This window comes from Microcaecilia unicolor, chromosome 2 (genome assembly GCF_901765095.1).
Source record: "Microcaecilia unicolor chromosome 2, aMicUni1.1, whole genome shotgun sequence".
NCBI classification, from domain to species: domain Eukaryota; kingdom Metazoa; phylum Chordata; class Amphibia; order Gymnophiona; family Siphonopidae; genus Microcaecilia; species Microcaecilia unicolor.
Genome location: NC_044032.1, coordinates 266,736,373 through 266,988,459, shown reverse-complemented (window position 1 = coordinate 266,988,459; position 252,087 = coordinate 266,736,373). Strand labels below are relative to the sequence as shown.

The 252,087-nt window shown below is 44.4% G+C and overlaps 1 protein-coding gene across 4 annotated transcripts; it reads right to left on the bottom strand.

Annotated features, from left to right (window-relative positions):
• Positions 1 to 69,859: 69,859 nt before the first annotated feature.
• Positions 69,860 to 235,807, bottom strand: FLNA (filamin A). 4 transcript variants are annotated; one of them, XM_030194125.1, is made up of 47 exons: positions 235,635 to 235,807; positions 190,543 to 190,992; positions 128,718 to 128,966; positions 128,364 to 128,461; positions 127,820 to 127,967; positions 127,345 to 127,463; positions 126,549 to 126,626; positions 125,947 to 126,109; positions 124,408 to 124,608; positions 121,945 to 122,082; positions 121,555 to 121,681; positions 119,094 to 119,230; positions 117,759 to 117,952; positions 110,846 to 110,959; positions 110,040 to 110,183; positions 109,778 to 109,901; positions 107,334 to 107,494; positions 104,556 to 104,646; positions 104,020 to 104,189; positions 102,647 to 102,764; positions 102,261 to 102,523; positions 101,445 to 102,042; positions 100,621 to 100,794; positions 91,553 to 91,715; positions 90,880 to 91,040; positions 90,255 to 90,549; positions 89,969 to 90,125; positions 88,698 to 88,887; positions 87,687 to 87,710; positions 85,311 to 85,558; positions 83,876 to 83,968; positions 82,044 to 82,146; positions 79,768 to 79,908; positions 79,124 to 79,252; positions 78,656 to 78,829; positions 78,087 to 78,248; positions 77,030 to 77,233; positions 76,535 to 76,687; positions 76,227 to 76,349; positions 75,237 to 75,503; positions 74,981 to 75,118; positions 74,430 to 74,545; positions 73,371 to 73,503; positions 72,619 to 72,795; positions 72,205 to 72,423; positions 71,356 to 71,559; positions 69,860 to 71,178 (listed from the first exon to the last, which is right to left on the bottom strand). In XM_030194125.1, the coding sequence occupies exons 2-47, from the start codon at positions 190,931 to 190,933 to the stop codon at positions 70,991 to 70,993; spliced, it is 7,962 nt and encodes a 2,653-aa protein (XP_030049985.1). In that variant the 5' UTR covers positions 190,934 to 190,992; positions 235,635 to 235,807; the 3' UTR covers positions 69,860 to 70,990. The 4 variants fall into 4 exon arrangements, with proteins under 4 accessions (XP_030049985.1, XP_030049987.1, XP_030049986.1 ...); XM_030194127.1 differs by lacking the exon at positions 83,876 to 83,968; XM_030194126.1 differs by lacking the exon at positions 87,687 to 87,710.
• Between the last annotated feature and the right edge of the window lie 16,280 nt (positions 235,808 to 252,087).

Here is a 252,087-nt window from a genome sequence, read left to right as displayed (position 1 = left end):
AAGCCCACCTCTTTAACATTGCTTTTGACTCGTAACCACTTGAAACCACTCGCCTCCACCTACCCTCCTCTCTTCCTTCCCGTTCACATTAATTGATTTGATTTGCTTACTTTATTTATTTTTTGTCTATTAGATTGTAAGCTCTTTGAGCAGGGACTGTCTTTCTTCTATGTTTGTGCAGCGCTGCGTATGCCTTGTAGCGCTATAGAAATGCTAAATAGTAGTAGTAGTAGTAGTGGACATGGGTGGCAGGAGGGGGGGCAGGGGAGAGAGGAGGGTCGCTGGACATGGGTGGCAGGAGGGAGAGCAGAGGAGAGAGGAGGGTCGCTGGACATGGGTGGCAGGAGGGGGGGCAGGGGAGAGAGGAGGGTCGCTGGACATGGGTGGCAGGAGGGGGGGCAGGGGAGAGAGGAGGGTCGCTGGACATGGGTGGCAGGAGGGAGGGCAGAGGAGAGAGGAGGGTCGCTGGACATGGGTGGCAGGAGGGGGGGCAGGGGAGAGAGGAGGGTCGCTGGACATGGGTGGCAGGAGGGAGGGCAGAGGAGAGAGGAGGGTCGCTGGACATGGGTGGCAGGAGGGGGGGCAGGGGAGAGAGGAGGGTCGCTGGACATGGGTGGCAGGAGGGGGGCAGGGGAGAGAGGAGGGTCGCTGGACATGGGTGGCAGGAGGGGGGCAGGGGAGAGAGGAGGGTCGCTGGACATGGGTGGCTGCAGTGGGCGCAGGGGGAGAGGAGGGTCGCTGGACATGGGTGGCTGCAGGTGAACCGAGGAAAACCTTGCTAGCGCCCGTTTCATTTGTGTCAGAAATGGGCCTTTTTTACTAGTTACTTTATATTCCGATCCTTGGGTGCAAATACCGGCAAACACGTCACAAGGCAGGGCTGTCCTTTATCCACGCTTTTATTTGTGCTAAGTATAGAGCCTATGATTTGCCAGATTGCTCTGGATACTGCTATTGTGGGAGTAAGCTTGAGAGGACAAGAGGTAAAGACATTAACGTTTGCAGATGATCTCTTTTTCCTGTTGTTAGATCCACCCGGCTCATTATCTAGATTATTAAATCTTGTACAGGCGTATGGGCAATTTTCTGGTTTGCGGTTAAGTCTCACTAAATCAAAGGCTATGTCACTTAGGCCCACAGTTAAAGATCAGTGGAGGGGAGATTTCCCGCTTATCTGGGAATTGAAAAGCTTGAAATATATGGGAATCAACCTTCTGCACTCCCAATGCTGGAGAGCTTGCATGCTCGAACAATTGCGTATGGTTCGTCAGAAAATCCAAGATCTTAATAGTAGTGCAGGACAAGCCTTCCTAGAGACCTGGGAACCATTTTGGCTTACTCTGCCCCACCGGGCTCGTAGCAGACTGTTGAATTTTTAAGGGGCTGATGTACCATTTCTTTAAATGTATATGTTTTTCTATGCTACTCTCCAAGGGTTCTCCTGGGAACTGCTTTTTGGGGGAGGGAGGGGAGATTGATTTTTAGGAAGGGAGAGGTATTGTATGTGTAATTTGACTCAAAGCTCTATGTTGTAGAGGAGTAGCCTAGTGGTTAGTGCAGCAGACTTTGATCCTGGGGAACTGAGTTCAACTCCTACTGCAGCTCCTTGTGACTCAGGGCAAGTCACTTAATCCTCCATTGCCCCCGGTACAAATAAGTACTTGTATATACCATGTAAACCACTTTGATGAATGTAGTTGCAAAAACCACAGAAAGGCAAAATATCAAGTCCCATTCCCCTTTCTAAATAATACAAATGTTTGAAACAAACTATTTCATAGGAAGCACGTATCCTGAGGGGTAACCCTATAATTATCCATAGTTTCGTAGTGAGCACCACCTCCTGAGAGTTACCCCGATAATTCATACCACTTTGTAGGGAGCAGGCACCCCTATAATTTCACACCGCTTTTCAGGGAGCTCAGCATTCTGGGAGCAGACACCTCAATAATAAAGTAGTGCTCGGGAGGGGGCACCCATATAGTTGCACATAGCCTTCTAAGGAGTACTGAACTCTGTAAAGGGAGGGGTGAAACAGTAGTTCTGTTAGTGAGAGCTGAGCATACTTCCTCAGTGCTATAGCAAGGAAGGTGGGGGGACAACTGAGGGCTGCAGGGAATCTTATTAAGGGGCTCTGCTGGCTTAATGTTTCTTAAAGCTCAGGTTACAGATGTCCCTGCTTGTATGCACACACTTGCAAATGCTGTCTTCTTGTGCTGGCAGTTGCTGAGTCTGTGCAAGAAGCAGCCAGGTCTGCATGTGAGAGATGCCCACAGGAACTATCAGTGGTCTGCTAGCACTAAACCGCATGACTTACCCACCCACGGGTGGCAGTCTGGCACTGTCATATTGACACAAAGCAGTTCTTCCAGGGAGAAGAGCCCTGCAAACTGACTCTTAAGGAAATGGTGCTGAAAGCCTGTTTCCTTCAGATTTGTTTGAAAGAAGATCAAAATAATTTCAGGAAACTTTATTGGCATGACAATTTCTGCATGTGTTATATATAAGTAACAAAACAGAAAAAGCACCAAGGCCCTTCAAGAATAGGTAGCCATTAAATCTTTAATTAAGGACCCAACATGATCCATGTTTCAGCGTATTGTCTGTGTCAGGGGTAAGCCTTTCCAATGCACTTTGGGCGAAATACTGCAGAATGCCTAAATCAGGCAATCGCAACTTGCAATTTGAAATTTGAGAACAAGCAGCTTACACACTTACGTTGTGACTGCCTAATTGAGGCTTTCTGCAGTATTTCCCCCAAAGTCAGGTCCGCCATTCAAAATTTGATGACTACCCTTTCTTGGAGACCCTTGGTGCTTTTTCTGGTTTGCTGTCTTTCTTGTACTGTGGGTTACTTCTTTCTTGTTGCTGCTTATATAAGTAATGCACACTAGGGGCCAGATGCACTAAACCTAACCAGACAATAACGAGCCATTAACGAGGAAGTAGTAAACCCTGGCATGCACTAAAAGCCATTTTACGACAGTAGTAGCAGCTACCAAAAACAGAATGCTGATGAGCAAATTGTAATGAGATGCATTAAGCTTTTCCGATTGCCTTAACGCTGGAAACTGTAACGAGAGGTCTGTACCTCTTGTTGGGGCTGTGCGGGATTGAAAACTGATTAAAAAACCGCTATAAAAGTCATTCCGCCTCCCCCCCCCCCCGCCGCCGCAATAATAAAAACAAAAGTGCAGTTGATGCCGACCATCGAAAAAAGCCGTCCGTTTTCGCCGACATTCACCTCCGCAATAATAAAAAAACATATTTTTTTGGCCCTGCTTCACTCAGCTGAGAGACCTGGAAGTCTGAGCTAAACGCGCTGTGATTGGCTCAGAGACTTCCAGGTCTCTCAGCTGAGTGAAGCACGGCCAAAAAAGACGTTTTTTATTATTGAGGAGGTGAGTGATGGCGAAAACGGACAGCTTTTTTCGATGGCCGGCCTCAACTGCACTTTTGTTTTTATTATTGCGGCGGGGGGGGGGGGGGGGTGAGCGGCACGGCGTCTTCGGGCGGCACAGGAAGGCGTATTTGGCATGCGCAGAGCAGCCAGCATAACGCTTTGCTGCTCTGCTCATCTTTGACCGGCCGATTCTCCGACTGTTTTAAGAAGGAATAGAGAATGCAAGTGAGCTACAACGAGTAGCTCATTTGCATTCCCTTTCCTTGATGCATAGCCGTTCCCTACTGATTCACTATGGAATTCGGTAGGGAACGGCTCTAACGACGACTTTAGTGCATCCCCCTGTAGATCAGGTCCTAAAGGAGCTTTCCTATTTTGGGTCCATGGTAGTTACGTTTATTTATATTATTTAGCTTTGGCTCACGCCTTTTCTCAGCTGTAGCTCAAGGTGGGTTACATACAGAAACACTAGTGAACCGATGCTCAGAACCTAATACCAGTCCTAGAGCTGATTAGCACTGGACTAACACCGGTGTTAATCTGCACAGGATGTTCAGAGGGCTCTGACGTGAGAAACAATGTGCGTGCTAAAGATTAGCGCAAATAGTATTCAAATGTAGTCAAATGGATGTTAATGAGGTAATTTCCTATTCTTTCTTAATACTCAGAGAACACCACATAAAACAAAGTCGCCCTTGCGGCTGGAAACCTAATGCCAGCTCAGAGCAGTTGTTAGGGTCTTTGAAGAGAGGATTTCCTATGATTTTCTCCTTAAATTTGCTGGTTTAGATTGAACTTGATTGAATTTGGAAGTGGAAGGAAGCCTCTGAGCAAACCTGAAACTGAAAGAACATTTTGACGCCTCTTTTCTACTCTTAAAAGAAGCCTTCAGTGAAAAAATGAAAGGCTTATATTTAAAGACGCAGGGGAATGGCACCAGTGTATCCTTCACTTCCGGGTTTGCCTACCACAAGTGCAAAAGAACTGTGCTTACTGTGAAACTCTTGTGCGCATGTACCAGGTATGTTCCTCCCCCTTACTTTCGGGCTCACAGCGCTCATTTTATTTGCATGCAATTAGTGTTGGACATCATGGAGCTATTTTTCTATGTTGTTGCTGCCAGGGGCGTAGCCAGACTTCGGTGGGAGGGGGGGTCCAGAGCCCGAGGTGAAGGGGCACATTGTCGACCCCACCGCCGCCGCCGCCACCACCACACCAACAACTTTGACCCCCCCCCTCCCACTGCCAACCCTCCCCCGCCGTCTGCTACCTTTTGCTGGCGGGCGACCCCCAACCCCCACCAGCCGAGGTCCTGTTCTTCCTTTGTTCTGTTTCTGAGTCTGACGTCCTGCACCTATGTTCCTGGGCGCAGTTCGTTATAGCACCGGAATTCTGAGCATCAGCCCTTAGGTATTTCCTTGTTCCTGGAGGGCTCAGTTCTAAGTTTGTACCTGAGACAATGGAAGGTTAAGTGACTTGTCCGAGGTCACAAGGAGCTGTAGTAAGATTTGAACCGAACGTCCCTGGTTCTCAACCCACTACTCTAGCCATGAGTTTATAATGCTAAAGAACAAATATAATAACTGCATAATTAGAATTACAGAGAAGAACAATGCTCAGCTTCTGTTGATGCTCGGTATTGGCACTAGTCAGATTACGTTTCTGTCCTGGTGGTAGTACACCACTCATTTGGCTGCTACAGCTGCTGTGACTCCTATTTCCCCCAGGGACTGTGTGCTTGTTCCCAGTGGCGTAGCTATGTGGGGCCTCAGGGGCCTAGGCCCCCATAGATTTGGCCCTGGACCCCTGTGCCGACAACCCTCCCCCGCCGCCAGCTACCTTTGCTGGCAGGGGACCCCAACCCCTGCCAGCCGAGGTCCTCTTCTTCCGGTGCAAGGCTTCGTTCTGTTTCTGTGCAGGATGTCAGACTCACAGAAACAGAACAAAGCCTTGCGCCGGAAGAAGAGGACCTCGGCTGGCGGGGGTTGGGGGGTCCCTCACCAGCAAAAGTAGCTGACGGCGGGGGAGGGTTGGCGTCGGGAGGGGGGTCGAGAGGGTCGTCGGCAGGGGGGGTCAAAATGGTGGGGGGGGGGGGTCGGTGGCGCCGGGGGGAGGGGGCTAAAGTGTGCTCCCTCACCTCAGGCTCTGGAACCCCCGGCGGGGGGGGGGGGTCAGTGGCACCGGAGGGGGGGGGCTAAAGTGTGCTCCCTCACCTCAGGCTCTGGAACCCCTCCCGCCGAAGTCTGGCTACACCCCTGCTTGTTCCTATTCATTCTTTTGTGAGAAATCATATTGTCTCCATCAGCTTTGAGAAATGTGCTTTTCTTATATCTTTGTGTGTTGCAAAGCAAAAGGAGAAGCTTTCTATTAATTAAACTACACCTTCCAATGGTATGGATGTTCTAGAGGTCACCGTAATGTCTTTATTTATTTATTGAAGAGCACTTTATATACTGCCAATTGCATGCAAGTGCCATTAGGCGATTTACAATAAATAATAATAGAGAGACTAACAGAGGAAAGGAAAAAATTAAGTTACAGGTCTTGGCAGTAGAAAAGCAGGGAGAAAGGGGAAAGGAATAGACAAGAGACAAAGAGGGGGAGGAGCAGGGGCGTAGCCAGACACCCAATTTTGGGTGGGCCTGGGCCCAAGATGGGTGGGCAGAAGAACCCCGCCTCATCCCACAGATGATGTGGTCTCTCCTCTCACCTGCATGCCATATGGTCTCTCAAATACCCTCCCTCTCCTGCATACCTTTTAAATAGCAGATTTTCACCGGCAACAGGCAGCAACTAATACACACAGCTGATGTTCAGTGTTGCCATATAAAAAAAAAAAATTCCCACCCAAACAAGCCCAAAACCCGCCCAAAAACCGCACACCCCATCCCCGCCGTCATCAACCCCGCCCCTTCCGTCATCACCCCGCCCCGCCGTCATCAGCCCCACCCCTTCCGTCATCACCCCCGCCGTCATCGCCCCGCCCAATATGTCACCAAACCCCGCCTCTGTCGCCGTTAGCCCCACCCCCCGCCGGCCGAAAAACCGCCCAAAACCCGCGCAAAAAAAAAAACAAGCCCAAAAAACCGCAACCCGCCGCGGGCAAAAGTTTCCCGCGGCGGGTTGCAGAAAACCGCCCAATTGGGCGGGAAAACCGCCCATCTGGCAACCCTGTATGGCTCCATACCCTTCCCTCTGATGCAACTTCCTGTTTCCGCCTAGGCAAGAATACATCAGAGCGAAGTCTATGGGGCGGGTGCGAGCAGTATGCATCAGTCACTGCTCACTGCAGGCGAAGATCTGCTATTTACAAGGTATGCAGGAGGGACAGTTGTTGGGAGTTTTTGGCTGGTGAGGCTTGGGGATCCCTGCCAGCCACATTATAGCTATGCTGGTACTAGGTGGGCCCAGGCCCAAAGTAGGTGGGCCTGGGCCCACCCAAGCCCACCCTTGGCTACGCCACTGGGGAGGAGTAGGGGAAGAATGGTGGATGGGATAGGAGGAGTTGCCACCAATCAGAAAACAAGTTTAACTATAAGCTAGTTGGAACAACCAGGTCTTTTTAGCATACTTTTGAATTTTTTGTAGGAGGGTTCATAACTGATGTCCATGGGGATGGAGTTTCATAGATAGGGCCCTGAATAGCCAGTCTCAAACAGGAGGGGGGAGGAAAGGCAAATTGTGAAGCCTGGGAAAACGGCAAAGTGCATGTAGGTGTATAATGGATAAACAAGCTAGATACACAGATGACTGCGGTCTCAGGCCTTTAAAAAAAAGTGTATGAATTTTACATTTCAATAACACCAGTGCTCAGAAGTGAGATGTGGTTTGACCTGACTGGCATACCAAGTATTGTGAAGTACTGTGGCAGTTTGTATAAGTATGTTTTTTGAGTAGAAGTCCATCGTAAAGAGAGTTACATTAATTAAGTTTAGAAATAACCAGAGACAGGAGAAATACTCTTATCAATTGGGTTGGTAAAAGGGGTTTAAATGAACAAATGCGATGCAATACAAAGAATGAAGAATGAATAAGAGAATTAATTTGAGCCAGATAAGTGAGCTGGGAGACAAAGATTATGCCTAATATACATGTAGAGTCTCAATGCAACATTCTGGATACATGGAGGGGCATAATCGAAAGGGGTGCCCAAGTTTTCCTGAGGATGTCCTCGCAGGATGTCCCGGCAAAGAGGCGGGGAAACCCATCTTATTGGAACAAGATGGGCGTCCATCTTTTGTTTCGATAATATGGTCGGGGACGCCCAAATCTTGAAATTTAGGTCATCCCTAGAGATGGTCGTCCTTAGACTTGGTCGTTTCTGATTTTTGGCGAAAATGGAAACTAAGGACGCCATCTCAGAAATGACCAAATGCAAGTCCTTTGGTCGTGGGAGGAGCCAGCATTCGTACTGCACTGGTCCCCTGACATGCCAGGACACCAACTGGGCACCCTAGGGGGCACTGCAGTGGACTTCAGAAAAAGCTCCCAGGTACGTAGCTCCCTTACCTTGTGTGCTGAGCCCACCAAAACCCACTCCCCACAACTGTACTCCACTACCATAGCCCTTATGGGTGAAGGGGGGCACCTACATGTGGGTACAGTGGGTTTCGGGTGGGTTTTGAAGGGCTCACATTTACCACCACAAGTGTAACAGGTGGGGGGGATGGGCCTGGGTCCGCCTGCCTGAAGTGCACTGCACCCACTAAAACTGCTCCAGGGACCTGCATACTGCTGTCATGGAGCTAGGTATGATATTTGAGGCTGGCATACAGGCTGTCAAAAAATATTTTTAAAAATTTTTTTGAGGGTGGGAGGGGGGTTAGTGACCACAGGGGGAGTAAGGAGAGGTCATCCCCGATTTCCTCCAGTGGTCATCTGGTCATTTAGGGCACCTTTTTGTGGGTTGGTCGTAAGAAAAAAAGGACCAGGTAAAGTCATCCAAGTGTTTGTCAGGGACATCCTTTTTTTTTTTTCCATTATGGGTCGAGGACGCCCATGTGTTAGGCATGCTCAAGTCCCGCCTTCACTATGCCTCTGACATGCCCATGGGAACTTTGGTCGTCCCCGCGACGGAAAGCAGTTGGGGATGCCCAAAATCAGCTTTCCATTATACCGATTTGGGCGACCCTGTGAGAAGGATGCTCATCTTGCGATTTGTGTCGAAAGATGGGCGTCCTTCTCTTTCGAAAATAGGCCTGAAAGTGGACTCAGGCAGGCTACACAAGGATTAGGGAAATGGATGGTCTTGCACTTAGAGGAATTTGAGACAGTGATCACCAGTCTTTCAGTGGCTACGATCCCAATTAGTGCAGCTATCAAAAACCGTAACTCCATATGGAGGTACACCCCACGGTTTGAGAAGGTCTGATTTAAGAACAGAGGGTAAGTACTAAGCCAAGTAGATAAAACAACAAGGCAGACCTTGTAAAAAACCCCTAGTTTTTATTACTAGATTAAAAGCTCCCAGAAATGTAACATAAAATGCCCTACATGGCCATATTTTGCCAGTATAGAATGGCTGCCTCAAGGGCAGTGGGTCACCGGCTGATATAAAATTCCAAAAATAGCCTGGCTGGTGTAACTGTTAAAACATAGCAAGCTAGATTCTGGGATTGTAGTGAAAATTTTGTAGTGTTAAATTTCTGAGAGCTTTTAATCTATTAATAAAAACTATGTTGTTGTTGTTGTTGTTGTTTTTTTACAAGGTCTGGCTTGTTGTTTTGTCTTCTATATTGGATTTGGCAGACCACCTGTCTTGCTGCTTTTTGACTCCAAAGCCAAGTAGAGACAGCATTGAGGAACTGGTTGAATCAGAAGAGAAGAACGGTAATCTAAATAAAATCTGTATATCATCACGTAATAATAAGAGCTTCCTTCCAAGGACTGAACCACTAGTAACAGAGGTGCAGAAAAACATTGAACAGAATTGGGGCCAAAACAGTCCCCTGAGGAACACCACAGGAGAGGGGTAAGTGGAGAAATAGGAGGAGGCATACATTTGAAAGGTCCTGCTAGAAAGGGAAGAGTCAAACCAGGAAAAGACAAAGAAGCTTTTTCACATGTAGGGTTGGTGCTGTTGGAGTGTGTAGCAGGGGCGTAGCCAGACAGCAGATTTTGGGTGGGCCTAGTCAAGAAGTGGGTGGGCACCAAGTGTTCTCCCCCCCCCCCCCCCCCCCACCCCAACGCGATGAGGTCAGTATCAGCAGCTTAGGAAGCTTAGACTGCTGAAGTGGAAAGCAGTGTCTTCAGCACCATGAGGGGGAGGTCTTCAGTTGGCAACGCTTGGGATCCCCACTAGCTAGCACTAAATATGTACTGCTGTTGGGTGGGCCTGAGCCCTAAGTGGATGGGCCCTGGCCCACCCAGGCCCACCTGTGGCTACGCCACTGGTGTGTAGTCACTGTATAGCAGATTTGACTCATTAGTGCCAGGACTGAGTAGTTGTTCTTCCAGCATTTCAAGTGGGTGATAATATGCATTATTACTGAAGTGTCACCAGAATTTAAACAGGCAGGCTGAGAGACAATGGCTCCCACAGGCAAGCCAGCTCATTTAACACGATACTCAGTATCGGATACTGTGCTTTAAAATGCGGTCTTTCCATGTCCCAATCGGCAAACCCTGTACCCTAACCCTGGGGAAGAAGGAAGAAGAGGTATGCAGGCCTCCTCTGTGACTCACCTCCTTGTACAGTTCTCAGGTTTCTGGGAACAGATTAGCACTGTGTAAGTTACCCCTTTAGTGAACCTGATTATATTATAAAGCGAATCCATCAGCATACCGTAAGAGAGACAGCTGTGCCTTGCGTCTGCTAGCCTAATCCTGCACAGGGGAGCATAGCAGGAGGTGATATGCCTGGCCTGGAATTCAGATATGGTGTGGCTTATCAGAGTGCCAAATAAAATCTGAGTGAACATTGGCAGCGCTGGGGCCCAGAAAGCTAGGGCAATGTGGATGGAGGTCTTTTTAAGGCAGCAGAAAGCAAGTTACTTAGGGATAAGAAAAAAAATGTGGCCACAAAATTAGTCAGCATGTGAAAGGGAAGGGAGTGGAGAAGAAGGCCAGCATGGGACCCTACACACCTTTTCCTTTCAGTCAGGATAAGAGTGCAGGATCTGAGGTATGAGCTGAGGACAGACTGTCCCCCCTCAGCTATTTGGCAGAGACTGAGAAACTTTACAAAGTGCAGGGAATGGAGTTAATGGTCTGCTATTATCAGGAACAAAAAACATTTCTTAGGATTCCAGCCAAAGCCACAGTTTTAGGGTTTATTTTTTTTTTAAGTTTGTGCATGGTTTTTGCCTTTCGTGAATATTAATATGCTCTTTCTGCCTTGCAGAAGTTCTCTCATATAGCCTTAATCCATGTGCAGGAGCACAGCAGGGGGACTGCATGGCCACATCCTACTCGCAAGTAGGCAAACCAGGGCTGCCAAACAGTAAAATTGGCTTAGGAACTTAAGTGAAATAAGTTCTGGCCTAAGAATAACCCACTCTCCACAAGCCAAAATAAAGACAAACAAATGGTATTTTCAGTAAGTGGTTTCCTGTACTCAGCCAGAATGGCGCTCAGCACCTGGAACAGAATTAGAAATGTAATAGCATTTAGAATGTTAACTTTATTCCCCTCCCCTTATACCATACTGCCAACTGTGCAAGCTCATATCATAGGACCTCAAAGACACTCACATGGGAAAGACATTCAGTGCAAGAGAATTCTACTCATGCTTCTCTGTTAATTAGTGTAGTATATAGCATCCATGGACAAACAGAAATCATTCAAATACTAATCATTTCTGTAGTACTACTAGATGTACACAGTATATGCAGGTGCTTTCTCTGTCCCTAGAGGACTAACAGTGTAAGATTTGTACCTGGGGAAATAGAGGGTTAAGTGATTGCCCAAGGTCACAAGGAGCTACAGTGGGAATTGAACCCAGGACAGCAGGATTGAGGCCTATTGTACTAACCATTAGGCTACTCTGCCCCTCTCTGGGGGGGGGGGGGGGTAATGGCACTGATTGAGTGTTATAGTTAGTTCTGGTCACCCCATCTCTGAAAGGATATAGAGGAGCTGGAAAATGTGAAGAGAAGGGTGCCAAAAATAATAAAGGTGGTGGAAATATTCCTTATGAAGAAAGCCTATACAGGTTAGGACTCTTTAGCTTGGAGAAGAGGCAAATGAAAGGGGACAAGAGGTTTATAAAATCATGAGTGGAGTGGAGCAGGTAACAAAAAAGGAATGGCTATTTATGCCTTCAGAATAGAAGAATCAGGAACTAATATCCAAAATGAAATTATAAAGCCAAGAGTTTGCTGTGGTGATGTGAAGAGGAGGCTGCCTCAGTGGCAACAACTTTAGATATATAAATTGCAGACATTTGAATCTGCTGGTTGGAATACGTACATTAAATGGAACACCTTTTTCTATATGAACCTTGGAATTTGGATGTCAGTGTGTTGCGGCAGATGCCAACGTGACATGGCAGCTGTTTGGTTTGTGAGGTGCATTTGGCATAAGAACATATCCTGTGGATGCCATTTTTGTCTGTTATTTGATAAGAAAACACCCGAGGTTTAGCTGATGTATGGAGTGGATATGGATTACAGTTGGTGAAGACTTCTTAAAACAAGTCTCCTGTGCTTTTCTGCAAAATTGTTTGATAAAGGTTCAGTCCAAGTTTTTCCCTAGGTATTGTTTCAATTGTTTTTGTGAACCTTTCTATTTCCACTTTGCACTGTGACTACATGCACTTTAAGTGGAGTTTTTTGCTTTAATGCTTTAGTGCTTTTTTTCACCATGATTTTTTAGTTTGGTTGGCCTATGATTAGAATTGCTGCAGCCCTAGTATAGGGAAATTGTTCCTTTTTGAGGTGTTTAGCACTGAGGCTTGACCTATCTATGATTGCTGTGAGTTTTAGAGTACTTGGCAGTTTTCCAGTGCACAGTGAAGTTAAGCAGGCTTTATAATTACTTTTTGCCTTCAGATTGTACCAGGATTAGGCAACACGCCATGAAACTAAGAGGTATCAAATTTAAAACAAATTGGGGAAAATATTTTCACTCAACAAACAAGTTGTGGAATTTCTTACTGAAGGATGTTGTGAAGGCATCTTGCATAGCAGGTTTAAAGTAGTTTGAGCAAGTTCCTGGAGGAAAAGCCCACAAACCATTATTAGCACTCATCCTGGGAAGGGAACTATAAGAAATAAGTCTATTCTTTGGGATCTGCCAGGTACTTCCTGGTGATCCAGATTTGCCTCTTTCAGAGACAGCAGGCAGGGCTTGATACTACTCTTATGTAACATTGTAACATAGTAGATGACAGCAGAAAAAGACCTGCATGGTCCATCCAGTCTGCCCAACTTTTTGTGTATACCTTACCTTGATTTGTATCTGCCATTTTAAGGCACAGACCGTAGAAGTCTGCCCAGCACTAGCCCCGCCTCCCAACCACCAGCCCCGCCTCCCACCACTGGCTCTGCCACCCAATCTCGGCTAAGCTTCTGAGGATCCATTCCTTCTGAACAGGCTTCCTTTATGTTTATCCCACGCATGTTTGAATTCCGTTACCGTTTTCATCTCCACCACCTCCCGCGGGAGGGCATTCCAAGTATCCACTACTCTCTCCGTGAAAAAATACTTCCTGACATTTTTCTTGAGTCTGCCCCTCTTCAATCTCATTTCATGTCCTCTAGTTCTACCGCCTTCCCATCTCCGGAAAAGGTTTGTTTGCGGATTAATACCTTTCAAATATTTGAACGTCTGTATCATATCATCCCTGTTTCTCCTTTCCTCCAGGGTATACATGTTCAGGTCAACAAGTCTCTCCTCGTACATCTTCTAATGCAAATTCCATTACATTCTTGTAGCTTTTCTTTGCACCGCTTCAATTCTTTTTACATCCTTAACAAGATACGGCCTCCAAAACTGAACACAATACTCTAGGTGGGGCCTCACCAACGACTTATACAGGGGCATTAAAACCTCTTTTCTTCTGCTGGTCACACCTCTCTCTATACAGCTTAACAACCTTCTAGCTACAGCCACTGCCTTGTCACACTGTTTCGTCGCTTTCAGATCCTCAGATACTATCACCCCAAGATCCCTCTCCCCATCCACATATCAGACTCTCACTGCCTAACACATACGTCTCCTGTGGATTTCTACTCCCTAAGTGCATCACTTTGCATTTCAGCCACTTGCTTGGAGAACCATATCGGTTTCCTTGTTCTCTTGCTTTTATTTACTCTCCTTACATAAAGGTTTGTGGCCATATTTATAGCTTCTTTCAGCCTGGACCACTGTCCTTCCACTTCTCATTCGCCCTCCCAGCCCATCAGCTCCTTCCTCAGGTATTCCCCCATTTTACTAAAGTCAGCACGCTTGAAATCCAGGACTTTGAGTTTTGAGTGGCCGCCCTCCACTTCAGCTGTCATATCAAACCAAACTGTTTGATGGTCACTGCTGCCCAGGTGGGCACCCACTCAGAAATTTGACACACCATCCCCATTTGTGAGCACCAGATCCAGCGTCACTCCCTCCCTCGTGGGTTCCATTCACCATTTGTCTGAGCAGGGCACTTTGAAAAGCATCCATGATCTCTCTACTTCTTTCAGTTCTTTCCGATTCTGCAGATGGAACCTTCCAATCTACATCCGGCAGATTGAAATCTCCCAGCAACAGCACCTCTCTCTTCTTTCTCAACTTTTGAATATCCACGATCAGATCTTTATCTAGTTCCTCCAATTGTGTCGGGGGTCTGTAGACAACACCCACGTGGACAGAGGTTCCACCACCATCTCTTTTTAAGGTGATCCATATCGCTTCTTCCTTTCCCCAGGTCCCTGTCATTTCAGTCGCTGCGATATCATTTCTCACATACAGAGCTACTCCTCCACCTTTACGACCATCTCTATCCTTCCTAAATAGATTATAGCCCTGTATGTTTGCATCCCATTCATGGGAATCATTGCGCCACGTCTCCGTGATTGCAACAACGTCTAAGTCTGCCTCCAACATCAGCGCTTGAAGGTCATGAACTTTATTGCTTAGACTGCGAGCATTTGTGGTCATCGCTTTCCATCTACATTTCCTGGTATGTGTTTCAACATTTGTGATTTGGGGGTGTCTTTTCTCTTTGGGTACCTTCATATCTTTTTCTTCCACCTTCATTGCTTTTTCTTCCGCCTCAGTTCTATTTTCAAGAACATCACAGTTCTGTAATGGAGCAAAAGAATTCTGTATTAAGTGACTAAGCAGTCATTAAGCGATTAATATTAGCTAGCTAAGCACTATAACCGGCCAGGAACAGTATGTAGATTGGAAGGTTCCATCTGCAAAATCGGAAAGAATTAGAGAGATCGTGGATGCTTTTCCAAGTGCTCTGCTCAGACAAATGGTGATGGAACCCATGAGGGAGGGAGCGACGCTGGATGTGGTGCTCACAAATGGGGATAGTGTGTCAAATATCTGAGTGGGTGCCCACCTATGCAGCAGTGACCATCAAACAGTTTGGTTTGATATGACAGCTGAAGTGGAGGGCGGCCATTACAGCACTGTGATGTTCCTGAAAATAGAACTGAGGCGGAAAAAAAAGCAATGAAGGTGGAACAAAAAGATATGTCATATTGAGATTCTCTCAATCAGTAGTGTGTGGTCAAGGCCTTCAAGGGATTCAGTGGGCCTGATATTCAGCGCTATTTAACTAGCCAGGAACTGTTCCTGGCCGGTTAAATAGTGCTTAGCTAGCTGCTAATATCGTTTAACACCTGCTTAGTCAGTTAAGCGTGACTATATAGCACTAACTGGCTAAGTTTAGCAGTTAAGATAGGCCTACTATTTCTTCAGCCTGTCTTTAACTGCTAAGCACTTAACTGGTTAGCGCTGTATATTGGCTTAAGCAGTTAATTTGCCACAGACAAACTGAAATCGGATATTCAATGCCAGTCACCAGATATGGCCCAGCATAGACTATCCGGGGTCAGCACCGCCAGTGGCAGCTAACTGCTCTACCTGCTGCCGGTTGAATATCGGGGGAAGTGAATCTGAAACCACAGCCTGGCTGTCACCTGGTTGGTTTTATTTATTTATGTATTTATTATGTATAGTTTGCAGTATCTTCTCTCTTCCCTTTGTTCTCTCCTCCTTTGCCATGAGTCCAACATCTGTCCTACCCTCCTGCCCCACCATGGGCCCAACACCTCTTCTTCCCTCCATCTCCCCCCCTCATGGGTCCAGAAAATCTCCCTCTCCACTAGCGCCCCATAAGGATAGGGTAGAGAGAGAATGTTAGGTAGGAGGGCAGAGGGAGGGGAGAAACTGGACACAGGAAGGGATAGGAACACAGAAGGGATAGGAACACAGAAGGGAAATTCAGGGCATGGAGGAGCATACGGATGGACACAGAGGGGTGATTCTGGATAGGGAGGGGGTAGAGACACAGAGGAACAATGTTTGCCATGGGAGATTTATGGGAGATGCTGGGCATGATGGGGGCATACGGACAGGGACACAGCAATGATGCTGGAACCTGGGGGGGGGGGGAGGATAGGGACACAAAGGAGTGATGCTGGAAATGGGAGGGAAGGGAAACAGAGGTGATGCTGAACATGGGATGGGGAACAGGGACACAGAGGGGCAATGTTGGATATGAGGGGATAGGGATATGGAGGGGCAATGCTAATCACAGGGGGAGGGATATGGACACAGAAGGGGAGATAGGGGAGGATAGAGACACAGGGAACAGAGATGCTGAACATGGGGGTAGGATAGGGACACAGAGAGAAGATGAATGATAGACATGGAGAAAGAAGACATGTCAAATGGACAGGAGACACTGGCAGGAGAGTTAAGAGAAGACAGAGGAAAACAGAAACCAGAGATTGGGACTAGTACAGTTGAAAAAAATAAAATGAACAGACGACAAAGGTAGAAAAATAATGTTATTTTCTATTTATTGATTAGAGTATGCCAGATTTTGAAATACACAATTGCAAGAGCTGGTGTTAGATATGGGTGGAGCTCAGGGCAGAAATTTGGGAAGGGACCCCAAAGCCCACTACCTAGTTGTGCTTTCTTCAAGTTCAAGCAGACTTTCAGATTTCTCTGGCAATTGCCCTGGTTGTACTCCCCCTAACACCATTCCTGACCTCTGCTAACTTTATATTTTGCACAGCACAACGGGGAAATGTATGTCTTTCTATTTCTTTGGTGTTGTGTTATATGCAAGGTTATATGCAAATGTTAGGTTGGGCCCACCAGGCCCCGCTGTGTGTTCTTGCTGAAGTGGGCCCCATGGTGTTGGGACTGCTGAGCTCTTCTTTTTTTTTGTGTGAAGGAAGGAAGTAGTATGTAGAGGTTACCAAGCCCATCTTGTTTTTTGAGGGTAAGAGGTACTGTGTTGGTGCTGTTCAGCCCTTCTTGTTTTTTGGTACAGTTACGGAATTCTTTGTTCTAAATGTCACTGCATATGACTGTTCTCAGCAAATGCAAATTTTCCCCTTTAAGCTGTCTTTTTTTTGTTTTTAAATATCTGAACTATCTTTGCAGTGTTACGCTGTGTGGTAGGTTACTACTCTGTTAGAAGATTTTTTTTTCCTTTGATTTGCTGATTCCATTTTCTCTACGATTGTGAAGAAGAAAAAAAACATGGAGTTTAAGTGGTGTACTGATTGCGACATGAACATTTCTAACATGGAGAGTGTGAAGGTGCAGACATCCCTAAAATTCCCTGGCTGGGAATTGCAGTTCAGCCCCCTGACAGCAGAGGGCGCTAACCCTGCTGGTCAGAGGCTGAACTGTAGAGATAGACAAAGGTAGTGCATTGTGGGTAGGGTAGGCTGCCTGATCAGGGGGTGTGGCCCCACAATGCACAGAAGATAGTTAAAAGCCCAGGGGAGGAAGAAGAGAGGTGCAGCGTATACCCTGACTGAAGACATCTCAAGGCTGTGATTGGGCTTAGGTAAGCCCTTGCTGCTAACTGTTTAAACTTTGTAAGTTTGCTGGAGGTCTGACTGGAAGTAGACCTGACAAGTACAATAGAACTGAATGATTGTGTTTGAGGCTGCTGCCATCCCAGAATCGCCTCCCCCCCCCCCCCCCCCCCCCACGCAACTGGAAATACCTTGGCTGGCGGGAATCCCAAGGCCCCACCAGCAGAAGAGGTCTTCCTCCAGTGCTGCTCTTGACTGCTGCATTGCCTGCCAAGCGGCTGCTTTTCCCCTCAGGCCGCGCATGCTCAGTTTTGAAACCGAGCATACGCGACGTGGGAGAAATAGCAGGGGCAGGCCAAGCGGCAGATTGAAGAGCAGCGCTGGAGGAAGACCTTTTCTGCTGGCGGAGCCTCGGGATTCCTGCCAGCCAAGGTATTTCCAGTTGCATTGGGGGGGCAGCAATTCTGGGAGAGCAGCAGTGGCGGCTGCGGACCTGAGGGGGTGGCAGCGGTGGCGGTCCTGGGGGGCGGGCCCAGCTCAGTCTCTCGGCAGCCCTGTATTAACACATCTGAGTGGGAGGTGGGTGATCTCATCACAAATTTAAAGAAGGATCTTAGTGATATTGGTAACCATTTGGAAGAAGCAGAGTAAAAGTTTGAGGCTCATACAGGAGATAAGAATGTAAAGTGTTCCATCACACCCAGTATCCTGTTTCCAACACTGGACAATCCTGGTCACAAGTACCTGATAGTATCCCAAAAATTACATGCAGTCTTTTTCCAGAGATAAGCAGTGGTTTTTCAATCCTGCATTATTAATAAAGGTTTATAGAGATCAGGGGCGTAGCCAGACAACAGATTTTGGGTGGGCCTAGGCAAGAAGTGGGTGGGTACCAAGTGTTCTCCCCCAGTGTTCTCCCCCACCACCACCACCAAACAAATATCTCAGCTAGTGGGGAAAACGCTTCTTTCCACCTTGGCAGTCTGCAGCAGGCATGCACTGAAAACTCGAGCATGTGCAGGTGCTAGTATCGTGGAGAGTAGCATTTTCGTTAACATCAGGGGAAACTCTTCAGCTGGTGGAGCTTGGGATCCCCACCAGCTACCACTAAATGTGTGCTACTGTTGGGCCCACCTGTGGCTACGCCACTGTCATCAACCCTGGTTTCATGAAGGTCTTCCCTTACTAAAGCAACAGACCTGTAGGGTTGAGCAAACAAGGACAGTTGCAACACTAAAGCTCTGTATAGTATGTCAGCGGTACTGTAACTTCCACCTAACGGAGGCCAAGAAAATATATTTTCCGAATCTAATTAGGAAATCCCCCTAATCCTGCTAAGGAACTCTTTTCCACCTTTTCTAACCTAACAGGTAACGCTAACTATGCATACATCTAATGCCATGCCATCAGCCAATCAGCTGGCCAATTATTTTGGTTCATAGATTGTGGTCTTTACAGGCTTCTCTTCTTCCAATTAACATAGAAGCCCCCATCAGTGATATTTCCCAGGCTGCTTCCCCTTTAGTAGGACTTCCCTCGTCAACAGCTTTTCTGTAAATATTACTACTTGTTCTTTCGATCTGACATCATCCTCCTGGCTCAGGCTGCCAGCCCATGACTTGCTTCCATTAGCACTTCTTTTAATCAACCATAGGTCGGAGCCCTGAAAATGACAAGGATAGATCAAGATCAAGTGTACATATTTTACCACATTCATATCACATGCTATATGAGTGCAGGTGCTGTATATCTCAGTGGGGGAGGGGAAGACACCTTAAAGTAGAACTTAGTGAGTAAAATGTTAATACTATTATTGAATTGTTGGTTTAATCCTGAATTAATAATGAATGGGACAGTTACCAGGTCTTTATCTGCTGTCATTTACTATTAGTCTCTGCACTAGAAGGAGGGAGCTTTGGAGAGATAAAGAGGGCTAAACTGAAAAATATTCAGACATTTTAGTCATCCTTCTGGCTTCGAAACCAGAGGCATAGCCAGACCTTGATTTGTAAGGGGGGGGGGGTACATTTTGCCTCATCTCCCTGCCGCTCTCTACCCTTGCCGCAACCCCACATACCTGGGCTGGTGGGAGTCCCCAAGCCCCGCCATCAGAAACCTTTCTGTGGCGATACTCAGTACCACTCTGCCTACCCTGCTTTCCCCTGATGCGCATGCTCAGTTTTATGGACACAGAAGGGGAGATAGGGGAGGATAGAGACACAGGGAACAGAGATGCTGAACATGGGGGTAGGATAGGGACACAGAGAGAAGATGAATGATAGACATGGAGAAAGAAGACATGTCAAATGGACAGGAGACACTGGCAGGAGAGTTAAGAGAAGACAGAGGAAAACAGAAACCAGAGATTGGGACTAGTACAGTTGAAAAAAATAAAATGAACAGACGACAAAGGTAGAAAAATAATGTTATTTTCTATTTATTGATTAGAGTATGCCAGATTTTGAAATACACAATTGCAAGAGCTGGTGTTAGATATGGATGGAGCTCAGGGCAGAAATTTGGGAAGGGACCCCAAAGCCCACTACCTAGTTGTGCTTTCTTCAAGTTCAAGCAGACTTTCAGATTTCTCTGGCAATTGCCCTGGTTGTACTCCCCCTAACACCATTCCTGACCTCTGCTAACTTTATATTTTGCACAGCACAACGGGGAAATGTATGTCTTTCTATTTCTTTGGTGTTGTGTTATATGCAAGGTTATATGCAAATGTTAGGTTGGGCCCACCAGGCCCCACTGTGTGTTCTTGCTGAAGTGGGCCCCATGGTGTTGGGACTGCTGAGCTCTTCTTTTTTTTTGTGTGAAGGAAGGAAGTAGTATGTAGAGGTTACCAAGCCCATCTTGTTTTTTGAGGGTAAGAGGTACTGTGTTGGTGCTGTTCAGCCCTTCTTGTTTTTTGGTACAGTTACGGAATTCTTTGTTCTAAATGTCACTGCATATGACTGTTCTCAGCAAATGCAAATTTTCCCCTTTAAGCTGTCTTTTTTTTGTTTTTAAATATCTGAACTATCTTTGCAGTGTTACGCTGTGTGGTAGGTTACTACTCTGTTAGAAGATTTTTTTTCCTTTGATTTGCTGATTCCATTTTCTCTACGATTGTGAAGAAGAAAAAAAACATGGAGTTTAAGTGGTGTACTGATTGCGACATGAACATTTCTAACATGGAGAGTGTGAAGGTGCAGACATCCCTAAAATTCCCTGGCTGGGAATTGCAGTTCAGCCCCCTGACAGCAGAGGGCGCTAACCCTGCTGGTCAGAGGCTGAACTGTAGAGATAGACAAAGGTAGTGCATTGTGGGTAGGGTAGGCTGCCTGATCAGGGGGTGTGGCCCCACAATGCACAGAAGATAGTTAAAAGCCCAGGGGAGGAAGAAGAGAGGTGCAGCGTATACCCTGACTGAAGACATCTCAAGGCTGTGATTGGGCTTAGGTAAGCCCTTGCTGCTAACTGTTTAAACTTTGTAAGTTTGCTGGAGGTCTGACTGGAAGTAGACCTGACAAGTACAATAGAACTGAATGATTGTGTTTGAGGCTGCTGCCATCCCAGAATCGCCTCCCCCCCCCCCCCCCCCCCCACGCAACTGGAAATACCTTGGCTGGCGGGAATCCCAAGGCCCCACCAGCAGAAGAGGTCTTCCTCCAGTGCTGCTCTTGACTGCTGCATTGCCTGCCAAGCGGCTGCTTTTCCCCTCAGGCCGCGCATGCTCAGTTTTGAAACCGAGCATACGCGACGTGGGAGAAATAGCAGGGGCATTCCAAGCGGCAGATTGAAGAGCAGCGCTGGAGGAAGACCTTTTCTGCTGGCGGAGCCTCGGGATTCCTGCCAGCCAAGGTATTTCCAGTTGCATTGGGGGGGCAGCAATTCTGGGAGAGCAGCAGTGGCGGCTGCGGACCTGAGGGGGTGGCAGCGGTGGCGGTCCTGGGGGGCGGGCCCAGCTCAGTCTCTCGGCAGCCCTGTATTAACACATCTGAGTGGGAGGTGGGTGATCTCATCACAAATTTAAAGAAGGATCTTAGTGATATTGGTAACCATTTGGAAGAAGCAGAGTAAAAGTTTGAGGCTCATACAGGAGATAAGAATGTAAAGTGTTCCATCACACCCAGTATCCTGTTTCCAACACTGGACAATCCTGGTCACAAGTACCTGATAGTATCCCAAAAATTACATGCAGTCTTTTTCCAGAGATAAGCAGTGGTTTTTCAATCCTGCATTATTAATAAAGGTTTATAGAGATCAGGGGCGTAGCCAGACAACAGATTTTGGGTGGGCCTAGGCAAGAAGTGGGTGGGTACCAAGTGTTCTCCCCCAGTGTTCTCCCCCACCACCACCACCAAACAAATATCTCAGCTAGTGGGAAAACGCTTCTTTCCACCTTGGCAGTCTGCAGCAGGCATGCACTGAAAACTCGAGCATGTGCAGGTGCTAGTATCGTGGAGAGTAGCATTTTCGTTAACATCAGGGGAAACTCTTCAGCTGGTGGAGCTTGGGATCCCCACCAGCTACCACTAAATGTGTGCTACTGTTGGGCCCACCTGTGGCTACGCCACTGTCATCAACCCTGGTTTCATGAAGGTCTTCCCTTACTAAAGCAACAGACCTGTAGGGTTGAGCAAACAAGGACAGTTGCAACACTAAAGCTCTGTATAGTATGTCAGCGGTACTGTAACTTCCACCTAACGGAGGCCAAGAAAATATATTTTCCGAATCTAATTAGGAAATCCCCCTAATCCTGCTAAGGAACTCTTTTCCACCTTTTCTAACCTAACAGGTAACGCTAACTATGCATACATCTAATGCCATGCCATCAGCCAATCAGCTGGCCAATTATTTTGGTTCATAGATTGTGGTCTTTACAGGCTTCTCTTCTTCCAATTAACATAGAAGCCCCCATCAGTGATATTTCCCAGGCTGCTTCCCCTTTAGTAGGACTTCCCTCGTCAACAGCTTTTCTGTAAATATTACTACTTGTTCTTTCGATCTGACATCATCCTCCTGGCTCAGGCTGCCAGCCCATGACTTGCTTCCATTAGCACTTCTTTTAATCAACCATAGGTCGGAGCCCTGAAAATGACAAGGATAGATCAAGATCAAGTGTACATATTTTACCACATTCATATCACATGCTATATGAGTGCAGGTGCTGTATATCTCAGTGGGGGAGGGGAAGACACCTTAAAGTAGAACTTAGTGAGTAAAATGTTAATACTATTATTGAATTGTTGGTTTAATCCTGAATTAATAATGAATGGGACAGTTACCAGGTCTTTATCTGCTGTCATTTACTATTAGTCTCTGCACTAGAAGGAGGGAGCTTTGGAGAGATAAAGAGGACTAAACTGAAAAATATTCAGACATTTTAGTCATCCTTCTGGCTTCGAAACCAGAGGCATAGCCAGACCTTGATTTGTAAGGGGGGGGGGGGGGGTACATTTTGCCTCATCTCCCTGCCGCTCTCTACCCTTGCCGCAACCCCACATACCTGGGCTGGTGGGAGTCCCCAAGCCCCGCCATCAGAAACCTTTCTGTGGCGATACTCAGTACCACTCTGCCTACCCTGCTTTCCCCTGATGCGCATGCTCAGTTTTAGTGAAATTGAGCATTCGCAAATTCGCACATGCTCAATTTCATTAAAACCAAGCATCCATGTAAGGGCGGGGCAAGCAAGGCAGGCAGGGCGATGGTGAATATAGCTGCAGGAAAACTGCTGCTGGTGGGGCCTAGCAGGCTTTGGGGGCCTGAACCCAAATTGGAGGGGGCAGGCCCCCAAGGCCCCCCTTGGCTACACCACTGTTTGAGACAGGTAATGTACAAAATGTTAGAATCCTGAAAAAATCCAAACAGTTGGCAATCCTCACCTTCTGAGTCCTCAGCCCATCTGCTCCCACCCCTAAAATTTTGGGCCCTAGGCCTTAATCTGTCTCTGTATGGCTATCTTCTTCACCTCCTCCTTAGAAAAGATCACAACAAAGAATTAATTTAGGGAAAGGGACTTGATATACTGCCTTTCTGAGGTTTTTGCAACTACATTCAAAGCGGTTTACATATATTCAGGTACTTACTTTGTACCAGGGGCAATGGAGGGTTAAGTGACTTGCCCAGAGTCACACGGAGCTGCAGTGGGAATTGAACTCGGTTCCCCAGGATCAAAGTCCACTGCACTAACCACTAGGCTACTCCTCCACTCTTCTTAGCTATAGCCTTGTTCTCCATGAGAGTGCCTTTTACTCTGTGATCATCTAATAGTCCAACAGACTCTCTCACTAGCTTCTTGTTTCAAATGTACCAGAAAAAAATTTTTTTATTATGAGGTTTTGCCTCTATGACAAGCCTTTTTTCAAAACTCTTTTTGCCTTCGAGGGGCATAATCGAACGTCGCCGGCCAAATAGATCGCCAGCGATCTATGTTGGCGGCGGCGCTACAGCTGGCTGGAACCGTATTATCGAAAAAGATGGCCGGTCATCTTTTTTTTCCGATAATAACGGTTTAGCCCAGCCAAATGCCTTGGAGTTCGCCGGGTTTGAGATGGCCGGGTTTGTTTTTCAGCGATAATGGAAAGTTATGTCGGCCATCTCAAACCCCGGCCAAATTCAAGGCATGGGAGGAGCCAGCATTTTTAGTGCACTGGCCCCCCCTAACATGCCAGGACACCAACCAGCCACCCTAGGGGTCACTCCCACGTGCATAGCTCCCTTACTTTGGGAGCTGAGCCCCCCAACCCCCCCCCCCAAACCCACTACCCACAAATGTACTGCACCCACTAAAATTGCTCCAGGGACCTGCATACAGCCTGTAGGACTTATTGCTGCTGTATAACTTTGGCACACCAGTTCACACCTGAAGACTAATCTCTCTGAAAAAGTCCTTTCTTGAAATAACCACGTTTACTCACAGTTAACTGCAGATCAGAGTCCCCTGGTACTAAGATTAGCAGTAGGTCAGAGCTGGCACAATGGTGTGTACAATGCCCTCTTTCAGCACCATTCAAGGTTAGAACTACGTTTTCTAACATGGGTAACACAGGAAAGGGAACTAAAACTGGCTTACAAAAATGGCCACTACTGCATGGACTACAACAGGAAACAAAACAGGGCACACTCTGACCCAGTTAGCAGGGGGGAAAAGCACCATGGGAGTAGAGCCCAGTACCCTACACCCACCACAATGCATTGCTGATGTGACTCTGCAGGGCACCTAACAGAAAAGGTGTCACACTCACCCGAGAGCCACATCGCAACCATGGAAAGGCTGTCGGAGGATACAACACATTCTGCTGTCATGGAGGTGGGTACGGCATTTGAGGCTGGCATACAGGCTGGCAAAAAAGGTTTTTAGTTTTATTTTTTTAGTATGGAAGGGGATTGGTGACCACTGGGGGAGTATTGGGAGGTCATATCCCATTCCCTCCAGTGGTCATCTGGTCAGTTGGGGCACCTTTTTGAGGCTTGGTCGTGAAAATAAAAGGACCGAGTAAACCCGGTGAAATACTGCTTAACGCCGCTTTTTTTTTTTCATTATCGGCGAAAGCCAGCCATCTGGTAGCCACGCCCATGCCCACCCATGTCCCGCCTTCGCTAATCTACAGACACACCGCCTTGAACTTTCGCCAGCGAAGCGACGGGAAAGCGGCGATGCTGTCTAAAATGCCGCTTTCGATTATACCGATTTTGCCGCTTTTAAGAAATCGCCAGCCATCTCCCGATTTGTGTTGGAAGATAGCCGGCGAGCACTTTCGATTATAAGCTGGTTCGTTATCAACTCTTTGATCTAACTTGCCAGTGGTTATGTTGAGAATCAGGGAAGCTGAATTCAAATCCCATTGCTGCTGCTTGTGATCTTGAGCAAGTCACTTAATAATCCATTGCCTCAGGTACAAACGTGGGGCTCCTTTTACAAAGCCACAGTAGTGATTACCATGCGACAAATGCAACAAAGCCTATAGGAATTGAATGGGCTTTGTTGCATTTGGTGCACCGCTGCTTGCTAGCGTGAATTTGTAACAGGAGCCCTTTGATAGTAAGCACCCCCCATCCCCATAGCGCAGGAAACTACTGTGCCTGAATGTAAGTTACCTTGAGCTACTACTGAGAAAGGTGTGAACTAAATATCTGAATATCTGCAACACAACGAAACCAAAGCTCGTAATGGACATAACTTAACTGCTCCTCTCTAAGATCCCCTAATGTGTCTGTCACACATGAACCTTATTCTACCACAGCATCACCTTGTATTTGTTCATACCTGAATTGGCGAACACCGATACGATACTATGTAAGCCACATTGAGCCTGCAAATAGGTGGGAAAATGTGGGATACAAATGTAACAAATCAATAAATCCAAAATCCCTTCCCCTCCCTCTTTTCTGTTTTCTTTCGGATCAGTTCTCCATTTTTTTGGCTATAATAGACTCTTTCACCTCACATTTTAAACATGCTGGCAGTTATTTGGCCTTCCTTCTGCCTTTTTTAGTACTTGGAATACATGTGATCTGGGCTTGCAAGATGGTACCTTTTAAATAATGTCCATGCCTGATGTAAACTCTTAACCTTTGCAGCTGCTCCTTTTAGTTTCTTTATTTACTTTACCGTTTTCCTTTAGTGTCCTCCCTCTAGTTAGGAAGTCAAATTTGATCATGTTATGATCTCTCAGTTCTACTAGAAGTAATTAACTCATTCTCACCCTTATCAGGGTATAAAATTAACTGGGATACGTCAGCTGTTATGCCTATGTCTCCTTTCAATCTCAGGACAGTCACAAACAGAAGGTAAGTTGCTCCACTGAAGTAAAAGCGCCAAGCAGAAACAAGTAGAGCAATAAAACCTCTCCCAGATGGTGTTCAAAAATCCGTTTATTAAAAGGTTCTTCTAAACAGTGAGGATGACCCAACACGATTCGTGTTTCGGCCTGACCAGCCCGCATCAGGGGTCTAAGAATCTGTCATTCGATACGTATTCCTAGATTTAGTCGTCAAGGGATTAACCTTCCACTCAACAGTCATTCAGAAATGGGTCATAAAAATACCTTGGACACAAATCCATTGTGGCGGTTTCACAGAGACTCCTGAGGAAGGCCCTATGGCCGAAACATGATTTCATGTAGAATCTTGATTCTGCCTATCAATTAAAGTCTTATTTTACACCTTGGTGTTGGACATAGTGTCAAGGGAGCAAGAGAGACATTAAAAAGAAACCCACAAGATTTAAAATTCTTTCACCCCTAAAAATGCACAGCCTGACCAAAAAAAACCCAAAAAAACACTATACTGGTACCTTCATCCATCTTACTCCAGAATAGATTATTTTTTAGTAAATAAGAAAGTGTACTATAAGATTCAGCAGTTGTATGTAAATGATATAGCAGTGGTTACCAAACTGTGGGTCAAAACCCCAAATTGGATCACATCATCAGTGAATGGGGTCACAGAGTGCTGCTCCCCCTTATTCTGGACCTCTACTATGACCTATGCCCAGTACTGGCAGTCAGTATGGGGCCTGTGAGTCAGTGAATGTTCTGAGAAAGACAGTATTTTGATAATCATGATTGTTGAGTTTAATTATCAAAATCTCATGAGGACAGGGGAAGAGGGAAGCTGAAAGTTTGCATAGGGCACCTAATAACCTTGCACAGGCCCTGTCTGGTGCCCCTACTTATGAACATAATATTTGGCTGTTTGATGATTTATATGGCCCAATATAATTTTTACTATTTTTGAAAATATATGGATAATCTATGTATTTGAATATCAGCTCAGCTATGCTTATCTGTATTGGGGGTATACTATATACTGCAAGGTGGTAAACATATTTTAAGGTTATCACCAGTGCCGGATGTAGACTTGGTGAGGCCCTAAGCTATTTAAAGCTTGGAGACCCCTTGTTAAAAAATAACACCAGAAGGTCTCACAAAGGTGTGTACCAAAACAGGATCTTGGGTCGCCACAAAAACATTGAAAACATATATGCCTTTTAATTATCCACTCTCAAATGTTCTCTTCATTGTAAACCTGAAAAACAGAAAATTTGGGCTTAAAATATTACTTGATTTATTTACATATACAGCCATTTAAAAACTACACACAAAAATTTGCTACACAAGATTTTTAAAACTACAGTACACATAAAAAGCCACATAAAATTCTAAAAGTCAAAAAACAAAAATACTGAAATTTTGTGAGGCCCTGTAGATTTGAGGCTTAAGCTGTAGCTTATTTACCTTTATGCCTAAATCCGGCACTGGTTATCATAGTTGAGGTCTTAGTTACCTGGGAGCAGCTTATAAATGGAACCGACATCAGAGCTCTTGAAGACCTTAGGAAATCGTATTATTTTAGAGCGTCTGAATCTAGGGATGTATACGTTTTAAACTTAGATGCTTATTTTCAAGAAATCTAGACTGCCCCAACTTGTCATTTCGTCCTTTAGATTGTAAGCTCCTGTGAGCAGGGACTGTCCTTTTTGTTAAACTGTACAGCGCTGCGTAAACCTAGTAGCGCTATAGAAATGTCAAGTAGTAGTAGTAGTAGTATTAAAATCTGTGTACATTTGAAAGTGTACACAGATTTGTTTTACACTAAACCTTATAAATTTGCATAGTCTAATGTCATCCTCAGCAATTATACTCTTTCTATCCTCCTTCTCCTTCAACACCCTCCTTCCCTGGACCAAGTTCTGTTTCTTAATGACTTCACTCCCCCATCCCTTACCTTTGCTCTCTTTCAATGCTATCCCTCCTCCCTTGAATCAAGCTCTCTCCCTTAAATCCCTTCCTCTTTCCCTGAAGCAAAAGTCCCTCTCTCTTCTTCTCCCTCTCCTTGTGTGTACCTCCTCTGATGCAGAGCAGCAGTCAGTCCCTTTTTGGCCGACAGAGGCACTAATGGTCTAAGTCCCTCCTCTCTTGACTGCTAACCCTGTACTCTCCTCTTTGTCCTGTGCAGGTGGATGAGATCAACACTACCTTCTTCAGTTGCCCTACATGTGTGCAGACTAGTTGCTGTCCCAGTCTGATGCCACCATCCAGCCAGAAGACATCAGAGCGCCCCAGGTGAGGATAATGTTTTTTTTTGTTATAACTGGAAAATCTAGATTTCCCATGGGGAGGGGGGGGGGGATTGGAGTTAATCAAGGTTTTCTGGTTATAACCGAAAATATAAATATAACATCAGGTCCCAATATGTATAACTCCAAATTCAACATGCTGTAACCAGAGAAAGGCGGTATATCAAATCCCATCCCCTTTCCCTTTTACATGAACGGGAAATAAAATTACGGTTGGAACATAAAAGGATTCCAGTGGAGGAATTGTGAGTGCAGGGGAACTGCTGAGCCAAAAGAGGCTAGTGGTCTATCTGCCCAGCTGTATAACATATTGAGGTACAGTACACCAATTAAGCTTGAATGCACAGCAGTGTAGGAGAGTGAGTTTGGCCATAATTTGAAAGAGAAGCAATGGAAAGATATCATTTGTAACATAGCAAAACTTCCATATGTATGGCAATATCAGAAAATGGCTGTAAGGTGTTGTTTATTTGGTACTTAACTCTTACTGGCTTCATCAAATGTGTTCCCCTGTTGGAGGGCATGCAATGATGTGGGTACGATGTTGCAAATCTGGTGGAAATGTCTGGTGGTAGAGTTAATTAGGCAAGTGCTACACATAGACATACTGTGGACAGTGGCGTAGGAAGGGGGGGGCGGTGGGGCGGTCCGCCCCGGGTGCACACGCTGGGGGGGTGTCGGCTCGCTGGTTCCCTGCTCTTTCTGCCGTTCCGGGGCAGAGAAAGCAGGGAAGCAGCAGAGCCGATGCAGCTCCCAGTGACGTACAATGGGGGGCGGATCGGCCCTCCTGCCTGCCCCCCGCTGAAAGGTAGGATGCGTTTCGGAGGGGGGGCGCTCCGGAGGGGGGGGCGCCGTGCCCTGCACCCGGGGGGGCGTGCGCAGCGGCGACCCGCCCCAGGTGTCAGGCACCCTCGCTACGGCACTGACTGTGGAAATCTATATCTTGCTGAATACCACAATACCTGGTTTTGAAAAGGGTATCAGTAAGGCAATAACACAGCTAGATGCTATATTGCAGTCTGTTGGGGGGGGGGGGGGGGAATAACACAAGCTCCCTAGCGTCAAGTGTTAGTTTGAAAGAATCTGGGAAGTGCACACAATGGTAAAGCTCACTGCTGAGTTGAGAGAGAGGGGAAATGGAAGGGTTTCAAGGGGAATTTATAACAGGAAGTATAGAGCTAAATGATAAAATGGCAGTCACCCAAATAACAACAAGTGAAGAGTCCAGTATATATGCTTAATCAGATAATCAACACGATGTATTTAAAATTCCAATCTTCCTTTATTTTCAAACATGCTCTTCTTTTTATGTAACAAACAATTGTTGAGCACTTAGCTATGGCTCAACGGTGGCCAAACCCGATTCACTTTACATGCTTCATCAGGAGCTGTGATCAACTTTCTTATAATATCTAACAAGATGTTATCACATATTCTTGTGATGACATTGCATCTTATCAGATCTCAATTCTTCCATACAGCGTTCTTAGCTGTTGAACAGATTCACCCAAATAAGGCACTTTTGTTGGAAGGATGGTATATTATTCAATGAATAGACACACAGTGTTTTTTTTTTTTGTAATTGTTTCTTGAGCTAGTGTTTACATGTTCACTTGTGCACGACTAATACAAATCTCTGTTAGCTGGCATTGGGTAGCTAATTGACTGTAACCATCTGCTTCTGGCAGTTTCTGGGCATGGAGGAGGGGAGAACAGGAATAAGTTACAGATGGAACTAATATCTCTGGTGGTCTCTGTTCTTTGTAAACATGAGTCAGTGTGTAGTATGTTTTCAACTGAAACTTTTAATTAAAGAAAAGAAAAGCCTATCACAGCCCAAATGGGCCTGCTTTGACTAGAAATAGATCACAAGAAGCAGTGGCGTAGCCAGACTGCCAATTTTGGGTGGGCCTGAACCCAAAGTGGGTGGGCACAAAATTTTCTCTCTACCCCCCTCCCCCAGCAAAATGTAGTCACACTCATACATTTGTCACACAGGGTAAAGTGCTGCTTTTCAGTGCATCAGATTTCAGACAATTTATTTAATAGCCTAATCCTTTTCAGTGAGCTTTCAGAGGCCAAAACCTCCTGCCTCAGGTCAGTATAATGCTGTTACGGTATCCTCTCCTGACCTAAGGAAGGAAGTATTGGTCTCTGAAACTTTATTAACACCATATTACTTTATCCTAAATTAAAATACAATTATTTTCTTTACCTTTGTTGTATGGCCATTTACTTTTTCTCATTGTGTTGCTCCCAGTCTCTAGATTCTGCTTTCCTTCGTTTTCGCTTAACTCTTCTGCCAGGGTTTCCTGGCCATGTGTCATTTTTCTCTCCTTTTTCTTTGCTTTCTTCAATATTTTTCTGCCTTTCTCTCTCTGTCCAGATTTAATTCATTCTTACTATCCATTCTTTAATTTCCTTCATCTACTTATGGCTTTTCATCTTTTTCTCACCCTTGTTCTCCCCATGCCCCTTCCTCTTATTCTCCAGTCTTTCACTACTCTCCTTTTCCATCCAGCAGCTCTCTTCTTTCTCTCCCCATCCTTCCAGTGTCTCCCCTCTCTCTCCCCATCCTTCCAGTAGTCTCCCCTCTTTCTTTCTGCATCCTTCCATCCAGTATCACCTCTTTCTCCCTACCCTTCCATCCAGCATCTTCCCTCTTTCTCTCCCCATCCTTCCACCCATCTACCCTCTCTCCTGATCCTTCCATCTAATGTCTCTCTCTCCCTCCTTCTAACCAGTGTCTATCTCTCTACCCTTTTCTGTTCAGTGTCCCTTCTCTCTCCACATCCTTCCAGTCTCGCCCCTTTCTCTCTGCATCCTTTCATCCATCTCCCCTCTTTCTCTCCCCATCCTTTCATCCAGTGTCTCTCTTCCTATCCATCCGTTTTCCCTCTTTCTCTGCCATCCTTCCATCCGTTTTCCCTCTTTCTCTGCCATCCTTCCGTCTGTTGTCCCTCTTTCTCTCCCCATCCTTCCGTTTTCCCTCTTTCTCTGCCATCCTCCTATCTGTTTTCTCTCTTTCTCTCCCCATCCTTCCGTTTTCCCTCTTTCTCTGCCATCCTTCAGTCTGTTTTCCCTCTTTCTCTCCCGATCCTTCTGTTTTCCCTCTTTCTCCCCAGTCCCCATCCTGCCATCCGTTTTCCCTCTTTCTCTCCCCATCCTTCTGTTTTCCCTCTTTCTCTGCCATCCTTCAGTCTGTTTTCCCTCTTTCTCTCCCGATCCTTCCGTTTTCCCTCTTTCTCTGCCATCCTTCAGTCTGTTTTCCCTCTTTCTCTCCCGATCCTTTTGTTTTTCCTCTTTCTCCCCGGTCCCCATCCTGCCATCCGTTTTCCCTCTTTCTCTCCCCATCCTTCTGTTTTCCCTCTTTCTCCCCAGTCCCCATCCTGCCATCCGTTTTCCCTCTTTCTCTCCCCATCCTTCCGTTTTCCCTCTTTCTCCCCAGTCCCCATCCTGCCATCAGTTTTCCCTCTTTCTCCCCAGTCTCCATCCTGCCATCCGATTCAGGCCCGCCAGCCCCAGCTACAAACAGAAGAAGCGCTCAGCTGATTGAGCTGAGCGCCGCCACCAACGCTAAAGACGAGAAAAAAATGTTTAAAAAAAAAGCGCGGCACCGCAAGCAGCCTCGAAGCATTGGCTGCTGGCTTTGCAGGCTCCTCCCGTCTCTTACGTCACTGCCCCTGCTTCGCTCCAGGGGCAGTGACGTAAGAGATGGGAGGAACCTGCAGAGCCAGCAGCCAATACTTCGAGGCTGCCTGTGGTGCCGCGCTTTTTTTTTTTTTTTTACATTTTTTTCTCGTTGTTAACGTTGGCGGCGGCGCTCAGCTCAATCAGCTGAGCGCTTCTTCTTTTTGTAGCGCCGGCCCTGCTGCTCAACAGGAAAAGCAGCAGTGGCCGGCAATGGGAGCAATGGGAGTGGGCGGGCCAGAGCTGAAATTGGGTGGGCCTGGGCCTGGGCCCACCCAGGCCCACCCGCAGCTACGCCCCTGACAAGAAGTGTTTAATCCTGATCTCAGATGTTTGTTAAGACCCCTGTGGCTGCTTCAGGAGTCTCTTTCTGTATCCAAACCAAAGAAAGTGCTGTCAAAGTCACCAGCCACCAAACTCTCACACTGTTAAGAAAGGATCCCTCCTCAGCAAGTCCAGACAGAGGCAGGACAAACTGGCATCCAAGCAATTCATGTCAAATTACTCTGCAAACTCAATTCCATTTGCAGTAGAGATATGCACAGGTAAAACAAATGAAGTTTATTTTGGAATGGTTTGAACTTTATAGGCTTTTTTTTCGGTTCATGTCACATGTGCGGTTTAATAAAAAATGTTTACTCTCTATGACAATATTTTAAAGGCTACAAGTCAGTTGTACATGCATTAATTCATAGGTTCAAGTTTACTACAAGACTTTCTATCCTGCCTATCAAACGTGTGTCTAGGCGGCTTACAATCTAATAAAGGAGGAAAGACGTAAAAAAACTCAAATAAACATAAACCAAAAGACCCGTTGACACAGAAGGGGAAGGGGAGGAACTATAGTATTCGATAGGAAAGAGAAAAAGGGGGCAGGAAAGCACAGTAGGATGGAGGAAGTGCAGGTAGCTCACTCCACTATTGTCCATAAACCTCCAGAAAATAGTGGGGTTTTAATTCTTTTTTTAAACTGAGAGAGAAAGTGCAAAGCCTTCAAGTCATTGGGTAAGTGATTCCATTGATGGGGGGCTTGCACAGAGAAGAGAGAATGGCGTGCCATGGCTGAAGAAATATCATGAGACGATGGAACAACCAGAAGATCTTTTTGAGAGGAACGCAAAAGAAGTAGTGGCCTATATGGAAGAAGTGAGAAAAGAAAGGCAGGTCTCCCAGCAATAAGAATCTTATAAACCAGTAAGAGAAGTTTATATATTTAATATGGTAGAAAACAGGTAACCCGTGAGCATTCTCCAAAAGTGGTGTAACATGATCATATTCTTATGACCCATGATAAGCTTAATGGTAGTATTTTGAATTAACTACAATCTACGTAGCTCACATTCAGAAAGACCCATGTAGATATAGAGTTGCAGTAATCAAGTTGTGATATAATACAAGAATGTACTAGAATGTTCGCATCAGGAAAGAGAAATGGCCTGATGGACCTGATATGCCTAAGTTCAGTAGCGTTCCTAGGGTGGCTGACACCCGGGGCGGATCGCCAATGTGCCCCCCCGGGTGCATTTTTACCTGCTGGGGGGGGTGCCACGTGCCTGACGGCTTCGCTCGTTCCCTGCTCCCTCTGCCCCGGAACAGGAAGTAACCTGTTCCGAGGCAGAGGGAGCAGAGAACGAGCGGAGCCGACAGGCGCGCAGCCTCCCCCCAGCGGCGTGCACCCAGGGTGGACCTCCCCGACAGGCGCGTGGCACCCCCCCAGCGGCGTGCACCTGGGATGGACCGCCCCCCCCCCCTTGGTACGCCACTGCCTAAGTTGGAGAAATGAGTGACGCATTACCGATGAAATCTGCGGAATAAAGGTGTCAAGGCCTCTTAAAGCATAATATTCTTAAGGCTCTAATATCCAAGAAGTGTAACATCGGCACACCAGCACACCCAGAAGTCTCTTTTCTTTTTCTGAAATGTACTTTATTGTATAAATGTAGTTTAATCACAGTCAGTAGATGTTCAGAAGTTTGTGCTCCAATGCAAGAGGCTTCATTGTTCTGAGAGCTGCAAGGGTGGATGGAGGTAGAAATCTGAAGAAAGGAAGTTTGTTGCAGAGATGGGAGGGTGATTAAATAAATGGAAGCAGTTCAGAGATAAGTTGCTGTCTTTGTGCAATTTCTTATGAGAAAGAATGAGCAAGATGAAAAGATGAGTTTTCTTCATAGGAAAAGAAAGACAAGTGCTGTGGTGGCAAAGATGGAGAATGTGCCTCTTGGAGTCAGGGAGGTCAGGAAGAGCCCCACAGAAACCTAAGGAGGGGGGAGGTAAAGGAACCAATAGGGAGAGAACCTGCTATCAGGTAGCAGAGGTGATCCCAGAGGGCAGTCCTTGATTGGAGAGGAAGGTCATATCCTGGCTGACCCATCACGACAGAGCTAGTAAGAATAATCAGGAAATGATAGCAGGTAGACAAAGGAACCAAGATTGGCTGAGAAAGAGAGGGGGTCTTTGTAGGAGAATAGACCACTAGTAACAGACCTTATACAAACAAGCAGTGGTGGCCACGGTACATGTGAGGCTACATTTCACAGGATGCATTGCTCATATATCTTTGCAGTGAGGACTGCAGCAATAAAAATCCTTAGATGTGAGAATATCAGTAAAAGCGTTAAACACATTTTAGGGCCACACTATAAACTAGTGTAAGGCTGTCAGGGGACAGAACAAAAGGATAAGGAATCATCCAATAGGATGCTCAGAATCTTGTTTGTCAGTGAAGGCGATCACAGTACCATTCAAAAGAATTGGGTTGATTAGACCTGTAGTTTTCTTAGGAGAAAAAAAAGTCATCGCACAAGATTTGTCTGGATTGGGAAATAAGCAATGTTATGTAAGCCAAGTAGAAACTATGTCCAGTTTATGATTAATAATAGCTATTTGAGAGCTGTCAAAAGGGTCGATAGGGCTGAGAACTTTAATGTCATCAGTGTAGACAATGGATATGAAGCCCACAGATTCCAGGAGAATAAGCAATGGGGACAAAAATATATTGAACTGCAGGGGGAGAAAATGGAGCCCTGGGGTACACTGGAGGGTAGAGAGTAAGGGACAGACTGAGATTCCTGAAGAGAAACTGTATAAGTATAATCTGTAAAGTAAGAGGTAAACCAGGCCAGAGTAGAGCCTTCAAACCCAATTTCAGAAAGGTGTCTGAGTAACAACTTCAAAACACTATCAGAGGATATCATCTCCCAAACGCTAAAAAGATTTGCCAAATCTCATTGCAAACTAGACATATGTCCAAACAATCTTATGACATCTGCTCCTCAACAATTTATAATAGACAAAACGAAACACTTGACTTATATGTTATAAAATGGACTTTTCCCGAGGGAGAAAGGAAACATTCTACTCACCCCCATACCCAAAGACGCAAAGAAAAGTGCCAGTGAATTAACCAACTACAGACCAGTAGCATCCATTCCCTTAATAACCAAATTAACAGAAGGATTGGTGTCCAAACAACTTACAGACTACTTAAATAAATTCTCAATATTCCACGACTCTCAGTCAGGATTTCGGTCTAACCACAGTACTGAAACAGTACTAGTTACTCTCATGACCAAATTCAAACAAATGATTGCATCTGGAAAGAACATACTTCTCCTACAATTTGACATGTCAAGCGCTATTGACATGGTTGATCATGGAATACTACTACATATCCTTGACTACTTTGGAATTGGAGGTAATGTTCTCAACTGGTTTAAGGGATTCCTAACCACACGATCATACCAAGTGACATCTAACTCGACTACCTCAGCCCCATGGATACCAGACTGCGGAGTCCCACAGGGTTCCCCCCTCTCGCCATCTCTATTCAACTTAATGATGATACCCTTGGCGAAGCTATTATCAAACCAAAACCTCAGCCCATACATATACGCAGATGACGTAACGATCTACATCCCATTCAAACAAGATCTTAAGGAAATTTCCAATGACATCAACCAAAGTCTCCAGATCATGCATTCGTGGGCGGATGCATTTTGGCTGAAACTTAATGCAGAAAAAACTCAATGCCTAATACTCACCTCTCAACATAACAAGAACAAATTCACCACCATCAATACACCAAAATTGAACCTTCCAATTTCGGATATCCTAAAAATTCTTGGAGTCACCATTGATCGACACCTAACTCTTGAGAGTCACGCAAAAAACACAATGTGGAAACTAAAAAGAGTAAGACCTTTCTTCCCAAGGACCATCTTCCGCAACCTGGTACAATCAATGGTACTCAGTCATCTAGACTACTGCAACGCATTATACGCCGGCGGCAAAGAGCAAATAATTAAGAAACTTCAGACATCTCAGAACACAGCAGCTAGACTCATATTTGGAAAAACAAAATATGAAAGTGCGAAACCCCTACAACAAAAGCTACACTGGCTTCCACTTAAAGAACGCATCACATTCAAAATATGTACCCTAGTTCACAAAATCATTCACGGAGATGCCCCAGCCTACATGTCAGACCTGATAGACCTACCACCCAGGAATGCTAAAAAATCATCCGCACATTCCTCAATCTCCACTTCCCCAACTGTAAAGGTCTAAAATACAAACAATCGCACGCATCAACCTTTTCCTACTTGAGCACACAATTCTGGAACGCGCTGCCGCACAGCCTGAAAACAATCTATGAATTAACTAACTTCCATAAACTATGGAAGACCCATCTCTTTAACAAGGCATACCACAAAGATCAACAAATGTGAACTCCTACACATATATCCAGAATTGTCTTGTTTGCTTGTTACACTACTGTCATGTTTCGTCAATGTCATGTTACCCAAGATCCTATGTAATACTAAATGTATATACTCTTATGTTTCCACCATTCATGATGTATTGTAAGCCACATTGAGCCTGCAAATAGGTGGGAAAATGTGGGATACAAATGCAATAAATAAATAAAACAAATAAATAATAGAGTGTGATCCACTGTGTCAAATGCAGCTTTTAGGGTCAATAGAGAGAAGCAAAACAGAGTGGGCCTGACTAAGATGAGTTCAAGTATAGGTAGTTAAGCCTAAAAGAGTGGTTTCAGTATTATGGTTTTGGTGAAAGCCTGACTGATACAGATGAAGGACTTGGGTACGGGTAATGTAATCTAACAGCTGAGTGTAAACTGTAGATTCTATTAGTTTGGCAGTGAAGGGGAGATTAGCTATCAGGCGATAGTTGTCACGGTGACAAGAAGATGTGGAGGGGTCTTTAAGTTTTGGCTGCACAAGTGCTGCTTTCCAACTCTGAGGTATATAACCATCCGATATGGAGGTGGTAACCATGGCGAAAAGAAATGGGATCAGAATACTTGCATAGGTCTTCAGAATGTGAGAAGGGAGAAGATCTAACAGGGTAGAGGTAGGTCTTAGAGTTTGAAGCGCCTTCATCATAGTAACATAGTAACATAGTAGATGACGGCAGAAAAAGACCTGCACGGTCCATCTAGTCTGCCCACGATAAACTCATATGTGTATACCTTACCTTGATTTGTACCTGTCTTTTTCAGGGCACAGACCGTATAAGTCTGTCCAGCAGTATTTCCCGCCTCCCAACCACCAGTCCCGCCTCCCATCACCGGCTCCGGCACAGACCCCGTATAAGTCTGCCCTCCCCCATCCTAGCCTCTCAACCACCAACCCCTCTTCCCCCCGCCACCTAATTTCAGCTAAGCTTCTGTGGATCCATTCCTTCTGCACAGGATTCCTTTATGCCTGTCCCACGCATGCTTGAATTCCGTTACCGTTTTCATGTCCACCACCTCCCGCGGGAGGGCATTCCAAGCGTTCACCACCCTCTCCGTGAAGAAATACTTCCTGACATCTTTCCTGAGTATGCCCCCCTTCAATCTCATTTCATGTCCTCTCGTTCTACCGCCTTCCCATCTCCGGAAAAGATTAGTTTGCGGATTAATACCTTTCAAATATTTGAACGTCTGTATCATATCACCCCTGTTCCTCCTTTCCTCCAGAGTATACATGTTCAGGTCAGCAAGTCTCTCTTCATACGTCTTGGAACGCAACTCCCATACCATCCTCGTAACTTTTCTTTGTACTGCTTCCATTTTTTTAACATCCTTCACAAGGTACGGCCTCCAAAACTGAACACAATACTCCAGATTGGACATGATGTGGGGCGGAGGGGGGGGGGGGTGCCACAAAAAGTCAGGTCAGATTGAGAGGGTAAATTGAAAACAGAAAAGGTGTCCGATGGGGCACTAGGTTGTTGAAATAGAGAAGAATTAGAAGATGCAGGACCAGCGATCTGTATCTGACATAAGGCCAAGACCTTGCCTTCAAAATAAGATGCAACTTTTCAGCTTGCGGTACCCTTAGTGTCTGAGCAACTTTTTGTGGCACCCCCCCCACCCCCACCCCACATCATGTCCAATATTTCTCCCTCTCTCCCCCATGTACCATCTTCCCCCAACCAACCCTTGCCCCCTTGTAATCCATTATAATCCATTTCTTACCTTGTTCCTGCGGAGAGGAGGATAAAGAAGAACCCAGACCTGAGCATAGGAGGGAGGCAACGTAATGTCCTGCAGCCCTGTCCTCCCTCCCTGACAGCTGAGTAGTGAGCAGCCAGGGTCCTGGGGTGGGAGCTGGCCTCCAAACTTCCAGGCTGCCGACATCGGCAGCAATGTGTAAGCTCTGCCTTCAGTCTGCCCCAAAAGCCTTCTTTGTACAGCCACTTCCTGTTTCTGCGTAGGCGGGATGCTGTACAAAGAAGGCTTCAGGGGCAGACCAAAGGCAGCTCTTACATCATTGCCAGCAGCCTTCAGCGAGCAAGCAGGTGGGCGGCGGAGAGAGGCACTTGGTGTGTGAACTCCCAAATGTCCCGCAGCACCCCTGTGAGTTCACCGTTGTGCTCTGAGGTGCTACGGCGCACAGTTTGGGAAACGCTGGGTTACTTTATTTGGGATTATTTTGTGTAATAAAGTTTATGTTTTTAAGCAAGTGGTATTTAAGATGATTATTGCATCTGAATATTGAATAACTGTTTATAAAATTTGTAAGGTAAATGGCATTAGTCATGTGAATAGTTATACTAAAGGGTTTGACTAATACAAATATTTACAGCCCTGTTTATTTATTAATGAGTTTGAGAGATATGCATAAAATGGAACTAGTGGGCATGCAAACTTTCATGCACATTCATTAGGAACATCCTGAAAACTTGTCCTGTTAGTGGCCTTCAAGGACTTGAGTGAACACGAAGGGCCTACATGCGGTCTCTTGGAAGGACAGCAGTTCCATTTTGAGAAATAGTTAAGTTGCAGAACAAATCAGGCAATGTGGGTATAGCAAAATTACTAATGAGCTGATTTGCATGACTTTCTAGCTTGCTATTTTGTATAGGATAGGAAACAGAGTGGGGTTAAATGGTAGTATTCACAATGGAGAAGGGTAGTTATTGGGTTCCTCAGGGGTCTGTGCTAGGACCGCTGCTTTTTAATATATTTATAAATGATTTAGAGATGGGAGTAACTAGCGAGGTAATTAAATTTGCTGATGACACAAAGTTATTCAAAGTTGTTAAATCGCGACAGGATTGTGAAAAATTACAGAAGGACCTTATGAGACTGGGAGACTGGGCGGCTAAATGGTAGATTACGTTTAATGTGAGCAAGTGCAAGGTGATGCATGTGGGAAAAAAGAACCCGAATTATAGCTACATCATGCAAGGTTCCACGTTAGGAGTTACAAACCAAGAAAGGGATCTGGGTGTCCTCGTCGATAATACACTGAAACTTTCTGCTCAGTGTGCTGCTGCGGCTAGGAAAGCGAATAGAATGTTGGGTATTATTAGGAAAGGTATGGAAAACAGGTGTGAGGATGTTAAAATGCTGTTGTATCACTCCATGGTGCGACCGCACCTTGAGTATTGTGTTCAATTCTGGTCGCCGCATCTCAAGAAAGATATAGTAGAATTGGAAAAGGTGCAGCAAAGGGCAACTAAAATGATAGCGGGGATGGGACGACTTCCCTATGAAGAAAGACTAAGGAGGCTAGGGCTTTTCAGCTTGGAGAAGAGATGGCTGAGGGGAGACATGATAGAGGTATATAAAATAATGAGTGGAGTGGAACAGGTGGATGTGAAGCGTCTGTTCACACTTTCCAAAAATACTAGGACTAGGGGGCATGCAATGAAACTACAGTGCAGTAAATTTTAAACAAATTTGAGAAATTTTTCTTCACCCAACGCATAATTAAACTCTGGAATTCGTTGCCGGAGGATGTGGTGAAGGCGGTTAGTTTGGCAGAGTTTAAAAAGGGGTTAGACGGTTTCCTAAAGGACAAGTCCATAAACCACTATTAAATGGACTTGGGAAAAATCCACAATTCCAGGAATAACATGTATAGAATGTTTGTACATTTGGGAAGCTTGCCAGGTGCCCTTGGCCTGGATTGGCCGCTGTCGTGGACAGGATGGTGGGCTCGATGGACCCTTGGTCTTTTCCCAGTGTGGCATTACTTATAATTTCCACAAACAGGCAAAGAAACAGTCTACACATAATCACCAAATGGCAAATGCAGACGCCTGCACTGTTTAGCACACACATTCCTGATAGCAATTTAATTCCATTGGCCTTAATCATGCTACTCCCCTGTCCATTTTCTCACCGCTCTGTTATCACACTTTTCCCTCTTGCAGTGTTAAGTCACTTGTACATTCAAGCAGTATGATTTGTGTTGCACATACCAGATGTGTGCAGTGCTGTGCAGAGATAAAGAACAAGTCCCTATTTCTTGGTGCTTACAATCTAGTCCAAACAGAGCACAAAACAAAAACAAAGAGGCGGCTTTGGGTTTGATTAAAGGTGGGCTTCAATAGAAGAGCTTATCATCAAATGTGACGGTGCGGCTGTAAATATTTGAAGAGAACTCTGCTTATGGAGGTTATTACTGATCAGGCTGTTGGTATTCTAGAGGCCTGTCCAGTACCATGAGCAACTGATTCTTAGGACAAATGTGTAACAATGGGTTTTTAACTAAATCAGCTGTAAAACAGATGGAAGGCAGTAAGCTTAGAGGGATGTAGGTGGGATTGAGGTAAGGGCCGCTTTAATTGGGTAAAACTGTAAGGAATTTATTTATCTGGTTGGTGAATTAGCCAAAAGATCAAGGGCCCAATATTTAGCCTGTGGTGATAAACAGCTGGCAAGCCGCTTCTGGATATTTTGTTTCTTACTTTATGCAATTATTTGGCCAGTTCGAAGACTGAAAATCGCCACTAACCAGCTAAGATTCCACTCCACCCTAATTACGCTCTTGGACCGCCCACAAACTAGCAAGCCGCTTCTGGATATTTTGTTTCTTACTTTATGCAATTATTTGGCCAGTTCGAAGACTGAAAATCGCCACTAACCAGCTAAGATTCCACTCCACCCTAATTACGCTCTTGGACCGCCCACAAACTAGCCGGTTTTGGCATAGGCGGTTTGTGCAGATATTAAGTGCTGCCCCTGGAGAATTAGGTTTTGGTCTCCGAAAGCTAGTCAAAAAGGACAAAATTCTATAAATGGCGCATAAAAAATCAAACCGCACACACACACAAAAAAAGAGCGCTGAGTGCTATTCTATAAACAGCGCTTAAATTTAGGCACTGTTTATAGAATAGCGCTTAGCACCGGGAGCCGCAACTACATTTAGGTGCACCCCTGACTCACCCCTGACCCTCCCATAGCTGTGCCCCATTTTTGGACTTTTACATGGCCTAGTGGTTAGAGTGGTGGACTTTGGTCCTGGGGAACTGGGTTCGATTCCCACTGTAGGCACAGGCAGCTCCTTGTGACTCTGGGCAAGTCACTTAACCCTCCATTGCCCCAGGTATAAATAAGTACCTGTATATAATATGTAAGCCGCATTGAGCCTGCTATGAGTGGGAAAGCGCGGGGTACAAATGTAAGAAAATAAATAAATAAATAAATTTGAATTAATGCCAATAATTAGGATTGAATCATCAGCACTGATTGGCTCGTTATTCAATTAAGTTGTGAATGCAAATTGATCTGTGGTGGTACAATAATACTGCAGAACAGGATAGGGCAGTGGTTCCCAAATCTGGTCCTGGAGGCACCCCAGCCATTCACGAGCGAGATATGCATGCAGTGGAGGCAGTGTATGCAAATCTCTCTCATGAATATTCATTGTGGGCATCTTGAAAACCTGACTGGCTGGGATGCCTCCAGGACCAGGTTTGCGAATCACTAGGATAGGGGCTTAAGTTTAATTCATAGCCTGAACTACTGCTGCTTGAACTGCCCTACTATGTGTGTATGGGGGGGGAGGGGTGAAGAGAAGGGAACAGAATGGTAAGATTGCCATTAGCACTGGAAAGGGGCAGGGGCAGCTTCTGGTATCAGCATTTTCACATCCTCTTACAGCACTGACACATTACTGACTATGCTACAGGGTGGGGCTGCAAACCTCGGAATAACTGTTAGTAATGAGGATCTGAAAGGGCAGTTTGCCAACATGGGGTGTGGTGGGCATGTTTATATTCTGAATCAGGTTTTGCCCCATTTATAACCTCATGCATCTGGAAATCAACAGAGCAACAGCCCTACTTATGATTCAGCTATCTGTATTTTGGGGGAGACAGGGGCATATCTCATGATCAAATCCCCCTCCACAACCATGAAAACAAACAATCTTACACAACACTATGTAGAATTGAATTTGTTTATAAAATGGCAAATGTTGGCTATGCTTTTGTTTTTACCTTGGAGAATTATTGGGTGTGCTGCATTTAACACAAATTATCCCATAGTGAAAAATTGTGCTCAGTAGCAGAGGTCATCAAGCCACCTATGCTTTGGGATACTACTTAGGACCAGGCTGGAATGGAGTAGTGTTATGGTTACAATAGTGGACTATGAACCAGAGAAGCCAGGGTTCAAGTCCTGCTTGCTTCTCCCATTGACACCCCTTGTGACTTTGGGTACATTCTATTGCCTGAGCTGCACAATTAAATTGTGAACTCTGTGGTGAAGACAAATTACTACTACTACTCATTTCTATAGCGCTACTAGATATATGCAGAGCCGTAACGAGGGGAGCTGACACCCGGGGCGGGTCGCCGCTGTGCACCCCCCCCAGGTGCAGCATGGCGCACCCTCCTCTCGCTGGAGCGCACCTCCCCCCGGAGCGCATACCTGCGGCGAGGGACGGGCGGGAGGGCCGATCCGCCCCGACTGCACGTTGCTGGGGTGTGTCGGCTCCGCGCTGGTTCACTGCTCTCTCTGTCCCGGAACAGGAAGTAACCTGTTCCGGGGCAGAGAGGGCAGTGCACCAGCGCGGAGCCGACACCCCCCAGCGGCGTGCACCCGGGGCGGACCGCCCCGCCCCCCCTTCCTACGCCACTGGATATACGCAGTGCTGTACACATTATATGTAGGTACTTTTGGTGTCCCTAGAGGGCTCACAATCTAAAGGCATCTTTTACTAAAGTGTGCTCACGTTTTTAGCACTTGCTAAAATTGTGGGCGCGCTAAATGTTAGACACGCCCATAGGAATCCATTGGCGTCGCTAACGTTTAGCGCACTCCAAAAACGTGAACGTGCCTTAGTAAAAGACCCTCTACATTTTTGTACCCGGGGCAATGGAGGAGCTGCAGTGGGAATCGAACCCAGATTGCCAGGATCAAAGCCTTCTGCACTAACCATTAGGCTACCTACTGTATCAGATACAATGGAATACCAATGACAAATTATCATCCATGCACATGATGAACAAAGCCGAAGCTAGCATCTAACAATCCAAATCATGAGGGGATGTGAAAAGGTGCATGAGAAGCAATGAGGCTAAAGGGAAATGGAAAAAAGGAACCATAAGGATTACACAAGTGAAAGTGAAGCAATTGCAACAGATAGTAATAGGAGAGGGGATTCCATACGGACTATGTAGCACTGATTCTATTATGCATATATTTTTAGGTCCTTTATGTGGCTTTGTACTCAAGGTATGTAAGCATAGTTCTGCATTAGAATGCATTGTCCCGTACTTATTCTTTCATCCTGCATTGTATCTATATATTTTTTTTCAAATATAGTAAATTATATTTACATGTTTTTATATTTTTTTATATGCACATTCATATTGATAAGTATTTTTGTATTTCTGTACTTATTTTTGAAAGACTCCTGAGTAAGGCTTTACAGCCAAAACACAGCCCATGTTGGTTCTACGCTCTTGTCTATCAACACTTTTTTTTTTTTTTAGTAAAGGACTTGTTGTAGTCATTCCCACCTTTCCTGCCACTGATAAGAACGTTGATATTCAGAGAAAATAAAAGCATGCCGTCACAAACCCCTTACCCCTAACCCAACTGCCCTGCCATACCGTAGCAGCTCCCCCTTCAAAGCCATGCCAGGCCCTCCTTCACCGAGTCACAAATTGACCTAGTAGTCCATCACCCCTCCCCAGCTAGGCCAGGCCAAGCCCAGCCCCCTCACCAGCCCCCCAAACAGTGCATCCTGGGATGCACTTGGCAGGGGCGTAATTACCATATAAGGGAGAAACAGTAGTTAGCCTATACTTCAGGGTACAGGGCTTCAGTTGTATATATTTACACAGTAGATAATGCTTAAGAGTTGGATAATAAATTTTCCTTAATTAATAAACATGTCCAGAAAATGGAAATTTTGCTTTCTTTCCTGTGGTGCTCTGATGTTTCTGCTATTAAGGATAATTATGTAATTCATCAAAAGTTGAAAATATTTGAGAATTTCCTGAGAAGTTGCGTTCTCCTAAAATTTTCATTAAAAGTATAGGCTAAAGCTTGGATGTTAAGCTTTAATGCAAAGAAATGTATTTGGGTACAGAAATCCAAAGGAGCTGTGTACAGTAGGAGAGAGGCTAATGTACATGGACCAAGAGAGGGACCTCAGGGCAATCGTGTCTGAGGATCTCAAGGTGGCAAAACAATGTGGCAAGGCAGTAGCCAAAGCCAGAAAGATATTAGGCTAAACAGAGAGTCATAACCAGCAAAAGAGATCAGTTAATAATGCCTCTCTACAAGTCGTTAGTTAGTCCCCCCCCCCCCCCTTAGAGTACTGCAATCAATTTTGGAGGCTGTATTTTGTGAAGAACATAAAAAGACTTGAAGCAGTTTAGTGGAAGGAGACCAAAATGGTGTGGGATCTGCACCAGAATGCATATGAGAGGAGACTTGAAGACCTGAATATGTATACCCAGGGCTTTTTTTGAGGGGGTACTGAGTACCGGCACCTTTTCTATTGTCTGCTAAAATTGACCCATGGACCCCAAGTTTTAATGAAAGAGCTCAGGCTCTACACACCAATTCTGCCTTATCATAGATTCTGTGATTGGTTGCAGGGGGCCTGGTTATTGTGGGGTGGGTCCCTCAGTGATCACCCCACCCCTGAAGGGTATCCTAGCATTTGAGCACCGGCACCTTTTTTGCAGAAAAAAATGCACTGTGTATACACTAGGGACGAGAAAAGACAGAGTAACAATCGACTGAAACCTCCAATTAGAGTCCCAAGCTAAAGTCATCATAAAGAAAATATTTCTCTCAATGTGGAAACTAAAACGTGTGAAACCATTCTTCCCGAGGGAAATATTTAGCAATCTGATACAGTCAATGGTACTAAGCCACGCAGACTATTGTAATGGAATCTATGCGGGATGCAAAGAACAAATCATAAAGAAACTTCAAACCACCCAAAACACAGCAGCAAGGCTTATATATGGAAAAACGCATTTTGACAGCACCAAACCACTCCGAGAAAAACTGCACTGGCTTCCAATTAAGGAACGTATCGCATTCAAAATCTGCACGACAGTTCACAAAATCATCTACGGCGAGACACCGGGATACATGACAGACCTCATCGACCTACCACTGAGAAGCACCATAAAATCAGCCCGATCATACCTAAACCTCCACTACCAAAGCAGCAAAGGACTCAACTACAAATTCACCTATGCATCCAGCTTTTCCTACCTGAGCGCACAATTGTGGAACGCACTACCAAAAGCAGTAAAAACCACACTCGACCACTTACCGATCTCCTCCTAACAGAAAGAATGAAAAACCTAGGAGGTTTAATAAAACAAAATAAACCTCACAAGTTTGCTATTGTTTTCAATAGTGATTGCTATTGTTTTGCTGTAACCAATATGATGGCAGGCTTCGTCCATTGCCTTCAGGCCAGATGGAGTCATGCCATCTCCTGTCATTAAACCTCCTTGTTTATTTTTATTCTTCTCCTTTTTCCTATCCTCCTTTTCTTTCCTATCCACGATCAGTCAAGGGCCCCAGTACCCCAGGAGTATTTGCCCAGCACATCGGTGCCACCGTGGTCGCCGATGGAGCAGTAGCTAGAGGTGGAGCCCAGCAGTACCATGTCTCTTGACACGCAGGGGGGGCCAGGCAATACAGCGGGAGCACAAGGGCAGGGAACCATGACTGCTCCCCAGATGGGTGAGTGTACTCCGCAAGCAGCAGCAGCTGGTATTAGTGTGCAAATGGCAGCAGTGCACAAGCATCTAAGGGGGGACTAAAAAGAAGGGGGGGGGGCAAACAGAAGCGAAGTTCACAAAAAGAGGCACAGGGGCTCATTTAGCTCTTCCTCCAAGGAGGAGCCTTGCACCACAGAAGGGGTGACAGGTGGCAGGGTCCCAGACAGGGGCCTGCCAGTGCTCACTTCCTTATTCAGCTTATGGAAAATGGTGGCCAAGTGCTAGAAGAAAAATATTGATGCTTTTTCGTCTTCTAATTTTTTGGGGCTCTGGACCCCCCCCCCCCCCCCCCCACTTCGAGGTCTGGCTATGCCACGGACACAGGGAAAAAAGGGGAAGAAATCCAGGTAGGTAGAATAGAGTAGACAGCCCTTTCACTGCCCCTCCATTTGATCCCATTATTCTATCACCATTAGCAAATATTCCCAAAAAAGAGCAGACAAGTATAGACTAATTCACAGTCTGCCTCACTTTAAAGGAAGATCCATTAATGATTTTCTCCCAGCTGAGGCCTGTACCATTCAGTATGCCTCTTTTGATCAGGCAGTAAGGGTTAGTCCAAAAGTGTGACCCCAGCACACCGATGACAAAGCTGATATACAGGGTGACAGCCAGCATGACATCAAACCAGAACAATATGCACTACCTAGATGACTTCTTGGAGGCCCAGTCAACACCAAGGGATGTGCATCTTTGTTGATGCATTTCAGAGCAGCGGCAGAATGGTTAGGTGTTTCTCTGGCCCACGGGAAGACGGTGAATCCAGCAACACGCATGGTATTCTTAGGCATTGAGCTCAATTCTTTCAAAATGGTATCCAGAGGGTCTTGATCTCACAAACCATGACAGGGGCATAGCTACAGGGGGGCCTAGGCCCCCCATTGGGTATTCAGGCTTCATGGTCTCTGTCCCTCCCACCCCACCCCACCTCTTCTCTTCTCCCTTCTGTCCACCACTTTGCAGTGCCAATTCTTCCGCACTCAAAGGGTCATCTCCCGCAAGATGTTGCCACTCTGCCACTGCCGCTACTGCTGCTTTACTAGATAAGCGGCAGCGGCAGAAAAACAACAAAAACAAGCGTGGAGCCGCAGCCTTCAAGGTATGCGCTGTTGGCTCTGCTGGTCCTCTGCCCTGGAATGGGAAGTTGACATCATCGGGGGCAGAGGACCAGCAGAGCCAACAATGCATGCCTGAAGGCTGCAGCCCCATTCTCATAGTTTTTGTTTTGCCATGGCTGCTACTGCTCATTGGGAGAAGCTGCTGTGGCCACAGGAAGCAGAGGGGGGAGGGGCGTGGATTGAGAGACAGAAGCTGCTGAATGGAAAAAGGGGAGGAAAAACATAAAAGAGTGGGAATGTTGGATGGAAGAGGGCAGGGAGAGAGAGATGATGATTAGAAAGATAGGGAGAGAAAGAGGGGATACACTGGATGGGCCGGAGAGAGAGAAGATACTGGGTAAAAGGATGAGAAGAAAGAGGGAGACCCTGGCTGGAAGGATGGAGAAAGAAAGAGGAGAAATGCTGGATAGAAGGAGGAAGACAAAGAGGAAAGATCCTGGAAGGATGGGGAGAGAAAGGGGAGATACTGGATGGAAGGGTAGGGAGAGAAAGAAAGTGGGGAGACACTGGAAGGGTAAAGAAAGAAATAGAGGAGATGCTGGATGGAAGGATGCAGAGAGAAAGAGGAGAAGATACTGGAAGGATAGAGAGAAAAGGGGAAGATGCTGGATGGAAGGATGCAGAGAGGGGAGAGACTGAAAGGATGGGGAGAGAAAGGGGAGATGCTGGATGGAAGGATAGGGAAGATTGAATAGTAAGAATGAATGAAGTCAGAGAAGCAGAAAAATAAAGGAAAGAAAGCTGAAAGGAAAAAATCAAAAAGTCAAAGATGGATATAGGAGAGGAAGTGAAGAAGAAAGGGAGGGAGAGAAGAAGTGACAGATGGACTAGAGATCTTGTAAAGAAAGTTAAGAAAAGATAAAGGAAAGCAGAAACTGGAGACTGGGACAAACATGATTGGAAAAACAAAACAACAAGACAACAAACGTAGAAAGAATTTTATTCTTAATTCAGGAAAGGGGAAATGTTAATTTCACAGCAAATTCCACAATTCACTACAGTCCTTCAAAATAAATAGCTTGCAGTACTTATAAAATGTCTCAAACTACCACTGGAGTATGTAAACGTCAAGAGGAAAAAGACCCTTTCTCCACTTCTGTAAAACAGAAAACTTTTTGTAGCAGAATTAATGAGGACAAATTCATTTCACAGGCATTAAAAAAAATCCCTTTGAAAAATATTTGTTAAAACTCCGGTGATTTCAGCATTTCATGGATCCCAAAAACGTGACTTTAATGTGAAAAAGCAAAATGAATGCATTCACGCTGTAGGATGTGAGTGCAATACAACACTGATATGTTGTTTACATCTTGACACAGCTATTTGGCGAAACTTTGGCCTCAGTCGTTGTAGGCTTTAAATGGAAGCGGAGTTGCCCATATTTAAAGCTAAGGGGCCCTTTTACTAAGCCGCGTAGGTGCCTGTGCGTGCCCAATGCATGTCAAATTGGAGTTACCGCCCGGTTACCACATGGCCATTGTGGTAATTTCAAATTTGGCACATATCCACTACGCGTTTCTTAAAAATATTTGTTATTTTCTGGTGCGCGGCAGCTACACACGTCGACCATTACCTCCTGGTTACCACGTGAGACCTTACCACTAGGTCAATGGCTTGCCACATTTTGCCGCACGTCCGTTTTCGGCAAAAAATAAAAAAGGCATTTTTCGTAGGTGTGCTAAAAAATAATTCTGCGCACGCCCAAAACACACATTTTGCTTTTTCATGTTTTTGGGGTCTGTGAAATGCTGAAACCACTGGAGTTTTAACAAATATTTTTCAAGGGTTTTTTTTTTTTAATGCCTGTGAAGTGAATTTATCCTCATCGATTCTGCCACAAAAAGTCTTCTGATTTACAGAAGTGGAGAGAGAGCTCTGAGGCTTTTTCCCCTTGAAGGTAGTTTGAGACATTTATAAGTACTGCAAGCTATTTATTGTGAAGGAGTGTGGTGAATTGTGATATTAGAGTCTCTTTCATCCTCTACAGATATTTGTACTTAATAATTTCACAGCAAATTTACACTGTTTTTTATATATATATATTTTTTTTCAGGATGCTGTTTCTCTTTCTCTTTCTCTAGTGTTGCACTGCCTGCAGAGTGTGGCTTCTTGAGGTTTAAATTTATTTTTGTCTATGTATTCATTTTTTGAACTTTGTGCTCACTTATTCTGTACCTGGCAAGGGTCTATTGGTGTTCAGTGTTTGTAACCAAGACCAGGTACTCCATTTGCATGGAGTTTCTATTTATGCATCTGTAATAATTCAGCTTCTTCAGTTTCCCAATAGGCATATTGATGTTCTAGGTCCCACTGTAATATTTACTATGTTGCGTTTTCCTAGGTGGGGTCCTTGTTGTGTTACTTCTGTAAGATAGTGGTGTTACGGTGAGCTAGATTAGCTTTATAGGTCCTGAATGATTTTTGTAGGCTTTGTATTACAGGTACTTCACAATATGCTTAGAACTGGAGAGGATCTATGCTTTTATTTTAGTGAAATTATACCAAAATCAACTTTTTTTTTGTATGGTGTATTCGTAGGGAAATACCCTTTTTTCTGCTTTGCATCCATTCTTAGAGAAGGAGCTATGGGGAGGGGGTGGGGGGAGGTTTCTGTGGATACAAAAAATATGTTTAAATTAACAGCTTGATAGTCCAGTGTGCAGTTTTAGGGGTCAGTATTTATATGTTAGATTTCTTAGACTACATATTTTAACTGGTACTTCAAAGGTATTTATCTGTTTTATTAATACAGCTTAGAAAGGTATTTATATTTGTTATAAGGCAAGTTGAAGGATATGTACCATTGTAGTAATTATTTTGCAGGATACTGTGATGTGTGTTGAGATGTTGACCAGATTCAAGTCTACTATATTGGCACTGTTTAAGTTATGGGATAATGTGACTATATTTATAATGTCAGTGTTTCCAAAGTTTCCATAAGTGTGCGTGGGGTTTATGTTGATGCAAGACAGCTGTAGGGCAGAGTGTTTACTTAGAAATCCATCATCAAGTGTACTCTAAGGCACTATTTAAGAGTATACCAAGCACTACTCACATCTATATAACTCATGTTAAGTTTAGACACCCCCCCCCCCCCCCCAAAAAAAAAAAAAAAAAGTCAGGTCTAGCTACGCTACTGCCACGGCAGCCCAAAAAGTTACTTTCACAGCAATGGAATAATTGATAGGCAATTTGATTTTTGTATGTAGAGTTATCGTAATGGGGTGCATCTTTCTGCATAGGCTATGAACGGCCACAACATTTGTTAAGAAACCATCCCACTTCATAAGAATTGCCCTGTTCATGCATGAAGATTTGTGCACTTGGGATTCCTTCCTTGATACCTACAATAAGTATGGCAGGGTGAGCCAGTGTCTAGCACAGAGTTGGAATTGTATTGTGACACCTCAGGGATTACGAGTTTTGGGGTATATTTTTAAAACTCTTGCACTGCCCAGTGGCTGGATGCCTGGCTCACGACTGGGGTCAGTTGGAGCATCATCTTCTTGGAGCTTTCCCCATCATGGTGGCCCTCCTTGTCTGGAGCGAGCATTTACAGCACAGGTGGAAGGTGCTGTGGTTGGACAACAGAGCAGTGGTCAAGGCAATCAATAGGCAGATGGTGCAAGGCAAGGTAGTGGTCAACTTGCTGAAGGTATTTGTGCTGCACCGCCTGATGCTCAATATGACAGCATGAACGAAACATGTCCTTGGCATGTATAACAAAATTGCTGATTCTCTCTCTCGCTCCAAGTGGGCTCTTTTCAGGAAACTTGCCCCAGAGGCAGACCCTGAAGGAGCAGTAGTCCCAGATCATCTTTGGCAGATTACAGTCCAGAAGCATGGGAGTTGCTCTGCCTGTCCATTGCTCCAAGTACCTGGAAGGCATATTCCCAAGGGTTTCAATGTATAAAAAATTTTGCACATGAGAGGGGGTGGATACAAGGGCCGATGCCTGAAAAATTGATAGTGGATTATGTCACACATATACTATACTACTACTACTACTTATAATTTCTGTGGTGTTACTAGATGTATGCAGCGCAGTACACTGGACATGAAGAGACAGTCCCTGCTCGACACAGCTTGCAATCTAATTAGGACAGACAAACAGGACAAATAAGGGAATTACTAAGGTGGGAATGATAAAACATGTGTACTGAAAAAGTGAGTAAGGGTTAGGAGTTAAAGGCAGCATGACAAAGGTGGGCTTTTAGCCTAGATTTGAAGACGGCCAGAGGGGATGGTTGCCTCTCACCTGCTGCATTGGCACTCTTTGCGCAGGCAGAGGGGCAGGTTAGTCCCACCAACATTTTTTTGGATAAAGAGGGTGAGGACTAGTTAGGCTGGAGAGATTGGATCCCCCCCCCCCCCCCACATACATAGACACAGTCCCAGAAAAGGCAGCTCATCATTCACTATGGCTTGCTATGTCTGACATAGGGAAGAATGATTTTGAACTATATCTGTTTTGTGCAGCCTTCTTGCTGGCTTTCATTGTAGCACTAATGATTAGTGAGCTGGTGATCCCTTCAAAGGTAGGAGGAACAGACTATGGTCTATTGTTCAGAAATGTGCAGCTGGGGGATGACATAGTGTGCTTGTGCATCATCAGATTGAAGAATAACCAGTTAGGTAGAGGGGTAGAGAGAGTTTTGCATCTTGTGAAAGACCTGCGCACCTGCCCAGTGGATAATGTCAGGAGATACGTGAACAGGAGACCTTCATTAGAGGAACACCTCTTCTTGGTGCATCAATGTGGCACTCCCATGTCCAAATTCCTGTTCACTGCACTGTTAAAGTGCTGCCTAGTAAAAACAGGATGGTACTCACGATCGTTTGGCACCCATTCTTCTAGGATTGCGGCAGCCACCTCGGCAGCAGATGACGTTCTACTTCCAACAATATTACAGCGCATAGATAGATGAAGTCAGATGCTTACAAGACATATGTACGACAGGGCTTATTGAGTGCAGAAGTTAATCCACATCACTAGTGACGTTCTTTTATTTTCTTCCCACAGGGCATGCATCACGAGGAGGGTCAGTGTGAATCATGGGATACTTATGTGTCTTGGGCCAGCAAGTGACTGGAGATGAGACCTTATGGCAGCTGCCTAGGCCTGTAAGGGCATCCAGGTCTGTTGTATTATTTTATTTATTTTATTCATGCTTGATATACTGCCACTCATAGTAAAATGGAAGCAGTATCCTGCTTCCAGCAGTGGCCAATTCAGGTCACAAGTACCTGACAGAAACCCAAATAGTACCAAAATTCTATGCTACTAATCCCAGAGCAAGCAGTGGCTTCCCCCATGTCTATCTATCTTTCTCCACCTCAGAGTCAATGACTTGGAGACTTAGTCCTTTGTACAGCTGGTACGCATTGCCAGGCGGGATCTCTCTGAAATGGTTTCCTTATTTTGAAGATGGTTAATATGGTCTGATATCATCCCTCATCAGCGGTGCATATACTTGAAGATGTGGGAGCAGGGGAAGGAAGAAGGTGAATAGACAGTTAGGACTATGGACCTGCCAGCTGGGAGGCTTTCACATCGTGCATGACTGGGTGGACCCCAAATACGCTGGCCTGTATCAAAAGGATGGAGTACATCTATCAGAAACAGGCAATAAGTTGTTTAACTGTAATCTGCAGGATTCATTGGAGGGTATTGTAAGGCATTTTTATTTTGCAAGGCCACAGCTAAGTTGTTGGGAAGGGAGTGCCTGAGGCAAGTCTGCAGTACTACTCCGGGCTGGTGGAAGGTGCACCTGAGCCAGAGGGTGAATTGGATAGACCACAGACAGAGATTGACTGTAACAGGGGTGCCTCTCAGTGGATCGGAGCCGCAGAGGAGGGCCAGTGTACCCTAATAAAGAATGCACAGCCCATGCTGGGACTGGTTTGGGTGTAGTTGGGTACACCATACTTCATGGCAGGCACCACCTCCTACCATATCGTTGGGTGGAGTAGGCAGCAGGCCTGTATAGTTCCATTGATGCATGAACACTAGCTGGCTCAGGTACTAGTTATGTTTTGATGAGTGCTGTTGTTATATGTTAATAAAGCTGCAGCCTAATGTTTTCCCAATGAGAAACTGTGTCCGACTCTGTCATTTAGGTAAAGTCACACTTTCTCCAGTGCTAGAGAAAGTGAGTGGGGTATGAGTGCACAGCCCACAGAGAAAGGGAATGTCATAGCTGCCTATGTTATAAATGACAAAGGGGTGTAACCTGCATAGAGCAGTAGGTACAATCCTAGACAAAGGCATACAGGAAGTAATGTACATGTAACATGTTCTCCATAGAGCAGCAGGTACAGCTCTAGTCATCTTGCTGGACAGACTTACATGGACCATCTGAGTCTTTATCTGCCATTTATTATATTACTCCTGTAGTTCCTGTAATGAGATTGCTTTCTGCAGAGCTCCTTTTAATGAAAGGTATTTTAAGGAGGGTTTGACCCTAAACATAAGATTTCTAAGCCCTGCTATATTCCTGTTAAAGCTCAGATAGTGAAAGAGTTAGCTGGTGTGTTTCTCTCATGCAGATCCTGTGGTTATCACCTTAGTGGAAGGGATTAGGATTTGATATACTGCCTTTGTGTGGTTACAATCAAAGCAGTTTACATATTATATACAGGTAATTATTTTGTACCTGAGGCAATGGAGGGTTAAGTGACTTGCCCAGAGTCGCAAGGAGCTGTAGTAGGAATTAAATCCAGGTGCCCTGGTTCTAGGACCACTACACGAACCCATAGGCTAATCCTCCACTCCAAGAGACTCAGTTAAGGAGTTGCCCTTGTTCAGCGATGGTTTGGAGGAATCCCCATGTGCTGTTTTGAAGGGGAAGAGCCTCGGTCATCAAAAGAAGGAGCATAGTGATGCAAAGCCTTTGTATGTATCTTAGCGCAGATGATCTGGGAAGTCCCAAAGAAGGCTGTGTTGAAATGGATTTCAATTTCAGCTCTGAAGGTAGAGTAGCTGAGGGGGAATTTGCAGCTTGCTTCAGCGAATATGCAGATCTTCAACACCATCAGACAGCAGGTAGAAATTCTGTCAGTGAAAGCAGAACACGCTGGAGGAAGCTTCAGTGGTACAAGACTGATGGTGAAGGAGATCTTGATGCCATGCTTTAGCGCCTACAGTGCATGACAATCAGGGCCGTGCCTAGGGTCTCTGGCGCCCCCCTGCAGACTATCAGTTGGCGGCGGCGCCCCCCCCCCCCCCCCCCCGTGAAAATGATCGCTCACCACTTGCCACACTGACAGGAATTGTCAGCAATATTCTTAGAAACAGATTGCTATACATTGCAAAATAAGATAGCAGATGTAAATTCTCAAAGTGGACATATTCCAAACATTAAAATGAAAATAAAATGATTTTTTTCTACCTTTGTTGTCTGGTGACTTTCTTTTTCTGATCATGCTGGCCCAGTATCTGATTCTGCTGCTATCTGTCCTCTTAACTCCGTTTCCAGGGCTTCCTTTCCATTTATTTCTTTCCTTTCCTCCTTTCTTCTTCATTTCTGGTCCTCAGCTTCTGCCTATTTTCTTCATCCATGTGCAGTTTTTCTCCTCTCTTCCTTTTCCCTCATTTCATCTCCTTCATCTTTCTTCCCTCCCCTCTATGTCCAGCAATTTCTCCTTTCTCCTCTCTCCCTGAGCCCTGCCCTCCCAATCCATGCTCCTCTGTCCCCTGCCCCCTCCATTCATCCTTTTCTAGCAATTCCCCTCGCTCCCTGAGCCCTGCCCTCCCAATCCATGCCCATCCATGCTCCTCTGTCCCCTGCCCCCTCCCATTCATCCTTTTCCAGCAATTCCCCTCTCTCCCTTCTATGACCCCCCCTCGCATCCATGCTCTCATCTCTCCCCTGCCCTCCCGCTCCCATTGTTCAACTGCCCGCCCTCTTCTCTCCCCTCAACATCCCTTTTCTTTTTTTTTTTCTTTTTAAATTTACCTCCGTAGCGGTTCCGGCAGCGTCAGTGAAGGAGGCGGCGCTCCCGACGTCGCTAGCCTTCCCTTCGCTGTGTTCCGCCTTCTTCTGACGTCATTTCCTTGACGTCAGAAGAAGGCGGAACACAGCGAAGGGAAGGCTAGCGACGTCAGGAGCACCGCCTCCTTCACTGACGCTGCGCTGCCGGAACCGCTACGGAGGTACATTTAAAAAGGAAAAAAAAAAGAAAAGGGATGTTGGGGGGAGGGCGAGCGAGGTGAGCATGGTGCGGCGGCGCCCCCCAGAGGGAAGCGCCCCCCTGCCATGCTTACCTCGCTTATCGTGTTGGCACGGCCCTGATGACAATTTTATGGCTTTCTCCAAGAGATCGAGTCTTTGTAGTGAGGGTAAGCACAGCTTAGATCTCTTTGAAAGAGGCAGCATAGGCTCAGGTTTTTTCTCATCTGTGGTAGAGCAGTGCTCACTGGCTACTGGTTTCCTTGAGGATTTTTGTTGTTCTCCAAAAGCACCCCGAGCTCTTGGCTTCTTGATTTTCTCAACCCTGGCATCCGATGAGCACACTAAAAACTACACTCTACATCATGCATTAGGCCCAGGACAGCAGGCCACAATCTGTAAGGGAGATTTTTACAGGCTGGATTTTACTTAGATCCCTATTTTTATTATCAACTGTGAATAGAGCATTAGCTAACCCAAACTCAATTTTGGAATGTGTTAATAAAATAGACAATAGGGCTGAAGATTTGTGGTGAGGTTATAAAGATATCCACAGAGTAAGAACTAAAGAACATACTCAAAACCCTTCTAGTGGTTTCTGTGCTCTGAGGATTGGAGCAGTTTGGCTCTAGCAGGTTGTGACATAACCCTACATGTGCAGCTGTGATCCTGCTCCTCCCTGGATAAATAGTAAAAGAGTAACACAAACAGAGCAGCTTAAGGCAAGCGCCAGTGAATGCAGCATCGTGCACAAGACAGGGGTGACTTTAGAGAATTCAGCAACACAACATAACCAAAGCTTGTACTGGACACTAAATAATCTTTCCTCTGCTTGATTCCCATTGTAACTGAAACATATGTTCTTTACTCAACCATAATACCACCTGTATTTGTTTCTTTACCGGACTGGCAAATGCCTCTACGGTACTATATAAGCCACATTGAGCCTGCAAATAGGTGGGAAAATGTGGGATACAAATGTAACAAATAAAAACTGGAAGCCTTTGCAAGGGATCAGCACATTTCAAGGCTGGTGCTTTATGTGCACAGGGCTCGTAAAAAAAAAAAATCTGTTCCTTACCCCATCACTGAATTTCAAAAGGAGTATTGTGAGTTTTTCTTCTGTCCCAACAGCAGATACTTATTTTTATTTTTGTTACATTTGTACCCCGCGCTTTCCCACTCATGGCAGGCTCAATGCAGCTTACATGGGGCAATGGAGGGCTAAGTGGCTTGCCCAGAGTCACAAGGAGCTGCCTGTGCCTGAAGTGGGAATTAAACTCAGAAATTCCTTTCAAAAGCAAAGAGGATGTGGGTCAAGACTGCCTGATATTAAAATCTTACATTGATGTAATGACAAATTATCTAGCTAATAGTATACACTTGTAGTACTGAGAATTTCAGTAGGTGGCTCAGAGCCTGGTATCAGCATGAAAGTTTTATATAGATAGGAAGATGAAGCAGTACATGGAAAAATAAGACTATACTGTACTGATGGACTCTCTCTTACTGTAGCAGAAAAGAAGCCTTAGTGAGAATTCAATGTTGCTAAGCATTTAAACTAAAAGGTGTGTGTGTGTGTGTGGGGGGGGGGGGGGGTAGCATATGGAAGCAGTTCACTTCAGGTAGCAACCCCCAGCCAAAGCAAAGATGTGACAACAGTGAGGAAAATAAATGTTAACAACCATCTTAGTAACACGGAGACTAACTAAAGAACTATCTAGAAGATGAGTGCTGTTGAAATGTTGCTAGAAAGCAATGACCACAAAATGCTTGCAGTTTAAAGTTACAAAGTTCATGATCTGCAAACCCTCATGTCCGAGAAAGAACTAGTGTTGCTAGCACAGAGACAGAGGTTAATGACTCCCATGAATGAGACACAAACATACACAATCTATTTCAGAAGGACGGAAATGGTCAAAAAGGTAGGAGGAATAGCTCTGTATATAAGCAAAACTATTAAGAGTGACTGCAATGGAGGGTAAATGGGGAAAGGAAGCAGCGATATGGATCACCTTGCAAAGAGAAGATGAAACCTCTATCCACATGGGTGTCAACTACAGACTTCTGAAAGAGAAACTTGACAAAGATTGGGTTGTAGATATCCAAAGTTGGGCATGAAAGCGGAGGTGCTATTGCTGGGAGATTTCAATCTGCCAGAGAGAGATTGCAAAGTCCCAGCTGCAAAAATCAGTAAAGAGATCATGGATATCTTGCAAAAGTGCTTTGCTCAAACGGTGAGATGGAACCCACAAGGGAAGGAGCAACACTGATCTGGTGAGATCATTTGTGAGCACTTCTGAGTAGGTGCTCACCTGGGCAGTAGTGAATGGTTTGTGTTTTGTATGGCTGCACTCCATTTTTAGCTGTTAGATCAAACCAAAGTCTTGGATTACAAATATGCTAACTTCAGTAAAATGGAGCAACTAAAGAAAGAGCTGATGGATTAGGAAGTGGAAAGACAGAGGTCCAAGCTGAAAGGAGCTATAAAAATGACAGATCTTAAAAGCAAGAGAAAGGAAACCAATTCTCTAAACAAGAGGCAGAGAAAAGAGGCAAAAAGAGGTGGCATTCATGAAATGCAGAAGAACCCAAGAGGATGAACACAAAGGAATAGAAGAAATTCAAGGAAGTGATGGGAGATATGGTTGGCAGAAGAACAAAAAAAAAATGGCTACCAATGTAAGGAAGTGTGACAACATTTTTTTCTTAGTGAAAGGAGGAAGGCTAAAATGGAATTGTGAGACTAAAAGATGCTGTGAACTGCTATATGACGTATTTGAAAATCCTAGAGAAGAATCATAGTCAGCTGACAAAGATATATTCATAGATATCACACCATTTACAGAAGTGTTTATGAACTTGAAAAATAGGGCAGACAAAGCCATGGGACTGGACAGGATCTATTCCAAGATATTGAAAGGTCCAGGGAGGTTCTGGTGGGTTCTCAAAGATCTGTTTAATAACTTTTTGGGAAAAAAAGACATGTTCCATGGGATTGGAGAAGAGCAGATGTGGTCCCTCTTCACAAAAGAGGTGACAGAGTGGGAAAACTATAGGCCAGTAAGCCTCATTTCAGTTACTGGACAAGAAAGGAAAGCGCTGCTGAAGAAAAGGATAGTGGATTTCCTAGAAACCAATGGGTTACAGAGATCCCAGACAACATGGCTTTACCAAAGATAAATCATGACAAATCTGATTTCTTTGACTGGGTGACCAGAGAATTGGATCAGGGAAACACTGGTTGTAGTCTACCTGGATTTCAGCAAAGCCTTTGACATAGTTCCTCATAGGAGGCTCTTGAATACATTTTGCAGCCTGAAGTTAGGACCCAAAGTGATGAACTGGATGTGGAAAATGGAACTCACGTGGAGAGAAAAAAAAAAGGTGAGTAGTGTAGTGCCTCAAGAATTAGTGGTGGGGCCAAGTCTATGCATTTATGTGAGGGATATTGCTAAAGGGTTAGAAATGTTTTCAACCCAGTCCACAGGGCACACCCAGCCAGTCAGGGTTTTCAGGATATCCCCATTGTGCATATTTTAAAGAAGCATTAGAACAATTTTCAAGTACATAGTAATTTAAAATCAAAACCTTTAAGAGTTGCATATACTGAAGCCCGCAATTTGAAAGAACCGCTATTTTCTAAATATCGTACTTCTTTAACTGTCTCTGGGCTCACATAAGAAACGTGGATACTGTGAAAAGTTTGTGATGCCTCCAGCCAGTCAGGTTTTCAGGATACCCCCAATTAATATTCATGAGAGAGATCTGCATGCAGTGCCTCCACTACATGCAAATCTCTCTCATGAATATTCATTGTGAGTACCCTGAAAACTTGACTGACTAGGGTTCCTTCAGGACCAGGTTTGGGAACTACTGATCTATGATATTCTTTGTCCCTGTTCTAAGTTTCATGTAGGGCAGACCTCTCATCAATTTAAAGTGAGGCTAGTAGGGGAACATAACAGTTGAATTTAGATTGAAGAGACAAGACCCACCCCTGGTTAGACACTTTGAGGATTTTGGATATATCAATTCACTGCACTGTTTGGGCGCTTTACTGATTAGAAAAAGAATGAAGCCTTAAATTGAAAATGGAAGAACTTTTGGGATTGAACAGGAAGATCGAGTGGCATCATTTTTAACATCATCTGTATTATCAAACATTGTTTCCACTAACATTTTAGGTCTCTGTAGCTTTAACACACCTTTTCAAACGGTGTGTGGAAAAATGACATCACCTGCTCATATTTAATTATGGGCTGGGCTGGTGACCATCTTTGTCTTTGGGCTTTGAGCAAGCAGAACACTGCCATTTTTGAAAGCTAGTATATGCAAATAGATCTCATGCATATTAATTGGGGACATCCTGAAAACCAACTGGGTTGTAGCCCTTGAGGACTGAGGTTGCCCACCCCTGCCGTAGGGGAAAGGAGGGATAAAGAAAATGATAGAGATGTTTAAATACTTGAAAAGTATTAATATACAAACAGATCTTTTCCAGATATGGGGAAACAGTAAACTAGGACATGAATTGAAGTTGCAGGATGGTAACAGTAGATGACTTCAGACAGACCTGAATAGTCCATCCAGTCTTCCCAACAGTCACAGTATCAACTCATAATTAAAACAAAGAATGTGGTATAAAGATACTAGATCCTGGTCTGCCATTTTTGGGACAGACTAGAAGTCTGTCTGGCCCTGTGCTTACGTTCCAGCTATTAGAGTTACAGCCAAAGCCCTCTCCAGCCTATCCTAGATTAGGAGTAATGTCAGGAAATACCTTTCTATGGAGAGGGTGATCAGCACCTGGAATGCCCTCCTGAGGGAGGTGGGAGACAAATGGGTGACTGAATTCAAAGCGGCATGGAATGAACACAGAAGATCCCCAATTAGAAAGAGGTTAGTATAAACAATATTTAAATGACTGCATGCATGTTTATGTGTCAATCCCTTCACAGCTTCAGAGTGGTACTTAGATGCCAACTCTGCCCAGCACTGGTCTTAGTTACTCATAGGCAGACTTCTACAGTCTGCCCCCCCCCCCCCCCCCATGTATGGAAAGGCATATCAAGGTAGGCTGGAGTGGACAGATAGAAACTCCAGTAGCTAGGACATAACAGTGCCTGGCAGCCTTCTACTACCTGTGTCTCAAAAGTAAGTACATAAGTAATGCCACACTGGGAAAAGACCAAGGGTCCATCAAGCCCAGCATCCTGTCCACGACAGCAGCCAATCCAGGCCAAGGGCACCTGGCAAGCTTCCCAAACGTACAAACATTCTATATATGTTATTCCTGGAATTATGGATTTTTCCCAAGTCCATTTAGTAGTAGTGGTTTATGGACTTGTCCTTTAGGAAACCGTCTAACCCCTTTTTAAACTCTGCCAAGCTAACCGCCTTCACCATGTGGCAAAGAAATATCAGAACCAGTTATTTATACCACATTCATTGTTGGTTTAATCATGAATTGATAATGAGTATGACTTGAGCAGACTGGATGAACTGTTCAGGTCTCGATCTGTCATCATTTACTATGTTACAAAAAAGCTACGTTAAAGATATTTGAATACTGTGCTGTGGTCTGGAGGCGCAGTTGGTAAAACCCAGGTGCCTGCCTTATCACATACAGAATGCAGCCTATCTAAAGCAACCTGCTAATAACGACTAAAAATGGACCTGAATTTGAGCTTCCCTGTTATGGCGCCCTATACCTTTCTTTGAGAAAAATTTTTCAAGGGGTTGGGAATAAATGTTGCAGGTGAGTAGAGTGTTGAAGGGTGCTTCTCATTCCAATAGTTGACTAAACCAATCCTGAAGGTATGCCAATGTATATCCTATCCTTATATACAAGCATAACAGTGTAGAATGTTAGCAAAAAAAAAAAGGGAAGTGAAGTGTTAAGTCATGACATTTTCAGACATCTGGGATATACTTTGAAATTCATAGGATTACTAGCATGTACATTTCAACCTTCTCTGTATTCTAACAAAGATGGTTACACACATTTTGATACAGAGGAAAGGGCACCAGAACCAAAGAGAAAAGTTAAATGCACAGTTAAGGCTAGAAAAAAATGTTCCTTTTCAACTAGGGGAGACTCAGGGTCCTTTTGCCAGTACCAATACATGCTTGTAACATAACAGTAGATAATGACCTGCATTGTATCCATCCAGTCTGACCAATAAGGCAGCCCAATGTTACACTCCTTCATGATGAAAATACTGGTGGTCTCACAATCATGGAAAAGTTTTATAATTTTGGTTGTTGATGAAAACAAAGTAAGTACTGTGGGCCACAATGTATGCAGAGATAAAGTTTATTCAGAACCAAAACTTTGACATAGCCAGCGTTTCAGCAAAATTTCTGTCTCAGGGGTCATCTGAAAAGGTCAGAGGGGTGTTTCTTCCAGATCTGCTCACTATAAGCCTGAAGACAGTAACACAAGTGTTCTTTGCAATATCAACTCGGCAATGTGTCAAGCTGAATGTGTCTCCCATCCTCCTCAGAGATACTCATAGCATGTAATATGAAATGTGACACAAAACACACCCACTTCTTATCTGTCTCTGCTATCCTTGGCTCAGGTTTATCAGCAGTAGAATCCACCAGGAGGCTATAGCTTAGAAACTAAACCCCTTCAACTCCCTCAGCAATAGAGTGCTTCAAAGGCAGTTGCTCAAGGTCAATTTTATATAGGCTTGGGTGGGGGAGAGAGAATTGAAATAGCTTCAATTGCGTCTGAAGTTTAATTCATATTGTTCACATGAATTCAAACAGCTAGCCATCATCTAAATCAGTGTTTCCCCAAGTCCAAACCTGGAGTTTACCTTGACAGTCAGGTTTTCAGGATATCCACAATGAATATACATCAACTTGATTTACATAGACTGCCTCCATTCTATGCAAATCTTTCATGCATATTCATTGTGGAGATCCTAAAATCTTGACTAGCAAGGGGTACTCCAGACTAGACTTGGGGAAACACTGATCTAAAACATTGTTCCTATCTAAAGGAACTATTTCCTTCCATTGCCTAAATACTAAAGACACTATTCCTTGAAACTGATTCTCACGTGAATGAGAACCTAAATATAGTTTTCCATCCCCCAACAAGTCTCAAGTGCATCACAAATGAGTCATTCAGACTCACCTAGGCCCACATTTTTGAATCTCAAACATATGAGGTCTCACATCCTTGGGTTTCTGCTCCACCTGTACCCATTGTTTGCCCAACTGACCATATCACTCCAACACATCAACTGACGCCAAACACTTCCTGAAGTCAAGGAGCCCCAGACTACTTTTCCCCAGCACACACACACAGGGTGATATTAACACCAAAATTATTTATGGCTCAAGATAAAAGCAGAAAGCCTAATCTAGGACCTCAACAAAACTCAAGTAATAATGATGGGAGTGCTGCTAACATGTCTTCTCAATGTTAGCTATTTGGCCCAGCCAGACAGATGAACTACCTTAGGCTTGAACTATGTTCAGGTTATTCACAAATAGTTGAAGTGTATCTGCTGATACATAGATACCAAAATATTATATACAGACCCACTTGAATAGAAAGGTACCCCTGAGCAACATTACTTCAGAGATTTATTCAAGATTTAAATCATTCATGTTCATTTTGAAGTCTTGCTACGTTACTACACTCTTATAGCTCCTTAATTAATAGGGAGTTGACTCACCAATCTTGCTATGCCCATTACCCACCTCATTTTTTATAGCCTCATTACATTAGCCCTCATTCATGCTGGCAGATATTCTATACTTTTGAAAAGCAGGTGTGACAATACATCCCTATTGTATGCCCCTCCAAAGAGAGATCTTTATAAAGCACCTGTACCCATACTAGAAAGTTAGCTCCAAAATCCATCCTTTGTAATGTGCTAAATAAGAGCCCCACTCCACTCTATTAAATGCTCTCAGCCATCTGTGGAATAGGTATGAAATGTTTTGGTATCTTATAAGGGTGATACCTTTCTAAATTTTACCTGCCATTGTCTCCATTAACTAGCTGCCCAATAAACCTCACAGCTAAGATTTGTGCCTGTTTCACATCCAGCTGTATTGACCCAGTGTCAAGAACCCTACCAAATCTTCTTCCCTCCCCCCCTACTACTGAATTAAAGCAAAGACCAAACAGTCAAATGTTAAATGAAATAAGACCCAGGCTTGGATGACTTTACAGACAAATTTCTTTTGATTTGCACTCATATTTCTGACCTAGCAATCAGTTCATCCAATTTACCCCTTTCCTCCTAGGAAGGTGTGTTTACAAGAATATAGGTAACCCTCAACTTCAACTCCAGCTCACCTTCAGCTAATGCAGACCACCAAAGGTAATTTCTCCAAATGGGTTAGTCTTATACATACCATGAACATACAGGATGAACCTCACTCCTAAGCCAGGGTATGTAGAGTATGATCTCAGGTCCCAACATGCACTGCTAATGCTCACTGTAGTACTTGCATTGTGCCAAAGAGCTGCTTTCTGGAGTTAAGATGCAACATGTGTAGGAAACTTATGCAGGTGTGCTTGGGACTTTTGATCAACCTTGTGCCACCCAAAATGATGGCAAATTCCTGTATCCTTCTGCCACATTTTCTTAGTCTCAGACTGCATTGCTTGGTACTTGAGGCTCTCTCTCTCCATATGATTCACCGAGTAATCACTCAGGACCACCAACTCTATACATTTTTTGAACAGCATTATAAAGATGTCACACCTGTGGGGCAGCACTTTACAAAACCAGAACAGTGTACCAGTGATTTCATGGTAAGAATCCTGAAAGGGAACTTTAAAACAATACAGGAACGTAAGACCTTTGAAGTCAGAATGATTAAATATTTTGACACCCACCAGACAGGACTTAAAGATCTGGGTTTTCTAGCCCATTATAAACCATAAAATTGTACTGCTTTGTCACCCTCCTGTCTCCATGCATATCTCCCTGTCCCTCATCTACCCTCTATTCCTGACTTTCATCTATCCAGCCCCATCCTGTTAGATGGTCACTGAAATGCTTTGATGTTTCACTTATATATACTATCATCTACCAACATTTGCTTATTTCCAATCTGACGAAGAACGGCAACCTTTGAAAGCTAATCAAGAAATGTATTATGTCCAATAAAAAAGGTATCTTATTTTCATTTCTATTGATTACCTTTAAAAGTGGACTAACACGGCTACCACACCTCTCCACTCTTGAACAGTATTAAAATCACTATATCCAGTTTTCTAGCATCCAACTTTTTTTTTTTTTTTATCAGTTGAATGGGGATGTCCCAAGTCATCATAACCTCTTTTTCCACAATTCGCTTAGGGTCATGATCCCAATACTTTTCTGGTAGACTGATGATGTAATCAGGGCTTTTTTTTTTTTGGAGGGAGTACCGAGTACCAGCACCTTTTCCATTGTCTGCTAAAATTGACCCATGCTCCCCAAGTTTTAATGAAAGAGCTCAGGCTCTACACACCAATTCTGCCTTGTCATAGATTCTGTGACGGGTTGCAGGGGGCTTGGCAATTGTGGGGTGGGTGGGTCCCTCAATGATCACCCCACCCCGAAGGGTGGCCTGGCATTTGAGTACCTGCACCTTTTTTGATAGAAAAAATACCCTGGTTGTAATACTTAGAGTTTCCCATGAATGAGATGTGCCACCTTGTTGTGCTTTTTTGTATGAAATTTTCTATCAGCACTTCACAGCCAGCCACAAGATAGTATGCTTCTAACCCTTACAGAACCTAGAAATGGCTGTTGCACTAGTTTAGGTGCTTCCTATAAACCATCTAATTTGATGATGTCATGGACTGCAGCTAGTAATTGCTAATCCTTAGGTTTCAAATTCACCTCTCCTTAACCAGTCATGTGTCTGATGTTGATTCACAAATGGTTCTTAGAGTAACATTTTATATTTCCCATTGTACTTATGCATTCATCCCTTGTTTCTCCTCTACTGATCCAATTCCTTGAAGAGTTTTTCTCCCTTTGCAAATCATTGCTTCCTTCCCTTTTGGTACCAATGGATTTTTAACCATTTCTTCTACTCAAAATGCTTATCCAAGTTTAATGATGAACTGAATTCTGGATGTTTCATATTTCAACAGCTTTTGTTCATTGGGATATGATGCCATTAGGTAAGCCTATGATCAAAATAGATTATACCTATCAAGCTACTATGAGATCCTTCCTTCAGATCTAGGAATGTACAGTCATATATATATATAATTTTTTTAAATAGACCAGTCTACAATACCAACACTGAGTGCATAGAAGTGCCAGTTAATTAATAGCCTGTATTGTATTTTATGATGTTCATGCACTCTTCACTATTAGTTTGGGTTTTTTTTTTGTTTTTTTTTTTACTGATTTTTCCCCCTGTCTGCTCAGTACAGGTTGTTTTTTCATTCAGTCCTAGATATTTTATGCACCTTCCTGTTCAAGTTTTATCCCAACACATTTGTCCAGGCTGAAAGTCATCTTGCTGTCATCTGAAAAGCTTTTCACCACTCAAAGTTGTTCTGCTAATTGCAGGTCACTGGAACTGTAAAATTTCAGGTCATCTACAAACAGTGTGATGCAAGCTCTAGCCTGCTGGCATCTTTTGGAGTAAGGCTAAACCCATAGGGCAAGGAGTTACCATAGATAGAGGGTTATAATCGAAAAGGACACCCAACTATATTATCAAAATGAAAGATGGACGCCCATCTTGTTTCGATAATACAGTCGGGGACGCCCAAATCTTGCCATTTAGGTCATCCCTAGACTTGGTCATTTCTGATTTTCGGCGATAATGGAAACTAAAGACGCCCATCTCAGAAATGACCAAATGAAAGCCGTTTGGTCGTGAGAGGAGCCAGCATTCATAATGCACTGGTCGCCCCTGACACGCCAGGACACCAACCAGGCACCCTAGGGTCACTGCAGTGGACTTCAGAAATTGCTCCCAGGTGCATAGCTCCCTTACCTTGTGTGCTGAGCCCCCCAAACCCCACAACTGTACACCACTACTATAGCCCTAAGGGGTAAAGGGGGGCACGGGCCTGGGTCCACCTGCCTGAAGTGCACTGCACCCACTAAAACTGCTCCAGGTACCTGCACACTGCTGTAATGGACCAGAGTATGACATTTGAGGCTGGCATGACATTTTTAAAGTTTTTTTTTTTAGGGTGGGAGGGGGTTAATGACCACTGGGGGAGTAAGGGGAAGTCATCCCTGATTCGCTCTGGGGGTCATCTGGTCAGTTCAGTCACCTTTTTGTGCCTTGGTTGTAAGAAAAACAGGACCAGGTAAAATGTAAAGTCGTCCAAATGCTCATCAGGGACGCCCCTTTTTTTCCCCCATTATACGGCGAGGACGCCCATGTGTTAGGCACACCCATCCCGCCTTCGCTACGCCTCCAACACGCTCCCATGAACTTTGGTCATCCCCACGACAAAGCAGTTGGGGATACCCAAAATCGGCTTTTAATTATGCAAATTTGGGCAACCCTGTAAGGACGCCCATCTTCCGATTTGTGTTGAAAGATGGTCATCCTTCTCTTTCGAAAATAAGCCTGTTAGTGGATTAAATGCCAAACAAAAAGCAGGGACAGGGAATCTCCATGAACTATGCCGTACCGGTTTACCACATTGTCATGGTTGACGATGTAAATCAATTCCAGGTTTATTTTGTAAATTAAAGCCATTTCTTTTTACCCATGAGTGTGGGGCACTTTCAAAGGCTTTTCTAGTTAATACATGCCATACTAAGACTATACTTTCCCTAGCGCTGGCATGGCTTTATTAAACATTAACTGTTTTAAGTTTTTTTTTTTGTTTGTTTTTTGTTCTACATGCTCCTATCATTGCCCTTCTGCTCTATTGCTATGTTAGAATGTACAATCAAACTATCAGCATCTATTACAAATGAACAGCTTATAGACTGTAGCTACACAAGTTATTGGTCGAATTTTAGGAATACTAGTTCTCTCTCCCTTTAGAAGTGTTCTGCCTGATCAATTGATATTTGCAATGGAGGAATGTTAGAGCCAAAAATTGGCCACTCCATCTGGACCCTGACTTCCAATTTGGGCCTCTTTTGAACCTGCTTTCCAACTTTTTGTTACTTCAGGCCATTCCATAGGGGTAATGTTTACCTATTCACAATGCTCCTGTACACAGGGTAGCTGTTCTGCATATCATTTACGCTCTACAGGGTCTTCATAAAAAATAGTCTTCAGAATGTTTCTACTTTAGTTGGTGGTTTCACTGTATGGCTGTTTTCACAGTTGCCTGTAGAATTGTTTTGGGTTCTCTAAATTTTGATCTCTTTTTCTTCGTATTTTTTTGCAATTTTTGTGCATTAGCTATTGCTTTGTTTTTGGAGTATATGAATTTAAGATCATCTTCTGTAAATGCAGTATGTTTGATATTTTGGATCTTCCTCCATATCTTTGTTCACACAAGATTAATTTTTCCCCTCAATGTGAGGGGTCTAAAGAGGCGGCAGCGTTGTCTTTCAGCCCAGGATCCTTGATGGTAAAACCCTCCAATAGTTTGGCTGCACAATAGTGTATTTGGTTAATTTCCACCAATATCCGAAGTTTTTTTTGGAATACAAAATTATGACCTTATTCTTTTTACTCTAGGTGTTAAATTCAACTTGGGTAACCTCTCTCCTGGAGCCCAGCATATTTATAAGCCAGCAGTTCAACTGCTAATTCCTCCACCTCTGGGTCCTTCACTTGCAATTCCTCTTCAGTGTCTTTCCGTTCCTGTCCCTCATTTAGCATACATTTCTGGAGCTCCTCTCCATCACAGAACCTTCCCCTTTGCTCGTCCAAATACTGTGGCACCTCACCTTTCTCCAGCACCACATAGCTATTTCAAGACATCCTCAGGTGCCCTTCTTTAAATCAAGGATTTTAAGATTGGCATCAGTTGCCTTTTGAAGCTTGCCCTTCGATATATTTCCTCAAATTTGACAAGCTCTGTACCCTCTAAGCAAATAATAGCAGTATTATATAACCCTATATCTTCAAGAGTCCACCCAGCAGTTTTCCATTTTTAATCAGTTTCTGTGGTAGCAGTCTGTGAACAAGTTTACCATGGGCTATGGTGATGGTGCATCAGGGATGTTTTCATCTCCTGAATGTTTGCATTACCACCACCATCATTAGCCCTAGTGCATAAGCCAGAGGTGGGCACCTTTTTGTCCTGGGTGACACAGCCAGTATATTTTTTCATTCCTTAGATGTCAAAACACACATTTCCAACAACCTGAAAATGATTAAACATAATACTGTTCTGTAGTTTAGAAGGAAAAAGGCCTCACAGTCAGCAAGCAAGGTGTCGACAGTTCTGATTTTACCTAGAAGAAACTGTATGTAGATAGGGAGCCAGCGAGTCAAGCATGTCACCTGCAACTGCTCATTCTGTGGCTCATCTCTCCGCCCCCCCCCAACACAGCTCACTGAGCAAGTCACTATCTGCCTCCTTCCCAGCTGTGTTTATTTCTTCATCTAAAACTCCATCCAAGGCTACTTTTAAATGCTATGCATGCTTGCAGGCCACAGCCTTGATTCTCAGCTTTTACCATTGCAAGCCTGATACATGTGTCCAATACCGGTGTTAGGGCAGGGGAAGGTCCAGAGCAATGTGGCATTGTGTGTGCACCTCCCTTAAGCCACAGGTGGCCTCCCAGTCTACCCAAAGCTAAGGCAGGCAGGCTACTGAAACATGCTGGGGCACAGGGCAAAATTTAAGGGGTTCTCTTCCCCAAGTTAGACACTGGATAGGGCTTTCTTATGTGCATCTGTATGTGGCCTGTATTCTGTAGAACTTGGGCGAGTTATTTTTACAGAGAACCTCCTCAGCTGAGCTACACAAAAAAGCCATAGCTGAACTCTCGATAATTGTTTTACATAATTTGGAGCCCCACTATGAACACTAGAAAGAAGCACCAGGGACCTTCAAGAATTGAACAGCTTTATTTATTTTAGAGCAAAAGATCCTGTCGTGCACAAAAAAAAAAATAGTCTTTAAATTTTATTTTAAAATATCTAAACGACAAGGTTTGGTTAAGTGTCAAGCAGCCAAAAGATGCAGCAGCTGTTGCCGACATCCTATTCCCCTATCCAAGTATGCATCATACATGTATAAATAGAGAAAAGTCAACTTAAGGTTTGGAAGGGGTTCATGAACAGTGTTTAGGGAGGGACTGGTGCTCCAAGGGGGACAGTAGTGGTAGAGGAGCTGAGTTTTACAGTTATTGCTAACCCCTGAGGGATCTGGGGTTTCAGAAGACCAGAAAGATCCAGGCCTATTTAGTTTTATGGTGACCATCTTTAAGACACCCTCCCACCCTTTTCCACAGAGTACAGCCTACAAAGGTTAGATGCAGTTATCCTACTCCATATGTACAGATGGCTGCATAAGGAAGTGGTTTGTGTCCAAGCTCATGTTACAAAGCTGAAGTTGGGGAGAGCCACCTGAAAATACAATGAGTAGGGAATATAGGAGAAAGATTCAAAGGACATTGTGGGTAGGAATGATAGGGGCCTAACCCTAGATGCAAGGACTGACAGACACCCCACCAACCCTCTTCTCCTGCAGCTGTGAACTAAGAGGGGAGCTCCCATTACCACTGTGTAACCTGGTTACAGTAGCTGGACCTGAGGGGAAGCAGGTGTACATACCAAGGGAAGAGAAGGTGACATGTACAAGAGACAAGTCTACAATGGGAAAAATATCCCCCCAAAAGTGCTGCTCGACTTTCTAACCAAAGACTTCATGCACTTACATGTATAAGGAGAAAATTATGTAGTTCCCCTCAATCTCTTCCCTCCCACACAAAAATCCCACACACTAAGTAACCTTGTAAGCGTTGGCTCTGGTCCTTTAAAAAAAAACAAAAACGCTCACTGTTACCTCTAACAAAAAGGAGCCTTTCAACTGGGAAAAGGCAGTGCAGAACTGTCACCTTCACTTACCCTAAATAGAACATGTACGTCTCACTGAGGGCGAGGGGATGGCGGGGGGACAGAATGTATTCCCTTTTGGGGCATTGGCACGTCACATGAAGGCAATGGGGATATTAAGGGACAGACACATAGAAAGGGCTGCCAGGGATATGGTCCTCTCCCCACTTTACAACCAATATATAGTCTCCCTTCTCCTTCAGTTGGTATGTGACACTGTAGAGGCGGTTTCCCAAATGCTTCACCACAATCTCCTCACATGGTGTCCTGGGGCCGTGGACACCCACCAGTAGCATGTTATTTCCTGAGAGAACAAACAAGATACCATTAATACTCTGCTGGCTATTGGGTCTGTGCTAACTCAGGTCTGAATACTAACTCCCTATGTCCATATGTTATTTTCTCTGAAATAAAGCTTGGCAAGACCAGTCACTTCCTGTTGGTGACACTAATCACATCATAGGTTTGTGGAGACACCCACCTGCTTTGCTGCAGTCCACCGTAAACGAGTTCTTCTGGCCCACAAAGGCCTTGTTAAGGCCAAGCCCCTTGGCCACGACTTTGCTAGCATCCGATACGAGCTTGGGTGCTGCTCCCTGTACAGTGACTGCATCTGCCTTGGGGATGGAATCTACAAACACAGAGGATGTTTCGTGTAGACTGTGGCTGCTCACCAGACGAGACCCTGTGAGGGGAGAGAAGTCAAATACCTGTTTAGGTTAATCCCAACCCTGTTGAGAAGCCTAGGAAATTCTCTCTTGTAACTGATGCAAGGAATTCACATGGGGATTCTCTTTGGGCTAAACTGCACCAAATTATGAACATTTCAAAACAAGTTGGCAGCCACTGTGTAGTTGAGCAGAGCACATGTAGAAGGAAGCCTGCAAAAGAATGTCTTTAGAACCATTTTTCGTGTATTGGGCTGAAGAACCTAGAATGGCATATTTCTCCACTCAAACCTCCAATCCAGGAAAGGGATTTCCAGGCTTGCATCTTGAGGCAGGTAGAGACTAATTTTCTGCTTCAGAGCTATTAACTGAACATTTTAGTACCCAGGACAGTTTGAGGATATTTGCAACCCCCACTCCCCATTTTTTTCCCTCCACCGATTCCTCATCTTTGAAGCCTGGGCTGGCAGTAGATGAAGCCACAGAGCATTCACTTCTTCCACCATCCAATTGCATTTCATTTTTCAAGGACTCTGCACTGGGCAACTATTCCTGATCAACAGGGTGTGTGCATTTGAGAGGAGTATCAACTTATGCTTGCCAACATTAACCACAGAAGGGTTATTAGAATGGTTTGTGCCTCCACCTTGGCACGGACTCACCAGTAACCTTTGCCTTGAAGGGACTGCCTACAATGTGGTAGGGTCCTCCATACTTGATAGAGATCAGGTAGTTGCCAGGGGCCATGGGTGTGTATACGACTTTGTAACCTTCTGCACACTCTTGACAGTCCATCTTGACTTTGGAGGGTCCATCAATTGTGACAGACAGTGCTCCAGGGCCAGCCTTTGTAGTGTTCACAATAAATTCTGCTGCCACACCTGTAATATAATGTATTCCCATTGATACCAGTGACTTGAGTGACCTGGACTATGAAATCTATTGGAAACTTAAATTTGCAGATACTATTTGAAAGGAGGCTTCTACTTCCCTCCCCCTCCTAAGAAATCAAATTTGGATGAAACTATCTACTCAGCTCCCTCCACCCCCTTCCATCCAAGGGCAGGACTTCTTACCTGTAGTGCCTCCTTCAAGGCCTGCACCATATGCAGACACCATGCCAGGATCACCAGCTTGGCTGGGATCTCCTACCCGGATCTTGAAAGGGCTGCCAGGGATGTGGGAACCATTGAATTTCACATCAATCACATAAAGTCCATTTTCATGAGGAATGAAACGCACTGCATACTTATCTGAAATGGAGTGAGAGATTTAAAAAAAAAAAAAAAAAAAAAAAGAGGGCTGAAGGCCTCTTATTGCCACTAAGAAGCCTTTTCATATTTAAACATGCCGTTTTCATAAAAGGGGATGGATTTGGCATACCGCCTGTTACAATTAAAGCAGTTTCCATATTAAATACAGGTACCTATTTTGTACCTGGGACAACAGAGGGTTATGTGACTTGCCCAGAACCACAAGGAGCCGCAGTTGGACTTGAACCCAGTTCTCCTGGTTCTCAGGCCACTGCACTAACCATTAGGCTACTCCTCCACTCCAAGGATGAGTGGTGGTCTGAAGAAGTTCTGTGGTAAATAAGCTTTTACTATACTGGCAAACATGTTACTGCATCACCCAAGACCACAAAGAGGAACTTACTAGCACTCTCTCTCTTCAGATAGTACATTAAGCTGAGGCTCTTCACCTTGACATTGCAGAAGGCATCCCTGACTTGTTGGGCTGCTTAGGTGTGTAAACGTCTTAAATCTTTCAGAGCCAAAATGGGTAGAGATGGGGGGGATAATACCAACACCGTGTCTCCCACCTTTACCTTCATCAATCTCCGTCACGTAGCATTCTTCCAAGGCTCCAGACGGGCTGTGCACCTTTGCATCTAGGACCCCCTTGGCACCATTGAGACTTACTGCAAAAGAGGCTGGCTGGTTGACCTTTAACCCTGACTCCTGGAATCACATGATATTAGTTAGAGAAGTATCTGCAACATAGCAGGCACAGGGCTCGCCCGCTGGGAGGACACATTGCCATGAATGTGACTTAGGGGCCAACACCCCCAGGTCACGGTATACCCACTGTCAAGCACACACTACAAATATTTCTAAATCTTACCTCTTCAAAGCTAAGCAGTTTAAAGAGGGAGAGTATTTAATGGAATGTGGATTCACTTTCCATTCAAGAAGCTACTGGACCACACATACATACACAAGGCATTTACATACAGCCAGTGCCAACCCCTGCATACACTACCTCTCCCTCTTTAAACACTAGCTCTGCTGGTGGAGGACACAGCCACCACATGCCAGGAAAATCCCTGTTTAGAGCCTTTAAAAAAGGCACGAGAAAAACACAGCATGAGCTGCCCTGGGATGGCTGGGGGTAGGGGCGATTTCTGCACCTTCCTGGAGCCACTGAGACCATAGTAGGAGATTGAGCTTGCTCGATATAGTGCCACAGCTTATGCAGAGTTAAGGCTTAACCTGAACTAAAAGCATTACAAAAATTTAAGTTGCACACATTCTAACTCACTTCCCTGCTACTGACCATACCCATCACTTCCCGTGACTTACTTTACCTAACTTGATTGAGGCTTTCAGTAGGAAAAAAAAAAAAAGTGCTGCTGAGCACCCCCTCCCCCACTTGAAAAGCTTATAAAGCACACAAGATCAACCACTGCTTTAAAAAAAAAAAAAAAAAAAAAAAAACAACGGACATTACAGAATATACCAAGGTTTACTTTTGCCTGTCAAACAAGAGCTACAACCATTTGGTGCTCAACTCTCCCTACAACCTGTGGCTCCAGGAAGTGAAGTCCCACGCAGCCCACCCCCCAGCTGAGAGGGAGCAGAGAGGATGGTTTTTCCCAGTGCCTCACCTGAAGACTAGAAACAGTGAGCCTGCGGGCATCCTCTGATGGGGTGGAGACTGGCACCACAAAGGGGCTATCAGGGATGTGGTCATCATTAAACTTGACTGAGACTTCATAGTCACCTGAAAAACACATACCATGGTTTTAAAGACTGGTCTACCTCCCTCATCCCAAAAACATGTTATCAAAACTGTTTAACCCAAGTGTTAAGAGGTAGTTTAAACTGGTGAATGTCATACTTAACCTTTACTTCCATCCTCCTCCCCTGAATGTTTGTTTACTTATCTACCCCAGCACATGCTAAGTTCTTCCAATCCCAAGTCTCAACTGACTAGTCTGAAAGGAAATGCTCCTGCCTCCCATGGCCCAAATCACATTATCCTATCATTGTGTCTTCTTGTGCTAAGCTTCAGTATCAAGAATTTAACTGGCTTGATCACTCAGTTCTTGCAGACTTGTGTTCCTTCTGACCAGTACTGTACACACAATTAAAAATGCTGACCTACCCAACCCCTCCCAATACACCGTGCTCTGCATTGTGCACAATTTCCACCCACCAGGTTCCTGCACGATATACGATACTCCACAGGAGCCATCCTTTCTGTCTTCAAAGGTGATGTCTGCCTTGCTAGGGCCTTCCACTGCAATGGAGAGACCACCAGCTCCAGCTTCCCGTGTCCAAATACTGAACTCCGCTGGTAAACAAACAGGAGATTCAATTTTCAGATTCATGCACAATTTTTGGAATTAAGGAACAGACCCTTCCCATCAGTAGTGGAAAGGCTAGGGAAACAGGTGGAGATGCAGCAGTACCTGGTATTCCAGTCTCTGCTCTTTCCAAGCCCGGGCCCCCAGCCCGGACTTTGTGGGCCCCTCCTTCACCTAGAGGGCCAACCGTGAACTGGAAGGGACTGCCTGGCACATGCTGACCCTTGTACTTGACATTCACTGTGTGGACACCCATCTCTGAAGGCACAAAGCGAATGCAATAGGTATTGTTGTCTCCCTCCATGATCTTGGCATCATGGATCTTTCCTGATGGGCTGGTCACCTGTGCTGTCATGTCATGGATATCAATTTCTACAAAAGAAATAGATGGAATGTGATGAGAATCAAGTCAGCCCACATCATGCATAGGGGGAATAAACCCAGCAACACCATTTTTGAATAAGGTCCCCCATGTCTTGCCCCTAGAAGAGAACAGTGCACCACATGTAAGATTTTTTTTCTCCATTGTTTCATGAAACTGTATATAAGAACTCTGTTCAATAACTGCTGGTTTGACCCGATAGGGGTAGATCCTATTCTATCTGGTCTCTACCTTGCTGACAGAACTCTTGACTATTTTGGCATCCACTTGTCCCACTTAAGGGATGAGAATTACGCCATTTTTCCAGGTGTCACTACCCTCTCAGAATAGAGCCTCCCTTCAGCTTCAAACCATGATCCTTAAGTCTGGGTTTCTCAAAAGATGACCACCAAGGACTAATGGGTAACTAAGGCACAAGTAGCCAGCACAGCAAGAGCCCTGGCAAATCCCTTAACTTCTCTTGGATACACTAGAGGCTATCGCATCTGGCAAGTCCCTTAACATTCGGAGAAAGCATGATCGAGAAGCCCATACTGCTTTACTAGGTTTGCAGATTCATACCTAGGCTTTTAGATCATGGTAAGCAACCACATGGCATCCCTGTTAGCCTAATCAATGCAGCTTTCATTCAAAGCCATGTTCCAATTTGTATCTAGAAAACTGTGCCTACCAACCCCACTGCCCTCATGTCCTGCTTGCCACCCCCAATTCACCTGGAATCTTCAAGCTGAGATCACAGTGGCTGCCAACATTGGCAACTGAAGGGGCATGGCGACGACGGGTGATGCTCTCCTTCATGCGTCCTTCACCAGTCACTTTCACGGAAAATGGGCTTCCTGGGAACAAAAATAAGAAGTTACAGCCCATCCCAGAACTTAACATGTGCTGGCACCGATTAGCTTGTTTGCTGTATGACATTGACAGACATGAATGTGTTCCTGATGAGCTAAGTGTGTATAGGGACTAGCCACTGTTCAAGAGAAGGATTTGACAGTACAAGACAGACAAATGATCTGCACACCTGGAACATGCTGGTCAGCAAATTTGATGTTTATGATGTAGTTCCCAGGCTCTGTAGGGCAGTAGGTAACCTTGCAGGTCCCATCTTCTAAATCCTCAGTATTTATATCCACCTTGCTGGGGCCCTCAATTGAGAGGCTAAGACCTCCATAACCTTTATAAGAACACAAAAACATTCACATACATATATTCAGAGCATTTTTCATTCTAGCAATTTTGATTTTTCAGTAAAGGGTGACATACCGGAAAGAAAAGCAGGTTTACCACCACCCACCCTCAAAAAAACAAAAAAAGTATTCCTTTACAAAGTCATAAGGTTAGAAATGAAAATTTGGGGAAGGGGACGCAAACAGCACATTGAGTTAATGCCAAACCACCAGAACACTAGTTTTAGTGAATGTAACAATGCTCCCCACCATATCTGATGCGTGAAGACCTATCAGAGGTCATATTCATATAGATGAACCAGCACTCCCCACCATGTATCCTTATGCACCTGCTTCAGTGGTGTCGATGATGAAATCTGCAGGTTCAAAAGTGCGTCCCTCTATCAGCCCCTGCCCAGACACCCGCACCCGGCTGGCATCACCAATCTCAGACTGGCTGATCATCACCATGATGGGGCTGCTGGAGATGTGCAGACCATTCTTCTTGATACTGACCATATGTTCACCAATCTCCTTGGGTACAAAGGAAATGCCTGGACCGGGGGACAGAGAACAAGTCAAAACAAAGGAAGACACCAAACCCCTACTGAGAGGGATACATTTGATACAGGGGCGTATCTGGAATCCGGCGGTAGGGGGGGCCACAGCCAGGTAGGGGGGGCACATTTTTGCCTCTCTCCACCCCCTCCCCGCCGTCAACCCTCCCCCGCTGCTTACTTTTGCTGGCGCCGAGGTCCGACCCGCAATCTCCGTTTTTCGTCTTCCTCCGTGGCCATGCTTCCAGGAAGTAACGCTGCAGTGCTGATTCGTTGAATCCAGTTCGGCGTCTGACGTCAGACGCCGAACTGGATTCAACGAATCAGCACTGCAGCGTTACTTCCTGGAAGCATGGCCACGGAGGAAGACGAAAAACGGAGATTGCGGGTCGGACCTCGGCGCCAGCAAAAGTAAGCAGCGGGGGAGGGTTGACGGCGGGGAGGGGGGCCAGGGCGAAATCTGCGGGGGCCCAGGCCCCTGTGGCCCCACGCAGATACGCCCCTGATTTGATAGTACTCTTGACCCTCTTTTTCAATTGGGGCTTAAAAAGGTCATTGACAACTTTCGTTTCTATTGTCTCAAGTACCCACTTAAAATTTAAGTTCCTTGGGGGCAAGAACTTAGTGATGTGCCCAAGGTCTCAAATGTCAGTGGGAAAAATTGAACCTTGCTTCTTAGCCCAGTTTCTCCCTCTGTACAAAACAGTAAACGTACATTCTAGTAATGAATCCTAAAGAGCTCATTAAAGCCAAACTCCTCGTGAGTAAGCATGTCTTAATTTGAAGCAGCTAAAAGTCATCAAAAAGTAGGCCACAGGTTATCCCAGCTTTATCGCCCCTCCCCCCCTACCAATGTGTCCATTACGAAGCCTCTTCAGCAGGCATGGCTCCTCACGACCAGAGGGTGAGGTCACAGTAGCAGTCAGCTGGCTGAGGTCTGTCTCGGTGATGTTCAGGGGAATATCAGCAGTGGAGCCCACCTTCAGTTTGGACATGCGCATGCTGTCATCACCTACAAGAGGGGAGGAGTCAAAAACCATGCACAAGGATTTTCAGGAGTGTCAAATGCCACTAGATATCCTGAAAACCTGGCCTAATGTAGGCTTCCGTGATTGCACTTTCGCAGGCTTTACTTAATGTCTTTACATCCGACAACTCTTAAGACCCTCGGCAATCCTGAAGGTCTAACATTTTCCTTAACAATGTTGTTTGACAAGAAATACTAATGCTTCACTACAAGTTTTCATAGCGCACTGAGGGGGGGGGGGGGGGGGGGAAATCACAAACCACAGAAGGATTCACACAAATGTCACAAGTGGATACAGAGTAGCTAGCAGGATCTTTATACCAGTGCTTCAACAAGAATTGTAGCACTAAAAGCTGAACACTACCTCCCCTCTTGCCCCACCCAAGACCTACCAGTGATCTTCGCCACATATGGACTTCCTGGAATATGCTTGTCATTGTACTTGACCAAGATCTTATAATCCCCAGGTAGCATAGGCAAGTAGGACACCGTGCAGGTCCCATCCTGGTTATCTGTGCAGCTGATGTCTGCTTTGGAAGGGCCCTCTATGGCCAGCGACAGGCCCCCTGCAAGATTAGGCATATGAAAAAAAAAAAAAAAAGTGTTAGAATGCTTCTCTTATACAATGGGAAAATGTCTTCTGACTTGAACAGCTTGTTACATTGGAAGAGTACTAAGCTCCTTACCACCCCTCCCCCCACCCCAACTTGTTAAAAAAAAAAAAATCTTTGTGTCTGCTCTCTCCAAATTTGACCTGGGTTTTATTGGCATGTCAATACTACTGATATCCATTACGTAAGAGATCCACCCTTGCCCATAGGTGCCCTTTAATATCCCTTCCAGCAGTTAGCAGTGCTCACCTTCTCCTGCATCCTTAGTGTTGACAGTGAAGACAGCAGGCTTGTTCACTGTGCCATGAATAAGCCCTGGTCCATATGCAGTGACATGGCCACTGTTGACATAGTCCACATAGAACTGGAGTGGGCTTCCTGTATTCAGATGGAAGAAAAGCAGTGTAGGTGAAAACCTGAGTATAGATCATCATCACCCTACTGACTACTTCAGACATCTGCAGCAAGCTATGCAGGAAATGGCTCAGGCAGATTATCCTCTTGTATTTGGCACCCTCTAATGTGATGCCAATAACTACACAATTGTCTTATAAAGGCAACCAAAAGTTGCATTTTGAATGTATGTTCTACAAGTTTATAGAAAACAGCAAGGCAAACGAAGATGGAAAACAGAGCAGATTAGTGGAAAATCAACATGAATTTATTAATGAAACATTAAAAAGCCCGACACAGGCTATTTCTCGCCCAATAGGGCTGCTCCAGATCCTTATTGCCAAGATTGGAAAACGTATAGGAGACTACTGTATCCTTAAGTGCTAGGCAAAAAACAGCTGATGGCTGTTTCCAAGGCCAATAGCTTTGATTTTATTCACTCTAGGATAGTGGGAAGAGATTTTGCCTCACTGTCAGTCAGTGTTCCTATAGTGTAGTACCTGGAATGTGCATGCCATCGTATTTGATGTCCATCTCGTGCAGCCCAACCTCACTAGGAGAGTACCTCACAGTCACTGTGCCATCCTTGTTGTCCGTGATATCTGGCTTGGCCACTTTTCCAGATGGCATGTGGACCTCCCCTGTAGGTAGAGCAGGGATTAGTACCCAGGAGCACATCTTTAGGACCACCATTTCCCAATACCCTTGTTTTGGGCATGTCTACCCTCTCCATATGGTTCTAACAATACCATGCACTCCTGATCAACCTGAAACTCGTATGAAGATGGCTCAGTAGCATTGTTCTGTGCTATCTTGATAAAGTTCCCAGTTTATTTCCTGGATCAGATTTCAGCACTCTGGGTTGGCTACAGGAGGAATAAACAGTAGGAAGTTGTGGTCATTAAGGGTAACTTTTGGTGGTTAGAGTTAGAAACTAAGACAAAGGCTGATCAGGTTTCCTGGTGTACGGCCCCCAGTCTCAGGACCTTTGATGCATTTGGAAACCCTAGGAATGTTCTATTCAAATGGGGCAAAATCCCTGCATAGTGATCCATGAGAGCTCATGGTAGCAGCATGGACTGAGCTGAAAATCCAGAAATATCTGCTGGGTCCTTTGAGAAATTTAGGCAAACACTAGTTCTGGCTGATCTTTTGGTCCAGTTCCTTCCTCTATGGCAAGATGGAACACCTTTTCAATATTGTATTATCATGATTTTCAAAACAATTTGACAAAGTACCTCACGAAAGACTTAAGTTAGAAAGTCAGAATAGGAAGTAATGTCCTATTGTGGATTAAGAACTGGTTAACAGCAGGGTTAAAAAAGTCAGTATTCTCATTGGAAGGGTAGATTATGGGGTTCTCCAAGGGTCTGTGTTAGGCCCGCTGCTTTTAACATTAATGATCTAGAGATGGGAATAACTAGTGAGGTAATTGTTTGCCCAACAAAGTTATTCAAAGCTGTTAAAATCACAAGAGGATTGTGAAAAATTGTAACAAGACTGGGCATCCAAATGACAGATGTTTAATGTGAGCAACTGTAGAGTGATGCATGTGGGAAAGAGGAATCTAAACCATAGCTACATGATGCAAGGCTCCACATTAGGCGTCACCGCCCAGGAAAAGGATCTAGGAGTCATTGTTGATATGTTGAAACCCTCTGCTCAATGTGCAGCAGTGGCTGTGAAAGCAAATAGAATGTTAAATATTAGGAATGGAAAACAAAATATAAGAATGTAATGCCTTTGTATCGTTCCATGGACTGCACGCTATTCTGGTCACTGTCTCAAAAAAAGAGGTATAGCAGAATTAGAAAAGGTAGAGAGAAGGACGACAAAAATGAGAGAGAGGATGGATGACTTCCCTATTAGGAAAGGCTAAAAGTAGCTAGGATTCAGCTTGGAGAAGAGACAGGTGAGGGGAAATATGATAGAGGTCTGTAAAATACTGAATGAAGTGGAACAGGTAGGCATGCATCACTTGTTTATGCTTTCCAAAAGTACTAGGACTAGGGTGCACATAATGAGGCTACTAAGAAATTAATTTAAAACAAAACCGGAGAAAATATTTCTTCACTTGGCATGTAATTAAACTCTGGAATTTGTTGCCAGTGAATGTGGTAAGCAGGATTAAAAAAAAAAAAAGGTTTAATTGGGAAAACCCACTGTTTATTTCTAGTATAAGCAGCATAAAATCAGTTTCTCTTGGGATCTTGCCAGGTACTTGGTACTTGGATTGGCCTCTGTTAGAAACAGGATACTAGGCTTGATGAACCTTTGGTATGTCTAAGTACGGCAATGCTTGTTATGAGTGTGAAAGGGGTAGACTCGTGATTAATACAGGGAATCTCTTCAGAGACCAACTACATTCATGTAGATCTAAAGGAGAAGGATTATACAGCTGAGCAGCTGGGGTGATGGACACTAAGTAGGCCACATGGATTTCCTGCCCTCGGCATTGCTACTGAGTCACCATACCAGCTCCACTTTGGTAGCAGAGATTAGCAAGTATGCTCAGGCATAAAGATTTCAAATGGCTCAATCCCACAGGACTGTTACTGCTTTTTATTTTACTCAGGATGGTAGAGAATCCAGGAGTAAATGAGCCCCCTTAACAAAATGCAATACCCAGCTATTCCTCCTCCACCTCCCCTATGGTAAAGCCTCGCTGGCATTTATTGTACAATGAGCCCTCCTCCCCCCCCCCCCCCCCCCCCAAGACTATGCATTAGTAGTTTTCAGAGCTGTCAGACCAATTGTAGTGCTCAATTCCAGTCACCTGTGATTTCTCCTTTCTTGATGGTAAAGGGGATGACCAGGTCAAAGGGCCTCAGCCCAGCCACATCGAGCCCATTCATACCCATGAGTGGACGGTCCGTCACCTAACAGAAAATAAATTTGATTATGAACAGAAGGATTTAATTATGGGGTGTGGGAGGAGGAGGAAATATATAACCCCCCCCCCCCAAATGACTATGGATATGAACCAGTATCAACATAACATGCTTTAACACAACATACAATCCCTCCAACCTCCCCCCTTGTGAAAACTAAGACATGAATACAGCCCACAAGAGGATGCCCAAACTACATGAAACATGAAGCTGACAAAGTCCAGACAATATACAGCCCACTGACATCATTGGAGACAAAACAGACACACTGTTGGACAAAAGGGTCTTTAATGACATGTAAGATGAAGGTGGAATCAAAATGGCAAAGATTAAGTAAATGCATGGAACCATAAGCAGGCAGCAGAAGATGAAGGCAGTTAACCCCCTTTAGATTCAGAAAGGGGTCACTTGATGGGGGGATGGAATAGAAAGGGAGTTGGTAGGGAAAAGGATATTTGATGAGACCCCCTGGAAAAGTGTCCTGATGCATTCCAAGTCATGGAAGGTGGAGAGGGAGAAGGCCAGCCCTGGAATTTTTTATTTTTGGAGTGGGGAGGGGGAGTTGCATATGACTACACAGGGTAATGGATTACAAGATGCAGAAGTTAGGTTTTGTGAACTGCAAGGCAAAAGTACTCCAACTATTGCAGCCTTGCTTGAGATCAACTGCACTCATTGCTCAATCAGCTCCTATGCTTATGGCAGTCATGACAGCATACATACCGGGAGAATTCATAAACATACCCGAGGTCCCAGAATGTAATATTAGTTTTTATCTACCCAGTCTTACAGCCCCCTCATGCACAAGAAGCCGCACACATGCAGAATCGAGCCCTCACTAGCCCTAAATACTTCCAGAAGCCAAAGCTCACTATTAAGTGATGTCGTGAATTGGCAGAGAAAGTTTCAAATGCTCAGCATAGCCATCTTGGCCCATTAGGTGGCTCATGAGATGACAAGCCCTTCCATAGAACAGGTTGGGTGTAGGCAAGACAGATATTTCACTTGGTGGTGCTAGAGGGCCCAAGTATTGTGAGCATGATCCCTCCGACTAGACTGCAGTGCTAAGACTATAGCCTTCATCCTTCATCCTCCCTACCTCTAGGTGGAGTGATCTGGAGGATTGCTCTGTTAGTTGTCTTGTCAAGCAAACAGCTTACAACATACAAATACATTAAATCTGTACAATTGTAATCTGCCAAGAGAAGACATTGTATTGGTAGAGTATACATTTTAGCAGAACAGAACATTCTACAGACCTCTGTCAAAGTTAATCTCCTTGAAAGGGGGGAAGGGGAAAATCTGCTCAATCACCCATTAACATCTACAATTTTATTGAACTTGGGACAGTTTCTACTGAAGTTGCAGAACTTTAGGCGCATGCAGTTAGTATCTATGCAAATCATCCTCTATTAGCTAGAAAAGGGCTTTCAATTTGCCATATTGGTAGTGAGGTTCTTTCCATATGTTCACAGTAAAGACCGTCTAGAGCTAAATATCCATGTTATGTATATCTTACCATTGGGTCAAGAGACAAACTCTTTCCTTCCCAGAAGATGGTTATAGAAGAGCAGAGAAGGCAAAAATTACATGCAGTTAGGTAAAGCTTGGTTGCACTAAAATTCCAAGGGTTCCCCATCCTATCCATCCCCAGAATGCTCCAGGACAGCTTTTCACTTAGACAAAGACACAGTTAACAGATTTGAACAGAGTGTACCCAGGGTTGCTGTATGCCAGGTGGGTATGCATAAGATGGGGCTAGTTGCTGAGGCACCATCTGCTGGGGGGTCATTTGGTCTCCATCCAGAGCCTGCGTGGTAGGGAAGGGGGAGGGGCAAACAAGTTTAGAACAAAAATCTAAATAACCTGGACAATTAAAATATCACATCTGCAAAGGGACAGGGTCAGAGGGAACCCAATGGACAGTATATGTTGAAGTTAATCCTGTCTAGAAACACGTGTTGTAAACAAGTCTCATTAAAATCTTGCCAAGAAAAGCTGGAGGTGAAACCAGACATTTAGAATCAAGGGTCAACGCCTGAAAAGTAGCATGTTGCCAGAAACATGTCTAAGGGCAGCAGACCCACTACACTCGCCTTAAGAGATTTCTGTTAAAGTCATGACCACCACAGCACTCAGTTGCATGTTCCTTCCTACCCAAATCGTAGATTCAAGTTTGCTCAAAAGCCCACCAAGTTCGTCTGGGTGGAAGTCTGAGCTATGCACAATGATTGCTAGCCTGAACTCCCATGCTATAGAAGTGGAAGGGAGGGTCAAAGTACAGCAGAATGTATACATCTCCCTCCCATCCCTTTCTATGGGGCGGGCAAGGCAGTCATACACTGTCACACCATCTTAACCCTCTCAGAAGCAGCAGAGGAACAGGGAGAGGCGAGACTTGGTAATAGCTTTCCTGTATTCTGAACACAAAACCTGCTCAGCATTGTTTAAAAAAAAAAAAAAAAAAAAACACCTCTCAGACTCTTTGCTTTCCAAGTACTGTCCCCATAAAAATCAGAATCAAGGGAATGGAATCCCCTTGACGAACCACAGCTGCATTACAAGGCAGCGGATATCAGACACTCGCCCTAGCAGCAGATCTCCCTGCTTACTAAAAGGCAATTCTGCTACAACAGATTTTTCAAGGGAGATCCCTGCATGTTACTACCAGTGAATTTCAGCTAGATTTGCTGTTCACTGGGTTTTATGAAAACTGATTAATTGTAACAAGAGGATAATTTAAAGCAACCTTGTATTTACCTACTGCATGGTGAACATGTTGGTTCCATCCTCACTGAATATGGTCCACAATTTTACAAGTTTGGCCATCCTGAAAACTACCTGCCCTATGCCCAAGGCCAACATCTAGGGAGAATCTTAAGACAATATAATCCTAGAGAAGTTATAAGATAAAAAGTGGACGACCCAAGTATGACCCTCTTAAAAGCCATACCTTCAGTCCTTGAAGTACCTGTTTCACCAGCTTTCGCTGAACTGGCTAGATGAATCTGTTCAAAGTAAAAGCATGAGTAGAGCATAGATCTAAATGTCTAGTTGCATTGGGGATACCAACTTCTCTTTGGGCAAGTTACCCTTCCCCTGGGGTGTTCTACAATGTAGTAAACCCTAACCCATCATTGGTGAGCACTTACCATGACTTGGAAGGGGCTGTTGGGGATGTGTTCCCCACCAAAGCGGACACAGATGACGTACTTGCCCGGCTGAGGGGCCGTATAAAAGATGTCGAAGGTGCCATCCTCATTCTCTACCACATCCACATCTACCTCTGTACCATCAGGTGTGCACACACTGCATGTCACCTTGCCTTTACCAGCGGCCTTGGCATCCACCGTGATCACCGTCTCCTCCCCAATCTGGATGGTGGGCCCAATGCCAGCGCCTGAGACCACCAAGATATAGAAATTAAACACAGGGTGCAGCATAGCAGGGGACGTTCATGAACCAAGACCGGTCCTATCACCATCACGTCCAACTCTGGTCTACTGTTATGATAGCAGGCTGCAGTTTCCCTGTTTGAGAAGTGAGTTCTCAGTATGTAGGAAGGTTATTGTAATCCCCTTCTCATTATCTAGCTAATTAGCACATGGAGTGCCAGAACTCAGGATGAGTGCCTAAACCCAGAAACAAATTTGTAGAGCACTCCTAATGGCTAAACCGCATTGAGTTTTTGAGACAAATGGAAAAAGGTTGCATATGCCATGTAGTTGGATAACCAGTCAGTGAGACACACATTCCTTATGTTCACCGCCACAGGTCAAGCACTAGAGTCAGCTATATATGGAAGTATCACAAATGCTGACCAGTATTACCATTTGCTTTTGTGCCAAGCTTGTACCCTCTTGCAATGAAGAGTGTCCAAAGCTCAAGCAAGCGATTGGTGACCCACTTACTAAGCTCAATTCATGATTGAAACCAGTTAGCAAGACAGTGTGGGGGAGCACTGAACATTCCTGGTAGACTGAGAACACACACAGGGTGGCATTACAATGCAACAGAGGGAGGGGAGGGAAGGGAAGTTAAATGTGTGCAGGCAGCTACAGTTACAAAGCAATTCAGTGCCTGGTGATAGCAAGAATCTAGCAAAGCAGTGCAGGCAGTCAAAAGGGCAATGAGGAAAGGCCAGATGTAGCAGCACTTCAGTTCAGAACTACAGGGTTATATAACTACAGATAGCTATAGATGAGTGCTAGGGTCACCGCAAACTATTTCTATTTTCTACAAATTGGAGTTAGGAAATGCTGGAATCAGCCACCCTTGTGGTACCATTCCTGATTAGAAGGGGTGCAAGCTGAAAACCATTAACCTGGTTCCAAATCTTTCAGCAATGCAATGTAAATAATGGACCTAGGCAACTGCCCAGGAATTCTGGACTCTGCAGTTACTTTAATAAGACATGGCCCAAGGAAGAAAACAAAAACAGACCTTGTCCATTCATTTTTAAGCCAACCCCCTTCCAAAATATCTGCAAGAAAAGCTTACAGCCCAGAGGATTTGGATACTAGGACAAGAGGGGCTAGATCCCAACAATTATTAATTCTAATGGTTAGATCTTGAGCACAGATTGTTGATGGAGGTAGCCTTCCTTAACTGGCCAAGGCTAAGTCATTAACAAGACGAAGACCTCCAGTTTTTAATGACTTCAAATCTTATACCACCTCCAAAAACCTTCATGTCCTCAGCACAACTGTAGTATGCCTCCTGCTTTGTGGCAGAGACACCTAAATCCCATGGGAGAGGGGAAGAGGGAAGATTTTACCCCAAAACTACCAGTCATGCAGTCATCTTTCACCCTCCCAGGAAAAAAAGGCCAGCCATCTGTAGAGCACTTGTTCACGGAACATGAGACTCAAATTCTAAGAACATCTGCTGTCAAGTCAAGCTAAAACCTTGGAGCAACTGCCTTTAGCTCTGAACAACTTGCTCCTCCCAACAGGAGACCAGCAAGCAGTTGAAAGGGGAGGACAAAGTATGGGAAGAGGAGTATTCTAAAACCATGCCCACAATGTTCTAAAAACTGGGTCTTAAGCCGTCAACATGTCTATTCAGCATGGCTGTGTCCTCCTGCTTCACTTATTGACTGTTTGGACTTGGGTAGCTTACAGCTGTTATAACTGTGCAATCAAGCCAATTTCAGCATGCGTCTCAGACTGCTATTCAAACAGTAATTAAGATCATGGCAACTCTGCAATTGTAAAGTAGCATTTAGGCAACTGCCAGAGCATGTGCCCAACAACTTCGAATCAGAAGGGAAAAGAATATCCTCAATTCAAAGTAACCCAATGGCTACCATGAACACCGAGGCCACAGTGTTTCTGTACCATTTTAAATGCATACCAAGAGCATCTTGGGTTTTGAAGTTTTCTTTAGGAATGCATAGTGCCAGAAAGTCTACTTGTGGGAAATGTTTCATTATATAAATAGAGAAAGCAACTGTGAGCATCCCAAGCTTAAAAACTTATCAAAATTTAATTTAAAAAAAATTCAACTAGCAAGAGCAAGCAGCTTACCTAGCCCGTGACCTCCAATTGACACTGAGGTGAAAGGGCAAAGAGCAAGGAAAGATCAAAGTGAGTGACGCAGTCACACAAAACTAGATAAAAAGTGCACAAAAAAAAGGGTTATTTCCTTGTAAATGTGTGCAAAGATGGAAATGTGTGTGTCAAATAAGCAAGTGTGTGGGAGCAGTGCACTTGTGTCCATGAGTGGCAAAAGAAAGGTCTCACAAATTTAAAATGGAAGCATAAATCCTTACTCTCCACTTTAGGCTCAAATATTTTTGTCAGAAATACTTAGGTTACAGAACTGAAATGTGGCTAGGAAGACGGCCATCTTAAGTCTACCAAGAGCACCACACTCCCATAATGCACTCTGGGCAATTACATTACTGCACAGTAAGGTTTAGCTAATACCTATTAGATCAATTATCCTAACTGCTGCAGTTACGCTGTACAGGCATATTGCTGCTGCCACCAAGAAAGCAGATTTTAACTTAAATTGCCTCACCTTACACAAAAGGTAGACCAAAGCAATAAGTATAAAAATAAAAAAATAAAAACAAATGAAATTTTAAGGCTCATTCCAGCCAAGCAACATAATGTTTAATGTTATGATTCATATTTTATTTGCCATCTTTAATGTTATGTTGGTGAACTAATGAGTTTCAAGCGCTTTCAGAATTCAAAGCATGGAACAAGCAGAGGATCTAAAGGGAAAGGTGATTATAGAGGGGAGACTGGATAAGTCATATGGCTTGCTATTATTTTGTTTGTATATTGCTTTGATACATTTGGAAGATAAGGCAATTAACTTAATCCAGCAGCTATGCTCCATTTGTGCACAATGACAATCATGACATTAGATTACCAGTGATGTTTTAAGAGGGCAGACCATTTTACCTCTAGATGGGCTGAGGAAAGTCTTTACACAACTATTGTTAACACAGTACTTAGAACATTGTGAGACCTCACCTTCAGCCATAACAAGTGGTTTAACTGCATGGTCATGAATTTGCTCCTCACCTGTTACTGTACACTTGCTGGCATCGCCAGTGGGCAGGGCACGGATGCGATAGGGTGAGTAGGGGATCTCATCACCACCATATTTGATGAGGATTGTGTAGCGGCCAGTCATATCTGGCACATAGGACACAGTGTAGGTGCCATCCTGGTTGTCACGGATTGTAGCTTTTTTGGGTTTGCCCTCTGGGTCCTGGGGATGGAAGGAACAGAGAATGGGGAAGTGTTATTGTTTGAAACGAGGCTGAGGCTCTTAAAAAGGTGGCAGCTTTTGTAGCTACTTTTGAACTCCACAAATTTTGACCAGCAAGCTGGATTATTCCATTCTAGTTGGCTATACTGCCAGGCATACCTGCCTTGGTACAAACTAGTGAAGCTTCCTTGCTCCAGAAGATTCTCCTCCCTTTAAAAAGGAAAGCTGGTGGAGCCTGTTTGCTAGCAATAATTTAAGTTCTGTGGTGAAATAAGGAATACCTTTATTTTCCAGGGAGACTTCTCAAGTGAAAAATCTCTCCCTTATACTCTTAACTGACCTAACTAACCTCTGCAATGTTCTGCAATCCCTGGCAGGCAGACTAAATATCTCCAGCCTGGCTGACAAACACTTGCCAGTCCCAGAATTTTCCAGATGTTACCGAGGTGCAAACAAGTAGACCAGTCAGAAGCATCTCACCTCTAAACATTATCCTGTTGAGACACATACTATAACTTCTAAGCACTAGTTTAAGTCTTAAATAACACTGCTTAACACCTTACTATTCACTAATTTCCTTAACAGTAAAAAAAAAAAAAAAACTCTGCCATTTAGTTAGTCCTGTGTTTGCTTTCAGACCCATGCTAGGATTTCCAGTAGTTTCTATAACCGTGCAATCCCTCGTTCTGTGAAGTCTCATTAGGGCCTTGGTATTTGCTTCCAATCCTTGAGGGCTTCCCAAAACGTCAGAACTTTAGGATTTCCTAATATGCATTGAGAGGGGTTGGGCTAATGAGCATGCATCTCATGCAGTTTGTTAGGAATATCCTGAAAATCTGACCCGTTGGCAGTCTTCAAGGGCTAGAGGTGAATGACTACTAGGGAATAGCTTGCAGGGTAGAATACTTGCCAAAAGGCAAGCAGGAACTTATCTGGCAGGTAGGGCTTGCAGGGCTTGGGTATTTCGTAGAGTTCTGCAACTAATCATGAGGTTAAACTTGGGTCAGCGATCTGAGGCTTTTTTTTTTTATTTTTATTGGGAGGGGTGGGGGAGGAAGATAAGAGGACCACCATTTTTTACCGTTATCTGGACAGCCAGCAGCCCTTCTCCTGCATCTTTGGCATCAATAGTGAACTCAACAGGCAGGCTGGCAGTCACTCCAGTTGTGTTCAGACCTGGACCACTAGCCTTCACCTTGCTGGCATCATGGGTTGGGAGAACTTTGACCTTAAAAGGACTAAAAAAAAAAAAAAAAAAAAAAAAAAAGAAAAGAAAAGATCGAAGGCAGTTTTAATTCCAACAGATGTCTGTGCCCAAAAACTTGTACTTGTGTCCCCCCCCCCCCAAGCTAAATATTCTAAGTTACCTTCTTGGTACCTCTTCATCACCATAAAGCACGGAGATGTTGTAGGGCCCTTCCCGGGTAGGTACATAGTTCACAGTCTGAACCCCATCTCCATTGTCTACCACTTCCACTGGCTCCACCACACCCTTGGGCCCCTGGACTTTGACCTGCAAAGGTGCCACACCAGCCTTGCTGGTGTCCACACTGAAGGATTGGGGGACATTGGCTCGCAAAACCCCTGGAGTCAGGCCAGGGCCAGAGCACTTGACCTTTGAGCTGTCAACAACATCATGAACAGGAACTTTGAAAGGACTTCCTGCAGGAAAAGGGAAAGTGACAATTCTGTGAACACCCTAGGGCATTTCCCCATGAGAAATGTCTATAAACATGCAAAAGAATATGAACAATACTTGAGCTACAAATCTTGTAGCTTCAATTCCTATTCCACTTTCACCATATCCTTTAAAAACTGGTAGAAGTGGCCTCTAATCATGTGACTGACCTGTAGCATGTGTGGAATGGTCTATAAAGTAGCTTTGGACTGGGTTCTGCATTTGCAGCTAAGCTGCCCCCCCAAAAAAAATAAATAAATAAAAATTGCAAGCACAAGAACAAAAGCCCAGCAGCACTGAAGATAGCTACTCACCTGGCACTTGGTGACCACCATAAGTGACATTCAGGTTGTATGTGCCAGGCTCATAAGGAATGTATTCCACGGAGCAGCTGCCATCTTTGTTATCCATACAGGACATCTTGGCTTCTGAAGGGCCTTCAACAGCTAGGCCTAGGCCTCCTGTACCAGCTCCCCTGGAAGAAGAGGACGTTAACACTCAGGCAAGATTGTTGGACTCTTAACTCTAAGTAGTCCCTGTTCTTGATACCACAGCTGGGGTCAGCAACATGGTAATGGGAGGATGAGGATGAATGAAGGCAGAACACCTCAACTACATTTCCTCCTGCATTACTCTAGAGCAGTGGTTCTCAACTTAGTCCTCGGGATGCACCTAGACACACTTAAGCCAGTCAGGTTTTCAGGATCATATGCAAATGACTATGTACTACCTCCACTTTATACAAACAACTGGCTAGATATGTCCTGAGGACTGGGTTCAGAACCACTAGAGCTATCCATGAACAGGCTACTTCCTGATGCAATAAACTGCACCCCCCAAAGCATACAGCTGGTCTTCCTTTTGACTGTGCAAGATGGGTAGGCCAAAGATGTCAGACCCCTAGCCTATTCCCAGGACACTGCTATTGTTTCCTTAGGAGTTGCCAATGGACAATTCTGCAAGAGCAAGTCATACAGACACCCTTACCTGGTCTCCACAGTAAACTTGTTTGGCTTGTTGGTAGTACCACTTTGTATTCCAGGTCCATGAACTCTGACCCGGGTGGGGTCACAACCTTCTGTCACAGGAACACGGAATGGGCTCTTAGGGACTGGGCTACCATCATAGGTCACATCAACAGAGTGGATGCCTATCAAAATATGAAGTGAGGACCCACTGACGTGACTTAAATCTTCATGCACCATTGCCAGCCAATAAACCACATACACATAAGTCTAAGAAAACCTATAATGCAAGCAATCTCCTGGTTTTCTTGTTTAAGATTTACTTCATCTGTTCCTATTTCGAGGACTTACAGGAAATTGAGAGCAACTCTGCAGGTATTGTGACACTATAAAAATAGTCTGGGGGTATGTTTTGCCCAGGGCTTTTGCATTAATTCTTATCATGCAAGAATAAGCAATTCGAAGAATGATGTGCAAGTACCTGCACACACTCACATTAGCTTTTTGTGCCGATACTTTGACTAAAACCATATGCACTTTATGTTTCCTATGAATTTGGGGTAAAGGTATATGCATTGTTGAACTATGTATTTTTACCTGCATAAACAGTAGACAGTTTTCAAGAGTAAGGAAAAACAACAGTGGTAGCTACCAGGGAAGGGACACCCAAGACCGCAAACACTCAGAAGGATGATAAAATGTACAAGTATCTTGACTGTATGAAGATGACCTGATGGCCACATTTTGCCAAAATATGCCTACCTCAGGGGTCCACAGCTATACAATATATAGCTAAGACAGAAGGAAGAGAATCTACATCACCTCAAATACAATCACAAATCCATACACAAGTGACAACATACAATGCTAATTAGATTCAAGAGACAAGTACAGAAGAAATAGAAAGCAGGTAAATATGGAAAGTTAAAACGAAATACAACCCCAAGTCTTTACAGCCAATGGAATGAAAATTTCAGCAACTGGATAACAAATTTATATTCTACTACTGCCCAACTCTGACTCAGTGCTTATTACAATGTAAAAACACTAAACATCCAGATATACAAAATTTTAACATTCTACACTAGTGCACATTTACTTTAAAAAGTTTGAAACAACTCTGATACAGGACTATATTTCTCATAGGGCCAAAGAGGAGTTGGCTCTAGAAGACACGGCTCTGGAATGTGCTCTTAGAGGGTGGGGGGGGGGGGAACTATAGGGGATGTCTCCCCCATATATATGCTGCACTTCTCTCTTATCACACCTCTATACTGTGATATATCCAGCGATGGGAGGGAGATCTAGGGGCTAGCTATGAATTCAAATGCTGGGAGAGGGCTTTGGGATACATGTTGAAAGTCTCTGTTTCCAGTTCTTTAATTGAAAATAGTTACAAAATGCTGTATCGATGGTATTTCACCCCAATAGATTAGCAAAAAATGTATAATCAGGGATCTGGTCAATGCTGGAGGGGCTGTGCGGAGGTGGGAGGTATATTTCGATATTTGGTGGACATGTCCTAACATACAGACCTGCCTCCTGCACTTTTACCCCATTGGGATTCCTCTGACTACACATCACCTAGCCTCAGTGTTTGTAGTAGGAAAAATTACTCTAGCATCTGCCTGGAGGAACCCCCTTCCGCCTCCGGTGTTGAAGGTTATCCATAAGATGGATCATTTATAATCAGATGTCAAAAATGACTGCTATAAGAGCTGGTCACAATGTATTTAAAACCTTTAATAAAAATATTTTTTTAAAAGTTTGAAACAAATGCCTTAAAAAAAAAAAAAAAAATTCTAAATCTCATAGCTTTCCAATATGTTGCTGCTTAATAGGTAAAACCAACCACATGTATTGATTTAAGCTTCACTTGTTTAAGCATCAGATATTGCAAAATATATATACATATATAGTTATCACTAGATCAACTAGAGCACAACAATTAACATGTACGAGTATAATTACTCTTATTGCAACTTTTATCTATAAAAGGAGATTGTTCCATATTCTCCTCACCACCTGGGCAACTTCAGCTTTTGTGTTGACCCCAGCACTTCCTCTCTGATCTGGATCTCACCCAGTATGTGTTTTGGATTTGTTCAGCTGATACTTTGGATCTAGCTCTTTCCTGGTCTGTCGTCACCTCTGCATCTTGGGAAGACCATTTTTCTGGTTCCTTTTCAAAATTATTCTGGAAACGATACCAGTTGAAGCAGAAGAGAGAAGGAATTATCCCTCCTCTTGGGACTCATTTTCACTTCAGTAATGGATAAGATTGCCGCACTGCACATGGTGCAGGCCCATCTTAAGTCAGCCAACCTTTGGTACAACCTTGGTGTGTTGTGCCAAGAGACTTTGGATGAGGTCTAAATCCCCACTATTTTTGCTGAAATGTAAGCAGACACCAGTTTTATCATATCCAGCTGCAATGAACTAAAAGCTGATTTACACTTCAAGAAGTTAACAGTGCAAACAGACCTAAAGTGCTCTTATCACCTCTAATTTAATTCATTAGTTGATCATTTTTGACTAATCAGCCAAAATATTTGGCACACTTTTGGACAAGATTTTAATTTCTTGAGTCAGTTCCTGTGTCACCCTTCACACGACCCTCTATTAGGTCACTATATTTCCCCTAAAAGCATATTAAAATTGTTCCCAAGTTGCAATGACTCGTTCCTGAGCAGTATCACCTGCCCATTCGACCCCATTCCTTCTGTGGCTTTCAATAACCCAGCATGGTTTACTTTAATTAGTTTGGTCTCCAATCAATAGTTTACCCTGTGATTAAGTTACAATTGAGGAATCCAAAGGTGGATTTCTTCAGGATTGCACATACAATGTTCCCAAGAATCAGTCTACCAACCTGTTTCCAATCTCTCCTTTATCTCAAAACCTGGCTGAAAAGATTTTCTACTCAGCATACTGTAAATTCCAAGGTCTTGCATCTGAGTCTGGTTATTGTTTAAGTCACAGTACGAAGACATTTGCTTCGCTGCTGAATAATTGGGTGGTGGCTTTGATGGGAAAATTAAACCCACCAGAATGGTGTGATCTACAAGATCAAATGCCACCGAAATCTAGACTGCCAGAGCAGATATTATACAGTTCAGTGGTTTGCCTTTGTTACACTGTTTAATATTTAGTCAAAGAACAAGTGATAGATCACTATTTTAATAGTCTACATTGGTATAAGCAGTCTCAGATTGAAGACTTACAGATTGTAAAAAACTACCATAAAAATTATTGCACTAAGAAATTTGATCACTGGCTACCAATTGGTTTCAGAACTGAAGGTTCTGATATGCTCCTTTTCTGACGTTACCTATCACACCCCCATTCATTCTTTACATAGTATTCATGATTTTAAGCTTGCTATTCTGTCAGCAGTGAGCCAGACTAATCCACATGCTCTGTTCACTACTCCTCCACACTGGAATACTCTCGTCTCTCCCTGTGATCTGACTTTGCTCCCTAGATTTAAGGCTTTGCTTAAGACTTAGTTGCACTTTTCATGGTCATATGGAGTCCATAAAGTCTGCTTGTCCAGTGAACACAGTCATATGAGCAGACTCTGGATGTTGTGAGTACCCCCAAAATTGAGAAAATTGCTTGTATGTGTTCAGGGAAGGATTATTTCCATTGGGCTTGGCATTCCCAATAATTTTGAAAAGTTGGCTCCTATTAACACAGTTCCTACCTGCTTTGATCTGTTTCCTTGATTGTGTAGTACACTTACTATGGTTCTCTTTCCTGTTTGAACAATGTCTTTCCCTTCCTTCCTTAAGCTTGCAAGCCACTTTGCTTGCAAAGGCAAGCAAGACAGTATCAAGTCAAATAACCCTAAACAACCTATTGTGCTCATCATATGGACCACACTAAAGTCTGAATATACCTGCATTTGCTACAATAAACGCCTTAACATTGTGTGTTCGAGTCCATGTTAAATGCAGAGTGCAGATATGTATTACTCCAATGGATAAATTTAGCTATGTGTCAGTCTAAAAAGCATATTTTATCTAATTGTGTGGACAATGTACTACTGCATACTGCAGCAGTGTGCCGATTCTCCTCATATTTTAGAATATGCTGTTCCCCTATCACCCCCTTTACATTCTAAGCTTTGACAATATGGGCTATTTTACATTCTGGAACCATTTTGAATTAAGTACCAATATTTATATAGCTAATTCAAAAAAACTGCAAAAAAAAAAAAAAAAAAAAATTATGGCTTAAGCATGTACAACTTAAATGTATAGGTCAAAAAATGTAGTGAATATACTCATTAGTAAAACATTGGTCTTGACTTATGCTATGAACTTGCATAACTAGAAAGTGACAAGTAAATATATTAAAATTGCATAAAAGATAAATGACTATGGTAATCTAAAGTCCTACCAAAATGAGGATTTTTGTAAACCTGGCACTTGAAATATAAATAAGCATTTTAAAGATTGGTTAACATTTTCAAATATTACGAAGGTTATCGATTATACAACTATAGTCCATATTGTCAAACCCATGGGATCCAAATGCCTATTTATGTTTGCTTTTTTTTTTTTTGCATGTACTTCTGGTTTACGTATGAAGTTTTGATTATCTGAAAGGCAATAAAGTGTACTCTAGTATAAATCAAAAATATAGTTAGCACAAGCCAAGCCCAATGTGCTACTTATCTGAATAGTTACTACATGACAGAAAAAAGTATTAAATCTCAATTGCTATGGTAACTCAAAAATAGATTCTTTGTGAACCTGGTGCACAATTTGAAGAGGACAGTGCACAGTCATTTTAAAATAAATTTGTGCGCATCACAGGGAAGGGAAGGGATAGGATAGTTCGGGACAGGAAGAGTATAGGTCCAATCTACAGAGCAGAATCTGTAACTATGTTTGTGCAGAGGGAGTGGCGGGGACACTACTAAATTGATCAACTAGTTGGAGGTAAATTAAGTAAGGTTTAGTTTATTGAAGGGAGTGGGGGGGCAGGGGAGAAAATTTGATGATGCAAAACAATTAGTGTATCTCCTGGGTAAAGCTCGACATCCTCATTTTGAACCTTCCTGATGTATGTTCTTTGGAATTGTGTAAGACCATTTTCTTATCGGTTCTTGCATAGTCGTCAAAAATTGTTTCAAGTTAAAAATAAATTTGTATGCACAGCTGGACTAACTTTTTAAAGTTCAACATATAGGCAAAAAGGTCAGTTTTTTGCTCAGGAATTTAATTTTAATGCAAAAGAACTGCCATGAGCTTACATGGCTTAACCATGTACAGCTGAGCTGCATAAAAAAAAATCAAAGCACCAACATTTATGTAGCTACTCTGCAGAAAATATGGGCTATTCTGACGTTCAAAATAGAGCTTGGAATGCAAAGCATGTAGTATAGGAACAAAAGAAAACGAGAATCATTCAGCACACCGATGTGGTGCTACATTTCCACACAGATTAGATACCAACATGCATTTTAGACTGAGGTCTTGTATTGATCCAACAGGCAGTTTAGCTAATTTGTCATACAGAACTCTACACATAACATGGACCTAACAGTCTTAAAGGTAGAAAGCTTATTGGCAAATTGCCACAACTAAACGCAGGCATATTCAAAAACTTGAGTGACCTATACAATGCTTATGTTGAGATTATATGGGACATTTATCCTTTAACAGAATGTTATATGTTCTGCTTTTTTAAACTTTAATCCATTTGCTGATTATACAGCTAACAGAATGGTTCTTTCAGGTTCCATTTTGCTTAGTTTACCATCTATTTATAATTGAGTATATAGTCTCCACTTCTCTCTTAAGGAGATACAGTGGGCTATTAAGGGATTAGCAGAGGGCAAAGTTATGGGTTTGGACAGCTTTACTGCCCAAAGTTATAAAAGGTGTTTTGTGGGCAAGGGGGCCCCCCTTCTTTGGGTAGGTAATTTTACAAAGGGGAAGTTGGCAGAGAGCATGCAGGAAGCAAGGATTTCTGTTCTGAAACTGGGGAAGAGATCAGGCAGTCTGTGCCTCCTACAGGCCGATTTCTCTTAAATGTGGATGTTAAAATCTTAAACACTATGGCTGAAAGGTTGGGTCAAGTGCTCCCTGGACTAATACATTTGGACCAGTCTGGGTTTGTAGCCTGTTGGCACGTAGCCAATAATATTCACAGGACGTTAAACTTGTGGATGGCTCTGGCTCCATCTCTATGCAAGCAGGTGGCCTCTGAAAGGTTCATTTGAATCTCTCTGGCATGTCTTGGAGTTTGGGCCACAATTTATAGGGTGGCTGCACCAATCGTATAAGAGGCTGTCAGCTTGCCTTCGGATAAATGGAGGGTACATGACTCCTTGATTGTGTGAGGAACTAGGCAGGGATGCCCACTGTTCCCCCTTTTTTGCACTTTTGAACCATCTGCAGAATGGGTTCACTCCTTGGATGATATCCAGTGGGTCCAGGTGGGAAGAGCATGGACACAAAATTGCGCTCTCACTTTTTTTTTGTTTTAATGTTGTACAAGATCACCTAGGTTAACGTTGCTCAACTTGCAGGTTTATAGTGAGCTGTCTGGATTTAAGGTAAACTATAAATTGGTATTAATGGAGGAGGATGAGGCACAGTTGTAGCAAAGCTTTCCCTTTCAGTGGGCTATGCGTAGTTTCAAATATTTAGGGATTCAGGTTCTGAGGGACTTGACAGGTGTTTTCATTGAATTATCCATCTATTTCAGCAGCTTAGGTGAGATTTGAAACACTGGTAAGGGTGGTTATCGTGGTGGAGTCATAAGCTGTTAAGATGAACACGCTCCTGTGATTACAAAAAACAAAAAAACTAATTTTGCCTGCGAGTGTTTGCAGGATGTTGAGGTGGGGCAGGGACCCCCAATCTCCTTTGGTAATATTGGGCTTATCAATTTAAGGTTTTTTTGGTGTGGGAGTGTGGGTTGCAGTTGGCGATGGTTAGGATAGAGCAGGACCTCACTGAAGGCATGTCTTTGGGCCTCTCTGAAAAAACACAACTTAACAGGTTATGAATAATAGCACTTGCTTTCCTTGGGTTTTCTTAAAGTGGAGGTCAGCACTGTTACTGGCTCACATAGGCTCTGAACCAGCTTTTTAAGCTGGACAGGGTACAGTGACTTTGAAGCTGCCCAGCTTGCACCCATAGCTGCAGTTTCATGATCTGTTAGATGTGGGGGAACTAACGCTCCTGGAACTGCAAGGTAAAATTAGTCCTTACCTGATAATTTTCTTTCCATTAGTTCCAACAGATCAATCCAGAGACTTGTGGGTTATGTCCATCAACCAGCAGGTGGAGCTCTAACTTCAGAGGTTTGCTATATGTGGTCATGTGCAGCAGCCTTAACCTCAGTTATTGTTTATACCAAATCAGTGGAAGAAATATGAATTCAACTGACATGACCTGTCTTGCCTCTATATTCCTCAACTATTCCTACAGAAGGCTCCTCAATGGATGCACTGCCAGTGCCTCAGAAATAGAGTACTAAGCTCCTCTTTATGAAAGCTCAGTACTTTTGGATCATCCTTCTCTATCGGCTTCAACAATGGCTCCTCTGAATAGACATGAGGCCACATCATAAGAAGGGAGAAGCAGGAACAGCCTCTTCTGCCCATTCCTGGATGTCTAAATGAGATCTCAAGAGCCAGAGGGGCGAGAAACTGAAGCACCTTGCAGAAACTCTGTCCCTGCTTCAGTAAATAGGCCTGGTGTAAGAGCAATATAAACTGCAGAAAAATAAAAAAAAAACAAAGATCCCGATGCAGCTGAATGCTCTGTTGGGCCCCAAAGCTGTAAAACTGGCTGTGCTCCACACTTGATCAGCCAGAGGTTGCTCCTCACTGCCAGTCGGCCCTGACAAAATGGCATCAAACTGCTAACTGGCCCTGCTCGAGAGCCTGAACATCCCGACATTCAGATGCTGCACGAAATACAAAGATTTGGTGCTGCTGTTGACCATTTCCTCAGTGTCCTGTGGTATTCCCGGCTTTCATGCACTGCAATGCCCCGATGCCAGCTGGTGGGTCCCATAGTGGGAACACTGCTTAACTGCCTCTTTGGGAGTCACCATTGACCCCGTCACCAGTGCAACACAACATGTCCCAAGCGAAGTCAAGATCTCTACCCTGCACCAAGTAGAACTTGCAGCCCTCTGTTCATTGTCAAACTTTAATCATATTTAGCACTGCCAGCTGCTCCCCCCCCCCCCAGCTCATTTCCACAAGTCTTGCCACAGATGAGAGTATCTTCTATCTCATGCTCTCCAGCAACCCCCCCCCCCCCCCCCCAGAAAGTTGTGCTAGAAAAAAAAAAAAGGAGAATTCCATGAAGGGAGAGAAGTAAATTTATGAGGCACCACAGACAGGGATCTGAAGACCTCCAGATATGGCTCTGCAGACTCAAGCCACCCAAAAAGCTCAACTGGGGACCAATTGATCAAGAGCAAATCACTCAGAACCCGGAGGCTGAAAAGTGTGTCCAGCCACCTGCTGGAGACAGAAAATACAGAAGAGCTCAACTGGATGCCAAGAGATGTGTCTTGGCTCAGGTTTTCAATTTTCTAGCCACCTGTTGGACAGGGCTATCCCACAGATTCTGGAATAGTGGAACCCTAGATAATAGAATATGGATTTTAATCTTTAATCAAGTCAGACCTCTATATGTTTAAAATATTTGACATTATATTTGAGACGTAGGTTTATCATCTAATTGTTTTATGTATGTCTTCTAGAGTTCTGGCCCCGAGGCATATTTTGCCTAACTGTGGCTGTGATCAGGTCATGAAATCTTTGTAAATTGTACAGTTGAATTTTAAATCATTCTTTGGAACTTGTGTCTTGTTGTCCCTTCCCTGCTAGTCACCACAGTTTTGCTTACTTATATTTTCCCTGCAGAGATTCATTCTCTGTGTCATTCAGAAATTTCAAAGAGCACATGTGTAAAGTATTGTTTTTACTTATAGTAATGATGGACTATTGCTTATATATCTCAAGAATCACTAGATGAAGGGGTTAATACCATCGGTGTATATCACTAACCCTATTGCTTCAGACACCAGCATAGGACGAGATCAACATACCTTCCTCATAAGGAGTGTATTCTACTTTGTAGGTGCCATCCCCATTATCTTGCACAAAGGCATCTGTGAGGTTGCCTGAGGGGTTGGAGACCCTGGTTTTGATGTGGGGTCCTCCAGTCTTGGTCAGGACCCGTGCATCCACATTGAAGTCTGTTGTGGCTTCCCGGAACACTCCTGGAGGGCACAGAAAACAGGGAAGAGCCATGCAAGACTGAAAAAGCAGTTAGCAAGTTACAGAATCTCATCTACTCCTAGTAACTATGGGTCTCACGTAGCCTGGGGCTGCTGAGCAAAACAGACAGGCCATTATCACCCTCTGGCAAAGAGGATCTTCTAGCCTTCCTGCAGGCTATTGCTCCTTATATTCTGCATTACATGAATGTAGCCAAGCTATCTGGCCAATTCAACTTTCAACCTTGCCCCACAGCTTCTGCATATCAATGCCCTACTGCCGTTCTGTTGTCAGCCTTAATCAGAATCCCGGGGTAAATAAGTCACTATTCTGTGCAGATTTTCTAATTTCCTTTATAGTTTGCTACCATTCCAAGGGGGATCTGCATTGTGTTTTTATACTCTGTTCCCACTGCTTTCCTCTACCTACCACTTAATATCCCGACCAGCTGTATTTGAATTGACAACTTAGATTACTACTGCCAAAAACAGAACCAGAATCCTTCTGACCCCCCCCCCCCCACCCAAAAAAAAAAAAAAAAAAAAAAAAACCTGCCTCTGGTCAGAGGCAGAATTCTAGAGAATTTCAAACCTAAGCTCTAATACCTTTAGCTGAAAGCCAATGCTTCCAATGTTACTGCAGTTAGTCTTACCTTTCCCTTCTACCCCAGGTCCGTAAACCTTCACGCCAGATGTGTTGACTGCAGGCTCCACTTGCAGCTTGCTTGGGAAGTTGGGCACCATCTGCCCACCATACTTGATGGTGATTGTGTAGATACCAGGATAGAGGGGGATGTATGTAATTGTGTAGGTGCCATCTCCATTGTCTTGGATATGGACTTCTGCTTGCATGCCAGTGTCCGAAATGATCTCTATAGTAAGCTCAGCACTGCCAGCATTTGAACAGTCAACAACAAACTTGCCTGCCTCACCCACCCTTGCGTGCTCCAGCCCAGGGCCCGAGCACTTCACCTTAGATGGATCAAAGCTTGAATCAACCTTTGATTTGAAGGGGGAGCCAGGGATGTGGGTTTCAGCAAAAAGGATGTTTATATTATAGTCGCCTGGCTCAGTGGGGAGGTAGGATACTGAGCAGGTACCATCGCCATTGTCCAGGCACTCTATTTTGGCTTCACAGGGCCCTTCCACAGTCAAGCCCAGGCCACCTAGCCCAGCTCCCTTTGTGTCAATAGTGAAGGGGGCATTGCTGCCTACTGTACCTCCTTTCAATCCAGGGCCATAGGCTTTCACCTGCAAGAGATAATGCAACAGGCAATGAGAACTTGTACAATATTGAGATAAGAGATATCAACATTACTATCTTTAAGTCACTGAAAGCAGTCTTGCACCCCAAGTTAATAGTAACTTGACAATATAGCTGATAAACCAGGAGAATGAAATACAATGAAAAAAAATGGAGATGTGTCCAATTAAAAAAAAAAAAAAAAACCCAAAACGAAACTTCTTACCTTGGAGGGATTGGTAGGTGGAACACCTTCCACAGGGAAGGGGCTGCCAGGAACGGGCACACCATCATAGGTGACCTCCACCTCATATGGCCCTTCCTCCCGTGGTATAAACTTTACACTGCTGTTGTCAGAGCTCAGGCCTGGCTCCACCTTGCAGGATACAGGCTTGCCTGAAGGGCCAGTGATCTTAGAGACCACCTTGCCCTGGCCACCTGCTCCCTTAGACTTCACTGTAAACTCCTGGTCCTTGCCAATTTCCACCTCTGAAAAGAGAAGGCCAGTAGTCATTAAACATGCAGAAAACCCAATCTAAAATCAATAGGTACACATCTTTCCTCACGCCACCCTCTATATTGAAAGAATTGCCTTTGTTGCTGGATACATACTGTCGCCCAGTCCAGATATCTTAATCTTGCTAAGGTCCAGTGTTGGGGCAATCCCCACAGGGAAGGGACTCTTGGGTATATGGTCTCCTCCATAGGTCACACCGACACCCAAATTACCCTACAGGAAAAAAGAAAAATTGAAAGGAGACCAGTCATCCTAAAACTCATAAAGAAAGAAATTTAGCAGCAATTTTTGGGTCCATGTAATATGGCTTTGGCTTACACAGGATGCTGTTCCAATTAGTGGAGAAGCTAAATTTCAAACCCTAGTATGACAAAGCTGCTGGACTGAGAGACTTCTACCCATGGAAGGGTTTTCCTTCGGTAATGAACACTCAACCTGAAGCAGGGCAAGGAGAAACACACACAATTGGACCGAGTACCTGTGAAAGGTCTGGTAATGTAATAGGGCAAGAGCCAGTGAAGCAGTGGCTTAAGGTTGCCAAAGTCTGCCTCATCTGCCCCTTCAGGGTAGCAGGAGCATGTTCCCTCTTGCAGCTCGAGCTGCCCTACACATTGGAGAAAGGGGGACAAGGCACTTCATCATGCTGGTGGAAAATGGTGCCTTGTCCTTTTTTAAATCTAGGGTAGGTAGGAGCTGAGGGTGGAATCAGCAAGGACATATGTAGGGAAGGAGACATCAGTATGGTGGAAAAGGCAGTGGAGGGGAAGCAGCAGGGAAGATATGAGGACTGACAGGTGGAGACGAAGTGGGTAGCAGACCAGAAGACAAGGTCAGGCTGAGTACTGGGAGCATTGTGTAGACTCAGGTAGAGTAGGACAGAAAAGCAGAAGACTTGGATTAGGTGGAATAGTTGGAACCAAGACTGAGCAATGACTATGGAGAACAGCCGGGACCATGTGATTTATAAGATTGTGGGATTGAGTGCAGAAAAAAAAAAATTGAGAGAAGGAACTGGAGGGCTGCAGAAAAAGGGGACTAATCTGAAAGGAGAGTTAAAAAATGGGAAAGGGGAGTTTGTATGGGAGCAGGGAGTTAAGACATTAATGACTGGATGTGAAAAGGGATTGAGTGATAGGAGCTGGGGCTGGTGAGATGAGAAACAGAAGAGTAAGGAATAGGAAAACTGGTTTGTAGGTGCATATGGAAAAAGGAGACTGGAGGGGGTGAAGGAGGAATGAAGTCAGGATATCAGATAGATGTAGAGGAAGACAGGGGAGTAGAAAACAGGAAAGAGTACTTAGGAGAAACAGCATCCATAGCATACCAGATATACAAGAGCTATAGAGGTGTATTTTCAAAGCACTTTCACTTACAAAATTTATGGAACTTTGTAAGTCTAAGTGCTCTGAAAATTAGCCCCATAGCCTTGTATGGAGCAGAAAGTGACAAGATGGCAGCATTTGCCTACCTGCTGAACAGGTGTATATTTCACCGTGTATGAGTTGTCATGGTTGTCAATTATATCAAAGTCCTTCACGGCGTCTCCCTTAGCCGGACCAGTGAACTGCACATCCAGCTTGGCCTTGCCAGCCCCTTTTGTGCCAACTGTGAAATGAGTGGGTTTCCCAATTTCTACTCCTAAGAGGCAAAGATAACGTCATTAACCATGCTTGTTCAGTGTCTAAGAGGATGTCAAATTTAATTATTCTGCTGCTTTCCAGAGCAGTAAGTTTCAAATTTAACTTATTACTCTGAATGGCTAGCATAGCAATTCTATTTTGCACCATGTCTCAATTATGACAGATTATGTGCCAACATCAACACGAGTAGAACGCCCCCCCCCCCCCCCCCAACACACAAACCATTCTGCCAACAAGCAAATTTGACAGGTACTGTAAAACAAGTTACAGGGTTTACATACATATGCCAATGGATGGGACTAGGAACACTTAATGATGGTGACTGGGTGCTCAGTTGACACACTGACCTCCGATTGCTACTTACCACTCCTATGGAGGCCAGGACCTTCTGCTTTCACCTTACTGGCATCATGAGAGGGGTCCACCTTGATTCGTATAGGACTCATTGGAGTAGCCTGGAAGGAACAGATGTATAGGAGCATTCAACAGAACTGTTCTGCTTCCAAAGCTTTTGCAACAGCAGCTATGATTTAGCCTCTGCCTTGCTGCCTACAATGCTCATGCTATACCCTTTAGGTAGGGCAGCTCATATTCTACCCACTACAAAAACCAAAGGCAAGCATATTAAGAGCCAGAGTAGACCAGAGACAAGACCAGGAAGCCCTGGAGGAGGAGACCTTGATAGTGAACATGTGCTTATCTCCCAGGTGTTCGGCACTCAATACTAAGGTCCTCATGATCAAAAGCCCCACGCTGTTCCAAACAGCACTCTAAAAATAGCGCTGGAACAGCACAGGGCTTTTCTGCATCGATGATCAGAGATAATGCATGCAAATTTAAGCAGCGCTATTATCTCTGATCAAGGGGTAGAGGTGCGGGAGAACTGTGCCTGAGCATGCGCTCTGCACAATTCTGCACTTGTTTGACAGGTCTGGGCTGTCAAAAGCCCAAACCTGTTAAACACAGGGGCTGGAGGTCCATGGGACCACCACGCACTGACTACCCCTGCCCCGAGCAAGGCAAAACAGGGGCTGGAGGTCAAGTGGACCTCCGGTCCCCCCGACAATCTCACCCCCCCCCCCCCAAGTTCAGGGAGGGCTGGAGATCCAGTGGGTCTCCAGCCCCCACAAGCCCCCAGAAAATATCAAGTGGCCGCCGCCAGCCAAACCCTCTTCCACCCAGCGAGCGACTGCCCAGGATGCAATGGGCGGGGCTGGGCGCCGCCATTTTGCCGCGTTGTCGACTGGAAGAGGAGGGAGGCAGGCTGTGTCCCTCCTCCAACTAAAGGTAGGGGGGCCGGGAGGGGGGTTCTCACTACTAGTACTACTTCTAATCCTCACGGACCACCAGGGATTGGTAGGATAACACTAGATGGGGGAGCTGGGTTGGGCTGGAGGCCCACCGGTCCCACCAGACCTCCAGCCCCCCCCCCCCCGGTCGGTCGCTGGGAGAGGGTTTGGCCGGCGGCGGTCACTTGATATTTTCTGGGGTTCGGGGGACTGGAGACCCATTCCTCCCCAATGATCGGCACAAACCCTAACGCCAGCTCAGAGCTGGCGTAGATTTTACTGCAGCCAGCAACCCAATCTTTGGCGCGCTGGACGCTGATCATTGGGGATGAATGCGTTAAGTGCTGATTAGCATGCATTTGCAAGCTACTTGCGCTAAGAGCCCTGTTTAGCATGCATTTGCATGCTACTTGTGCTAAGAGCCCTCGAGTGCGTTGTTTCACACGCTCGAGGGCTCTGATCATGGGTCGGCAGCAAACTCCGGCGCTAGTATGGCGTTAACAGCCTCTAGCGCCGGAGTTTGCTTTTGATCATGAGGGCCTAAGTGAGCTCAGCTCCTAACCAGTTACCTGTGGACATCCAGTTTAAATCTATCACTTGTACATGGTGATTTTTATACTTATAGTGCAAAGTCTTAAAGTGATGCTGTTCCTTTTAAATGTTTTGCAAAATGGCTTCTAATATGCCTCCCAAATAGATGTGGCTCTCTGGCAATGCTATATGCATTTTCTAAAGACCCTATGAACAGAGCCTTTAAAGTGGCTCGGTATTTTGGAAAATGCATTTTTATCTAGATGTCATGTACAAAAGCTATCCTCTGAAATGTGCTTCAGCAATCTGAAGTGAGGATAGAAACAACACCCTGTGGGTACACCAGAATTGGGTGCCAAACACCTCAGATCAGACCCAGCTTACACAAGCCTAGCTACCTGCTAGAGCCTGGAATACTGACTGGCTGTGGGATGAACAAGACCTTATATCAGAGGTGTAGCTAGGCAACAGATTTTGGGTGGGCCTAAGCAAGAAGTGGGTGGGACCAAGTGTTCTCCTCCACACCCCCCCCCAAAAAAAAAATATCATCTCAGCTGTCGAGAAAACGCTTCTTTCCACCTTGGCAGTCTAAAGTAGGCATGACTGAAAACTGAGAATGCACAGGTGCCGGTATCGTGGAGAGTAATGCTTTCATTACCATCAGGGGGAAGACTTCAGCTGGCGGAGCTTGGGATCCCCACCAGCTACCGCATGTGCTACTGTTGGGTGGGCCTGAGCCCTAAGTGGGTGGGCCCTGGCCCACCTGTGGCTACGCCACTGCCTTATATAGGGTTACATCTGCTGGTAAGAGTATAAACCCACATTAGACTAGTCTGGAAAGAGATTAAGAGGAAACCACTACACATGATTGTCAAAATGGGGATTCAATATGAAACCTCCTTATAAAAAAGATGAATGTATTTCAGTTCGTGTTGATACTTTACCACTATACTTTTTTTTTGGAGGAGGGGAGGGTGTTATTTCACTATTAAAATGTTTAATACAATTTCTAATGCATAAATAATACTTCTCAGCACAGACACCCCAATATTTCACAATGATTAGGTGCCACCACAAAAAATTGCCCCTTCCTGAGCACAATGGAGCTTTTAATACTATGGGTGCTCAGCATTCAGAGCTGGCTCTTATACGTACATGACACTGAAGTCTATCAGGCTTGCATGTATTTTAGGTCTTAAAAATCGACCCCATAACATGCATAGAGATTGGAAGCTAGCATGAGATCTCCATGCATGCACCCACCCTAGGGAAGAAAGTCTATCATCCCATCCCCTAATGTGATCAGAAGGCCAAGTCATTACCTGATCAGCAAATAGTACCATGATGGTGTAGCTTCCAGGCCCAGGTGGTGTGTACTTCACTGTAAAAGTATCATTGTCATTGCGAATGATGTCAAACTCGATGTCTGCCTCAGCTGGCCCTACTACACCTGGAGCACACTTTATACCAATGCTGACATCACCTGGGGGATTTTAAAAACATGTTGACATGCTGCCCAACAAGCATCCTGCGTGCTTTAGACTAATGGTTCTCAGGACAGCCACAATGAATATACAGGGAGACTCCTTCAAATCATGCATACTCCATTAGGCTATCCTGGAAACAACTGATTTGAGAGCCACTTTTGGACTTAGATGGAAACTTTTTCTATCTCCAAAAGGTAAACACCTTCCAAAACAAGGCTACCAGTCTAACAAACAGACTGGAGGGGGTGCCAAGTCTCCATTAAGCCATAAGTGTGGAATCAGTAGGGTATGATAGCAAAGCAGAGGTTCAAAAGGTGTAAGTTGCTGGATTCAGAGTGGAAATCAAGACCAGGGCTCGGTGGGACCTGCTCCTCTTACAAGCAGATAATTTGAGGGAGAGGAGGTATTAGAGAGCTTAGCAGTTGGTATGATGTGCAGACTACATCAAAACAGCAGCAGACTGGCCATGCAGCCTATTTCTATATTAGGCATATTTCTATTCCATCTTGAGCCAGGTTTCCTTACAAAAAAATTATACAGATACAAATAGATCCAGGTCCCAAAAGAAGCCTAGCATGAAAAGTGGGCATCTGATATAATGAAACTGCCTAGCAGCAGAATTTGATCCCCCAGATAAGTCCCATTAGTTTAACCACTAGGTCACCTGTTTGAGTAATGCAAATTGTTTTTAATTTATGGGTACTTAATATACTGCCTTTTATGGTCAACAAATAAGGCAAGTGGTTAATTTAAACTTGAGAAAAAGGGAACATAATACCAAAGGGAAAAAGGAGAGTAAGGAGCAAAAGAGAAGAGAAATTAAAAGCAGACAGTTCTATTCACATTCATTGGAAGTGCTAACAAACCCATGATTTAATGGCTTTAACTTTAGGAAGAGGGAATTTTGGATGCCTTCAGTACTGCTGTAATTCTATGTAAAGGTTAAAACTGCAGCCCTTCACCCCCCTCCCCCCCCCCCCACAAAAAAAAATCTGACTTTTCCATAATTACAAAAATAAAAATGTGTGTTGCTGGGGTTTTTCCATTAAGTAAAATGCCCTTTTAGTGAAAGTGAGCAGTTGCAGGCCCTAAGCTTTGAGCACTTGCTGCTCACCACTGTCAGATGTTTGTATCATAGGACCTTGTACCTGATCTAGGATAGCAGCTCGTGTTCAGCGCTATTAGGTTCCCCACCCTGACCACTGAGGTCCTCCAGAATGTTTAAAAAGTCAAACTGCAATCAAGCACATGAGCAATTTTCAAAAGCCAATTACTCAACAAACCCCTGCAAAGACAGATTTGTCCAAACCACTATTTCAGGGAGGGGAAAAAAACAATGTAGTGGGGAAATAAGCCAACTGGAACCAATAGTATCATAGATTGGGAGGGGGGGGGGGGAGATCCACTGAATTACAAAAAGCATTCAAAAAATATCCAGTTCAGTAAACCCCATAACAGTTTGAGCAATTGATTTTTTGGCTAGTTGAGAACAGCTCACCTTCCCTACATGTTAAGTGTGCACTGATCTAAACATTTATTACCAGAATAGTACCTGAGGAGTTCAGGAAATATAGCTGCTCATAGGTTATAAAATATAACTGCTCACAAGAGTCTCAGTAAAGAGATCTTTCTCTCTCCACTCCCTGGCTGAGACTGGGGAAAATCCAGTACTTCCTGGCTAGATTTGAACTCCAGGGCCAATCAAATCCCAGAGCACCAACTTTGAAAGTGTCTGGCCAAAAGGCACTGCAAATTTGCTTTCCACAAGCTTAAACTGGGAAAGGTTTTTTCTGCAACAGCTTTAAAACACAATTAGGAGAAATGCACTTCATGAAAAAATTCAGGGTTCACAGGCTTAGAAACTCACTGTTTCAACACACTTCTCTTGGAAGTGCCAATTCTGTAGTCCAACTATTTCCTATCTTAACTGGCTCCTGTCCCATGACCAACTTTCCGAGTGTGGTATCTGGATTTAAGGTGTATTAGTGCATCAGTTTAAGTATTAAAGCACGTAGAGGCATAAAGGCAAGATTCCCTCTTGCTAAACTCAAGTTTTCTCTGCTTCATCAAGCCATATAACCAGTTAGGTTTTTCCAGGATAGTTTATTTTGCCTCCACCCAAACTGTACCACTCCATAGAACAACTTCCCTAGGGTGAGGGAAGGTTAAACATGGCAAGCATTTCTAACCTTTCAAATTGTCTTGGCAGCAGATGTTTGAGCTCCACAGAAACTACATGAAAGGATGGCTTCTTTGGAGCAGATTTACACACAACTCACCCTGGCCAGCTTCTGTGCAATCCACAGTAAAATATGTGGGTTCGTGGGCTTTCAGACCAGTTTTGGCCACGCCAGGTCCATAAACCTTCACCTTATTGGGATGGCTGCCTGCACCGATGTTCATCTAGAAATGAAGAACAATTTCAGAGCTTGACACCTTTTAGAAACCACAGAGGATTGGGGAGGGGGTTGGGTTGGTACAGATCATGGTTGGCATGTGTCAAACTGCTAGGCCTGCCAAACTAGCAGATGCTCTACTCACCCTGAAAGGGCTGTTGGGGATGTTTACCCCTCCCCAGGACACCACAGCTGTATGCTTCAGAGGCTTCTTGGGCAGGTAGGAGCAGCTATAGGTGCCATTTCCATTGTCCTGTGTAGTGACTTCAACAGGGGTACCTTCCCCATCCTAAAGGGGAGAAAATTTCCCAACTGTGAGACCCAATTCCTTTAAAATTCACAATTGTGACCTTTTCCAAAGGAAATAAATACCTGCTATGGGCAATTCACCCCCACCCTTTGTCACCCTAAACTAGTGTTCTCTGAACATACCAGGACATACAGTGCAAGTCCCATGCCTATCCATTGTGGATATCCTGAAAACCAGGCTGACTAGGTATATCCTGAGGACTGGGTTCTTTCAGAATCGCTGGGTAACCATTGCAACAATTTGCTAGACAGGATATATTACACAGTATCCCATCAAAAAGTTCCTAGCTGCCACAAACCCAAACACCAAGGTCAATTATGGAAGGACAGTGACCAACTTTTTCCTCCAGTGCCATAGGTGGAGGATCATAACATGTCCTTTTTACCAACTCTTCCTAGGGAGCTACAAAAAGGGGAAGAGTAAACAGACTTCTGCTCATAGGCTCTATGGGAAGAGCTAATGAGGTGAATGATTATAATGACCCTATGCCACCAGTCCATGGGACACAGAACATTTCCTGCAGATGCTGAGCCAGTTAGGTAGGTCTTCATCAGGATAAGCAAGGAGACATTTGGGTCTATTATTCCAGTCCTCTTGTGGACAGTACTATGTAGTCTGGAGGGTTTTTTTTTTTTAAATACCTGAACCAATACGCTGAGGGGAGCTTTGCCTCCATTCTTGGCATCCACAGTGAATTCAGCCAATTTGTTGATGGCAAGGCCAGTCTTCTCCAAGCCAGGACCATAGGCTTTTACCTGCAGGAAAGCCATGTTAAAGGTTTAAAAAAAAAAAAAAAAGCTGCAATTTAGGACTCTTCAAGTTTAATATTTGATACACTGCCCAGTGTTCAGAGCAGTTTATAAAAAATATGTAACATTTAAGAAATTAAATACAGTATTACAGGAAAGAGTTAGAGAGGAATCGGTGTCTTACTACATAAATGGGACCCAAGTGGCTCTAGGTCAGTGTTTTCCAAGTCATCCTGAAGTATCCCCCTGCCAGTTAAATTTTCTAGATATTCACAATGAATATGCAAGAAAGATTTGAATTCAATGGAGGTAGTGTATGCAAAAATCAATCTCATGCATATTCCTTGTGAATATCCAGAAAACTTCTTGAAAAGGGGGAACCAAGACCAGGCTGTACCACCACCTCTAGTGTGCATTTTCCTAAAAACCTGGTCTGTAGAGATTAGGCACAACCAGGACTGGCCACGCTCTGATATGGAGCAACCTTAGAAAGGCTTTCCTGCTTAGTGGATGGGTGTGTGTATAGAACCTACTGGAAGAGGGAAGCAGGTAGAAACCTACTATTCAACTTAACCAAGGAGAGAGTGCATGCAAATCTCTCATGAATATTCATTGTGGGCATCCTGAAAACCTGACTGGCTGGGGTGCCTTTAGGGCCAGGTTTGGGAACCACTGGATTAGGTAATGAATAGAAAGCTAATAAAAATGTATCCATTATTTTCTATTTCTAAGGCAGGAAATGTATCCATTTTTTGTCTTTTTGTAATCTCCAAATAGAATTAGATGCAGAATAATCAGGATCATCAAAATGACCCTATTCTTTTTGGAAAGCTGCTAAATTAGTTTTGCTTGGTAAAATTATTGCATACTCCGGCTTCCAGAAGAAAAGCTGGACACCAAAGAGAAGCAGTAACTCACAATATGGGCATCATACTTTTACATATGAAAACGCCAGTGTAAGAAACCCAACAAGCTTTGAAGCAGCTTCTCCACCACAACCTTCAGAAAAATCAATTGTTTTTTATTTATTTGCTACTAAAGAGTAGCAGCTTACTAGCCTAAACTGGTCAGATGTAACAATAGACCAAGAACCACATTGGGAGACTCTTGGGGTGTTGGCACATGATTCAGACATTAATTCAATATTGAAGACTTATTACATTAAAAACTACTTCCACAGACTCCTCCATGGATAGTGATACGTCCTAGCATGGAGTTACCCCAGGTCTGTCCAATTCAGCTATGATGTGTATATTCAGTCAGAGGAAGCAGAGTGGGCAAATTCAACAGAGTCATCTGGGGAAAGGCCCAGGGCCTTTAATGCAATCAGTGGCCATGGTGCTCTGCCCAATACTGTACACAGATCAAGGTTTTCTTAAAACTAGGGAAGGATCTGGAATGCCCAGAATATTATTGTCCCATTTCTTTAATTATGAGGCTAAATTACTAGAAAAAGATTTTAGCCAATAGGTTGTCTTGGGTATTGCCGTTAATAGCAGAACCACAAGTGGGGGTTTTTCAGTGGTTTTGCTGTTTTTAGGCAGATTCTGGCTGCCCTGGAAACAGCATGCTGGTTAAACCCTCTCTCTTCATCCCCTTTTGCTGAAAAGGCTTTTGATAGGGTGGTGTGGAGGTTTCTCTATGGCATCTTGAGGGACTATGGGATAGGCGGCTTCTTTATTAGTTTTATATTCTGATCCTAAAGTGAAAGTTTATCAGATTTGTTTCCAATCCAGATGGGAACTTGTCAGGGTTGCCCTCAGTCTCCTTTACTTTTTGTAGATTAGACCCTCTGATTAGGGAAATCCAGGGTGACGGTGATAAAGCTAAAATGAGATGGAATTTCTGATAGGTAACTGGAACCAGGGTGGGTTTGGAGTACCAGATATCAAGTGGTATAACTAGGTTTGCTTTTTACATCTAAAACTGGATTTTGGATGCTATAAAATTAGAAAGGGAATATTTTCATCCTTGGAATAATATTATACATACATGCCCACCTACCTCAGCGCATTGATAACTCAGGATTTTGGTTCCCAATACTTTTCTTTGATCATTTTTCTCCATCGTACACCTTTTGGTAGTTTTATTAGGAATATGTTATGATCTTTATGTTTTTAATTTGTTTTGCTGTACTATATCCTGATTACAAAAACTTTAGCCAACTTACAAGGGTCTGCCTTTGGCAGATAGTACTTAGTTTATAATAATCTTTTGTTAATTTTTATAATCTTTTGCAATTTGATTTTTATCCTTAATTTCAGTTGTCTATATTTTAGCTTTTTGCACTACTACTTTGCATTTTTTTTTAATGTGCATATGATTCCTAGATGCTACTTTGGTACCAGGACTCACAGCAGTATATCCCTACCATTGGGGAATGCAAGATGTGATGTTTCAGTAGTGAAAGGTGCAAGGTATTCTTTTACTAGAACACCTGGTACAGGAAGGTAGGTCCTTTTTACTTTCCCTGAATTATAACAAAGACTAGTAAAAAAAGGCCCGTTTCCGAAACCAATGAAACGGGCGCTAGCATGTGGTTTTGTGTGTGTGTGTGTGTGTGTGTAGGTTGTTGATGTGTGTCTTTTTTGTTTTTTGCTTGGGGGTTGGGGGATGTGCTGTGCTGGCAAAGTGGGTTGGATTGGTGTGTGGCTTTGAGGGTGTGTTTGGTTTTGTCTGTCAAGGAGGTATGTGGAGGGGGGTCTTTCTGTTGGTGAAATGTAAATGTGGTTGTGGGGGGGGGGGGGGGGGGGTCAGCCTTTGTTGAGTGTTTTTTTTTTTTGTGTTGTGCTGAGGCAGCAGTGTTTTAGATAGGCGGAAGGTATAGGAGCACGTTCTTTGTCTGTCGGTATTTTTTGGCCATTTCAGGGCTGCTGTAGGGGAATGCTGGAAGAGAAATGTGCTGTTGGAAGCAGCGCCATCTTTTTCCATTGGGCTGGGGTCCTGGGCATCCTGGAGGTGGGTGACGGCTTGCCTGAGGACGGGGATGGTTGGGCACGTCCTTGGCCGCTTCGGCAAAAGGGGAAGAGGAAGGGGGTGGGGAGTTACCTGCAGCCGCCTGAGAAACCATGTATTGTTTGTTTTGTATTATTAGTTTGCATTTCTGTTGAAGAAAGAGTGGATGCCTTTCGAATGATGGAGGTGGTGCGTCGGTGTGCGGTTGTTTCGTTAGTTTGGCAGCCAGTCTCCAGCGATTCCTAGGCAGGGAAGGAGTACTCCTCCCCCTTCCTTGGTTGCTGTTTGCTGCTGGCTGGGTCGCGGGTAATCCTTCCAGCTGGGCCACAGCTTGTCCTGTTCGCCCATGTCCCAGATGGTGATGGGCACGTTGTTTTCTGGCTCCTCTGACTCCATGTCAAGCGATCCCAAATATAGTCTGTGCTATAGGCCCTCTGGCACTCTTCAGTACTGGCATTAGGCTTTTTAAAATTTTTCTCCCCCCCTCCCCCGGTCTATTTTTGCACATACCCACAGCAGGAATATTCTTCTCTCGTTCCAGCGGTGGTTCTGTGCTCTCCGTGCTGCACAGATAATGAGCCATTCTGTTGGGAAATGCTCCTCCCTTGTCACGTAGTTTCCTCTGATTGGTCCGTCTTACGTTGCCTAGTGTTGCCTGGGAACGGTGTTGTGATGGTCCTTTGTGTTTCAGAATGTTGAGGGTGTTTTTTCTGATTGGTCCGTCATGCGAGGGCGGGGCAGAGAGACATGGTCAGTGTTGTGGCTTCACCACCATGAATCCATGAACCCTTCAGTGAGTGACAGTGACTTCAGAACGTTGTCTTCAGAACGTTGAGGGTGAGTTTTATTATAGTAGATAATTTGAGCCACAGATCAATATTAATATACTAGCTGTTAAGCCCGTAAAAACGGGTGAGATTTCCAGCTACCCTCCTCGCTGCCGCTCTGGCAGGGATGGGGGGGGGGAAGGGGGAAGGTTGGTGCGCGCGATGTTCGTTTCCAGGCAACAGTGTCCGACAGTGACTCAGACTCCGTTTCCCTCTCTGTTCCGCCCTCTGACATTTTCACGTCTTGACATAAGGGCGGGACAGAGAGGGAAGTCTCTACTGGGCATTTGCAGGTGAGTCAGTCACTTGCCGTTTATATGTTTGATATAATTGTCGCATTTTTCTGACCCTTTTCTCCACAGAGCTCTCTGCAGGCCAGGTGCATGAGTTTTTGGAAGGGGATGCTTTGGGTCAGGTGTCCATCTCTTGGTTTCACAAAAAATTAAAATAGGAATCAAACCTCTAAAGCATTTTTAAAGAAGGGCACAGTGCTAACTATAGGAATGTCACTTTTGTACTATACATAAGGCCTACTTTTCTCAAAAGAAGGTCTTTGTTGGTCGTGCCAACACCTCATCTACTGAGAAAATTTACTCATGGTCTTTGGCAGTGTAGACAGATACAGGCTTTCTGGGTAGTATTGTTCAGTTATATGCAACTAGTATTGTGTCAGTCACCATTTTCCTTTGAGGGGATCATTTTTAATAAACTGGCTCTAAGTGAAAAGCTATTTCTGAGAAAAAAAAATGTATACTCAACCACTGTTACAACCTTTCCTGACTATCTTTTGATACTGGAGGAACAAACTTCATGCTTAAAAAAAAAATGTTGTGGGAGTCTTATGGAGGCCAGATTTTCTCCAAAAAGGCAAGATACTCTCTATTTGGGATCCATATTTACAGCTGATACAGCCCCCCCCCCCCCCCAAAGGCCTGTAGCCATGTATTCAACTGGTTACAGGTGACTAATGTGTCTGTTGGTACTTCTCAAGCTCTCAGGTATGAGGGGGATGGAGTTTAGATATTTTGGATTAGTGATATTAGGTTGAAGGTCATAAGAGTTAAAAGACCTCAGACTAATGTTTTGTTCTTTGCACTTGCTATATATCATTTACTAATGTATTCTTCAAGGGGAGGGGAAGGGATATGTTTGCTTTCAGTATTGTACATAGAAACCAGCTCTGTGGGTGCCTGAGCACTCCCAATATTGAGCAAACTCCTTGACTGTGTACAAAGAGTACAAAGAGGAGTCATTTGTTGAGTTTAGCACTGTATCTTATACGTATCGAAGTTGTACAACAAAGATTTTCTAATTTAAAAAAAAAAGTCCACTCTTTTCTATGTTTTATTTCTATTTACTACCTTTAAAAGTGGACTACACAGCTACCACAACACTAAAATATTGGAAAACCAAGGGGTGTTAGCAGTTAACATGCCCCAACAGAAGCAGTTAAAGTGAAGTGTTTTCCCAGAAAACAGAGCCCAATATTTAACTGTGATTAGCGTCAGGAGGGTGACCAAAACCAGATTTGACTGTTGACAGAAACTGCAGCCAAAATTTGGTGGTCAGGTTCAGCTAAAAAAAATAAAAGCCACACTGTGCCCCTACCACCACCACTCATAGGCCCTCCTGCCCTAAAGAGCCACTAGACCAGCAGTGTGTCTAAAGGTAGGCCCGAGGAGGGCCTACAGGATGGTGTGTGGTGTGGTAAGAATGGAGTTTGCCGGCAGAGTGGTCATTTCGGTGGGGGGGGGGGGGGGGGGGGGGGGGGCGGGAGAACAGGTTGTTCCATCCAAAACTGCATGGGCATTTCCATCTAAAACCAAAAATCACCAAACCCAGTTTTCAGGCTGGTTTTGGCACCAATGCTGAACCCAAAATTCAGGTGGCCTCTAGTTAGTGTTTCTTTAAAATGCTAGCTACCAACAACTAAATTATTCATATCTGGTGCTATTCTATTTTGGCACTGTTTGGCAGCAACCCAGTAATCTGGGTACAGTTGATATTCAGTGCCATACCTGAATAGTTAACCAGGCACAGTTAGAACTACATTGTGTGGTCCAACATGCCCAGTTACCTATAATAGCACCAACACTGGCTACCTGCAGTGCCTGGATAGCTAGGAGTCTGCCTCTATGCCACCCTAGCACTAATCAGATAGTGCCATGGTGGTCAGAGCAGATATTAACTACATAGTGCCACTGAATATCTGCCCGTGAACTGGACAGAAACCTCTCCTGCCTGGTTAAATCATTCTCAGTGTTTGCCCCTTGGAGTAAAGCCAAGAAGTGTCTCACCTCCAGGTGGCTGCTGTGATCTACTGCTGGGGTGGGGAGCTTTTTAAAAGTTTTACCTATTCTAGATCCATGAAGTGAAACCTTCCATGTCATGTCATCAATTACCTACCCAACAACAAATCAGAACAGCCAATGAGAATTCAGAGTCCCACTAATGAGGACTGAAGGTACAGCATGAAGCCAATGACAGACAGGTTTTTCACATACAAGTACTGCCAACAGTTAGCTTGTAGAGCTCAGTTCCACAGAAATGAAGGCAAATAGTATAACCACCAGGTCCAGAGGAAGTAAAGCTGAGAAAAAAAATTAGTCACAACACATGCCTACATAATTTCAAGTAGATTCTTATCCCATTAGCCTTCCATGCCCCAAACAGCATGCAGACTCACTCAGACCTGGTTTGGCCAAGGAAAAATACAAGCAAAAATGTGATGAATGTAAACTTCATGAGAGCATTAAGGGAATTCTCCAGTCTCCCCACCCACCAATCTTCCCTTAAGATTTCTTGATTCTCTAGTTCTAGCTTCCCTTTTTCTTGAGAAAGATGCTCATTTTAAACCTCTCCTCACAGAACATTGTTCCAGCATCCCTTGCTTTTAAGATTCAGGTTGAAGAATCAGCCCATTTGTAGAAAAGGGAACTTGTGATACCACCTAGGGAAACCCTAAAATAAAAGGAAACAGTTGTCCAAGGGAATTGGTTTGGAGGGCAGGTGCACCACAGTACCTTCTCAGGGTGAAAGTCCCTGGGTGCTGGTTTGATATCTGCCATGAAGGGGCTCAGTTTAATGTCCTCGTTGTTGCAAAGAACATGGACAGCATATTCACCGGCTTCCTGCGGCCAGTACCGGACATCACATGAGCCGTCTCCCTTGTCATCACATTCTATTTTGGCCTGTGAGGGCCCTTCCACAGAGAAACCTGCGAGGAGATTTGAATATGAATGTTACCAGCAGCCTTTTCCCCTAGTGGGGGTACATCAAGAGTCCAGTGTTGTGTCAAGCATTTGGGGGAAAACAGAAGACTCGTCACCCTACCTCACAGGCTGATGCTCAGAGATTAACGCCAGTGCTACAGCTGATTGGTGCCAACTAGTGCTGGCGTTAAGCTGCACAGAATGTTCAGAGGACACCTAGCACTGTAAACAACCCGCCCAAAGATTAGTGTTAATCATATTTAGATGTAGGCAAATGAATGTAAAACAGATTAGGTATTCCCTCCCAAAGATCATAGGAACAGCGCACAAAAAAAAAAAAACTTGCCCTAATGCTGGAAAACCATCATCACCAGCTCAGAGGTGGCATTGGGCCAATAAAGGCGACCTGTAACTGAAAAGCCACAGGCTGGACAGGAAGCGCAGGTGGGCTCACAGACCCGGGACAGCCTTTAACTTCTGTAACTAATCAGACTGTGGTCCGGATTTGCTGGTTTAACCACAAAATTCATCTTTAATCTGCCCTTTGTCCAAGGGAAGTAGTTGCCTCCTGCAAAAATTGCCTATATCGAGGTTCTGCTGGAGTTGGATTGAGGTGGGGGGCCCTGGCTCATGAGTGTTCCTTTGATAAGGGAATGATTTTACCTGTATGGACAGGAGGACACAGGGCCTACTGCAGCTGTACCACACTCCATTGCATTGTGGTTGCCTGCGCATGTGCACAAGAACTGCTTATCGTGAAACTCCCGTGTGCACGCACCAGGCACTTTCCTCCCCCTTACACAGTACGCATAGATATATTATGCTCTCAGCATTGGAGTGCTGTATTCCAGTGCCATTTCTGTGGTATTCTAGCAGTGTTCTGAGCATCAGCCGATCAATGTGGAGGACATTTTGACAATACAGCAGCAGTGCAGGCCTCATTCCATACTATAGAGAATTTGGTTCAGTGGTGGCTCAAATATTCACAAGGATAGTGAACAATTTCTCAAGCTCTGCTAGCAAGGACAGTGGTAGGATAGGCAGGTAACTCACCATGCCTTGATGCCAAGGCTGTTATGGATCTCCATTACCAGTTAAGAATAATTACCTGCCCATCCAATTCAGACAACCCTGCTTAATACATACCTAAAGTACCAACATCATCCCCAATGGCTTCCACAACAAAATCAGCTGACTTCCCAACCACACCTCCTTCCAGACCTGGGCCCCATGCCCGCACCTTCTGCAGCTTGCATTCTGTACCAACTTTCACCTCAAAGGGACTAGAGGAGAGAAGAATCCATGAATAAGAATTAAGGGTCACACATCCTACCATCATAGAAGGCTAGGATCAGAAGGGACCATGGGTGGTCATCTAATCCATTCCCTTTGCCTTCCTTCAAGACTTTTGAAAGTTATATTTCTACTGCAAGAGAAAAGTTTCCAAGTTTTCCATTTGATATACTACCATATTTGAATTACCTTTCTGTGGCTTATACTAGACCAGGTGTTCTCAACCCAGTCCTCAGGATCCACCCAGCCACTCAGGTTCAGGATACTCCGACTATGCCTGAAAAATTCTCACAGAATAAATGTTGTGCATGCAGATCTCATGCATGTTCATTGTGGGTATCCTGAAAACCTGACTGGCTGGGTGTGTCCCGAGGACTGGATTGAGAGCCCCTGTCAGACAATTCAGAACAGGATATTTTTCTTAATTTGCCACCCTTTTGAATATTTCAAAGGCAAGGTACAACAAGATCAATCTTGACATTGAATACTTTTGTTGATTGCTTAACAGTACATATTATGGCATAGTATGCTACTTGCAAAGTTTGCACTATATATTAAAAAAAATAAAAACCAACATCTTAGTAGACAACATAGATTTAAGTGAGGGTGGAGCATATAGCTAGAGAAAACTGTAATCTGCTTTGAACCAACTTCGTTGGGAGTTGGCAGACTATAAATAGAGACATATGATTAGCCATATTGGGTCAGACCAACAGTCCATCTAGCCCAGTAGCCCTTTTCCAGCTGTGGTCAATCTGGGTCACAAGTACCTGGCAGAAACCCAAATAGTAGCAACATTCCATGCTACAAATCCCAGGACAAGCAGTGGTTTCTCCATGTCTATCTCAATAGCAGGCTATGGACTTTTCCTCTTGTGAAGAAACAATGTTTTAAGCCTGTAAAAATGTTTTAGAGATGAATTATGTCCTTAAGTGTATTACTCCTATTTTGCCAGCTGGAGGTGTTTCTCTTAACACAAGCAGGAAGCAAGCAAGCAGCAATATACTTTTCAAATTCCAGGCCAATCAGAGCCCAGTCAACAAGATGTAAATTACCCAGCAGTTGCTGGCTGTTGCTTCAGTATTAGCACAGAGAAAAAAATCTTTGCTGAGGCTCGGTGAATTATATGCCCTTCCCAGCTACTTTTTAGGAAGTTAACAAATGTCTAGTTAGTGTTATAATTGATCCATATTTCGGTTACCTGTTATTGTTTGCTATTTGCACTATTTTGTTCCACTGGTCGATTTTTAAGAGAGAACAATATTTAGTTTATTGCCTCTGTCTGGACTGAAAGTATCTTGGTGGTTTGTGTGTTGGGTCTGCGAGTGCTTTCTGGGAACTGTGGGACCACTGGAAGTGTTGCTCCAGGAACCTAGAAATCAACTGGGGATAATTTGAGAGCGGGAGACTCACCCAGAGGCATTTGTGACCCAGTTGGTGGGAGGAGGGTGCTAGTGAAGAGAACAAGTGGCAGTGGAAGGTGCAGGCTGACCTGAGCTGTGCTGGGGATAGACCCTCTAAGTGGCTGCGGGGTAACCTCAGGCAGGTAGCTAGGCATTTTGTGACACTTCCCCATGTCTACCTCAATAGCAGGCTATTGACATTTCCTCTAGGAACTTGTCCAAACCTTTTTTAAACCCAGATATGCTAACCACTGTTACTACATCTTCCAGCAAAGAGTTCCAGAACTTAATATCTGTTGAGTGAAAAAAAAAAATATTTCCTCCCATTTTAAAACATGTAACTTCATTGAGTGTTCACTAGTCTGTACTTTTTGAAAGTTTAAAAAAAATTTTTTTTCTAATAAAGCCTCAAATGAGTCTCAGTTCTATCAACAGCACTTATGTACTTAAGACTAGCATAAGCCTGTTTAGAGTGCCAAAGTTAAATATGATCATGTACACCAGGTCGATGGCTGGTGTAAGTGGGTGTGCAAAATGTAGACTTATGTGCAAGTTGAATGTGTTGCTTGGCACCATGCCTATGGCCTGCTGATGCTCTGTACTTTTACACCCCACCCTGCCACAGTCCTATGATGCAGAACTTGTGGTGTCTCAGAAGGATGCACAGTGCATTATGGCACATATCTGCCAATTTATACAACTACCTCTAATGTGCAAAGAACTGAGCCTTTAAGTTAACAGATCACTCCATCAATGCTTAAACTATCCTGTCACCCCATCACCAGTGGAGACAACTGACCACTGGCCTCTTAACACCCTATTCCTTGCTAACTTTGTATTTTGAAGATGTTCAGCTGTCCTGACACCTGCTAGCAGAACAGATGTGCCCAAGTCACATTGCAAAGCCTTACCTCCTAGGGATATGCTGCCCACCCCATGTGATAGTGACTGTATAGTTGCCAGGGGTATTAGGGTAGTACTCAAAAGCATAGACACCATCTCCCAGGTCCTTCTGCTTCACACGTTCCTCTGTTCCCTCTATAAACAGACCAGAAAGATAAGATGTGCATCACATAAGACAGTTTATAGCAGTTTGTCTGTCAGACCAATTGTGTGGTCCTACCCTGCCACATGGCATTACATACATATATATTCAATATTAATTCCAAAAATCAAAATCACACTAGGCATGCAAGACTGCAGTCCATCTTGAATGTGACTTTAGATGCTTTGATCCAGATGTTCATTAGAGACTACGCTTATGCAAAAGGTATACAATTTGTAAACAGAAAGCAACTCACTTGGTCCTTTCACCACAACTTTCAGCTCGCCACTGCCTGCTCCTTTCGTGTAGACCTTGAAATCTGCTGTCTCCTTAACCCGTACACCTTTTGGCTGTAGGCCACGCCCAACTGCACGGCAGGCACTGGGGTTGCATGCTGGAGAGGATGGGGTGGACAGTGTTAGCAGAAAAACACCAATCATGAGCCTCCAAATCAGAGCCTAGAATGTGCTAGTTCTGATAAGTATGAGAATCACATAGTAAATCAGTAAATCATAAGCATAAGACTACTTCATTTGTTTCTTTATAAAACACTTCATGCACACAACATACACACACATTTGGTTAAATTGTTACAGCACATTTGTTTTAAGCCATGACCTCCAGTGAAGGTCATTGGGTACTGGACCACTGCATTAGTAACAAGAGCCAGATCACTCTGGCACTTGGCTTCTTTGATGGAGGGACTATCAGCATTCAGTAAAGATTTCTAGAGGGAAAAAACCACAAACATCTAAGTCATATTCCATAAGCAGTCCTTTGGGAACCTTAAAAACTTTCCCTCTAACATGGCAGCTGGTTGGACTGCCCCAGCAATTGGCAAAATCTAATGGTTTATCAGCTATGAGACAGCTTCCACTGGTTAGCACTTGAACAAAAACTTGATTGTGTGCTCTTTTGAGGCCTACAATGAATGAAAGTTTACCCCTGAACATGCGTGAAGCTGTAGCTACCAAATAGCTCATGAAAAAAAAAATGCTATTAAGGATTTCCTAGTTTATCAGGGGGTCAAGATCAGATAAAGACACCCCCCCCTTTCCAACTTGGTTTATGTATCTAGCCCTGTCTATGGCTCCTTTGCTCAGCAAGCTTACTAAAATTTACAGCTCAAATCTCAGAAAGCTGCTCTTCTGAAATTTAAAACCCATTACATATGCTCCTGCAGTTTGGACCCTGACTGAAGGGAAGCAAAAGTCCATGGAGGATTAAATGTTCTGCTCAAATTGAGTAATACGCAAATGGAGGATGTTTTACAAACTGATTCAAATACCACATACAATCTTTAAACGTATTTCAAATGAAGGGTAAAGGAGGATTCATCTAGTTTAGAGTGACCTAAGGTTAGGCTGCTCCATGTCAGGGATAGGCCCAAGTCTGTCCTTGTTGTGCCCCACTACACACTTGACTTCTAGTTCTTGCTTTTAAGCAAAACAGAACTAACCCCCCCCCCCCCACCCATGCAATTTTGGCAATACCTGCCCCTGATGGCCTGACATGTTCCAGAGACCCTAGCCCATTCTCCACTAGAGAGCATCAAGCAAGACTTCCATGCACAAGTCTTCCCTGATGGAAAAGCACACGCGTTTCACAGCCCAAGTACCATGCTCAGCTACCGAAGTTACCAGTACAGGACACAGGCAGGAAGCGACATCACCGAAAGTCCAGGAAGCTGAGCTCTTGCTCTTCTACATGACTTTACTGAAGCACAGCAGAGAAGGGATAAGGGAGAAAGTAAAAAGGAAGAAAGTAGCAAGAACAGTGAGAAGCATTAAGAATTTGCAGAGAGGAAGGAAGATTCTGGAAAACAGCAGTTAAAGCAAGGGTGACCAAACTTGATGTCTTTGGAGAGGCAAAGCCAGTTTTGATTTATCTGTTGCATCTACAGACTTCAGTCTGAAAATCAGATGCAAGAGGTGGAGGGGGGCAGCAAAACTAGGCCTGGCTCAGCCTGTCTTTGGCAAGGGTTACCCTATTAAAGCAGCAGAAATTAAGCCACACACCTCTGCCTCTAACCCAGAGGGAGTATACCAGACCTCATGGAATTGCATCAAATTGATTCAGTTAATCTTTGAACATTTTCCAACATCTAATATACTACCTGCATAAGCATCTTCCAGTGTGCTCATCTCCCCTTTATGTTATTAGTTTGCATAGTGCTCATTTGGAGTTTCACCCACTGTTTTAAGAGTTATTCTAAGCCTAGTGCTCTAGCTAAAACAGTAAAGGGCCCAAGTCTCATGAATAGCCTCAAAGGTGGATTTGAGGCTTTTCTTACGTGACATCTGCTGGGTTAAAAGTGAGCACAACTCATCCTACACAGGAGTTGGATCCCAGTTGTTTCTGTTCATCTATGGCTGAAGCTCAAGTCTTATTCTGGGGACATGTAGAACCAAAACCAGGCCAAGGAGGCCCCTGCTAAGCACATGGCAGACAAAGCAGAGTACAAAGAAGATATGAGCAAGTGATATCACCTTGTATTCACCTCTGTTCTTTGTACTTCTCTTGTTTGCTTGAAGTTGTCTCCCTCTAATACAATCATCAATAATTCCCAGGTGACTGTCTGAGGGGACAAGGTTTGCTATCAAAGCACTTACCACCAGAAGCTGTGTGGTAGATAAGTGGCTATTGGAGATAGGTGTAGGGCATATTTTTTTTTTTTTACATTGCTCGAGACTTGCAGAAAACATCATAAAGAACTTACCATGTCCAACAGTGATAGTGTAGGGGCTCTTGGGTATCTGAATTCCAGCAAAGGTGATATAGATTGTGTAGACCCCCTCTAGCGTGGGCTTGTATGTACAGCGGTAGGTGCTGTTACCCTTGTCTTCCAATTGCATTTCTACTGCATCCTTCCTCCCACTGGGGTCTTGAATTATCACCTCCACCTCACCCACTCCTGCACCTGAAGTTCAAGTAAAGATAAACAGATCAGAGAAGATTCCAGATAGTTGACCTTCCCAAGTCCCAGAAGTTGCCTTTGCATTATTAAAGTGGTCAGGCTGCTAAGTATGTGGAGTGTGCCAAATAAGCCAGCTCCATAAGAGCTGCATTGGACCAAAGGTTTATCTGTCCCAGCATCTACCTACCAACAAGAAAAACAGAATTAGAAGGGTGACAAAAATGATAAAGGGAATGGGACAGCTTCCCTATGAGAAAAGGCTAAAGCAGTTAGGGCTCTTCAGCTTGTAGAAGAGACAGCTGAGGGGAGATATGATAGAGGTCTAAAATACTGAGTGGAGTGGAACAGGTAGATGTGAATTGCTCATTTATCCTTTCCAAAAATACTAGGACTAGGGGGGGGGGGGGGGGGGGGGGGGGCACGCAATGAAGCTACCAAGTATACATTTTAAACAAAGCAGAGAATAAATTCTCAACGTGTATTTAAGCAGCATAAAATCTATTTCTCTTTTGGGATCTTGCCAAGTACTCATGACCAGGATTGGCTACTGTTGGAAACATGATACTAGTCTTGGACCTTTGGTCTGTCCCAGTATGGCAATACTTTTAAGCAGCAGTTACTTACAGAAGTGGAACCAGCATGACTGCCAGAAAGGAAGGATATGGACAGTAAACCTACAGTAGGGTGCTGAGGAATGTCCCTATGCCAGGCAGGGCATTTGTGCACAATGCTGCCACCATTAGCAACAGTCTAAACCCAAACAAATCCATTTGGTGTGTCGCATGGGGATCCTTCCTCCCTTCCCCCCCCCCCCCCCCCTATGGGCACTGCAACTCCACAGTTCCTGTAGCAAAAATGAATTGTCCATCCCATCCTCCTGTTCCTGTAGGACTAGTCTTTCCCACACATTTCCTCCATATTAAATATGTATGAAAAACTTCCAAAATCTCCACCCTCCCCCCTCTTAAAAACAAAAAAATACAGCCTTCCTGTAATGACAAATATGAGGAAGATTCTTTTGAAGCAGGTGCAGGGAGAACAAGCCTAGATGGAATACCCTTTAAGTTGAGGCCTTCTCTGTACATTAATATCTTTGTTTCAGCACCTCTAAGCATCACTGAGAAAAAAAGCGACAACTTTATACAAGTACTCCACTCACTGCCTCTAGGCATCTGCTGCTTGGTAATGTCAAGATGCTGGGGTCTTGTCTGACCCATCTGGCTGTTTTAATTTCTCTCATCTTCAGTCAGGTGTTGGGATTTATAACTAGTACAACTCGTAGGAAGCTTGTTGCTTCCTGCCTCCTCCCTCCCTCATCCCACCCCCAGCAATCCAACTAACCTGCTGTAAAGATCTCAAAGTAAGTACTCTTGTTGGCAATGTTGCCACTAGGCTCCAGGCCAGGCCCTTGAGCTGTGACCTTGCTGGCATCCCCATGGGACTTATCCACATTCACCTCAAAAGGGCTCTTGGCGATGTGCTGGCCAGCAAACAAGACCGTCACCTAACCCCATAAAACAGGGAATGAAAAACATCCTTATTCTTCATGTTAAAATACATTTGTTTTGATCCTGCTGCAGAACCATATGTGAACTGGCACCGAGAGTTAGCACACAAACCCAACAAAACCTCTCATATTAGGATGGCTACAGTACAAATGCTTGGGTCTCAGCCTATCAGTGCTGTTGACACACTATATGCAACATGTACATTGTAGCAACTGAATATAGGGTCGCTTCACACTACTAAGAACATCCTCATACAGTATGAGCAGCAAGAGGAGCTATGCAGAGTTGAATAACCTATGTTTAAGCTCTAACCCTATTCTTCCCCCTACCCTTGATGCAAGCATTTTGCCCAAGAGCACTTTTCTTGAATGCTGCATATGCTCATACTACTCTATACTTGAAGGGGGGGGGGGCAGTTTCCTGGACAGCTCTTACCTTGTGCATGCCAGTGACCTTTGGGATGTAGTAGACTGAGAAGGTGCGGTTCTTGTCATTGTTGGCAGTCACTTTGGCCTGCAAAAAGGCAACAAAATGTTGGTTCAGGGCAGAAGATAGTATTATAGGTGTCTTGGTCATGTTTCTGTCTATTTGGGCACCCTTCAGTTAAGTACTTGTACCTGAAGACACATTTTGGCTGAAGTATCAAACAATTTTCTCAGAGATCCCAGGCTAGATAGATATGTAGTTTAAAAGGTCCATCAAAGGGATAATTACTTAAGGAAAGAATATTATTTTAGAATTAGACCTGGGTTTTTGTTCATATCAGACCCTTTCCATTCTTTTAAAGGTTCATTTAGAGAGCTTGTCAACAGGCTTTTCATGAGTCATGTGCAGCCAGTTACCACTTGGTCACAAAAGTGAAGATTTTTATACAGTATTAATGTTGCTGAATTTTTATTTGTCCTTTATTTGGTGTACAAGCAAATTTAAATATAGAAATTGTCTTTTCAATCCAACCTCAAGACTATTCAATTTCTATGAAAGTAATCTCTTTATGAAAATATAGATAATGCTTAACCACTAGCTTGTCAGCAGATGTGGGTACAGAATAGTGTGGGACAGAGCAGTAACGAGACGTTTAGATTAAAAGCCAAGTAGATCAGAAGCCCTTGAGTCAACTGTATGTTGCTATGTACCACTGAAGGTCCAGATTTGTCAAGGAGTCCCAAAACACTAAGTCAAGGATTTATGATTTTAGCTAAGAGCTCTTCTCAACCCTACAGTGGCTTACCTCCTCTCTATGCCCAGCTGGATCCTCCACATACACAAGGACCTCTCCTTGCCCAGCACTGATGGTCTCTACTGTGAACTCTGCTCGTTTCTTCACCATATTTCCCGTTGGTTCAATGCCTGATAGGGAAATAAATTGAAATGTTCCTATACCAGACTGAGAACATTATCAGATAGTCATACTTTTTCCTTTTTTTTTTTTTTTTTGTTGGGGGGGGGGGGGGGGGGAAGAGAGAGGAAAAGCAGAAGCTAGACTCATTCAGTTTCACCTCCACTGGAAAGCTAGAACTGATGCATTTTTCATCCTGAATGAAGATCACCTACAGGCAAAGTCTACAAATGACCTTCCACTGCTTTACTGCTAGCTTCCACAGGAAACTAGGCGAACAACATGGCAGAAATGAGCCAGAAATGTTTGCATGCCCAGGCACATTTTTTTCATGTAGGACTGAAGCAGCGCACTGGGCAGGGCTTACCTGGTCCATATGCTCTAGCCTTCTTGGGGTTGAGTTTAGGCCTCAGAGGGGCTCCAGGCTTCAGCTTAGCCTTTGGAAACTGGGACAGGTAGGTCATGACAGAGTGCTCATCCACATTGGGATCCACGATTTCTTCAGGGGTGATCACCTATGACACGACAACAACAGGTCATGGACACGTCTTCTGCTATCCCCAATTCCAGGATAAAGGTTACTTGGAACACAAGCTCCAATGGCCTCATGTAGTCCATATCTAAAGGACAGGCTGAGAATCCTGATTTGTCCCCCAAAATTAGAAACTGCAAGATCAAGGCAAGCATGCGGAAGTAAACTGATTTACCCCAGCTTGAGGGAGGGGGTAATCATGTTGTGGAGAGAATTTCCAATGTGGAACCATAATGCTACGCCCTTCAAAATGTGGAAGGCATCTGGAAGGGTGCTAAGGCAGACTTATAGAATAATTGTTTTAGTGTGTAGATTTTATCTTATGCTTTATGGATTAATTTTGTAAACATTGATCAATAGACTAAAGAAAACTGCTCACCTGAGGGATACCCAACCAGTCATCAGCCTGCTGCATGGCCTCCCGAGCATTATCCACTGGTTTTTTGGAATCCCATGAGTCCCAGTCAGGGCACAGGCCTGTTTCAGAAGAAGAATGCACCATTAGCCCAAAAATAAATCCCATACAAGAGATATGCAATTGGATAAGGTTTATCAGAGCCACAAATTCTATGAAGAGTCATACAGTAAGTGAATATAGTACATGAAAACAGTTACCCTAAAAGACAAACACCAGGAGTGTGATATTGTCAAAGACTTGGTCACCTGATTAAGTATGCTCCCCCCTCCCTCCATACACTTATTGGAAGACATGGAAATTATCACACTTTCTTACCAGGTGCACAGCTATCCACAAGCGCACCAAGGGCCCTGCCGCTTTGCCAGTCCCGGCTGAAGTTGGTGACAGGCAGCTGGGGAAGTTTGTTCTGAATCCAACCCAGCAACCTCTGTTTGGGGGTCTGTTTCTTTACTTCCTCGTCCTCTTCCTCATCCCACATGGGCATGGAGATGGAGTAGTGCAGAATGAGGGTCCAGATGAGACCCAGGATGAGCTTGATGTTTCCATCGACGATGGCTTTGCTGTCTACAGCATACAAGAAAAAGAAAAAAAGGCAAGACAGTCAAGCACCATATGACTCAGGCATGTCATCTGACATGCAGTCCCATCAAAAATCAAATACTCTTCAAGCAATTAAAGTCTCATGTCATTAAACTATAGGGTAAGTATGTCAAAATGCATCCATATCAAACTGTACGGAATGAAGTCCTCACTATAGCACAAAAGCAGTTATCACCAGTGCTTAAGGGGCATAATGTAAAAGCCTGTTCCGCTTGCACAATTTAAATGCATTACAGTGCTGAAAGCGCATTTCACATCCCAGGACTTCTACCCCTATTTATAAACCTCTCAATATACATAAGTATACACTCTGTGAAGCCCAGCCCAAAATAAAAAAAAAAATAAAAAAAACACGAGATAAATCACCACTTACTATGTTAATACAAATAGCAGCAAAGAGCATTTATCCGAGATCATAGCAATTCAATGAGGCCTTTTATCATTCACAGCTCAACAAGGAGCCTTGTATTTCGCTACTTCATCAGGAGCTGATTTTATGTCTCCACCAAAACCTTTTAGCTTCAAATGCAGACTATGTAATTGGAGTCTCGCATTTGAAGCCCCCCCCTCCCCAAGCTGTCTCTTCCAAGCTGAAGAGCCCTAACCTCTTTAGCTTTTCCTCATATGGCACAGAAGAGCTGCCCTGGGCAGTACCTGTCAAAGACAGCCGAAGGCTACCCTAGGTAGTGCATCTGACAGGTACTGCCTAGGGCAGCTCTCCTTCTGTATTGAGGGCCCTGCTGTCTCTCAGAGAGCTGAGTGCAGGGCAGGAAGGCAAGTAGGAAGGAAAAAGAAACAACTTTAGGATGCTTTCTAGGTAGCAATTCAGAAGAGGTGCTGTGAGAACAGTTCTGAGAAGGAGAGATCTTCATTGGTAAGAATTTGCTGGGAAAGGTAGACTAGGTAACCTCAGGGCCCTTAAAAGGTTACTCTGCTCACTTAGTAAAGGGGTTTAAGGACTAGTTTCTCAGCATATGAAGGGGACATTTTCTCAGGCACAGGAAGCCTCAGTTTACACTGTCATACCAGGGTACAAATTATCTCTCAGTGATAAGAGTGCTTTAACATGGTGGGGGGGGGGGGGGGGGGGTGTAGCATTATATGCTAAGGAGGGCCTTGAATCTAATAGGCAAAATTCTGCAGGACTAGAAACATCTTGGAATCCCTATGGATAAAAAATTCCTTAAAGGGAGGAGGAAAAAAAATAAAATAAAAAGGATAGTGATAGGAGTACTACCGTCCACCTGGCCAGAATGAACAGAGATGTAGAAATGTTATCGGAAATAAGGGAGGCTAATAAACTGGGACCACAATAATAATGGGCAATTTCAATTACCGTAATATTGACTGGGTAAATGTTAACACCAGGGCATGCTAGGGAGGTAAAATTCCTTGATGAAATCAAGGACTGCTTTATGGAGCAGCTGGTACAGGAGCCAACAAGAGGAAAAATTCTAGACCTAGTCCAGGAGGTAATGTTGCTGGGGCCACTTGATAACAGTGATATGATCAGATTTGATATAAACTCTGAAGTACACACAGGAAATCCAATACGTTGGCATTTAATGTTCAAAAAGGAGACTAGGATTTTTTTTTTAACTAAAGGCCATGGGCGTAGTTTGGGGGGCATTACCCCCCAAACAGCTTGCCACATCCTGCCCTGAGTGGTGCATCTCCTTCCACCCCTTTCCCTGCAAGTTCCAGTATCGCACTCCCCTTCCCATCCTCTCCTACCCCTCCTCCAGTGCTGCAGTCTTCAAGGTGTCCAGTTCAGGGCCAAGGAGGTTGTTTAGGGCCGCCAACAGCACTATGTAAGCACGCTGCCTTCGGCCTATCCTGGAAGCCTTCTCTCTGCAGCATCCCACCTACAGGGGGGAACAGAAAGTTGCTGCAGCAAGAAGGCTTCTGGGCAGGCTGAAGGCAGCGTGCTTACATCACCAATGCTACTGCAGCCCAGACAGCCTGAAGACTGCAGTGCCAGAGGAGAGCAATCCCAGACCTCGTGGTGGGGAGGGGAAGGAGGGAGACTGATGCTGGACTGCACCGGAGGTGGGGGGGGGGAGAGAAAGGAAGGGTGACACTGGACCTCATAAGGAGGTGGAAGTAGAGAGGGACAGTGACACTGGACCTCACCAGAGAGAAAACAGTGACACTGGACCTCATGGGTGAAGGTGGAGGAGGAAAAAAAAAAAAAAAAAAAAAACAGTGCACAAATTCAGCTCCTAACTACAGGCGCCCAAAGTGCCAGGTAGCTTAAGGTGACAGTCTGACAGGACTTTAAAAGAGAAAAAGCAAAAAAACCTGATAGATCTACAGGAACGTTTATTGTAAAGAGGATACACAAAACCAGTTATTATATTTAGCTCTTCTATAAGCAGTTTTAACAACTGTCAATATTTGTTAATACCAACAAATAGGAAGAAAATGATATCTTCACTTGTGTTCTTAGTCTAAAGTGGCAGTAGTGCAGACAATGCTAGAGTTTTCAGAAGCCACTCTTTCGCTTACAGTAGGGGAAAGTCTCAAGGAGATTTTAATCCCTTCAGTGCTGAGAACTAATAAAGTACAAGATATTTCTACAGCAAAAGGAAGTGGACATAATGCCTGTGGTACATGTCAAATGTGCAATATTATGATGGTGACCTCAGTATTTATAGACTTGCAATCAGGTAGAAGTATTCTGCTTCGGTCCAACATGTCAGGACTATGTGGTTTACTGTATACAGTGTCTGTGTGAAAAGTTATACATTGGACAAACATCAAGAAAGGTAGTTATCGATATGCTTGACTGAACACAAGAGTACGATCAACACCAAGATATCCTAGCCATTGGCAATGCACTGTGATGTGGAACCTACATTTGAATCCCTACACTGTATTGTACTGCAGAGAGTGGAACTGAGATGGAGAGGAGGAGATGCAATAAAATGTCTTCTAATTAAACAAAAGTGGATTTTCTGCCGACATTAGAACCTGTTGGTTTAAACTAAAAAATGGAATGGTGCCATTTCTATTAAGAACTTCCTTATGCAGATTTAAGATTTGGTTTGAAAACCTCCTTTTCTTAAGATACCTGGCACTTTGGAGCTTGTAGTCAGGAGCTGAATTTGGGTGCTGTTTTTTTTTTTTTTTTTTTTTTTACACATAGCACAGTTTAAAGAGCTTGCTGCAATAGGCTGTTAAACACTCAGGGACATTCAGGGCATCTGACGTCAGTTGATATCTTGATATTGTGAGAAGCCGAGTTGAACAGCACAGAGTGGAGCGAGGTATGAGTATGTCTACATCAAAAATATTTTGAAGCAGAGTGATGATCCGATTCCCTTTGTCTTGTTCAACAATTGCGTTTCATAGGCCCTGACGAAGTTTGCAAAAAACTTTGGCCATTGTTGGCCGTGGAATAGAGATATATGGAAATATGAGGGGTCACTGCATCTCAAAGCTAAGTAAAAGCTTGTTTGGACATTATACACTTATAAATACATTTTGGGCAGGTTTTTCAGCCAATGATGACTGTATAAACTCCCAGAATTGATCAGCTCTGTAGCCAAGAAGGAGTCATTTGAGGTTTTTCCTCCCTTTTTCAGTAAAACTGATAGAAAAATTGATAAAACTTGATAAGTTGATGTATACTCATTTGAAGAGGTTTATTTCAAACTTGCATAAGATAGGTAGTACCTTAAATATATTTTTGTAGAGAATTCTAATATCAGATTTTAAAACATCTTCCTCAGAGCAAAAAAAAAAAAAAACTTTTTTTTTTTTTTACTTTTCTGGTGGTATAGATTGTAGGGAGATGATTTAAGCCTTTGTTTTGCAATGGATTATTGTTTACATAGTAACATAGTAGATGACGGCAGAAAAAGACCTGCACGGTCCATCCAGTCTGCCCAACAAGATAAACTCATATGTGCTATTTTTTGTGTATACCCTACTTTGATTTGTATCTGTCCTCTTCAGGGCACAGACCGTATAAGTCTGCCCAGCACTATCCCCGCCTCCCAACCACCAGTCCCGCCTCCCACCACCGGCTCTGGCACAGGATTATTGTTTAGATACAGGACCTAGAAATTTGGGCCACATACAATTTAATTGTGAGTGGTGATCTTGCCTAGATTTTGCAGTCTTGTTAGGGTACTCAAGTAGGAGTCTACAGACATCCAAATTTTCTAGAAGAGCCTAATCAGATCATTCAAGGATATCTGGTAGTCAGTGGCATAGCCATGGTGGGGGGGCCTGGGTCCACTCACCTTTGGCTCAAGGCCCCACTGCTTTCATGGCTGGCAAGGACACCAAGCCCAGCCAAAGACATCTGAAGCAGCACTTAATTCAGCAGATGCATTTCAGTTAATGTTGGCTCTCCTGCACATGCTTAGACCTAAACTGAGCATAGGCGCTGACTCTGTGGGTGCTCAAGCACCCCCAATATTTTGGGACCCAATCAGAACGCATTGGAAGTGGAACTATGGCTGCCACAGGGCCAGCACAACCCGGTTAGCGGCAGTGAAAGCAGCAGGCTCTCCTTCAGCCTTCCCTTCCTTCTGAGTGTCCTGCCCTCCTCTGATATTTCCCGTTTCCATGAGGGCAGAACAGAAGGAAGGGAAGGCTGAGGGTGAGCCTGCTGTTTTCACTGCCGCCACCGTGACTTGAGGTAAAACATTTTAACGCAGGGCGGCAGGAAGGAAAGGAGGGCTGTTGAGAGAGAAGAGGGCAGAGGAGCAGGGATAGGAGAAATGCTGGACAGGGGTGGAGGGAAGGAAAGAGGAAGGAGATGCACATAGATGGAGGGGAAGAGATAGAGGAGAAATGCTGGACATGGATGGAGGCGCGGGAAGAGAGAGGAAGGAGATGTATACTGATGGAGATGAGGGAAAGGGAAAAGAGGAGAAAAACTACACAAGGATGGAGAAAACAGGCAAAAGCTGGATCCACTCTGTACCTTCTCCAGTCAAGTCCGTGGAGGACCCAGCTTTTGCCTATGGATGTAGGGCAAGAAATGAAGGAGGAAAGTAAAGAAATACAAGGAAAGGAAGCCCTGGAAACAGAGTTAAGAGAACAGATAGAGAGCAGAACAGAGCAGCAGAATCAGATACTGGGACCAACACGATCAGAAAAACAAAGTCACCAGACAACAAAGGTAGAAAAATCATTTTATTTTAATTTTAGTGTTTGGAATACGTTCAATTTGAGAATTTCTCTGCTGTCTTATTTTGCAGTGTATATCAATGTGTTTCTTTCTGTTTTTCTGGTATTGTGCTGCATGCAGAGTCTAGCTTCTTAGGATTTTAGGTTAATTTTTTGAAGAATTTGAAGAGGGGATATCTCTATTCTGCATGTGTGACTGCAAGGCCAAGTGTCTGAATACAGATCTATTTGTTAGGTTCTGAGATTTTGATAACATTGTTTCAGTTTGGCAAGACTGTGTTGGCATGAGTTGTCCACTGCTTCCCTGAGTGGGACTATGGCTCTTTACTTTTGGGTATTCTGGAACACTTGGTAGAGCAGGGCATCTTGGCCTCGCAGTGCCATTTCCTTTATAATGCTCTTTTGCTCATAAAGAATTTGATTCTGTCCTATTGGGTGGCAGAAGATTCACCACCACTATCTGCAGCTATGGTTTGTCAATGAGGGAAATGGCCTGTTTTGAACTTAGGACCTATCAGCACAGCAGTCCCACTGTCTCCCATAGCTGATAAGAAATTACACTTGTACCCTGCAACTACTTACTCATTTTGCACACCATTCATTTTCGATTGCTCGGTTATTGTTTTATCTGACTGCTACAATAAAATATATTTTAAAAAACCAACACAAAAGAAAGGTGAATGTAGTCCAAGCATTTCTTTTTTGGGTGTGGCAGGTGAATATTGGGTTGCGTTCATTGAGCACCTCCAATCATTTTGAAAAGTTAGCTCCTATGAAACTGAGCATGCCCAGGAGAGCTGGTATTAGTAGCCAAAGCACACCTGCGGAATTAAGTGCTGCTGCAGGTGCAACTCAGGCAGGAGACCTAACATAAGAATAGCCATACTGTGTCAAACCAATGGTTCATCTACCCTAGTATCCTGTTTCCAACAGTGGCCAATCCAGGTCACAAGTACCTGGCAGAAACCCTGCTACCAATCCCAGGACAAGCAGTAACATCCCCATGTCTGTCCCACGCGACTATGTACTTTTCCTCCAGAACTTGTACAAACCTCTTTTAAAAAACACAGATACTCTTAACTGATGTTACCACATCCTCCAGCAACGTTCCAGAGATTAACTAGTTGAGTGAAAAAATTACCACCTATTTGAGTTTTAGTCTTTGAACTTGAAAAGTATAACAAAAAACAAAACAAAAAAAACCCACACTTCTACTCATTCTATACCACTCAAGATTTTGTAGACCTCAAATTATATTCCCCTCAGCTGTCTCTTCCAAGCTGAAGAGCCCTAACCGCTTTAGCCTTTCCTCATATTAGAGCTCCATCCCCTTTATCATTTTGGGGATTCTTTGGACCTTTTCTAAATTCCACTATATCTTTGAAATATGGTGACCAGAACTGAATGTAATACTCAAGGTGAGGTCACACCATGGAGCTATACAGAGGCACTATGGTATTCTTGGGTCTTTACCATCACTTTCCTAATAATTTCTAGTATTCCGTTTGCTTTTTTTGGCCACTGCCACACATTGGACATAAGATTTCAGCATATTGTCTACAACATCTAGACCTTTTTTCTTGGGTGGTGAACCGTAACATCATGTAACTACGATTTGGTGTTATTCTTTCCAAAGTGCATCACTTAGAATTTGTCTACATTAAATTTAATCTGCCATTTGCATGCCCATCTTCCAATTTAAGGTCTTCCTGCAACTTTTCACTGTCCACACATGTGTTAGCAACCTTGAATAGTTGTATCTGCAAATTTAATCACCTCACTAGTTCCAATTTTCAATTTATAGAAGTTAAATAGCAGTATTCAGCTGGTGGGGCTTGGCATACCTGCCAAAATTTTATTGCAGCAGGTAGCTGTGACTAGGAGGAATATTGGGACCCTTTAGTCCACTTTTAGGAACCAAAGGGGGGGCACTTCTGCTATGTCCCTGCTGGTGGTACTCTAGGCCTAAAGCCCTAGGTGAGACTGGTGTTCCAGGATTTCCAGAAACACCTGCTGTCCCAACTAGGAACAGTAAGTGCCAAAAGGAATGTGGACAGTCAGGTTCTGAAAGTACTTGGTTGGGTCTGGTCCTCTGTGGAACGGAGGCATGGAATAATGTGGCAAACCCTATTTTGGGTACCATTAAAGTCTACAGAAGTCAAATGTGTTCTAGGGAAAGAATACATATTTCAATTTAAATATGTCATAATGGCGTATCACAATGTTGGATAACAAGCTCAGAGCGAAGGGTCTCTACAAGCTAGGAGCATTTTGAACTCAAGATGGATCAATTTGACCTGGATGGCAGCTTCTATCTACCAGAGAAAAAAAAAAAAAAACAGACCACCACCATGTTTGAAAAGAGGCCATGAAGGGGTTTAATACAAATTCTATCTAATAGTCCCACATGGAATAAGCAAGGGACTTCCCTTTCTACTGTAGCCTCTTTGGCTGAAAATGGCACTATACCCCAGAAGATTGGAATCTGATGGAGACATCTTAAAAATGTACTGGAAGGGTTGTAGGCAAGTGGGAACTGTGCTATTCTGATGAAAAAGGGTTTATGCTCATAAATTTGCCTCTGAAAATTTGAGAGCTGGGTACCTAACATCAATGTCAAATTGCTATAAAATTTAGAAGCATAAAAAGTGGATGGCAACAGGGGCAGATTTAGGGCAGGAAAAAAAAAAAAAAAAGGAGCTTGGCATTGATTTTTGGCACTAGGCTCAGATTTAGGTAAATGAATAGAAGGCCCAAATTTACCTAACTTCTTAAGCTCCTAACTTAATATATTTCAGTTGAAAAACAGATTCCCAACTTTGCATAGAGCACAGATTGAAAGACAGCTTTATTTTTTGGAATATCAGGCCCTATGTTATGCATGTGGGAATGTAGTTTTTGAAAGAGTTGTATGAGAATTCAGGTGCTGAGGGTTCTGATTAGATCCCAAAGAGACAGGACTGAAGATGCACAGGAGAACCTAAAATGGCAGACAGATCGGTCTGGTGTCAGATAGTGGGATCTGAATGGGTGGCAGAGAATTGAGGTCATTGTGGCTGTACAGCACACATTTCAGTCACAATTACAAGTAAAATCAAAGCAGTGACCTCTAGGCTGGATGCCACAGTGCTGACTTTCAGGCAACTCAGGCGTGGGTGTGCTGGAGACCCAGTGCAGAATCATTGGCGGAACATACCTGGTTGGTGGGCTTGGGTTGAGCTGTCGGAAGAGAAAATTGATGACCCGGAGAAATGCTCCAGGTGGAACAGCCTGCACCAAGTGGGGCTTGCAGAACATAAGCATTGCCACACTGGGACAGACTGAAGGTCCAAGCCCAGTATCCTATTTGCAACAGTGGCCAATCCAGGTCACAAATACCTGGCAAGATCCCAAAACAGTAAAACTGATTTTATGCTGCTTATCCTAGAAATAAAGCAGTGGATTTTCCCCGAGTCCATCTTAAATGGACTATGTTGTCCAAACCATTAAACCCTGCTAAGCTTAACTGCTTTTACCACATCATCTGGCAACAAATTCTAGAGAGTTTAATTACATGTGGAGTGAAGAAATATTTTCTCTTTTAAAACATACTAGCTTCACTGTGTGCCCCCTAGTCCTAGTATTTTTGGAATGAGTAAACAAGCAATTCACATCTACCCATTCCACACCACTCAGCATTTTATAGACCTCCTCTGTCCCATCTCCCCTCAACTGTCTGTTCTCCAACTTGAAGAGCCATAGCCAGTGGCGTACCAAAGGGGGGGGGGGGGGCTGCGGCGCGCACCTGCTCTGAGATCGCTGATTTCGCGCGTTCACTGCAGCTCCCTCTGCTCTGGAACAGGTTACTTCCTGTTCCGGGTCAGAGGGAGCTGCAGCGAACGCGCGAAGTCAGGGAACTCTGAGCAGGTGCGTGCTGCGGCACCCCCCCCCCCCAGCGGCGTGCACCCGGGGGGGGGGGTTCCGCGGTGCATCGTGGGGGGTGCTGCACCCGGGGGGTCCGCCCCCTAGGAACGCCACTGGCCATAGCTACTTTAGCCTTTTCTCATGGGGAAGTCATCCCATTCCTTTTATCATTTGTTGTCCTCTGTACCTTTTCTAATTCTGCTATCTAAGATAATCAGGAATTGCACAATATTCAAGGTACAGTCACACTGTGGAGTGACACAAAGACTAACATTCTCAGTTTTGTTTTCCATTTATGTCCTAATTCCTAACATTCTATTGCTTTCTTAGCTGCCACTGCAACTGAGCAGAGGATTTCAACATAACGATGACACCTAGATCCTTTTCCTGGGTGGCAACTCCTAATGTGGAACCTTGCATCATGTAGCTATGGTTTGGGTTCCTCTTTCTCACATGCTCACATTAAATGTTATCTGCCCTTTAGCCTGTTTTAATCCACAATAGGACATTACCTCAGGAGTCTTTGAGGTACTTTGTCAAATGCCTTAATGCCTTTTGAAAATCCAGATACAAAATCGACCGGCTCACCTTTATCCACATGTTTATTCACTACTTCAGAGCAATGTGAAATGATAGATTTCCTTTGACTAAATTCATGTTGGCTGTCTCATGAATCCATGCTTATGGATATGCTCTGTTCTTTATAATAGTCTACTATTTTGTCAGGCTCACCTGTGATTTCCCAGATCTCCTCTGGAACCCTTTTTAAAAACTGGCTTTACCATGTTTGATTTCAAACAAGTTACATATTACTAACAATACCTCTAACTCTGGGATATATACACCATCCAGGCCAAGCAATTTGCTATTAAAATGTGTCAAAATTTCTCCATTACATATTCCAGGTGTACAGAGATTTCTTTCAGTTACTCTGACTCGCCAGCACTGAATACCCTTTCAGCTACTAATCTCTCTCCCGCATCTTCCTCAGTGAAGACTGAAGCAAAAAATTCATTTAGTCTCTGCTATGGCCTCATTTTCCTCGAGTGCCCCTTTTACCCCTCTGTCATCTAGTGGTTCAACAGATTCTTTTTACCTGGCTAACATACATAAAAAAAGGTTTTACTCTGCTTTTGCCTCCAACGCAATCTTCTTGTCAAAGTCCGTCTTCCTTATCAGCACTTTGCATTTGACTTGCAATTCCTTATGCTGCTTCCTATTTTCAGTCAGATCCTTCTTCCATTTTCTGAAGGATATTCTTAAAGCTCTAATAGCTTCCCTCACCTAACTTTTTAACCATGCTGGCTGTCATGTGGCCTTCCTTCAAGACATGGAATTTATCTGGCTGGGCTTCCTGTATGGTGTACATTTGAAAAGCATCCATGCCTGATGTAAGTTTTTGACCTTTGCAGCTGTTCCTCTAAATCTGAGCCACTCATTTTATCATAGTCTCCTTTTTGAAAATTAAAAGCCAATGTACTGGATCTCTTCATGTACTTAACTCCAGAGATATAAAATCTGATCATATTATGAGCACTCATCACAGCCCCAGCACCATATCATGCGCTCCATCAAGGACTAGATCTAGAATTGTTCCCCCTCTTGCTGGCTCCTGAACCAGCTGCTCCATAATGAAGTCCTTTGTTTCAAGGAATTTTGCCTCCCTAGCATGCCCTGATGATCCTAGCATGCCCTGATGATCCATTTACCCAGTCAATATCGGGGTAATCACCCCATTGTGTTCCCCAGTTTGTTAGCCTCCCTAATTTCAGATAACATTTCTACACTTGTCTATTCATCCTGGCCAGGTGGATGGTAGTACACTCCTTATCACTATTTTTCCCCTTCACACATGGAATTTCTATCCATAAGGATTCCAAGATGTGTTGTGTTCTGTAGAATTATTAATCTATTTGAGTCAAGGCCCTCTAACAGATGCTACCCCTCCACCTTATCACTGCAATATAGTTTGTAGCCTGGTATGACTGTCACCATTGGTTATCTTCCTTCCAACAAGGTCTCAGATGCCTACTATATATAAACATTTAGTGTAATATATTCTAACGCTCCACTTCTTAGGCTTCTGTTTGTTCCTATTTACAACTTGCTCAGTTGACAGTGAATTTGCATTAAAAGATAAAACAGGGAAAATAGGATATCCCAATAGCAAGGTTGCAATGGGGACCATAGTAGGCCAGGTGCCTAAATAAAGATTAAAAGATCTCCCAAGGAAAACATAGGAAAAAAAAGCGAAGAAAAAAATAGGCTAAAACAGCTCAAAAAGACATCAATGCAATTCAAATCTTCAATCCCACACAGACCCTACCCACCCCCCCCCCCCCCACCCCCAAACCTAGCACATACAAACTCAAGTCACTGGGTTTGAGCCTATGCATCAGAAAACAGTCTCCAAATCATTCAAAAGATCAGAACAAACCCATACTGTGTCCAAAACTTAAAGAATCTTTATACCCACTGAGTCTTATTCATGCATGTGGCATCTCCATTGTTCCAGATGAATCCATAGAACACAACTCTTAGCAATTAGAAAAGCCTTTTTGCAGAGATGTCTCAATATTCTTGTCCCCTTCCTTATCATGGTCAAATTGAAATAAGCTTGAGTGGCAATCATGATACATTCTGGCTAAGTACGCCCACACTGTGATCCAGAACTTTAGGAACCATTCCCAAACAATGTCAATTCACCACATTTCACACAGGTTCCATCTGTAGGAAAAGACCATCCTGTTTGTGTGAGAGGGGCGATGTACATGTACAGAAATGGTAGTTCTTGCAGCCGATTACCTTCTGTTAGAAGCAAGCCAATTGCAAGCTAGTTACAAATTTATGTCTTGGTACCTGAAATTAGTAATCCAGTAGACCACTACTCAATGCAAAAGAATGGAAACCCTGCGGTCTCATATAACAGCAGCCAACCAGGCCTTTGGTAACTGCCAGAAGGGACCAAGATTCATCACAAGCAGAGTCTGTAAAAGTAGGGCAGGAAGCATGGGCGTAGTTTGACTTTCATTTGGGGGGGGGGGGGGGCAAAGGATGAGGCAACGTACATTAGCATATTCATTTGCATATATCTGCAAATGAATATGCTAATATGGAGGGAGAGAGAGAGAGAGAGAGAAAAATGGCTTTTTTTGGGAATAACCATAATGAATATGTATGAGATATCAAGCCAGCTCTCCCTCCCTTCCCAGCACTCCCTCTTCCCCTCCAGTAGTATTTCCACACCCCCTTTCCCATACCATGCCAGTGTTGACCTTAGAAATGCAAATGCTCTTTATGTAGATCCTTCAAGAGGTAGTATGTCATGATTTAGGCTCTAAAACCCTTTCTGATGTTTTGGTGCCACCTCAGTAAGGCCAACACAATCTCTCCACTGCAAAACGCCATACATAAACTTATGCAAAAACACTCAACCTTACCAAATCATAACAGCATGAGCTACAACCTTAGGCGTGGAAAGGCAGAACTGTAGTTACACCAGGCTCTAAAACACCAATACACTACCTCGTGGAAAAAAAAAAAAACACAGAAACAAAAGGGGCTGCACATACTACACCTTGATTACACATGAAAAACATGACAAGGAACTAGAAATCAAAAAATATGAAGGCAAAATACTGAACTGGAAAGTTACCTCAAGTCAGACTCTGCATGCAGAAATACTAGAGAAATTGAAACTTAATGCAAAATATCACAGATGCACATTTCCAAAAGCTGACATATTCCAATTAATAAATTCTGAATAAAATACTTTCTACCTTTGTTGTCTGAGCATTTAGCTTTTCTATTCACTTTGGTCCCAGTGTCTTCTGTTTTATGGTGTCTTCTTTCCATTTGATATTTTTTCACTCACCATGTCCACCATCCTCCTGTGTCCTTAGGCATCCTCTCTAGTAGCTATAGCCCTGTCCCTATCCTTCCTCCAGTTTCAGCATCTGCCCTCAAAGTGTTCTGATCCAGCCCTTAAATTAAAACCCCCAGGCCTCACTGGTATTCCCCAAATAGCGTACTCCCAATAACCTCTAGAGGTTCAGGACAAAGTATAAAGTAGGTGACCAAGGCCACCCCTGTCTGGTGCCCCTCTACCGCAAAAGGGGAGGAAAGGACGCCATTAATCTAAACTTTTGCCCAACATTCACAATAGAGGCATATCAGATAAGATTGGCCCATGAAAGCCAAATCGTGTCAACACCTCCCAGATATACGGTCATGGCACATGGTCAATACTTTTTCCAAGATCAAAATTAGCTAAAATGATGACTAACTACCGAGTCTGAACATATTCAATAGCTGTTAATTTGTGCACATTTGTCACAGTGTTGTGACTTTTAACAAATCCTACCTGATGGAAGCTACCAGACAAGGAGCTATATTTAATATCAGTAGCCAAAATTTTAGTGTAAAGTTTTTAACATCTACATTTAGTTGTTAAATAGACCTATAAGAGCTAGCAAGCTGCAGATCACAGCCTGGTTTTAATGTAGGTAGCCTTCATCTTAGGCAGCTTCCCAGTCTGCAACACTTCATTATACACTACTAAAAGTGTGGGTGAGATAGGACTTAATTTTGAAAAGATCTAGGGGTAGCTCATCTGGTCCCAGAGTTTGAGATGTCTGGTATAGCCTATTGCACCACTCCAAGGTGCAACAGAGCATTAAAAAAAAGCAGACATTAAAAAAAAAATTTGTCCTGAACTATGCACTTTTGAGCAACTATCAGCCTTCCCCCAGTTTCTAAGTTGCTCTTCTGTTTAAAGATAGGTGCCAACAGCCTGGTTCCACCTTGGATAAGGTGAAGCCCACCTTTCTGGAATAGGTTCCCCTTCCCCAGAATGTTGCCCAGTTTCTAATGAATCCAAAACCCTCCTCCATACACCATCACTTCATCCACACATTGAGACTCCAGAGCACTGCCTGTCTCTTGGGTCCTGTGCATGAACAGGGAGCACGTCTGAAAAGTGCTACCTGCAGTTTCTGGATTTCAGCTTTCTACTTAAGAGCTGAAATTTGGCTTCTAGAACCCCCCCTTCCCACATTTTCCTATGTCATTGGTACCCACATGTACCAAGACAGCAGGCTCCTCCCCAGCACTGTAAAATCTTATCTGTGACACATGAGGTCTGCCACCTTCACACCAGGCAGGCAAGTGACCAAGCAATCTTCACATCCACCAGCAACCCAGCTATCTACATGCCTAATGTAGGAAACTCCAACTACAGCAGCCATACTAACCCCTTCCCTCCTGGGCAAAAGCCCCTGAAGACACCTCCGTGCAAAAGGATATTGCATCCCTTGGAGGAGCAGGTCCTGGCAACAGATCACTTCATGCCTCTCCAGTGATGCTCCCTTTTCTCCATGGCACACAGAGGTTGCCAGACTGGAGATGGACTTCTCTACCATGTCCCTGTAGGTCTATCAACATCACCTGCCTCAGCTCCTCCAAATCAGATTAACTCTGGAGATCAGACTTGTTCCCTGAGTGCCAAGAGCTCTTTGTACCAAGTACACACAACCTCTTACAGGGAGATAAACATGCAACACATTACAAAAGACTAGCTAGCCCCTCACTGCTGGACTGCTGCTTGCATCTTGTGATTTCTTAAGTTTGTCCTGGGAATCTCTAATCTCATTGCAAGGGTAATGTGTGGATCAACCACCGAGGTAGAGAAACAAGATCTGCTATAGACAGGAAGAATCAGGAAATAGGTTTTTTGTTATCCATTCACGTCACATGCATATTTCTTTTCATTCACAGTGCAGTGCATTTTCTGCATCATCCAGTGTGATGCACTTCCACTCCCCCCCCCCCCCATTTAAGTATTCACTTGCCTACATTTCTAAGCATGTGCACCATCACATAATACGAAGCACACTAACTCCTCCCTCCTTTCCTTGGCGCCTTGTTAAAACAGAGCATGCTCTTTACACTTTACTTCCCTCAGCGCTCTGCATTGCATTTCCTACTGTCTTCAAACAGGTCATCATGGAGATAGTTTTTCTCAATTGTTACTTTAAATCACTTTCAGCCCATTTTGCTGATAAATCTAAAATGCCTTAAATATACAAAATAAGTGTAACCCAATTTGCACTATGGCCCAAGCTGGGAAATCCACTGCACGCAGTCTTTAACAGTGTTTGCCTCTTATCACTTTCAGAAACCATTGTATTTACTATTTTAGCACTAGTCCATTATTTCCGAAAACAAGATTACAGTTTGCAACACGTCTCCCACACTGTTCAATTTTTTCTCCACATGTGATACACCTTTATCATCCTTTGGCGACACCATTTCTACTACATACCTTTACCTGAACTTGTGTGTTTCTTATCACATAATATAAAACACCATCCCCTTTTTCAGAAGTTCATTGATGCTGTTCTTGGTAATGCCAATCCCTTTCTGCAACCTCATACTACTATTTATTTTTCTCCTTTTCACTTTTCAAATATGCTAACATTGCCAACAGTAGTTCACAGGAATTCACTATTCAAGAGGCTTGCACTAAGGGGAAAGGGAATGGGACTTGATATACTGCCTCTCTGTGGTTTTCGCAACTACATTCAAAGTGGTTTACATAGTATTTACATGTACTTATTTGTACCTGGGGCAATGGAGGGTTAAGTGACTTGCCCAGAATCACAAGGACCTGCAGTGGGAATCGACCCCAGTTCACCAGGATCAGAGTCCACTGCACTAACCACTACGCTACTCCTCTAACTACTCCCATCCCTGTCATTGCATCTACTATAATAAAACTCACCCTCAACGTTCTGAGGACACTGACGTCAGTGAAGCCAAGCTCTGACTTCCTTCAAAAAGGTTCGAAGGTTTGTGATGGTGAAGCCACCAAAATCGCTCCGGGCCCCGCCCTCAAGGGCGGAGCAATGGCAGAACGAACGGGTTGGCAGGGAGTGAGGCGGGGGGGTGGCAAATCGCTCCGGGCCCTGCCCTCGCATCCAACATCATGATGATGTGGGCGGAGCAATGGCAGAACAACGAAGGGGTTGGTCAGGGAGGGAGGGAGGAGGGGGGTGTTGGCGACGAAAACCTTGCTAGCGCCCGTTTCATTTGCTCTGAAACGGGCTTCTTTTACTAGTACTATAATGTTTTCTTCCTCTTTTCTCCGTTTCTTTTTCAAGATTAAGCCCTTATTTTGCAATGGTTTACTTGGTATTTTACAGATACACGTCACCTTTGCTTAGCACACTAGTACTCACCTGTCTTCACTCCTTTATTGCCACTTTTTTTGATTATGGTTATTTCATTGCTGTCCTGCTAGTATCTGAATTGCTTTCAACACTTTTTTTTTTTTTAATTTCTCATACGACCACTTTGTTTGTGTCAAGTCCCCCCCCCCCCCCCCACACACACACACGGATTGATGTATATATGTTTCCCATGATGGATATTGCTCTCTCTTTATTGTACACAACCTTTTAACCTATGTTTTGCATTATTTGAAACAGCTATTCCTACATTTGGGTACCATAACAATACAGGTCAGTTCCCCTATTGCAGTTTTTATGTAAAGAGTTTTACTTCAGATTTTTTTTTTTTTTTTTTTTACATTTGTACCCCACACTTTCCCGCTCATGGCAGGCTCAATGCGGCTTACATGGGGCAATGGAGGGTTAAGTGACTTGCCCAGAGTCACATTTCTTTGTGGTTATCCCATATTATTTATGTATTTATGTTTTTAATATCCAATATTTTTTAACTTCTTGTAGTTTATTCACTTATTTTTAGAGACATCTTTTGTTATATTTATTGTTGATAAATATGTAAAACATTGTGTCGTGAATATGTATACGTGTTTTAATTGTAATGTCTAGACTCCCGAGGCAGGCACAATTGCTGAAACATGGTGCCATGTTGAGTCACTTTGTATTATGGAATAAAGTATATACTCTCTACTCCGTCTCCCTGGTCTTCTTGGAAGAGTCCTGTTGATCACGCTACCACCTCTTTCCTGAAATAATCTTGTTAAACTGTTTCTGGCTGAATAACTTTTATGATGTATTTGGAAATTTTACCCTAGAGTCATTTCAACTGCTAGTGCATTAATTCTTATAAAGCTTGACTACTGCAATATTATATATCTTGGTTGCACAAAAAACTCTGAGAAAAAACAAAACAAAAAAAACCAAACCAAAAACTAAGAAATACAGCTCTGTCTTATGTGGTTTGAGAAAATCCGATAATAGTTTCTTCATGTTATGAAAAGCTCTTTTGGTTGCCAGTTAGGCCAAATTTCTTTATAAGTTGGTTTTATTCATAAGATTTTGAAAGGAGTGGCACCTTGTTACATTTTTCAATGATAATATGACTTGTAAGCATGACAACAGTTTTTAAGCCTTTGTCCCTTCATATAGAGATTTAATATTCAAATTTTATAGCTTTATTTTCATAACAGGCATCTCAAATTTGGAATTCTTCCCACTTTTGGTGAAACCTCCATCGTGTTATTTGGGGGCTTTTTTTTTTGTCAATTAAAAAAAAAATTTAGAAAATCTGTGCTATTTCAAAATTGATATGCTGATATGTTAATTTTGTTCTATTTTATAATTTGAGCTCCTAGTCCCATTGACTGGTTAAAAGTAGAATTGCGATCCAGGTGTTGAGGGGGAATATAACTAACATTCTAACGGAGTGGGAATATGTAAACTAAAGTACCTAAGATTGCTAGTTATTGCTAGACTATGCTAATTTATTTTAATGTTGTTAGTAGGTTCCCCTCTATGGATCTAAGTAGATTTTTGAGCTAATTACTGACTGATAGAGATGCCCAAATTAAATTTGTAGCCTCCTAATTGGATCAAGGGCCTATAAAATCAGATCAGTTCAGGAGTGGGTGGAAGCGAATAAGTCTAAACCGAGGCTTCCTGTGCCTATTAACTGTGCTTTATACCAATACTATGGTAAACAAAAAAAAAAAACTTATATGCCACAGCTTTTGTATGCTTAAAAAAAAAAAAAAAAAAAAAAAGTTATTCCTTAAACTCCATTGCTAAGCGAGCAGAGCAATAAGTCCCTAAGGTTACCTATTTAATTCTAAGTCTACCTTTTCCCAAGTTTAAAAACCAGTGTGCTGGCAAATTCTTACCAGTGAAGATCTCTCCCTATCTTAAGTCCTCTCACAGCACCTCTTCTGAAATTCCTGGTGGAGGCTGAGCTATGGGGCTTCCTGGAACAATGGCTGCCCACATCCTTGCAGGTTCAGAGTACTACAGGTCCCTTAAGAAGGGAGTGACTTCATTGTGCCCGCCCCCCCCCCCCCCCCCCCCCCCGTGGGAAGGAAATGCTCGGCCTAGAGTTATGATTTGTTGGCCACTTAACACTGCTCAGAAAATGGAGATTCTGAAGGCACTATGTACTGGTAAGCTTCTAGAATATCAAGGCAAGGAAATCTGTAAGATCAAAAATACTATACTGCCTCTGTATTGCTCAATGGTGTGACCCCACCTCTAGTACTGCGTTCAGTTCTGGTCGCCGTATCTAAAAAAAAAAAAGCAAATTAGAGAAAGTTCAACGAATAGCAACCAAAATATGGGGATGGAACTCCGATGAGGAAAGGCCAAAAAGGTTAGGGCTCTTCAGCTTAGAAAAGAGACAGATAAGGGGAGATACGATTGAGGTCTATAAAATCCTAAGTAGATTTTTTTTTTTAACTCGTTCCAAAAGTATAAAGACTAGGGAACACTCAAGGAAGTTACACAGAAATATTTTTAACAAACAGGAGGAAATCTTTTTTTCACTCAACGAATTTGCCAGAGGATGTGGTAACAGCGGTTAGTGTATCTGGGTTTAAGGTTTGGACAAATTCCTGGAGGAAAAGTTCATAGTTTGCTACTGAGAGACATGGGGAGGCAGCTGCTTGCCCCGGAATGGGTAGCATGGAATGTTGCTACTAAATGGGCTTCTGCCAGGTACTTGTGACCTTGCTTGGCCACTGGGCTAGCTGGATCACTGGTCTGACCCAGTATGGCTACTCCAACCAGGTTTCCTAGCTATGAAAAGCATTTTATCTCCCTGCTTTACCAGGTTGGTCAAATCTTAAATTTTTTATACCTCACAAATCTAAGTTGTCCAAGCAACATTGTTGAGTCTAGAATCTACCTCAAAGTAGATTCTAAATCACAACTGGGTAGTTTATAGTCCTTGAGGACTGGAGGAATAATTCCTCTTGAATTTTCCTTTTAGTATACTCTTGCACTGACTATTTGGCTCCTGGTGGGGGTGGTTTTGTTTTAATTTTTTGCAGTATTGTTATGTTGGTTTTTATACCAAGCCATTGGCAGATGGGTTGTCAGGAACTTGGAGCCCATGGACTATATCCTGTTGGTGAGGGCTCGTTGGTTGCCCTCACAAGGGCCCTTTCTGTTTAGTGGCAGGCATGATTGACAACTGGCTCCTAGTTACAGAAGGAACAGAACTTGCACCACTCAGATGCAGAGCAATCTATGAGCACTGTAATTATAGGATGCTTCATTTCTTTTTTTTTTTTTTTAATTTTGTAAAGTTTATTGAACAAACCTTATAAGAGTTACATTACAATGTCTCATCCTAAATTCTGGTAACAACCATCATTCCCTCATCTGAACCTCAGAATACAAACATATATACAATAGAAAATGTCCCCTCCTATGTCTCCTCCATTTTCTCCCCCCCTATTTTAATCCTCCCTCCCCCCCACTCCTACTTCCTTGGTCCCTTTCATTCCCAGCTTCCCCTCCCCATACCCCCCCCCACCCTTACAATTCTTTCCCCAATATTCGATCCAAGTGTTTCCACTCTTCAGCCTTTGAGTTGAACCTCCCCCACCTTTTGTCCGTCAGCTCCTCCATCACTATTAGTCCCCTGACTTTCCCCATCCAGTTGTGCACTGTGGGTCCCTTATCTTGTTTCCAGAACGCTGCTGCTATGGAGGATGCTTCATTTCTGTTCCCTCTACCACAATTAAATCTTCCTCCTTCTTCTATCTAGTTATAATTGTAGAAGATACTACCCATAGGCAGGATACCAAACAATTGTTTGGAACTGTTTGACCATGCTGCATTGAATAGTTTACTGCCTGATTTGTGGACTGAGACTTCAAATGCTGGGGGAGGAGGCTGTGGGGGGCTGAATAAAGGATTGAACATAAGGCGAACAGAACTGAAGGACTGGAACGTATTCTGAAATTTCTGAATGCACCTAGTACTGTAGATGAAATGGATTGTTATTGAAGACTGCATTAGGTCAGGCCCTGAGACCAGATGAGTTGCAAGGTGAGTTTTATAAGATACTGGACACCACTGCGTGATGTTTAGTGGCCATGTTTAATGCTATAATTCTCTGGAGCTTGTCAGACTCCTTATATACTGCCCAAGTTAGTGTTTAAGCCTGGAAGAGATCCAGAAGTCGAGTCATTATCCAACATATATCTTTGTTGATCTATAAAGCTAACCTCATTGCAAAATTATATCAGTCTAGCCCAGTCCCCCATCTAACAGAACCACAAGTGGGTCTGTCAACACTGTGTAGTTAAATATCTAAGATCCTGGCATCTCTGGAGGCAGCGACAAGCAGTTTTTATGCAGAAAGGCATTTGACAAATCAACTGGGAATTTATGTATGGAAGACTGGAAAAATGATGTAATACCAAGGCCTTTTCTGCTTGGTGATTAAAGCTTTATATCACAACCCTACAGTGGTGAAATGGGTTAATGGGGTACTGTCTTCTAGCTTCACCACTGAGTGGATAACTTGTCAGGGTTGCCCCCCCCCCCCCCCAATCACTTGTTATTCTACTAACATTAGACCCATTTATCTCTGGGAGGATCCATTTAGAATGACCTTAATCTCCAAGTGGTTGTATGTTTTACAACCAATTCCCATTAGGCTAATAAGGGGGGAGGGGAGGGAAAAAAAACAAGCTACATTTTGGTGGGGCGGCCAAAATAGAGCTGGAATATCTTCAGGAGAGTTTTTGGAGGCTTAGGCCTCTCATACCTATGAAAATATAATTAACCATGTTTACTGCTGCATGTAGGTAACTGGCTGTTTTAGTTTAGGGGATTTTAGCTTTTGAAAGGGAGTATTTCCACCCTTGGCACTCAGATCACCTATTGCACATTCCTACTGAGTGCCAGCATATTTGAGACACTTTGTTCTACCAAAGCCTCCTATTTTTACTGCTGTACTACCTATTGCTCATGTTTGATCTATTCTTACTGTACACTGCCTTGAGTGAATTCCTTCAAAATGGCAGTAAATAAATCCTAATAAAATAAGGGTTCTTGGGAAAAATGCTAGCAGGCTTATAGCCCCCCCCCCCCCCACACACACACACACACACAAAAAAGGTTAGCTTTCAGTGATCTGTCTCTCCACAGTAATGGGGAATTAACTAAGACAGAGAAAAAAATCAATATTCACAAGGAGGGCCTGGGGGGGGGGGGGGTGACTTTAGTTGAACATTTTCTTCATGACAATGACTCCAGTTCTTTTTCTGAAATTTGGCAGAGTACAGGATAGTCAGGGGAATTATGCATATATGCACTTCTGACACTATGACAATATTTAACACTCTTGGATAACGCACATTGTCTATAATAGGCCCACCCACAGTTTCAGAATCACTATGGGCCTCATACTTGCTACTGACAAGTGTCCTCATTTGAATATCTGCTCTGGTATCACAATGCACCCTCTTTCCACGGAGAGTAACTCATGCATTTTTGTTCTTTTCTCACTTGTGCTTCCTGGTCGTTTTTCCAAATGAATGGATTTATCTCTAGGTTTGGTGTACTGATTTGGCAATGCCGATTGCTATTAAGCTAGCGTGCTTGTGCATGTAAATGTGGACTTAGGCCCCCCAAATCGTTGCCGATTCTATAACACCACACGTAACTTAGTGTTTACAAGCTAATTGGCATTGATGCCAGCACTTAAGCAATAATGAACACTAATTGGCAATTATCAGAGTGGTGGATACTTGGAATGTCCTCCCATGGGAGGTGGTGGAGATGAAACGGTAACGGAATTCAAAAATGCGTGGGATAAACAAAGGAATCCTGTTCAGAAGGAATGGATCCTCAGAAGCTTAGCAGAGATTGGGTGGCAGCACTGGTGGTTGGGAGGCGGGGCTAGTACTGGGCAGACTTCTACGGTCTATGCCCTGAAAATGGTAGATACAGATCAACGTCAGGTATGCATACGAGTTTATCTTGTTGGGCAGACTGGATGGACTGTACAGGTCTTTTTCTGCAGTCACCTACTATGTTACTATGTATGTTACTATGTAAAGGGGAATTTTCAGTTGGGTTATGGCCATGCACTTCATACATTTTTTTTTGGGGGGGGGGGGTGGAGGTAGAGAGAATGAGACCCCAATGGGTAGGTTAGTGTTTGTCAAACACATTGCAGGTTTATGGGGTACCAAAAATTGCCACAAATTATGGCAATTCCTACCTTGTTGCATAGTGCTAATGTATGTGTGTGTCAATGTCTACAGCATATTTTTCACAGAGCCATGCCTATTAAGCAAAGTGAATTCTCCAATATGCACCAAATATGGTTTGGCAGAGAATACCTAGATGAATGCTTTTTAGCCTGTCCAAGATTTGTGCTTTCTTGATTCAGGTAATTTGATATATGAACATTTGTTGGGATACTCCATATTGGTCTCAGTGGATTTCTATTAGGCAACATAGAAGCTGTGCATTGGTTTCTACATTCACCAATAATAAAAAAAATAATAAAAAAAGATTAATGTACTGGCAAATAGATTAGCCAGAGTCCTCCCAACAATAATGCATGAGACCCAAGTAGGTTCTCTCAGGGGTCAATATATAGCTAAAAATCTCTATATATAAAAGGCACCACCAACGTTCTATGAAGCCTCCAGCCGGAAGTGTGAAGGGGGAGAGATATCCGGTTTCCCCAGGAGTGTCTGCCCCACCCTTGCTCTCTCTGTAACACAAACAGTGAAGGAAAAAAACACAGCAAAGCATGAAATCAAATCGCTCTCTCTGTAACAGTGAAAGACTCAGAGGTGGGAGGGGAGAGAGGGCAGGGACACACACACCCCCACATGCACAAAGAAAACCTTGCTAGCCCCCGTTTCATTTGCATTAGAAACGGGGCTTTTTTTTTTTACTAGTATTAGGATAATACTGATCTCTTTGGAGCTCAGGGAGTACACCACGTTTCCATCGCTTTTGATCAGCTTTGATGAAAAAAAAAAAAAAAAAAAAAAAAAAAAAGGCATTTGACAGGATCAAATGGGACTTTATGTAACCCACATTATGCCATTATGGTTTAGGTAGGTTTCTAGATGCGGTCCATACTCTCTATTTGACCCCCTGCACTAAAGTATGGGTTAATGGAAGAAATTCAGGGAATTTGAAATACATAGAAGGGGATGTGTTGAAGCTGTCCCTCGTCTCCTGGTATTGTTCATTTTGACACCGGACCTGTTACAAGGGATGTTCAGCGGTGAAGGGGGTTGGGGGGAGGGGGAGAACAAGCATACTTTCAAAATATCAGCCTTTGTGGATGATCCGTTAGTATTTCTCAGACCCTCAGAAGTTATTTTAGGGTTTACTGAATGTTTCGTGAATATGGGGATTATTCCAGGTTTAAAATTAAATCTTTCTAAATCAGCAACTTTGGCCACCAAGGCCTCAATGAGCCAAGAAAGTGGGGGGGGGGGGGGGGGGGGGGGGGAGGGTCTTTTTCCACAGAAGTGGGCCACTGACTCCTTTAGGTACTTGGGGATTCAGCTGCCTCGTTTGTCCAGGTTGGTGAGCTCCTGGATGTGATAAGGTGACAGTTGGAGGGGTTGTCAGCATTGCCCTTGTCCTTATCTGGTTGGATTAGACTATTGGATGATTGTTTTCCCCAAATTATTCTATATGCTCCAAGTTCTGCCAATACACCTCCTCAAGAGAGCTTGTGCAGGTGACCAAACTCGACTAGATATTGCTGGTGTAGAAAGGTGACAAAACTCCGCCTATCATACTTATATGGTAATTGGCAGAATGAGGGCTTGGGTATGCCTAATTTGTATATAATAATGCCCATGACTCTTGGGCGATACGAGTGTAATCTGATCTGTCCAATAACCAGTTTTGTATGAATTGCTGTATGCCCTGTATAGCATTAGATCTCTCTTGCAGGTTTCCTAAAAGAGTATCTTGCCATATATGTTGGGGAATAAACTGACGCACTGGTTGGGGAATGCTTCCACAGATATGGATCTATTACCAATTAGGGGCAACCCACAATTTCCATCAGGTATGAAAAATAAGTGTATTCGCACATTGGGAAACATGGGGATACACTTGGTAGCAAATGTGCTCACGGGGGAAGGGGCAATGAGTTCTGAGATATTCCGACAGACATGCAGTAGGGAGATCAAGTCACTTTTTGCCAACTTAAGCACTATATTAACTCTTGAACCCAACAGCTTAAAATTGGGCTCCAAATTACAGGGATTTTTTTGAATTGGTAGGCGACAGAGAGGCTCGCCATCTCAGGAGTCTCTCAATGAATCCAGCCCCTGGTAGGTGGGAAGAACTATCAGGGGGTTCAAACCAGATGGGAATCAGACCTGGCGAAAATTACTAAGTGGAATGTAGTCAAACCATTCATGGTATACCCCAGTTGGTCAAGGGGGAGGGCAGATTTGAGAAAGCGTGTGTTCCAGGTGCTCCATCAGGCATATTTCTCTTAAGTACAGATGTATAAAGCAGGATGATTGGCTTCTCAGATATGTTATTAGGTGCAGTGCCAGAGACCATACCTTTTCTCATGCATCGTGGAGTGTCCCATTGTACAGCAATACTGGTTAGCCATTGCTTTATATACGAGAAAACTCTAATCCATACTCGTACCCACTTCACAGGGGTTGTGGTTATTTTTGATCTACAAGGTTGTGGGGGGGGGGGGGGGGTGGTAGAAACCTCATTTGAAAGTTTGTTATAGTAGGGGGGAAAATGCATCTTATATTTCTGGGTAGCCTCAGAGCTTCCATCTATTTGGTCCTGGTGAGCCTGTGTTCACTGCCTGGCGATGCAAGATCTGCTCTTTTTGCTGGAAGTGCTGCATAACTCCTTCAATATGGGATTCATACTTAAGTCACTCAGACAACATGATTCTGAATCACATTTATACACCTAGCAGCAGACAGGTTTGATCGAGCGTTGCTTCCACTTAATTGTAATTTTTGGGCCTGTGGTAGGGGAGTTTAGTTAGAAGAATGTTTAATGTGTTAGGCCGTGCCAGGGGGCTATGGGGGGGGGGGGGGAATCAAGCTATGTGCTGTTTCAGTTCTACCATTCTTTTAATAGATCTGACCAAAAAAAAAAAAAAAGTGACTAATGCTCATCTGGTTTCCATCACATTAGATTGTTAAGTTGTGAAGTACTGTGAACTTCTGGGGGCAAATCAGTTTTTGGAAAGGCTAGAATGTTTCAGCCAGCCTGGAAGATGGAGCTATTAAGTAGTAAATTTAAAACAAACCAGATAAATATATTTCTTCACTCAATCTAATTAAGCTCTGGAGCTCATAGCCAGAGAATGTTTTAAAGGCAGTTAGCTTAGCAGGGTTAAAAAAAAAAAAAGTGGATAACTTCCTATAAAATAAGTCCATAAGCCATTAAGATAGACTTTGGGGGGGGTGGGGGGGGGGGGGAAGAGGATATTTCTAGCATAAGCAGCATAAAATCTATTTTACTGTTTGGGATCTTGCCAGGTACTTACAACCTGGATTCACCACTATTGGAAAAAAAACAGTATACTGGGCTTGATTGGCAACATCTATGTTCTTATCAAAGGTGTTAATAAAAGGGAGCCAACTGGCATTATGTTCACATTGGCTGCTAAATCTAGACACTGTTGGTAAATTGGATTAGACTGGATTATGAGTTTTTAGAGGTGAAAACTGGGGGGGGAGGGGAGTTGGCTGGATTGTTGAGTGCTAAAATAGCTGTTAAAACAGTTTTAAAGGTGCATTGAGAATGGTAAAGTGCAATAACTATTCCTTTTAGTTTGAAGGGTTGGAGGAAAGATGATGGGGGGGGGGGGGGGGGGGGTTTACTAGGTAGTTCTCTTCTCCCCACTCCAGTCCTGGATCAAAGAGAGACTGCTTGCACTATGTGTGTGTAAGTGCGGGCTCCCTTCCACTCATGAAGGAAGGATTTAAGGGGTAACATGGCAATGAAGAACACAGGCCAGTTTTTAGTTTGACAACATAGAATCAGGTGATGAGATGCCTGCTGTGTTCTAATCCCTGGTTACATCCTTTGTTTGATCAGAAAAGATAAGGGCACTCCTATTTTGCAGAATACCAGTTACAAGTTCCACCCTACAAATAGTGCTAATTCCCTATGAGATTGTGTTCAGTGTTCAAATTGTAGTAAAGTCTTTGGACAGTATCCATTCAGCCTTTCACAGGTACCAAAAGAGCTGCAATTCAGTGTGTGCCTACCTCTAATTCAGACTTCTTTGAGAAACCCAACTGACGCTTGGAGGGAGAATACAGTTTACAGGGAAAGTCATTGCAGTGTAAAAGCGTAAGACAAGTGAACTCTAGGCTTCTCCACCCTAGCTTTAAGAGCAATAATATAAAAATAAATAAATAAAAGACCCAGAACTGGACATGGATGTATCCCTCAAAACTGATCACACACACAATGCAATTTCAGATCTAATTCATTAATCAAAGCATGTGTAAACCACAAAGCACAACAGTGAACCAAAATAATAACACAACTACTTGTAAAGTGAGGGGGAAAACCCCCCCCCCCCCAAAAAAAACAGACCTCATTTAAACTGGGGCATGCAACGGTGAAAGACTATCGCAAGAAATCAGCTATCAGCATGCACACACAGTGCTGCCTGTTGTCTCACGTAACAGCCTTCCTGCAATTCGGAGTACAGTCCGTCGGGGCCACACACTTACCTATTATACCAGCAGGCTGGAAAGATTGAATCTCAGCACAGTTACCACACACTACTGAAGATAAGTTTGTAGTGTACTATATTTGCTGAAGACTGCTATAAAATTGCTTAAGTGCTAAATATCGTCTTCAATTGAAAAGTTACAGGAGGTTTTATTTTGACCTGACGATTTTTTTGACTGTGTGCATTCTCAGCTGATTTCTTGTGATCTGGTCTTTCACTCATTGCATAGTTTAGATGAGGTCTTTTTCCTCCTTACTTTACAGGTAGGTGTATTATTTTGGTTCACTGTTGTCCCTCAAAACAGAGCCTAACCAAGCTGGAAATCATGGTTTTCACTATGCTACCTTCAGGCATGGTCAGGACACAATGCCATTTACATTTGGGAGTCACAAATCCACTTTGAAAATGGCATCCTGTAATTGAGCGCCAGTGGCTGGCTGGCCCGATCCCCTCCCTTTGCCTAGAAAACAGAAGAGGACAGACCATATGGCATATCCAGTTTGCCCTTCCATACCATCTACGATCCCTTCCACCCCCTTAGGATCCTGTGTGCTTCTTCCAGGCTTTCTTGAATTCAGATACAATCTGTCTCCACCCACTCACCAAGAAGTATTTCCTAAGTGTTCCCTTTCACCTTCATCCCATGCCCCCATATTCCAGAGCTTCATTTCAACGGGAAGACTTGCTTCCTGTGCTGATGGTTGTATAGTCTGAACTTCACAATCTTATACAAGATGAGAGTACTTAAGTTACTGTACTCAAGTGCTGCATATACCAGAAACCATCTGTTCCATGGCCAGCCTCCTCTTTGGCTGTGTGACCATTACGTCTCAACCCTCCCCTAGGGGTCTTATGCAGGCCAAGTTACAGCATGTATGCTTGACAATCCCATTGTTAAATATAGGAAGTGTAACCCAGAAATTAAGTTGTAGGTTGACACAGTCCCATCAAAAGCAGCTTAAAAAAAAAAATGATCTTTGGAGTCAGTCCATTTGTATTATGGGACCCTGTCTTAACCCCATGACCCTACAACAGATGGCATCAGTGCTATGTCACATCAACCTCTGATGAAAGGCTCAACAGATCTGGGGGGGGGGGGGGGGTTAGGAGGGAATTCAAGATGGCACTGATCTGCTAAATGTTTACTGCCCCCAAAAGTCACCTGCAGTACCTACTCTAATATGGGGAAAGGGAAAGTTATCATGTTGCCTTATCCACACTGGGTTTCAGGCAGTTCACAGCACCAGATGTCAGTGTTGAGGCCTCAAACGATTGACTGCTGAATGGAGAAGCATCATTCCCAAGCTGGAATCCACCATCCAGGAAGCCCTAAGGCTTGAATGCTGCAGCCAATTTCTACAACCTGACTGCAGAGACCAGTTGCTGCAGTGGCTCTATCACCCCAGCCAAAGCTATTACCATGGGGGAAGCTTTGATTAGTTCCCCCCACCCCCTCATTCTTTCAGAATTAGGAGATATAGCAGCAGGGCTGTCAAGATGTGACCAAGCAGCACAACCTCCTCAAGTGCCAAGTCCTTAGTTGGAGTGCTAACATATAAACAAGAAAAGAAAAGGAAAAAAAAAAAAAAAAGAAGTAGAGGTACTGAAAGCAGCCTTTGCCCTATGGTTTTCCAGCATCTGACCTCCCTGCTTTAGCCTGCTGAACGTCTAGGACCTCTTTGGATTCTAAAAGTCTGGTTCCTCCAATACCACATATGAATTGCTAGATACCCTCGAAACATTAATAACCAGTTCAATTCATGATTTGACAGGATGCAGCGCAGCAGCAGCTTAGTGGTTAGAGGAGTAGGCCGAGAACCAGGGAAGCTGGGGTTTCAAATACCACTTCCTATTGACACACCCTAAAACCAACCAAAAATCACTTTGCTCTGTTGCCTCAACCTCAGGGCTAATTTGCCTTTATGTGCTTGTCAGCAGGTCTTACATTATTGTACATATGTTATCTGTTTTCTAGAAAAAGTGCTGATGCTTGAATGCAGTGTGATAGCCACACCCCTTTCAAGCTGAATGACAACAAATCCCTACACATACTACAGGCTCACAAGATACCTCGTAGCGGTCAAATACTAACTACACAATAGGTGATCCACTAGAAACCAAGGCATGCAGACAAGTCAACTGGAACACAACAAGAAACTTAGCTGCTTACAGTGCAACAAGACAGGTTAAAAAGAAAAAAAAAACATTTCTTGGGGGGGGGGGGGGGGGACGTGACAATCACCCACCAGTATGGACGCTTGAGTCTGATCTCCTGCGATCCACAGTGCTTTAGTGGCATCTGCCATCATCGCTGCACCTTACTTTCTAGACCTTGCTGATTTTATTTCCCTGATGTCACAAAGGGCAAGGGATCCTCTGCAAAGGTGGTTCTTCACAAGTTCTGATGCACAACTGGCATGGTCCAGTCTCAGCAGGCATTCCTCCAAACACTGGGTTGATTCCAAGCTACCAGAAAGGTCCACCAGCAAGACTGAGGAGCAGAGACAGGAACCCCAGGGTGACTGTGTGAGAGAGAGAAGTGAGACTGGGTGCGAGTGTGTCTGAGATTGAGAGTATGTCAGGGTCCCCCCACCCTCCCTCCCAGTGCCATGGTCGTCGTCCCTCCCTTCCTCCCAGTTCCAGCCCCCCTCTCTACGAATTTTAGAAGTCCTCTTCACTTACCTAGTCAGGGTTACGGCGGCTGGCAGCAGCGGTAAAAGGCATGCAGGCTCGGCCCTTCGCTCTCTCAGCTCTGGTCCCGCCCTCATTTCCTGTTTCCGCAAGGGCCGAGCCTGAACGCCTTTTACCACTGCTGCTGGCCACCATAAACCAGACTTGGTAAGTGAAAAGGACTTTTAAAATTTGGAGGGAGGGGGCCTAGAACTGGGAGGGAGAAACGACGACACCCTCATGCGTGTGACGTCGCGTTCCTTTGCCTGGCAACTGCAGCGTTCCCTTCCCTCTCACTGTTCCGCCCTCGACATCATCATGTTTTGACGCAAGGGCGGGACAGTGAGACTGATGCAGCACGAACCCTACGAACCGCCTGGAGCCTATAAACCCTTCAGCGCCACGGGGAGTCAGCTTCAGAACGTTGGAGTAGGAAATTATTATATAGGATGTTTTAGTTTTGTGTAACATTGAGGCGACTTCATTGAGCAGCTTTTAGTCTCATGGCTCACTTAGTTCTATGAAGGAGTGTATGTTCCTTTTATCACATTGTGTACACTGATCTTGTCCGTGTTTTGAAACCTAGCATCTTGATGCCATTTTGGAGTATTTTGGTCAGCTAGTTTCAGAACTGGGCAATTCTATTTTCCATCCATTTTCCTTTAACTTTATATAGCCACAGACACACAGATATTCTCTTTAAAAAAAAAAAACAAAAAAAAAACATGCACAGCTTTGATTTTCTCATTTGATGGAGGCAGGTTTTACTGATGTCCATGGACATAGATATCTGTATAGCCTTCATTCCCCCTCCCCTTTTCACCTACATATTATATATTATTTGTGCAAGAGTTTTTTTTTAAATATTTAAATGCTTTTATACTCCTGTCAGGATGAGCCAAATATATTTATATAAAGGCATTGCTGATTTTACGACAGTTATACACATATGGATTTATACATGCTACCTCCATTTTACAAGTCCCCTTTCTAAATATTTGAACAGATGACAGTTACCATACACAGTTAGGTCCATAAGTCACTCATGTTATGGCAACTTCATCCTCAATTCCTGTTCTTCCTTTTACTGTATTGCTGCTGCACACTCAATAGCTTTAGTACTTGGCTATCGATTATAAGCATACCCCCCCCCCCTTCTAGGATCTTTCCACGGACAGGCAACTTAAGTCACCCACAGCTGGTTTACAGAATGAATTTTAATTCAGTAGCACAGATTAGAAATATTGCTGCACTTTTATAAGAACCTCATGGTGCACAATTCAAGGTGGTTTTCTTTTCTAAACAGTTTTTGCAAACACACGTTTACAAGTGTTCACATTTTATGTTCAGCCTTAAACATTTAATATTTGTGTTTATGGTTGAGACATATTAATGGACATCAGCAGAAAATATACAGTCTATTAACCCCTATTTTCCCCCTAAAGGAGTTCAAATGCGGTGTATAGGTTAACACAATATACAAAATGTGTGGTATTTAGGTTTTAAGTCAGCTCATTTATGTATTATATATTTAATATTCTGTGGGACCCAAGGCAGACATTTGCTAAATATAGCTTCATTTTCATTAAAATTATCCATACTGTACTTATGTAGCAATTCTTGCACTCCTTTGCCATCTATTCATGTTGCTGTACAAGAAAGCTACCACACCACACTGCTGCATACTGCCCTTACACCTGCCCCCTCCAGAAAGTAGCCCCATACAACATTCCCTATATATAGCCGATATCACACAACTACCCCCCCTCCTCCCTGCAAGGAACTACCCTAATGCAAATATCCCACTATCCCACCTACTGAAGCATAATAGCTATGGGGTAAGCTACGCCCCCAGCTACCTCCCCCACAAACACAGCCCTTAAACTCCACCAATATTCCCCTACCCCTCCCTGTAATTTTTTTTTATTAATTCTAGGATGAAACTATTTCATGAATCAGTTCTTATTGGTTGCTATGTGTATGTAATGCCATATGTGTATGTAATGCCACAGTAAATCTGTCGCTGTGGGTAGGACTAGATTATGAGCAAAGTTTTGGCAATGGCTTACCTTGCATCCGCATGTAGGCTAGGATTGCCAACTGTGGCTTGTTTCAGGAAAAAAAAGTTTTATTATTATAGAGGGGGTGGGGCAGTCTGTAGTTCTCTATTCTCATCTCCCAGCCCTACATGAGTGGCCTTAACTAGTAGTAGAGACTGCAGGTTGGATCCAGCCAATGAATAAGACGATAACTCCAGTTACAGAAGGGAGGTGGTGGTGATGATCTGCAGAAGTTTGTGCTGTGAAACTAAAGCTAGATTAACTCCTTCCAAAATATGCCACAATACATTTCTATGTAAGCAGTAATTACAATAGCTGCAGTATATATACAGTGATTGAGGAATTGCATCTTTCAAAGTGCTTTCCCCTCATCTCCTGATCAGACAAGTCATGCATACCACACACACACTTACTTATGGAGGCACTGAAAAGGAATCCATGGCCTTGCTATGCATGCTTTCCCCATTTCTATGCACATATCAAAAGAATTTAAACTCTGCCGAGTACGTTACTGCATCTATATATCCAAGATATCGTCTCTATGGACCAAACGTAAAAAATATGAATATGGATGTGTTCCCTGGGGTTCTATAACAACCTCAGGACCTTGTATCCATGGTCCAGTGGCATAGCCCACAGGGGGCCTTGGGGACCTGGGTCCCCCACACACACACACTTTAGGTTTGGGACACCCAAAGTCTGCTAGGTTATCTGACAGGGGACTCCAAGCCCCACCAGCAGCTTTCCTGCAGTAATATTCACCATTGTACTGCCTGCCCTGCTTCCCCCTCCTGTGTGCATGCTGGCTTTTCACACAAGCTCCATCTCACTAAGCCTGCACACCAGAGCAGGAAATCAGGGCAGGCAGTGCTGAATACCACCATAAGAAGTCTTCTGCTGGTGGGGCTTAGGGATCCCTGCCAGCCCAGGTATGTGGAGTTGCAGCAAGGGAAAATGCCCCCCCACCCCATCCCACAATTGATATCTACTACATCTCTGCCATGGTCTGATCCAACACCAATTCCCACCTGGACCTGTCAAAATACTGTATGAAAGGGGGTAAGGATTAAGGAGCAGAGAAAGGACAGCTGGCTTTTATGTCATTTTATGGGACAAGGATTTGCATCAGGGTAAGGAAATAACTGCTAGGCACTAGAACTAGGATTGCCAACTATCTGTTTCAGACACTCTGAACAGTATCCAGTTACAGCAGTAACCACATACAAGTGTCTAACCAATGCCAGGTTACCCTGATACAGGTGGGAGACTTACCACTTTTTGACTTTACATCTTGAAGCGGTGTGTTCCTTAGAGTTAGCAGCAGATGAATCCAGTGGGTTGTGTCCATTTACCAGCAGGTAGAGATAAAGAGCACTTGTCTTATAGCACAGAATGCTCTTTCAGTATTCTCTGTCTCCAGCAGGCAGATGGATAGTCTCACAAGCTCCTGGTCTCATCCGATGGTGGATCCTGTTCTGATCTCAGTTTAGTGGAACTTTGCGGTCCACAACTGAACAGTACCAGGGCTGAATCTAGGTGGCTGTGCCGGCTGTCCTCTAGCAGAGGGGGCTGTGTTTGGGGAGGCCTCAGTTTCCTACATGGGGGGAGAGAGATGTAGACTCATTCTCCTCATAGGGATGGAAGTGATCCAGTAGCCATTTTACAGCAGCACAATTTGGGCTGCTTCAGAGGTCCTTACACAGATGGCAGCCACTTGGGGGGGGGGGGGGGGGGGTCTTCACTTCCTTGCCACCCCTACCCCTTGGCCTCACATTTCCACCATTCCCAGCGTCTCCCTCCTCTACCCTTTTAGCCCAGCATTTGCTCCCTCTTTTGCCCCAGCCTAGCATCTTCCTGACCCTTCTCTCTTGCCCACTCCCCTGTACTCCAGCATCTCTCCTCCACCCTCCTATCAGCATCTTTTTCCTCTTCTCTCTCCCATTGCCCTCCCTCTCTCTCTTGCATCTCAAGCCTTAACATCTCTCCAGCTATCCCTCCCCTCCACCACCATGTACATTTTCCCCATCTTATCCCTCTTTCCTCCTCCCAGGTCCAACATTTCTTCCTCTCCTGTCCTTCACTTCTATGCAGCATCTATTCCTCCCTCTCCCCCAGGTACAACATTTCTTCTTGTCCTTCACCCCGCCTGTGCATCTCCCTCCTTCACATCTAACAGTTTTCCCTCTCTCCCCCTCCTCATGTCCAACAATTCTCTCTTCTACCCACTCACAGCATCTAACCTTACCATCCACCCCCATGAAGCACCTCTCCCTCACATTTAACAGTTTTCCCTCATGTCCAACAATTATCCCTCTCCTTCCAATCCACCCCTGTGCCCAAACAATTTTCCCTTCTGCTTGCCCCCCCCCCCCAATGCAGCATCTTTCGGAGGGTCACCAGCAGCATGTATGAATTGCTGCCAGCTGACCTGGAAGCCTCTCTGTGCTCCTCCCAGGCTGTAAACAGGAAATTGTGTCACGAGTTCAAAAGGACACAGGCTTCTGGGTCAGCCAGCAGCAGCAATTCTTACATGCTGCTGGTGACCCCTAGAAAACAGATCGCAGAGATGCAAAACAGTGCCGCTATGGGAGACTAGCTTGTGTTGTCAAGGGTGCACTGCTGCTGGGTGGGTCTGAGCCCAAACTGGGTGGGCCCAGGTCCACCCATGGCTACACCCCTGGCAAGAACATAGGTGATGTAGATTCTAAGTCACATTTAGCAAGCTACCGTTTCAATGTAAGCTTTTGTTTTGAGAAGATTGAGAAGTAGGTTAAAGACCTAAGGAATTCCAAGTCTCAGATTGCCAGAGGACAAGCCTAAAGATTCTTTTAAATCTTTAGGAAACTGAAAGACTGGGCATACAAATGGCAGACGAAATTTAATGTGGACAATGTAAAAAGTGATGCACATTGGGAAGAATACTCCAAATTATATAGTTACCCAATGCTTGGAGTCAGCACTCGAAAAAAAAAAAATCTAGGCGTCATTGTAGACAATATGCCAACTTTTACCCAGTGTGTAGCAGTAGCCACAAAAGCCATTAGGAAAGGGATGCAAAATAAGGCCAAGAATATTAGAATGCCTCTGTATTGCTCTATGGTACAACCTGACCTTGAGTATAGTGTTCAATTCTGGTCACCGTATATCAAAAGAGATATAGCAGAATTAGAAAAGGTTCTAAGCGTGACCAGAATGATAGAGGATTAACTCCTCCCATATGAGGAAAGGCTAAAGAGGTTAGGATTTGTTCAGTCTGGAAAAGATAGAGGGGGATATGATCAAAGGTCTATAATTGGAATAGGTAGAAGTGAATCGATTCCTTTCAAAAAATACAAAACCAGAGAACAATAAGATTGCATGGAAATACTTCTAGGAGGAAATATCACACAACTATTAAGCTCTGGAACTCGCTGCCGGAGGATATGGTAACAGCCATTCCCTTATCTGGGTTAAAAAAAAAAACAAGTTCCTGGAGGAAGAGTCCATTGTCTGCTATTGAGATACATGTGGAAGCCAAGGGTTGCCCGCATGGATTGTTGCTACTAATTGGGTTTCTGCCAGGTACTTGTGACCTGGATTGGCCACTGTTGGAAGCAGGAAACTGGGCTGGTCGGCTATTCTTATATTCTTTGGTGTCATTAAAATCAAGCGCTACAGACCAGGCAAGTCTAACTTTCAGGGTTCCCACTTCAACAAAGACAAGCCTTTCATGATGAAAAAGAATTCTGCTTCAAACTCTAGGTCTACCAATGCCTCCCAATTATGGGGTCCTGGTTCACTCATCATTGTGATAGCAGGACACCTCTCCAGGTTCCATCTGAAGTGGGCCAAAATTACTGCAGACCAATGTGACTAAGCAGGGTTAAACAAATTCCCATTCCAGATTTTTTTTCTTGGAATCTCCATGCAAGCTCCAGCCCACATATTAAGCAAAGCAATTCAAGCCACCTTGTGAATGCTTCATTTAGGCACTGTCCCAGTTGTGAATTGCAAACAGTTATTCAGTGTTAAAGGTTCAGCATTTTTACAATGGGAACATTACAGTCCAATAGTTTGTCCAGCAGGGATAGTAACCTCACTAGATCAAGGAAGCATACTTCCATATTCCCATGTCACCTCCCCACCATGGGAGCCAACTTTTCAAAGTTATTGGGGGTGTTAAGCCCAGTGGAAATAACCCCTCCCTGGACATATACAAGGAATTTTCTCAATACTGGGAGTGCTCAAGCACCCACAGAGCCGGCTCCTATGCTCCCCACAGAAGGTTTCTGTGATTTGCAATCCTTTAAGAGCATCAATTTATGACCATGCCATTCAGCCTTTCCACATCACCAATAACTTTTCAAGGTCACGGTAATAGTGGCAGCCTTCCTTCACAAAGCTGGATTGCAGGTTATTCCAAGATAGCTACTCTTCCTCAGACCTTATGATTAGTATTCAATTTCACCAAGAGTCAGTTGTTTCCAACACATCTTGGAAAATCTTTGAGTATCTGAGAGTGAGATTTGACAGGCTTAGGGAAGACCTTTCTTCTATTTGCTTATCAGCAAAAAAGATTCACCCCCCAAGTCAGGTTCTACTTTCCCTACCATGTCCTGGGGTCTGGAAACATGTTCAATCTCTGGGTGCAATGGCCTCTATCTTGGATGCTCTTCCATGGGATTGCACATCAGACCACTTAAGAGGTCCCCTCTCAGCTGTTCATCTCCATCTCTCAGACCCTCCAAGCCAAACTGCCTCAACTAGTGGATTCAGCAGCCTTCCTCTGACAATTCAGACATGCTGTCTGCAGCTATGCTGCTAGGGTGTGCCTTAGCTGGTGCACCAGATTGCCTTCCAGGACATCCAGTCAGCCTCCTACCTAACTGCTGGCATATTTGGCAGATTATCTGTATGACTCGATTTGGATTTTAGCCAAGCAGATGTCTTTGGCGGTCACAGTCTGTTCGCAGTGGTTGTGCTACTGGGTGGCAAGATGCAGCGTCAAACAGTGGCTGGTTAAACTCCCTTTTAAGGGCAAACTATTTGGTGAGGACTTAAGTGAAGTTGGTGAGATCTGGGTGACAGACTCAGCATCTTCCTGAGGACAAGTCTAAATTTTCTTTCTGGTCAGGCACATCCTTGTTTTAAAGATACCAGGTGCCATCATCCAGGGTGGCCTAGTTGTAATCCGAGATCCAGGTTAGGGTTTTGGAACTCCAGGCTTTGTCCTGTCAAGATCCTGTGGATTTCTCCTCAACTGGTGAAAATGTGCACAGTCCTTTTTCTTCTTAAAGGTGGTTTCTGCCTCATCTCAACCAACCTTTGCTTCTTCTCACTTGCATGACATTTGCCGTGCACTCCCGCACTATTAAGAAGGGACCAACAAGTTCCATCTGTCAGATCATTTGTTTGTGCTTTGCTCAGTACCTCAAAAAGGTAATGCAGCTTCCAAAGCCATGACTGCTCACTGGGTCAAGGGGGGTTATCGTGTCCAATATTTACTAGTGGGTAAACCACTTCCAGCCAGATTCCAGACATTCTACCAGAGCAGTCACAGCTTCCTGGGCAGAAGCCCATCTGTTCTCCCTGAAGGAAAAATGTAGGGTGGCAATATGGTCTTCCTTGCATACCTTCTCCAGACATTACTGTTTGGATGTCTCCGCTTGGTCAGATGCATCTTTTGAAGTATTGGTGCTATCTGCCGGAGCTTGAGGTTCCCACCCTGCTTTGCTATATCCCACAAATCTCTGGATTAATCTGATGCTAAGGAATGAAAAATTGTGTTTTACCAGACTTTCGTTGCAGCAGATGAATCCAGAGGTCCACCATATTTTTTTCTGGAAGTTCCTATCAATTAGTTCTGTTGTACTGTGTGGCTGCATTTTTACACTTTAGATGTCCCATGCACTTTGTTTTCCCCTGTTTAATTTGGATGTTTCAGTTTGTAAAAATGGAGTTTCATGCTGGATGTTTCCAGTACATAGCCATCCATCTCATGTATTTTGGAGCAGGCTGTACCCTGCACCAAAATACATGAGTGGCCTAGTGATTAGAGTACAGGTCTTGCAATCCAGAGGTGGCCAGTTCAAATCCCACTGCTGTTCCTTGTGATCTTGGACAAGTCACTTAACCCTCCATTGCCTCAGGTACAAACTTAGATTGTGAGCCCTCCTGGGACAGAGAAATATCAGTGTACCTGAATGTAACTCACCTTGAGCTACTACTGAAAAAGGTGTGAGCAAAATATAAATAAATAAATTAAATAAATATTCTAAAACTACATGCAAGAGGAGGATGTCCATTGACTTGACACCCTTTTTCAAAAAGCCACCCCACTTCTGCAGAACAGGTTACACTGCAAACAAAATGTTCAGGTAACCTTGAATTTCTACTGAGGACCACATTACACAAGATCAATGTACAACACATTGTCTATATTAGACATACAAAGGCTGCTTGTACCACTTGTCTAAACATTAGTATTTGATGCATCAAAACTCTCTAATGTAACTTTTCTCATTACAGGGATTTAGGTTGGCTTAAGTTACTCCTCCTCCAAGGTTAGCAATGCAAGCTCAGCTGGCAGCTAGCTAGAGGCATGCTAGAAGGGGAAATGGAAGAGGTGGGCAACTACTACTATTTATCATTTCTATAGCGCTACAAGGCATACGCAGTGCTGTACACCATACACAAAAAGAAAGTCCCTGCTCAAAGAGCTTACAATCTAGATAAGGCAGGTAAACAGACAGAACAAGGGTAAGGGAATAAATAGGTAAGGATAAGGACAGGGCAAGTGAGTAATGGTTAGGAGTCAAAAGCAGTGGTAAAGAGGTGGGCTTTAAGTCTGGACTTGAAAACGGCCAAAGACAGGGCTAGACGCACAGGTTTAGGAAGTCTATTCCAGGCAACAGCTTGCATTTTTAAGTTCTCACTTCCTGCAGCACCTCTAGGCAATATAAACTGAAAGCTTCCGTGGAATGAAAGCGCAAGCGACTTGAGGAAAATATGAAATTGTTACTGTAAAGTTATAACAATGTTACTCATTCAAGCTTTTCTTCAAATACAGCATAAATACAAATGCTCACCACCTAACAACTCATTTTGCCAGCGACCCAGTTGCACACTAGCCTGCTTATTTTTGAAGGAGAAGGGCGCCCATCTTCCGACAAAAATCAGGAGATGGGCGTCCTTCTAAGGCCGCCCAAATCGACAATCAAAAGCCGATTTTGGGCGTCTGCTTTCCGTCGCGGGGACGACCAAAGTTCAAGGGGGCGTGTTGGCAGTGTACCGAAGGCGGGACGGGAGCATGGTTAACAGATGAGCGTCCCTGACGAGCATTTGGCCATTTTTTTTTCACAACCAAGCATCAAAAAGGTGCTCGAACTGACCAAATGACCACCGGAGGGAATCGGGGATGACCTCCCCTGACTTCCCCAGTGGTCACTAACCACCTCCCACCCCGCAAAAAACTTCAAAAAAAGTCTTTTTTTTTTTAAAGAATATGTCCTTTGCTATGCCTCTGTCCCTGTGACGGCAGTTGAGGATGTCCGTCCCTGCCACGGCAGTTGAGGACGTCCAAAACGTGGATGTTTCTGTGAGAAGGACATCCATGCCTTTGCTATGCCTCAGACACCCTCTATTTATTTGGATCAGAAGTAGCAGCAGTGGGATTTGAACTGGCCACCTCTGGATTGCAAGACCAGTGCTCTAACCACTAGGCCACTCCCTTGAAGTTTGGCCATCCCTGGGGGGGGGGGGGGGGGGGGGGGGAGGATGCGTGTGTCAGTAGAAGCATAATGAAGGCGTGGACGTCCTTCTTTCAAAGATTTTGGACATCCTCAACTGCCCCCCACAGGGATGGCCAAATTTCAAGGGCGTGGAGTAGAGTGGAGGAGTGGCCTAGTGGTTAGAGCACTGGTCTTGCAATCCAGAGGTGGCCGGTTCAAATCCTATTGCTGCTACTTGTGATCCAAAATAATAAAGAGGGTGTCGGAGGCATAGCAAAGGCATGGACATCCTTCTCACAGAAGCACCCATGTTTTGGACGTCCTCAACTGCAGTCGCTTCCCCTCCTTAGGAAGGAAATCATGTGCAAATGAGCTAACAGCGAGCAGCTCATTTGCATGCAATTTCCTTCATGAATGCCCTTTCCTTTCCGGATCTGTAAGAGAAGAGCTTTTTCCATTCAGTTAGTGGGACCAGTGCACTATGAATGCTGGCTCCTCCCACGACCAAATGGCTTGGATTTGGTAGTTTCTGAGATGGGCGTCCTCACTTTCCATTATCGCCGAAAACCGTGGACGACCATCTCTAAGGTCGACCTAAGTTTCATGATTTGGGCGTCCCCGACTATTATCGAAACGAAAGACTGACGTCCATCTTGTTTCGATAAGGGTTGCCCCGCCCCTCGAGATGAGCGCCCCCGTTCGATTATCCCCCTCTAGGCTACTCAAGATTGAACAACTGAACATGTAGGGCCGAGGTTTCAGTATCTACAAACAGCCCCATTAAGTTTCAGACTCCTAGCCTGCACTCATGAAACTCTCAAGTGTGGTAACTGATTTTGTTGTGTGGCCTTTAGAATCTCTTGCTTCGACTACAGCCTATTTCTACTGCCCCAAGCAATCACCTAGTCTAGATGGACCAGCCTTACACCTAGTTTTGCCAGCCCTGGGATTAACAGGTCAAATGGGCCAGTGCAGTCCCTTCTCAGGCAGCTTTAAATGGAATAAAAATCAACCAAGACAAACCTCAAGTGGAAGGGGAAGTGGGCCTAGCAAGGGGAATGAAATTAGAGTGGAATTTGTAGACTCCAAGCAAAACAGTTTAGGACTGCACCAGAATGCGCATGCTTTCAACTTTTGTAAGTCTTCTGAGACCATGTTGAATCAGCTTTCCTGCCAAACATGAAAGCTATTTACTGAACCCTTCCCCCATCCTATTTGAAGACCGAGGGGGAAGGCTTAGATGGTGAGGGATGCCAAGAGGACTTGTATGGGAAACACTATTGCTGCAGAAGCAAGGGCTCAGCCCCAACCTATTCGTGCGGCACAGCCACATTCCTTGAGCCAGATTCTCATTACTAAAGGTCTGCTCTTACAAATGAAGCCACTGCAAGTGGTATAAATGCAGCTGCCTGTATTGTTGCAGCCCAAATATTCCCATGATACCTGCCTTGACACAATTGGTTACCAATTGAAGTTTGGGTTTATGTTTAACATACCTTACTATTATTATTTATGTTTAACATAATTGGTCTGGCCCTTCCTAGTCCATGTCGCAATTCTAGACTGAAGTGTGTTAACCCATTCGTGCCCAATGGGAACAAATCAATTTGTTCCGATATGGCTTATTATGGGAACATTGGGCACGAATGGGTTAACACACGTGCTCCATTCTGACTTCAGGCAGCAGTAATATGCCAGTGCTTTTTGCCCCTCCTGATGTGGGATGCCTTGCCTCCTACTCTTTGTGCCATTTATTGATCTATGTGTTTTGAAGTTTAATTTAAAAAAAAAAAACCCTGCTTAAATAGATCAATATTTTATTCTGTCTTTCCAAAATTTTACCTCACCATGACCTGGTGGTCATTTGGCAGGTTATAAGTTTTGTTAAATAAACTTCTCAGGTCTCAGCAACACAGCAAATCAGTGCTCAGTAGAAACCTTGCATAACTATTAACCACCATTCTACATGTGTTACCAACATTAGATTTAGATCCATATAGAAGACGTGACCAGCTTACTTAGCCAACTAGGTAGTAGCTTTTTTGGGGAAGAGAGGATAGCAAGAGCAGTTACCAAAGACAAGTTACTCCCAATTTAACAGGTCAGGTTTTCAGGATAGATTGTACTTAAGAACCACCAGCAAGTACAATTACTGAAAAGGGAGAAGGAATGATGGACCATTTTTACATCACCCATTTATCCAGGTAAACAGCTTTTGGCAAATATTTTAATATTTCATTGATCTTAGTGTATAGTTTGCAATAAATGCTGTTGTGCTAACTGTTCAGTTTAGTTATAAAAACAAGGGGTCATTAAGACTCCATAACCCTTCAGCTTATCTATAAACAGGGAAGATGTGGTGATCAGACTAACTTGGAGTGACCTCTCCTCTTCCTTTATCCTGTGCATGCTTAGCCGATATGGTGCTGGACTTTGCAGTCCAATGCAGTTTTGTCTAGCCTTAATCATGCCCTAAAATCTAGAACATGGGTTCATAATACAAAAGTTTGCTTCCAATATGCTGTAAGCAAATAGGGAGCTTGACCTATATTTGCACATGGTGAACACAGGTCTGTGCTACTGTCAAAGTGTCTTGTGCACAATATATTGATTTTGTCCTATGGTGGAATCCTGTGCAAAAAAAAAAAAAAAAAAAAAAAAAAAAAAAGATTTCCAGCATATGCACCTCATTTGTCAATCAGCACATTCCCACAGTTTTTTGTTTTACCAGCGCTATTCATGGAACCCAGAAAAAGTACGACAGCTTATGCTAACAGAAAAAGGGAAGAAAGCACGAATTCCCAACACTACTGCAGGAGCTAACTTTTTACTCCTCCTCAGACCTGGCATTAAAAGGTTCATTCAACCTTGCCTTCTGCACACTTCTGTGCATCAGCTCAGAATAGCTAACAGCACATTTAAATCTATGCAACTGAAGTTTATTTAAGCTTAGAATGTGCACAAAATGTTAGCTTAACCTTAACCTCGTACTTTAAACTGCATTGGCTCCCGAGTGTCAACGGGAACTAAAGTTTATTCTGCTTAGAATGCACAAAAAGCTAAGCTAACTTTACACAAAACCTCATACTTGACTGCATTGGCTCCCGAGTGTCAACGGGAACTAAAGTTTATTCTGCTTAGAATGCACAAAAAGCTAAGCTAACTTTACACAAAACCTCATACTTGACTGCATTGGCTCCCGAGTGTCAAAGGCGACTACAACCTAGAAGTTACCGACTTTCTCTCCAGTTATTTGGATACGTTCTCCTTCCCTAAGCTACTAATGAAAAGGGCTTTCAGACTTGTCCTGGGGACCACACAGCCTGTCATTTTCAGGGTATATACGAAGTAAATTTGCATATTTAGTGGATTAGCATATGCAGATTCATATTTATGCATAGAAGTTTGAAACAAACTGGGATGCACTTTCTAGTAACTCGCTTAAAATTACAACAGCTTTCCTTCCGATTCTCTCCTGTCCGGAGGAAAATCCAGTCTTGGCTTTAGTTGCTTGACAAAGGATAAAGCGAGACCCAGCCACCTCTGCTCAGGGGCCAAGCTGAAGATAAAACAGGCATTCTGTGACGTCAGAATGTCGGCGAGATCAAAGCAGAACAGCAACTGTGAAGTCACAGGCTGAGTATGACTCCGCCCAACCGGGTAAGAGGCGCATTTAAAGAGCGGGAAAGTGAATCCTCCCTTACTCAAGTCAAGGGATAGATATTTATGGCACCGAAGTCTAACGATAGCAAGCTGAATTTAAGGATGCATCGCTTCAAAATAAGTTTTGCCAATTACTGCTATAAATTGGATCTTGCCCAAGTGTGACGAGTCGAGAGGAAAGGATGAGTTAGCAGCCGCCTTTACCCCTCCCCCCAGCCTTCCCGAAACACCCAAACCGCATCCAGCGGCCGTCCAGAGCTCAGCCAACGCTTTCCAAAAATTCCTTCGCCTTATATGGGCTTAAGGCGCAGGCTCGCTCCGCAATTCCGAGCCCCTCCCTCCCACAGGAGCCAGACCGAACCCCTCTTGGCATGTCGTCTCTTAAAGGGCCAGGTACGAGCACGAGCTCTGCTGCTGACTCAGCCCCTCGGGTCTGGAGGAAAGCCAGCGGACGGCGTTTGTCAGGAGCCGATTAGACAAAGCGCTTGCACGCCATCCAGCGCTTTTCTCCGATTGCCTGCAGCAGCGCCAGGGGGGGAGTTTGTGCTGATCGTGATGTAGTCGGGTGAACCACCTCTAGTTCAGACTAGAGCACCGAAGGGGGGGGGACCCAAACCCCCCCCCCCCCAAAAAAAAAAAAAACCCTAGCCAACATTTTCTATCCTTTGGCTTTTCACTGTGGCTGGAGCGGTATGCACCAGAAGTCCAGACAAGTCTCCCCCCCCCCCCCCACACCTGTAGAATGAAGATTTCAAAAAGGTCATTTTAAATCTTTCGTTTCAAATCATTCATCAACAGGCTCAACCCTATGGGTGGAAGGAGTTTTCAGGATATTTCTGTATAAGGAATAGAATGCAACAATCCTCTCTGCCCCTAAGGCTCAAGGATACAGACCAGAGTCCATGTCCATCCGCCCTTGCAGCCAAGCAGCCAATTTTCACTGGTAATCCCCCTCCCCATCACCACCTCTGCAGTTTATTAGTTGAGCGTTGGATTCTCACGGCAGCTCCTGCGTATGCAAGTCACCTAACCCTCCATTAACCCAGGTACAAAAACGTGTAGGGTAAGCCCACTAGAGTTCCTCTTTGAGGGCAACTCTCTCCTAACCCAAGTTTATAGGTGTCCAGTTCTTAACCTCTTAAGGTTTATTGAATGCTGGACAGGGGTCAGGTTGTGTTGGCCATTTCTTCTGAATGAAATGTTCATTGACTACCTACCAGTGGTAGTAAATGGTTAAGTGGTATGTCAAGGATTTGTCCTGGGACCAATATGACTGCAGGGATAGGAGAAAAAAAAGGTTTGAGGCTCTATTTTGCCAAGGACATAAGTCTTGAACTACTTCAGAGGAAGGCAACCAAATGGGAGAGGTTCTGCACCAGAACACTTGTGAGAAGAGACCTAACCTGAACACATGTACCCTGAAGAGAAGGAACAGGGTTGATTATGATACATGTGTAAATACTTGAAACTTAATAAGCAAACAAATCTTTTCTGAATATAAGAACTAGAGGCTGCAAAAGGTAAAGCTGGAAAAAAATATATATCCTTTTTTATGGAAAGGATAACATATGCCTTACCCTCTCCTTGGTGGAGATGGTTGGGCCAAATTGACAATTCAGAAAAAAAAAAAGCATGGGATAAACACTGAAGATCCCTATCCAGCAAAATAATGGTATCAAATGAAAGCAAATGGAGGTGTAACCTGCATGAATCAACAGTACAATCCCAAAGGCATAGAGGTGGCAACTTGCCATGTTCTGCAGAAAGCAGCAAGTACCACTCTGGCCACCTTATTGGAAAGACTAAATGGACTCTGCTGGTCCCATCTGTTACTAGATCTGCCCCACTTCATCCCATCCTAAGTTTAGGCTTCCTTGCTTTCTGTTCACTTCTCCCTTTCTGGAAATATCTGCCCAGTTAAAGGGTCTTTCAGTTTTCTAGTCTTTGATATGCAAAGCAATCACCAAATTTACAGCTCACCTGAGAACCAGTTTCTGCTGTTTGGAAATGAGTAAAGAAATGTGGTAGCCATGTTGGTACACTTTTAAAGGTAATCAATAGAAATAAAAAGCTAATCAAAAATGTATTGTTTTATTTCTTTTCTATTGATTACCTGAAATAAGCAGAAACCAGTTGCCATACCACACAGAGCTAGAGGGCCTGCTGCCAGCATTAGTGTTAATGCCATGCAGCTCATCTTAGACAGGTGAGGTGAAGTCATACATACAGAACATCTAAGCTCTGTCCCCATTAGAACAAAGACTTATTGTTAAGAAATCTTGTGCACCTTTTAAACACACAGCCATTATCCCACAAGCTTAAGGAATCCCTGGGACTAACCAACCAGAAAGGCTAATACTGACGGTGTAGCAGTTATCTAGACAGCACCAAATTTTAGCCCAGTATTCCAACTCAGCACTCATACAATTGATCAGCTTTCAAATTCTCTGTGGAGAAATTCTCTCTGTGGAGGAGTGGCCTAGTGGTTAGGGTGGTGGACTTTGGTTTTGAGGAACTGAGTTCAATTCCCACTTCAGGCACAGGCAGCTCCTTGTGACTCTGGGCAAGTCACTTAACCCTCCATTGCCCCATGTAAGCCACATGAGCGGGAAAGCGCGGGGTACAAATATAACAAAAATAAAATAAATAAATAAAATCCCACCCTGAACAAAGCCAGAGGTTTCCTAAATTCAGCAAATGAAATTTTGCTCAGTTTTACACTGGCCTTGAGTTTGACATAAAAAAAAAAAAATAGAAGAAAACATGCAACTGTGATAGAAAGATTGAAAGTATCCTGTCAAACTGTATCCTTGATGTATCATTATTCAGCATAACATGAGGTTTACAGGCAGGCAGATCAAGCCCAAGTCAAAATGCAGGACAAGTTCAATGGCAAGAAGTTAGACAGCTTAGATCAGTGCAATGCTCTACCACTTTCAGTAACCCTCAGCAGCATGGTTCCAGAGGCTCTCCTGAGATACTCCCCTTGTGAAGTGGGGTGGGCATGGGCTTGCTTCCTACCTTCATGTTTTCTGATTTCCTGGTCAAATTCCATTAAGTTACATACAGGACATCTCCCCAGAATACAGCTACAAGTAAACAAGCCTCAAGGAGCTCCAATCCCTGAAAGAAAATAGGTAGCAACAGCATCCTGGTGCACACCTAGATTCAGAACATAGGTGGCTTCCTTCCAGCAGTTCCTTATTTGGAAAAAAAAATGGATGAACCGCTTCTGAAGCAAACAGTTGGAGAAAAAAAACTACAGGGATTCCAGAGGGAATAAAGGGCTCATTGCTTTCAGGCTTAGAAAAGCCTCTGCCAAAGCTACTGGAAATGGTTGATGAAAACTTGCAGGAAGCCATTTTGTGCTGCAATACCAGCTGCAGACTAATGGAGTCCCCTCTGGTAAAACATACTGAAAAAAACAGCCAGCTAGATGGTGGGGAACTGGCTTGGAGCTCAAGTTTTATATGTGAACAAGAGCTCTAGCTGTTGTGCCAAATTTGATGTACAGACTTATGTCTTGGGGTGGGCGGGAGAAGGAACATACTGCTGCCCAAATTAAAGGATATTTGATCATGAACTGCAAGGTTATGTGTATGTTCAGAAAGCAACTGGAGGCTACCAAAGTGAGGCAGTTATATTCTGTGCCTACCAGCACAGGCGACTAAAAATCAGTCTTGATGTGGCTCGATTACAACTACACTAACTACAGACAATTACTACCCGAGAGACTAAGAATTACTGTGGAGCTGTTATGTGATACTTAGTGAGTTTATTACTGGGGCCCAACTCAAGTTTACCCAAGATCAAAAATGTTACAGTACCTCTACAAATAAATTGTAGAATGTAATGGTACATCCTATGGAAAGTGTCTCCTAGTAATTCAAGTTTATATGGAAATAGCATTTAAGTACACACTAATTCATTCAAAACAACAAATCTATGTAGTAGTAGCGTGAACATGTACATGATAAACTGAATAGGAGTTGGTCGTAGAGGCTCAACGTTGACACGAGGTAAAAATTCTTAATTCTGATTAAAACAGTGCAATCCCTAGCACAGCTTTAACTACGAACCTAGTTATTTGTACTGTATAAAGACTTCCAAGATCTAGAAAATACAACAAATGCAAGGAAAAGTAATGTCAATGCATTAGTCAACATTAAACCCCCAACTCAATTAAAACAACTTTCAAAATGAGAGCATATTTAATCTAGAAGGTTCTTTGGTAGATTTGGACAAACACCCAGCATTAATAAGCCAATCTGGCCACATGAGACCAAGATGTGCTGAAGTGCATGAGTACTGCAATGTCATGTTTGTCTGGAGACCAGGACAGTACAGTTGTGACGAGGAAAATGGTGCTTACAGAGCATATCCTAGTAAATCAGTGGGATTAAATGAGAGGCTGGAGGTGAAGAATATAATATGTGCAGAACAAGATGCCACAAAGTGTTAATGGAAAAGAAATGGGACTTTAGTTCTCATAATGGGGGCCCTATGGATTAGGAGTAACCAATTTATCACAATCTTTCCCTCTGACAACATGAGAGCCTTGAAGAATCAGACTTAAGACTGCTGTCATCCTAACATGTTGCATTGCTCATGAAAGCCTTAATGCAGAAAAGGCCAGACCAGTATGCATACCCTAAGGCAGTGATGGTGAACCTTTCAGAGATCCAGTGCCCAAACAGCAACCCAAAATTGAACAGGGCAATTTAACCTGAATAACAGAACTTTAAAAGCATTTAGCATGCTTTTGAATAATTGTGATTTTTGCCGTTGCATGCATGCCGATAACTCCCTTCCCCTCCATCCATGTGTATCTCCTTCCTGTCTTCCCTTTGTCCAACAATTGCCCTCCTCTCTATCCATGTCCAGTAACCCTCCTCTCTCCTGCTCTCCCCTCCATCCACCCATGTCCAGTAACCCTCCTTTCGCCATCCATGCCTTGCATGTACATTTTTTTTTTTTTTTTTTAATTACCTCCATTGAAGCAGCCCTGTCTTTGAAAGCCCTGCCCATCTCTAGCCTTCCCTTCGTGAGTTCGTTCCCTCAGAGTCAGTCCCGCCCTCGTGGAAATGATGTCAGAAGGCAGGACTGACTGAGGGAACGAACTCACGAAGGGAAGGCTAGAGACGGGGATGGGGCTTTCAAAGACGTGGCCGCTTCGACGGCGGGGAGGACATGCGAGGGGATTTTGGGTTGGCGGGCCTGGAGGAAAGTGGCTGGGCCTGTCCAGGCCCGCCCGTGGCTACACCCCTGGCGACAGCTTGGATGCCAACAGAGGGCTCTGCGTGCCCTCTCTGGCACGTGTCCCATAGGTTCGCCATCACTGCCATAAGGGGTACACAACACCCGGTACCCAACTGCTGCCTTCTGCTCCCCTACTGCCACAAGTGGAAAATGTGTTCCCTTCCATGCTGCCTACCTGTTCACTCACCCTCTGCCTTTCAGACTCTGTGGCTGCAAGCAAACAAGCAGCAAGGAAGAACATTTTCCATGTTGCCACTGCAGATACAGAAGGCAGTGGTAAGTGAGTGACTGGGGGTGTGGAAAATATTGGGGAGAAGGGCACTGAGACAGAAGTATCAAATGGACAGGAGACCCTGGCAAAAGTTAAGAAGGCAGAGAAAGAACAAACAAACCAGATACTGGAACATGGATTAGAAAAATAAGATGACCAGACCAAGGTAGAAAAGTATTTTCTATTTCTGATTAAAGCGCTAGTTTTTGGACTGCACATCTACCAGAGCTGATCAAAGCTTGGGGATACTTGGCTTGAAGCTAGGAAAACACTGCTCCAAGGAATTTAGAACCAAGTTGTTTCTGCAAGGATTCAACTACGTAACAAGGTTTGGTTATGTCAAGAGGGCCGAGTCAACTGCCTGGGGCCCCTAATGTAGCCCCACTGGGCACCGCTCATCCCATGGCAGCCACTGGTGCTAGTTTAGTGTGGGCATGGAGAAGTAGGGCTCCACTCCACTGCCAGCATGGTTTCCTTACTCTTTGATCCTAGAGAATGACACGGGGACAAAGTTTGTCTCCGTCCCCACAGGCCCCGTCTCCGCGGGTTCTGTCCCTGTCCCCATCTGCAGAAGCCTTGAACACTTATTTTATAGTTAAATCTTATTAAAATATAAAAATATGCTGTGCAACTTGTGTATAAAATTTACAAATAGAGAACAACAACAATGAGCAGCTATAATAACCCTCCTTCCCACCACCAGCCTCTACCCTTCCAACCCCAACAATAGCTGATTTCTAGTACACCAAGGCGTCCTAATTCACACTGTTAGAATGTCCAGGGGTATAAAATACAACCCATTCTATATGCCCTAGAAGGGAAAAATATGCCCTATAAAGCACTGTTGTGTTTTTGTAATCTGTGGATAAATAAGAAATCAATCTGAGGATTCAATCTAGCTCTCCTGTCTTCCACAGTCCTTCCTGGAATAGAAGTTTTCTTAGAAGATGTGCTGGTAGCAGGATTTACAGGATCTCCCATGCAAATTTTGCTAGTTGTGGCCAGTATGTTTGCTTGTTTTTCCAAAAAGTCAAAATATCTTTGTAGGCATCACTTAAACAGTCCAGTTCATTAACAGGCTTCAAAGTAGAAAATGACACTGGGACAAAGTTTGTGCCCTGTCCCTGTGGGCTCTGCCCCCTGGTTACCCGTTCCCGTGTCACTATTTAATCCCAACCCCCTCCCTAAACTGAGCCACAACATGAGATGCAAGACTGAAAAGCAGCCCTTACCAGAGGGTCCACATTCAGATCTCCGCATCTGAGTGCTGGCTGTTAGAACTGAGCCCAGGACAGGAATGGTGCCCTGCACGTTGGCTACCAATAAAGTTTGAATTTCATATCTACCTTTGAACACACAAGGTCCCTCCTCATTGCTAAGGAGATGTCACAGGTAGTCTAAAAGCAATGACAAATTGAAATTAAGCCCCTGGAATGGGTGAGTTACAAGTTTGAGCACAACTGCCGATGCCCCCCTCCTTGACAAGGTAGTCACTAATTTAAATAGCACAATTATAACCCACTTAACAGACAGATGAAGGTGGGGAACAAATGGATGCGATACATAATAATGGCCCAAGAATAAGTCAAACATGAGCAATAGACAGCAGTAAAATTATTAATACAAATTATGGCATAGTATACTACTTACAATGTAGAGCATGAAGCCCTTCAGGAGTGCATTCCAGAGTGTGGGGGCTACTACGGAGAAGGATTGCTTGTGGGTATCACATCGTGTAATGTCTTTTGGAGAGGGTATGGTTAGGGATACCCCTTGGGAGGACCTTAGTGTCCTTGCAGGTGTGCAGAGGTTCTTCCTGTTCAAGTACTCTGGGCCATTTCCTTTAAGGGCCTTGAAGATCAAACAGTTATAAATTTAGCTCTGTATTGCGCCACTGATCTCTGGTTTTAGATTTTTAGTGTCAGGATGGATTCAGAAGTCTGTATACAACATGCTTTTATATAGGGGCCTAATGAAGGCTGCTGTATTTATATATGGGAGTTACACACCTTTTGGAATGCGTCTTAACAGTTATCCCTCTGCAGCAGCCAACACAGTGGACTAGCACTTGTTTTCTTCCTTAGAGCTGAGAAGTTGTGTTACCCCTTAACCCCTGGATTCTACATGTAGCCCTTTGAGTTGCACACAAATTTGGGCATATGCATAAATTTGTGCGCGCAACATAGCTGAACAAGCCAGTCAGCACTGATAAATTGGGCAACAAGCAATTATCAGTACTAGTGGACTTTGATCCTGGGGAACCGAGTTAGATTCTCACTGCAGCTCCTTGTGACTCTGTGCAAGTCACTTAACCCTCCATTGCCCCTGGTACAAAGTAAGTACCTGAATATATGTAAACTGCTTTGAATATAGTTGCAAAAACCTCAAAGGCAATATATCAAGTCCCGGTTCCCTTTCCCTATTTGAGATTCTACACAGAATGTTGAAGCTATTTGTAGATTCTACTTGGAGTGTTGCTACTATTGAGATTCTACATGGTATGTTATTATTCCACTAGCAACATTCCATGTAGAAGCCTGCCCTTGCAGATCAGCAACACGGCTGCGCAGGCTTCTGTTTCTGCGAGTCTGACATCCTGCAGGACGTCAGATTCACAGAAACAGACGCGGCCGCATTGGTGATCTGCAAGGGCAGGCTTCTACATGGAATGTTGCTAGAGGAGTAGCCGCCTAGTGGTTAGTGCAGCAGACTCTGATTCTGGGGAACTGGGTTCGATTCCCACTGCAGCTCCTTGTGACTCTGGGCAAGTCACTTAACCCTCCATTGCTCCTGGTACAAAATAAGTACCTGAATATACGTAAACCACTTTGAATGTATTTGCAAAAACCTCAGAAAGGCAGTATATCAAGTCCCATTTCCCTTACTGACAATAATTAGAATTTACACACATCTTTAGGCATATTCTATAAAGAGGTGTGTATAAATTCTAGTGTGGTCCCAAAAAAGGAGGTGTGATCAGGGTGTTCCTGCAAAAACCACCTTATTTAAAAGGGCATACCCCACCGACCCAATTTAAAATGACTGATCTCGGCTACACGAGAAAAGCACGTAATGAACTTACACAGCTCTTCCGCTCTTATGATCCCAAACGTGACTTCTGCCACATGGAAGTTATCTTGCCACTAACCACATTGTATTTGTTCACACCGGAGTCAGCAAACACCTCTCCGGTACTATGTAAGCCACATTGAGCCTGCAAATAGGTGGGAAAATGTGGGGTACAAATGTTAAATAAATAAAATAAATTTATGCATGCTATAGAATTAGGGGGATCTGCTGTGCTTAATTTACACTGAATGGTCACACCTAAAATGTGCTTGCGGTTCCCGGCACTAAGCGCTGATCTATAAACCACGCCTAACTTAAGCATGGTTTATAGAATAGTGCTTTTTCTTCAGTGCCAATTTAGGACATTCTATAAATGGAACCCAAGCATTTCAAGGGCTATGTTTTACTGTCCAGTTTCCTTAGTTACAAATTTAGAATTTTGTCCACCAGTGGTGGAAATTAGGTGATAAAAAAATGGTACTAAAAAAAAAAAACAGATATTGCCTTTATATTAAACCTTTAACAATATACTTACTAGCTTTCAGAAGCTAACCCCCCTTCCTCAAGGAAGACAAAAAAAGGAGCCACAGACAAATGAGAATATTCAAGTGAACCAAAAAGCACTGCTAGCCTGAAGGGGGGGGGGGGGGGGAGAGAAGGTAATGGCGTTAGAAACAGATGGGTGATCCTACTTTCAATGCAGGAAAAAAATGCCAGGGACCAAAACAAGCCACGTTTCTAGCCCTGTACCTATTTGTAACACTTGTACCCCGCACTTTCCCACTCATTAGCAGGTTCAATGCGGCTTACATAGTATATCAGGTTAACAAAGTAATATAGAATGGATACAGTTGTAATATAGTAAATAAAGGTGTGTTCCTAAGATGCGGATGGGTAAGGAAGGAGGATAGAAGAGGTAGGGAGTGGGAGGATGGTGTGTATTGGGATTAGCGTATTGATTAGTATGGGAGAGTGTATAGGGACGGGTAGGAAGAGGAATGTAGTGGAAGGATATTCCAGATTCTGTCTTCATAGGCTGATCATGGTAGCGTAGATGGACTTATGGTTCAAGTCAGATCATCAGTGTAGGCTTACTTAAAAGGTAGGTTTTTAGCAGTTTCCTGAAAGGTAGATGGTCTTTCACTATTTGAATGGATCTTGGTAAGGCATTCCAGAGTTGGCTGCCTATGACGGAGAAGTTGGATGTGTAATATATGTTTTATACTTAAGTCCTTTGCAATTGGGGAGATGTAAGTTGAGATAAGTTCAAGAAGATTTTGAACCATTTCTGGCTGGAAGGTCAATTGTGCATGTAACCTGGGGATTCTCCATAGACAATCTTGTGAATCAGGGTATGGACTGAAATATATTCATTCAGTAATAGGGAGCCAATGGAGTTACACAGAGAGGTGATGCGCTTTCAAATTGCGACTTACCAGAGATAAGTCTGGCTGCTGTGTTCTGGGCAGTTTGAAGTTTTTTCAGGATTTGGACCTTGGATCCAATGAAAATACTATTGCAGCAGTCAACGTGGGTAAGTACAGTTGATTGAACTAAGTTGCGGAAGGTTTTTAGGGGAAGATACAGTTTCACTCGTTTCAACATCCACATTATATTGAACATTTTTTGTCGTAGCTTTTGCATGATTTTCCATAGTTAGATGGTTGTCTACTATTACTCCTAAAATTTTTAGGTTGTCGGATATGGGAATATTAACGTCTGGCTGTTAAGTGTAGTTGGAATGAGTGTAGAGTAATGGGATGAGAGGATTAGACATGGAGTTTTCTCCTTATTCAATTTCATCTTAAAAGCATTGGCCTAGGTGGTTAAGATATTCATTCCATTGATTATTTTATCAGAGATTTCTGATAAGTTGGATTTGAAGGGGATGAATATAGTGACATCTGCATAAATGAAGGGATTGAGGCCAGATTTAAACAGAGATTTGGCCAGAGGGATCATCATAAGTTTAAAGAGGATTGGGGGATAAAGGCGATCCTTGGGGTACTCCACATTTTGATGACGCAAGACGAGGTTGATTTAACTCGACAGGATCTTGTGGTGATGAAACCTTTTATCCATTTAATGATGTTTCCACCAATCCCTAGTTTATCCAGTAATTTTGTAAGAATATCATGATCTACCATGTCAAATGCACTAGATAAGTCGAACTGCAGAAGGAGGATGTTGTTTCCAAATGATATTTCATGTTTGAATTTGGATATTAAGGTGAGTAGTACCGTTTCTGTGCTGTGGCCAGGTTGAAAGCCCGATTGTGACATGTAGGATGGAGAATTTTTGTATAAATTTGTTAAGTTGGGAGGTTACTCTGTTTTCCATCAGTTTAGTTAGTAGAGGGATGGAGGCCACAGGGCGGTAATTAGTGATGTCATCTGCTGGTTTCTTGATGTTTTTTGGTATTGGTGTTAAGTAGTATATCACCATGTTCGGTGGAGAAGAATCCTTGTTGAAAGAGGAAGTTTAGTGAGTGGTGAGGTCTGTAATGAAGCGTGCTGGTGCGTTTTCCATTAGGTAGTTAGGGCATGGATCAAGATGGCAGTGGGACTTAGATAATTTGGATAAATGTTGTGGAAATTTCTTCATTGGTAAGAGGGCTGAAGTTTGTCCAGGAGCAGTCAGCCGGAATTCCGTCCATGTCTGGGTCCAGTTCGTCAAGAAAGTTATCAATTCAGGCATCGTCTTGGGGGACTGTGGTGCATAGGTTGATGATTTTGTCATTAGAGTATTTAGCTAGTTGGTCGGCAGATGGACAATTTGTGGATGATGTTGTGATTGGATCGGTGTTGAGAAGATTTTTTATAAGCTGATATTGTTTTCTTATGTTTGTTCCAGTGGTTGTAATCTTCCTTGTGTAATAGGATCTTTTGGCTTGTTTGATGGCCTTTTGTAGCTTTTTTGTGACTGTTTCCATGTATTGAAGGCGAGGTTGTTTTAGATTTACTCCCAATTTTTTTCGAGTTTCCTGGTTTGTGACTTGAGGATTTTTAATATGTCATTAAACCATGGAGAAGGGTTGCTTCTACATAATGTTTTGGAGTGTAAAGGGGCTATTTCATCCAGAATGAGTTTGCACCCGTTATTCCATTCTGTGAGGAAATTATTTGAATTGGGATGTGTTGACCAGTCTATTATAGATTTGGTGCCAAAACGTTGTCTATCCGTCATCTGGTGTTAATTGCTGGTGTTAATTGTTAAGGGTTCACGTGTTATAATCTGGTCCTTTTTACGCCATTATAAAGATAGGGTTGCTTTGTGATGGTCAGACCAAGGTGAAGTAGACCAGTGGATGTCTGATATGAGTAAGTTTTGGTCTGATAGTATTTGTAGGAGATGTCAAGTGAGTGGCCTTTGATGCGAGTCGGTTGCATTAGGGGTAGATTAAAGTCACATAGTTGAAGGAAGTCAATACACTCGAGTTGGACTCTTCTAGGTGAAGGTTCAAGTCTCCAATTAGTAATATGTTGGAAGTGTGAATGCATGCGTTTGATATAAAATCCATGAATATATTTATAGTCTCTAGTTGCTGTGTTGGGCATGAAGAGAAAAACTGATTAGTTTCTATTGTCAAAGGTTTTCTAATTTCAAAGGTTTTAGGATTAGCAATCTATGAATCTAGGTAAGTTACCTATTACTTACTCATCTCTTCAGATTCTTTGAAAAGGCATAACCACATATTGTACCTTTTTTATTCTATCCTGACCAGAGCAGATATTTCGCTCTCAAGAGCTAGTCAAATGACAAAGTTAATCCAACTAAAAAGAAATCGTTGTATATTTCTGGTCCAATATACAAAGGGATTTGTGCACTTGTCACCAATAAGTTATATTATTTTGAGTTGCCAAAAATCCCTCTAAAATGCCCCAGCACCAGTCAGAAAACACTGGAGCTACAGAGCAAGTGTATTCTGTTCAGCTATACCCAGAGCAGCAATTCCAGCTCTGAAAAAAAAGCAGTGCTGAACTGCCAAGCTACATGTATATTGGCAGGAAATATGTACATCTAGCTACCAGCTAGGAGTGCTATCAGCCCCACTGCCCATCTGGCTATCAGCCCCACATGATTTAAACCAGCACAAAGTCTAAATATTGATGTTTCTAGCCTTTCGTGTGGTCTACCAGCAACCACACACTATCCATACACAGGGCCAATGCACAAACAGCTGACAGATACAGCTGTCTCAGTAAAATTTAGCATCTCAAACAGCAAGTGATGCGCAATGAGCTCCACAGATTCCCCTTTGTGCATTGCTCATTGTTTGCAAGTCTGAGCTATCAAATGCATGACAGTTCTAATGCACTGGACCTCTGTCCGACCCCACACTTAAAAATTTTCCCTAGTGTTCCAGTGGACCCTGGGTCCCTCCCCATTACCCCCCCCCCCCCCGTGGTCCAGTGAAGACCTCTCTTCCCTTTACATGATAAAGGCAGGAGCAACAGCTCCTCCCTCAGACCCACCCAAAACAAATGGCAGTTCCCAGGCCCTGCCCAGTTTATCTAGGATGCAGCAGGCGAGGCTAAACACCATATAAGGAGCTTTTCCTTATATGGTGCTTAGCGCTGCCCAGCACCTCCCAGAATGCACTGGGCAGGGCCTGGGTACTGCCATTTTGTTCCAGGCAGCTCCTGCCCTCACCTTCTAAAAGTACAGGGAGGTGCACAGGTGGAGTTCATATATGTGGGGAGGGGAAGGAAAGGAGTCTGGTTCACTGGACCACCAGGGAAAATATAGGATTCGGGGGTGCCTGGAGGTGAGATGTTGGAAGCACTAGCAGGCAGCCTTTGCAGCTGCCTGCTTGTGCTTCCAACATCTCCAGGGGTATAGCCAGACTTCTGTGGGAGGGGGGTCCAGAGCCCGAGGTGAGGGAGGCACATTTTAGGCCCCCCCCGTGCCGCTGATCCCCCCACCATTGCTGACACCACCACTACCTTTGACCCCCCCCCCGCCAACAACCCTCTCGACCCCCCTCCCACCGCCAACCCTCCCTGCCGTCGTCTACCTTTGCTGGCAGGGGACCCCAACCCCCGCCAGCCAAGGTCCTTCCTTCGTTCTGTTTCCGAGTGACGTCCAGAACGAAGAGGAGGACCTCGGCTGGCAGGGGTTGGGGGCAGGGGGTCCAGGGCCAAATCTACGGGTGCCCAGGCCGCCGTGGCACCACGTAGCTATGCCCCTGCTCCTCTCCGACAGCTCCAGAGCAGCCATATAATTTGCTTGTTAAATTCAGGCTGCTCTAGAGCTCTGCATCACTGAATACACATTAGAATACATTTGCATATGGTTCTCAATGACTAGTAATGCAGAGTGGTTTTCTGTGCTGTTAGCAGATACACATCTCTTGCTTTAGATTAGCTAGAAGCAAACATTAATAGCATGTTAAGCTTTGTGCATATGGCCCCCCCCCCCTCCTTTCCTCTTAACCCCAAATCGCCAGTTATTTGCACAGCACCTGCTCTCACTACTGCTGTCATCTATAATGCAGGTACTAGGCTGAGCCTGGTAGGGCAGCTACTCCTGCTGTGGAAGGACAGGCTGCAATCATGTACAAAGCCATGCAAGATTCCCGAGATCCTGATGCCAGCGCCAAGGCTTCCACCCAACATGTTGCACAAACTCCAAATCTCATAGGGGCAAGGGAATCTGGCAGCGTTATACTTCATGGTATTAATGGGCACCATGCATCCAAAAGCAGTGAAATGGACCTCTTGCAATTTAATAGCGAAAGCTTTGCTTTAACATTTCCAAATAAATAAATTTTAAAAAAAAAGGATTTTGCACTATCAAATTAATTCACTAACCTTCCACCCTTTGCGCCCCACCTTGACAGCTAGGGCAAGGAAATAGGGCATTCCCCCCCCCCCCCCAACAAGCTGCAACATTAGCTGCACCCCATAGGCCTCTGTTGAAAACCTTCAGGCTCCCAATGCCATTAGGGAGGGAGGTGGGTGGGCTATCAGCCATCTCTGAGGAGCAGGAAAGGCCCTGCTCCCCCCCCCCCCAGAGGTGATGCTTTAAACCACCTCAGTCCTGCCTCCCAAACTTTGTCCCATCCCCCAGACAGAATTTTAAATTTAATGTTCTCATCCTGCATCTCTCCCCAACCCTCTCTTCGCACCTGCTAGTGCTCCTTAGAGAGCCCTCCCCTGTCCTTCTGGGGTGGAGTAACCTAGTGGCTCGTACAGTGGACTTTGATCCTGGGGAACTGAGGTTGATTCCCACTGCAGCTCCCTGCGATTCTGGGCAAGTCACTTAACCCTCCATTGCCCCTGGTACAAAATAAGTACCTGAATATATGTAAACCACTTTGAATGTAGCTGCAAAAACCTCAGAAACGTGGTATATCAAGTCTCATTTCCCTTTCATGATTTGCCCAGCCCAATGTTAGTGTCGCCCTTTCAGACTGAGCTCTTGGGCATTTAGAAACGTGCTAGTCCTTACTACCATTCAGCTTGTCATTTCCAAGTTTACCTCATCGATTGTATTTATGCTTATTTTTATTCATCTTACTATTGTTTGTTTATACTGTTGAAACTTGCTCCCAAGGTGTATACAGCTTGCTACAAGTTACATCTCCTCAAAGGTGGTTTAAAAAAAAAAAAAATCTAATAGTGCCAGAAAAATAGTTCCAAACATGCATGAACTTAATATTTGAGACGTACGGCATTTGCTGTTCCCAGCGTAGGAGACGTAGGTGTGGGGAAAAAGCAAGCCTTGTGTGGCTGCCCTACCCCCCCCCCCCCCAAGAAAAAAAGGGAGGAAAAAATTCCTAAGGCCCTGGGCAGGATGTGATCTCATCCTTACTAAGATCAAGGCAGTGAACAGCTCATGATCCCAGACACTGCCTTAGTTCCAACCCCCACTACAAAAAAAACACATGCAGTCCTTTGACAAAGATACCCCTCTCCTTACACCACTTCTAGGCACAGACTACTCTATATTCCTACATGGAGAGCACAGACCAGCAAACCTCCCCCTCCTCTACAGCTACAACTCTCAACCTTTGTTACAGGGGAAATTAAACACCACACATAAATTTGTGTCCAAGCTGCTCTGCCATCAACTTTACTCCTGCTCAGGAGAGGGTGTGTTATGGAAGAAATCCATTTTAAACACATGGAGAAATTTAACTTCTAGGAATGTAACTTGGCTTTGGTGGTACAGGAAACTGCCTAGACCTTGTGCACAACTATTCTCAGCCTCATTCACTGTTGAGCTAAACTACAAAGAACATACAAAAAAAAAATGCAAGAGTGAGGGAGGCCATGAGAGGAAGCTCGAGGGAGGAAAGGCTGAAAGGAAACATGAGGCAACCCCTTGCCAAGGGGGTAGTAGTGGATTTTAAGAGTAGCCTACCAGCACAGGCAGCTAAAACGAAATCTGACCAAGTTCATCACACACATTTGTTAGAAAGTAAAAAAAATAAAAAAAAATAAAAAAGACATGAACCTGGGTATCTGCTTTTGTATCTGCTTATCTACCTAAATTAGTAGATTAAGAGGTCAGTTCAAAAGCTGTCTGCGGAGAGATCTTGGCTATAGCAGTTTAGACAGAATGAAAGAACCAGTTTCAGCAGTTACTATTAGGTTAATCAGAGGACCACACCTCCCATAATTCCTGCAGGCACTAAAGCATCACAGCTTTATCGGATGCAGTCTGTACTGATCTATGCTTTAGATTAAACAAGACGTGATGTTCTGGTTTACTGCCAAGGATGTTATCCGATGGTTACACAAGACAAAAAAAAAATGATATGTAATAACCTTTTAAGCTACTACAGAAAAAGCAGTGCTAAATCCAAATAGGTCAAGCTGTATCTCCAAATACAAATGCTCATGGTGCATGATCTCAGCAGCTCATGTCCTGCATCTTTGAATCCTTATTGGGTTGACAAATGCAGGTATCAACCCTGCAAAGACTTGAGTTTTCTTTATTTAAAAAAAAACACACACCCCTTATAGGGCTTCTATAACATTACAGACTGGTTGATTGAATACAGACTATTCAGCCCCGCTCGACTGAAGGGGGCATTTTAACCTAGTGGTTTGAGGGACAAGAGAAATCCAAGTTACTTTAGAAACTTGAGTTACTCAAATGATTTTAGAGAATAAGAGGCCCATTAATAGAACATGTGGTGGGAGCAATAGACCCACTTTCCAAAGGGTGAACAACACCATATGAAGTTTGAAAGAGTTTTGCCTTGCCTTTAAGGCACATTAAGGCAAGCAGGAAATGTGTCCATGTCCCAGAATCCCCATGTTGCAAATACAGAACACCAGAGCCAAGTAAAGTTGGCTGAAGTAACAGCGGCTCCACCCGTTCCTAATCATTTGGCTTCAGGCTCTGTTGTAGAACTTTTTAAGAGTTCAGTCTAACGGGTAAGATGTAGCACACGAGTTTTCCGTGCCTGGAGTGCTTTATGGTTTTGTTTCGGAGGGGGGGGGGGGTTGTTTTTTTGAGAGGGCGTGGCATCGTTTGTAAAAACTTTTACAGGCTACAAAGCAACAGATGGGGAGGGAGAGTCTTGAAATTGGGTTAGAATAAGATACCTGCCTCTTCCCCCCCCCCCCACCCCCAAGATGGCTAAGTACGTTTCACTTTCAGCCTCGCTTTTTCCTTCTGTCCCGAAAAGCTCTTGCCCCACCCCCACCCAATCCAGAAGGTAAAACCTGAAAACCAGCAAACTTCTTAAACGCAAAATATTTAAAAAAACACTATTTTTTTTTTTTCAAAGCATGCATGTTAGATTTTACACATCTACCTGCCAGGCATGTCTGAAGCAGCCCTGGCAAAAGCTGACAAGCCCGCACAAAATGAGTGTCACGAAGAAAAACACTGCAAAACTCACGAAAACCAAAACAATGCCAGGAATGTATTAAAAAAAATAAAAGTCTAGAATTTATGCACGTTTGTCGTTGCATGCCGAGCCTTCTAAGGAATTTCAACCATGCTAGAACAAGAACGCCCATTACCAACATCTGTAAGAAAAAAAAAAGAGTCCATGTTCGCTTTTGCAAATTTTTTTAAGAAAAAAAAAAAAACTAATTGGCATGAAATGTAGATGGTCAGGTCTGCCCGCATCGTGATGAAGCTTAGACATTACCAGCAACCCAACTTCTAAACGGAGGAGAAACACGATTACAGCCTCAGACATTTGTTACTGGTAAGTGTAACAGTCTTGGCGCTGTTCCTTCTTAGTACAAGGGTACGAGAATGTCTGCCAGAGTCAGATCGCCGGTATATTCATAAAGTTATACGCATCAAAATGTTTCATATACATATATGCACACACAAAAAGGTTACAAGGTTACTGTGCTCACTAAATCCCTGTACCCAGCAGCTGGCATTAATCAAACTTCCATTTAGTTTAGGATTGGGGGGGGGGGGGGGGGAGAACCTCTGGCAAAGAACTTAAGTGCAAAAGCCTCATAGAAAACAAAGGCTAGCTATGGAAAAAGTACAGAACACATACTTGAAAAGTCCTCTCCCCCACCCACCCTTTCTGCAAGTAAACCACCCGTAGCCATAGGAGCCAACTTTCCAAAATTATTGGGGGTGCTAAGCCCTGTGGAAATAACCCTTCCTTGGACACATACAAGGAATTGTCTCAATATTGGGGGGGGGGGGGTGCTCAAGCACCCACAGAGTCGGCTCCTATGCCCGTAGCTTTTGCCCAGCAACCCTTACCCCACCATTAGAAATCACCCCCAGACTTCCTATGTTAGTTCCCCTCCCCCCACTCCTCTTTCGCCGGTGCAGACGAACCCCCCCCCCCCGGTGGAAAGGATCGCAGAGCCCGGGAGACTCACCGATGGAGACGAGCTTGATGTTCTCCCGGTCCAGGAACTCGAGCGCCACCGACACGTTCTCCAGCTGCATCTGGCGGAAGGTGGGCCGCTGGTTGTACTTGCGGTACATCTTCTTCTGGCTCAGCACCTCGAGCAGCGCGATCAGCCGCAGCCCGTCGCCCAGGTCCGTCTGCAGGTTGGCGATGCGTTTGCTCACGCACTTCAGGTGCTCGTTGCACCAGCGGGTGAACGTGTTCTGCTGGATCTTCTTCCAGGGTGCATCCTCGGCCAGGTCCTTCTCGGTGGCCGGCATCTCGGCGTCCGCTGTTGCTGCTGCCACCCCCGCAGCCCCTCCGCCACTGCTGCTGCTACCGCCGCCGCTAGACTGGCTCAGCCGGCCGTGAGAGCTCATTTTGTAGCCGGGAGGAGGAGGAGGCGGAGGGACGAGGCTGTGCTTAAAGCCGCAGGCACCTGATAAGGGAGACACAAGCACACACAGTCACTTTCACTGTCGGGCTCTTTAAGGACTTTATAGTCTTGCCTACTCTCGGGTTTTTTTTAACTCCTCAATATATATATATATTTTTTTGCTTCTTCCCAAGTTCTTGCCCCCCCCCATCTTGTCTTTGTTCTTTTCTACTTTTCTAATGTACTTATCATTCCATCCCCTTTATCTCATTTTATGTCATTTATCTTTCTATTCTTTTTTTTTCTTCTCTTTATTATTCTTGTCTCTGTTAACTTTTTCTCTGCTCTCTTCTCTCAGTCTCTTTCATGTTTCTTCTGTTGCTTGCACTAACCTGAAACGACATTTTCTGAAGTCTTTCCTTAACTATGCTACGGTTTTCAACGGTCCCCAGGACACACCCAGCTAAGTTTTTCAGGACATCTGTAATTACATAAACTGAAAACAATACATGCAGTTTTCCTCATGCATATTCATGACTAGCCTAAAAAACAGAAACTACATGACTCTTGAATGTGTTCTGAGGATTGGTAGAGCTCCAGTGAATACACTATACACCCTCTTAAATATAGTTTTTGTGTGTGTTTGGTGGTAGGAGTAATTTCTTAATATTGTGTTCTCATCCCTCTATTTACCTCAGTTTGCTCATATAAATTTGTTAAAACAGATCTGTAGAGAGGAGAGGAGGTAATGATGTCTCTATAACTAACACAGGGATTCTCAGGACACACCCAGTTTGCTTTTCGGGATACCCACCATAAATATGCATGAGGTAAATTTGCTTACAATGGAATCACTCAGATCTACCCTGTGGATATTTACTTTGGGTATCCTGAAGAGCAAACTGCCTGGGTGTGTTCACAGGAATGTCTTGAGAACCCCTGAACTGATATGATAGGAATGTGAGAGTAAACTGGATTTCACATTCGTTTCTTTCCATTTGCAAAGGTCTCTGCAGTTAACCAGGAAACTGCACTTTGCCAATGAAACAAAACATGACATAACTTTTCTTTCATTGGCATATACGAAGTGGTATTTAGCCCCAGTCCTGAAGGTTGTCAGAATATCCTTAACGAATAGCTTTGCATGTAAATCTCTCTCATGCATATTCATTAGGGATAACCTGAAAACCTGGCCTGTTGGTGGCCCTCCAGGACAAGGAGTGAAGACCACTGCAATAATTCAGTGTTTCCCCAAGTCCAGGTTCCTGGAGCACCCCTTGCCAGTCAGGTTTCAAGGATATCCACAGTGAATATACACGATTTGCATACAATGCCTCCATTATATGCAAATCTCTTTCATGGATATTCATTGTGGATATCCTGAAAACCTGAGTGGCAAAGGGTACTCCAGGACCGGACTTGAGGAAACACTGCAATAGTTCTCTCTGGTTTGGGGTTCTCAAACCAGTCTTCGGGACACATCCAGTCAGTCGGGTTTGTGGGATATCCACAATTAATATGCATGGGATAGATTTGCATACAATAGAGGCAGTGCATGCAAATCTAGCTCATGCATATTCATTATGGATATCCTGAAATCCTGGCTGGCTAGATGTGTCCTGACCACTGGGTTGAGAACCCCTGGAAAGATCTGATGATAGGTGGGAGGACATCTTATTTTTCAATGATCAAATAAAGGAGTACTAAGTATAAAGACCCTTATTTCTGTGCCACAATACACACAAACTAAGAGGAGGAAACAATAGCAAAGTTTTAATTCATGTTTGTTTTTCTAATGTGAACATGCAGAAGAAGTGAGCTGAGACCTGCACATGCTCATGATGACACCCATGCTGTCCTTTAATAATATGCTCTGTGTTTCTTCTTTTCTGGGGAGAGAGATACGAGGAGAAGGTTTATACTCCCATATCTCCTAACTCAGTGGTTCCCAAACCTGATCCTGGAGGCACCCCAGCCAGTCAGGTTTTCAGGCTATCCACACGGAAACTTCATGATAGAGATTTGCATGCACTACTTCCACTACATGCAAATCTCTCTCATGAATATTCATTCTGGATATCCTGAAAACCTGACTGGCTGGGGTGCCTTCAGGACCATAAGGTTTGGGAACCACTGCCCTAGCTCCTGCCAAGTCCCATGCCACCCCTCTGGTGCCCTAGTCTCACTGACTTGCTTGTGAGCCTCAGCCTAGGAGCTAACAAGTAAAACCCATGAGAGAATTCAAGCATGTTTTGACCCAGATGCAGAGGAGATAATCAAATACTGAGTGCAGCGCTACCACTTCCAGGAGGGAGTTTTGAAGCCAGTCCTGGATTTCTGACAAGCTGGAGCACTGATTTACGTGGGTAGAATCAGAGACTACAAATACCAATTGGCTTAGGAGGTAAATTCAAATCCAGGGCTGGCCAGATCATCTCCCTCCTAGAACTAGGTAACTTGGCAACTCTGTGGCTGGGATGCAGAAGGCAGCTGGGTAGACTGATGATCCCATGAAAGCCCTGACTGATCCACTGGGAGAGGTCACAGACACACTCAGAAAACATGCACTGGATTCATCCTGTTTATGTAGGGCAGCAGTTCTCAACCCAGTCCTTGGAACAACTCCAGTCAGTCTGTTTTTTACGCTATCCACAATAAATATACATTCATATTTATTGTGCACAGTCTGAAAATGCAAACTGGGCGTGTCCTGGGGACTAGGTTGAGAACCACTAATGTAAGGTTCTCTTCCCACCTCAGGTCCGCTGAACAGACTGTTCTATTGCATGCATGAATTGCAAGCTCTGATCTTGCCCTTAAAAAATACAATCTTAACTATAAATCCAGGCATGCAATGAGGCAAAACCAGAGGCTTTTCAGTCAACTTGGGCTGAGGTAACAACTCTGTGTTCAGTCACCAACAGATTACCTGAGGATGTCATCAGAGATTTCTAGATTGCCAGGGAGATGCTGAGCTAATCCCAGTTTTAAAATTCTCCATCATGGGCTGACCTGGTAGTTCAGTGGCATGGGGAGGAAACTGGGTTCCAGTCCTGACTCAAGTCTTCTGCTGCCTAGATTCACTGTCACCAGGATGTCTTTTAAGATGACTGGTATGGTCCAGAGCCACAAAACAAATGTCTGTGGATGCTGCAGAGGCTGAATTCACAGCTGCCCCTAGAGAAAGGGAACCCTGGGCATTGCGCAATTGTGACACCTAGTGGTTGAATTTAGGGCACATGAGTGTGCAGGGTCGTGGAAGAAGTCCTTGTGCTTAGCATCGAGCCATGGCTCTGCTAGGGGTAGGGTTGCCAACTAGAACCAGATTTGCCTGACAGGGTTGATCTAGTCCTGGCCTTACCCCACTGCATTCAGGGACTTGCAGTTCTGATTTTCCCATTGGCTTCCCTAAGACAAGCCAGGTTACATGTCCCTGCATGCGTTAGGACTAGATCAACCCTGTTGGGCGAATCTGGAGCTAGTTGGCAATCCTGAGGGTGGGGGGGGGGGGGAGAATATAAAATAAGGGAAACATTCCCAAAAGGTTTGAAATGAAGTTTCAGGAGCAGCAGAAACTACCTAGGTAAATAAATAAATACAAACATCCTTCTCATCTTAAGGCAGTGGTTCCCAAACCTGATCCTGGAGGCACCCCAGCCAGTCAGGTTTTCAGGATATCCACAATGAATATTTATGAGAGACATTTGCATGCACTGACTCCATTGTATGCAAATCTATCTCATGAATAATCATTGTGGATATCCTGAAAACCTGACTGGCTGGGGTGCCTCTAAGACCAGGTTTTGGAACCACTGTCTTAAGGAAATAAGAACTATGTTCTAGCATGGAATTGCAGAGGGCAGTGATTACCAAATCTGTCCTAGGGGAACCCAGCCACTCAGGGTTTTAGGCTATCCACAATGAATAAGCATGAGATAGATTTGCATACCAAGGAGACCGTGTATGCAAATTGATCTCATTAATATTAATTATTTATATCCTGAAAACTTGACTGGCTAGGGTTCCTCTAGGATATGTTTGAGAATCACTGGAGAAGGGAGTGAAACTAGGCTTACTGAGCACCCTAATGTATGTAATACTTCTCAACCCAGTCCCATCAGGTTTTCCTTGTAGCGCTATAGAAATGCTAAATAGTAAATAGTAGTAGTTTTCAAGATATCCATAATAAATATGCATAATTCATATACAGTGGTGGAAATAAGTATTTGATCCCTTGCTGATTTTGTAAGTTTGCCCACTGACAAAGACATGAGCAGCCCATAATTGAAGGGTAGGTTATTGGTAACAGTGAGAGATAGCACATCACAAATTAAATCCGGAAAATCACATTGTGGAAAGTATATGAATTTATTTGCATTCTGCAGAGGGAAATAAGTATTTAATCCCTCTGGCAAACAAGACCTAATACTTGGTGGCAAAACCCTTGTTGGCAAGCACAGCGGTCAGACGTCTTCTGTAGTTGATGATGATGTTTGCACACATGTCAGGAGGAATTTTGGTCCACTCCTCTTTGCAGATCATCTCTAAATCATTAAGAGTTCTGGGCTGTCGCTTGGCAACTCGCAGCTTCAGCTCCCTCCATAAGTTTTCAATGGGATTAAGGTCTGGTGACTGGCTAGGCCACTCCATGACCCTAATGTGCTTCTTCCTGAGCCACTCCTTTGTTGCCTTGGCTGTATGTTTTGGGTCATTGTCGTGCTGGAAGACCCAGCCACGACCCATTTTTAAGGCCCTGGCGGAGGGAAGGAGGTTGTCACTCAGAATTGTACGGTACATGGCCCCATCCATTCTCCCATTGATGCGGTGAAGTAGTCCTGTGCCCTTAGCAGAGAAACACCCCCAAAACATAACATTTCCACCTCCATGCTTGACAGTGGGGACGGTGTTCTTTGGGTCATAGGCAGCATTTCTCTTCCTCCAAACACGGCGAGTTGAGTTCATGCCAAAGAGCTCAATTTTTGTCTCATCTGACCACAGCACCTTCTCCCAATCACTCTCGGCATCATCCAGGTGTTCACTGGCAAACTTCAGACGGGCCGTCACATGTGCCTTCCGGAGCAGGGGGACCTTGCGGGCACTGCAGGATTGCAATCCGTTATGTCGTAATGTGTTACCAATGGTTTTCGTGGTGACAGTGGTCCCAGCTGCCTTGAGATCATTGACAAGTTCCCCCCTTGTAGTTGTAGGCTGATTTCTAACCTTCCTCATGATCAAGGATACCCCACGAGGTGAGATTTTGCGTGGAGCCCCAGATCTTTGTCGATTGACAGTCATTTTGTACTTCTTCCATTTTCTTACTATGGCACCAACAGTTGTCTCCTTCTCGCCCAGCGTCTTACTGATGGTTTTGTAGCCCATTCCAGCCTTGTGCAGGTGTATGATCTTGTCCCTGACATCCTTAGACAGCTCCTTGCTCTTGGCCATTTTGTAGAGGTTAGAGTCTGACTGATTCACTGAGTCTGTGGACAGGTGTCTTTCATACAGGTGACCATTGCCGACAGCTGTCTGTCATGCAGGTAACGAGTTGATTTGGAGCATCTACCTGGTCTGTAGGGGCCAGATCTCTTACTGGTTGGTGGGGGATCAAATACTTATTTCCCTCTGCAGAATGCAAATAAATTCATATACTTTCCACAATGTGATTTTCCGGATTTAATTTGTGATGTGCTATCTCTCACTGTTACCAATAACCTACCCTTCAATTATGGGCTGCTCATGTCTTTGTCAGTGGGCAAACTTACAAAATCAGCAAGGGATCAAATACTTATTTCCACCACTGTAGTGAGATCAATTCCTTTCACTCCAGGCACTTAAATGTTTTAATATTAAATCTGTGACTGCATAATAAGTTTTACTGTCCTTTTATTTATCTTTTCAATATACACTTCAATGTGCTTATAGCTCTATTTGTACTTGTATCTCTATACTCATACCACATTCATTCCCACCCATACTACACAGCGCTCATTCCAACTACTACAATCTTATACATGTACTAATTGTTCAAGGTAAGTACATGAAACCAGGGGCGAAGCCAGACAGCCAATTTTGGGTGGGCCTGAGTCCAAGGTAGGTGGGCATGGAATTCATGCCCTCCCCCCGTCCCTAGCCCCCCTCTGCTCTGCATCCCTCCCTCCACCTGCAAGCCCACAATATGAAATACCTGAGCAGAAGGGGATATACAAACCCCGCAAGCTGAAGATTTCCTCCTGCTCAGTCAGCGCTCTTCCAAAACAAGCCAGCAGCACTTTCCTTGAGCTGATGCCACGGCCAGCAGTCTGTGCATGCATGAAAACTAAACATGTGAAGAGGGGCTGGTGTTGGTTTCAGCTCAAGGCAAGTGCTGCCAGCTGCCATTTGAAAGAGCACTGGCTGCCTTAGAAGGAGGAAATCTTCAGCTGACGGGGTTTGAGGACCTCTGCAAGCCATAGCAAGAGTGCACAATTTTGGGTGGGCCAAAGTCCAAATAGGGTGGGCCCTGGCCCACCCAGGCCCACCCATGGCTATGCCACTGCATGAAACTCAGATAGCACAGAATCCCCTAAGGATACTCCAGTATCCTCAGGATTAATGAGTTGTTAATTCTCTGTTAGAACTCTAGCAATTCAGTTCAAAATCAGAAGTCATTTCTCAGATGGCAAGACCAAACGTATCTGCTCCTATCTTCAAACCTCCAAGGTATACATTATGCTGAGTCCGTGATTCTTCCTCGAGTAACTATTTGTTCAATTGATCTCCACTTTATTTCTTAGTTGCTCAAGGAAGAAACAAATAGTTGCTCAAGGAAGAATCACGGACTCAGCATAATGTATACCTTGGAGGTTTGAAGATAGGAGCAGATACGTTTGGTCTTGCCATCTGAGAAATGACTTCTGATTTTGAACTGAATTGCTGGAGTTCTAACAGAGAATTAACAACTCATTAATCCTGAGGATACTGGAGTATCCTTAGGGGACTCTGTGCTATCTGAGTTTCATGGACTTACCTTGAACAGTTAGTACATGTATAAGATTGTAGTAGTTGGAATGAGTGCTGTGTAGTATGGATGGGAATGAATGTGGTATGAGTATAGAGATACAAGCACTAATAGAGCTATAAGCACATTGAAGTGTATATTGAAAAGATAAATAAAAGGACAGTAAAACTTATTATGCAGTCACGGATTTAATAATAAATATGCATGAGATAGACTCAGTGGCGTAGCAGGGGGGGGCTGCCACCCAGGGCGGGGCGGTTCGTCGTTGCAACCCCCCCCCCCCCGGGTGCAGCACGATGACACCGCCTCCCCCCCAACCAGCTCCCGCACCCTACCTTTAAAAAGAATATCGGGAGGTGAGGCGCAGCACCTCACGCCTGCCCTGCACGTAAAAGAAATGTGGACTGTCGGGTCTTCCCTCGCTCTATCTGTCCCGCCCTCCGCTGACGCAACTTCCTATTTCCGCAAGGGTGGCACAGACAGAGCGAGAGAAGGCCCGATGGTCCACATTTCTTTTATGTGCAGGGCAGGCGCGAGGCGCTGCGCCTCGCCTCCCAATATTCTTTTTAAAGGTAGGGTGCTTAAAGGTAGGGTGCGGGAGCTGGTCGGGGGGGGGGTGTAGATTTGCCGAGTGGGGGAGCTGGCAGGGAGCACCCCCCCCTGAGCTGACACCCGGGGCGGACCACCCCTCCCCCCCCTTGCTACGCCACTGGATAGACTTACATGTCAAGGAGGCAGTGCATGCAAATCTATCTCAAGCATGTTCATTGTGGATATTCTGAAAATCTGATGGGACTAAGTTTGCCTCAAGGCCTGGGTTGAGAAGCACTGCATTAATGGAAATGCTGCGGCACAGCTTCCAAGTTAGTTTCAGGAGGGAGATTTTAGGCCAGTCCTGGATTTCTGTCAGTCTCATCCTGATACATTGTGTGACCTGCAGCACAGATTTCAATGGGTAGAATCAGAGACTACAAATCCCACACTGCTTTTGGAAAGGCCTGAGACATAAGTTTCAAACCAAAACTGGCCAAAAGTCTGTTCCATGGAACTGAGTAATTTGGCAGCTCTGCTACTGAAACAGAGGCCAGTGTAGTTTTTGGAATCCAACGGATTGCAAGATCTCAGCCAGCAGGGGATTACTAGAGGTGGCTTTTGTCAGATTCATCTGATTCATTTCTTCAATCCGGTGACCTGAGAGCTGGTCAGGGACAGTGCTAGATGGGATGTATTAATTTATTTATATACCACCTGTGGAACAAAGCAACCATCAAGGCTGTCTACAAAAAAAAAGAAGAAATGTTACAAAAGACAGCGGAGGAAAGTGAGAGATAGGACAGATTCAGAAGCAGAAGCGCAACACCTCTCAGCCCTGAAGTCTTCTCTGAAAGTCATTTGAAAAAAATAAAATAAAATACATTTTTTTAAAAGCCTTTGTAAGAGAGTGAGGAAAGAAGCTTCTTGCTGAATGAAAACAGGTTAAAAAAATGATAAAGAAAAGGCCAAATTAACAGAGTCAGCAAAGCAGGAGGGCGATGAAAGAGTAAGCAGGGAGGAGCATAAAAAGGGCCTTCAGGAGGCAGGAGAGCTAGGATGAAGGGTTTGAATGGGTGTGAGAGTGCAAAATACCAGGACAGCGAAAACACAACTAAAGTAAGCAGCACCCATAGAAGTCTGACTGCAGTGGGCTAGATGAGCTCAAGGTGCTTGAGAGAGGAAGGTTCTTACAAACAGAATTACATTAATTAGATTTCAGCAAGGGCTTTGATACAGCTCCTCATAATTAACTCATAAACAAGATGAGCACAGGTGGCATGGACCCTAAAGTCATTGACTGGGTCAAACAAATGGTAGAGTGGAAAGCGAAAAAGGATAGCGATAAATGGAGATCATTCTAAAGATAAGGGTGTTAAAAGTGATGGGGTCAGAAAGGGTATCAAGGGGAGGGGGGGTCTGTGTGTGGGGAAAGTGAGTTTGTCGAACTGGGGAGGGCTGAGTGTTGAGGGAGTGTGCGACACTTGGGAAGGCTGAACATGATGACAGTGTGTGTGTGACACTTGGGAGGGCTGAATGTGGGGAGAGTGATTGTGTGACACTGGGGAGGGCTAAGCATGATGAGAGTGCATGTGTGATACTTGGGAGGGCTGAATGTGGGGAAAGTGAGTGTGTAACAGTGGGGAGGGCTGAGCATGATGAGAGTGAGTATGTGACACTGGGGAGGGCTAAGTGTGGGAAGAGTTAGTGTGTGACATTTGGGAGGGCTGAATGTGGGGAGAGTGATTGTGCAACACTGGGGAGGGCTGAGCATGATGAGAGTGCGTGTGTGACATTGGGGGAGGGCTGAGCGTGATAAGTGTGTGTGCATGGGAAGACTGATTGTGGGGAGAGAGAGTGTGTAACACTGGGGAGGGCAGAGCATGATGAGAGTGAGTGTGTGACATTGGGGGAGGGCTGAGCGTGATAAGTGTGTGTGCATGGGAAGACTGATTGTGGGGAGAGAGAGTGAGTGTGTAACACTGGGGAGGGCAGAGCATGATGAGAGTGAGTGTGTGACACTGGGGAGTGCTGATTTGAGGGGAAATTTAGTGTGTGATGACGACACTTGGGAGGGCTGAATGTGGGGAGAGTGATTGTGTGACACTGGGGAGGGCTGAGCATGGTAAGTGTGTGTGCGTGGGAAGACTGAATGTGGGGAGAGTGAATGTGTAACACTGGGGAGGGAAGAGCATGATGAGAGTGACACTGAGGAGCGCTCAGAGCAATGAGAGTGAGTGTGTGATATTGGGGAGGGCTGAGCATGGGGCGGGTGTGTGTGTGTGAATGCGTGACACTTGGGAGGGCTGAGCATGATAAGAGTGAGTGTGTAACACTGGGGAAGGCCAAGCATGATGAGAGTGCTCGTGTGCATTGGGGACAGTGAGTGCATTACACTTGAGGGCTGAGCATGGGGCGAGTGATTGTGTGATGTTGGGAAGGGCCGAGTGTGATAAGAGTGTGTGACACTGGGGAATGCTGAACATGATAAGAGTGAGTTTGTGATACTGGGGTGGGCTGAGTATGGAGATAGTGTGTGTATGACACTGGGGAGGGTTGACCATGGGGAGAGTGTGTTACACTTATGAAGGCTGACTGAGCATGGGGTGAGTGATTGTGTGACACTGGGGAGCCCTGAGCATGATGAGAGTGTGACACTGGCGAGGGCTGAGTGTGGGGAGAATGAGTGTGAGACACTTTGGAGGGCAGTGTGGGGAGAGTGAGCAGTGAGGGCCAATTCAGAACGACCCATTCTTTGTCACATTTCAGGATGAGGTTCTTCAACTTCCTTTATCAAGAAGAGAAATCACACCCATTAACTATTAATCTCAAATGGGGAAGTTTGACAGGAAAAAGCAGATACATTGTAGAGGAGTTTATTGTGTGCCTGCCCCTTATTCCTGGTTAGCGAGGTCTGCGTTTAGGAGGCTCTCTGCTTTTCTGCTTCTTCTGGGGTCTTGTGGCTTCTGCTGACAAGTTTCCATTTTGCTTTGTTACACCCTGATTTTGTGACATGCATATTCGTATTCTGCACACATGGTAACCCATAACAGAGAAATGATGATTCAATTTGCACTGGTTTCAAGCTGGTATCCCCTCCTGGGGATGGCTGTTATAACCATCAATGTGCTGTGAAAGTTTAATGTAATGTGCAATCTGAAACCCTAAACGGTTTAGACATGTATCCAGGAAGAGATAGGGGACTTCCCCACTGAGCAAGAAATGATTCTTCCTATAAGGTTGTGTTTAAGCCCCTCTCCCCCAGTCAGTTTTCCTTCATACCTGCACCCTCCCTATCCCTACTTCCCTGCTACACCCATTCTTAAATCCCTCCATGCAGATCAGACCCCAAGGCTAGCATGCAATCTCCAGTTTCCCTCAGAACCCCAAACCCTGGTGTAATCAGGAGGTGAGGGAACATATTTGACCTTCTTTTTCTGAAGGTAACTAACAGTTGGGTAAACTTCACCCAAGTGGCCCCTGAGGTGAGGGAACATATGTGACCTGAACAGTTGGGTAAATTTCACCCAAGCGGCCCCTAGAGTGGAAGTGGATCCAGGGAAGGCGGGAGCTCCTGCATCATTATAGGTGAATGTCCCACATCTGTTAGCCATTAGTTTGAAACCTGGGCTTAACAAAACCTTGTAAGGTTCCCCCCCTCATTCCATGTCCTATTGTTATACTAAGATGTGTTTAGTTACTTTTCCATTCATGCCCCCATGCAGCACCACCTGCTATTTCATTTACAAGCTGCCTATTCAGCAGTGCAGTATGGGATGAGCCATAAGACAACTGAGTATATCCACCTGTGCCAGTTATATACGTAAACTCTATGGTATTGGACTATGGTCGAACAAACCTCCCTGGGCACTGAGGGAGCTCTGCATTCTGGTTAGTAAGGTGGTGTCCTCAGTCATGAACACCACTGGAGAAATTAGACACTCTGAAAAGGAACATTATACCCCCCCCCCCTTTAGATAAATAATGTCAGGAGATACCTCATACATCTCGCTTCTTGTTTGTACTGTGGAAAGCAGTGGTGTAGCTAAGGGTGGGCCTAGGCCCACCCATTCTTGCCTCAGGCCCACCCAGTCAGTAGCCCATGAGGCTCTCAAAACTCTTCAGTGGCAGCACCTCACTACTCTTTTCTTCTCCACTCGTGGCCTGGCATATGCCCATCTCTCTCTACAACCCCCCCAGACTACCTCAGAGCTACTGCCAGCGGCATCCTGTGCCGGCCCTGCAGGCTTCTCTCTATCATGTCCTGCCCTCAATCATGTCACTTCTTTGTTTTTTTTTGTGGGAATGTGGTAGAGAGAAGCCTGCAGGGCCGGTACAGGTTGCCTATAGGAATTGCAACGGGCAATGGCTCTGAGGTAGGACTGGAGGATGGGGTTCAGAGAGAAACGGGCAGATGGGTCATTTAAAAAAAAAAAAACAACAACACTATATTGTATGTATATACAGAGGTAGGGGTGGGGTGGGAAGGACCCACCCAGGTTAACTCTGGGCCCACCCAAAATAGCAGGTCTGCCTACGCCCCTGGTGAAAAGATGATTCTACATCTGTGCTACCCTAGGTATAATGCATTGTTTTTAAGGATAAAGATTTTAAAGTTTATTTTCTATTAGTGAAACTTTGCAAATATGTACATATGTAAATATTTTTTACTGTTTATGGAACTAGAATTACATTGATATTACAGTACTGAGACCCAGACACAGCTCTGCCAATGCACCTCACTCCTGATAATAGAGGCACCAGCATGCCCAAATGACTGAGTGCCACAATACAATTCACCCATCCTGGGCACGGTGAAGGAGCTTCCTCAATATTGGAGGTATATAGCATTCACAGAGCTAGCTCCAGTGCTGCTATTCAGTTCCCCCTGGAACTCCAGCATTGAGACTGAGCCACAGCTCTTCCAATGCATCTCACTCCTGCCTACAGCATCCCATACTATTACAGTACTGAGAACCACACATAGTACCCCAGTCTTGCCCCAGCAGTAGCCCCCTAGTGGAAAATCAACCCTCTATGAACCAGGGAGGTTCAGGTCCCATTAATACTCATTGTAACCTTGGGGAAATCATTTCACTTTCCATTGCGTTAGATACAACATTTTAATTGTAAGCCCTCTTGGGCGTAGCCAGACCTCAGCAGGAGGAGGGTCCAGAGCCCGAGTTCCTAGGTGCAGGACGTGCATGCAGGAAGTCAGGACTCACAGAAACAGATCAGCGAACACGCCGGAGACCGGCACTGAAGAAGACTTCGTCTGGTGGCATTGGGGACTCCCGCCAGCAAAGGTACCTGGCGGGGGAGGGTCAGCGGCGGGAGAGGGGGCCAGGGCTAAATCTGTGAGGGCCCATGGCCCCACCTAGCTAGGCCCTGTCTTGGGCTATCAAACCTGTATATACCTTGTCCTAACACCAAACAATAAAATCCATAACTGAGGCAGCCCATAAATGACCAGCTCACTCCTGGCCCTACAACACTCCAGCCTGTTCCACACACACAGGACGAGGGAAGCCAGGGTTCAAATCTGTGCGATACTCCTTTGTAACCTGGGCCAAATCACTATCTCCCACTGTCTTAGGTATCATCTTAGACTAGACAGTAAAATCTCTGGGGTGAGGAAGTATGTTACCTAAATACTGACCACCACTGTACAGCTAAATATAAGGGTTATTTTATTAATGCTAAAGTATGTAACTTGCTTTGGTAACCCTTATTAATGACAACTATTCATAACTTTTTCTGCAGATTAATGTTATAAACAGTGCGTTTTTTTTCTAGTAAAAAAAGTGCTGGAGCTCAAATGCCTGGCCACCCTTCAGGGGTGGGGCATTCACTGTGGAACCCACCCCACAATAGCCAGGCCCCCTGCAACCAGTCACAGAATCTATGACAAGGTAGCATTGGTGTGTAGAGCCTGAGCTCTTTCATTAAAACGTAGGGGCCATGGGTCAATTTTAGCAGACAATGGAAAAGGTGCCGGTACTCAGTACCCCGTAAAAAAAAAAAAGCCCTGGTTATAAACAGCAATATAATTAAACTTGTTTTATTTTAGATAATAGTAAACTAATCAGGAGAAGGGATATATATACAGTGTCCGGGCGACAGATCATGTTTGGGGACCAAAGGAATAGTTCTGTTTTCGCTATATTCAGCTTTCCTTTTTTTTTTGCAACCAATTCGGTATAACAGAAAGTTAAAGAGGTTTGGTCTGAAGATGAAGTCGAGATTGCGCCGGGGTCTGCTGCAACTCAGTGGGTTTCGGTGGGGGTGAGGCGGAGAGATACCCTGGACCTGGCTTCCCTCATCTCTGTTTTTTCCTATTTCCCTTAAGAGCTGCCAGGGGCAGATAATGCTATAATAACGATCACGGGAGCCAACTTTTCGAAATTATTGGGTGCGCTAAACCCAACGAAAAATTCTTCTTTCCCTGGACAGCGTCGAAAAATGTGTTCAATATTGTGGGATCACAAGCACCCACGGAGCTGGTTGCAATCATAACGACCACGACAGAAGCCAAAGTAAGGATGCTGCTGCTAATTATTCGACCCATTGCTGGGTTTTCAGACACACTCTCGATTGAGCGCATTCTCTCCCACGGCCGCACCCTTAATGGGGGGGGGGGGGGGGGGGGGGGAAAGGCAGCCCTTAATCTAGTAACAGTAACAGGAGGCCTGTACTGCCCTCTGCAGACAAACTCTGGTAGCGCAGGACATGCACATTGCAGGCAGACTTGGGATCTGGTACAGTTTAATATGGTCAAAAGAAAATGTGCACTACAAACGGGCAACTGGGCTGGCTACCACGGATTTGAGCTAGCAGCATTGTTTGCGGAAATAACCCTCAAAAACGGGGGGGTCCAAAGGGCTCCATTTAGGGGCTAAGATAAATCAAGCCCTGTTTTCTGCACAAGTTTGGTACTGTATTTTTCTGTTTCCTTTCCCTGCTGCCGGACTTTAACATCTTGGGCAGACACTGTGGAAGCAAAGAAATTTATAGCCTTGTTTTGCATCTTTGTCCTGGCCGGGCCCGAATAGTACCTAGTGCATACCCTGCAGTGGCACAGGCTCATGGGATTAGCCTGGCATTACCAGGGATCCGAGAGAGAATCACCAACTTTAATGCAAGCATACCACGTTGCTTTCTTCTTAGCAGCCACGACCATGAGTGAATCCTGCCAACCCTATTTTGGCTTTACCAAAATTATAATGTCTGTAAGACAGAGCATCCTTTCATTCGTATTCTGCGTTCTTCAATATACAACTAATAATATAATGCCAACATTTAATTATGAAGTTTAAGTTTTGTCTTTGTTTCATGCCTGGAGCAGCAGAGGGTGCTGCAGGGCAGGAACGAGGTGCACTAAAGTGTGCATAGATGGGGGAGGGGCTCTCAGTACTGGAGTAGCTGGGGGTGTTGCAGGACGGGGGGGGGGGGGGGTGAGGTGCATTGATAGAGCTGTCTGTATGTGCGTGGGATGGGGCTCTCGGTACTGGAGAAATCTGGAATAGTAGGGGATGTTGCAGGGCAGAACTGATAACAAATGGAGCAGAGATCTCTTTGAGGGGGAGTATTAATCTTGTTTGAAAAATATGTTAAGCTCTTAAAACTAATGCATTGTCCAAAAAGTTGAAAGAATATGCATGTAAATCTTAATTTAAAAAAAAACAGGATACCCTACAAAATGTTACAAAAAGAATTGCAGTGAAAGTTACATAAAAATTATTCTTCCATGGAAAGCTTTGTGGTCCTGTAGATCTACAGAGGTAAAGAATAAGGCAGAGCCTGTCCCAAGCAGTCTTGGTAAAGAAGCAAAGAGGAAAGGCAAAACCCCTCCCATGGAGCCTCATAATGAGATTCAGGGCAAGATGGAATGCAGACTCTGTCCTAGGGAGTCCTGTAAAAAGTTTCTGAAAACTTCGGAGCATTTCTTACTGTTCTAACCCTTTATTAAAAAGGTCTGGAAAGCTTTAGATGGGAGCCTGCATGAGTCAGGTTTTAAAAGACCAAGTTCTGAAAAAAAAAAAAAAGAATTCATAGTCTGTGATCAGCTGTCCCTGAATTGTGTCAGTTAGTTAAGACAAAACCACAATTATGGCAGCACATTCCTGATTTAAATACTTTTGCTAGATAGTGAGGAGTCTTGATTCTATTAAACAATTAGAAGTTTCCACTCAGGACTGATGTTAGAGATAGAACCAGAGCAATTGTCCTGGGCCTCCAGAGCACAGCACAGAGGACCCCCCCCCCCCCCCCCAAGCCTGCCCAAAATGAAGGAAGCACAGCCTGCTGCTGAGCTTTGAGAACTCCTTCCAAATTTCTGCCCTGGGCCCCAGCATGTCTAAAACTGGCCCTGTGAATTATAAAAAAACATTTATTTTCACTTCAGTGCCGCCCCCTGAGCTGCCAAGTTATCCAGTTCCAGGAGGGAGGCTTTTTGGACAGTTAGGTTTTAAATTTACATCCCAAAGCAGTAAGGTTAGTTGTAGTTCAGGACTGGCCCAAAATCTCCCTTCTAGAATTGAACAACTTGACAGCTCTGCTCCCCCTCCCATCTAACCCCCTGACTCATGCCTACAGACTCCTTCCAGTCTTCCCACCACCACACTGACTGGCAGGCACTACTTGGGTATAAGTGTGTAGGGTGTGGTTCTCTGGAAATGAGCCCTCGGAGTCCCTGCAGCAGCCTCACCCCCACCTCCTGTGGGTTTCCTGTTTGTCAGAGAAGGGGGAGGAGGTGCATGAGAACCTCCCGCCTTGATACAAGCGTAACTCGCTTCCTCACTAGATACCAGGACTCCATGCCAATGAGTTTCTGCCAAACCTATTTACCAAAATTATAATGTCTGTAAAGCAGGGCACCACGTCTAATAAGAGCACAGCCCTATACTCCTTTGCCAGAAGCAGCATGGAGGTATATGGTGATGCAGGGCAGCCGTGATCACAACTTAAAAACAGCATATTCACATGTTCTTGTGGGTTGATTCAGATTCATCTGAAAGCAGGTGTCAGCAGTGCTGGGACTGAGGGCCAGATGCACAAAACGTTTTCCGTGCAAGCAACATGCAATTTTGACCAGTTCTAGCCAGTTTAGCAAGCACTGTATTCAGCAAGAAATGCACAAAGGGGGGCTCTGCGTGCTTTTCACTGTTCACAGTACCAGACAATGGGAATCATATGCAACTATATTACAATGAGCTAATTACTATTCAAATGTGCATTCCACGCAATGCACAGCCGTTTCTGAGCAACGCATAGAACGCAGCCCCTACCTTTTATGAGGAAACTAGTAAAACAGGCCCATTTCTGACACAAATGAAACGGGCGCTAGCAAGGTTTTCCTCGGAGTGTGTATGTTTGAGAGAGAGAGAGAGAGAATGTGTGAGAGAAAAAGTGTGTGTGAGAGATGGAGTTTGTGGGTGAGTGAGTGAGTGAGAGAGACAGACAGACAGTGTGTCTGTGTTTGTGTCAGAGAGAGAGAGAGAGAGAGTGTATGAGAGACAGTGTATGTGTGTGTGAGAGAGAGATAGAGTGTGTGAGAGTGTATGTGAGAGACAGAGAGTGAGTATGTGTGTGTGTGGGGCTCCGAGTTCCATGACCCCCTCCTTCCCTCCCTCCCTCCCTCCCTCTCCTCCCCTCCGAGTTCCAGGCCCCCCTTCCATCCAAGGTGCAGGCCCCCTCCCTCCCTCCCTCCCTCTTCTCCTTCCCTCTCTCTCCTCCCCTCCAAGTTCTTGGCCCCCTTCCCTCCGAGTTCCATGCCCCCTCCCTCTCCTCCTCAGCATGTTTGTATGTTTGAGAGAGTGTGTGTGGGTGAGAGAGAGAGAGATGGAGTGTGTATGTGAGAGAGAATGAGTGAGAGAGAGACAGAGTGTGTGTTTGTGTCAGAGAGAGAGAGAGTGTGTGTGAGAGACAGAGTGTGTGTGTGAGAGAGATTGAGTGAGAGAGAGACAGAGTGTGTGTGTTTGTGTCAGAGAGACAGAGTCTTGTGTGAGAGAGTGTGTGAGAAAGAGTGTATGTTAGAGACAGAGAGTGAGTGAGTGAGTGTGTGTGTGAGAAAGTGAAGCCTTCAAGCCTTGAAGCATTCGTGCGCTCTGTAAGGCTCCATCTCCTCAATTGACGACACGTAATTCCAGAACGTTGCAGGAATGCTTCAAGGCTTGAAGGCTTCACTTTCTCGGCTTCAGAATGTTGGAGGTGCGTTTTATTATATAGGATTCTTAACTGGAAGTCAGGGGCTATTGTAACATGACTGTGGCTTCTCGGCAGAGCAGTCTGCTGTATTTGCACATGTGTTGAAGAAGCTCTGCATGGTCAGAAGGAGCAGAGGAGGAGCATGCAGCCCAAAGAAGCCCTCAGATATGTTCCTCTATGCAATGCTAGAGATCAGGCAGATAGAAAACCTTGGGGAGGAGAAGGCAAAGTTGCCCTTTCCCAGGGTGCGCTCGATGTTGTAGAAGCCCATGCTACAAGGGCCTCTGACCCTCCGCCATGACCAAGGCTGAGAACCGGGATAGGGCAGCGGAGATGGAACAGCGGTGGCACAATGCAGGCAGAGAAAAACGCAAGGACAAATGAGCTGGGCTGCAGCATGCTCCATGCACCACTCTGAACCCCTCAGCCCCAGCCTCCACTGCTGACGTCCATTAACAATCCCTTTGACCTATTGCTGGACCAACAAATTTAAGTTCACTTTTTTAGGCAGCAGTTCTGGGCATCGACACCTACCGAGTTATTGTTCCACGCACGTGCTATGCACTTTCCCTACCTCACTGCGAGTCCATGCAGCTCATTTGCATGCTATTTCCAACTCGGTAACTTTTTATCGAGAATCTCTACACCTACGGTTGTTTCCGGGGACTTTTGTGCATCTGCCCCTCAGTGGAGAGAATCAGCTACACTCCCCCTCCATCATCACATTTAAGGGGAAGGTCAGCAGCAGGGCTGTTTCATTAACACAGCAGGGGACACACTGCACCAGCACACAGGGCTTGGCAGCAGTTGAAGAGCTGCGTTCCAAAAACCTGATAAGTACAAAAATCTGTTTTTGTTTTTTTTGATAAATACAAGTTTATATTTCAAGAATTATATCCAACACAGGAAATTTTTGTTTTCACTGAATAGCATATTCCTTAGGAATAAATGCTTTTTAGTGCTAATTTCACACATCCTATGTCTATCTGTAAAAGCAGTCTGTTTCCGGTATGAACTTTAATGTACTTAACAGTTTTTGGAACTCACCTCTTGAGTTCCTTACGGGCCAATCGCTCAGTCTCAGGCGGCAGAGAACAGCCCTGCGTTTCCTGCTTCAAACACTGTGGGGAACTGGAGGAAATGGGGAGACATCAGAGTGGACAGAATTCCACTTTTCTTTTCTTTTTTTTTTTTTACTGCATCTCTTTCTTTCTAACTGCTGGTTACTAAAGGGGCCCTTTTACTAAGCTGCACTAATCAGTAACGCATGATTATGGCAGCAAAAAATGGTGTACCGTGGGGTACACTGAGGCGTTCCGCAGTAATTGTGTCATGTATGTATACTAAAAAAATAAATAGGTAATTTTACTAAAGTGCGTTAAATTTAGAATGTGCTAAATGATAAGATGCCCACAGGAATATAATGGGTGTCTGATCATGACAGACCTCATAGACCTACCAACCAGAAACACACTTAGATCGACAAGAACATACCTAAATCTCCATCCCCAAGCTGCAAAGGACTCAAATACAAATCCACCTATGCGTCCAGCTTCTCCTACCTAAGTACACAGCTATGGAATGCACTACCAAACGCCTTGAAAACAACATATGACCACCTAAACTTCCGGAAACTACTAAAAACTAACTTATTCAAAAAGGCATGCCCTAACGATCCAACTTAAATGCCTGAACCCTGTGACATAACGAAACCAAAAGCTAGAACTGGACATAACTCTTCCTCCTTATGATTCCCAATGTCACACATGAACTTTACTCTATCAGAACCTCACTATGTATTTGTTCAAACCGGTACTGGCGATCGCCTCTACGGTACTATGTAAGCCACACTGAGCCTGCAAATAGGTGGGAAAATGTGGGATACAAATGTAACAAATAAATAAATAAAAATAATTAGGGCATGCGAAATCTATTAGCACACGTTAGTAAGAGGACCCCAAAATGTATTTTTTGGTGCAGAGGGCACATCTGGAGCTGGCGAGTGGGTTCGTCTATGCAAATTGGTTAGCACATTAGTATCATTGCCATGCACTACCCGATCAGCACAGCTTTAGCGCCCCAGTCCCTACCACCTACAAAATAGCATGTGGCCATTAATAGAAAAATTCTGAAAATCGGCCATTTTACCCCTGTGGGAAAATTAGCAAGTGAGAAAGATTCGTTTAAGGGCATGCTTCAGCAGGGCTCGACAGATACCACGTTCACCACCTAGAAATTTCATCCCGGCTCCCGGGATTTCATACCTTCAATATTTTTGTTCCTACCACAACGCTGCCTGTAACTGCTTCTCCCCACCCCACACTGCAATCAGGCTCTGCATATACCTGAGCCGCATGGTGCAGGGGGTTCGGGAAGTCTCATGAAACTTGAAACCGTGAGACTTCCCCAACTTCCTGCACTGTGTGGCTCAAGTATATGCAGAGCCTGATTGCCCTGCAGAGCAGAGGGCAGCACTGAGAGTAACAAGTGAAGGCTGGGGGGGGGAAGACCAGAGAGATTGGGTGGAGGCTGGAGGGGGCATGAGACAGACTGGGGAAAGGCTGGAGAGGGGAACAAGAGAGACTAGGGGAAGACGAGGGGGCACAAGGGAGACGGGGTAAAGGCTGGAAGGGGTACAAGAGAGACAGCGTGATGGCTGGCGAGAGGCATGAGAGGTACTGGGGGAAGGCTGGAGGGGGCATGAGAGAGATTGGGTGGAGGCTGGAGGGGGCACGAGAGAGACTGGGGAAAGGCTGGAGAAGGGCATGAGAGAGAATGGGGGGTGGGTGGATATGAGAAGAAGGCTGGGAGGATGAGAGAGAAACTGATGAGCACCCAGGCTATGATGATAAGTGAGACAAAGAGGCAATTGCCTCCATGCTTCACCTATCTAGATGGTGCTTTCACACAACTGACAGCATGCTTTGGGAAGAAAGACTGTTGACTTCTGCAACTGATTAGCAGAGCCCCCTTAAGGAACTAATTTATTAAAGTGGAGGAGTGGCCTAGTGGTTAGAGCACTGGTCTTGCAATCCAGAGATGGCTTTCAAATCTCACTACTGCTCCTTGTGATCCTGGGCAAGTCACTTAACCCTCCATTGCCTCAGGTACAAACTTAGATTGTGAGCCCTCCTGGGACAGAGAAATATCCAGAGTACCTAAATGTAACTCACCTTGCTTGAGCTACTACTGAAAAAGGTGTGAGCAAAAATCTAAATAAATAAATTTATCCACAGGCACAAAATAGGGGGAAAATGGTAGTTAATTGAGGACAACGTTGGAAGGATGGGAAGGGAAAGGAAAAGCAAGAAAGGCTTAGACGCTGGCTCCTAAGTTTAATGAAAATTTGTCAAGGCCTGCGCTAGGCTACTCTCTGCCACAGCTTATTAAAAGGGCCCCTTATTCTCTGCTTTTTGAGGGTCTGTATTCTGCTTGGGTGACCAAAGTCAGCTATTCTGCTAGCATGTATTTTTTGTGTAGGACTATGCCACAGTCCATGTTATTATTTTTTCCCAGGAGGAAGTAGATAGGCAGGTTTGCTTTTTCATTTAGGGATGGTGCTGCTTGAGTTCTTGGATTTAGTGCTCTTTTGATATGTCAGTTTGCTATGTATGTTGTGACTTCATTTTTTTTTTTAAGGGTTTATGTTATGTTACAAAAATATCCAAAATGGTTTGTCTCATTGTGACAACAGAATTTGTATTTTCTTCCTAGGATGGGTGTATGTGAGAGAGAGAGAGACAACCGGACAGGGGGGAAGAAGGAGAGAAAAAATGGTTGCTTCTGGATAGGGGGTGAGGAAGAGAGGGGGAAATTATTGGGCAAGACTTGAGTGGAAGAGAGAGAAGGGATACTGGTGGACAAGGAGCGGGGAGCAGGAGGTAGAGGAGGAGAAAGCAGAGCTAGCAGTGTGGGGGGGAGGGCAAGGAGTGGGGTTGGAGAGAAGAGGTTGCTTCCAAAACAGAGAGCACAGTGCTAGAGAGCAACTCAGGGCCTGAGCAAGGGAAACAGGGATTCCAAAATTGCACCCCATCCATTGCTTCCCCTTCTGTTCATTTCTCCCTTGGCTCACCAAGGTGGTCAGCATGGTTACCAGATGTCCTCAATGTTCAGGGATTGTCCCTGGATCATTCTGTTAGCCCTTCACCACAGTCTACCCCCATGCAGTCATATTTCCCCTCAAAGCACCCTCCCTTTGGTGCTCCTTTGCCCAGACAAGCCGCAGCAGTATGAAGCACAGTATTAAAGAGAAACATGGTGTCCCGCTGAGGTTTCCAGTGCATGCGTGTGGTGGGGCTCTGCTGGCATCCTGCCCTGTCACACTCTTCCTATTACCTTAGCGGCAGGAGGCTGGCAGAGCCTCATTGCATGCAGGTACTAGAAGCCTCTGTGGGACACCTTTATGTCTCTCTTTAACTTTGCTCTTCATTCTTCTTTGTCCAGTTAGGTAAAGGAGAACCACAAGGAAGGAGCTTTGAGGGGAGAGAGGTAGTAACACTAATTGGCAGAGGTGGCAGCCAGGAGAGAGAGAGGTGGAAATGCTGATCTGGAAGGGGCATTCTTCAGGATGGCCCCGGGAGGGTGGTGGTGGTGGGGGGGGGGGGGGGATGGATGCTCTGGGAGGGCAATGGAGGCAGGGGTGCAAGTATCGTTTGTAGCAACTGGTAAATTGGTGGGGGGGGGGGGGGGAGGGGAAACAGAGCTGTGTGGTGACAGAATTCTGAATGTGCTCCCCAGAGACAGAAAAACTAATCCTGCCTCTAACCATTATAGACTATTAAAAGGCTAAAGGAATTAGAAACAAATTAAACATGATTTGGGAGAGTATGTGGAGAAATCTAATAAGAAGGAAAAAAAAGATTCCGATATAAAAATTCAAGAAAATGTTTGAACTCACAAAAAGAGATTATGTCCATGGACATGCATCTTTTGTATTCTTATTATTACTTTGTGGCATCTGTTCTATATGGTTTATAAAGGGTAATATTACCAAATGCTACAATAAACACTTCAGGGTAGGACGGTGGTAGAGTAGCAGAGCTGTGTGGTGGCAGGAAGAGGATGTCAGTATTGGACCAGCAGGGGATGCTGCAGGGCATAATTTAAGTACATTGGAGCTGTGTAGTAGGAATGGGGGAATGTTGGTACTGGAACAGCAGGGGGTGCTGCAGGGCACATTACACCATGTCACCTTCATACCCTGCCTTTAAAAGCTTCTCAAATCCTGGCTTTTCAATTAGGCATTTCCCTGCAACTTTTTTGTTTCTTCTCTTTTCTTTTTATTTTAATCTTACTTTTACCTGCCTCCTTTTCGTTATGTTTTATTATTAACCACCTAGCTGCCATATGGTGATTGGTGGTATATCAAGTGTAATAAAATAAATGTGTAGATTTATCATAACTGACCTGGTTCAGGGATAACTGATGCTAGCAGAACTCTTCATAGCTTGGTACTTGAATTCTAGTCACAGCTGCAGTAATAAATGATATTTTGTGTGGATAGTGAAGGATTTGGGGTCTAAAAACACCTAAAAAGCTACTTATTAGCATCTTAAGACAGATATTGGAGGCAATTAAAAATCTGCAAGAAAAGGAAAAAAGATTAAACAGAGAAAAGATGGGATGTGAAAATACCATGACATAAAGGGAAAAACTGGTATAGGTACATTAACTTTAAATGTCTTTGTAGTCAGTATTCTGTTCATTTTCTCTGCAATTGTTTAGATAAGTAATTACAAAAAAAAAGGTTTTCAGAGCAACCTAGAGGTGCTTAAGAAATTTCCCCTTTTCTCCTCTATTTCCCACTACTGCGATTTTCAGGTTTCCAACTTATGCTCAAACATTCAGCCATCCCTCCTGTGAAAAAAAAAAAATACCTAAATCCTCAAAGGATTAGGAATGAATCCAAACCTTTGTCCTTGGGCAGTTCCCTTCCTGGGGTTCCAGGAGATCTTCATAACAGATAGGTCACATGGAAATGTTTACTCTTTCTGAATAAAGATAATTATCTAAGCCTTAATTGTACATCACCATCTGTATCTGTGCCCAGCACATGTTTTCTCTGCCTCACCCCACAAGCAATTTAAAGCAAAATCCCTAAGAAGTAAAGGGGGGGGGGGGTGGAAATGCAGTCCTTATCCTTCCCAGAAAGTAACACAGCCAGTTCCTCAAGGGCTGGGAAACAACAGGACAGACATCTACACCAGTCTTTTCTTCCCCCACAACTTGCCTCATTTTAAACCACTCACCTAAAATACCTGTGCCCTATCAGAAATCCAGAATTTCTCACTTACCAACACCAGGGGCGTAGCCACAGGTGGGCCTGGGTGGGCCAGGGCCCACCAACTTAGGGCTCAGGCCCACCCAACAGTAGCACACATTTGGTGGTAGCTGGTGGGGATCCCAAGCTCAGCCAGCTGAAGACTTCCCTTTGATGGTAACAAAAACAGTACTCTCCATGCTCTGTTTTCTGCACATGCCTGCTACAGAGTGAAAAGGTGGCAAGAAGCGTTTTCCCACCTGCTGAGATATTTTTTTTTGGGGGGGGGGGGGGGGAGCACTTGGTGTCCACCCACTTCTTGCCTAGGCCCACCTAAAATCTGTAGTCTGGCTACGCCCCTGAGTCCAAAATGCCCAGTCCTGGATTTCTAGTCACCACCTCATCATGATGTTCAGAGATCATCACATACATCACCAAATCCTGCTCCTCTTTCATGTACAAAAATTCTTCACCCCCTAACTGTACCATTATCTCAGGTTTTTTGCAACCCAAAGGCAAGACCCTGCATGTTTTAGCATTAAATCTAAGCTGCCAAATTCCAGACCATTCCTCTAGCTTCACTAAATCCTTTCTTATGTTATCCACACCATCATGGGTGTGTGCCCTGTTGCAGATTTTGATATCAACTGCAAAGAGGCAAACCTTACCTGTCAGCCCTTCAACAATATCACTTACAAAAATGTTAAAGAGAACAGGCCTAAGAACTGAACCTTGCACACCACTGGTAATAATCCTGTTCCTCAGAATCCATTTACCACTACCCTCTGTCACCTTCCACTCAACAGTTCCCAACCCAGTCAGAACCGGGCACTACAAGTCCCACACTGCTTTGAGGTGTAAATTTAAAACTAGGACTGGCCAAAACCCCTCTTTCCTGGCTTTGAGAATTTGGTAACTCTGTAAAGGGGCCATGCATCCAAAGTCCAATCCTTGTGGATGCAGGAATCCAGTTGTGGTTTAAGGTTGCCAACTGGATCCGGTTTTGCTTGACAGGGCTGGTCCAATCCTGGGTTTACCCTACTGCATGCAGGGATGTGTAGTCTTGCTTTTCTTAGGGAAGGCAATGGGGAAATCAGAGCTAAAAATTACTGTATGCAATGGGGTAAACCTAGAAACTGGAGCAACCCTGTCAGGCGAATGTGGATCCAGTTGGCAAGCCTATTGTGTGGATTCACCTCTCAAGTGCAAGGGAGGGAGGAGGGGCCTTGTTCCCTGTCTGTTCCCAAAATAAAACTTGAGTTGACATAGCAAGTTCTCTCATTCTGTCTCCCCTCCCACCATGACCCCTTTCTGGCTTCCTGTTAGCTACACAATCATCCAAATGCAAGTCTGCACCCCCACTGCTACAGACTGTATTACCTAGGTCCTGAGCCTCCACCCCTACTACTACTACTTATCATTTCTATAGCGTAGTCATATGATACACATTATAAATCTCTCTATATAAAACGCACCTCCAACGCTCTAATGAAGCCAGAAGCCGGAAGTCTCCAAGTTCTAAGTGTGTAGTTGTGTAGATCGCTGTTTGCCCATGAGTGTCTGCCCCGCCCTCGCATCACAACATGATGATGTCGAGAGCGGAGCAATGACACTCATCGAATCACATCGCTCACCCTACGCATGTCACACGCAACAGCTGACCAACCACAGGTGGGAGGGCGGGTGCACAGCGGCGAATCGATGGGGCAGGGGAGACAGGAGATTCGCCGGGTGCCTAGAAGGAGGGGGCACGGCCCAGGGAGAGAAGAGCATCGGTGGGGGCAAGGGAAAACGGAGAATCGCTGGCTGGCTGGAGGGGGCCCACAGGAAAAACTACAATCACTGGGTGTCTGGAGGGGGGGCAGGGGACAGAGGACAATCGCTGGGTGGCTGGAGGGGGGAGCCAGGGAGAGAGGAGAATCACTGGGTGGCTGGAGGGGGAGCAGGGGACAGAGGAGACTCGCTGGGTGGCGGGAGGGGGGGCAGCGGAGAGAAGAGCATCCCTGGGTGGATACGGGGGGGGGGGACAAGAAAAAAGGATAATTGCTGGGTGGCTGCAGGGGGAGCAGGGGAGAGAGGAGAATCGCTGGGTGGCTGAAGGGGGTGCAGGGGACAGAGCAGACACACTCGCACCCAGCAGTCTCACTCTGTCACAAATACATTCACTCTCTCTCTCTCTCACACACACTCTCAAACATACACACTCCGACAAAAACCTTGCTAGCGCCCGTTTCATTTGTGTCAGAAACGGGCCTCATTTACTAGTACATCAATAAATAAGCCCACCACAAAGCATGTAATTATGTGTGTGTGGGGACTAAGGAGACATGTTTGCACCCTTAGCACCAAAAGGTCATCTGGATAAATAAGTCCTCTAAAGAAAGCACGGAGAAATGCAGAGATACACCGAGGCTTAGCCGGTGCTGGACAACCTGGTGCTAACTATAATTCAGAGAGCTGCTGAAGATCCCAAGATGATTACTACAAATCTTACCCTTTCTCTTTCTACCAACTACTGACGCCTTCCTGTGCGACTATAACCATCACCGCTAAAGAGATGTCAAGTTACCCAGTTCCAGGCAGGAGATTTGGGGCCAGTCCTGGTTTTGAACTTCCATTCCAAGGCAGTGTGAGATTTGTGCTACCTGATCCTGCCCATTGAAATCAATGCTGCAGTTCCATAATGCACCAGGATGGGGTGGTTAGAAATCCAGGACTGGCCCAATATCTCCAGCCTGGAACTGGGTAACTTGGCATCTCTGCGCAGTGCTCTCTTGTCACTGCCCATCGGCCTGGCATCTCCTCCATAGCCCTTCCTCCCCTATCACACTTTGCCTGACATACATCCATAGCTCACTGCATTCCCTGAGCTGACTGACCTGCATTCACTTTCCACAGCTCTATGCACACCATGTGATGCCCTGACTGTGCCCAGCACATCTAGACTTTCTGATCTTCTGTGTTCCCAACTCTAGCCCTGCTGCAGCCCCTGTGCAGCCAGGAAATCTCCAACAATACAACTCAGTTTTGTATCTCTGTGAATACTGTAAGACAAGACAGAGCATGTATTAATGCTCTAAGAAAGCATATGTTATGATCCCTGCTGATCCAGTATACACACACACACACCCCTGCCAATGCACCTCATTCCTACCCTGCAGCACCCCCTGCTATTCCAGTAAAGAGACCTTTCCCTCACATACAAACACACCTACCCTGCAGGATCCCCTGCTATTCCAGTAGTGAGCCCACCAAATCACACTCATTTAACTTTATGCAGGCTGAGATTAGCCTAATCCAATGTAATCAACTGTGTTTCTCCTGGGCCTGTTTGCAAGAAAGGTTTGGCCTGAAGTCGCCAATTCAAAAGGCTGAAAGTTGCATCTCAGCACTGGTATCAGGTCCTGGAGAAAAGTGGATTCTCTGAACCTGTGGCCACTTTCACTGGATCAACTCACAATTCTCAGGCTAGGCTGGCAATGCAATATGAGAACTTTCCGGACCAGACCTTCGCTCCAGCATGTCACAATGGGATGGGATAAATGTGACAATGAAACATAACCAAAATGGGAGAGGCAGTACCTGAGTGTGAAAAACAAATGGAAGGCATACATAGTGTGTGCTCCAGAGATGCTGAGCCACTGCTAGAATGGCTACATTTCCAGCCAAGTGCATCCTGGGACTTGTAGTGTTTTCCACATTAAAACAAGCCAGGGTTAGCCCATTGTCTCTATTTTATATTTGATTATTGGCTCAGGATCTTCCACACCTTGGATTGACCTGGAAAGAGGCTGTTACAGAGGCAGCATTCACAGCCTCTATGTGCTGAAGGAACAGCAATACCTAGTTCCTGGGTTCAGGGTTCAGGGCCCAGGATCACAGGCTCTTAAGAGTTCTGGGTGCATGGCCCCAACAGAAATGAATTGGCACTGGAATACAAAATGGAAACGAATCTTTAATCTCTAATTTCTTCTATTCTGCCCTTCCAATTTACATAAAATACCCATATTTGCATCTCTCTCTATATATAAAATGCACTTGGTGGTCAGAAATGATACCTGTCTGTTGATTTTTGTTGGAGTGCACATGCGCACCCTGCTAACCAGGGACAAATATGTTTCCAAAATGCTTTTGAAGCGATGCAGCAGGATGCAGATGTGCAACAAGAACTGAAGAGCTGCGGTGCTGATGGGGAGAGAAGCAGAGCTGCAGAGCAGGGGAGGGACGAGAGAGAAATAGGGCCAGCGGGGCCAGGAAAGGGGAGAAAATGGAGAGAGAAAACTCCTTCAGAGCAGGGAAGGTAAGGAAGAAAGAGAGCAAGAGAGAGAGTGTGTGCCTTGCGAACCATGGGAAGAGAGGGAGAGAGAGTGCCCAGGGCTGGATAACTTATGCGTATAATTTGTGATGATCTAGTGTAGTGATGCTGAAGGTCTGGCACCGCATCAGGATATTGGCATTGCCAAGATGGGATGTCATGAATTATGTACATCTGCCAGTTCTGGGAGTAAGAGAAACCAAGCACCACAGCCACCCTGCCCATCCTTATACCAGTCAAGCACTGGAGGACACCTGACTCCCACAAGTACTAGCTCCAGTCTGGGGGAAGGTAAAAACCATCACACGAGGCCCCTTAAACTGCTTGGGTCCTTGACACATGCCCAGTTTGTCTATGCTCTAATCTTAGAGATGCCAAAGAGTGACAGTGTCTCCAGGGTATAAAGCTAGAATTAAAGTGTCATATTACTTTATTCTAGAGATGAAAAAAAGCAGCATAAAATATTAAATGTAACTTTTCTTCAGTTCCTCTAAAGGATAAAGACAGAGAAGAGGCAATAAGAGACAATTTTCAAAGGAATCTACCCAAGTATCTAAGCAGTTTTTTCTCCTATGAGTTAAGAGGTTTATAAGTCTTGCTAGTTTATTTATAGAAAGAGTTGAGTGAAGTTATACATATTTGGTCTCTTTCTTCCTCTTTTGAGAGAATTAAACTGGTGGGAAGTGTAACAGACAGACACATAGAACCGGGAAACTAAATGGGACAACCCTCCAAAAAATGCAGTGAGAATGGAGCAGTTCAGAAAATCAGCACTGGATTATTGTATCAAAGTGGTCTGGGCCAGATCTGGTTTCCCATTGGCCTTGCTGAATTCATGCTCTTGCATGTGCCGCCTTTGAGACTGAGTGGGTAAAATATGGACTCCATAGAAAGGATTCCTGACCTCTGACGGTCACTGTGAGGAGTCAGTATTCTTCCAGTCAGAATGAATCAGGCAGTCCCATGTCTGGAAACTTTCTATGAAAATGCAAAAAGGAGAAGTTCAATGATGTTCTTATATCCTCTGCTGCTGACAGCAAAAGCACTGATCCCCAAATACTGCACAAAATCTATTCTACCGGTTTGCCATACTTCCTGTCACATTTCCCAAACCCTTATTCCTCTCCTTTCAGCAGAATATTTATGTTTATTTAAAAAGCTTAATACACTGCTTCCTTTTTTTGAAATCAAAGCAGTTCACAATATAAAAATCCATATAATGATAAAAGACAGGAACTACAAAAATAACAGGATAGACCTAGTCACAATCACATCAGACCTCCCATACCAAATATTACAAGCACTCAGACATATTCACAGTTTCATATCAGAAAGTCCTTGAAAGGTTACGGTACTCCATCTATACTGCATGGTAGTATGTTATATCGAAGGCTTCTTAAAAAAAAATAATATTCTAGTAGCCCCCACCTTTTGGTATATTACTTTGAATGTAATTCATCCTTCCCTTTTTAGTACTATCAATCAGGGCCGCCGAGAGCCGGAGCCGGAGCCGGGCCCGGGACAAGGCCGCGCCCGGGCCCCCCCACCCGAGGTCGCCGCCCACCCGAGATCGCCGGGCCCCCACGCCGCCCACCCACCTGAGGTCGCCGGGCCCCCCTCCACCCGCTATCGGGCCGGGCCCTCGGAACTAACCTTAAGCCTTCTTTCACTTCGCAGCAAGCAGCAGCAGGGCAGACCTCTCGTCCTTCCTTCCGTGCCCCGTCCTCGCGGACGTTACGTCAGGCGAGAGCGGGACATGGAAGGAAGGAGTGGCCTGACCTGCTGCTGCTTGCTGCAAAGTGAAAGGAGGCTTAAGGTTAGTTCTGGGAGTGACGGAGGGCGGGCCAGGCGGCGACAGAGGGCGGGCCAGGCACGGCGGCGCCGGGCCCTGGGACTTTTGTCCCCCCTGTCCCCCCCCTCTCGGCGGCCCTGCTACCAATCACCCTCTCTGGAACAATCTTCTATTACAGCTGAGACTAGAAACTTCTTTCCAGAATGGTCTCAAAAGACTTCTTTTGTGAACTTTTGGGTTCTCAGGCTACTGTTTGAGACGGGAGGCACTGTAGCCCCTGGGATCTGGTACAGTTCTTTTGTTGACTTTTCTTTCTTAAAGAACTTGTCTGCAATCATGGAGTCATAGTCTTATCTTGTTGGGCAGACTGGATAAACCATACAGGTCTTTATCTGCCGAAATCTAGTATGTTACTTCTTTTTCTCCTTCCTAATTATAATTTCCTATACTGTATCTGTAATTTTACAACATGGTAAACTGCCTAGCTGGCTTACAAATAGGTGGTATATCAAAGATGAAACTTAAAGCTTGATTTGAGATGCAATAGTTCAGACATGTTATGTTGGTTTGAGTGGATGAAACAATACAAGATACTAAGATGTCTTTTTTTTCCCCCTGCTCTTTTTGAACCAGCTCTCATTTGCAACAACTACCTAGGGATTCCTCCTCCTTCATTTTATTTATTTATTAGGATTTATTAACCACCTTTATGAAGAGATTCACCCAAGGCGGTATACAACATGTACAGTTTAACATAAATGTAATACTCCCTGCCCCCTGCTGAAGCCAATCACTGCGGTGAAAGTACTTGGAGGGGAAGCACAAACATTGGCTTACTTTGGCTAAATTGGCCCTGAATCTGACCACATTTGGCATTAGGTGTCACTGTTGCATAATGACCAAGGCTCCCACCTTCCTCCTCCGAGGAGTCCTAGCTCAGGAACTGAATAGAGGACTTCTCAATGGTACTGTATTATTCAGCAGTGTTTCCCAAGCCAATCTGGGTTTTAAGATAACCAGCAGGAATATGCATGAGATATGTTTGCCTGCAAGTCTCTCTCATACATATTTACAGTGATTATCCTGAAAACCAGGAGGGAAAGTGGGGTCCTCCAGTACCAGCTTGAAGCACAGGGTGTGTAGCACTGCCACAGAGCTACCGGGCCAACTCTTTCATGTCTTATTCTTATTTCATTACGTATAGAGCGCTTTATAAAAAAAATCATATACATTATGCACAAGAATGAATCTGATATAAAGTTATATCATTTGTATATTGTGAGTTTAAATCGCAGCAGTGGAGATTTACATTTAGACATTAAAAACTTTCTGGAATTACCCAGTCACTAGAGGCTGTGCATATGTGCAGCGCTGCGTATGCCTTGTAGTGCTATAGAAATGCTAAATAGTAGTAGTAATAATATCTAAATCTGAAGCTTTTTCCTCCCCTAAGGTTAATATTGCCTTTCTGCACTCTTGTATTCAAAATTTAGATGAGTGAGTATTTTTGTTAAGAAATTTGTATAGTCGCTCACTGCTCATTATTGTTAGCCAGTAGAAGCTTAGAAGAACAGGTTGAAGGCATCTGTATATCCTGCCTGGGGAAAGAGATGGTCCCTCACTTTCCTCGTCTCTCTCGATGATCCCCTGCCTAGAGTCCTTTCTAGTTTCATCTTTCTCTAATTCCCGATATCCCCCTGCAGTTCCTTCCAGCACTGCCTAGATCAAGAACAAGTAAAAGCAACCCATGAGCCAAGCATCATTCTACCTGCCCACAGTGGCAAAGTCACTTCTGCCAGTTCCTGGACCTGTGGAAATGATGTCACTACTGCAGGGTGTTTGGAGGTAGGTCTCCCTTCCTACATATGCTACTCTGAGGAGGTTTCCCCTCCCCTGGCTCCTCAACTGGAGGGAAGCCCCTAATAGAATGACCTATTATTTAAAAAAAAAAAAAAAAAAAAGTCACCAATGTATCCTTTGGGCCAAAAAAATTGCTTACCCCTGTTCTAGATAAGCCCTCATAATCTCTTCCACTCTGTCTCTGGTTCTAGATCAGAGCTTCCCAAACTGTGAGTCGAGACCCTAAATGGGCTGCCCAGAGGTGGGCTGCCCAGAGGTGCCTCATTATTCTGCATCTCTGCATTTAGTAGTGGTTTATGGACTTGTTCTTTAGGAAACCGTCTAACCCCTTTTTAAACTCTGCCAAGCTAACCGCCTTCATCACGTTGTAAGGAGGTTGGAGGGTCTAAGCAGGTCAGGAGGAGGTATGGGGCCAGACTACATTCCCTACAAGGCCCTGAGAGAAGGGATCGGGGGGGGGGGGGGGGAGGTCCCAAAACCCGGTAGGGACACCACGTGGAAGGGAGGGGGAAAAGAACTGGAAAGAGCAGCTGCTATGGCAGACGAGGGCCAGAAGGGGGAGCCATGATGACAAAGCTCAATTCCCTTGGGTTAGAAATCAGTACAAGATTCCTTCCACCTGGGAGGGGGAGGAGGTCTCCAACCAACAGCCTAGCAGAGAAGCAGAGTTAATGGAGTGCTTGGAGGAAGGAGAGTCTGGAGGGCCCAGCACACCAGGTTTGGAGCAACTGGTTGACATGGACTGTAATTGTACTTTGGGGCAGAGTTACAGGGACTGAAGGCAGTGGGTGGTCACAGGAGTCAATTAGCTGTGTTGTGGGCGGTGTACTGCCATTCTGCAACCACCCAAGCGGAAAGACTTTTAAAACTGAAACCCAGGCTGTTGAACTGGGGAGAACGTGGATTTAAAGGGAAGTTTTTTTTATCTTGTTGCTTTGTTTTGAAACTGAATGGGACTTTAACCCCCTTGAACTGATATTTGTGGAGGAGGAGAAATAAACTGCTTGGAACTAAAAGCTGTGTTGTCTGGAAGGAATTTGTTTGTGGACTCCTGAAGGGAGCCTACCACCCCCTGAAGGTTTGCTACTTAGATTACAGTTATTAAAACGTTCTCCGGCAACGAATTCCAGAGTTTAATTATGCATTGGGTGAAGAAAAAGTTTCTCCGATTTGTTTTAAATTTACTACACTGTAGTTTCATCGCATGCCCCCTAGTCCTAGTATTTTTGGAAAACGTGAACAGACGCTTCACATCCACCTGTTCCACTCCACTCATTATTTTATATGCCTCTATCATGTCTCCCCTCAGCCGTCTCTTCTCCAAGCTGAAAAGCTCTAGCCTCCTTAGTCTTTCTTCATAGGGAAGTCGTCCCATCCCCGCTATCATTTTAGTCGCCCTCCACTGCACCTTTTCCAATTCTACTATATCTTTCTTGAGATGCGGCGACCAGAATTGAACACAATACTCAAGGTGCGGTTGCACCATGGAGCGATACAACGGCATTATAACATCCTCACACCTGTTTTCCAGGTGTGAAAAGGTGACAGCAAAAGTCAGAAGGATACTTGAGTGAAACAGGAATGGCCAGTGGGAAAAAGGAGGTGATAATATCTTTGTATAAGTCTCTGGTTAGACTATTTTGTACAATTCTGGAGATCACAACTTCAGAAGATCAACAGGATGGAGTCGGTGCAGAGGGCAGCTGCTAAAATGGTCAGTGGCCATAAAGCTTATGGGGACAGACTTAAAGATCTCAATATGTACACTTTGGAAGAAAGGCAAGAAAGGGAAGATATGATAATTTAAATACCTATGCAGCATAAATGCACAGGAGGTGAGTTTCTTTCAATTGTAAGGAAGCTCTGGAATGAGGGGGCATAAGAGGACATTCACCGTGAAAAGGGATAGACTCAAGAGTAACCTGAGGAAATACTTCTTCACGGAAAAGGTGGTGAATTTATGGAACAGCCTCCTGGTGGACGCAGTGGATTAGAGTTGCATGGGGAGTGGTTGCAGAAATGTCACCTAGCCCTACCCATCCCCAATGGAATCTAAACCATACCCACTCGTACCCACTAAGATCCATTCCATCCCCACCCACTGCCTCCACTGCATGCAAATCTATCTCATTAATATTCATTGTGGCTATCCTGAAAACCTGACTGGCTGGGGTGCCTCCAGGATCAAGTTTGGGAACCAGTGCTCTAAGCCATATTAAAGAAACAAAGTATATTATATTATAATGTTACCTCAACCCCCCATTAAGCATTAGCCTCATACAACTGCTCAAAAAGCAAACCCTCAATCTTTTGTAACAACTAAGGTAACTTCTGTTATGTTTCAGCTCTCATTATGTATTATTTTCATACCCATATGGCTTAAGATCCAGAGCAAGCTACGAAGCTGGCTGCAAAATATCAAGTTCTGTAAAATAAATTACTAAATACAAATGCTCAGTCTAGAGCAGCTGCTTTGAGAAGGGAGGAATGAGACTGGTGTACCCACTGATAAGCAGAACGCCTCTCAGGTGGCACACTAGTAAAAAAGGCCCGTTTCTGGAACGAATGAAACGGGCGCTAGCAAGGTTTTTCTTGGGAGTGTGTATGTTTGAGAGAGAGAGAGCCAGAGTGAATGTGCGGGTATGTGACAGAGTGAGACTGTCTGTGTGACAGTGTGTGTGTGAGAATTGACTAGGGCTAGGGATTCTGGGAGTCATGGTCGTTGTGTAAGGGTGACACCTAGTGGCAGGATTTGTGGGTTCTGGAAGGTGCCCTGGCACATAGACCCTAGCTCAGAAGCATCACTGCAATGAGTAGACTCAGTGTGCTTGAAGGGAAGATATATAAAATAAGAGAAAAATCCTCCCTCCTGGAACTGGGGGTGTTCTGAAAACCAGGCTGCTGGGGAGTGTGTTGAGGACTGGGTTCAGAACCCTTGAGCTAGAACAGCAAAATAACGAATCATGTAATCTCAAGATAGGTGCCATCTCTCACTCAACTGTATGATTCAATTGACTGTTGTAAAATAGAAAAATGGTACAGGTGACAGTAAAACCTACATTGGGTTACTTGGGCAGAATATACACTGCTCTCTCTGGTTCTACTCACTGAAGTCAGGGCTCCAGGTCCCATCATGCATCATGACAAAGTTGTCAGGAATCCAGGAATGGCCTTAATCTCCCTCCTGGAACTGGATCACATGGCAGCTCTGCTGAAGCTAGACTGTCCCATCACCCCTATTGCTGGTATAGCTTTGGGAGGATCAGACATGTTACCTTCTGAATTATAGCAGAGAAGCAAGAGATCCCAGTCCTCTGCCAATTTTTAACACGCTGTTGGGCCAATTTTTAACATGCTGTCAGGTGCCATGGGTTTTGCCTACTTATTCCTGTCCCTCTTGCTCTCCCTGGGAGTGACCCACTGCAGTGTTTGGAGGACCAGTGGGGCAGGTGAGGTGCTGGAGTAATGCTGGACCTGGGCATGGGAAGAGGGGGAGGGGATCTGGAAAGATGCTAGACCCCAGTTCAGGGGGAAGGGGAGCTGGAGAGATGGGGGTAGCAGAGGTAAGAGAGAGAAACCAAGACCAAAGGGGGGGGGGGCAGATAGGGAGAGAGAGAGAGCGAACCATAGGCGCCTGGTATAAGAGGCTTGGAGAGGCTAAGCCTCCCCCCTGCTGCAGCAGAATGGATCAGCTGTGGAGTCCAGCTGCTCTGAGGGGATTAAATTGTTGATTTACCTCCATCATCACAGCAGGAGCTGCAGTGAAAGCCCTCTAGCAGTTGTAGAAATTGTTTTATGGTTTGTTTACCTTACTGCTGGGAAAGCAGGGGGGGGTTGGCTGGAGGTGTTCTGGGTTGCCAGGGAGATATTTAAAGAGGATGACTTCCTGACCTGCACTGAGGACAGATAGCAGCAGAACGGATTCTGGGCCAGCATGATCAGAAAAAGTCACCAGACAACAAAGGTAGAAAAGATCATTTTATTTTCATTATAGTGTTTGGAATATGTCCACTTTGAGAATCAGGTGCTCAACATTAAAAGTTTATATTTATTTACTTATGTATGGCATTTTATCCCACATTCAACATGAATTAGGGTGTTTTCTGGCTCTACATGAGAATTGTGATGATATGATCCCTTGTTTCATATTGTTGACGGTCTGCATTTTCCGTATTAGTGGTATATTGGTGTATTAGGTCTGCCCAGTGTAATATTTATGGTACAGTAAGGTTCTGACTGTGTTTTTGGACAAAGTTGTGCATAGTGTTTTGCAGTTGAGCGATTGTGGTTAGAATATGCTTTGAGCAACCACTTTATTCTTTTTTTTTTTTGTTATATTTATACCCCGCGCTTTCCCACTCATGGCAGGCTCAATGCGGCTTACATACTTTAACATATGATACATATCTAATATCTAAATTTAATAAAAGGTATTAATTGTGACTTTTATTTTTATTTATTTATTTTTTCTGCGTGTTATCAGACAATTATGGATTTAAGCTCCACCCCCTGACCCCACCCCTAACCCTGCCCCCTTTAGCCTCCCCAAACAGTTGGGCCACCGACCGCCTATGGAGAGAACCTGGACAAAGGAGGGAGGGAGGGAGAGAAAGAAGTGATGCCAGACCACAGAGGGGGAGATCAAGGATGGAGGTTGCAGCAGGATGGGAAAAGAAAGTGGACATTGAGAGGGACAGGGAGACAGAGAAGAGATGCTGGGCATGGAGGGAGCATAGAGACAGGGACACAGGGGGTCGACATTGGAAACAAGAGGAGAGATAGTGGCACAGAGGGGGATGCTGGACAGAGTATGATAGGGACACAGAGAAGAGATTCTGAACATGAGGACAGGATAGGGAAAAGGACATAAGAACATAAGAGTAGCCATACTGGGTCAGACCAGTGGTCCATCTAGCCCAGTATCCTGTTTCCAAATAGTGGCCAAGCCAGGTCACAAGTACCTGGCATAAACCCAAATAGTAACATCATTCCATGCCACCAAACCCAGGGCAAGCAGTTGCTTCCCCATGTCTGTCTTAATAGTGGACTTTTCCTCCAGGAACTTGTCCAACCCTTCTTTTAAACCTAGATACACTAACTGCTGTTACCACATCCTTTGGCAAAGAGTTCCAGAGCTTAACTATTCACTGAGTGAAAAAATATTTCCTCATATTTGTTTTAAAAGTATTTCCATGCAATTTCCTTGAGTGTCCCCTTGTCTTTGTACATTTGGAACGAGCAAAAAATCGATTTACTTCTACTTGTTCTACACCACTCAGGATTTTGTATACCTCAATCGTATCTCCCCTCATCTGTCTCTTTTCCAAGCTGAAGAGCCCTAACCTCATTAGCCTTTCCTCATATGAGAGGAGTTCCATCTCCTTTATCATTTTGGTCAATCTTCTTTGAACCTTTTGTAATTCCACTATATATTTTTTGAGATACGGTGACTAGAACTGAACACAATACACAAGGTGCAGTCGCACCATCGAGCGATACAGAGGCATTATAGTATTTTTGGTCTTATTCATCACCCCGTTCCTAATAATTCCTAGCATCCTGTTTGCTTTTTTTGGCTTCCACTGCACAATGAGCAGAAGACTTCAGCATATTATCTACAATGACACCTAGATCTTCTTCTTGAGTGCTGACCCCCAAGGTGGACCCTAACATCAGGTAACTATGATTTGAATTATTCTTTCCAATGTGCATCACCTTGCATTTATCCACATTAAATTTCATCTGTCATTTGGATGCCCAGTCTTCCAATTTCGTAAGGTCTTCCTGCAGTATTTCACAGTCCGCATGTGTTTTTCATCTGCAAATTTAATCACCTCACTCGTCGTTCCAATTTCCATATCATTTATAAACATGTTAAATAGCACCGGTCCCATTACTGATCCCTGCGGCACTCCGCTGTTCATCTCCTCCATTGAGAGAAATGACCATTTAACCGTACCCTCTGTTTTCTGTCCAATAACCAATTCCTAATCCACATCAGAACCTTGCCTCCTATCCCATGACTCTTTCATTTTCTCAGGAGTCTCTCATGAGGAACTTTATCAAAAGCTTTCTGAAAATCTAGATACACTACATCAATCGGCTCACCTTTACCATATGTTTATTCATGCCTTCAAAGAAATTAAGCAAATTGGTGAGGCAAGACACAGAGGGAAGATGCTGGATAGGACAGATAGGGATACAGATGAAAGATGGATAATGGACATAGAGTGAGAAATGTCAAAAGGATAGGAGATCCTGGAAGGAAATGAAAAAAAAAACAGAGAAAAGCAGGAGACGCTGGGCCCAAGCAATGCTCGGACAACAAAAGTAGAAAAATTATATTTTTTTATTTCTAAATGTATTCATTTAATATGTCAGCTTTGGGAAATGTTCATCTCTGATATCTTGCACTTCAATTTTTGTACAGGTCTCGAATGTGTTTGCATTTTTGCAGGGTTTGTTTACTGGAGCTCTGAAAGGGCGTCTTCTCTCCTCTTTCCACTCCCACCCCCCAGTCCCTACCACCTTAAGAGAGATGGTGTTATAGAGGGCTCATTTTAGTTTTTCTTCCTGGGGCCCATTCAGTCCTAGCTAGATCACTGTTCTGTACTTGTCCCAAGCTTTCTTGAATTCAGACAGACAGTCTTCGTCTCCACCAACTCCAGTGGGAGACCGTTCCACGAATTTACCACCCTTTCCATAAAGAAGTATTTCCTTAGGTTACTCCTTAGTCTGTCATGTCCCCTTTCACCTTCTGTGAAGAAACAGTGTATTAAGCCTGTAAAATGTATTAGATATTTTCCTGCATTATGTTCTGAAGTGTATTTCTCCTATTTGGCCAGAAGATGGTGAATATTTATGCTTAAAGCTGTTACAGAGAACTGAGTGTTTTTTCTTTAGTTTGACACAAACAGGAAGCAAGAAGCAGTATATATTTGAAATCTTGTTGACTGAGCTCTGATTGGCCCAGGAGCTCATCTCATTTGGACTTTACTGGTTTTGAGTTCAGTTTCAGCCAGGGAGGAAAGAGAGACAGATCTCTTTGCTGAGGCTCGATGAATTATATGTCCTGTTCTTCCCAGGTACTCTTAGACAGTATACAAATGTCTAGTTAGTGTTATAATTGATCCATATTTCAGTTACCTGTTATTGTTTGCTATTTGCACATTTTTTTGGTCCACTGTTCCAAGTTCTGAGAATAAACACAATTGTTTGTTCATTCTGCCTGTCTGGACTGATAAAGAATCCTGGTGGTTTGTGTGCTGGGTCTGTGAGTGCTTTCTGGGAAATGTGGGACCACTGGGAATGTGGCCCCAGTAACCTAGAAATCACTGGGGATAATTTGAGTACGGGAGAATCGACCAGAGGTGGTTGTGACCCAGTTGGTGGGAGGAGGGTGCTAGTGTAGAGCACAAGTAAAAGGTGCAGGCAGATCTGAGCTGTGCTGAGGATAGACCCTCTGAGTGGCTGCAGGGTAACCCCAGGTGGGTGGCTAGGCATTTCGTGACACCTTCATCCTATGCCCTTCTTGTCAGTTGAAAAAGACTTGCTTCCTGTGCATTTATGCCACAGAGGTATTTAAATGTCTCTATCATATCTCTCCTAAAGTATACATATTGAGTTCTTTAAGTCTGTCCCCGTACACTTTATGATGAAGACCACTGACCATTTTAATATTTGCCCTCTGGACCGACTCCATCCTGGTTATAGCTTTTTGAAGGTGCACATTCTAGATTTGTACATGGTACTCTTGAGGTCTCACTAGAGACTTCAACAGAGGAATTATCACCTCCTTTTTTCTGCAAACCATTCCTCTCCCTATGCCCCCAATTAGGGTTATGGAGGACTAGCCTATGATAAGAGCACTGTGCTGACAAACAGGGAAGCCTGGTTCAGATCCCTCTACTACTCCTTGTGACCTTGGACAAGTCACTTAACCTCATGATTGTCTGAGGTACAAGCATAGATTGTGAGGCATCCCAGGACAGGAGTCACCTACAGTGACTCATCTTGAACTACCAAGAAAGGTGTGCGTTAAATCCAAATCAATTTACTCTACTGTTCATCACTGCGAAAGTGCTACTAGACATATTCAACGCTGTACCCCACTTCTGGTGCCTTTTCTATTTGTTTGGCCACCTTGAGGTCATGAGATACAATCACCCCCAGGTTCTGCTCTTCTTTCATGCACAGAAGCAGGGCTGGCCCAACCTTTAGGCAAAACTAAGTTACCTAGGGCATCTGTTCTACTCATGAGAACATAAGAGTAGCCATACTGGGTCAGACCAATGGTCCATCTAGCCCAGTACCTGTTTTCCAAACAGTGGCCACCCAGGTCACAAGTACCTGGCAGAAACCCAAATTGTGGCAACACTCCATAGTACAAATCCCAGGGCAAGCAGTTGTTTCTATCTCAATGGCAGACTATGGACCTTTCCTCCAGGAATTTGTCCAAGTCTTTTTTAAACCCAGATACACTAACCGCTGTTACCACACCCTCCGACAAAGAGTTCCAGAGCTTAACTATTCGTTGAGTGAAAAAATATTTCCTCCTATTTGTTTTAAAAGTATTTCCATGTAGCTTCCTTGAGTGTTCCATAGTCCTTGTACTTTTGGAATGAGTAAAATATTGATTTACTTCTATTCACTCTACACTACTCAAAGCAAAACAAGAGAGTCACACAAACTCAAAAGAACTATTAGCATGTACTTTTACTCACAGGAAGAGTGGGGATTTCCAAATCACCTGTTTACCCAGGTAAATGGTTTCCTGAAATTACTACTACTACTACTATTTGACATTTCTAAAGCGCTACTAGGGTTATGCAGCGCTCATTATGCCCTCATTATGCATATATGAAATAAAGTTTAATATTTAAATGTGCACTTTTACAGGGGTTGTTCTGGGAGAAGTGACATTGAGGTGAGCATGATTGTTACGTTTACTAAAATCTCAGGGAGACGCCTAGGAATCTTGAAGCTAAATTGTGGGGAACATAAGCCTGAAGATTTACCTAGAGTAGCCAATATCCTTGAACCAGCCCTGCATAGTGGTATTTTACCACCTATACTGTGCTGCCGCATTTTTTTAGCATTAAACCTTAGCCGCCAAATTCTAGACCATTCTTCACGTTTTGCTAGATCTCTCCTCACGTATTCACCTTCCAGGGTGTCCACCCTATTGGTATCATCCACAAACAGGCAAACCTTATCCAACAGACGTTCTGCAATATTGCTTAACCAAAAGTCAAATAGAGCCGGACTGAGGACCAAGCCCCGTGACACACCACTGGTAACGCCCCTATCCTCAGAGTGAACTCTAGGGGCAGAAGTCTGGTTGCAGCCTTAAAAGGGAGTGAAATGGGTTGTCAATCAACTTTCACCGCTGACCACTCACCCACCCACCTGGGAGGCATGTTAGAGTTAGTTAGATAAGACAAATGATGACAGGAGAGGTTCAGTTTAAGTTAGGGCAGGGGTTCTCAGCCCAGTCCTTGAGACCCACCCAACCAGTCTGCTTTTCAGGTATATTTATTTATTTCAAAATTTGCTAACTTGAACAAGGTCTAAAATTCTTGGCAGCTTACAATAAAAACATACAAACAAAGTACAATCTTAAAAGACTAACAAAAAAAAACAAAAAAGAATGTGCCTGAGATATATTTGCATACAGTGGAGGCAGTGCATGCAAATTTATCTCATGCATATTCATTTTATATATCAAAAATACTTGACTGGCTGAGTGTGGGTAGTTAGGGGTGAATTGCTCAGATGAGGAGCAGGTCGTTCATGCTGGTTTGATAATAGCGGGGTCTAGGCAGGGCTAAATTTAAGATGCTAGCACCCACAGGCAAGACTAGAGAGCGTTAAGGGGGAGGGGGGGGGGGGTCCTTCAGATATCATAGAACATGATCCTAATACAGGCTGAATTGGGCACCAGGTATGTGGTGCCTTCAAACTTTGCCATCCTAGGCAGTTGTCTATGTTGTTGATGCCTAAATCCAGGCGTAGATCTAGTAGCTGTAAGGGGGTGAGGCCAAGCTGGGCAATGTTCTCGCATACAGCTGCCTATCTGCTAGTTAATTCAGGTAGTGTGTCTCCAGGAGGCTGCCCCGTTTATGGACACAGGGGCAGTTTTGTTCATGTAGTGGCTTGGTATACTACAGTGCGGGGTCATCCCCAAGTGGTAATAGAGCATTAGGTCGCAGGGTGCAGAAGAGGTGAGATTCACAAGAGGTTGCCCACTGGATGAGTGTCAGCTGGATTAGCACAGTGGTGACAGCAAGTGGAGCATCAGTGACTGGCCTGACTCTGGAGAACACAAGGCCATAAGGCTGAGTGAACTCGGCTCACATCTTGATTCTGTGGCATGTGATTGTTATCTGCTGTGATATATAATCAATGTCCCACTCTGTGCACTCCACTAGCTGCATTATTAATAAACCCAGTTTTTCTAATTGCTGATTCCATTACTTGGGAACCAGAGGAAGGGCACAATGGCTGCCAGGGTTATAGGTGTGTGTGCCCAGTGGCAGAATAGGAAACTAGTGCATAGAACAGCAGGAACAAGTGAGTGCTAATCCCTAGTTGTGTGTGTGACCTCGGAGGAAGTCTATTTATCTTCCTGCGCCTCAGTTCGAATCCCCGGCTCTGTCATTGATGGTGTGTGACCTCTGGGGCACCAGGCTCTCTTCCAAATATCATTTACTGTCCTGCATTAATGTGATTTAACAGGTTGAGTAAGTCAAGCCCCATTAGTCTCTCTGAGGACTTTCACAAACTTTGCACTTAATTCTAAGTAACATGTCTCAGTTGGTTAACGTGCACTATTAAATGAGGCCCATTGTTTTTCTCTCCTTTGGCAGCTTTAATGAGAGATGAGATGCCAACAGAACAGGAAGTTCTAATTTTCACCCTAGAGGTAGTTGAATGCACATTTCTAAGGTATGAACTGTGAGCCTTAAGACTCTCGCACCCCGTGGTCCCTTCCTGTAAACTCTGGACAGAAAAGATTCCACCTTCTTGTAACGCTCCTGCATCATGTAATCCTAAAAAGCCTCCACTATGTCCCCCCCCCCCCCCAAACTTCCTCTAAATCCTCTTCTGCTGTCTTCCCTCCTGATAGAGGCCAGCTGCCTGGGCAGATTCAAACAGTGCGAGCAACCTTCAGGCTGGGAAGTGTGTGACACGCCAATAAAGTCAGCCGAATGTGAATCTGAGTGGATAATAGAAATCCCCTCACCCCCCCCCCCCCCCCCAGCACTAAACGGAGCCTTCCAGAAGCGTAGCCAGGTTTTGATGTCAGGGGGAGGCGCAGACCTTTTGTAAAATAGGTGCCAATGAAAGCTGAAGGACCGATCTGAATAGGCACCAATTCGTTCAAGATCCATTTGGGGGAGCGACTGCTCCCCTTGCACCCCCACCTAGCTACACCTCTGGAGCCTTCAACCCTGTGGCAGTATCATAGCTCTCCGACTCATCCGTTTACCGGAGCACAGCACACACCATGAGTGCATTATATTCTTGGCAGCAGCCACTCCCGGGAAAATTCTACTGCCCCCTGGATAGTGCTACAGCCACAATGCCTCATACTATAGGTAAAATATTGCATTATGATATTCATAGATATGCAAGTACACGACTCAGCTATCTGGAATGTCTATTTCTAGATGCAGGTCATAAAGATTTTGTAACATAACTTAGAATCCAGGCATGGAGTAAATATCATATTCAGTATAGTACCCCACACATTCCTCTATATCATAAGCATGTGATCTAGAGGATTCTGGTGAGGGTGGACTGGAACCTGGAAATGGAAAAGATGAGGGGAGTTTTCCAGGTTCCTATAGTAGTTACTATCCCACTCACCCTCTCCTGCCACAGTACTGCAAACCTTGTTTCATCTCTGGTTTTACCCTCACCCTCCCAAGCACTGAGGATTCTCGGTGCCTCCCCCAGGTTTTACCCCTTACTGAGAATTCTTTGTTCCTGCTCCCCCCCCCCCCCCCACCAGACTTTTACCCCCTCACTCTCTCTCACCACTGAGGACTGTATCTGTCTCAGCTATTCTTGCTATCTATCTTCCAGTGCACACCACACATGGTTAGGTGTGTGCACTCTCCCTTTCCTGCCCCGCAGGTATTATACTTAGTGGCGTGTGCCAGTCCCGGTGAGAGAGGGCTGTGGGCGTGTGCAGTATGGCAGCGAAGTTGTTAATCTGTCCCACCGTCCTGAAACTAAATAGCCAAGACGCTACTACATGAATCGTGCGCCAGAAAACCTGAGCCCCTGTCCGCTCCCACTTGGGGGAACATCGGAGAAGGTGAGCGTGGACTAAGCCGCAGCGCCGGCTTAGTTAGGCTTGTTCGGCTCTCTGTCTGGATCGGCTCCGCAGCCAACCGTGACCAGGAAAGAAGAGGGGGAAGGAAACAGGATTAAGCGAAAGGTCAGGCAGGATACCAACGTCCCTACCCTCGTGGGAACAGCGCAGGCAGCCTGGCACCAGCCCCAAGACTAGGCAGAAGCCTGCCTCCCTCATCTAGATCAGAGCTCAGCTCTCCCTCCTTCCCTCCAGCGTTAGTTTGACTTTTTCTTTTTTCTCCCTGTTGGTGACTCATCCCATGTCTGTGGCCGGACTCTGCCGCTTGTTTCCAGCAGTGTGAATGAAATAGAAAGCCCGGAGGAGAGCCCTGTCCCCCACCAGCACCCTGTGCTTTCCTAGGGAGGAGGATGTGCAACTTACCTTGAGCTTTTGTCCTTTGCCCCTCTGAAAGCGCAAAGCAAGCTGCCGCTCCCCTTGCTTGAGCCGCGCTCTGCCTTTAGCTAATGATCATAGGGGGAATGCCTTCACTAGAGAGACACCCCCCACCCCTGATCTCTTCTGCTCTCCCTCCGGTTGAGAAAGCCTTAATTGGTAACAAAAAAGAGGAAAAGTGGAGAGAAGAGAGAGCGAGCCGGGGTGGGGGGAGTCTCTGGCCAGAGGAACACGCCTCTCTGGGCTGTGCGAGAGGATGGATGGCTGAGATCAGCCTGCCCAGGAATTCCGAGGCTGCAGGCACAGGGCGGGGGCCGGTGGCACCCATGGGGGGGGGGGGGGGGGGGGAGGGGGCTGGGGCACTGGCCACTGGCACTGAGGTACCCTGAGGTGTAGGGAGGCTCTGCTCCTGTCTCTGAGTCCTGGGCTTAGCTAGCTTTGTCATCTCATGCTCGGATGGGGATGTCTCTTGCTGTCTTACGATGTATCTCTCTTACCTCTTTTCTGGCTAGGTAATGTCTCTTCCTCTCCCCAACATCTGTCTCTATGCAGTGTGCGCATAAGCGTTTGTGTCTCACAATACCTGCCTCTGGGTAGGGGGTTTCTATCGCGCGCACATCTGCCTTTGGTTAGAGGGTGTCCCTCTTTCACGCAACGCAGCTGTTTCTCATTAGGGTCTCTCTCTCTCCTCATCTCTTTGCTCAATCCAGTGTCTCTGCTCGCATAGGTGCTTTTTTTTTATCACCAGCACCTCTGTCTTTGGTTAAGGGATGTCTCTTTCTCACACACTCTTGGCACTTTCAGCCTTTGTGTACTTTCCCTCGGTTTCCTTCAGACCTAGTGTCTCATGTTGTTCTTGCTTAGGGACGTCTCTTTTTCCCCCCCATACCTCTGCTTTTGTTTTGGAGCCTCTGTCCCCCCAAGGGACATTGGTGGTGGTTAGAGTATGTCCGTCATAACTCCAGAGCGCTCTGCCCTGTGGGCTTCTTTCCTCCACATTTTCATACATGTCCAAACTTCTCACTACAGTTACCTCAAATTGTCATCCTCTATGGTCCACCATTATAGACGGTGTGCAGTGCTTCCCTGCTATCCCAGAGGTGGCTGCACATCCAATATTTTCACTTTAAGAGCATGCTGTATGTATAAAATGTACCTCAGATTAAAAAGAAACAAAACAAAACAGTCGAGCCCACAGGAACAGAAACGTGCCTTTATATATCCCTTACCGCATTATGTAAGCACCCAATATTTGTACATATAGAAATATGATATGCAGATAATTTATTGAGGGGACAGGACTCAAAGCCCAGGAACTGCAGAGAAAAATTGGATGAATTAAGAGCCTCAGAAGACATGGTGGCAAATGTGATGATGGTTATGTCACCCAGTGAAACTGTCCATGGTTTTGATCTCTGCACAAGGCCTTTTAATAACCCATGTAGCCACATTCTTCAGGCTGCAGAGCTTGTTATCAGGAGACCATGCGAGGCCTCACCAGAGGCATTTGGGTAAGGGCAGATCAGAGGCTTGTCGGGGTGGCAGCTAAGGGGACATATAGAGACATCACTTATATATAATATGCACATCCTCAGCATATTACATATAAAGCAAAGATGTGCATTTCTTTTGAAATTACAAGGTAAACGTCTATGTCATTGGGAAACGAATGAGCCTGCAAAGAGGTGGGATAAGGTGGGATACAAATGCAACAAAATAAACGAGCTGGAAAAATTCCCCTTGATATTCCATGTGTTTTTTCATGTGCCATCAATAGTATGCATTCTTCTGAAGGAGCATGCACTCTCAACAGCATTGCTCTCGTGATAGCATAAGGAAAAAATACAAGCTGAGCAAAACACTCCTCATATATACATTATTCTACCCAACAATAAATGAACAAGAGCAAAAAAAAAAAAAAGAAAGTAAACAGGACTTCAAGGTCCGTCTAGTCAGCCCTTCAAGCTTTCACAACTAAGGACCTCTGTGCGTATCCCAGGCTTTCTTGAATTCTGTTAGGATTCTCCTTCCAAAGTCTTTGAGAGTGATCCATGTATCCACCAGCCTTTCTGTGAAGACACACTTCTAATCTTATTTTAAGTCTACTCATTGAGCCTTGTATCATGGCCTCTTGTTCTGCTAACAGATAAGACCAAAATGGCCCATCCAGTCTACCCAGTTGACTTTGTCATGTTTTCCCAAAGGCAGTCACATGTTCACAAATTAATTCCCCATATGCAACTCAACATCAGCTCCCTGTTCCACATGTCCTTTACCTGACTTCTGAACCCTTCTGCCATCACTGCTCTCTATACCTGCCCTATAAATTAAAAAACAAATCTGTTATAGTGACTGCCCTCACCCCTCCACTCCTACCCTGACTCTGCCTTCTGCATGTCCTTTACCTGACCTCTCAACTCCTTTCCTATCACTGTTCTCTACCTCTGTCCCACACATCCCCAAAATCTGTTATAGTGATGGCCTTTGCTCGCTCCACTCCTATGCCATTTCAGGCCTTGCCACCTTGAACCTTGCCTCTTACAACACCACTACCCAGCGCCCTTTCTATATCTTCTACCAAAAGTTGTAATAATCCCCACAGCCTCCAAGATTAGTGAGGCAGTTGTAAGAAATTCAGTTTCCTCATAAGTTTGGGTTTTAACCGGGGTTGCTCTACACAGGCCACTGCAGACTCCTTGGGAGTAGGTGCTGCTGTATCCCTGCTGTCTGTTATTTCACAGTGAAGTCAGAGGATACCAGTATGATTTTTGGGCTGAACAGCTGCTCTGTTCACATTACCCAACAGCTTCATTATCATCCTCTTGGCACTGGGGATCTTCTTTGTCTATTTCATGTAGCCCTGCCCTCCTTCAGCATACACCCCTTCCAATCCTGGCCCCTACCCAGCATCCACCCCTTTTCAACCAGATGGTCCTCGGCATCATCTCCTTCCAGCTTTACCCCCTTAGCAGCTCCCTTTCTGTCCTAGTGCCCCCCCCCACCACCAGTTTCTTCCCAGCATCTACTCCCTTCCAACCTGAGCCCCCCCCCCCCCAGCATCCAACCCTTCCAGATAGAGACCCTCCATCATCATCTCCTCCAGCTGTACCTCCTCATCAGCTCTCTTTCACTCCTAGCCCTCCTCTCCCCCAATTAATTTTTTACACAGTAGACGGAGTGGATTAATTTGTTCCTGCCGGTGTAGGAAGTACAGGTTCTCACAATTAAAACCCAAAAGAAAAGGAGTAAAGGAATCTGCTGCTGGCACTGTGAAAGGGTGAGCCAGTGAGAAAGGCTTTCAGCGTCTTTGAGCTTCAGTGTCCTGTGTCACTGCCTCACTTTCTTGCCGCTTACACCTGCCCTGATCCCATGTTTTTTGAATTCCGTTCATATTTTCCTTCCCCTGGAGGGCATTCCAAGCACCCACCACTTCATCCCTGAAATTCTGTACATGGCACTTTAAAACTGCACTTGCAAATTTGGGTATGCACCCAATTTAATTGGATAACGAGCCTATTACCACTGCGCTTCCTGGGTATTGCTACAGTTTCCCAATTGTGGTCGCCTTGCTGAGAACTGTTTGAGCCACTCTGGTCCATCTCAGCATCTGGATTTCCACCGTCCATCTTAGTCTCTCTCCCTATTCCTTTTCCTTCTTACCCTGTTCTTTCTTCCCTATCTAATGTAATTGTAATTGATTAATCTGTGCATTGTAAGCCACGTTGAGTCTGCTTCATGTGGAAAAAGTGGGGTATAAATGTTCCTAAATAAATAAATTATAATTAGGGGCTAGTAATGAATTATTGGCACTAATTGGCCTTAATTGAAATTTACATGTGCATTGTTAGTTCGCATGGCTCCAAAAAAGGGGCAGAGCCATGGGAGGAGTCATGGGCGGATCAGGGGTGCTCCTAGAATTTATGTGCGGTGTTATAGAATAAGGGAGATCAGGCCTAGTAGTAGTAATTTAGACATTTACTTGGTGTAAATCCCTCGCATCTAAAGTTGGCACTAAACGTCAGCCCCATTTATAGAACAGCGCTTGGCGCTTGAGTTTTCAGCACTATTTATAGAATTGGTCCCATATATCTAGTCCTACGGCCAGGGCTTATTTCAGGGGGTACTTGGGGGTACTGAGTACCGGCACCTTTTCCAGGTCTGCTAAAATTGACCCGTGGTCCCCAAGTTTTAATGAAAGAGCTCAGGCTCTACACACCAATTCTGCCTTGTCATAGATCCTGTGATTGGTTGCAGGGGGCCTGGTTATCATGGAGTGGGTCCCTCGGTGATCACCCCACCCCTGAAGGGTGGCCTAACATTTGAGTACTGCCGACAGCTTCCTTTCTTTTGAAAAAGATTCACTTGTGCATTGTAATATCATCAGATATTTCAATATCTCTACCATATTTTCTTTGTCCCTTTTTTTTCTCTTCTGGGGTAGACATAGGCTGTCTCATCTTATACCACGTTTGGTGCACATTCCACCCCACTTTGGTTGCCTTTCTCTGACTTACCTCTAAGCTGTCTCTGTCCTTGTGCAGGTTTTCTCTACTGGCATGGTAGTGCGATACTGCGGCATTATGTAGATCTGTGATAGGCAGGGGAACAAATTGCCAACTGGTTGTGTGATGCCAATGTTCAATCCTGAAGGAGTGTAACCAGCACAGAGAGGTGGGTACAGCTCTGGCCACCTTGCTGGGCAACCTGGATGGACCATGCAGATCTTCATCTGCTGTCATTTACTGTGTGTGTTAGATACAGTTTCCAGAACCAAACACAGTATTTTAGATGAGAGCTCATCAATGACCTGCAGACAGGCATTATCTCTTTATTTTTAATAGCTGGTTATCCCTCTCTATGCATCTTGACATCCCTCTCTCTCTCTGACCACTACCTTATTACATTTTTGCTCTACCTTGAGATCATTAGACAATCATCTGAAAAGCCCTGCCTCTCACACACCTCATCATGGAAACCTCCCTTGGATTTCTGCACCCAGATGTACATCAATTCAGTGTACAATGTTCTTCTAATATCACCTTATCGTATTCCTAGAAAGGAGGAACAAAGGCTCAGAATTAGATATGTGTTATTCACAATCACACCTCTGTCTTTAAAAAAAAACCTCCAGAATTTTAAGTTGGATACTTCAGATTTTTAAATTTTATATATATTTTTTATGTTAATAAAAAATCACTTAACTTCTGTGCATTGAAAAAAAAGCTCTCCCCAACGCTGGCCACCATTTGCGTGCAATCCTGCTGCTTCAGGGGGGTGATGACCTATATTAATATGTTTTCAAGGTTCAATATCAACCTCCACTCTGATTCAATGCACGGAAGTTAAGTGATTTTTTTATTAACATTAAAAAAAGGAAGTATCCAAATAAAATTTGGTTAGTTGTTTTTTTTTTTTTTAGCCAGTGATTGAAAGATAGAGGTCTGATCGTGAATAACACCAATCTAACTCTGAGGCTTTTTTCCTCCTTTTAAGAATATTATAAGGTGATTATTAGAAGAACCTTGTACACTGAATTGGTGGAGTAATATTTTGTTTGTTTAAACCCAGATGTACATCTGCATTTTTTCTGCATGATCACACCTCAGAGTAATCTGGCATGGTTGTCATATTCTAACTCTTTGTATATATGACACATCTTTTCTACTAATTCATCTGCAACATCCCTTCTGAAGTTAAGGAGCAGAACTGGGCCTGGCTCTGACCTCTGGGACACTCCACTGATAACCTCCCTATCTTGAGAGTGAATTCCACTCACTGCTTCCCTCTGTTGTCTGTCACTTAACCACTTTCTAACTCATTCAGCCACCTTGAGGCTCAGCCCCAGGCTGCTCAGTTTATCTGTGAGTCTCCAGTGCAGGACAGTGTCAAAAGACTTCTAATGAAACCCAGGTATACCACATTTAGTGCCTGCCCCTGTTTCAGGATGGATGGGGAAAGAATCCGCAGACGCAGTAAGGTAAGAGATCGCAGATAACCTCTGGTAATAGCTGTGCAGCATGCTGGTTCATCTTTTAAGTACTTTTATGGGAAGGGACCTGAGAGAGAGCAGAGAGGATGGGGAGGGAAAGCCCTGTGAATGAAGCATTCTACACGAGGACAAAGACAGCAACACTCAGACCCCCCTTTTATTAAGGCGTGCTCACGTTTTTAACGCACGCTAAAATTGGGCACGTCCAATGTAGTAAAAAGACCCCCTTAGTTATGAAAGATTTTGTCCAGTGGAAATATTCTTAGTACAGCTCATATAGCCCAATGTACCAAATTAAGAGGCCTTTTATCAAAGTGTGATAAATCTGGGCTTAACGTTGGAGTTTCTTGTGCACTAAGACGTCCTTTTACTATGGTGCACTGAAAAAATGGCCTACGCTGGTGTAGACGCATGTATAACAGCACAGAGAGAGTGGGAAGTGGACCAATGACTCCAGGAGAACGGGAGATAAGATTTCAAAGAACCACTTTATTCTTTGAAATCTTATCTCCCGTTCTCCTGGAGTCATTGGTCCACTTCCCACTCTCTCTGTGCTGTTATATTTACGTGGGAGTTAGTGTTCATCCACTTAGGTGGATTACTCTCTCCGTAGACGCATGTATTGAATGCGCGCAGGTCCATTTTTCAGCGCACCTACAAAAAAAAGGCCTGTTGGTTTCTTGGCTGAAAATGGATGTGCGTCAAAATAAAAATTGGTGCACATCCATTTTGGGCCTGAGACCTTACTGCCACCCATTGACCTAGCGGCGCTAACCGGGCGGTAATGGTCGATGCGCGTGTAATGCCAATTACCACCCGGTTAGCACCGCGTGCCAGAAATGTTCCAGCATGCCTAGTGCACCGCATAAAAAATTAAATTACTGCCCGGGCCTCATGGTAGCCAGGCAGTAGTTCAAAACTGATGCACGTACGACGCGCGTATGCGCCTATGCGGCTTAGAAAAAGGGCCCATAAGCCCAAACTTAACGTGGCACTGTTTTAGGGGCTTTTTTTTTCTATTTGCACATAGTACCTGCAAAAAATAAACCTGGGGGCACTTACCGCCTTCTCTTTGCGACGCACTAAGTGTTCTCACGTTAACTCTGCATTATACAGTTAGCGCGCGATAATCATCACGCATTAGCTGGATAATGTGGAAATGCCTGCTCTCTGCCCACGACACACCTCCTAACAAATATATTTGCTAATAATCGTTACCGTGAGGGTTACCATGCGCTAGCTGGCAAAATACCGCTAACTGTTTTAACACGTTTTTGAAATAGCCTGATTACGCATGCTAACCATGCATTAAGAGCCCTTAAGAAAATACATTTGCTGACACTTCTCCTTGTCTTGTCCGTCTCTCTTCACTAGATTGTAAGTTCTGTGGAGTCAGTCCTGACTCTTATATGCTCTATTTGAGCTCTTCAGAGCAAAATGGAGTCACCTCCACTATTCACATTTTTTCCAGCTATACACTGATTCATAGCCTCTATGGTTGAAGAAGAAAAACTGGACGATGTCCATACTTACATTCATACAAATTAAAGCCGATTCAGGCACTGCTTGTTCTTTCTACTGAAATGTATACCTCACCACTTAGATGGCCAATAGCTCAAATTCTATCAAAGTGGACTTGGCCTACTTTTGTTCTCAGGGGCTCGTGACCACAGAATAGATCTGACAGCACTCAATTTCTGTACAGAAAAAGCTGTTTGGGGCTTTAGTGTTTGCATAGATTTATGCTGCCTATGCGTTGTCTCAGTGCAATGCACAGTGCTATATAGGTCCAGCATGATGGCAGGGCTGGCGCCTAACCCAGCCCAAGAGGAAGCAGTGCCGGGACTGTGGAGCAGTAGAGGAGGTGGGACGGGTCTTTTTCTGCAGGCAGGGATGCTGTGTCATCCCATCATTTTTGATAGGTCATTTCTGCTAGTAGAAATAAGAGGCAGGAGTTAAGAAACCTTTCCTGTATAGGAAAAAAAAAACAGACAGAGAACATCTCCACCATCTGAAAGTACATAGTACAAGTTGATTTGGATGGTGGGAAAATGTTCCTGAAGCTTTCAGGAACCCTGTTTGCTTTGCATTTTCAAGACACAATGAAAGGAGGAAGGGGGAAAGAGGCAGAGAGAGACAAAGTCTGAGCATGAGAGACTGAAAAACTGAGAGGAGACAGAGAGAAAGATGGGGATGCCTGGGCAGAGAGAGTGATTGGGCTCCCTGCCCCAACCTCAGATATACGGACCGTCCCATGCTGAGCGGCTGCTTTATCAGCCCATTCCCCGCTCTCTCTATATTTGGACATGAAGCGCCAGGGACGTTTTTCAAGTGCAATCAGCACTTTTTCCTCATTACAGATCCCTCACTTATGGGGAGAGGTTACATTTTCTTCAATGTCCAGAGTCACAGTACCCTTTGGTGACCAGTGACATGCAGGGAAAGACAAATTCAGAGTGATGAGACAGACAGACATGAAACATGTATGGGGAAGGGCAGAGAGACACATATACAGGAAGAGGCAAAAAAAAAAAGTAACCCCCCTAGAGTTTTTTGCTGTTTTCTCAGCAACCACTTGGAATTTCAATGTGAAATTTTACAGCTTTATTTGTTGTTACTACCTATGTTTATGTGGTAAGTAGAATGAGATTATCTTTAAAACCGGTGAAGTTACAGACTTTTTAGCATGATCACCCAGTGATTTTCGCACGTTCAAAAATGTTTGCACTGTAAAACTATCATTATTTGAAAAAGAAAAAGAAAAGAAAATAGGGTACCAACTTACTGTTAATGACCTTTTTCTAAACATTAAATTGAATTTGAATAATTTTTATTTTGTAATAATGATAATTTACAGATAATTTCTTTAAAAGCATTTTGGATTGGAGCGGCAATCATGGACAAGGAGTTGATAGCGGACAAAATGAGAATCAGACACTGCGTAAACAAGGTTTCAGAGCAAAGGAGATAGTGACTGTTGGCTCATTTTTGAAAGAGAAGGACACCTATCTTTTGACATAAATCAGAAGATGGACGTCCTTCTCCCAGGGTCATCCAAATCGGTATATTCGAAAGCCGATTTTGGACATCCCCAACTGCACTCCGTCGCAGGGATGGCCAAAGTTCAAGGGGGCGTGTCAGAGACATAGTGAAGGTGGGACTTGGGCGTGTCTAACACTTGGACGTCCTTGACCCTTAATCGAAAAAAAGCACGTCCCTGACGAGCACTTGGATGTTTTCACCTGGACCTGTTTTTCTTACGACTAAGACACAAAAAGGGATGACCTCCCATTACTCCCCCAGTGGTCACCCCTCCCACCCTCAAAAAACATCTTTAAAAATATTTTGTGCCAGCCTCAGATGTTATACTCAGGTCCATGACAGCAGTATGCAGGTCCCTGGAGCAGTTTTAGTGGGTGCAGTGCACTTCAGACAGGCGAACCCAGCCCCATTCCCCCCCTACCTGTTACGTTTGTGGAGAAAACAGCGAGCCCTCCAAAACCCACCAGAAACCCACTGTACCCACATCTAGGTGCCCCCCTTCACCTGTAAGGGCTATGGTAGTGGTGTACAGGTGTGGGTAGTGGGGTTTGGGGGGTTGGGGGGCTCAGCACACAAGGTAAGGGAGCTATGTACCTGGGAGCAATTTAGCAAGTCCACTGCAGTGCCCCCTAGGGCATGTCAGGGGGACCAATGCACTACAAATGCTGGCTCCTCCCACAACCAAATGGCTTGTATTTGGTAGTTTCTGAGATGGACGTCCTTGGTTTCGATTATCGCCAAAAATCAGAAACGTCCATGTCTAGGGACGACCAAATTTAAGGACTTGGACGTCCCTGACGGTATTTTCAAAACGAAAGCTGGACGGCCATCTTGTTTCGAAAATACGGGTTTCCCCATCCCTAGATCGGGACGTTTTGCGAGGACGTCCAAATCAAAACTTGGATGCCCCTTTCGAAAATGCCCCTCTGTCTATCATCTCAAGAACTGAAAGCTCAGTACTGTGAAGAAAATTTGTCAATGTGACTTCAAAATTCTGACACATTGTTAAATGTATCATTTGAATGATGTTATTTTACTGTGTTTTAGCGCAAACATTTTTAACACACAAAAATTGCTAGGCAGTAATGCCAAAATGTCAGTAACATCAACATAGCTTAAGATAATTAAATGTTAATAGCAATACATAACTATGATGATTGCATAAGTATGTAAAATTTCTCGTTCAAATTCAAAGCAGTTGCTGAGAAAACTGAAAACAAATTTTTAGGAGCAATGGTGGAATATTTTTTCATCTGTGAAGACAATGAAATTGATGAAGCTTGGTGGAAAACATCTCAGGCATATCTGTCATGTCCCCTACCTCAACGCAAGCGGCGTCCTCGAGCTGCGTGGGGTCCCATCGACACGCACACTTGACTGGCACTGCCTGAGCCATGTGTGTGTAGTCCTTCTCTGGGTTTGTTCAGAGAGTGGTGGTTGTAGGCTCCTTAATTGCTTTGCTTCCATGCACCTGTTTCTGCTCTCTCTCTCTGCCTGGCTTCCAGGCTCCTTGATTGCTTTGCTTCCACCCACCTGGGTCTGCTCTCCCTCTGCCTGACTTCCCTTGCTTCTCTCCTATTGGTCTTCCGGTTCCTCCTTCCACTGCTCTTGTCCTATGGCTGTGCCCCTTCTCCCTGCTTGTCCCTGCTGATGTCAGACGCCAGCACTTTATCAGCTGAGCTCTCCATGGACTCGATGCTTCGGCTTCTACTTTGGTAGGTGTTACTTGCTCAGTAGTGTGCTTCTCCTCTACTTGTTCTTCATTGCTGACTTTGCCTGTACCTGGATTACTCTCATGTTTGCTGGCTGCCTACTGACTTTGCCTGTTCCTGGATTACTCTCTTGACCTGCTGCCAGCCTTCTGACTTTGCCCGTACCTGGATTACTCTCTTGACCTGCTGCCTGCCTACTGACTCTGCCTGTACCTGGATCAGTCTCTTGCCTGCTGCCTGTCTAGCCATCATGTTCATCACCCCGCTTCCTGCTCCGTCTCGTAAGCCCTGCAGGCCACCCGCACCTAGGGGCTCAACCTTTGGGGAACGGCGGTCAGCGCAGGTGAAACCCGGGGTTGTCCGGCCGCCAAGCAGAACCTGGTCCAAGTACCAGGCTTGGCAGTGCTCTACTTGGTTCAATAACTCACAAGTCTGACAATATCTTTGCCTGCTGCAGCCTCCCTTGCTTGCTTGCCTGCCTTAGTTAATTCAGTTTCTTTGAGCTTTTTGTAGCATTTTAAGTGAAGGTCATGGTGAACGATTTTGTTCACTGATATCCGAGGATTTGAAGGCGATGAAACAGTGTGACAAGGTGGTGGCCGTAGCAAGAAGGTTGCTAGGCTGTATAGAGAGAGGTGTGATCAGCAGAAGAAAGGAAGTGTTGATGCCCCTGTACAAGTCGTTGGTGAGGCCCCACCTGGATTATTGTGTTCAGTTTTGGAGGCTGTACCTTGCGAAGGATGTTAAAAAAATGGAAGCAGTGCAAAGAAAAGCTACGAGAATGGTATGGGATTTGCGTTCCAAGACGTATGAGCAGAGACTTGCTGACCTGAACATGTATACCCTGGAGGAAAGGAGGAACAGGGGTGATATGATACAGACGTTCAATACTTGAAAGGTATTAATCCGCAAAAAAATCTTTTCCGGAGATGGGAAGGCGGTAGAACGAGAGGACATGAAATGAGATTGAAGGGGGGCAGAGTCAAAAAAGATGTCAGGAAGTATTTTTTCACGGAAAGGGTGGTGGATGCTTGGAATGCCCTCCCACGGGAGGTGGTGGAGATGAAAATGGTAACGGAATTCAAACATGCGTGGGATATGCATAAAGGAATCCTGTGCATTAGAAATGGGATCCTCAGAAGCTTAGCCAAAATTGGGTGGCGGAGCAGGTGGGGGAACAGAGGTTGGTGGTTGGGAGGCGAGGATAGTGGAGGGCAGACTTGTACGGTCTGTACCCTGAAAAAGGCAGGTACAAATCAAGGTAAGGTATACACATATGAGTTTATCTTGTTGGGCAGACTAGATGGACCATGCAGGTCTTTTTCTGCCGTCATCTACTATGTTACTATGTTATATCTGGGAAATTCCAATATCTCGTGTAATTTCACACTGAGTTATGTGACTTTGTGGCTGGTCTTTCTGACATGATCAATGTTTACAATCATGTGAGTGGTATGTGGCCGGCCACTTCCCTTCCAATGTTCTGTTGTACCAGTTTCATCAATCTTTTTCAAAAGTTTATATAAGCCCCAATGTCCAATTCTTTTGCTGGAAATTCAGCAATAAGTCGTTTTGCACCGTAATATTTAGTTTCTCACAAAAACTTGATTAACAATTCTCTCTTCTTCAGTAAACACCATTTTCACAATTAGTTTAAATGAAGGCATCACTCAGACATCACTTTTGCACAGTGAAATAAGTAAGCAGTGAGTTCTGGTGGTCAGTTATGCAAAGTATTACTTCATGTTTATTATGGTACAAATTATCCAAATTTGTGTCACTGTGTGTTTTCTAGTGAAAAAGGTGCCGGTACTCAAATGCCAGACCACCCTTCAAGGGTGGAGTGATCACCGAGGGACCCACCCCCACAATAGCCAGGCCCCCTGCAACAAGTTAGAGAATCAATGACAAGGTAGAATTGGTGTGTAGGTCAATTTTAGCAGACAATGGAAAAGGTGCTGGTACTCAGTACTCCCAAGTACCCCCTAAAAAAAAAGCCCTGGTATGTGTGTGTATATATATCTCAGACTAGACCTCCCAAATTGCAAAAAAGTGATCTACAAAACTGTCCACTCTGCAGACTTCACTTACCTAGGAATCAAATGGTGGAACTCCTTTCCACCCAAAATAAGAAATATACAGGAATATACTAGATTCCGCAAAATCCTCAAATTGTTCCTATTCAAACAAGCCCTCGCAAAGAACGACCACATCTCAAACAATTAATTATTACCTGAATTGGATATTACTCTATTTACCATTAACCTTCTCTTTGCTTCATGTACAATTTCTCATTCATAATAGATTTTCTAAATGTTAAACATCCATAGTTATCCCAGTATGTTTATGGTACTGTATTATAAAATTGGATTGTTACAACAAATTACTTTCTTATGCATTATTCTTTCATATGTATCCTATACTGTTTATTGTAAGCCACATTGAACTCAAACTTGTTTGAGATAATATGGGATATAAATGTCACAAATAAATAAATAAATAAAAGTGCTGGGTGGTCAGGCTAAAAAGTCAGATAATGGGCCTGATATTCAGCCAGTGGCAAGCAGTGCATTTGCTGTCCGCTGCCAGCGTTATATCTGGATATTCAATGCCAGGCCGAATCGGGTGACCAGCATTGAATATTCGGGTTTATTTTGACCGCTGAAAAGTTAAGCAGCTATGTCGATATTCAGTGCTAACTGGTTAACTTTTTAGCTGTCAAAGATAGGCCTGCTCTTTAAGCAGCCTATTTTGACTGCTCAACATAGCCGGTTTGGCTCACGCCTAACAGCTATGCCGTATGATATAGCTGGTTAGCAGCTAGCCATTAACTGGATATTCAGCAGGAGATAACCATTCGTCTCCTGCTGAATATCTGTGGTAGGTGTTTAAATGCTATTTAGTTGGCCAGAGCCGTTCCTGGCTGGTTAATAGTTTTGAATATCAGGGGAGGGGGGGAATGTCATAATCACATAAGAGTAACCATATACTGGGTCAGACCAATGGTCCTTCTAACCCAGTATCCTGTTTTCCCAAACAGTGGGCCAAGCCAGGTTACAAATACCTGGCAGAAACCCAAAACATCATTCGGCACATAAACGTAGATAGTAACAACAAATAAAGCTGTAAAATTTTGCATTAAAATTCCAACTGGGGGGGGAGGGAAAGTTGCAGCAGTCTCCTCTCTCCCGTTCTCACCCAGGGCCGGTCCTAGGGTCTCTGGCACCCGTCTGCAGACTATGAGTTGGCACCCCCCCCCCTCAGCATCTTCTTTCTCTCTTCTACCACCCTGCCCCTGTCCAGTGATTCTCCTTCACCCCCAGCCCCCTCTCATTTATGGCCACCTGCCCGCCCTCTTCTCCCCCCAACATCCCCCTTTTTCTTCTTGCCACCCTGCGTGGTTTAAGTCTTTTTTAATTTACCTCTGTCCTAGCGGCCACGTCATTTCAAAGCCCTGCCTATCTCTAGCCTTCCCTCCCTTCGTGAGTTTGTTCCCTCAGAGTCTCGCCCTCGAGGAAATGATGTCAGAAGGCGGGACTCTGTGGAACGAACTCACGAAGGGAGGGAAGGCTAGAGACAGGCAGGGCTTTCAAATGACGCGGCTACTGGGACGGAGGTAAATTAAAGATTTAAACCCCCAAGGGTGGCACGGTATGGCGGCGCAGCGCCACAGCGGCGCCCTGAAGGCAGGCACGCCCCTGCGGTGCTTACCCCCGCTTATCGGGTTTGACTGGCCCTGTTCTCACCTTTCAAATGGAGAACTGGCAACAGCATCTTTGAGGGTTGTAAGTGGCTGTTACCATCTTTCCAGGATTCAGAGATGGTGAAGGTGACAGAGCTGTACTCCTTCTAAGCCACACCCAAGGAGGTTGGATAAAAACAGGAGATGGGATGAGCCTATCTAGCCCATTATATGAGCTGAAGCCAGTAGGCGGAGATTGCCGACACACTGGTTCACCCAAAACAATAGCAAACACTATTGAATGCAATAGTAAAAGACTATTAGAAATAACGGACTGCCTATGTGTGGTCCATCTGTAAAAAGTCAAAAGCTGTTCCAGTTGGATAGGCAGTGCCTTAAAAGGTGGAGGACAAAAGATATTTTTTTTAACATATGTGACAGCTTTTTAATTGATTTGAAAGCTTCCCATATCTACATATAAATATCATGGAATAAAAATTGAATATCACTAAAACAGCTTAAAAAATGATTGTAGCTGGTGGAAACAGCACCAATAAAAGCTGTATTTTGTGCTCATTTTTCTATAATCCCATCTTTTCACAGCAGGCACATCTAATCCTGCCCTCCGGTTCTTGACTCCATGTGTGTCTTCAGGGAAGTCACTTTCTTTCCCTCACTTCTAATCCCTGGCTCTGTCTCTGTGTGTGACCTTCGTGAGTCACTTTCTTTCCCTCTGCCTGAGTTTTAATGATCAGCTTTGTTACTAGCTCTGTTGAGACCTTTTGGAAAAGCAAAGACAATAACTTTAGCCCAGCTTCCTGTGAAAGTCATTGTTCCACTGTCCCCTCTGACCAGCTATAATGTTTGCAGAAACACTGTCTGTGCCTTTCTGTTTCTTGCCTTTCCTTATACATGTTTGATGTCTGTCTGTCTGTCAATGGGGCCCATGCAGAAAACCAAGCAGTACAGCAGGCACAGCGTGTGGCTTCCACCGCAGAACTACTTGGCAAAAACTATTGCAGCATTCTGTAAGCAATGAGCATACAAATTACTGCATTAAAATCATGGCAGTAATCCGCAGTGTGTGAGAGGTGATTCAAGTATGGGGATAGTAAAAAAAAAAAAAAGAAGGCTGCTAGCAAAATCTGTGGTAGACTAGCAATCTACTGACCTGACCCGAAACCCTCTCTCCCAAACAGTGGCTTCCTGCATTGGTCCTCTGACATGAGCTCCCAAAATGCCTGATAATCTAGTGCCCCCCACCCAACCCAGCCCTCTGCCCCCAAAATTAAAATAAAAATACATAGTATTTAGTGACCTCCCTATACTGCTCAACACGACCCTACTTCCCCCAACTGAAAAAAAATTAGATTCTGGTGTCTAGGTTACCATCATACATACACCACTGTGACTCCTCCACCCCCAAGGAGCACCTTCTCAGATTCAGAGTGATGACTACTTGGTCCTGCCTCTAGCGCCGCCAAGTTGAAAAATGGAGACATCAGACCCCACCGGTGCATCCTCAGATGTACTGGGTGAGGTAGGTCTGCCAAATAAAGGAATGTTTATCATAGTTGGTAGTCTCAACCCAAACTACCAAATAAGGGAAAAATTCCCTTATTTGGCAGACTGACCCCCCCCCCCCCAACCTGGTGAATCCCAGGTTGCACATTGGGTGCTGTCATTTTTCAAAATGGCAGTGCCAGAGGCAGCAGCAAGTGGGCATTAATCCTGCCTCTATTCAGAGTAGACCTTGGGCGTGGGATGGGTTTGTGACAGGGTGGGAGAGAAACCTAGATACTAGAGATTTCATTTTTTAAGTCAGAGGAGGGAAGAGGGCTTTTAGACCTCAGGGAATTTTTTAAGTTCGGAAGAAGGGAGGTTGGATTGGGTCAGGTGGGAAAGAAGCCACTAGACCACCATGGATTTTTATTTTGGGGGCAGGGACATGCTACTAGACACCTACGCATCTCAATCAACCCCACTATGGTATTCCAGACCTTGCAGAGAATCTAG

Coding starts and splice junctions, on each gene's coding strand:
- FLNA (XM_030194125.1), bottom strand. CDS start 190,933: ATGAGCTCTCACGGCCGGCTGAGCCAGTCTAGCGGCGGCGGTAGCAGC. Junction 121,682..121,944: donor AGTTGTGGTGAAAGGACCAA/GTGAGTTGCTTT, acceptor GTCTGTTTATAG/AGGGAACAGAGGAACGTGTG. Junction 77,234..78,086: donor GCTTCGTAATGGACACATTG/GTAGGGGGGGAG, acceptor CCCCCGGTCCAG/GCATTTCCTTTGTACCCAAG.